The sequence below is a fragment of the Cotesia glomerata genome, linkage group LG4, assembly GCF_020080835.1.
Source record: "Cotesia glomerata isolate CgM1 linkage group LG4, MPM_Cglom_v2.3, whole genome shotgun sequence".
Classification (NCBI taxonomy): domain Eukaryota; kingdom Metazoa; phylum Arthropoda; class Insecta; order Hymenoptera; family Braconidae; genus Cotesia; species Cotesia glomerata.
Genome location: NC_058161.1, coordinates 62,770 through 351,127, shown reverse-complemented (window position 1 = coordinate 351,127; position 288,358 = coordinate 62,770). Strand labels below are relative to the sequence as shown.

Below are 288,358 nucleotides of genomic sequence, written 5' to 3'. Positions count from 1 at the left end.
TTCATTTTTATCTTACACTCATCGAGACTTTTTATTTAAGTACCCACATGGCATTTTTTATATATTTTACATATATAGTATTTGTGAAATATATATAAATATATGAAATATATGAAAAATTGATGTGGGTACTTAAATGAAAGGTCTTGATGAGTGTAATATCGGGATGAGCTTATATCTTTAAAAATGTCAATAGTTCACAAGATACAAGGTCATTTTTTAATTATGTATCTAGAGATAGAGTATTTTTGAATGCAGCCTAAATACTTATCATATAAATACACTGGCAACAAAATTTTGCCTATTTTTTTAATAATATATATTAAAGTCAGCAAAAGCAATTTATGTTTAATAAAATTCAACAAATAAAATATTTATAGACACAATGATATATTTCGTTAACATAGTTGCAGTGGTAAATTTATAGCTGTCGATCGCGGTCGCGCGAACCTGGAACCGCGAGCCAAGTAAGGCCAAGAATGACAATAGATCTAGTGGATCTGTTTTTCCCGGTTCTTGAGAACGCGACCAAAAACAGGAAACATTATTTTATTTTATTTGTTTCAGTTTTAATTACATAACACTCAAAGTGTAACAACAGAAACACAAATAAAGGATCGGACAGTAGATAGAGGATATAAATTAAACATAAATACATCGTGAATCATGAATAACGATAAAAAGTTTTGAAAGGTATAAAATAACAGAGTACTTAAAAAGTTTAAGATTTTCAATCTTGGTATCTCGTCGTGAAAACAATTGAAAATGCTGCCGGTCGGTTGTAAGCGCTTTTACTTAAACTTCCCTCCAAAGTATAAGTATAAGTAGAAGTAGGTGAGCCAGGACACCAACATTCGCGGAGTTTTATTCTCCGTACCGTCCGTTTGTCTCGAGAGTTCAAAGTGGACCGGCAATATATAACAACTACTCTTGTAAACGTTAAGGGTGACGCTTACTGCTGTAACAGTCGCTTACGCCAAAGAGACCCGGCTGAGCGAAACTCTGCTAAAGAATGAAAAGAAGGAAGAAAACTCAAAATAAAAAATATATAATATATAATATATAATATATAATATAGAGAACCATCAAAACAATCGCCAAAAGCATTCTTATCTTTTTATTGTACTTAAACTCTCTCGCTCCGGTTATACTTCCTGTTTTATATCGCGCGACCTGAACACATTTATACTTATTATTTCCTTCATTATTATTATTATTATTATTATCATCATTTTCGCTATTATTACTGGGATTAATAAATAACGCCTTAATAAAAAAAATAAAGATTAAATTTTTATATGTTTACAAAATTGTTTTATTTTTTAAGAAAAATTAATGAAAATAAATTTAATTATACAATTTCTAATCATAATTAAAATTCATTAATTATTTTGGTATAGAATGTTAGATTTTAGTATTTTTTATAAAAGCAAGTCGTTGATGAAAATTGCAATGAGTTTTATATGAAAAAGTAATATTAATAACTATTTTCGCTGGAAAAGTCAACTTCAAAGTTTTCCAGTCCGAGCTGGATTCAAAGTTAGTAAAAAAATATATATTGGATATTTTTCTTCAGGCTCCAAGCTTTGATTTATTCAAATAAACTGACCAAAATGAAATTTCGTGCCCTAAAGTGAAGCAAAAAGAAAAATCCGGAAGCTTTAGACCAAAATTTATTTACTCAGCCCGGGCATTGCTCACATAGATATCGCCGATTGAATTTCTCCGCCGAAAATTAACATTAACCGGAGAAAAAGTAACCTTAGTTGTAATAAATAACAGTTAAGCTTCCCTTATTCTCGATTTGAAATATTTTGGTACATTAACGCTCTGAAATCACGATATTCATAAAAGGGTCGGTGGTTTTTTGGCTTGCTTCCTTCCTTGGACTTTGGTTGGTAAAGACTGAAGGATCTATATGGTTATCGAGTATATATCCGATTTCAATCAGTACCTGGCGTACTGCTCTACTCGGGCAGTTATAAAATACTCGTCTGGCACTAGCTCTTACACCACTAGCGGCTATATCTTTAAGCGGAAGTGATTTGTTCCCGCCAACGAGCCCGCTGGGGTGAGTTACATCCCTCGTTTCCATTACTCTCTAATCTTCCATTCAATTCCCACTTCGGTAATGGCTCGTACTTATTGAGGTGACTCCTTCTACTTTCTTCCAACTTTTCCGGCTCAAAAAAGTCTTCAATAAAAAATAAAATAACTAAATTGACGAGGAAGAAATATTTCGACTTTGATGAGCTCTTCTATTATTTTTAAAAAAAAAATAATAATAATAAAAACGGAAATAGAGAGCCAAGATTTTCCATCGGTCTTCATTTCTTATTGAATGTTCGAATCAAGCAAACGAGACAGAAAATTTTAGAAAAAGATTTTTTTTCTTCTCTAATCCTGTTATAGAGTGATTAAACGTTTATTGACAAGCAATCATGTCCAATATGTCTGTGAAAGCTGGGGGAGGGGTTAAATTATCGCTCACAGTTTCCCTTGGATTTATCGCACTCAGGTATTTCGCGAGCCAAAGGGAAAGGGAACAAAACAAGACTCGAAGAAGTTGAAACAAATTGTTTCACTGGAACGGGTTCCACATGGTCGAGCGAGCCCAGCTCCAGTCCGATACAACTGCACTTGTGAAAACTCGACTGGTCTCTGTCGGCAACCCTCTTTCGCTGTAGAGACGTGCAGTCGGTTTCCGACGGTCGGTTCGTCGTACCGGGATCTCTTTGCCGAAACAAAGTGAATCAATTCCACCCAGTTTCCTTTTGAACACCAAAAAAATTTATAGTTCACAAAAGCCAGACACATCCACCCATCCAATACAAATTTTTTGTTGATGCCAAAAAAAGTTCCAACTCCTCGGAATTTATATCTATGGAATTTTTTTTATTTTTCAGGGAAAAGAAAGGCTTGCTGTTGCATGGTTCAGCCTCCGGGAAATGAGAATTATGCTACCGGAAAATTTACAGCAGAGGATGATAGTGATGCTTTAAATTTCGGCATAATAATATGAAATTGTTTCGAGAAAATTGCACAGGTGAACGTTAATATTCAGAAGCTTGACATTGCTCGAACAATTTGTAATCACGGAGTATTTAAAACCATACCTATGTAGTTACTGAAAGCAAACTGTGAATTACATAATAAAGACGAGTTTATGCGATAAAGTTTTGTTATTTTAAACGATAAAAGGGATTTTTAATTCAATAAAATTTGTTTACTTCCCACGTACAAATAAATTTACCTCAACTTCTTGCTGGGAACAAATTTTACAATAATATACTGAACATACTGAAATCAGCGGAACCAAACTTTCGATGTTTTTATTAAAAATATAAACGCGGCGTTTCAAAGCGGCATTAATTACATTTACAAAGTTTGGCTCTGAGATAACTTCTCGAGAAATGTATCAATATTGGAACCAAAGAGAAGAGACAAAGTTTGATAAAACCACACCTGAGTTTAAATTTTACGTTTCAATAAATATCACCCCGAATTTGCTGGTGTGTACTTTAAAGAACTTGTTGGTAGTTAGCACGTTAACTATTACCTAGCTCGTTAATTATTTTTTTATTAAAATTAGTGTTAAAAATTTCCAACAGAGAGCGCGTGGTCGTCAAAATTTCTCGCTAGAAAAAAGTTAAATTTTAGATATTTAATTTAAATACCAAAATAATTAAGTAAACAATTTTATGATTAATATAACATGTTAATTGATATATAAATTTATAAAAAATTGTAATAAAATATTTTGTGGTGATATTAAATTTTTTCATGGGTATGAATGAATTTTGATAAAAATTGGTAGAATAAATATCAGAAATTATTCTCTCTTTTACAGAATAATAATAATTATTATTATTTTATATATTTACGGCCGTCAGAACGCCCTAGTAAAAACATATGAAATAAATAAATAAACAAAAATGTAAAAATAATGCTTAAAAAAAATAAAAATGCAAAATAAAAGTGTAACACTTTTACAACCTCCATTTAGTCATATTAAATAAATGTCTGACCTAATTACATTATGTCCCATTAAATAACGAGAATTTGTTCAGTTGATACAACTCACGGGATTTATCTTTACTGCAATGGAGAAATTAATTGAATTTTTTAATTAAATCGATTGGATTTAATTATTCGCTTGTTCTTTATTTAATGAATTGAAATATATTTATATTAAAGGAAGTATCGCTGACAATAGTCACAAAGGAAGCTTGCTTTGAAGTCTTTCGCTCAGAAATATTGATTGTTCTATTGACAACCGTAAGGTATTGTTAAACAACTTCACGTTAGGTTTCGAAGGAAATTAGCTTGGGCGACGTTCGAGCTAAAACAGTATAAATAAAGGAGGTAGAGGAAAATAATTATAAATACCTAATTAATTGAGAGTTTTTTAAAAGCAAGCAGTTCACGAAATGTCAGATCTTTTTAGAGCTTTTTTATTAATTTTCATTTACGTAGACGCTCTTGTTATTTATGTTCGTTAAACTATTCAATCGGATTGATCGAGCTGATACCGTCTAACGAGCTAAATCTGGTAAAATAAAAGGACGTCATATTCTCGGTGCAATTATTTCATGGACTGAAAATAGATGACTTTAGTTTTCTATTGAAGAAGAAATTTGTAAAATTAAACTAACTGTCAAATCAGCGTCAAGTTACCCTTTTTAAAAATACATTTTATTTAAACCTTTGTTATCATTTTATTAATTTTATTTTCATTATTGAATTTTTAGTAACTAAAAATATCAATTAAATTTTCGATCCCGTTGACAGTATACTTTAATTAATTAATCTTTTTTTAGTAAAAGATAAACTCGGATGCGATTGATAAGGGTTTACTATTTGTAAGTAAAAAATACCTTTCATATTTTCATTACTTTTCATTACTTTTGTAGATGAAGAATTCTGCATGTAAAATTTAATTTGAAAGCTTGCTTTGTAGAAAATTAAATTTATTTCAATGGAGGTAATATTCATTGCGTAGCTCCAGGATACAGGAATTCAATTAATTATAGATTGATATAATTAGTTTTTAATTGTAGATTTTGCAGTCACTTGACTTAGCGTTGGTATCAAATAAAGCTATGCACTTTAATTAGCAGTTACAGTGGAGAACCAATAACCTTTGTGAAAAGTATTTGGAATGATCAATTTCTCCACTAAACATTGACAAACGATATATTATTAAGAATACTTCAATTTTTATAAAAAAAGAAAATTTTGGCTAGAATTCAACTTAATTTTATAATTATTAATAATTTGTTTGCACTAAAAAAAAAAAAAAACATTTTTTATTTTTTATATAAATTTTAAGACCTTATATAGGCAAATGTGCTCATTAAAATTTTTTAAAAATTAGTTCTGAGAATTTCCAACAGGTGGCGCATGGTCGCTAAATTTTCTCGCTGCAAGAAACTTAATTTTAAAATTATAAGTAATTAAGTGAAAAAATTGTTTTAAGTTTTTAAAAAAGCTTATTTGAGAATAATTTGTGACTTGATCAATTACTAAAAGAAATAATTGTTTTTATTTCTGTAATGCAAAGTCTGATATGGTCGTATAAGAAATTTTCCACGAAATAACACTGCAATATATTAAAGTAATCCGCAGTAAGCTTTTTAGCTGGGAACATTTGTATATTAGACAATATGAACAAAATATAAAAAGTTGTCTGAAGAATTCAAAAGTTGATATGAGTTTAAAAAATATGTAAGGAAAAAAGTGAGGGTAAAATCTGAGATATTTATGGGATAAGTTAAAAGTGCTTTTCGAGTAAGTTTAACCCAATATATATTATCTCCTACAGTGGTTTCCTCCCTCACATTTCATTTGGTATACGCACAAAAATATACCGTTAACCATGAGCCATAAAACATACATAACCCACCGTATTTATATTTATAAATATGTACCCGAACAGTATTTCATATATAACTCGTATTTTATAACATACATTTTCCAAATAAAGAAACAATAATACGAACCGAAAGCCCACTTTATTTTAAGTATCCAAATGTATGGACTAAAATCCATTAAGGCCTCGGGTTTCAATGTGCCTTCGGCGAGTCTATGCTTAATTAAATATATATACAAGTGTACAGAGTTCATACATATGTAATGTATAGAGAACGTTTGCTCGCGTGTTTCACTCCAACGAAGCTATTGTCTCTTTATAATTTATAATTCTCATTCGACTCACTAGCAGACGACGTTCCTGGTATTCACTTCAATTCAGAGATATACCTTGTAATTATTTATGTAACTATCATTAGAATTATGATTATGGTTAGTTTGTAGTACGATTCCAGAAGTTCCGCTTTATTTCAAGTTTAAAGCGAAGAGAATAAGGCGAAGAGCTTTATTAATTATTTAGCTTTGTTTGCTAGGAAATGGGTCGCCGGCACACACAACTTTCAGACGAGATAATAGTTGGTAATTAGACATTAACGTGGGATTACGATGTTCAACATGCTATTTGGTCTCGGATTATCACTTTTATCCACCGGCTTCCTTTTTAGTGTTATTAACAGTATTATCTTCATAATCTTTTGTCCAAACATTTTTTTTAAATTCAATTTAATTTACCACGCTAATTGAATATTGATAGCTATAAAAACAAACATTAAAATAGTAATTTTTTATTTTTTTTTTTTTTTTCAGTTACTAAAAGTTTTCATATGCATGGACGGGTTGTTGTATGTTTTTTTTTTTTTTTTTTGGTTATTATAAAGAGAACGGGAAAAATATGAAATAAACGTAGGTTAATAAAACAGAAAACACAACAATAAAGCGGACAGGTTTTCGGTGTGTTGATATTACTCCTCTCCATCCGTCATCGTTTTCAGGAGTTTAAACCGCTATGCAAACACACTAGCTTAAAAACGATAAAACCTCGGAAATAAACGTTATAGCCGATATTTTTGTTGTTTACAATCCCTCGGACGTGAAACTGAATCTGTGACGGAATAGTTTCGGATGAGCTTTTTTATTTAATTCAAATTTTCCCCAATTCTTGGTTGTGTACTGTGTAATATAATACATTTTAATACCCGCATCAGCGGAAGTTTAATAAACTAATGTGTCTATTTATTAAAAATTCAAACTTTAAGGGAAACTTTTAATAATATGGTGTCACACGAATTTTATTCCTGTGTGCGTCCCTCCCTGCGCCTAGCGTTGGCAACAAATCCACACTCGGTGTGTCTCATAATTTTACTATTTTTGTATTAATATTATTAATTTGTATACTGTATATCATTTATCGCTATTTATATTTGACAATTTATTTATTATTATTATTAGTTCTTAAGTATTAATTTTGACATTTATTTCAGAAAATTGTATTGGAATATTTATAATTTTATTATTATTTTATTGTATATTGATTATTGGTAATAAGTCGTAGCCCTTGTTCGCACGGATAATCCCCTAAAGTATCGATTACGAGCACAGTAATTTTGGTAAACGACTTGAGAGGCCCTCGTGATCGGACACGAGGTCTCGGAGTTTTTGGTAAAATAAAAATCGGGAGACACGCGGGAGTCCGCAGAGTGTAGGGAGTGTGGATCTGGCACCTTCGTTCGAGTTTCCTTTGTTTGGTGAGTACTCACAAGTTGAGCCATGTTAGTATCCGCACACCGTGTTGTCTCCTGGCGAATAATTTGTTGTTAAAAAGCGTTATTAGAGTCAGCCAGTATTTAATTTTTTTTATTATCTTTTGTCGAGATAACCCGACTAGAAATTTCGGGTATATCTCTGTTCGATATTATTAGATATAATCTTTAGTTTATAATCAACGATGTCGTAAATAAACGGTCTACTCAGGATTTAGGTTAATAATTAATAATTCATCCGGCTAAGGAATTCGGCTCTGAACTTAGTTTTAAGTAATTTCTGGTCTTTTGAATAAATAGTTTATTTGTTTTATTATTAATATTTGCTGATTTATTAATAATTTAATTTACGTAAATTACTTCCTCCTTTCTTTCCTAATATTAGTATATTATTTATCTTTCCCTGGAATACCTGCAGATCGGCCCTGAAAGTCAAAGGGTTTGTTGTTTCGCTGGTTAAAAGAACAACTGGCGTCCAAATCGTGCACTAACCCAGCCTGAGGAAAAGCTGTGGGTTGCTTGGGAGGCGAAGAGTTACCTCCCAAGTCATTTTTTTGTTTATTTAGTTTTTTTTTTTATAAAATATTGGGCGACCTGGACAAAATTACGTGTCCACTGATCACTCCACTGTCAGCTGGAGCGTAATTTTTGTTACAATGGTTAATTTTCACATTATCCTATTACAGGCTTGATAAAGTTTAGGAGTTAATCAAACTAATAAGCTCATTATTAGAGCCAAATAATAATTTTTATTAACTTCCCGCTAAGAAAATTGAAAATTTTCAAAAATCGGGAAGTTATTGGTTTTACCCCGTTTTTCGAAAATCGAGTTCTCATCATATCTCGACGTTTTGAGGTCCTAGGAAGCTTCCCCGAATGGTTCCGCGATGATGTCCGTATGTCTGTATGTATGTATGTGACCCTCTATTAATAACTTTTGAACGGCTTGACCGATTTCTTCACGGTTGGCACCATTCGAAAGGGCTTGACCAAACTTAGATTTTGAATATACTTTAGACCGATTCAAACCGGTAGATTTTGAGAAATCTAAAAAAAACTACAAAAAAAAATTTTTTGAAATGTGGTTTTTTTTAATAATTTTTAAACAGCTCTACCGACCAATTCCAAAAACTAATCAGCTCTTAACATCAAAAAACCACGTCGATCGCTGCCAGCCCGGTCGAAATCGGTTAATTCGTTCGTGAGTTATCGTTGCGGAAAGAAAACCGAAAAAAGTGTTTTTTCGGAATCACTTTGAAATTACTAATTCGATCAATTCATACTCAAAGATTCTTTATGAGGATTAAAAAATTGCGTTGAATTCTGCCAACCGCGTGAAAATCGGTTCATTCATTCAAAAGTTATTGCGGTTTGAAAATTCAAAAAGTTGTGTTTTATTAAACCGCTATGAGAGTTTTGAGCTCGAAGAGCTCAAAATGACATAAGAATAATATTTTGAGCTTGAAGAGCTCAAAAACGTAATGTGTAATTTTGAGCGTTTAAATAGAAAGTGAGTGGGAAGTTGCAGGGATGGCCTTTAGGGTCAACCGTCGTCCTAATTTTTTTATAAGCTGTTACCAATTTTTCTGGCATATTCTAAATATGTTCTATAAATATTCTTATAAAAACTGATAATTAATAAAAAAATCTGACTCACACCAAAAAAGATACCATCCAATTATATTTCATAAATTCCCAAGAATCCACATTGATCTAATTATTTTTTTATTACGCTTATCAAAAAAGAACAAAGCATAGATATCTCAAGGCTAGTCAATTTTTATTTGTCACCAGAATTTTGCCACGTAGTTTATTAATTACTACCACCATCTTATTGCTCAACTCTAATTATTATTATTATTATTATTATTATTATTATTATTATTCTGAATATCGATGCCAACGTGACATTTTTTATAAGTAGGAACTATAAGTATAAATATAAGTCGCAATTGCTCGGACTAGTGTTGAGTAATAATTTGAAATTGTAACAAGTTCAATATGTTTCTTAAATTGGGTTTTTTTGTTCTAATCATTTGTATGTTATCCCAGGTATTATTTTAATTATAATTAACTATTTAAATTCAATATTTCGCAAATATCGTTAATTTTTGGAAATTTGTAAACGCAATAATTCTTGAACTAATTGGCCGATTTAGATCGGGATGGTGGAAATCGGCGTTGTTTTGCAACCTTAAAACTCCTTTAGAATTGCAAATAAATCGGCAAAGCCGTTTTTTAATTATTTCAAAAAAAGTAGTTAGAATTTTCGAATTTGCTGTTTTGGCGAATTGGTGATCATTTTTCACGATAACTCTTGAACTAATTGGCCGATTTAAATCGGGATGGTGGCAATCGATGTTATTTTGCAACCTTAAGGCCCCTTTTGAATTTCAAATAAATCGGCAAAGCAGTTTCGGAGTTATTTTGAAAAAATAATAAAAAAAATCACAATTTTTTTATAATTTTAGCACACTTTTGTTGATGCAAATGATCACATTCTTGGGGATTTCCTTCGACGAATTGGAGACTGGCAACATGCTCGAGGTGACGCCTGGGACCGCAAGGTATGATAATTGTTTAATTATCAACAATTTAATTGAAATAAAATTGTTTTTTTTTTTTTTATATTTAAAGGCTCACATCTGGCACATTTTCGACAAATCTGACGAACCCCAAAAAACTCCAATCGGCAACTTGAAACGCGCGTTTGGTGACAAGACATACAGATTTGCTGACCATGTTGACGGCGTAAGTACATCAATTACCAATTTAGCGATTAAGGAGACCCACGGAAAGTAGTAAAATTTTGAAAATTTCCTGAAAATTTGTAAATTTAATCTACGTAGCCTAATAATTAGTAAAAAAAATTAAAAAAGAGTATTCCGGGATATCTAATCAATTTAAAGATTAATTTTAAGATGCATAACAAAAGTATTATTTTTTATAGACACACTGATAGATGAATTTATTAACTATTAACAATTTAATTTATTTGACAACAGTTATTGAATTTATTAAATTTTAATAAATATTTTTTAACATTCCTTAAATATTTATTTGGCAGGAAAGTATATTTATTAATAGTTAATAAGTATTTATTAATAGTTAAAAAATATTTATTAACAGTTAATAAATATTTTGTTGAGTGAATTTGTTTGTCTTGCAATTTTATATGATATAAAGATTGCTTATAAACAAAAATTATCTTTATAAATTATTTGGATTAATTATATTACATTATAATAACGTTTATTGTAAAATACCAAATTCTATAATTAGTTAATAAATATTTAATAACAGTTAATAAATTGTACTTAATAAATTACTTATTGACTGTTAATAAATATTTGTTAACTGTTAACAAATATTTATTAATATTTAATAAATCGTATTTAATAAATAATTTATTAACTGTTAATAAATATTTATTAACTGTTAATAAATATTTATTAAATCTTATGATGTTAAAAAATTATTTATTAACAGTTAATGAAGTTTATTAAAAATGAACAAATCCTTCTATCAGTAGATTCTTTATATTAGGCAGGTACTTGGATTTGTTTAATTAATCATAATTAATTAGATTAATAAAATTTTTGTTTTAGTGGGCTGAACAAGGAAAAGGAATCTTTGGACAAGTAGTCGGAAATTTCAAAACTAAAAGCCGGAATACGGGTAAGCAACCAACATCCCATTCCATTCTAAGACGTCCAACCACCCCTACAAACCCTCAACCAGCACCTACAGCTCCAACTGGAGGCCCGTACTTCCCAACTACATCTGTTTCAACAAGTTTTACTGGAACCGCTCAACCTCCAAACATAAATTCAATGTTCAATCCTCAAAACATTCCATTCCCTCCAGGTTTTAATCCAGCATCTCCTAAAACAAGCAACCCTTGGCCTCCTAGACGTAATCCAGTAACTCGTACTAGAGGCCCGTACTTCCCAACTACATCTGTTTCAACAAGTTTTACTGCAACCGCTGAACTTCCAGACATAAATTCAATGTTCAATCCTCAAAACATTCCATTTCCTCCAGGTTTTAATCCAGCACCTCCTCCAACAAGCAACCCTTCGCCTTCTAGACCTAATCCAGTAACTCCTACTAGAGGCCCGTACTTCCCAACTACATCTGTTTCACCAAATTTTACTGGAACCGCTCAACCTCCAAACATAAATTCAATGTTCAATCCTCAAAACATTCTATTCCCTCCAGATTTTAATCCAGCACCTCCTCCAACAAACAACCCTTCGCCTTCTAGACCTAATCCAGTAACTCCTACTAGAGGCCCGTACTTCCCAACCACATCTGTTTCAACAAGTTTTACTGCAACCGCTCAACCTCCAAACATAAATTCAATGTCCAATCCTCAAAACAATCCATCCCCTCCAGATTGTGATCCAGCACCTCCTCCAACAAGCAACCCTTCGCCTTCTAGACCTAATCCAGTAACTCCTACTAGAGGCCCGTACTTCCCAACTACATCTGTTTCAACAAGTTTTACTGCAACCGCTCAACCTCCAAACATAAATTCAATGTCCAATCCTCAAAACAATCCATCCCCTCCAGATTGTGATCCAGCACCTCCTCCAACAAGCAACCCTTCGCCTTGCAGACCTAATCCAGTAACTCCTACTAGAGGCCCGTACTTCCCAACTACATCTGTTTCAACAAGTTTTACTGCAACCGCTCAACCTCCAAACATAAATTCAATGTCCAATCCTCAAAACAATCCATCCCCTCCAGATTGTGATCCAGCACCTCCTCCAACAAGCAACCCTTCGCCTTGCAGACCTAATCCAGTAACTCCTACTAGAGGCCCGTACTTCCCAACTACATCTGTTTCAACAAGTTTTACTGCAACCGCTCAACCTCCAAACATAAATTCAATGTCCAATCCTCAAAACAATCCATCCCCTCCAGATTGTGATCCAGCACCTCCTCCAACAAGCAACCCTTCGCCTTCGAGACCTAATCCAGTAACTCCTACTAGAAGCCCGTACTGCCCAACTACATCTGTTTCAACAAGTTTTACTGCAACCGCTCAACCTCCAAACATAAATTCAATGTCCAATCCTCAAAACAATCCATTCCCTCCAGATTGTGATCCAGCACCTCCTCCAACAAGCAACCCTTCGCCTCCTAGACCTAATCCAGTAACTCCTACTAGAGGTTCTTACTTCCCAACTTCTTCGAGACCGACTGTTACAAGAGGCCCTCCAGCTACTAGATCTAGCGCCGGGAAATTGGTGTTCATTGAAAGTCAAGGAAAGTCTACGGAGCTGACTCCTGAACAGGTCGTTGATATTGGAAAGTACTTTGATCAGTTGTTGAAAGGGTCTAATTGAATTGTTATGTGATTTCTTTCAATAAATGTTATTCATATTCTAGTTTTGAAACTTATTATTATTTATATTATTAAGAAAATAAGAAATGGCCTTTTATCTTGTGAACTTTTGACATTTTTTAAGATAGACGCTCATTTTAATGATATACTCATCGATACCTTTTATTTGAGTACCCACATCAATTATTGATATATTTTATATATTTATATATATTACATATATGTATCTATGAAAAATATATCAAAAAGGTAAGTGGGTACTCATATGAAAGCTCTGATGAGAGTAACATCGTAATGAGCTTATATCTTTAAAAATATCATTAATTAATGAGCTTGTAGCTTGTGAAAAATTGAAATTTTTAAAGATATAAGCTTATTTTGATGTTATACTCATCAAAACCTTTCATTTGAGTACCCACATTAATTTTTCATATATTTTATATATTTATATATATTATATATAAATGGATATATGAAAAATATATCGAAAATGCATGTGGGTATTCAAATGAAAGCTCTTGATGAGTGTAACATCAGAATGAGCTTATATCTTTAGAAACGTCAATAGTTAAAAATTCACAGTGCAATTTAACAAAAGTCATTATTTAATGAAGCAAAATTTTATTTATTTACAGTTTACAAAAACTTTTTATAAAAATTTTAAAAATTGACTTAAAAAAAATTTTATTTGAATAATTAAAAAAAAAGAAGTGACTATTTCATAACTTTCATCGGTATTTATTAAATTAAACAACCGATTTATTGAATCAAATCGTTCTAGACATAAAAATTCATTGATTATTTTATTATTCATTGAATTCAGAAATTCTTTATGAGGCTTAAAAAACTGCGTAGAATACCGTCAACCGCGTAAAAATCGGTTCATTCATTTAAAAGTTGTTGCGGTTTGAAAATTCAAAAAATAGTGATTGATGAAACTTCTATCAGACTTTTGAGCTCAAAAAGATCAAAAGCATAAGAAAGGTATCTTTTTGAGCTCGGAGAGCTCAAAACAACACACAGATTGTACTTTTGAGCTCGAAGAGCTCAAAAAAAGCCGCCAGGTATTAACGGAATTTGCGGGAAATTGCAGGGATGGCCTTTAGGGTCAACCGTTTTCCTAATTCTTTTATTACTTAATTTCTTAAAATTAAGTCTCCTGTAGGGAGAAAATTTAGCGATCATGCGCCATCTGTTGGATTTTTAAAAAATTAATTCTGATCAAAAAGTTGTATGTAGAGATATTAGACCTTATTTGAACATCAATTCATATTAAGATTGAATTGTTGTATCAAGACAACAAAAATGATATGTATAATGACACCAGGATATATCAAAAATTTTATTCACGAGAATTGTCAATAAAGCAAATATGACGCGCTACTCATATCAGCTTGTTTGATTAAATCGTGTGCATATACGCACTGATTGTTTTATTCAGTCAACACAATAGACGGAAAATAATACAGTTAATAAAGAGCCCCGAATATATTTTGATAATAATAACAATAATAACAATGACAATGATATCGGGAATAATATTTGTGATTAAAGCTATAAAATGGAATTGTTTAATCGAGCATCACTAATGAGAAGGTTATTGTGTAGGCGGGTCAGTCGAGTTTAGCGTGACAGTAGCAACTACTGTACACTAAATTTGTTGAGAGACAAACGATTTATTCAGCCATGCATTCGATAAATAATTCTTCTGTTGAAACGTATACAAGCCCTTTATTTTGGAAACCACTGTTTTAGCAGTACATTGTTGCCCAATTCAAATTTTCACTGCTGCTTCAGCTCCTGTCCAATTAAACTTAAATATTCATTCGCGTATGTAAAAACTTCACCCGCAAATTTCCTCTTCAACACTATTCGGTTGATTAAGCTTCCAAAACTAAAAAACATTCCATTTATTTGCCTACTGATACTTGTATTTACCGCCAATAAATGGAGCTCAAATTTATTTACAGGCGCTGAAATGATGTATCTACCGTTTGTGATCAGCTAGGTCACGCACGAGCGGATAATCCTGGAAAACACATGAAACATTGATATTGTTATTCCTGGAGATTATTCGTAGACAGGCAGGATTAGGCCCGGGGTTAGGGTTATTGTAAGTGTATTAATAGTTTTGAATAGTCTGAGCAAGCCAGAGCCTCCGTTAACGTAGAATCTATCGATTGGCGGTATTGAATGGTATGCTACAGTAATTGCCAGTCGCAAATTTCAAATGTTCCCTGCCAGTGTATACTTCGGATAGTGCATTAGTCATGGACGGGTGTAGCACGTGTGTGTCAGGACATCCATCATTAATTCAAATTGTAGGGCATTAAATCAAACGTCAAATGTCACTCAAGCGCGTCCAAATGAGCTCTCAATAATGGTCGCATTGAATCTCCAAATGTAACACGTTTCGAAATAATAAAACATGCTTTCTCTCCTTTTTTATTGCCTCCCGCGGAAAGCCAAATAGATTATTCGATTGAATATCTATTTAGGGGGTGATCTCCGCACCGGAGATATGTACCTCGTAAATTTATACAAAATTGCCACTTACCGTTAGAACTAACAACTCTCGATGGAAGTGTGTGTCTGTGTGTATCCAGAGAATATCTATGACGAGATGAACGGCAAATTCACACGCTCGATCGAGGGTAGATTGCTGACGTAGTGGTGGGTTTAAAAGGCGCCTCTCCACCTCCTGATCCTCCCCCGCGGCGGGCAGGTTCAACACCGAGCACTGAGTGAGCTTTCATCCCACCGGTGGAGAACCCAAGCTGCGGGAACACGATTTAGCCTCTTGGATATTTACGAATCGTTTTAAACTCCCGTCACTATTTCTTTCCTGATCAATACTCTGGTTATTCGATAGAAAAACACCCACCAAAATAAACACTTAAATCCCGGAAAATCTATTACCTTTTATATTATTATTTTCGGAAAAAAAGCTCCCGGTTTGGTATTGAGCTATGCTGTTATTTACAGGATTACAACAAAGTTACATCAATAAAGGAACCTTGCTTGAAAGACATTTTTTATAGGCCTATTTTAAAACCAGGACCCATAAAAAATTATCTATGGACCTAAGGTCCATTAAAGTCTATAAGGTCAGATATGGGCATTAAATTTCTATATTCCATTGAATTAAAAATGAAATTCTTAGCCAAGTGCTTCAGCTTTTAATTAAATCAGCGTAAATAGCGTCTGATTGTGAGCATAAAGAAGCCGTAAAAAAATTATCAATGAGATTCGCCGTTCGCTTTGGGAATTAAGCTCTTTTAAACGGCAGACTGTAGCCAGTATACCAGATTTAGTTATACATTTTAGATTGTAGGTTGTATGTTCTATGCTCTACATCCAGCGGCACGTATCGTACTTCACCACTAATTAATTCTGATGAGAGCCACTCGTGTGTATAGGAGGCTCTCGACTATCGTCTAGTCACGGCTACCATTCTATTGCTACGAATATCTACGGCGAGGTAAATCTACTTGATCTGGCTCACTTAAAACTTCTTGATTACCAGATATTGTCAGCTCTGCTATATCAATTCACCTACATTCCGCCTGCCCCAACTCTCTTCCACTCTATTGATTCGCTTTTTGCACCACAGTATTCATAAATAATTACTTGACCGAATTTATTAGTCCTCTGTAATCCGACGGTATTGTATTAGTAAAATTTTTCCGGCCACTGTATATATGTTTGTCTTTTTCCAAAAAAAAAAAAAAAAAAAAAAAAAAACAAGATAAAATAGCCAGGGATTTTTCGTCTACTGTCGCAGTGAGAAATGTAGAGCCCATTGAATTATCCGGGATAAGTGCATAGAAATGTAGTTAGAGTTGTTTGAAAGTGGGGGGGGGTGCTTCCGGTCGATTCGACGCTAACCGAGGACTGAATATTTGTGGAAATGTATTCACTTGCACACATATCCACTCTACATACTTAACTATCATCTCTTCCTTATACACTAACACACTCAGTGGTGTTAGTTTTTACACTACATACATCAGATCCAAATCCCAGAGCAGCAGAGTGGACTACCCGAAATATATAAGTTCTTATCATACCTGCTATAAGACGATTTCCAAGCGAGCCGAAAGTCTTGAAACTACACTCACATTTCACCCAAATCCAAATCGTTTACGAGTAAGATAGCTCAGGTGTGTAAAGGTCATTTAAATTCACCTACTGATAAGATTAAATTCTCACTTCAAATCTACAATATTCGGCTTGATATCATGGATGTATAAATGTGGAAAAATTTTCTGGTGCGACCTAATGTGTCCTTAAATAATTTTTACAATACAAGTACAGATCAAGATTGTGAGTTTACGTTGAATAAATAAACCAAATCGCATCAGTATAAGGGGATTCCTTTACAAGGATTTCGAAATTAGTCCACTGTCTATAATTCCGCTGATAGTAATCGGATTCCCGTGAAATCCTACACGTTCTATCCACGAAGCTTTCAATACAGTGGGTACTTACATCGATAAATAATCCTCGCTAATGCTCACCAGATGATAATTACAATAATAACCACTACAGACATTAAGTCCCGTTTCCATTTAGCGGTTTACAACTTTTAGATTACCAAAAGTCATATAATTGATATTGATGGCCTTGCAACTAATTTAATACTTTAAATTTTGTTGTTATCATATATTCAAATCACAAAGAGCTATAATGAACAAACTTAGCACAAACCTGACTTTTGTCCTTTGATTCAATGCACAATATGCTAATTTATAATTCATAATCTTCTTTCCAGCGGAAACTGTTTTAGTTGTATCAGAAGTTTGTTAATAAGCTCGCTTAATGGGAAACTATCGCACAATGACTTGCTGCAAGACTCGATAATTATTCACGTATAATGTCGCTAAGTAATATTCGCTCCTGTATAATTTATAATCAACCAAACGGCAGTCATCAGAAGTACATCAATTTCATTCAACATTCACTATCACTGTAAACTTCATGAAAGTCCTTTTTGTGAACGATTAGCGTGACATATTAGTGAATTTAGTACATTTGACGGAAAGCCCTTTAAATAGATTTGTTAATAGCCCGTATATTAGCTTAATATTGTCATTGCCATTCGGCCGCTTTCAACGATTGGGTTTGTGCACTTTGACGAGCTGGATTACAATTGGGAATTATAAATTGTAAGTTATAACTACGTATCAGAAAACTCATCAAAGTAAATGAACGATAAAGCAGAACGAGAAGCATGAATTGAATCGCCCCTAACTGTTAACTTTGTCAGGAGTTAATGAATAAATATCCATCTCTACTACAAACCTAACCAAAATTTCGGTGTTTCTGGTTGATATATCAGCAGAAGCGTTTATTTGGTCGGTTTTCCTCCAGAAAAACTTCCGTTCCAGCGGTCATGTTCCCACCAAATACATAAAAGGACATATATGTTATAAATACAGGCATGTGTGGGATGAAGTTGGAATCAAATATGTCCTCTGGTCACAGAACAATCGGAGCTGAACAAAAAGCGTGGATACGAGGAAACTTTTGATGATGTGTGTCACACTGACGTCTCTCCCTGTGTACCATCAACAAACTTCTTGTGTTCAGACCGGTGTGTTTGATACTCTGAGTTGGCTATTCAACCGATGAACGTGAAATGTCTCTGTCTGTATGCTCACGGGGGTGGAGTGGGTGTTGTTGAAACAAACACATACTACCCACCAGTTATTGACTCACTAGTTACGCAAATAGTCCCTCGAGATATTCTTTCAGATTTATTTACCCTTACTTATTATTAAAAGTCAAACACTCCTCTCATTATTTGTTTCCTCAAAGCTGGAAATTAGTTTCTGGTGAGCGCAAACGATTAAAATAAACATTTTCATCCGTGATAATTTACTTTGAAACGCACTTTAACCAAATGTTCAGGGTTTTAAATATTTGCAAAACTCAAGGCTTTGATTCTGCACAACTTGTTTGTTTGATCCAATTAAAACTTTACGAACAATTGTAAACATTAAATAGTACACAATTTTTTCTTTGTAAATTTACTCTACTTACCGCTCGGGGACGGTTTAAAAGTTTTTAGTTGTAAATTTTCATACGTTTGATAATTTCACTGGAAATTAAATATAAAATTTGGTCATTTAAGATATGTCCAACTTTAACTTTGGGTAACTTTTGAAAAATTATAAGACCTTTTTTATAGAGCGTTCAATTTCCTTCAAAAAATGTAGCTAATTTTTTCTGATACAATGTTTGTAACAGGAAAAATAAAATTGTAAAGTTTAAAAATATTTCTTTCCATGTTAAATTAATAATATCAATAATAACGATTCGAAATTTTGACAATACATTAATTTTAATATTTTCTGACCAAATTTAAAGATAAAAAATCAATTTCACCTCTTTTTAAACACCCTAACGTCAAAGTATAATTATTCCGACGAACATGGTGTGAAAATAATTCAAGTGTTATTAAAACAACGATATACATGTCGAGGAGCGCAACTCTGATCCTTTGAAATGAAAGCTCGAATGTTTGGATGGTAATCAGGCAAGCGTGATTATTTCCTGCATTGAAAGCATCTCAGGAGTTGTCATTGCAAGATTTTCTGTCAAAACCGCGGATCTGCATCCAGCTAGTTATCATTGAGGAGAAGATATAATAGAAGACATGAGTTGGTTCTGGTTTGAGGGTGTTGCAAAATAGAAGCGCTTTGTCCTCGTTGCCATGCGGATTACTTTGGGTTGATAGTGGAGGGGGGGGCTGTTACGTACATTCTACCACTAGAGAGCAGAGATAACCCCGAGTTGATCCCGTGCGTCCTGATGTTACAAGGAGATTCACTGCTGTTATTTTCCTCTGGTTTATCTCCTATGCTTTCAGCTCCCCGTCTTTCCCGAGCAAGTTTGCTTTGCAATCTCTGATGTGATCTGCAGCTGCACAACATTCTCTTCTCCACTCGACACGAGACTTGGACTCTCACAAAACCGACACAATATTAAGCAGCCTTTATTCACCCGCAGTAACTTCCCGGGATATTTTGCATTTTCATAAAAAAATTCAATCTCAATATTTTACTGGTAATTGAGCTGCCGGAGCAATGATGATGATAATGATAATGATAATACAGGAAAAAATAACTCGGTGGGGTTTGAATTATTTCGGGCGTTATTCGTGATGCGAATCGGGTAAAAAATTCAGGTCAATGATCCTGTGAGAATCTAGATTTTTGAGGAGATTCCTATCTCTTGAATTTCATATAGTAAAGAGGCGGAGTAAAAAGCACCGAGGATACTCGAAGAAGCACTGCTGACGAGGAGCTTCTTAGAATTCTGCCCAAGTAGTATATAGTATAGTATACTTTACTTTACTTACTCTACTCTACTGTATGTATATGTATATGTATACAGCAGAATTGCCAAGAAAATAAATATACAAAGGGTGGGAAAGGAACAGGATTCAACAGAATCTGGCCGTCATGTTCCTTCCGTGATTATGTCGCAGCTTCTTCCGATTTTATCAGCTGAAAAATCAACAATCTCACTGATGTTGTTTTCAAAAATAATACGTGCCGACGGCAATCTTTTTACTTTAAATTAAAGCTACATGTGACAATTACCCTAAACTAAGTCAATTATAAGCTTTGTTTGACGTAAGCGGCTGGGGATTAATTGCTGATCCACTTTATAGGTCTTTGAATATTTCAATAGGTTAAATCTTAACAACAATTGTTAAAGTTAATGTCGGTTTTCTCACTAAGGGATTAATAGTCTGTTGATTAATAATTGATTCCTTTCAACGGAGAATTACCGCTGAAGTTTGATTCAATAGGCTATCGGCGAATGAGTAACTTTGGTTATTGGTGTTAATAGCCGACTCTGATTTAACAATGGCTAAAGCTCAATGGGATAACTATTTCCAATTGTATCGAAGTTCGGTTAAGCTCATGACTCATGACCCAGATCACTTAACTGATATAAATTTCTTCTCGTTTTCGTCAAAAAAGTGTCTTATATGCCCATAAGTAATTTTTTAATAAAAGTAGTTTAGAAAAAATCTAACAGGTGGCGCATTGTCGCAGAACTGTCTCACTATTAGAGAGTTAATTTTCAGGGATTAAGTAATCGAATAAAAATTATTTTCTGACTCTTTTAAGGAGCTTATCTATTATTGGTTGTAGTTTAATAAAAAACTAATCTAATTTTCATGTAATACGACCACATATTAACAAATCAATATGAGGAAGTAAAAAAAATGTTTCTAGAGATTATCAGAGTCACAAATAAAGCTGCAAAGGTCGCGGGCTTATAAATAAAACTCCGCTTAATACATTTAGTGTTATCAAGTGTTGGTAAAATTAACGGGAAGCATCGTGTGTCTAGTTGAGTGACAGGTAACATAGGGTAAGAATAAACCGGCGTTCGTAGCAATACATTTGGGATGTATGGAGCGTATTAGAGTAACAGGAAACTGATGTATTATATTCAAGTCTACAGTGTATCTAGATGTGTATATAGATCGATAGTAAATTTTGAGCCGATGCAAAATATACACCACGGCATAGGTACTACCGAGCCAGGCATAACTGCGTCTATATACCTACCCTGGATGTGGATTTATTGTTAGGGAAAGGGAGCGCCTGAGCCCCAGCCGGAGGACGCTACCAGGAATGGGGTGAGCCGTTTTCATGAATATTTCACAACCAACTGGGATGCAATATACCTCGATTGGTGAATAGTTCGGTTTTCTGCTTATTTTCCAGTCTCGATTGAGCGACTTGACGATTTGCTCTGCTTACAAACACGTATTCGATCGCTCGACATTCGAAACCAGAACAAAATCGTTAGGAAAGAGAAAAAAACGAAAAAAGATTGACTGGTGGATAAATAAGTAAACAGAGTTGGGTAATTCCCAGCGAGTCCGGTACATCTACATTATGCAAACAAAACACAATAAGTCATTTAGCATTCATTGTATTATCTTGGCAATCGCGCAGCTAAGTTCCTTACCTATTCGTGGATCTCCGATGTTCATGTGGTAAAAATACGTCTCTATAGTCCGATCACGTATAACCAAATCTGCTTTCTCTCTTTTCGCAAACTTTCCAAACGCAAAACTCTCTTTATAAACGAGCCTCCGTAGTCCCAGTAGTTGTTCCTGTCTTTCAAAGAGAATCCCGGAAACAGAATAACAGACTATTCACTCGGCAAAACTACCTCCGATTTGCTGTTTATGAATATCCGAGTAAGCTGGATTCTCTCCAATTGGTTTACACTTTGATAACTGATAACTGTCCATCCAAAAATAATCCTATAATGTGTTGTCTATATTTAATTTTTTAAGGGATTGATTGAATGTAAACATTTCTATTCAATTTGATTCGATTTGAATACTATTTGCTCACCTCAATGATAAGTAATAACTCTCAGGACAACTATAATGTCGTCTCTGATTGATTTCCACCAAAGACATCTTCAGAGCAAAAACTCATTCAATCTCAATCAGAATTTTTATCTCTGTAAGCAGTTTGGCCGTGCGAATAGGCATTGGACTTGATCGGCAATAATCTCAGATAAATTTAAATTCGAAGCATCAGCAAACTCCGGGCTTGAGTTAGCACGAATCTGATGGATTATATCGAGAGCACTAAACTTGCTAGGAGTTTCCAACACCCGTGTTTCCAGATAACTTTGCAGTCCGCCCCTTGCCCCGGCCCCTGAACCGTTAGTGGACTGCACCCGCTTTTCTGTTCCTTTAGCGCCTCAGACCGGGCTTACGAAATATGCTAAACAGTCGCTTCTATATTCTGTAGTCTATATTCTCCAGCCAGAGCATTTAGCATATCTTCCATCGATATTAAGTCCTCCAAACTCGCCAACAGCTTCTTCACTACCAACCGCTTCTCCTCAAGGAGTTCACTTTGAACGTCATCACTTTGTAAGCTCATAAATGATATTTCACCGGTTAATTGTATCTCTGAAGTATTTTAGTCGCTCTGGGAATTGATTCTAATCGACTAATCCGGAAGATAGGGAGCAGCCCGTTTAATCTGGTATCCATCTTAAAGATTACTCTTTTTTCGGATATTGAATGTCATAGAAAGAATTTCGCGGGCAAGTTGACTTTAAAACTCTTCTTAGTCTTACACTTTTAATCTGTAACGAATTCCTCGGGTCCGTCTGCCAAGAAGTTTATTCCGCTTAAAAGTTGTTTCAAAACTTTTAGTACCAAAACTAATTGAGTATCGAGAGTAATTAAAAAATTTTTAATCCGGAATGTTAACCGACTCTCTTTGACCCTAATCCATTAAAATTTTTTATGATACGTCTAATTTTTCCATCAGAAATTTTTTTAATTCCCCAACTTTGATTTTGAAAAAAATGTGCAGAATTTTTCCTCTTTAAATTTCAATAACCTGATGAGCTCTTTGAGCTTTAAAGTCAAAACAAACCAAGTATTATTATCGAGTCTATTGAAAATTAATACTGGGCTTTTAAGCCATTCAATATGTCGTTGTTAACTCAATTGTGTTTATCCACTCGGCAGATAAGTAGAACTGATATACCCGGTTCGTACTCATCGGTAGGTATTACACTACTAATGATCAAATTATTTGTATTAATCCAGGAATGAATTTGCTGAAAATTGAGTAAATTTTGGATGGTAATGTTCTTGTCAAAGAACACCACCGCGTTACATTCCACGCAAAGTTTAACTGGATTTTTAAAATTTCATTAACATACTCAACTTTACCTAGTTAAAGCATCAACAATGGATTATTCAATTCATACGAAAGAACCTCTGGCTCATCTGCCGGGACAAAAAGTACCCCAGAAGCCAGACTGCGAATTTTTAGCCATGCTCTCGAGTAATATTAATGCCTGTATAAAATGCAATGGCCACGTAGATATTTACGGAGTGCTCGTTTGCATAATACGATGCCAGCAAGTGAGATTAAACTGGATCCAAGTGTTGGTTTTACTTAGGACATCCTGAGGAAAAAATTCGTGTGTGTAAGGAAGGAGCAAACACCAAAAGTCACGTTCGTTTTCGTGGAGGGGAACTTTGCTGCTGAATTTCTTGTCCTTTCAAAGAGATCTGTCTTTTGAAAGAGCATCTGACCGGGTAGCAAGTGGATCACCCGAAGAAAGTGTAGTCCTGTGGATATAAAAAAGCTACCAAAGGTTTCTCGCAGACGACACACGCTCGACGAAGCACGCCTGGTGGATTTCGTGCAAAGGGGTTACGTCTTCTCCTTCTTCTTCTTCTTGTTTCTTTTTTTTTTTTTTTTTTTTTTTTTGTTAAAGAGCAAAAAGAAAAAGTCAGGAGAGCTTTTACTCGAGGTCCTGAGGAAACGTCAGGCCAATAAGCCAGAGTTGAATAACGGCAACGCTTGGATTTTTTGGCTCGAGCTCTCCACTGTTCTACGCTAGAAATTTTCAGTCCGTACCCTGCTCCACTACACCCAGCTAAGAAAAATAAATGGAATAGAGTTTCTCCGAGGAGCAAACCAGCAAGAGCCTCGCGGTGAAAAGGAGCTTTATCGAGTCGCTGCTTCTCGAGAAACTAATGCGTGCCATCTCAGTGGTTTCGGTGCTCAAGAAAACACTACAAGTCTATTATTCTATTATAAGCAACTGTTTACCGTAAAGCTCTTTTTAAATTTATAAATTCATTTATTCAGAGCTTTTGTTGCTGTAAATTAAATCAAATAGATGACAAAAATTTTATTATACAGCTAACTAGCATATCGGGCTTGATTTCGGCAGGTATGGATAAAAAATTATTTATTTACTCAAAGTTAATCTATATTATGAAGAGAATAAAGAAAATTTTGTCTCCAGGATAGTCTTTATATCTTTAAAAATATCAATAATTAAAAAATGACCTTAAATCTTGTGAACTATTGATATTTTTAAAGATATCAGCTCATTTCAATGTTACACTAATCAAGACCTTTCGTTTGAGTACCCACATCAATTTTTTATATATTTATATATATTATATATATATGTATATATGAAAAATATATCAAAAATGCATGTGGGTACTTAAATAAAAGCTCTTAATGAGTGTAACACCGGGATGAGCTTATATCTTTAAAAACATCAATATTTAAGAAAGCACAGTGCAATTTAACGAAAATAATTAAGAAATGACCTTCTATCTTGTCAACTATTGACATTTTTAAAAATATAAGTTCATCTCGATGTTACACTCATCAAGACCTTTCATTAGAGTACCCACATAAATTTTTCATATATTTATATATTTTATATACATTACATATATGTATATATGAAATATATATCAAAAATGCATGTGGGTACTTAAATGAAAGCTCTTAATGAGTGTAATATCGGGATGAGCTTATATCTTTAAAAATGTCAATAATTAAGAAATTACAGTACAATTTAACAAAAGTCATTATTTAATAAAGCAAAATTTTATTTATTTTTAGTTCGCAATTCTCGGCAGTCATATAGTGACTGCAAGGTTGCTAGTAAATAAATAATTATCATATGACGAAATTTTTTTACGGTCTGCAATAAATGAAATCAACTGTCCAATTCTGTAACAATTATTTTCTTTTTGGTGTTGCAATAGATTGAGTTTGAGATAGAGAGTAAAAACGTCTTGCACTGACAATTAGACCCGTAGAGGCGTAAAAATAAAGAACCGAAAGGTTGGATAATTCCAATCAACCGGAGAATCGGTGTGACGGAAATGTTTGTTAACGGGGAAAAAAAGGAAAAAAGGCAGTCATGTAACACGAGTGCTGAGATTGGAGATTTTGTCGGGGTATAAAAGCAATATCGGTTTGACAGTTGGACCATTAGACGCAGAATACGCCTCGAGAAGAGAGAAACACTCGTGAGAATGGTGTCGATAAAGGTATTTTCGGTAGATTGTGAACAAGTGTTGATACTAGAGTCGAGAGTTGGGAGGTTATTTGTTGGAAATGGCTGAGGCTGAGACAGGGATTGTTCCTGGTCACTTCAGCCGTAAAAGCGAGTTGAATTGTTAACTAACATTGTTGTTCTTCTGTATGTTGTGCTGTAACAGGTTCTGGGAAACTTCGCACTGGTGGTAGTAGTCCTTCTGTCTGTCGTGGAAAGGTCCACTTCGGCACCTCACAAAGCGCATTCCTTCCAGCACTTTCACGGGCCAGTCGAGGGCGAGGGTGTTGAAGTTGTCTGGAAAGATAAGCACGGACACGAGCACGTCGACTACAAAGCCCACCCCAAGTACAAATTTTCATACGGCGTTGAGGATCATCACACTAAAGACTTTCACGGACAAAAGGAACACCGCGACGGTCAGTAACTATACCACTAGAACTTTTGGTTTATTAATTTTTAATTGAGTAACTAGTTAATAATTAATGACTGTGATTATTAACCTGAAATTAATGGCAACAGGGAAGGACGTAGCTGGTGAGTACACCGTGCACGAACCCGGCGGCAATGTCAGGACCGTAAAGTACCACGCAGACCATCATGGCGGTTTTCATGCCATAGTACACAATTCCGGCGGAAACGACCACTCCGGCGGTACCTACGCCGGGCACGGGCACAGTTGATAAATCACTCTCTGTACCGGGCTAGCCAGGGCCAGTAGCCACCGGTGGTCTGCGATACGGATCGTTATTAATAGTTTGCGATCCAGACGTCGACTTGTCGTCGTTTTCATCCTTCTCCTATTATACGCCCGCCATGTCTCTTTGAGAGATACCAAGTTGTTTGTTTTTTCTTATCTCTACACCATTATATGTATCTTTTTGATCATAAATAAAATTTATGCTGTTTAATATCAATTTTAATATTTTTTTTTCTTCTTCGAATCTTTTTTATTCCTTGTGGAAAAAATATTTTATATGATATTCTTAGATTTTCATTTTTTATAAAAGTTAGTTTTGAAAAAATCCAACAAGTGGCGCATGATCGCTAAATCTTCTCGCTATAATAGCGTTAAGTTTGAGCATTAATAGAAAAATTAATTAAATATCAATAAATTTTAATAAATCTTTATTATTAAGAGTCTTGACTTAAATTTGTACCTTTTCAAGGTTTCATATCATTTTCACCAATAGTCAATTTATTTATAAGTATTTAAGCTGCATTCGAAAATGCTCTATCTTTAGATACATAATTAAGAAATGACCTTGTATCTCGTGAACTATTGACATTTTTAAAGATATAAGCTCATCCCGATGTTAGATTCATCAAGATCTTTCATTTGAGTACCTACATCAATTTTTCATATATTTATATATATGTATATATGAAAAATACATCAAAAATGCATGCGGATACTCAAATGAAAGCTCTTGATGAGTGTACCATCAGGATGAGCTTATATCTTTATAAATGTCAATAGTTAAAAAAGTACAGTGCAATTTAACAAAAGTCATTATTTAATAAAGCAAAATTTTATTTATTTACAGTTTGTAATTCTTGACAGTCACATAGTGACTGCAGGTTATTAGTATTTAATAACATTCTTAAAAAATAAAATTTTAAAAATTAATTGACAAATAGAAAATGATAACTCAGTAAAAATAAAGCAAAAAGGAAGCAATAATGAGAATATAATGCAAAAGTAGACGGTGAATAGCCCAGTTGATAAATCCAGAGCTTTTCATTTTACATAGAGGCAAGAAATAAATAGAGAGCAAAGGCCGAGGCGGTTAGATGAAGATGAAAATGCAAAAGCGATTGCAGGAGATAAGGACAAGGCGGAAGGGGTTTTAAGGAAGCTCTTGGATCAATAGACGCGTAATATATAATAATGGTTACGTCAGTTTTCTCCAGGTCACTTGTGTGTTATATTAGTATACTGTAGATGATAAAATGATGATGAACTGGTATTAAATTACCAGCTCACATCATCAGATCTCTGGTTGTACAAAAGCAGAACAGAGTACCGGGAGCGAGCACAAAGAGGAGCGGCGGCATTTATCCGCTTTTACATTAACCGTATTATTTTAATCCGAGTAAAAAGTCCATTAGCTAAAAAATAATAAAAACAAAGGGGAAAAAAAAAATTCAACGTTTCAACTGTGAAGATATTTTGCCTCCCTTTAGTTCTGTAATTTTAATTTATATTTTACGTCGGGTAAATCCATTCGTTTTTTATTAATTTAAATATTGCACGACAGACACGCGAGATGAACCATAAATCATCTGGTATCTGGTGTACCGAGAAATTAAGATTTTATGAAAGTCTGTAATTAAAATAAATTCACAATCATTATCGTTTGAATTATTATTATGTCAATTGAGGTGTAGTGGCGTATCACATCTACGAGGCCGAGATTTGATAGGCTAGGCCCTCTGTACATAATACACGCGGACATGCAATAAAAAACTCGCGATCGCGATACAACTAGTACAATCTGATGAGAACACATGCAGGAGAGAAACATATCATATATGATATGATATCAGCGTTATGCATTATATTCGATCAACAGGTCTGACTGATATGAGCAGAATCTAGAGTGTAGAGTCTACCGACCGCACTGTCACCGCGTTTCTGTTCTATTCTGTGTCTGTGCCTGTGCATACACGGGCCCGCAAAGTGAAAGCCTCATGTCTCGACAACCGTGTCAAGTGCAAGTGACTCTACTCGTACTCGTCGGATCTTGAACTTTGATTTACTAACATCTAATGCAAGTGGATGCTAATTAGAGAGTTGGATACGTTTACTCACACTGTTTTTATTAATAATAATTATCAATATTTTTTTTCGTTAGAAAAGAAAATAAATTTAATTATTATTGCTGTTATTAATAATTATTTATTAATTTAAACATATTGGCAATTGATAATAATTCATTCGATGGGTATTTAAATTCTACCTGCCTTTAATAATTACTAATAAATTGAAACAAATTACGGGTATCAATAAATGACTACTTTTATTAAAAAATATAAAATCTATAATTTGATCATTTGACAGAAATATTAAACTGAGTTTGTTAAATTCTTTAATCAAATACTAATTAAACCAATATTAATTAAATACTAATTAAACCTTTGACCAAGTTAATCAAAATGTTTAATATATTTTATTGCTCAATTATGTAGCTGTAACATCAAAATTTGTAACGAAAATATTAAATTTGAGAGTAATTGAAAGCAATAAAATTTTTATTTTAAAAATTTCACGAGGATTATGCATAAAAAAATATCATTGGATATATATATCAAAGCCACTAACTCAAAAAATAATATCAAATAACGGTGGGAAAATAAACGAGAGAATTTAAAAAAATGATCAGATATTCAGATATTTACGAGTGAATATTCTATTTGGTTTGCTGCGGAATATGCATAACCATGAGAATAATAAATGTGTTAATATTTTCAAAACGGATTTAACAGATTTAAAAGCCATTAACTGAAAGTTAATTGGATAAATTGTAGAGTCACTGTAGGAGCAAAAATAGACAAAAAAGGTAACATTGTATACGGGAGGAAAGATAAAAAAAAATATTCCAAAGCCCTTGAGGTTACGTTATTCTTCTATTCCTCGTATTCTCCTTGACAGATGGTGTTCTCGGATAATTAAGCGACTGCAAAGAAGATCGATTGATTCGCCTTTTATTTCCACCATGTCAGGTCTTACTTTTATTTCATTCCATCGGATCCTGCCCCAAGGGTCACTCTCCTCTTTTCGGTCCAGTTTTAGCTTTCCGATCGAAAAAACTTTTGTTTTTCACCCAAAACTTTTATCAAACATCCAAAACACCTGAAATAATTATACTGCTCGCAATATATGATCAACAAGCCAATATATAATTTTTACATCACATTTAGACATACCAGAAATTTTAATGTGGCCACATACGAGCTTATCAGACCAAATAACATTTTTTGCAAGTATATATATATATGAATGAAACTGTAACTGCGGTGGTATCACTGCACATTCCTATCTCCTACTCTTGCTTTCCCCGATACGCATCTACAATCCACTCGAATTAAAATATATAACACAATATTAATGTTGATGCATAAGAATGGTTATTTATTTACGCAACTTGAATTTTTACATCATGATCACGGTCATTATGTACCCTAACGGAAGTCTTAATTACTGGCTATTTATTTAAATAAACTAATATAAACATATCATCATAGACATAATCATTAATATTATAACAATAATCTATGAATTTAATGAGCTTATAAATGCGAAATACGCCAGTTGGTTATTTATTTAAATATATCACGCACTGATTATATACTGGAGGAAGATTTAAGTAAAAGTTTTTTTAAATTTATTCACTTTGTACACTTAATTGCACTTTCTCTGTCTTTTTTAAATTTTATTGTATATAAATATTTATCTATTGTTACATATTTTAATTACTTTATTTGTTGATTAAATTAACAAGTGGTAATATTTTTTAATTGAATTTATTAAAGATTCCGATGGTTCTTTTCAATTTTCCGGGATTTTCATAACGTACTTTGATAGTTTTTTTAAAGATTAAAATTAATACTGTTGATTAGATTGTGTAATAATGAGAAGGTAAATTTAATGACTAAAATAAAATAAAAAATCACGTTAAAAAAATAATTTTTCATTAAAAATTATTTTTAATAATTTTTAAAAAATTATAAATAAAATTTACTAATTTAAAATCAAATATTAAACTTTTGGTAAAATATAAATTTATTTTATTTATTGTTTATAAATAATTGACGAACAATCAATGAAAAACATTGCAAATCATTAATTTATTTATTATCAACATATATCAAAAAACATTATCGAAACAATAAACAATATTTTGGTTTTTGTACAAATGATTAATTTTGAAAATTATATATTTGCTATTACACATTGGAATATTCTGATGAATAGTCAAACACATTAATCCTCTTAGCAGCAAACTCTACCAGAATTTCCAAATCATCCAGAATTTATTTCGCCTGGTAACATTAGCAATATTCAAAATTTACGGGTTACCAAATAATAATCTCGGCATCAGTATCATTAAATCAATATCATATCATCAGCTGAAACATTAAGCCTTTAGAACGAAATCGCATTCAAGTGTCTTAACAGCTCTCACAATCAGTATCGCAACTGCGGATTATAAAATTCACCATCATCATAATCATTAATCCCTTTCTGAATAGAAAATGGTCAAAAAACAGCGCGACAAAGCAAACATTCACACGGACATTTAAATGTCACGCATGACCGGGTGATGACTTTCGAGTGTAACGAATCGATAACGTTTGTTTTGGTAACTTCCATTCCTCTACCGTGAAAGTTTTTCTTTCACTAATTTTATCTTCTTGCCTCAGCTCTGCTCGACATAACAACAACAACAATATAAATAATAACAAGAATGACGACGTTGTGATCTGCCAATAAAAACCCAGATAAAGATATAAATTATATTAAATATAGGTTCGGGCATTTGGCAAGTGATAAAGTGTTTATGACAAAGTACCATGGAGTGTAAGAAGCAACGACTGGAGCCCCGAATGCAACTTTTATAAACTGGCGAGCATTGGTGTAGCAAGCGCGTCATCAACCACCCTCATATTATATATCATACCTTTTATTATTTGTATATTTATATATATATATATATATATATATATATATATATATATATATATATATATATATATATATATATATATAACTGAATAAAGAACAAGTTTTACGACGTCGAGCTCAGACATCTCACGCGTGAAAGAGTAAACATTTTTCTTTTCACCGACTGGTTGTCGCCACTTTTACAAACGTCTGCTGCATGTGGGAATCCCGCAGTTGTCTAAGATGACGGATAAAACTTTCCGTCGAGAATGATGTGAGTTGTTGGTATATAATGCCATATATCATGGATTATATCTATACACCCCGGTCTGTATTTCAAAACATGGATCTGTACCACGCTCGTATTTTTCTTCTTTGTAGTGTTACATTATAAAAGATGAAAAGTCATTACTTATGCAACAGTCCGCGTTACCGCGCAAATTAATGTGCCAGGTGTCGATTGTCCGGAAGGAGGAGCGACTGAGAAAGCTCACTGATATATAATAGTAACACTCATACGCACACCAAGGTAACTTACTCATGAGTTCACCTCCACATGCGCCACGCTTCGCTAGACCCGTTTAATAAAAGGATAAAAAACTGTTATGTAGAATGGACGGAGGATTCACGTGTGTGAATGTGGGAACGCGGTTGAAATAAACATTACGAGCTGAGGAACTATAAAAACGTTCATCTACCGGCTGAAAGTTGCAGTCATACTTTTAGACACCACGATTACTGTTAAGGCTAAGAATGACTCTCAAGGTGCTGTGATTCTTTTATTTTTTTATTTTAATTATAATTTACTCGCCATTTTTGTTTAATTGCTCGAGATAATAGTGAAAATAAATGTGAAAAAAATTTTTTATACGTCATAACATCTTCACAAAGTCATACATGCCCTTATTTAATTTTTTGATTAAAATTAGTGTGAAAAAATTCCGATAGGTGGCGCATGGTCGCTAAATTTTCTCCCTATTAGAGACTTAATTTTTAGGGATTAAGTAATAGACTAAAAAAATTTTTTTGAGCTTTTCGAGGACTTTATTAATAATTGGGGTTTAATTTAATTAATTTTGACTTTATAAGCTTCTAAAAAAAATTCCTTTTTATAAAAAAGACAAATTTTTGATAAATTTACAGGTATTGTTATGTCTGTGCCTTCTGAATATCTATCAATCAAAGGCAGGAGTTGTCTCATTTTCTTCTTTAGAAGATCATCACCATCATCACTACGAGCATGAGCACGATCATGAGCACCTACCATTCGCGACGTCTTACATGCACTTCCATGGACCGGTAGAGGGTCCAGGGTTCGAAGTGAAAGTGCCGTATGTTATCCCCCATCACTACGAGCATCACCACGAGGACCACGAGCACCATCATCATCATGAGGACAGTAATGATCTCTCGGAGCACCACAAGCACGAGGAGGAAGAATTTCTTGGTCACGTTACGGACTACGTCGCTCATCCAAAGTACGAATTCGCGTACGGAGTCGAGGACCATCACACCGGAGACTTTCACGGGCAAAAAGAAGTTAGAGACGGTGAGCAGAGAAAGCTGTGCTATTAATTTAAATTTTTAACATCTCCAGCCGGACTACGGGTTATTTATATGCGTTTTTAATTGATAGTTGTAATTATTTATTAAATTGCCTGGTCTATTTTCAGGAACGAGTGTTAGCGGAGAGTACAGCGTGAAAGAGCCAGGCGGCACCGTTCGCGTTGTTAAGTACAAGGCTGACAAGGACGGATTTCACGCGCACGTCGAAAGGAAGGGAAAGAATAATCACTCCGGTGCGAAGTATTCCACTCACGCCCATACTTATGAACCGGCTGCTCATCACGATGATAATCAAAAACAGCATCACTTTCAGTTAGAGACTGACGACAGTCATTACCAGTACTCTCACGACGCCTACGCATAATAATTATTTTTTTATTTTTATATTTTAATACCATGTACCTGCTCTATGTATATTTCTTCTGTTAATTATATTTTGTTACACTTCATGCTTGCTACTTCATTATTTTTAATTAGTTAATTATCTACTATCCAAATAGTATCCAATTATTCAGAAGAATTTTCATTAATTCATGTTAAGAGAGTCAGTAAAAGAAGTTGGAGGGGGATTTTGAAGTCTTGTTGCTACGAAATGGTTACTAAGGGGGCGTCGCTAAGGTAACTAGGCAACAGTTGCTAAGGAATAGTAGCTAGGGGGGTTTCTAAGGTTGCTAGGCAACATTTACTGGAAAATTCAGTTAAATTTAACTTTAAAAATATCTTATTTTTTCAACTTTTGAAAGTGTAAAAAGAAAAAGAGTTTTAGGTCGTATCTTGTGATCTATATTATTAAGAAAATAAGAAAAATTTTGTATCATTGCAAAGGTCTTAACTTAAATTTATGTCTTTTCAAGGTTTCATATCATTTTCTCCGATAGTCAATTTATTATAATAAGGATTTAGGCTGCATTAAAAAAAAAACTCTATCTCTAGATACATAATTAAGAATTGACCTTGTATCTTGTGAACTATTGACATTTTTAAAGATATAAGCTCATCCTGATGTTACACTCATCGAGATCTTTCATTTGAGTACCCTCATCAATTTTCCATATATTTATATATATTATATATATCTATAAATGAAAAATATATCAAAAATGCATGTGGGTACTCAAATGAAGGCTCTCAATGAGTGTAATATCGGAATGAGCTTATATCTTTAAAAACGTCAATATTTAAGAAAGTACAGTGCAATTTAACAAAAATAATTAAGAAATTACCTTGTATTTCATGAACTATTGACATTTTTAGAAAATATAAGCTCATCTTAATGTTACACTCATCAAGACCTTTCATTTGAATACCCACATCAATTTTTTATATATTTTATATATTTATATACATGTATATATGAAAAATATATCAAAATGCATGTGAGTACTCAAATGAACGCTCTTGATAAGAGTGTAACATCGGGATAAGCTTATATGTTGAAGAATTTTAATAGTTAAGAAAATACAGTGCATTTTAACAAAAGTTATTATTTAATAAAGCAAAATTTTCTTTATTTATAGTTTACGTTATGGCAGTCACATAGTAACTGCAAGGTTGCTAGTAACGATTAATTCCAAGAACAGAAATATGGAATATTGATATAGCTTACATAAACTGACAATTTTACTCCTTGGTTTACTGTCACGCTCACACCTTATCAGGAGTGATTTAACGTGGGAGTGACAAGAGGAGTATTTAGTAGTAGCATGACCCAGAACTAATGACGAGAATAACGTCACATGTGTTGCTTAGATAGATCTTCATAGGATAGATACAAAGGTATAAAGCACCTATAACCTAGAATAGAGGAAAGCACCAGTGCTCGGGCAGTATTAGTGCGGTGGAACGAAACCGCAAAGTGATGGAATAATGGACACTTACGATTAACGATAACCACAACTCGAGCTGTAGCTCGAAACAGTAAGGGGGCGTGAAAACATTGGTTATCGCTCACTATTCTATAGAACAAACAGGGGTGAGTCTACTAATGCTACTCAAATCCTCATCGCTGCTCCTGGTACCACGCTACCAAAATCCTACTGTTCAATGTACACCGCAATCGATCCTCCAGCACTGGCTGTATTTGTGCTATGATAAATATCTAATTACTGGTATTCAACTGAGGATTATCTGTTCCTCTGTTGGTATTTGTCTTCCACGGGTAACTTGACTCAAAGATGCTCACGGAATTCCCTCTGACAGTGACCAAGTGAATAAGCCTGACAACAGATCGTCTTGATTACTAATATTGCGCTCGACACTTCCAAGGCTTCCACGTCAAATCTTCACTCGTCCTCTATTATCCTCTACAAACTACTCAGCTTTCACGGGAGTATCGATATTCAATCACTATTTTTGTTAGTCTAATTTAATAATCCATTTAATCAGTCTTGCTCTTTATTGTCGCGCTACAATATTTGTAAATAAAATATCTTTATAATGTGAGCATTGTATAAAAAATAATTCAAATTGAATATCATGATAAATTTTAAAGTTATCTTCAATCATTTATCGGCAAATAAAAATTTTTTTTCACAGCCAATTTACAATAAAAAATTTTTACGAGTGTATTTTAAGGCCATTTTCTAAATTTATTATTTATTTATTTTTATAAATCGGAATTTTAACAGAAGACAAATAAAACTAAAAGTTAAATTCCCACGAGATGTCGGGATCTGGGTGCAGGTGTGGTTAAACGTAATAATTGTCGACACCAGCATTATAGCTCGGTTTCTAGCTGGAAACTCGGGTGTAAATGGCGTGCCAAGAGTCACCAGGACATTCAAAACAATAATGATAATTGGTCTAATTACAATAAGCAAGACTAATTTCGGTTTTCTTGGATTAATTTAAAAAAAAAAAAACTAGAACCGGAGCCAGACTGGCAGACTACTCGGTGCACGCATCGCGTACCCGCGAAATTTATGCCTCTGAGGGAGGGTTTGGGGTCTTTGGTCTCCAGCACAACAGCAGCGAGACAGGAAGAAATATCTCAGACAGGTCACCGAGAATCCGGGCAGCTCGCCGCAGGCGTTACCCCGGAACTAATTCGTCGACGCTCCGAAGAATAATTCGTGGTTTATCCGTGTGCGGTTAAACGAATTCGCTCATCGTGCCACTCGTTACTCCTTTACTTAAAACTTTTATTTTTCCTCTTTATTCCCACAAAATTTCCACTTTACACTCTTTCCATTTCCTTATTATTCCGAAATCGTATCTCCTCTAGCTAGCCCACTAATTACCTCTCTGATAAATGCCGCTAATTACTCACTCAGATAACTAATTAACCGTTGTCGTAATTATGTAATTATAGTTATAATAAAAGCTCAAAAAATAAAAGAAGGATAATAAAGTATGAATAGAAGAGTAGGAGCTCTGCGGTAGCTGATGAAAACCCATCAGATCTCCGGCGTGCTCTGTGATTCAACGAGTCACAGACAATTCGATTGGCAATCTACTCTCAAAAGGTATTCCGGGCGAAATCAAAAGAGCCATGACGAGGTATTAACCTACATATGTATCATCTATACCTGGACCTACACATGTAAAGACTTACAAACGAGTTGAAGTAGAGAAGGGATAGGAGTGGAGAAGACATAAACCAGCTGGAGGGTGGAATAGAGATCAAGAAAAAGACCGAGAATAAGTAGAAGAAGAAGAGGACACTCTGGCTCAGTTATACTGAGTAAATTCCAACGGAGCATCACGGCATGACGGCATGTCCGCAATGTCTAATCAGTGCCAACTCAATTTCCCATGAACAACCCATTGTCGCGTAATTCTATCTACCCCCAGACCCTCTTGCCGTGAAACTCAACTACCTGAATCCGAGTTAGCTTTATTCATCCCTGTGTCGCTCTACTTGTGTGCTTGTCTGTGTTTGCCCAGTATGTTGTGGTTACACGTGCGATCTGAACGTAAGGCTGTTCATTTAATAGACGCTGCTGGCCTCAACATGAATTCCTAGAAATCTTGAGTATTCTGAAATTGTAGCTTATACAAATTATCCGAGTTATGTATGCAATAATTACATTTATCCTCTGCTCTGTGTAATTATACTATTGTTGGTTGTTAAAATGCTTTAAATTTTTTCAATATTTATTTTAATTTGAATAATTTTGTCATTTTATCACAAACTTGTACACGGAGAAAAATTAATTATACTACTTACTATACAAAAATAGTAACTCCTACTATCTACAATGGTAATAAAATTAATTAGTAACAAAATAATAGGTGGTATCATTGACAATTATAATACTTACTATTAATAATGGTAACGATTACTATTGAAAATAATAATTGTAATTATTATAAATTATAACTGTTACAATCAAAGATGGTAACTGTAACCATCTCAGATTGTAAAAATTCTGAAAGAAAAAATAATATAAATTTACTTAATTAAATCCTTTATTTACATCCATATTTTAGCTTATGTACATTTTTTTCGTTGAAATTTCAATTTTTTTTTTTAATTTGAATTTTATTGAAAATTTTGATTTTTTTGGAAATTTCAAATTCTTTTTGAAAAATTTTGCGTTGAAACTTGTTTTAGATAAATAAAAATTTATAAATATAATTTCAATCCGAATTTGATCCCGATTTTTTGTGCACTACACTGCACTACAGCTGCTTTTAGTTTATTCAGAAATGCACCCACGGTAACGCAGATTTTTAATTTTTTTAATATTTTTTACTAGCTTAAATAATAGTTATTATTATTACTGATGGTAACTGCAACCATCAGGTTATATTAGAAATTACGATTTTGATAATAGTAGTAACTAATTAAAATAATAACAATTATTATTACTGATTACCATCATAATAGTAGTAGTTACCATCAGGATGGTAAATACTACAATTTAGATAATTTATTTAACTATTTAAATCATATTTACTACTATCAAATTCAGTTAATAAATTTTAACATAATTAGATAATAAACTATACTACACTGATAGAAGGATTTATTTGTATTAAATAATATTTGTTAATAGTTAACAAATCATTTATTAAAGACCACTTTTTACTATTAAACAAATATTTCTTAGTATTTAAAATGATTTGTTTGTATTTAATAAATCTGATATTCATTTATTAAATATTAATAAATCTTTATAAATACTAAGAAATATTTGTTAAGGACTAACAAATGGCTTCTAATAAATGATTTGTTAAATATTAACAAATTTTTTTAACTATAAACAAATCCTTCTACCAGTGTATAAAATTTTCTCCGTGTAGAAAAATATAATGTATAATTTATGGTTTATTATTACTTCCAATAGAATTTAGTGGTGAAATAATAATAAACACGCACTTGAAGCGTGACATGACAAACTACTTGACAAATTGACATGAAAAAACTAATGTTAATTTCATTGAGCCGATGATATATACACAAAACTATTCAGAATTACAATAGTAATAATGAGACTGGTATTCAAATGTATGTTTGATAAACGGATAAAAGATTTGATAATACAATAGCGTAGGAGCGTAAATGTGAGACAGTCACGAAAGGTAAATCAACGTGACTGAAATAATTAGATGTTTGACACGAAGAACTGTCAATCGACCGAGGGATGAATCAATACTCGAACAAAAGCTAAAAGAATTTAATTTTGTTTAAAAGTTGTTGAGGTGAAACATGAAATCTTACACGAAAGCGTAAGTTATTTGGGTTAAGTCTAAGCGGGAGATAATGAAGGAGAATATGCTTAAAATAACAGCTCTTGGGGGATATCAGATCCGATGAATATGTAACATCTTGTATCGACACAAGGTGAGGGTGTGAGGGTTGATAACTTGCGGTTAAGGGATCAAAGGGAGCGAGGAATGAGAGGAGGAGGAGGATTTTACTCGTACACTCGACTAGAGAATAGAAGTAGGCACTTGGGACAGCGAGAACCCTACTGACATACAACAATGTACCACTCTGTTGTTTCCAGCACGTACTGCTAAACAGAACTTTAAAGTTCGGACCCTTGACGGTGTAATAAATATTTACCGTTCATGTCACGACTCATTAGCTGGGAAACAAAGCAGCGCCGCTTAAAACGCTCATAAAATCCCACGATGGCTCTCGTCGCGGTTTAATTATTTTATATTAAATTAAATGCTAAATTTTAATTATTTATTATTATTTTTGGGTTGGTATATAAAGTATATTGTGGGTTTTTAATCATTAATTTAATGGTAATGATACAGAAGAGGTCACTTATTTCTTAGCGAGTTGACGTTCGCTAACTGGTCTGAGGTTTATTCAGAGTCTAGTACACATTAAAATCGATATATAGTGTTAAGTATAGCATAACACGTCGGGTGTATCGTTAACCAGACTAAATATAAATACGAGGAGCAAAGAACCCGATGACGGAGTAATAACACTGCGGTGAAAACTAATTTCACGGTTTTGTGGGTATATTATGCATGTAGATAAGGCGACCGAGTGGAAGGATGTAAGCAGAAGCTTCATCACCAACGACCGACGACCTGCAAGACTGTCGCCTCTATTTTGTTTATTATAAACATCCATCTATAGGTACACTTATCATTTTCTTTTAAATTAATAAAAAAACAGAAGTTTTAATTAAAATACTTTCGAGAATTGATAAGAAATTCAAGTTTAACATCAAAGAAAAAGAAGAAGAAGACAACTCGGAAAATAGGGTCTCAAAATGAGTGTAACGCGATAACCCGGCAGAAATCCCGAGACCGTTATACCGATAACGAAAGCCTGTTTCCGTAAACCAACGTATTCGGATCCCGCAATCTCCTCTCCGTTGGACTACTTCTATTCTGTAATTCTCGAGATGAGCCGGAGTGTATGTGCGGTAATCTATTTCATTTCATAGCCGGATTACCAGGGATTTGCTGACGTACGTCACGCGCTCACCTTACAACCTCGAAAGAGCCGCAACTAAACCAAGATCCCTGTTACGGTACCTATGACTACAACTACAACCACACATTTTGCATTCTTTCACAGCAAATTAACCTCTCATTGGATATTTCCACGGGTCTCGGGGCTCGGAGTATGAAAAGCTTCCATCCACGCTCATAAAGTGACGGGTCAATCGAATTGGGTCAACAGTCGGTGCTATTTTTGCTCTTTTTCTCCAATTAAACTAAAATAACTGTTAGAAATAACTACTCATGTATTGTTTAATTATTGTTTATTGATACAAAAGAAAAATAAGTATATTAATTAATATTAAATTAGCTACACGCTGAATTTAACTAAACAAACAATATTAAACGAGGCTAAATTGACAGAAATATAATGTTAAATTATTTGCAATAAAATGACTCTAAATTTGGACAATTGACACTTGATGGTGAAAGGGTTCAGCTCGACTAACTATAACAAAAAAAATTATTAGTTACATCTAGTACTCTCAGTACTCAGTATAGTCCCACTACTTTATTAAGGGTCAAGGGGTGGTGGAAATATTACCAGGTATACTAAATATAGGACTTTACAGTGAACTGTATACTATACAAACATGTATACGCATATTCAGGTATACTGAATACCGTGACGTTGTCCTGTACAACTTTTCTCTAAAATAAATCTAAATATTAATTCTAACAATAACTCTCGACACACAATGTCTCAGAGGAAAAACGCTGTGAAAGGTGATTGGCTCTACGGAATCATGCAATCAATTATTATAATATTGATGATCATTTACGACAATGAGTCTTTATGAACTAACTTAAGTGATGATAGATGATATGATCTGATATAGCCAATTGTCGTAGATCGGAATATGGAAAAAAAATGTATTTTACTGGAGAATATAGATAGCGAGTCAAATGAGATAAATAGAGACGTTGATTTGAGTTATTAAAAAAATATAGAGCGTAAATAATGAAAAGGGTAAATCAAGGGGCGAAAAAAGGTGTCACTATTTTATCTGGCGTCGTAATTTTTATCATTGACAGAATAATATTCCGCTAACAGAATTTTGGTATTCTGCCAAATTATTGGCGTTGTTTCCAATGCTTTTACGTTCCACAGAAGACTACAGTTTTTTCTCTTGTGTTTCATCGACTCTTTGTATTGATACCACCCATAGAAGCTTGAAGCTCGGTTTGATCGCAACGCCCTTGCCCGCGGTCCCTCGCTACCTGTGGCGGCCCCGCGGAAATAAAATTTTCAGATAACTCCGGTGATCGGGTGGAAAAACAAGTGGATCAAATGGAAGAAAAAAAAATGTTTATACAGATCCGTCGGTGAATGTCGAGATATCCTCTACACACGGATCGAATGAGTTTTAAGTTTCAGTGTATACAGTTGAGCTTTCATTGAAATGAAAATCCCAATCAATCAGAAATATGAAAGCTGCTACATCGTTATCTCCGATCCCTGTACATGTACATGTGTGTCTACACTGATTGGGAGTAAACGTCAATGTGCTGAACGGAGATAGACATCAAACGTCACAGCAAGATGTGCTACATTTCGGAAAGCATCGCGCCGACACTGATAATAGAACTTTATACACTACACCAGACTCACGTTTCAGATACTCTATTATGTGTGTGTGTGTGTACGTTTGATATAGACCCGTGTATTTATAAAATATACCTATCGACCCGGAGATATTGATTTTATCAAAGCATTATTTATGGCCCGTAGAAAATCCTGATGTGTATCCAGAAATGGAATTTTATCAATAACCTGTGAATTCTTTTTAATTCACTTTTTTGGAATTAAACTTGCTTGTGCTGAAAGAGGACGAACAGACATGTGTTTTAAACTTTTAATAAATTTAATTAATATCAAAGGATCTTAGATAGACATGAGATAATTTCTGATATGATCTCAATTGGCTTCTAGATAAAAATCGGAATCTTAACTCTCTTCTAGCGAGACAATTCAGCGATCTTACGCCATCTGTTGGATTTTTTTAGAAATTAATTATTATCTCAAGTTTAAATTCAGTGAAATTTATCTATAATTTGATTGAATAACTTATCAATATCACTGTGAAGATTTATTGACGGTATAAAGAGGCTATTGATAATAATTTAAAGATAATCTGTGATATACTTGGGTTTTTAAAACGATTAATAACAACCGATTACGAGAAAAAAGAATGACCAAATGACACCTATTAATATTTTCTGCCAATATTGTCTCGTGATATCAAAGGCCAGAGTCCATAAATTAAATTTATGCCTTGAAGATATTTTTAAAGGAACTTGCCTTGGTATTATCTTTGGACAGCGACTATAAATATTTAAGAAAAGCGACTGCTAGATAAAGGTGTGAAAATGTTGAGATGCAAGTTATAACTGGGAACTTCATCATCGGCTATAATTGCATTTATGTGAATATTTTAACACTTTAAATTTCACAGGTTTTTCAGTTAGACATTTCTGGCGCGTATATTTCAGCAGACCCTCTGCTCTGTCCACGCTCGACTCGACGTGAATCAATACCACTTCATCTGCTCAACTCGGGAACTTTATTTTCGGTGACACACACTCAATATCGTGCAAATATAAATTTTAACATTTCATTTTAACACCATCGCGGCTTTTTGGCAACTTTAGGCAAGTGTTTTTTTTTTTTTTTTTTTTTTTTTTTTTATTATTATTTCAATCAAAGTCTATAAAGCTCGCAACATTTCAATAATTTAGAAGAGTTTTCGGTTACATGTTTCAAAACAATTACAAAAGTGTCTAAAGCTTAAAAGCGCTGGTATGTTAGATAATCTAACTCTCACATTCGTTCTCAATTAAAGCGTGGAAGTTTATAACAGGGGAAAGTAGTTGACAAGGAGGCTCTTGAAAAATAAATTCAGGCGTCAAATGAGTTCTAACGAGATCTGAAAGCACCAAGCGTAGCAGGTAAAGACAGCAACCGCCTAAAAGGGGTAGGAAAACACGTCAAGGCTTTAAAGCACAAATAACGGCTGAGTGGAACTGTTGAGTGAAGGTGCTTGTTTGTCTTCTAATTCATTTGGATTTAAAGGGTGTTCTTGCGCAGTAAATACGCTGCGAAATAACAGATAAAATAGCTATGAATTCCAAGAGCACGTACATTACCCGGTTCGTATGTTACCGGCGTAATGCTGGCTGATGCTCGTAAACACGGCTCTTTAGATATTTTTCAGCCCCGTTAATTCGGGTGTTTACGTCTCCTGCTCAATGAGATCCAATGGACACGTTCCGCTGATATTTTTTAGAATTTACGCCCAGTTTGAGCCATTTATCATCGACCATTTGCGAAAGGATAAGGCTTATCGATTTTCAGTTGGACGCTAAAGTTAAACAAGTTGAATGAGTGGCACTTGATATTACTCAAAATATCAGCGCATATTTTAACTCATGTTTAAGCTTCCCAACTGTATGCCGGTGTAACTGTGTCGTTGTCTGGCAATTAAAATTTATTTTCAAAGATTCATTATTAGGTCTATTTATTTGCACGACTCATGATGCGAAGCATCAAAGAGTGCTTTACGATTGAAAAATTTTTATAATTAAATCAACATTATGAGTCGTGCACTTTTGGATTTTCCAAACTTTTATTGTTTTTTAAGTGATCGGAAAGTATTTGCATGCTTTTAGTACTGAAAGAAATTGTCATAGTGAAAGACTTTAGGCCAATCATAAGAATGAGTTTAAAATTCCAATTTTTACCAGAATAAAACCATAAAAAAAAAAAATAAAAGACATTTAATTTGCGTGTAGAGTGAAATATCGGAACATGGAGCAAAGTCTCGGCCTGTAATTATGTCCATATTTGCTTTTAGTCTGGTGAATAGTCCCCGGCTCGAAAGACAATCAGAGATAAAACATGGGGATTTAAATAACGAGAAAGCAAACGATGAAGACAGACAACAGACACCAGGGACTCGTTGGCACTTTGTACATGTTGTAAGGAACAAGGAATACGGATTTTGTAGTTTCAGAGGCAAGTTGGGGGCGCTCTTGAATATGCAGGGCCACGTTCCACGTTTTGGATAATTTAAAACCGTGAGGCGTATGTCTAAATACACATATGCTGATATCCGTGGCTACTACCTCCGTCCTCTTCATACGGTTTTTCATTTCAATTTGTCGCCCCAGCGTGACGGTATCCTCGACGCCATTTGCTTTAGCAATTTTTTTTCCGACTGCTCCACTCGAGAGCACACGCACCGACTTGTTTACGTTTTCCATCATCTCCAGAGTGCTCTTATTCTTCAATATCACTCCAATATCTACAGCGTGTCTTCTCAATCCTCTTTTTATTATTTTTTTAAAGTTTTTATTTTCATCCTACCGTATATATTTCTTCTCTCGTTCTAGAAAGTATCAATTTAGAAATTGTCCGGTAAACTTTTTTATTTACTTGGCCCTCTCGGCCCCAGCGTAAGCAACTCGAAAATTCAATACTTGCCCCAGTTACCCACTATCCGGTAACCAGTACTTGATACAAAACTTTTTCAAATTATTTCAACTTGTGGGATGAATTTAACCACTCGGGCAGCTATCGGGTACTGCATTACTCTATATTTTTAATTTATTTTATCCTTAAATTTTTTAACAGTAAAGTAAATTTCGTGACGAAGCAATATCCAGTGATTATCATCATTAGAGACAGATAGACTCGCCAAAGAACGACCATTTTAAAAAACCTTTGTAACAAACCTCAATTCTTTTTTCATGCTCTTGACAAATTAATGAATTCCCGTGCGAACAATTCCACCTGAAAAAGAATTAAAAAAAACGAGTTACAGCACTCGTTTAATGACGAGAAGTTACTGACGAAGAAATCGGTGATTACGGATGGAAAAAAAAAAAAAAAAAAAAAAAAAAAAAAAAAATTAAAAATAGTAGCTCGGCAGAGGGCAAAAAAATATTGGAAATAAAGCGGACTATAAATAAATAAAAGAACTAGAAATTTTTAATTAAAAAGAGTTGGCTTAAATTAAACGGCGAGCCTTCCACGAAATAATAACTAATTTAATCGATACGTCGGTAGACAAATAATTTAATCTACGAAATTGGGTCGCCTCATTATTCTATTAATTATTAATTACCCTTATAATTATAAACTTTTAAAAGTCAAAATATCTTTTGATTTTTTTATTATTATTTAATTAATAATAATAATTTTTTTTCTTTTCTTTTAGAGTATAAAAGTGAATGAACGCGTCAAGAGACAGTTAGAGTTAAACTGCGGTAAAAACTTGGTGATCAGAGATCAAATTTACCGCAGATTAGACCACTCAAATTACCCGAAAATTCAAATTATTGAAGAGTACTTCACTTGGGGATGTACCGATTGATTCTAAAATTAGAGCAACTCGAGATCCAGTTGCAATGATAATGAATCAAACAACAAATGGACAGACGATTGGTAGGAATGCGTTTGGATAATCAATAGGTTTACCGTTTAGTTGGAAGTAGCCAATATCCATCGGGTGAATCTCGTATTTCAATTGCAACCAAACATCCCCTGTCCTTGTCTGCAATACAACACAGTACGAGGACAAGGACAACGAGACCTAATGGCGTGGATCGCGATCACCGAACCTGTAGCTCCTGATGGAACATCAACCTGGGATTTAGGTTACTGCGCTCACGACTGGTGTTAACTCGTTAAGTAATTCCTCAGGACATTGAATATGCACTAAATTGTGTCTCCTGGACTCCAAAAATACCCAAAAGTTGTAATTGGTAGTTTAAATTTACGAGTTTTAATTAGCTGCCGAATTACAAACGTTGAACATTTTTAAGTCGAGGACATCAAGATGGTAAATAAACCAAGCTACGAGAAAAAGTGAGAGAGAAAGGATAAACTTGGTTCATTTAGCTTGGCTGTCCGTGTCATTACTTTTATTTTCTCTCGTTAGTTTACTTTAAATGATGGGCTTCTTCATCTTGCCTCGCTTCTTCCGCTTCATCTTGTCAGTTATTCAAGTTTGTTTAATTTAAAGATGAATAACTTTTTGCGAAAAACTGGTTGAATGTTTTAATGTTAAATGTTAAATGTTGAGTCTAAGGGCAAGTATTTAACGGTCAATTTTATTTTCTTTAAGACGGGGATGTTTTATTAGTGACAACGCTTTCTTATACAGTGACTCGGTGAATAGTGAATAAAAATGTATTAAAGTTTAACGTAAATGGGGAAACTTGAAAAAGGATTATATTTAACTGAAAAAATAAACGGGGAACTTCTTCAAGTCCATTTTCTTGTATTCTGCGTTGCACTTATAAAAGTACTTCGCGCCAAGTCAATTAAGAGAAAAGTTTAAGCACTTGTCGGGATGTAAAATGTGTAAATGCGATATTTTATTATTTTTAAAAGTATTTTCTCGCCTTCTGACCCACTGACTAGCTCTAATTAATTTATTTTCACATCAACCCCATGATTGATCAAAATTCCTAGGGTGCTTTGAAGGTGATTGAAGACTGTATCTCTGGGTTATTGGGTCATTCGCTTGGAAAAACATGTAAATGACTTATTACAAGGGTTACGATGATGAATCATGATAATGATGGATATTAATGTCGAGTAGGTAAAATGGAGAGTGGATATGGGATAGGGTTGTCAGCGCAAAACGTGCTAACGCCCTTTCCTCGTTATTTTGAATAGACGAACAGAATTGTAGAGTGTAGAGCAGAGTGGTAGGGCTAACAGACGACAAACCACGGACCCATGGCGGTCGTTTTGTCGCATACACATCACTACAAAATGTCCGCGTTGATTAATTGTCCACCTCGAGCATCCTTCACACGCGTTACTGTCATTCGCAATATCTCCCGGGAAAATTCTATGCGCTTACGAGCACGCGCGAGAAATAAAACCGGCGATCGCTACTCTCGCCCAGTCACCTCTTTCTCCAAAAAAAAGGAACTAAAAAATAACCAAAATAAAATACTAATGCACTGTGCAATGACCGACACCCTCAAAAGTGTGTAACAATTAGTCTCGTCGCTTTTTACATTGTTAGAATTTTTTTGGCTTTAATTTTTTTCATCCCCCGGTTCAATTTGGCACTGTAATTTAATACGTTTTATTTTTTATTCCAGATATGATGTATATATCCTTCCATTTGCCGATAAAAATTTAACCGGTTAGTGTTTGTCGATAAGTATAAGTTGGCTTCCACACAAGTTTTATTTTCTGGCACACGAAAATACAAAAGTAAATCATTTTCTCGCGGAAAATTCATTTTGATCATCCCCCGGCGTATAAAGCTTATCGCTAACTCTCTTACTATATCACTTTCCGCTGCATTATAAACTTACACTTATTCATATCTCCCCTCGATCTCCAACTTTAAATTATCGGTATTAATTGTAAAAGTCTATTTCTTTTTCTTTCTCCATCTCTAAATCTTTTATTATTTTTTATTTATTAGTTTGTTGAAATGTAAATAGGAAAAATATATTTATGTCGTATAGAGAACGTAGGGCGATGACGGAAAGTATGCACACGTAGACAGTATCCAATCAAAGATTACACCCCATTAGGCAGGAGATTGAAATTGTGCCGCGTACGCAGACCTAAATACTACTCTAATCCAATGTAGTATGCACTCGCTTGTAGATCCGCCGCTACTCACTGGATATACATAATCTTTTCACATCATTGCCTCCCAAGCAGAGAGATAAATCACTTTGACCTGAATTTACCCACCCCCCCCCCCCCCCCCTAACAAATGACCTCAAATTATTTTTGTATTCAATGTCAAAAATTGACTAAAAAAATATTTCCGCCGCTCAATAACCACAAAAATTAATTACTTTCCCCCTAAACACCCTCACCTTTTTCTGACGTTGTAAAAAAACCTGAAACGACATTTATTGACGCTGGAAATAGCCGTCAGATTTCGATTACTTACAAGTGATAGAAAAATTAATTTGATAGAAAAAGGGCGAAATCAATTTCGGGGGAAAACTTAACCGTTTAAGTTTCTTTATACCCAAACAAATTCCATTCACCGAATGGAGATATAAATGGGCCGAGTGTAGATACAATTTAGATCTCCAGTGGTTCTGAACTAGGACATTGGAAACGATTTGGGTTAGCGAAACTTTTCACTCGGTCTAACACCCGCTTGATCGGCGTCCACTGCCGAAACTTTCAACGATAAATCCTCAAGCGGTCTACACTGAGACCTTTGGAGAAAGTAGAGAGGGGTTGGAGGCGCCGGAACCAGCTAAGAAGCTCCTCAGAGCTGAGTAATTGGATGTACAATGGTTCCATTGAGCATCCGATACTGGCAAGTCTCCTCTTTCCTCTGTGTCGGTAAAAGTGTTGTTCTGTTTTTTCGATAATCCTCGATTCAACTACCACGCTAATTGCATCAGTTCTCCTCTTTCTCTCTCCTCTTTCTTCTTCATCCTGTCACTTCTACCGCCCGAAATTAGTACATCCAATTATTCAATTATTTTTTAATCACTTTTTAGCGCAGCGAACAAAAAACAAGAACCGTTCTGTCGATACGGCTATTGTCAGGTAATTTAAATTCAAAGTAGTCTCGCAATGGGTCAAGCACGTTAATTCTCGTGTGAATACCCAAAGAATAATGTTAAACTTTCAGTTTTTTATCGATTTCAACTCCACTTGTTCTCTTTTTGTTTAGCAAAGGTCTTTTATTTTTTTGTGCATCGATAACGAGCTTAATTTGAGATATTGAGCTACGGGTTAATTAAATTCAACTCCCTCTATATTTTATTAGCATACGAAGAGTTGCGCCCGGCGAAAGAACCAACGAGGGAAGGCACAATAATATACACGCTGATAAATTAATTGGTTAAGCTATCCGATGGGTGTATCTCCGTGTAATGTTTGTACATTAAAATACTCGGTGCGTTAACGCTCAAGTGGATTTCATAGTGTGTTTGTTGGATTTAATACGCCTATTAACCTCTCATTAAATCAAACCAAATGGATTTTATTTTGTTATTGCTAATGGGCGCGCCCTTTGAGTTTATTTTCGAATGGCCCACTTTTCAATATTTTCGTAGCTAACTAATATTAACGTTGATTGTTTTTTTTTTTAAATTTATAATTTATTTGAAGATTAAATTACAAAAATTTTTATCTTTAAACATTAAAATTCCCTTCATCAGTTAATACTCGAAGGTCATCAATAATTACTCTGTTGATTTAATGGGAAATGTGAAATCCAACATATATTGATACAGAAAAAGCAGGACCACTCTCCGTGATTAAATGTGCAAATGAAGAGCGGATTTTTTCCCCTAGGCTATAACACTGATGAAAGCTGTTCAATTATTTCACCGGGTAAACACAAAGTTTGCGAGCTTTCTGCGAAATTTAAAAGTCAATTGGTAAATTAATTAACTCAACAACGGACCAGTGAATCCTTTACGAGCTACAACTTAATAGGACACCCTTTCTTCAAGCGTGAGTACCTGCAAGTAGGGGAATAGGGAGAAAGTTTTCCTCAAACTCGAGATACGCTCAGTTTAGACTCGCGACAGTTTCGAAATAGCGATGAGTTGCTCGATTCACGATTCAGAAATCACGACTCACCAGAGTACAAATTATCAACTGACAACAACTGACTAAGTGCGCGACGGAACCGATAGAGTTATAAGCAAAGAAGAGCTAGTGCAGTTGTAGTGTATGGAAGCAGAAGCAGAAGCATCCGAGCGAAATTCAGGTAAATAGTTATAATCGTAAATAGTTTAGTTCCCGGGGATGCGGTCGAAGAAGCGGAGAGCTGAAAGGAGCTGCGAAAACCACCCAGATGAAGCCATTCCCGGTGATCCAGGTGCAGGACCACCGACTACCATTCAGACCGAATTTCCCGATGCTCATTCGTAAAGCGAATCCCCGAATATTCGGACCACGTACCTCGATGGTCATCTACTAGCCACGCTGAATCAATAAAATCTACCGGCTGCAAATTAAAAGCTGGGCTACTTTTTTTTTTTTTTTTTTCCGAGATGTGAGATTTGCTAGCAAGGTTGCTGGAGGTCGTAGGAGACCAGGTCACAGGAATAATTAACTTTTCAAGACTCAAATCTGATATAGTTTGTGACTTTTATATATTTTTTAAAAAATAAGAATATTTATCGTGAAATATTAATTAAATATTGGTTAAATAATCAATAAAAATAAAAAACTATTGGCAGATTAGCTTTCTAAAAGAATTGATTTATTTTTGATACATTTTATTAAAATTTAATACACTGATAGAAGGATTTATTTGTATTAAATAATATTTGTTAATAGTTAACAAATCATTTATTAAAGACCACTTTTTAGTATTAAACAAATATTTCTTAGTATTTAAAATGATTTGTTTATATTTAATAAATCTGATGTTCATTTATTATTAAATATTAATAAATCTTTTTAAGTACTAAGAAATATTTGTTAAAGACTAACAAATGGCTTCTAATAAATGATTTGTTAAATATTAACAAGTCTTTTTAACTATAAACAAGTCCTTCTATCAGTATAATAATACAAGTTTTTTTTTTTTTTTTTTTTTTTATTTTAGGAGTAAAAACTGGTCTTAAATTTAATTAAATCAGTAAAAATAAAGATTTTGATTTTGAAACTTAATCCTTGAAGCTTAACTCTCTTGTAGCGAGACGATTAAGCGATAATGCGCCATCTGTTGGAAGTTTTTGAAACTATCTAAATACTTAAAAAATATTTTAAAAGTTATTGAAAATTTATTTACTGCTAAAATTGTTTAATTATAAATTTAGTCGGTCAGGACAATCAAGAACTAGGCCATCGATATTTTAAGGAAAAAACAAATTAATTAAATAAGAAGTTAACCGTCGAATGGACTAATGGAAGCAATATTCTCGTAGCAGATAAATTTAGGGAAGCAATTACTCCAGGTATTGACTTTGATGGTGATGGGTTAGAAGCAGCGGTTCCAAAATAACTGTCATCGTGATCAGAGATGAGAGCCTAGTGTTACGCAGTCTCTTATCAGAGCGTCAATTAACAGGTTACGTAGATAACGCCTCCAGGCAGAACAAGCCCGGATCGTTTGGTTATAGAGAGCCGCCAGCAAACAGATCGTGAGATCGGTGAAGGTACTTTGGTATAGATCGCAGGTCCGTCGTTTTGACATCTGCCGATTCTCAGCTTAATCGAGTTCCCGTGTCAAAGCGCCGGGTGCTTTAGTGCTGGACGGTGACGACAATAGAAACAGACCCGATTGCCCGCGTACTGACCAATAACGCCATAACGGTATAACGAGGCTACGGGACGTCCAGCGAAACGCCGGTCCCCGACTCCTGCTCGCCGAATAGAGCACAAGATCGATATAGGTCAGCATGTTTCTGAAGGCTGGCTCTCCGGTTTACATACAACAACAGTCTGTAAATATCCTGCGTTTACAATGAGCTCTATTGCCGTCCAATCGCCCAATCGATTAGATCACTCGCCGCATTGATGTCTATTACCTCCGCTCTCCCCCATTCCTGCCCTTTGCCCTCTATTATCGTTAATTTATAACGCAAATACCCCCGCTTTCGTTTAATCGAAACACAAGACACCTTTGAGGTCATTAACGTCAATATTCCTTTATTACAACGATTTTATTCTTTGACTAATAAAAAAAAATGCTTCAGGCGGCCCTTTTAAATTTATCTACGTCAGTTTTCTTCCGGTTTTATTGGATGTCAAACCGGAGGGTGACTTTTTATGAATTGCATCGTAATTCACTGATGGCTTTCTAAAGAATTTTTCAATGACAGAAAAACTGATCCCCGAAATTTACTTTGAAAAATTTCATTGTTTCGCTTCAAGAATTTTTTGCTTTTTGATCAAATTTTAAAATAAAAACTCAATTTTGTTCAATATATTTTATTGTACACGTAAAAAAAAAAAAAATATAGGTCACTGAAGAGGTGTTTTAATTAAATTTTGGTAAATAATACAAGTTTTGGTTGAGTCTCCTAATTAAATCCTTAAATTTTAAAATAAGAACGGCTCCGTGACTTTATTAATCCGTATTAATTTCTCGAGACAAAAAATTCTCACTCAAATATTTCTTGACTTAAAAAATTCTTACAGAACAAGAAATTATCATTAAAAAATTTCTCAAAGTATATTAACCGAATTTTAAATTTTTCAATAAGGTATACTCATGGTATACTCATGGTTTTTGTGTGTGCTTATCTAAAAATAGGCCAAAACATAAGCTATAAATATTTAAATAAATTTTTTTATAAGAAAAAAATACCGAATAAATTTTGACAATGAGAAATAAAGCCTTTAAAAAAATATTGTACAAGAAATTATTGGTGAGAATTTTTGTCGTGAGAAATTTTTGCATGAGAAAAACGAAATAAAAACTATATTTTGTTCAATATATTTTATTGTACACATGAAAGGAAAAAATTCAAAAATATAGGTCACTAAAGAGGTATTTTAGTTAAATTTTGGTAAATAATACAAGCCTTGGTTGGGTCTCCTAACCAAATCCTTATCCTCGCACTCCCGATGCTGATGAGCATCATAATTAGCGAATGTATAATTTAGTGGTTGTAGTTACTGTTAACATGACCCCAAACCGTTTAGGTATTACCAGCTATTTCAATTTACCAGTTCTGAATAATGTTTCTTGACGTCAATGATATAAGTACGCAACCAGCCCCTATCAAACCATCATAATGTACAGTGGCCCAGCTGTTGGAATAATATACCTGTCAGGTAATTGGATATTACCGCATCTAGATCCAGAATTCCCGTATTTATTTGTACGAAGCCTTGCTTGTGCTCCATTGCTCGGCATTTCACCAATTATTCCGTCAGATAAATCCAAACTACTCGTAATCAACATTAAAACATACATTATTTATTCGCAAGCGTGTTAATGAATTATTAGGAGGATTATGCATTCAGATCAAGCGGATTGATAGATTTCGCTCACGCCAATTAGATGCACTGGTGATACGCTCGGTAGAAAATTTTTATGACATCGTGATGATGGCGATGATGAGTCGAATTCAGCGAAATAGCCCAAGGGACTCCCCTGGAAATTCATGTTTGCGAACTTGTACGGGATTTTCGTGTTTCATTTCGACATTTGCACGAATACACATCCTCCGTGCTCAACGTTCCAGCCAATATTTGCATAATGATCCGGTGAATGAATACAGATATATATTTCGCGCCCCATGTGGCTTAACAAATAAAATCAAAATACAAGATACTTTTCAGTGCGAATATATATTTAATTGGATCTACTGCCCGTAGGCTTATTCACTATTTATTCATTAATATTTTTTCTCAATAAATAAATAAAATACGACTGGATTAATTTTTTAATTGATATTTTAAACCAATAAAAAAAAAAAAAAAAAAAAAAACAAGAGCTTTAAATATAAAAATTCGCCGCAAGAGAAATTTTTTACGCTCGGAAAGAAAAAAGAAAATAATAATAACACTTTTATTTGTCAGAGGTTGAGTTAATTTAAATTTAGCGTGAAACGAGTATAAGGAGAATTGAAATTGGCTTTGTGGGAAAACGGCCTCAATAAAAGTCTGCTTGGGCTTGGGCGCAAGTGAATTTCACTTTCGTGTATGGAGTTATCTGAAAATAATATTATTATTTTTTTTTCATATTCCTTCTAACGGTCAAATTAAAAAATAAACCAACGTTAGAATTAGTATTTATTATTATTTTTATAATAAAATTCCGGGTCGCCGGAAGATAAGGACAGAAAAGGGAAACATCAGAGACAGTAATGTTCATTAAAAAAATATTTTATATTTAATTATCGCGCTCTGCATAAAAGAGAAATAACAGGAGAATTGTGAGGAGGGTTTTAATTTATCTGGAGGCCGCAGTGGCGGGTTGTTTTTTCACCAATTGTTGAGTCGAATAAATAAACTTCCTTCTTTATTCTTTGCTTTTTTCTTTATCTTTTTCTTTACCTTTATCTCGGTGAAAATGTCCGGTGGGCGCCATTCCTTAGTCGTGATTAATTAATAACGAGGTCGTGAGTGTCCACCAAAAGCAACAGCAGATACGAAATTACCGGCTCCAGTTGGACAGCCGGCTGGCCATAACTTCAATAAAACCAAGACCAAGATCCGAGGTAAGAAACACCAGAGCAGTATCCATCGCTGTTGTCAAACGGAGCAGACCAGGCTTAAGAAAGATAACGTCCCGTGGGGCCTCAGAGCTGAGATAAAATACCGGCCTATCCTCCAATAAATATCTCACCAATGACACTAACATTTTTCTCTCTTTGTCTCGGAAAATAACTTGATCCAGGTAAATTATTTACATTCGCTCCCAGAACTGTGGCAGTTTATTTTCAATTATAGCCATTCATCTTTTTGATGGAAAATAAGAACAAAAACAAGAAAAAAAAAGCGTTTTTATTTTGTCAACTTAAGTTGAGGACTCGGTGGTGCAGTGAATGTAATTTGTGGTCCCTGGGACACGATGCAAAGCATCCTACGACTCGAAAACTCCGTTAGTTTCAAGGAGTTTCTTTAAAACTGTGGTATCGCTCGGGTTTGCAGCTTAGAGCTCAAACTGGTGTGCTGTACACGCCAGAGAGGATAACGATTACTCCGGAAGGGAATGAAACTCTCCTAACTCGGTATACATGGATTCACCGAGGAAAACTCGAGCGATATCGGAGATCCACGTACATCCACTCGTCCGGATTGAGAGATGTTGCTCGAGTAAACCAATACATCCGATACATCCGTGTTGACCAACTACCAAGGATTCTCGGTAACTATTCTCCAGCAGTCTGATATGCCCACTGATTGATTGGGTACATACCCCAGATGTAAATTGTTATTTCCAGACATTTCCGGTACAATCCCTGGACACAATCTAGATATTGTTAGAATTTTAGTTAAAGATTCATTTTCAAATTCTTAATATTTTTAAAAGCGTCTGAGCGGAGAAAGGAAACGTTATTTCAGGTTGAGTTAATTTTGATCCAGAATTCATTGGATTTCTTATATCCGCAAAAGTCCATCACTCGCAGGAAGGGAGAGACCCTCTGCTTCTGTAAGATTATCAAGCAAACACTCTGGGTATATTGTAGTCTATAAATAAAGACTCACGTCAAACGAGTGATTGAACAAATGACTAATGACTAATGCCTGATGACTAACGACTAATAGGAGGGTGAAAAATAAGAAGCAGAAGGCTGCTCTGTCAGTAGCCTGACACTTAAAGTGTCTGCGGTGTAACGCGCTAGCGTCGGGAGTGTAATTTTGTGACATTGCTGTCTCAGAACCCGAAACAGGATAAAACACAATTCCAATCATCATCATTCGAGAAGAGTGTCGTCTTGGAAGCAATGTATTCCCGACCTGAGACACTTGAGCAACTTTCAATCCGACGTAAACCGCATCACCGTCATACGTGCTTACGACATTCGCGGCTCGAAGACTCACATACACTTAGACTCCCTCGTGTGAGCTGGCATATACTATCACCAAAAGTCTACACCAGCTCTCTGCGGTAACGCCAAAGTAGATTATTCTTGCGGCGTGGTAAATAAAGAAGAAAAACAGATAAGTCTACAAAATGTGACAGCTTCCAAAATAAAATGATTCTTGACAAATGGCAGAACACGCTCCAGATAAAATTTAAGCCATCAGCATCACCATCAGCACTGACTTTACTTTTTCTTGCTTATAATTTTTACAAGACTAGATTTTCTTTGGAAAAACCGACGCATGGGCGTTAGTTACAACAACTCCTTACGAAAGGGACCATCAATCACCCCGATTATCGGGCGTAAACAGAAGCCAGCCTGCCTGCCGATAGACCCACTAGGTATTAGCAGACCGACATCAGAGGTGGAAATTCTCGGGGCGAACAGAACTAGACCAGTGGGACTAGCAAAACGCCCCATTGCCGCTGTCATTGAGGCATGCCTTAATTCCGAGCCAAATATCGACCACTGCTCGACTGTTCCAACACACACCCTTAGCTCCCTGTTGTCTGGTATCTATAGTTGTAGCTTTTACCGGCATACAGTACCGGGCAATGCAACAGAAGAGACTAAACTTTCGTACAAAGAGCCAAAGACCGGACTCGAACCCAAAGAGAGAATTTCCTGTGAGCCCGTTGACCAAAGCCATCTTCTGTCTTGTTGTACTTTTTTTAGACTTTCGTGTATACTTTAAGAAGCTCTAGGCATTTTAAAGCTCACAAAGATACTTTTTCCTTAGTTGTTGTTATTTCTAAAGAGTTATTATTTTATTTTATTTTTTTTTTCTTTCTTTAAATCCGTTTAATCTCAGCAAAAGGTTTTCGGATAAAAACTCGACAAGTGGGTAAATAAGTAACGATCACCACGGAAAGTATCTGAACAAAGTGGTCATAACTCTTGGCTGCAACGCCTAAGAACATCCTGCAAGCTGGGACACAAAACAACAGCTATATTTATAAAAACTTTCAAATGTTTCACTACTTTTTGCTGACTCGATCTCCGCTGGTGTTGTCACGGCTATTTCAAATGTTAAATCATCTCTCTAAACCCAAAAAAGCATAAATTATTAAAAAAAAAAAACAATCCAAAGAATTAAATTGTCCATATCGGAAAATTTTCTCCGGAGAGAACAAATTCTGTGTGGCAAAAAAAGTGTTCTTTCAGGAAATGGTTATTATGATTTTTGACAGATAAAAGTGTGTTTATAAATATCCCCGTGTGGATTGAATCCGCAGGATGTTCAAGTATTGAGTCAAGTATTTGCTCTGGCGGAGGTACTTTATCAAACAGAATCAGAAATATCTGTATAGCTGGTTAGGTAGGAGGGGGGAGAGGGGTAGTAGGCGTTATCGTGGCAAAAGCTAAAACGTATCGTTTATATTCATGTCACGAATATTCGCTTTGCACATTCACAACAATGCCTCTTCCTCTTCTCTCCTTTTCTCCTTCTCATCCGACACAAATATATCTATACGCTCTGCACCGTTATATTGTATTATATTATATTCTATAATATTATGTGTTATGGGTGTTGGATGTATGCATGGATCCATATTTGGGGTTTTCTTTTTGTAATGCAGAACCACTGTTGCGTGCTATCTCCGAGTCGGTTCCTGATTTTTGATTCACTCAACTGAAATAGGTAAAACGTTAAGAATGAAACCGCCGGCTTTTTCGTTTGCTTTTCACATAACAATTCTATTCACTGAAATAATACTTGATACTGTGATAAATACTAAAAAGTTTTGTTAATGAAAATAATGACTCGGGAAATAAAGAAACGTTGGTAAAGAAAAAAAAAAAAAAAAAAAAAAAAAGAAAAAAAAAAAGTATGAAGCAAAGAAAGCAACAGCAAAGCTGAATTAAAGGGCTGTTTCTATGAAATAGAATGCAATCGTTGTGTACAACTTCCCACCGTGCACTGTTTTCTGGATAAATTCTATGCTACCTCGGATATAGCAAAGTGACATCGGGGTGGGCTCATACGTTAGCGTTTCCAACGGCATAAATTTATACGCTGACGAACGTAACGAGTATGTGGTCGGTAATGGTTCCACCTGTGGATATAAAGCATAGACACGGCCATTACACCGCCCTACCTCTATACCTATGGCTATAAGCGATAGTTAGAGAATGACATTAGGTAAACAATAAATAATTCAACAACAATACTCCCTACATCACCATCTATCCTCTATTATCCTTTGCTGTCTGCAATGATATTTATTGTAAACACTATTTTACTATTTTGATTTCCGCTATTTATGTTTTCGATATTTAATAAATCAAATTTTTGTTTCCACCAATTTATTTTAATTCGAGATTATCTGCGGAAAATATATTTTCGTTTATTATCAGTCTTTTAATTTTTTATCAAATTAATATGAAATTAATGATGAAATTTCTCGTGCACTTAAATATTGTATTATTAATGAGATTGAATCTTTGCAAGTACTTCAATGATAATATCAAAGTTTTACCTGTTTTGAAACTCCTTTAACAGGTCACAGAAATGGCTTTTGTGATTACTCCATTTAACAATAGTTATCTCGATTAAATTAATAACTTTTCGGGTCAAGTATTCGTGATGACATTAACCATCGTTCATTTAAATTAGAATTTCCAATTTCCGTAAGAAAAAAAAAAAAAAAAAAAAATAAAAGCAATTTTGGAGCTTCAAAACCAGCTCGCTGAGTAACTACTGCGGATGAATGTAAACATGTATATTAATTAAAGTAAAATGCTTGCAGAAAATCGAATGAAAGCTATTAAATAAAACCAGCTTTAGTTTTCAAAATAATTAAAAAAAAAACGGCGACGAAACAGGGGAATATTGATTAAAACTTCAGTATATTTTTGGACCAACCAAAAAAATATTTTACAGTCCCGTAATTTGTCATGCATCATATTTTATTAACAAATAAATATTATTTTACGAGATTTCAGCGCTCCAATATTTTTGATTCGAAGTCTCTGGAGTTTTTCAGCATCTGTTGGTGTGTTTTGTGAATTGATTGAAATGTACGGTGGAAGATCTCGCCTGGAAGCGATGCGTGAGTTTCCGATCGGTAAAATATTGGTGCCGTATTGGAGCCACAGGTACATTGGATGTTATATTGGCGCAGCTGCATAAAGACGCTGCGCAAAGTACTTTTACTTTAGACGATAAAAGTATTTATGTGAAAAGCTGTATTGAGTTGAGATGGGCTGAATAAAGTGAAACATAACCGAGAAAGCGTAAGACTGAGACAAGAGAAATATCAGATAAAGAAGTATCTTCTGAAGTGGGCAAAGGGGCAGAAAAGAAGATTATTATATCCTAAGGTATTATTCATAAGAAGAAACCGGATGCGTATATTTTATTTTATTTACTATTCTTCAAACGTTCTCCCGGTTTATTGTATATTGTCGCGAAATGTCCTTCAGCGCATCTTGAGCTTCACCAAACTTTTATGTCACCTCTTATTTTGATACCCATTCTTTAAAGTTTTTACTGCCGCAGTTCATACATTCGTGACAATAAAATCCTGGTGTAACCCGCGGGCACTAGTCTGTTTTATTAACGTCGACCAGTATCCGCGGAATCAGAATCCACATGGACTGACGAAAGCTCCTCTCATGTTTAATTCATCCGCTGATTTATAAATAATTAATTTATTCGAGTCTGGTCTAATCCAGTTTTACGCTTCAGCTTGGTTAAATTTAACGTCGCCGTCGGAAAAATAATATAGAGTGATAATGGTAATGTAACTACCAATGCGATAAACTCAAGACTTAGAAAAACGATACCGATGATTACGTCGTTTCTTCGAATGATAGCAATAACTATTTCACCTTTAAATTAAACTTTTATTCCCTCTGAACAGTAACCCGTTCTCGGCAAATTAAGTAAGAATTTTATTTTCCTATAAATTTGTACTTTCTCTAGTTTAAGTATCGAAATACTTGCAGTTTCATTGTAATTCGCTAGTTTCAGTTTTTTATGTCTCAAGAGGTAAAAAAAATTAATTAAAGTCATTTTCTGCGATATAAACTTAAAAATTGATTAATTTAAAATTCATCTAGACCGAAGGAAGCTTTTGGAGTTTTTATAAAAATATTTTTATGAAAATAGCCTCCCCGATATTGACTGAGACGCATATCGCGATTGGTGGAGTGGGAACGTGATGAGTTTTGCCGGGAGGCAAGTGCGAGAAAATCGAACCCGGGTGGCGTGATGACGTTTCAAAAGGCAGAGAGAGAGAGAGTAAAGAGTAACACATCGGGAAGCAAAAAATCGAATAGTGTGAAATAAAAATAGAGATTGAGTTGATTGTCAAAGGGCGGAGGAAATAAACAAACAGAACAACAGGAGCGTGACTTGGATCGTAATTATACTCACTGACAACATAAAGGCCAAAAAAGAAACGTGTGTGCCCCGACGAACCTTTTATTCCTATCCGGCGTCTTTCATTACTTTAACGCCTTTAGCCGTCTTTCCGAATTTGCTGTTGATTTCTTAAAGTTTACCGTCTGCTCCAATGCCGTCTTTGATAAATAAATCCTCCTGCTATTTTAGCTCTTCTTCTTCTTATACTTTTTCTGGCTGAGTTTCCTGCAAAAAAAAAACATCAGAATTACAGAGTTAGAGTTAGAGTAGAGCTTGCAATAAATCTGCCAGTCAAAATTAACGAATTAAATTAAATAATCTCGACAGCTACGCTGAAAACACCCTCGCAAAAAACGTAATTGCAAGCATACGAGTAGTTTTGCACGGTAAAGTACCTCTAGACGACTCTGTTATATCCTCCCCGTAAGTTTCCTTTCGCCTAAAAAGATCCCCTGCAAATAAAAAATTTTAAATAAAAATTGTGAACAAGTTTCTTTGCTTTAGGAGGCGAGGACGAGACAGGTCAAAAGGGTGCGAACAATAAAGGCCCTGCTAGCGTGGTGAATGCAAACGGACTGACAGACAAGGGAATGCGGTTGGGTACAGACAAAAGGAGACGAACGACACTGTGAGGAATTTTTCACTAGTGTCAGAATTAAATTCTTTTGATTTTACACTCCAAATAATTGTTATTTTCACGAAACAAGGATCAAAATTAAAATAAACTCTTCAAACAAATTTGTTTTATCGCCTCACGGAAAAAAGTAAACTGTAATATTCACTTGGATTACGGTTAATTTTTATAGTTTCAAACAGTAAAGCGGACATTTAGGTGGCAAAAAATATAAATATTACAGAACTTAATGTAGAAAGTATAAAAGCCACAATTTATAATTTAATATCCAAAATAAGTGATCAGTAGCTGTCACTATAGTAAATAACGACTCTTTCATCTTAAAAAATTACAGTTTCAAACAGTTAAAATTGCCATTTCAATATATTGTCGATATTATGAGGAGAAGGGGAACTTAGATGAAAGAGAAGGGGGCCTCACTCTGGGAAAATTTAACATTTGAAACAGTAAAAATTATACTTTTAAAATATACATTTTACAAGTCCAAGCAATTCAATAATTAAAGTTTGATTTTTAGCGTTGCGTTTAAAATTTATTATTTTACTTTGTAAATATTGACGTTGCTTGTATTAAAAATTTACTAACTTTATTTTATACTTTTTACATATCATTGCGATCATTTTTTAGATACGAAATGATAAATATCAAAGTCTGAATTGTTAATTATTATAATTTAACATTTTAGACATTTACATAATGAATATTACTGTTTGAAATAGTATTTTCTTCCATGTAAAAATTAAATTGTAACGTTTAAATGGTAAATTATTTATTATAAATCGACTGTTATTTATTACAGTTAACTTTTTTGTCTTGGTATTTTTTACAACTTAATATGTCTGCGGAATGTAAATTCAAAGTTTGTGTTGATCAAAATAATGGAGGGTATATATTTAGGGTGGTTTATGCTGGTTAAATTATTCATGATTGACACCTGAAAGGTTATCGGTTTACCTCGACGGTATAATTATGCGACCGCATGCAATTAAATGAATATTTGATAGACAGACTCCTGATGAATTATTAACTCCCTCTTAAATAGATTAATGATCGATCTAATCATTCGTATCTAGTGTATAAATATTTTTGTCAAGCTTAATAATGTTAACAATCGAAATGTTTGTCGAGGTAAAAACACACCGGGCGACGCATTCGGGTGATGCTCTGCTCGTATTTCGTGTCTCGTAGCTCGGAAGTTTGTGGCGAGCGTATCCCGTCAAGCACGTGCACACACCAGAATTTATGCTTACACATAAACACTTCTGTACATGCATAATATGCAATAGAGAGCAGAGAGAGTTTCCAGAAGAGACAGAGAAGGTGAAGGATGTCTCTTGGTCGTTCGGGTGCATAACTACTGTCGGCTAACAGAATTCCGAAAATTCATTCTGGTACGTGAGGAGTCCTGTCCCTCCGGTACCGTTCCGGCTCCCAACTACCCAACATGACAGACACTCGTAATACACGCTTTTAACTGCTAGTCCACCACCCTCATACAATATCACTATTCCTCTACATGAATAACCGCAATATTATTTCTTTGCATTATTTACTGAATATTTTTATCAAAAACTTCACCGTCAACGTCAAAAATTTTTAAAATAAATTTTTATAAGTTGGTTTATATGTGTACAAAAGTTGTAAATATTTCGTTTGATCGAGCACGTAAATTTTACATCCCTGTTGTAGTTTTCCCGTCGAAAAATTTTTTAATGGGTTGAAATATCCGCCAGAGGTCGCATGATCGCTAAATTGTCTCCTTATAGGAAAGTTAAGTTCTAGTTATTTAATTATTAAGTAAAAATAATCTATATTATTAAGAGAATAAGCAAAATTTTTTGACCAGTGTTTTTTTATATTAAAAAGAGTTTTCATGGTTAAATTTGGTATCGTTTAAAAGGTCCTTGACCTGGAGTTGTGCCTTTTCAAGGTTTCATATCATTTTCACCAATAGTCTAGATACATAATTAAGAAATGACCTTTTATCTTGTGAACTATTGACATTTTTAAAGATATAAACTCATCCCAATGTTGCACTCATCAAGAGCTTTCATTTAAGTACCTACATGCATTTTCATATATTTTTCATAGATAGATAGATAGATAAATAAGTTTTATTTGATCTTGGAGTCAAGACTCCCTCAAGACCATCAATTTTACATAATTTTAACATTTAGTGTACATTAAATACAGTGCTTAAAGTGGGGAAAAATATTCATGTATATATATAGATAGATAGATAGATAGATATAAATATATATATAACAAATATATGAAAAATTGATGTGGGTACTCAAATGAAAGCGCTTGATGAGTGTAACATCGGGATAAGCTTATATCTTTAAAAAAGTCAATAGTTAAGAAAGTACAGTGCAATTTAACAAAAGTTATTATTTAACAAAACAAAATTTTATTTATTTATAGTTCACAAGTCACGGCAGTCACATAGTGACTGAAAGGTTGCTAGTTCACTGTTAATTTAAAAATAACTTTACAAAATTGATGAAAATTTTCTTGATAATAAATCAAAAGTGTTCTTTGATTTGATATTTCCTAAAAATTCATTACTATATTTGAACATACCACCAACAGCATGACGACTTAACTTTTTTTATTCTCATACTTTTCATTCGGGTGGTACAATTTTCAATTTCTTGGAGATATGACGGGAGCATGAAAACCGAAGTTGAGTACCGAGTTTCCTTCCTTCCTACTCCGATCCCCTTTTTCTCTCTCTCTCTCTCTATACAGCTCGGCAATCGACTTTTACGTTCCTTATTTTATCATAATCTTTTTATTTTAGTAATTCTACGGTCTATCCTCATACGTACCCGTCAAACTTTTTACCTAAAGCTCGAAAAAACAGAAAAACATTCTATTCGGATCTTTTCAATTTAGAAGGATCTATTCATTGGAGTTTAGTCGGTAAACTCCGTGAGTTTTTCTTCCCGCAAACGTGATTCACTTTTTTGTCATCCGCGATCCAGATCGAGATCCACATTCTCTATTCCAGAGCAGAGCTTTGCTCACTGCTTAAACAACTTATCTCATATTATTATCATTACAATTATTATTATTGTTTTATAGATCGAGACTCGGAAGAAGCGGAAATAGAGAAGAACGGTTAACGGTTAAGGTTTTAATCGTCAGCCACGAGTCACGACAAAACACGAGTAGATAAGCTGCGATTATAAGTCTTTGTGAAGACGTCAGCGAGTGTATTAAGCTTTCCGGTTAGCAGTTAAACCCTCCGGCAATTAGACTGGCAAGAAGAGTATTGTCAAGAAGACGGCTGATGGAGAAACTGTTGAGTAATTTACCGTCTTCTCTTTGTGGCGTAGCTTAGTTAACTTTTTGCAACACGCTCTGTCTTACTTGCTCTAGATTGGATTCGAATAAAACGTACAAGGAAATAAATTTCTTTATAACTCAATGTTTAATTAATCTGAAAGATTACCCCACTCTATTTTATAATCCAGGACGCTGATTTACTATTTATTAGTAATAAAGCACTGTTATTTTCTCGGTAATTTAAAATTACTAATTTTAATAAAATTAGTAATTTTAAAAGAAAATTTCATCTCTCCTCTCTTAACTTTACCTCAATCATGTTATTCTCAGTAAAATCTTCTGAGTAAAATACATATCAAGCGTTGGGAGAAAACAGAGATCAAACGTAATCGAATTCCCATCCTCGGTCTATTCGGAAGATAGTTTGGTTGTCGAAGGTAGTTCACGTTGTATACATATCCGGCAGAAAGTGCGGTGGTTGCGGGAACGGTGAAAAGCAGGACGAACTATTCGCGAGTTGGTTGATTGGTTAACAAGCCGATCGAGGGCGCCATCCACCCACCGACTGTAGACCATCAGACTATAGACGAATAAAGCAACGGATAGGAGCCAACTACTGAGTTGTATCGAGGTCTTTCCTCAGGTAAGTTCATCCACTATCCAGAATCCACGGAATCTCCGATTAATTTATACACTCGAGGTTACACACGATTATCCCGCATAGTTTCCCAACTCACTCTCTTTTAATTATTTTTTTAATTAATTTTTCCCAGTCTATTTGCTTTTACTGCCTCTCGAACAATTGTTAGTTTAATTTTTAATATTTTTTTCGTTCAAACTCCCCATGGACCTTGGCAATAAACATAATTAAACTTTATTGCTAGAAGCTCGGAAAATTTTCGAGAATTAATTGACCTCGGAGTTGATTGTTTGGTAATAATTAAAATCATATTACAATAACTCCTCGAAGCTCGCCGGTGATTTAATGCCGGTATTAATAAACACTACACTGGGTATTTAGAGTTAATTGAACTTTTGCAATAATTCTGGCTGTTAATCAGCGGATAAACATCCGTTGGTGCGTCACGTAGGATTGGCTCATATATGTATATATATTTAGAGAGAGAAATGTGTGCTCAAGTAGTTATGTGCGATGTGCTATGTACAAGCCAAAATAGTGTCTATTTGCACTTTACGTCAAACTTGATAATTAAACATTAAATTATGATTCTGCGGGTGATTTAATGTACAGAGTAATTTAAGGGAAGCTCGTGCACCCGCACACCCTGCGTCGACCGGGTAAGCGACAACGAGTCGCCGCTCTCACCCGTTACCAGCTACACCAGAAACAGCTAACTCAAGTCCCCTGGGATATAGAGTTTTCTGGTTCCTTTACCGCTAAGTAACTCTTCCTGATTTTCTCTCACACACTTATGCACTCATACACTCACACCCGTAGACAGAATCTTATTATCCTTCAGTACTTTGTTACTCTGTCTTGGATTTTCCCAAAAGTTCATTATTTTTACTCCGCTGAAACTCGATTTTAAACTATGCAGCTATTAGAGTTTTCAGTTTTGAAAAAAATTTATAATTAGAAAATAAAATTATCTTTTTTCATAGTCAGTTATTTCTAAAAAAAAAAAAAATTCAATTCATTTTACATTGAATAAGTAATTAGAGAAAAATAATTGCTAAATTTTCTAAAAATGACCAACTAATTGCAATACAATTACATTTTGAGCATCAAAAAAAATTTTTAGAGCAATAAATTAATTACAATGTAAAACTCGCAGTCAAAACTTTCAAACGAACTGCAATAAAAGCTTGTATCATCGATTTTAGCGAAAAAATTACTTTTTTTTTCTGTCATTCAATAAAACTGCAACTAATTGACGTATTCAATTAAAAAAATGGAAATCGTAGTTTAAAGAATGAGTTTTTATCTGAATTTATCACAATAGATCAAAAAACTTTTTTTTTTTATGTAACAGGTTTAAAAAAAATGGAAAATTTCGTTTATTTGTCGAAAAATATGAAAAAAAAAAAAAAAAATATTTCCCAAGCAGTCAATCATGGAAGATTTAAAAAGTACATATTTCAAGCTTAGAACGATATTTTTTTTATCGTACCCTGACATTTTACACTGAGATACCAGTGACGGGTTTCAGACACTAGGAAATAATTTTTGAAAAATAAAAATTCCGCGCAGAAAAAATTCAGGTTCAGTTTTAAATTTATCTTTTAATGAAAAACAAATATGGTTTTATAAAAAAAAATATTTCATTTTTATTACAGAAAAAGTAGCAAAATATTAATTTTTTAAGAATAAAATAAATAATGAGACAAAATTTTTCTTAAATGGTCCAAGCAAAACGACTTAAAAATGTTTTGCTATTGACACAAAAAAGAATAATCACGATGAGAATAATCTGATGAGCTGAGCAAGCATGTTACTGTCTGTCTGTGTGTTGTGTGTTGTACGTAGGTCATTATATTTGATGCGCCTAGCCTTTCGCCGACAGAGGAATATAATATACCTTTTTTGCAGACAAAACAGAGGCAACACACAAGTTTGCAGAACTAGTATTGTGTAGATTTATATTTATACATATAAAGAGAGAGGAGAGTATAACTATCCAGTATACGCTTCGCCGTTTATCGTTATCTTCGTTACGTGCCAGTTATGCGCAGCTGATGAATGGCTGAATCCACGAACAGAGAAGGCACGAACGTCACGCGAAGCATTATTTACAACCGAGCAAGTCGCGAGTTGTCACGCGCTTAAATTTTTAGGTAATATAATTTTTTACTTTTTAAACATTTTTTCCTCCCTATTCCTTTCCAGTCTCTCAATTCTTTTATTTTTTATTTTCTCCTCTGGTAATATAAAACGTTGCCACAAGCTTGTACTGCTCTATCCGTACAAGCTAATTCTCCGCAGATTTATTTCCAAAAATTTTATCCGCTTCCGTATAATAACATAATTACGTAAATTTATCTTTTCTACCACTCGTATAACTTTTCTGCAATGCGAATGAAATTCACCCACCCTCTATATTTTCTACGATCCATTAATAAATTTACAAACTCAACTATATTATTTATAAACAATGTTTCATTATTTTATTCCCGTTTGCTTTTTATTTATTTATTTATTTTTTTCTTTTATAGTCGAGTGTTTTCATTCTTGTTCTCATTGCACGCTATGCTTATCATTATTATCATCTTTATTATTATTATTATTATTATAAATTTTTTTTAATAGAAGGTTTAATATCTCTTTAGACAGACAAATAATTGTATTTTTCTAAAATAATTCAATAATTTTTTTTTTCATCGAATAATAATAATAATAATAATAATAATAATAATAATAATAAATTCGATAGTTATTAACCTGAAAGACAATATCACGACATAATAATGCAGAATAAAATAAAAAAGCAAAAAAATCAGACAAAATTCTTGTCATGAGAAAGGAATTTACGTGTGTTTCGTGACACACTCGGCTACTTAAATAATCCCAGGATAAATTTTTAGCATTCTATGTGCTTAGGGACATATCCAGGGCGTCATTGGCACCCAGCCCGATCCAGTTTCCCGAGTATTTTCCGAATATACCTCGAGCAAAGTGTCAAAGAACTCTCGGTTCTGGTAACTACAGTCTAACTGTGTAACTCTATAACTATATAGAGTATTAATCCGCTAATTCGTCGATCCGTAGATCCGCGGCGTGCATGTTCCAATCCAGGGAGACAGTGGCATACTAAAAAAGCTTAAAGTAAAACGAAAAAGGAGTTTAAACAGAGGAAAGTTGATCTGGATTGGAGGATTTTAATCAAACTAAAATCGATTCTGCGCACCCAGCTTCAACTCGATAACATAATTTGTCTTTAGTGCCAAAAAATCCCGTCTCAATTATTCGTAAAATAAAACGAATTGGGAATAAAAATAAATGGAAATAGTTTCGAGGGTACAAAAGAGTCGATACCATCGAGAAGCAAAAGTCTGAGAGAAAAAGTGAATAAAAAAAAAACGTATACAACTTTAGCAGCTAGCACCTATACCAGGTTATTCTGTTTCTGTTCGGAAATTTAGGAAATTCGATCAACAGTCGCACTAATACCGTTCCGGACCACAATTGTTCTCCAGCAGCTTCCGATTCCCCGTGTAACGATTTAGAGCCGGCTCTACTCGGAGCTTGTAAGGCCGTGGAACCCGTCATGCTTTCTGCACATATACACATCCATACATATTCACTAACATGACACATAAATAGGACACACGTAGAAATGTGTCCCGTATGTCGAATTGTCTAGCTTTTTCGCCCCCTCTATTCACCCTTGCGTCGGTGTGTGGTAGGTCAGATGATTTTGTGTAAGCCACCGTGTAGATGCTGGTGCTCCTGCCTGCCTACTTCTCTGTTCTCTCTACTGTCTCTGCTCTTTCCCACTCCCACTCTACCAAGGGATGGAACGGAAGCGCGCATGCTCTTACGTACAGGATTCACCCCAGTCAGGGTAAATCTGCCTCGGGGTCGAGACGTCGTGCGTACTCCCGCTATGTATACCTTCTTGTGGATATTAAGCCGCTCACAATAATATTTATTCCTTTTTTAACAGCTGAATTATTTTTTTTTAATTTTTAAATCAACAAAATGTGCTGATTTCTTTTTATTTCAAGTGGAAAAAAATTTTCTGCAAGTGAATTTTGTTAATTAAAAATCGGAGTACAAGTTTTAATTTATTAGTGGAATTATGTACATAAAACTAGAGGAATAAAAATAAAAATAAAAAAAAAGGATATAAAGTGGAGTGACAATTTGTTTGAGTTGCCAGACAGTATATAATATAGTAAGTAACAACAAAGTTTGGCAATAACCATTCACGTGTGACAACCACCGTTATCGTATGTGAGGACACACCAGTTACTGTTACTGTTACAGTTAAAGTTACACTTACATTTATGGGATAATATACTGTTATTCCTTGGAGCGTTCTGTTAATGTACTCATACTCGTACTCATTTATTGGGCCAAGAGCTGAAAAAAGTAAACCGAAACCCCCGAGGGGATACATATAAAAAATAAACCGAGTTTGTTATATTTATTACACTTGAGTAACAGCAATAGTTATCCGTGTAAATGCAATCAAGTGTGCTCGGGTACACGGGGGCTGAGACAAACTTCCCGTGAGTGATCTACGGGCTTAAGGACTCCACCTCGGATAATATATTCCGATTCCGTTCAAACGCCGCCGGGTCATCGATGTACTCGGTGTGATCTTTTAGGTGATAGTTTTTTTTTATTTTTTTATTTGAGAAAAAGGAATATTATTTTTTTTTTTTTTTTTTTTTTGTTTCAGTGCGGTGTGTTTTGCTAAATGTGAATACTTTGCATTAAAAGATGACTCTGAAAATGCTCAAGTGCTCTCGAGACACTCGTACGGATGTGTTGTCATTTCTCGGTAGTTTGTAGTCTTGTTAAAGTTTGAGTTTTATAGTTTCCCAGTTGAGTTTTAGGGAGGAGGAGGAGAAGGAGGAGGAGGGGGGAAGAGCTAAGTACTGAGCCCGTTATTCAGAATTGGGGATGAAGAAAATTATCAAGAGGATGTGGGTCATTTGAGTATTGTTGTGTTGTGGAATATAAAAGAAAGTTTAGAGATCATCCTAGTTGTTGCGAAATGGCTTTGAGATGGCAAGCGAGGCTATCTATTGCCGCTATACTCTTTATGTGTACTGAAGGTAATTTTTATCTTTCATCATCTCCGCTCTATTTATTTCCATTCATTATTAATTATTATTGTTATTAAAAGTTTCCTTCGTCCATTAGCTGTTATAAAATTAAAATATGCTAATAAAATGACTTTGATGTTTATAAATTTTACAAAGATCCCTCTCAGGGTCTAATTACGCAATGGTTACGAAAGTTTTACCGGGAAAACAGCTATAATTCTTTGGCTTTATTACAACCAATTAAACGCTGTTACTAATTATTTAAAGTTGTTGACGTCAGAAGCGAGAAGGATCCGCGACAGCTAATTGTACCGAAAGAAAAAAAAATTCCCGTTTAATGAACCTTTGTTCAAGTAAATAGAAATTAAATACCCGAAACAAAACTTGCGGCTGCTAATTGTTGGTTTCATTATTTTTTCTATTGTGAGTACATTGATAGGGTTTTTTAATAAAAAATTTTTCTTCATGATTTAAAACAAATAAACTCTTGAAAATCATGAGAGCTTTTTTCTTAATTTTTTTTTTTTCTTTCTGGACAATTATAATTTAAATAATGTCACGACGAAAATAATCCATTTTAATAAACTTTTATTAAAAATGAATAAATTTTTTAAATAAATTATCAACAGTTTATAAAATTTTTTTATCAGTAGATTAAACAGTTCACTTTCTCAGCATCATTTATTATAATTATATAATCATGGGGTTAATTTAATTTAAACGGAGCCAATTTATAAACTGTCATGAAGTTTGTTATTGTCGAGATAAAGATTCGAGACGAATTTTAAACGGCGGATTTAGTTTTAGTTTAGTTCAGTGAGTTGAGGCGAGCTTTATCGTACAAACCTCTGAGAAAGGGGCTCGAGTGTGTAAGCACGTTATTATTGAGCCTGATTACAGACTGCATCGACATTTTAGTGAATAAAAAAAAATCCAATTGGCGATTGCGTGCACGAACCTTTTTAAATTTCTACGGTGAAATGGAATGGGAACGCATCTTGATAACGAGTTTATTAAACGGCTAGATTTATATTGCGATAAATGTACATTCAAAGGTACTACAGAAATTTATTAACTAGGAATTTTATTTTATAATTTTTTTTTTTTTTTTTACATCACTCACTATTTTATCTTCCGCTCGGAAATTAAAATTTTTTTTATTGAATCTAATTTTAAGTTGATTGCTCAACGGGAATTTAATTAAAATATTTTTCCACCGTAAAATAATTTACAGAAATTACTCTGATTTTAATAAATAATTTTTTTATTAATTAATGATTTGATGCAGCAATTAAACTCACAAATTTTTTAACAGTTTCCAATTAATCCTGTAAAATAATAAAAAAGCTCTTGAAAAAATAAATTTCAGTGGCGACTGCATCGCAATAAAAATCTTTGATGTAAAAAAAATAAAAATAATAAAAGATGCTTGTAATAAAATAATTTGCTCTCATTAACGAGCAAATGAATTTACGACACAACTAAAAATATTGCACAGAGTTTTTTTTAATTGCATTGCTTTAAGTTAAAAAGAAGCACCCTCGACCTGCTTACGCATTTATCCGGACACTTTTACAAAAATAAATTATAAATAAAACTTTAGCGTATATATATTTAGATAAATGACATAATTTTTCGATAAAACCAGTCTGAGGCCTTACGAGAGTTTGATATTTATTTAACAATATGTTTCCTCAGTTCATCGGGGATGAATTTATCATTTATATTAAAAAAGTAACGAGTACCTCGGGTGAAGGGATTGCCGGTGAAAATTTCAATAAAAAATATTGAATAATAATCTCCTTTAAAAGTTTAGTATTTTTTTATAAACTTTATTTCGGGCAATCACTTGAAAGAGAAAAAAAGTTTGTTGCGAAATCTCAGCGCGATCTAAATATTCAAATCCTCGTGAGGGTAACGACGCGCACCCAAGTAGAGCTTTGCTTGTAAAGAAGAGAACCAAAGAAGAGCTCCGATAACTTTATACATATATATTTAAAAGTAGATAGCAGATAGCGTAGGTCCTGAGGGGCTTATCCTCGGAAATCTCTTCCCTCGATACTTTCTCTCCAGTTTGTTTTTTTTTTTTTTCTGCGCTGGGATATTTAATTTTGGAATTTCTGAAAGTGTTTTTTTTTTAGCGTATTAAGTCGGTAGATACGAATTAAATCGATGCAACGATCGTTTCTACTCAGAGCGGGAATCCAACAAACTAAATGAAAGATTTACGAGCGGGTCTTATGACCTCGTGGATGTCGGTGAGTCGAAAGCTCAGGTGTAATTGTTTATGTGTTGGCCCTGGTGTCGTACCATCGTCATCGACCTGATACTCTCTGCTTTGTATGACTCGGTATTCGCTCTATTCTCTATTTCTCTATTTATGTGCCCCTAACAAATGTCCGACATTTACGAGCATGTCATCAGCGCACAGAATAACGTGATCACGACAATCTGAATAGTTAATTATAAATTTAACAAATTATTCTCTATTATTTTTAGTTTATAACCCCCCAAGCTCAGCGCCGTTATTTATTTTTTGTCAACTTCGTGATTAACAAATTTTATTTACTGTTATCGCTACTTTTTTATCTCTGTTTCTTTATTTATTTTTTTTTTTTAACGCTAATTTCAAATAATTACCTTGACTTTCAACCGAATTATTTTGTCCTCCCGTGATAATTTAACATAAATTTTTGGTTTGTAAAAAATCGTGAGCTTTATTTCACTTGTCACGGATAATTTATTTGAATAATTATACCACTTGAGGATTTTAAAATCAAGGGGCGAACCCTTGAGTCAGTCAAAAGTGATTTTTTTTTATAGTTTGTAAAAAAAAATTATTTAAATATTTAAAATAACTAAATAAATATTAACTACACGAAGAAAATTTTATAGTAGAGTTTGTTATCTAATTATATTAAAATCTATTAACTGAATACGATAGTAGTAAATATTATTTAAATAATCAAGTAAACCATATGAATTGTAGTATTTACCATCCTGATGGTAATCAGTAATAATAACTGTTATTATTTTAATTAGTTACTACTAATATTAAAATCGTAATTCCTAATATAACCTGATGGTTGCATTCACCATCAGTTATAATAATAACTACTATTTAAGCTAGTAAAAAATATTTAAAAAATTAAGAATTTAGATGCATTTCTGAATAAACTAAAAGCAGCTGTAGTGCAGTGTAGTGCACAAAAAATCGGGATTAAATTCGGATTGAATTTATATTTAAATTTTTATTTGTCTAAAACAAATTTCAGCGCCAAATTTTTCAAAAAAAAATTTGAAATTTCCAAAAAAAAATCAAAATTTTCAATAAAATTCAAATTAAAATTTCAAAAAAAAAAAATTTTAATCTTCAAAAAAATCAAATTTTCAAAAAAAAAAAAAAAAAAAAAATTTGAAGGGAATTTAAAATATTTAAATATTTCAAAGAAAAAAATGTACATTAGTTAAAATATGGATGTAAATAAAGGATTTAATTAAATAAATTTATATTATTTTTTCTTTCAGAATTTTTACAATCTGAGATGGTTACAGTTACCATCTTCGATTGTAACAGTTATAATTTATAATAATTACAATTATTATTTTCGATAGTAATCGTTACCATTATTAATAGTAACTATTACAATTGTCAATGATACCATATATTATTTTGTTACTAATTTTATTACCATTTTAAATAGTAGGAGTTACTATTTTTGTATAGTAGGTAGTATAATTAATTTTTCTCCGTAATACTTTTATTATATTGAATTTTAAAAATATAAAAAATTCTCCAAATAACAATATAAATAAAAGTTCTCATAAATTTTAATAAAAAATAAATTTCCTATAAAAAGCTCCGACAAACTTTTTCCAGTCAATAGTTGGCCGCAATTTAAATAAAAGGAAAAATAAAATAAAAATTTAAATCGATTTATCGGAGGCCTAAATTCTCCTACGATGTTGCAATAAATAAGCTCAGATGTTTTTTAATTATAAACGCAAGCTAATAATATTCCGGGGTTAGAAATGTGTAACATGGATATGGAGATATATAGATATAGAGAAGTAATAGAGAGTGGAGCGGGAGTTAAATGTCCCATGTGTGTGCCAAGGTTGTCAAGCTCCAGGATCCTAATGTTAATTTATGTTAGCTGGCAGCGCAAATTACTCTCCGCATCCCTGATGAGACTCGTGCAATTATGCTTTCTGTAATCGATACTCTCTGACTCTCCGGCTTATGAGTAATAAGGCGGTCAGATAGTACGCCGGATATCCATGTCCGGAGATAAAAAATACTCGGTCCAATTACTGAACCCCTTTTTAAATGATATCCATTATTCGTTATCTGGCATCCGATATCTGTGAAACCGAAGCAAAACCGGGAAAACATTGTTAAATTTTATTCCATCTTTCCATCTACATTATTAATTTTATTGGAGCGACGGTGAAATATAAATAGATGCTCAAAAAGTCAATCATAAAGTTAAATGTTTGAATTATGTTTTAAAAAAATGAAATAATAAAAAAATGTCACGGCTCCCTTTATTTTCTCTGGTCTCGATAGGAAGGACGATCAATCAATTCGCCACTTGAAAATTCAAATTTCATCGAATACTCAATGACGTATTGCGATCAAGTGCATGTGATATTGACTCTTATAATATTAAATTGCTGTTGAAAAATTTTTATTCACTCAAAGAAATTTATTTGCTGAAAAAACAGTTTAACATTTCCTTTTTTACTCTCGTCTTTTTATCGAATAAATTACAACCATAAAAAAATAGGTCTTTTTATTATAAAGTATTTAAAAAATAATGGAATAAAATATTTATATTGTCGGATTTAATTTTTGAAAGCTTATAAATTATTATTGCTTAAAAAATGTCTAGGTTTTATGAAAAATTCGTTTAAAACAGAAGCAAAAAATTTTTTTTGTTAAATATTTTTAATTCTGTAAATAAACTATCAGTCTTTTTACTAAAGAAAATTTTTAAAATTATTTCATATTTTACAAATATTTTATTACTATAAAAAAATTTTTAATATAGTATAACTGAAAGAAGCTTATACTTTATCGGCAAATAAATACAGATATTACTGATATGAAAATATTTTTCATTTAAATAAATTTCTCTTGATAAATTATTTTTATTTAAAGTAAAAATAGTCATAACTTTTTATTAAATTCCACTTTACATAAATAAATTTATTAAATGAAAAAATTAAATTTCTTTTGTCCTGAAAATCGCTGAAATAATTTAAATACAAATGATTTTGAATCAAAAATATAAAATAAATTTATCAATAAAAATGAATTTAATCTGCTAAAAGCAAAAGCTAAAGCTAAAGCTTACTGAACTGTAGAAAACGAAAATCTCATTTCATACGATGGAGTTTAGGTAGAAAAAGCTGGATGTACCCAACGATGATTATTTCATGCGTCTTCGTCAATATATTTTTTTATTTAAAATATTTCTTATTCATCCCTCATCGTAGAGACAGTTGTGGAGAAATATAACGTGTGCTCGTTATATTATCCATCTCCGTCTCGGTCTTTTTCTATTTCTATTTTTTATCGTTACCAAGTAAATTGCTTGGAGTATCCTGGAGCTTTGGCCGATCTCCTCGAGTCTCCCCCCGGGTTCTCTGGTCTGCTCTTAAACTCGAATGCGAATCGCGAACTCGACCTACTCGTTGGATCAGCGCTTTTCTCGACAGTAACTCTTGCGACTAATGAGAATTCTGGTTTCTCTTCTGGATTCAAGTGCCGAGCTCGTCGAGCTTGCTGAGCAAACACATGTTAGGCTTTTATTTGATAATTTAAAATTTTATTTTCAACCGGCACCCAGAAGATTCAAAAGAACTTTAATAAAATATTAACCCTTCCCTTTGTTTTATTTGTCTTTCTGTCCAAAGGCGGCTTCCGGCTAATTGAAGCTAACCAGCCCCGTGTTCTCTGTTTCAGACACACTGAGCCTGAATGATGGGATGGAGAAGCTCGAGCGACACCCCGGACAAGGGAGGCCACGCCAACAGATGATTGATCACTCGATCGGCATCAAAACCAAACCCGAACCCACTTTCGATTTTAACCAGCCCACTAATGTCACTGCGCTCATAGGCAAGACTGCTTATCTCACTTGTCGAGTCAGACATCTCGGGAATAAAACTGTGAGTCTTTTTTCTTTTTCATTTATTTTTAACCAAGTTAAGCCCATTTTTTACTAATTAAAATTAAATATTCAGGCTAATTAGTCGGTTAAATTTAAACCAAAAGGGTGTTTTATTAATAGAAATAGTATTCATTAGTCTTGAAATAAAAAAAAAAAAAAATCTCGAAGGGATGATTTAGTTAGAGAAGTAAATTATAAGAATTTTTTCTCTTCGGAGGTAAATAAAGAAAAATTACAGAAACCTAGAGAGTTTATCCAGCAGTGTTTCGAACTTTTCAAACCTCCGAACACAATTCGAGGGTAATGAAATTTTATAGCCTAGTTCGAGTTCAGGTTCAGACTGCCGAAGGGTTTATCGGTCAGAAAATTTATTAGTATTAATGAGCTCATTACTCGACTACGTGAGGAATCGGGCGGACGTTGTAAGCTTTTACAAGTTGAAAAATTAATAGAACCAATTTTTATTTTTTTTTGGGTTCAGTTTTATAAAACATACTAATTATATTTTTTATTCAGCCAATTTATAAATTTATTTTTAAGGTTTTCATGAATTTTTCTGATAAAGTATTATTATAACTATTTACTTAAAATACTAGTAAAGATTTTTCTAAAATACTAATTACCTTTTTTATCAGACAAATTTATAAATTCACGGTAATGACAGTTTTCCTAAGCAGACAAATAGTTTAATTATTTTTCCGATAAACCAGAGCTACAAAGTCGTCTCGACCGCGACAACTTTTTTTCCATCCTCACGATTTCCGACTTTAGCCGCTGGACTATCTAAAAAAAAAAAAAAAAAAAAAAAATAGACCAATTAAAAAGAAATGTAAAATTTGTATAAATCAATTTTTTTTTATAATTACATAAAGTACAACGAACTCGTAACTAAACAGTTGATTAAAAAACCCTATCAAATGACAGCTCGGAATTAAAATTCACCAGCGAGTGTTTGTCGCTTAAAAAAACAATCTAAATCAATTAAATGCGTAAAGTAAGCGACGAAATGAAATTACCCTTTCAATATAATATAATTGATTTAGTATAACTGCAGAGTACCCGGCAGAGTAGTAAAGTGTAAAGTGAAAAGTAATTATCGAGAAATAACAGTATTACATCAACCCAATTGGACATTTATCGACGCTCAGGTCTGTTGCTACAATTCTATTTTGTCAATACTCGGTTCTCGGTTTCGTTCCGACTCAACTCGACTCGACTAACCCCGATAACTCTGTCCGTAAATTTCGAAAACGAAATTCCCGCTCCGATTATGTATTAAAATTAATTCACCGCTAGCCTTTCTATTTTTTTCTTTTTTTTTTTTTTTTAATTTATCACGAACTCATTAAGCTCCGAGCTTTTTTATAAATGGCCTTTGGAAAAATTTCAAAGTAAAATTAGGTATAATAAGAGTGGAGAGCTAAAGATTACTTAGTGGTAACGGCCTTGGGCTTCCTAGTCGTAGTTATATATATTTATATACATATAGTTAATGATATCTTTGCTCGAGGGCTTAACTTTACGGCTGAATGAGCCGCGTAATCCATTGACTATCCTCTATTAAATACTCTGGTTAGTTACAATAGGTTATAATTTAAATAAAAATTGCTCTTTATAATCAAATTTTACGCACTGGAACTTTGTTTAGTCCTCTGTTTTTATTCACCATCAGTTTTGTTCATATTTTTACGAATAAAATGAAACGAACAACTGAACAGTAACTGGAAATAACAATAAAAATAATAGATTTTTCGAGAGGCAAAAATCAACACATTTATGCTCCATCAGTTTATTTTTCGACATTTATTGGTTCAATGTAACTAATTTACCGGTCGTCAACTGAGTATTGATACAATAATTTTCCAGATTTTGATAAACAAAGTGCAAAAATAAAAAAAAAAATTTGATTTCCATTTTTATTATTAAAAAAAAAAAAAAAAAAAAAAAAAAATACAGAAGCAGGTCGAAAAGCCATCATATATGCTAACTTATAAATAACTTTGATGTCAGATTATTTGAAATAAAAAACTACCCATTTAATTTATTCGGCATGTCTCTGCTGTCGGGATTGGAAAGCTCCGTAACTGGGTTTAAAGCGAACATGCGAATTTAAATACTATATATGTATAATGAATAATGTTAATAAAAAGTTTCGATACACGAGAACGAAACACCCGGACTTTATTCAATTATTTTTATACTTTATAGTATATTTCAATTAAATTCTGTTTGTTATTATTTTCAATACTCAGTTTAATGGTGTTTCATTCGAAATTTACTAAAATAACATTTTGCTATCAATAATTTCTCTTCAGTATTTATATTTGAAGTTTAATATCGTAATTGTTCGCTGATTTTGAATGAATAGATTTAACAGAGTTATAATCGGTTCATGGAGCAAGTGAATAGTTTAGTTTGTTGCCAGTGGTTATGCTTGCTGTGGAATTATGTAACTAAAAGTGTTATAGGTCGCTAAATAGTGAGCATCACTGTACTGATGATATTAAATTTTAATTTAGTGAAATAGTAATATCACGTACATTTTGTAATAACGAGACAAATACTCTTGATTTTGCATTCAAATTTCACTCTATTCATATTCGAGAATTATTATTATTATTTTGAATTATTTAAAATTTTTTTGATAATTTTTATTGAACAAAAAAAAAAAATTAATAAATTCTTTTAAAGTGTCAGCTATTATTTTTTATAATATAAGAAATATTTTTTCACTCTGGATTAAAAATAAAAAAAAATTTATTTCTGTACAAATTTTTGAATAAACAGTAAATATAATGTGTAGTTATTTTTCAATAAAAAAATAAAATTAACAACTAGTCTTGATTTAAAAATAAAATATTCTACTAATAATACAACGATCGGTCTATTTATCCATGGGTAAAAAAATACATATTATTAGGTAAATAACGAAGCGAACGTATAAACATTGCATCGAATTTCGTGTTTGAGTACTAACAAGTATCTAAATAAAATGAGGATGAAAAAGTGATAAAATATTTGCCATCGGTGGTTAATTTACATTAAAAAGTGTAAAATTTAGACCATCGCAAAAGAACCGACTCTGCAATGTTACGTATTTATGAATAAATATCTACATATTTATTTAATATTGATATGAAAAAGAGAAGAAAAGAATGTAAAGGAGAAGAGAAGAGGATTGGGCTCCGCATGAATTCATTGATCGAATCGGTTGAATTTTTGTCGCCCAACACCCGACACCCGACTCGTATCCGTTTAAAATCGGATTGCGCACCAGTCACCAGTCACCAGTCACCAATCACCAGTCACCAGGCAATATACCGAGAGCGCCGTGGAATATTAATGGCCGGTGTGTTGAAAATGCACCAGCGGTGAGTTTAGTCGCAACTGGTATATAAAGGCTCCTCTGATCCTGGAAAAGACTCTGACGCACGTCCTCAATGTGGAAAATACTTGAGAATCCTGAGGGGTTCATCTTGACGCAACGTTCCTCGATATTCGACCTCAAGAGCACTCGGTATGCATCGATATTTCAAATAGTTATTCGATGGGTACCGAGCGAGCCATACTCTCAATATTTACACCCTCTTTCTCCTTCCCCTTTTTCCTATATTCTTAGATTCTCACTTGCAGCCAATTTTACTCCCGTTATTTTATTTGTTATTGTATAATTTCATGCGGATAATTCTCCCTCTGTTCGTTGGAATAAAATTAATTCTCTCACCCCCCTTCATTCTTACCCTCGCTAGATATAATAATATTATTCCGAGCGTAGAGAGTTTAAAAACGTTTATCTGAAAAATTTATCGCGAATACCGGTGTCACGCCAAACTATTTATCCCGTCATGATCAAATTTCAGATCGGTATCCTCGAGATATAAATTACCAACTAATATGCTAATAACCAATTATTCTTTTAATATTTAAATATTATTCATTTATCAAATTTTTTTTTCAAAACTATTTTTTACGTAATAGCACTAAGTACGATAGTTGGCTGATAAACTACTCGAGTTACGTCAAACTGTTTGAGAGATGTTCGCTCCCCTGGCACGTATATTGACGTATTAATCCATAATTATTGACTCTCATATTCATAATCATAATTATTAAATCCCGGAGTCATAACCCGAAGTACTTAATAGTCGGGATAATACTTCTCAACTACTTACTGTTCTAATAAAATATTTATTATCCTATTTAACTAGATCATTTCAAATTAATTTCACTTCTGGGGTACTCATTATCATTATTATCTCTCTTTAATACATATTTGCTTTTAATTACAATTTAATATTTGCTCACGTTTTTAAACTAGCAAATTTCCTTGATGTTATTAAGAAAGTTACTCTACATTTAGATAATATGGTTATACAATGTTATTTTAAGAGAATATTTGAACTTGATTTAATTAAGAATAAATTTAATAAACTTTTTTTTTACCTTTAATATAAAAACTGCTAATTACAAATTCTTGTTAATTTTATACGAATTTTTTTTCTGTTTAGGTCTCGTGGGTGCGATTAAGAGATATCCACATTTTAACAACGGGAGCGTACACTTATACGAGTGACCAGCGATTTCAGGCCCTGCATAGACAAAACACGGGGCACAACAGCGAGTGGTCTGAGTGGACATTGTGCATAAAATGGGCCCAAGAGCGCGACCAGGGTATTTACGACTGTCAAATATCAACGATCCCGTTAAAGTCCCACCAATTTTACCTGAACGTCGTCGGTGAGTAAATGCAATAGACAATACAATACAGAATACACAGGGCGCAATACAATATAATAGAATATACGATAGACGATACAAGACAGATAGAAGATAGGGGTTAGGGGATGGGATATAATATGGTATGATGTTTGATGTTGTGTGTATTGAACGAAAACAGAACCAGAAACAGAAACAGAAACAGAGATACACACAGATGAGTAGTTTACTAGCCAGAACACAATGGAGTACAAGACAGTGGTACAATGTTAGAGTTGACGAGACTAGATGACATTGTGATAAAGCTTTAACCGTGATAAAACAGCGTTGTTTACTTGATGACGTAAACATGAAAGCGGGTTGTTTGTTGATGCAGTTCCCACGGCAACGATTCTCGGTGGTCCGGAACTGTACGTGGGTGCCGGGAGCACGATAAACCTGACATGTGCGATACAGTTCAGCTCAGAACCCCCAGCCTACATCTTTTGGTACTACGACGGCAACGTCCTTAGTTACGACAGTCCTAGAGGAGGTGTCTCTGTGATAACGGAAAAAGGAACTGATGTCACCACCTCCTGGCTCCTCATACAGACGGCACAGCCCTCCGACTCGGGCGAGTACAGCTGTAAGCCCAGCAACGCCAACACTGCGTCCATCCGAGTTCACGTTGTCAATGGTGAGCTTTTCTTTTATAATTATCTTTAAAAATAATTCTATATTAGAGCTCATTGGGTCTATTAAGTCCATATTTAGTTTTTCCAAAAAATTCAGTTGTGAAAATTTCCAACAGATCTTCTCACTACTAGAGAATTAAGTTTAAGATATTAAATAAAAAATATTTTTTACTATTTTTTTTTTTAATAAAGTAGTTAAAATAAATAAAGCTTTACTCTTATAATTATCTTTAAAAATAATTCTATATTAGAGCTTATTGGGTCTAATAAATCCATGTGCAGTTTTTTGAAAAAATTTAGTAGTGAAAATTTCCAACAGACGGCGAATGGTCGCTAAATCTTCTCACTACTAGAGAGTTAAGTCTGAGATATTAAATAAGAAAATAAAAAATAGTTTTTACTACTTTTTTTTTTTTTTAATAAAGTAGTTAAAATAAATAAAGTCAGACGAGTCTATTGTGATGGAGTAACCCAGTGAGGGATAAAAATGCTGAGTCGAATGTCGAATGTCGAAAGGCGAAAGGCGTTTAAATAAAGGGAACATAAAGGGAGTAGAACAGAGTATAAGAATCATCGGATTTACGGGCTAGGAGTTCAAGTACTGCTCGTAGATATGGCACGAACGTGAAGGAAATTGCATTTCGATTCATTTTATGGAGCCACGCGGCACGGACCTAGGGTTGGGCCCTACCTAACCTAATCTACGCTTTATAATATTACTCTGAGTGAAGCCGAGGCTAAGGCGTGTAGTTGTGAAAGTCTTTGGGTTTATATTCGACAATGCAGGACTTTGGCTCCAGGAGACCTGATGTTGGTGGGTGCTCTAGTTGTGTGTGTGAATCTGGGGATACAATAAAGGAATCGAGGATGGAGGATGCTTTATGCAATTCCCCGAGGTCTACTACTGGCGCTCTTTCCATTCTCCATTCTCAGAACCGTACATCTTCTGTGGGTACCACTACTCAGTACTCACTACTCACTATGCTGGACTTAAGAAATTTCCTCGGAGAATATATTGATAAAAAATTTATAGAATCCGTGTGTGCTGCGCGTTTCTCAATTACTTTTTTACATTTTAAAATTGCTTTGCCCGGTTCGAGTTCGGGTTTATATTCTTTCTGTCATTTATCGTGGTTACTAGGCGCAATATAACCCCCGGAGATCCTTCTGAGAGAGAGAGAGAGAGAATCAACAATATCTTTGTTGGTATTTGCGATATCCTGATATCATATGCCAATAAAGGTGATATTGTTGCAACGAAATTGGTAATACATGAATATATATATATTGTGGGATGGGCTCTTTTATGTGATTTATTCCTCGAAAATGATACAGTAAATCTCAAAGCTTATGTCTCTTTGTGTTGTGATTGCCTGGGATTTATCGATACCAAAACATCATCCTAACTCTGTTTTATTTCTATGAATATATTTTTAAATTTGGTTTATCCCTTTTTTTTTTTTTTTTTTTTTTTTTTTGAAAATATTTTTAAGGATAAAAAGTAATCCCGTGAAAATTTTTTTTTTTTAAATTGGAAAAAATCCCTCAAAATTTGACCCTTTGATTTTTATATTTAAATTTTTTATCGGTAAGTTGCGTAATTTCGAAGATTTAAATAGTTGAATATTTTAAAAACAAGAATAATTGTATTTTATAGAACTTAATGAATTTAAAAAATTAATTATTATTAATTAATAAGGTATAAATATTAATTAATAAAGCTATAAAAAAAGAATGTAATAGATAAAAATGATTGTTACAGGTGAACGTCCAGAAGCGATGCAAACAGGAACAGCAGGGCCTATTTTATCCTCAAGCTGCCTCCTGGTATCGCTCATCATTTTGTACATATCTTCAGTGTAATACGACTGGCACAAATAAAATAAAAAATAAATAAATGCTATATATAAATAATAAATATAATAAATAATAAGTAAAAAGAAAACCGATGAGGTTAAGTACTAAATAAAGTAAGTAAGCTCGTGGAAGGCATTAAGCGACTTGCCGTCGATGTCGATATCCTGAGTACAAATAAACTATAATAACACGTGTGGTGATACGAGTCTCGGCTTATGAGAAAAGCGCCAGAAATAAATAAGTTAAGAGCCAAAGTCTCAGGCTAAGACGACAAAGTACCTCTTGTATTATATATTTATCCGTTGTCTGTACTGAGACAGTTTATCCTGTTGATTGATTCACGTAAGCCTTTCAGAGCAAAATAAAGAGACAATTTTTTAAGTCAATCCTTGGATATCTTTAAGGATATTTCTTTTAATCTCAATCTGGATTATTTTATTATTATTAATGTGAGTTTAATAATCTAAAAATGAGTAATTTAGTTGAGTGATTTTGTGAGAAATAAAAGTAGAGACCGCGTAGCGGTAAAATCTGACATTTAGTAATATAAATTAAATTGAGTAGAATTGAAAAAATAATAATAGCCTTTTATTATTTTATATTACAGCTATATATTTTATAAACCGGCGGTTTTATTATATTTTTTTATCATTTTAGTTTTATTTATATTGGCATGTTGGATAAATTGAACCGACAATCGGGATTTTTGCAACAACTTTTCCATCAATCATCAAATTGAATCGAGGGTACAAAACATAACGTTCTCATTCCCGTTCCCGTAACTATTACTGTTTTATAGAATCGGCTGGAGGACAGAAAACACAAATTTCCCAACAACCCTCGACTCGACAAGTTAAATTATGATATCGTAGGTATATAGATCCATGAATGTTGCTCCCATTGTATCGCTTCCAATTTATTCCGTGGAATAACGATGGCCCGTCACTCGTGACAAACTCGTTAATCGGTCTTCATGACGTCCGTGCACGCGTCCCACTCCCAGCTCCTTCTATTCACAAAATCGTTTCCACGTAATTCAGCTCAACTAGACGGAACACGATAAGATATCCAGATCTCGGAGCTGGATAACGAGCAAAGATACCGAGATCATCATCATCAATCAATCAATCAATCGATAAACTCCAACCAGTCTCCTACATCCTTCTACCGCCGATCAGCATCAGCAACCTCCTATTCGTATTTGCATGTAAAATGTTAACTCGATACAAACAAGATCGTAGACCGAGTAGAGACCAAGCACTATCTTCAATTGTATATATAATACTATACCTAGTTAAAGTCTGTTATATTTGTACGACACACTGTTGGTTGTATTGTACAGACCTACCAGCGATAACAAAACTAAACAGATCGATACTATCCAGCTGATATGAGGTGCTCAATATGTATTCGTGTATGTAATAGTTAACCGCACTTGCTCCAGCCTGGCTCTACGCGTGTTAATACACACATTCGACACGTGTTGAGTCTGCTAACGATGATAACCAAGCACAACACATTCCACCTAACACTCTCCTTCTCTGTTATTAACACTTTCGTTAATGTCCCATTAATTTTCCACTTTTTTTATCTTTTTAATTATTATTTACAATCAAGCTAGAATTTTTCAAGATTTTTTTTAATGTAAATTAATTAAATGTTTGACAAATATCTACACGGAAAAAAGTTAACTGTAATAAATAACAGTCGATTTATAATAAGTAATGATCAACTGCTAAAAATCAAACAGTAATTATTGACTTGCTTGGACTGGTAAAATCTATATTTTAAAATTATAATTTTTACTGTTTCAAATGTTAAATTCTCCCAGAGTTTCGACCCTCTTCTCTTTCACCTGAGTTCCCCTTCTCCTCATAATATCGACTATATAATGAAATGGCAATTTTGACTGTTTGAAACTGTAACTTTTTAAGATGAAAGAGTCGTTATTTACTATAGTGACAGCTACTAATCACTTATTTTGAATATTAAATTATAATTTGTCGCTTTTATACTTTCTACATTAAATTTTGTAATATTTATATTTTTGCCACCCCGATGTCCGCTTTACTGTTTGAAACTATAAAAATTAACCGGAATCTGAGGGAATATTACAGTTTACTTCTTTCCGTATAAGCTCAACGGGTCCTAAAATTTTGGTTAAACTGAAAGGATGTTCTGGTGAGTAATAATAATATAAAATAAATACCCGGTATTGACATTGAATGGCCGTCATTTAATGGATAAATTGTAAATAATATTTGTATCATAAATATTGAGAGGGGAAGCGTTACGCCGGCGATAAAACTGCATGTCAATCTTTCTAGACCGTCAGCACTACACATTTAAATATAAATATAAATATAAATATAGATGTAATAAGAGTAAAGGGATGAAGAGGATGCATGAGTGATAAAAAATAGAGGTTTAAATCATGCGCTTCTCATGACACTCATTTTATATCGCGGAAAATAAAAACATTGGAATTATACGAGACACAAGGCGATCGTGGTGTGCATTACGAGTTTAAATAAATAAATAAATGTTAACTTGTATGTATGTTAGTATGTATAAGTGTTGGTATGCGCGATAAAGGCGTCCTAGGTTTTGTTTTATTATTTAGTGTTACATATTTGAATTTAAAACGTGTATTACAGATTTTTCCGGGCTTTGTTTGAATAAATAATTCTGTTGTGCATTATTTAGCGTGATTGTGCATTGTTTTACGCGGGGCTGTGATGAAGTTTCCATTTTTTTTTTTTTTTTTTAAACTATCCCGTGATGAATGAGATGAGTTTCATGTTTTTTTCTTTTGTTTTTTTTTTTTTTTCAACTCTCTCTAGTGTACGTGTGAGTGCCAGTGCAGATGAAGAATTTACATTGCGAATTCGATTTGCGCTTATGCTCATTGTAGAAGCAACTTTTTAAACAAGTTCGTGCTCAAGCAAAAATTCTCACTAAGTGGCCACTTTAAGAAACACTTTTATTCTCTTAAAAAGTACGCTTAATGCTGTTTTCATTTTTTTTATTCTTTAAATTTGTAACGAAACTACTGAAATCGGCCATTTACAAATTTTTCATTACTTTCTTTGTCTGTGCAGATAAATTTTTTATAAATGCTAAAGTTGACAGACATTTTTCTGTAAATAATTTTCCGACCTCATAAGGTGTTAAAAATAAAATCGCGGCTTTGAGAAATTGAAAAAAAAAATTCAATGACTTTATTGTAAAAAATGTGGGTGAAAAAAAAAAAAAAAGTAGAGCTTTTTCTAAAGTGAGAAGAAAAATCTTTTCGCTGTTTTTAAGAAAAAGGATGAAAAGAGTGTACAAATGTGAGGATATCGTGTTGTAAGGAACAAAGCCGTGATAATAACAATAACAACAATAATAATCGTGTCAGATAAGATATGGCGAAATGTAAAAAGAAATAAAGCAAAGACATAGCAGAAAAATATGGAAGTTTTTTTTTTATTTTTTTCCGTAATTTTCACGTTTTCCAACTGAAAAATACACTGATAAAATAATAATATTGATTTAAGAGAAAAATTTTAGCCAAAAAAATCTATAATTTTTCTCTTGAATAAAATTAATTTTTTTATCAGTGCAAAGTAAGCTTTTGTGTCGCGGCGTAACGTCACCACTAATGAATAATATCATATATACATAACGAGTGTGTTTTCTGTGTCGTGTCTAAATTAAAGAGTTAATAAACAATTTAAAAATCTAAATATAAACATACTAGACTTAAGTATATAAATATAAAACTAAAACTATAATAAATTAACAATTGATGGTAATGGAATGGCATACATTTATTGCTGATAAGAGTATAAGAGATATCGTTAGATTAGATAGGAATAATTTATTGTACATAATAATTATCACCGACAATGTTTACTAATAAATGAAATGAAAAATAAAATAAAATAATAATAAAAAGTAAACCTAGAGCAAATTGCTAAAAGTTTATCACCCGAAGTACTAAAAATCCACTCTTTTATTTCTCCAGAAGCAAGATCGACGTTTCCTTTGTGCTTGGATGGCTTTTGATTCTCCGCAGTTGTTCTTTTTGTTCATTTTCCAGGACTACGGCGCCTCTGTTACTTTTATTTATTATTTTTCAGCGATGGAATAACGGAAAAGCTTCTACTTAAACTCCTACTGGTTATTATTTCAAAACTCGATATTTATAATAAAAGCTGATGTTTCTGGTATTGTTATTACTGTTGGAGGATTCTTGACCAATAATAACATTTTATTTTTTTTCATAAACTTTATTAAAAAGTAATTGAATTAATAAGGAAAATAATATTAAATTTGGAATTGGTAAAAATACCGCTGAAGGGAAATGAGGATTTAATGCATGTAGACAACGGAAATTATTTTCATTCGCTTCTGATTGGTAGTACGGAAAGTAGAAGGCAGAAAGTAGTAAGTAAATAGAGGAATGTAATAATATTGATAACGGCAATAAAAAAAGGTCTTGGCAATTCGCGTCGTCTCCATTCTCGAGTCGAGTTAACGACTTTAGAGTTTAGTTTTCGCGGATAGGGCTGGGGTGACCCAACAACTTTTTAGACTCCTGGATAAAGTGGGAGTAGAGATCGAAAAGCACGTTCGCGTGGTCGGCTAGCATTTAATAACCGCGTTTGGCGAACTTCCAAATGAACGCTAACCAACCGCGTAGTCCTCATCCAAGTAAGCAAACCTCTGCTTCTTCATACTCACCTCCTTTATCCTTTATTCTTTATTCTTTCTACCCCTGGCTGGCTACAATTCACAAGGGTTTAATTGCCACATATATTTACCCTGAAAGATTTACAGTAAACATTGTTTCGCAAAAGCTTTTTCATTTAATTCAAATATCCACCAAATACAATCCGGCTCGAAGAAATACTCATGAGAAATCAGTTTTTCTCGCTCTTACGAAAAAAAAAAAAAAAAAATAACAACAGAACAAGGAGTATTATCGAGGACAGTTGAAAAGGAAAGAAAAAAGCTTTCTTGTTTCAAGTCTCGAGTACGAAACAAAGAAAGGTAAGTGGAACAAAATACTTTGCGCATTCCTACCTATAAACACAGAGTAACCTTCTTTTCTCCTCTTTCAGTGCAACCCAGCACTCCTTAGAATCCTAATTTTGCGAAACATTTGGGGGTTCTTAGCAATCAAGACTTTTATTCCTCGGGAATTAACTCTTTAAATTAATTTTATTTCTGATAGACTTTTTATTATCAAATAAAATATCAAAGTTATTTAAAATGAATTAATTATAAAAGTTTATCCCCTTGGAGCGACAAAATTTAATAAAAATTTATAAAACTATTAGAGATTTAAAATTATAAAATTGTTTTCATAGGTAAAAAGTATCTGAATTTTTTGTCTTTTCTCATTTTGGATGAGTTTGCACTTTAGAGAGCAAAGACTAGAGGCTACTCCGGCACGTGTACACAAGAACTGTGTAAAAAAGGATGTGTTGAACCTACACACGTCCTCAAAGATAAAGGACCCGTATATATACAGGCACACAGCACCGCAAGGAAGCCTGAAAAAAAAGGTAATAATAAAAATAAGGAAAAAGGGAAAAGGATAGACGGGAGACGATAGACGTCGAGAGCCAGAAGAGGTTTTATAGTCCTGGTTAGATGGCCCAGAACCTGCAAAATAAAATAATAAAAAAGAAAAAATACGAGGTAACGGTACGTGTATAGCTGAGAAAATGCTTCGACGCATTACCGTTACGCTCTTTCCATTAACCCCTTCGTGTCAGAGACTGTTGGTCACTTCAGGGTATCGAGTACTTTTTTTATATCATACTCTGCGCTCTAATATATTTCATTATTATTATTAATATTGTTATACTCTAAAGCGATCAACTCTCTGATATTTCATTATTTAACGTCATTTAAATTTTTTAATACTGTAATTAAATCCCTGGATATTTAACGGGACTCTTTTAGTATTTGTTTACTATTATGCTTCACTTTATGTCGACTTTTTTACGCCCGACATTTATTACTGTTATTATTAATACAATAGTTATGTTATTTTATTATAGATATATAGATCTATGTATAAACCGGCGGTAGCACTGTGGTGTGTACTGAATATAATTAAAATTCCCGTTAAAACACGTCGCGACGCATGATAATAAAACGACGTTATATCAGAGCGTGAGCTGTAGACCGGCATTGTGTCTACTCTCAAGCTCTTTGTGGTTTTGGTCATGTTAATTATTCTCATAATAATTATCTAATGAATGATGGCCTCTGGGACTTGTTATGTTCCTTCTTTATGATTTATTTATTACAAAATGTTATTATACCCTCCTCGTTATTGTTAAATATTTTTATTTGCATGTTTATAATTATATTTACTTTTTTACTCGGTTAAAGTCATTTTAAAATAAAATATATAAATCATTTAAATGGAGGAATTAGCAATGATTAAAAAAAATATATATATATATAAAACTGTTTTTGATGAGTACTAATTAGAAGCATGCTCGTTAAACTTTAATTAATATTGAAAGGAAAGGAGTAACATATACGCAAGTGTTGTAATTATCAAAATTACCAAGTTGAATGTGAATTTAGCAGCTTCAAAGGTACCAACCCAAAGATATTACCATCTGAACTAATTCAAACTCTGGCTTTTACGCAATCCCTTTTGCATTAGACATCCTCATTTCGATTATTTACTCATTATATTTCTATAAATTTATTATACTATAATTTAATCAAATTTATTTTTTGGAAAATAATTACAAACAAACATTTAATTCGACAGATTTGTGAGATAATAATAAATGTTTTCTCTAATTTAAAAGTTTCCCCTCGTGGTCGTATTTCCGAGGATTCGCACGTCCGGATAATATATGAATTTAATAGGAGTCTCGAGGTGAAAGAGGAGAGACTACCCTATCAAATAACATAATTTCTGTGTATCTAATGTGATGACACTGAGGTTTTAAACTCCTAAAAGTAATTTCAAAAGATATATTTAAGATCTTTGGTGGTGGTTGGAAAAATTTTCAATGGATTTTATCCTTATCATAAAAACTAAACAAACAATTTATTTTAATTCGAGATTGTCGCCGAAGGACTACGACAATAAATATATTTTTTATCGTTCCGGGACAGGAAAAAGTGTAGAGTGGTAACGGGAGAATTGACAAGAGTGACAAGTGACCGTGGACCGTATGGGGATTGTTATTCCATGGGTGTAAGATACATTGTCCCTGAGCTCTTACCGGGTATAGTAGGGATTTGTCGGATTTGGAAATACTTTTTACGAGCGATTTACGCACCGGCATAGGGGCTCTTAGATGGGATAGCGCTCAACGTGTGTTTCTGCTCGGAGAACCGGACAAAAAAGGCAGACATTTTTTTTATCGCCCCTCGGGGTCTCTTACGGATATATCGGCCCGGCGACTTCTCATGTCCCTTGTTATCGTTTGCCGAAGCGAACTTTTTATTCCTATCAGCCATCAGCCATCAGCCATCAGCCATCAACGTTTCTTCTTTTGGCAACATCTTAAAGGACACAAGTTGCTTCGAGGTTTGATTCCTGTCCTCGTAAACTTACACCAGTCACACTGGACCTTTACGGTCGGAGTCAGCATGTCAAGAAAGATTAACCTGGTTCTGCTCTTACACACTAACTCATCTAGATTACTAGAACTACATAATCAAAGCCCTGAGTAAAACGACTTACCCTCTTTTATCTGGCGATCGAGTTAGAAGAGAATGTTTTATTATTTTTTTATTAAAAAATTAATTTATACTTCTAATAATACCATTTAAATTAAAATTAGTATTAAAAATTTCCAACAGATGGCGCATAATCGCTAAATATTCTCGCTATTAAAAATTTAAGTTTGAAAAAATAAGTTATGAGATAAAATTTATTTTTTGACTCGCTTATGGAGTTTCTAATTATCTAAAATTTCTATTAATATTAAAAAATATACATCATAAAAATTTATACACAGTTAATTTGATTATACAAACAAAAGAAAATGAAATGTCGTGTTTAAGTAAACATTTTGGAGTTGATAAGGAGTTTGTTTATTTAAAAAAGGTAAAATAGCTGGTAGCGCTTTAAAGTAGTGAGGGTAAATAAAAGTCGCATAGAATAAACAAAAAGAAAAATATGTATAAAGTTATATTGTATGTTTGTTTAATCCTTGAGAAAATGGAATCGGAAAATGAAACAAATAAACAGGGAGCGCGTGGTGTGTACTCGCTGTTTATCTTTTTGAGCGTATTGATTTAACATAGAAACTAATCCTTATTGAGACAGTGGCTGGTGGGATTCGGGGGAAGGGGGGAGGGTCTGGGGACTAGACTGGGAGTGGCTGGCCCTGAGTCTGAGTGTGCGAATACCAAGCTCTGGTGGATTAAAGTTATACAGAACTATCACGAGCAGAGAATTCAGTAGGTTCCAAGCTGCTCCCGCGTGCACGACAGTTAGTAGTTTACCCGTTTTCGAAACGTACACTAAACTAATTCCGACCCGAATGTTCACTGTCTTGGTCTTGGTCCTCGCCAAAGCCCTGGGAACCTGTAAATCTGTAAATCCCAATTTGGAGAAGTGGACGCACAACTTAGATTACGTCTTCCATCTGAAATTGCTATCCGCCGGGCCGTCCATGCGCATAATTCTTACCTACAAATAAAATAAAATCTTCTGAATTATTTATCAAAGCAATACTACCAGTATAGTCTCCCATTCAGCTTAAGATCCAAACCTCCAAGCTCCAACTGGACTGCCCCAGAATAGAAATATATATATCTATAGTAGACGTGTTTATTATACGGCATCTAACTGACAATTTAAACGACGTGAATTCAATCAGCGATATTTGATGCAGAAGCCATTTAATTTTCCCCTCTTCAGTCTATTCCATCCAATCGTTTACAGTGTTAGTGTTTGTGTTTGTTTGTTTGTGCTTGCTAGTCTTCCGATCCTCTTGGAAAAAAATTCATTCACTACCAAGAACCTCCTTCTCCTTCTCTTTTTTTTGCAAGTTCTATTGAATCTGATCAAATAAATAAATTTAAACTTTTTCCCCGTTCTACTTTTTCTTCTCATACTCATTTAATTATTTATTTCTCGTTCTTCCTCCTAAATATTCATACTGACAATCAGGGGTAAAAATCGCCTCTACTTATCCACTTTTGTGCGACAGACAATCGACGGCAATCAGCTCGAAAACTAATTATCGATCGTCCCGTCACAAAATAACAAGCACTACCAGCGCAGATAATTGCGACTGATACCACGCTTTTTTCACCTTGATAAGCTAATCTTGATAGTAGTTTTATTCCTATTAAAAAAAAAAATCAATTAAATCAATTGAACATCAGGAAATTTTTTTTATTTAGTTGTTGAATTTAATTTTTCAACTTTTTTTTGAAAAAAAAAAAAAATTGGCAGAACAATTTATTAATAAAAGAGTTAAGTAGATTTATTATTTTTAAATTACGAATAAAACTTCAATTGATCAGAGAGGATTGTCTATTTTGAAGATGAAATTCTCGTCATTATATGGTAGAAGAAGAAAAGTCGAAAAACAATAATAATGTCAGTAATAAGAGATTAGTGAGAAATCGTACTACAAATCAAAAGCCTATTACCTGAGAAAAGCGACTGAATATATAGGTACGGAAGTGGACTTGGAATATGGAATCAAAGATTATTCTGCCCAATTCTCTTTTTCTCTTTTTTAGTTTAATAAAGCAATTTTAAAATTGTAAAATTTTCTAATTAGTCTAACAGTAAAAAAGTAAAAAACTATATACGCGGTGTAAAATATAACTAGGAGGTTTATTGAGCTTAAATAACGAAATTTAGTCTGTTGCAAGTAGGAAGTACGTAAGAGCTTTTTGCGCGATATACGTAAATTAAAGACAAAAACTGGTAGCACTATAAACCTCTTGTTTTCATCAAGCTTATGCGATTATAGTTGAGAAGAATAAAACTCTAAAAAGTGTAATAACTGTAAAAAGTAAGAGAGCAACAGAGAAATGAAGGAACCAAGGAACATACAGCTGTAACTAATAAAATTGTTTGAGGAAAACTACCGCTTGCATCACTGGAGAGGTTTAACTCGAAAATTCTCAAAGTATATACTCGTATAATGCCAAAGTATTAACAACTCGCGTTTCGTACGTCCAAGGAAAAGAGAGACCCCGACTAACTGAAACCCAAACCCAACAGTACTTAGGTATTTTCCATGATAGTCGGCTAATAGAAAGTACCAGCACAATTTAATTTTCAGTGCTTCAGCAAATTGTCTGGGTATAACTAGTGAGTTTTCATCGCAGCGGCAACTAACTACACGCTCCCCACAAAATATTATATTATATTATCCTCTTACCCTCACTTTTATAATACAAACTCGTATATACGTATATCGTATGAAATACTCGCCACTGGAGAACGACAATCTTATCCTTAACTTGTATGTGGGAGGAAAATATTTATACTCCCATAAATCCGAGAAACCAAGAGCTAACGTCAGGTATATATTTATAAAGAAAAAACTAGGATGATGCTAAAGTAGAAACAAAGGAAAATCCTCAACAGAGTCTCAAGCCTAAGGTAATCTTTCGATAAAACTTCCTTTCAAGTTTCCCAAAAATAAAACCCGAGTTTTTAATTTTTCTCCGACAAAATATTTAGCTCTCATTGATTTCGCCCGAGATTTACGGCTCTGGATAGCTTTGCATTTAATTAATTCTTTCGGGTAAAAAATTAACAAACTTTTTCCACAATGGAGCTATAGCAGAGTAGGATTTAAATTCTTTAAATCCACAAGCTTCGCATCCAACCGACAGCGTGGTTATTTTTAAAAAATATATCGTATAATTCGTTGCTGTGAATTTCGTGATTTTTTGCCACCACAGAAACGCAAAAACCTTTTTGTCAATAATACATACCCAAGACTTTTATGTGTAATATTTTTTTACATCACCTTGAGTACTTTTAAAACTCTGCGGTGGGTTTATGTTTTTTTTTTTTTTTTTTTTTTCTTTTCAAGGTCATGTCGTTAAACACGGGGTTGTATTTTAAGGATATTAAAGTCAACTTTCGGTAATATTTTTTTATTGCCGCGGTTTTATTTATTCAAGGTTTGATTTACGGGTTAGAGCGGACTAATGGACATTTATTTGCTTCTCAAGATGAAAAATACTCGCAATATTTGCGAAGAGAAAAATCCGAGGTTGGATTATATACTGAAGGATAGAGTTGGATAAGCCGAGTTAACAGATAGCGAAAGGGGTTACAGTATTGCCCGCGAATTAAGAAAACTCACCCTCGCGGAATGACGAGGCGCTGACGAATGTCGGGGTTTGTGGGTCAAAACGTTGCAGAGAATTTTTATTCAATAAACAGTGGAATTTTTCCCTTTTTCCCTTTGATTTTTATGTTGGCTAAAAAAAAATGTAAAAAAATAAATTTCTCTGTACTGGAAATTGAAAACAAAAATACTTGACCCAATGTGGAATTCCGTTCTCGGATGTTTGTCGTAGATTGATGCGCTCGGAAATTATAACGACAATGATAAATATGTGTGATAGATAGATAGATACAGGAGCAGTATCAACACATTAAGTAGAGCTTCTCGAGAGCATACGAAACGATTTAATTACAGTAATCAATCGCGGATAGTTAAGCAAACAGATCGACTTGGATGATATTGAATGCCTTCCAGTGGATTCATATGGATCTATAGCGGCTGCACAATACGCCGGATATGCTTCAGTCTCTTTGAGTGATCGAATAATTAACGAACCAACACAGTATTATCATAATGAATTGAAACTATATCTCCGATTTTACTTGATTAATTGTTCAATATTGCATCTGCTAATGTGCTTGTTATATCTCAGGGCAAATATTTTAATTGTTGGTTAATATTTAACGCTAAATTGACACTATTTCGATTGTTGTCATTTGTGATATTGTCTGAAAGACAAAAACTTGAAGCAATAGATCAAATTTTGACTTAAAAAAAAATTTATCAGCTTCTAAAATAAAAATAATAGTAGTAGTAGAAGAAAAAATATAAAAATTTTTGTATACTCCATGAGGACGAATGCATTTGTTAAATTTATATAGAAAGTATTGATAATAATTAAATTGAGGAAACTAGGGCGGAAAAAGTATGAAAACGAAAAGGTATTGGATTTCATGCTCTCCGAATTCTGCCTCCCTTTCAAGTTTGACGTGAAATTCGGGTTGAGTTACATAGTAGTATAGTTATTGCTCAAAGTATCCGACTAGAGGGAAAATTTTCCAATTCTTCGGAGAGTAGAGTTTGACCTGACAACAAAACATCCCGGAGATTCCAAACATTATTGGCATGACAAGCATTATTCGGTATTTGGAAGTATAATTTTTTAGCTGACCGTTTTTGTTCGCTCAATGGCGTTACATTAGTATCTCTTTTGTTTTGATTCACTTTTTACAAGAGGTAATTTCGATGATAATATTACGGTTTTGTTTACTCTCGCCCGAACAAATAGATCAAAAGGAGTTACTTTTAGTTTGTACGTGCTTTTCAACGCTTGTTTTTCCATTTTTATTTAGTTGTGTTCATTAAGCATTTTCGCGGCGTCTAAAGTCCAACTAAAACTTTTTCTTTGGCCAGTTCCTTCTGTGAGTTTAAAAAAAAAAAAGTTTTATCGACCACATTCTAAATGTAAAACGAAAAATTAACGTGTTTCCACCTTGGCGATGATGAAAGTGCTCGAGAATTTCGAATCAACTCCGTATAAAAATTTAAGACCTGGAAAAATAAACTCAAAGAAATTATTTAACGCCCCGGTGATTTCCTACTCATATTTATATTTATAAACATTAATACCGCAGCGATACTTTTGAGGCGTGCTATATTTACATTACCATCAGTTCGTCGAACAAACAACAAATAATTCTGCCATAGACCGACAAACCTCTCCAATTTTTCAAAAATCAACACCCAGTTTCTTTCAAAGAACTAATTTCCCGCTTGCATAAAATCTTGCAAGAAAAAAAAAACATGCTAAATGATATTTCCAGCAGATGAAATTAATTTAAGTACGTCGGGAAGGCACCAAGCCGAGCAAAACCCACCGGAGGGTTACAATCGAGGACTAACCGAGAAATCACCAGTTGCCAAGAGGCATGTAATGTCGTCGGATTTGCAATTCCATTATATAACAGCCTCGGTATAGTAGGTGGATGGGATATACTACCAAGATCGACCTCCATCAGACGTTTCTCTCCACCATCACTTTTTCCTTTTACCTTATTCATGCATATCTATGTACATCCTATCTTTGTCTCCTACTAGGATTTATCTACTGACGCATCCAATCATCCACTCACCATTTTATCCTTTTTTTTTTTTTTTAAACACTCTGCGTCAACGAACACCATCACCGACTCCACTTCTTTCGATCCACGTTTACATTTTGCAGCGAAAAATTTCTCTTGCTCTCTGGGGCTCACTCTACTTCTTTGTATACTTTTTGCCCTTGTGCAGTGTACTCATACGGGCAATATTATATCTACTTTTTGTCTCTTTGGTTGATTTTTTTGCTATCTATCTTCTTTTTCTTTCTATTATTTCTATTCAAAATGTAGATCTTTCTTTATCTTCACATCGCTAGGTACTACTGAAGATTCGAAAAGTATATTTGCTTTTATCTTCTGTTGATCAGAGAAAGCTCAAATGTGATGTTGAAATCATAAAGTTTTTTTCTTTTTTTCATATTCTTGAGCGTATTACGGAAAATAAATAATTGAAATGATTAAATTTTTACTTGATGCGACGGTAATATATTAGTGTTATCTTTAATGGAGCGTCAAAGGATTTGAAAGCCATTGAAATAGAGTAAATCAAGAGGAACGTCTAAGTTGGTGGGTAAGAGGCTGGGATGGAGGAGTTTGAGTGGTTGATATCAGTAGATTGGCGTACTACATAGGTTGAATATTAATAGCAGTCTCTAGGAGATGGGGTGCATGCCCGTACAGAACGATGAATGATCAACGTGAAGCAAGATACTGATCACGTGACTATGCAGAGAGACATGTATGTTAATAGAAACCTCTCTGAAGATAGTTGACATCCAACACTTGGAATTGGCTGCTCCTGCTGGTTGATGCAGTCAATATCACTCGACTCTGCTGATATATATATATATATATATATTATTCCAGCCAATCAACAATTCATTTCTCTTTAATTTATTTCTCGGGAAAAATACTGAGGAGTTTAAAAGCCACAAGAACAGCAATGTTGGCCATCAAAAAGGAATAATTTTAAGTGGAGGATTACATTTTTAGGTAGAGTGGTGCAAACCGTAGGGTTTACTGTTGTCGCGCCTTATTGTGTGCAGTTTGCATAATTTTTACGAACGCACAAACCAACAAACCTCAGCTGGGCTGGCTCGGGTGCTTACTGCTCGGGTCTCGGGGCTTGAAATACCTAAGCGAAATTATATTTCAACCCGTTTTAACAGCAAGTACTTTCAGCGTCTACAAATAGCAGTTTCCAGGCAGCTATATGCTGCACTGTACATCCGTCATGTAAAGTTATGCTAAATGAAACACACCCGCACCCGGTTGGTCGCTTCGCTACAAAACTTCTGACTACTTAAACTCGGAATATTCGAGTACAATAAGCCACTCATTTACATTTTAAATGAATAGATTGATACCATCTCTGTTATGTTCTCATATAAATAAATAAATACTTGTATTACACCGATTTACTGCTGTAAATTATATTAAAAACATCTTCGAGCTTGTTAATGTGTCAAGTCATAATATCATAAAAAAAAGATCTCAGATTCTTCATTGACTGAAATTGCAACATGTGGTATACGTTTCTCGTATAAATATAAAATAGTATTATGGAGTTATATGAAGGACGCTCTAGTTAATAAGTGTGTCATCTCTCGGCCACAAAATGGTGAGTAAAACAAAGTTTAAGTAAAACAAAATTAGTTTATAAGCCATTTACGAGTTCCCAACATCCTTTATGGTGTATTCTATTCCAAGACAGTCCATATAAATAAATATATAGGTATATATAAATTTGATAAGCCAGAGAAAGGAGGAAGAAACAAAAGTCGTGTCATTCCGACTTTTATAACATAATTTCGTTGTACGAGTCTCTAGATTAAATTCACCTAAAAATTTTACGTCAAAGTTAATTTATTAACTAATTAATAGACCAGTTAAATATATTAAACAAAAAGTATGGATTTATTTAATTAAACTGAGGATTTTTTAAGTTTTTTACTTCAACTTTTGGTTGACAGGGCTGAGTGCCTCTCAGTTGCTAAAGTACCAACTTAACACATTTATTTTGGAGAGAAATAAATGTAATATATTTATTTGAGAAAAAAAATAAATTTTTATGACAATCGATTAAAATTGTCGAGAAAGTAAATTTAGCTTTTTGATACTTCCGATGGCTGATAAAACAGAATTAAATATAATGAAATAAAGAATATATATCTAACGAGACATATAAAATAAATAAATTAAGTAGGACAGTAAAAGGTTGGAGCTCGTAAAACATCAAGAACTCACTGACGTGCGACCTCAAATGAAGCTTTTGTAGCCATTTTCCTCGCGCTACTCTATGACCCGGAAAGTGTTTCACCAAAGGTTCAAATAAGAGAAGAGAAGAGAAGAGAACTAACTCACAGCTCACAACTGCATTTCTCTTTCGCTGGGTGCCTTTTCCGACCTACTCCGACTCGAACGAACTCAACTATCCACTGTACTGCTGTTCCGCAACTCCAAGTAACCCTAAAAAAACCCTAGAGATAAAAACTCGACTCGAAAAATTCCTTTGTTACACCACCGCGAATTCGCAACCTAAAATAAACCTCTCTTTATTTTCCTCTTTCAGAAGAATTAAGCTAACCGATTAAATTTACTCATCACCACGTAGAATTATTTTGATAGTAAAAATAATAATAAAAATAGCAGCAATTAATTGAGTTTGGTTTCTTATTAATTTAAGGCGACGAAAGCTTGAGGCTAAATCAAAACCAGGAATTTGTGTATCCAATGATAATGGAAATGAGCTTACGACGAACCAACGAAAACTAATACTACCAGCATCGCAACCCGCCTTCTTCTGGGTGGTGGAGGTACCAACCAACGAATGCTCCAGGCATTCGCGAGTAAAACGGTACACTAGGCAATGAAGCACAATTTAATGTCAGCAATTTGAGGTAGAAGATTGCAAGCTCGAGATTCCCTCGAGATGAAACGGACTACTGCGTTGTTACTTACACTTCTACTGTAGTTGTGAGGGGAATAAAGCACTTGATCGCTGTTTCTGAGATGTTAAATCTGCCACGTTGTTAAAGAATCTTCATACTTCCTCCAACTATTTTATTTTTTATTTTTTTTTTTTTTTTTTTATTTTCATTTCATTATTCTTATTTCTATTCTCCGGCTTGGCTTTAGATTCAGTATCTATGTTTTTGCTCCAGTGTACACCCGATAGAAATCTGCTGAGAATTGAATCGATTCTCGTGAGTCACGTTGAGCGAAACGTCGCTGAATTTAATTTACTTCGTCATGATAGCGGCATATTCAACGGGTGAAAAAAAAAAATTATAAAAACGTGCTATGAAATATAAATATATAGACTCGTATTTATAAATAGATATAGAAATACAAGATATAAAAATCCGGTTGCTTGAATGCCCTCGGCTGTCAATCAGCTAAAATTAATCCTCAATTCTCAATAATCAATCGTGAATTTATATTTTGATATCAAAGTCGCTCAATTTAATTAAATTTTCTTTATTTAAACAGCGTCAAAGTATGTTTCTTTTAATTAATTACCAGGTAAACCGACATTTTAATTTATTTAAACAACAGATTTAATAATAATGACATTGTGTGTCACTGACAGCCACCAAAAACTCGTCAAACAAAAATAAAGCTTGTAATATGTATTTTACAAGCATATATTTTTATTATTATTTATATGCACATAACAAAGTTGTGAGACCGTGTAGCTGGGGATTGTAAATCATTACGTAAAAAGTTTTCAACTCAAATTCAACGCGAAAATTAGCAGTTACTCTGTAAAACTCGAAAAACAACCGCAAGTAGCTTTAAACCCTTTTTTTTTTTTTTTTTTTTTTTTATATTACATTTTTTCAGTTTTTACTTCCACTGTTGATTCTTTAGCTCCACTTTATTGATTAATTTTTACACCCACTGAAGTTTATGCGGAAAAAAAATAACAATAAATTTTTTAATGGATGTAAAAAAAATCGAGCTTATAGTATGCAGTGAGCGTTATTGTTTTTAATCAAGGTATTAGATCGATAAAGTTATTTAATTGGTTTTCGAGAGCGATTAAGCAGTCTGGAGTCGGTGAACCAGATCCGAGTGATCTGAGAGAATTTACACAGAAGCATGTCCGGGTCAGTAGGATAGTAGGGTAGAGAACCTTTCGATCCAGGGTAGATCAAAGGTCCAAGCTGGCTAATCGGGTGATAGGACTCTGACCTCTCATATCCTGTCCCTCCGGAGCGTCTCTGCGGCCTCCTTCGCCAGTCGACAGTGAGGATAGTGCAACTCCGGTCAACTTGAAACGGCTACTGAACCAAAGCTGACTGAAGTAAAACCAACATACCAACAAACCAACATACGTCTACACTCCGAAGGACAAGTTACTTAAACAAATGCTAAATCCAGCTGGTAGTGCTTCTACGTCATCTCTAAATGGATTAAATAGTTACTCCGGTACTTCTATTCAGATAAAGAGAGGACGTGTAAGCAAGCACTCCCATCAGAGCTCACTACATTCATTACACAGCATTACCATTAGTTGAGGTATTGCTTTCAGCAAATTGCCAACGACTAAAATTTTGTTCACTAACTCAATGCTCACTCGTTCTAAACTAATAAAATAATTTAATACCTGTCGTCATGATAATAATATTTTTAGACTTTTAAAATATGTTGTAGGCGTAAGTATTTATTATTGTTACACGCGGAATTTTAAGCTTACAACTCCGAAATGGATTTTTTTTTTTTTTTTTTTCCGTGTAATGTGAGTATTTTTGCTTTGAAATTCGTTGCTTTGAAATCCTAGATTTTTCGGTTAAATAAAATAAAGGTTTTCAGTGATGGAAAATTCTTGAATTAGCTCGTAAAATAAAATATTGCAGCGGATATGTGATTTTAGATTTTTGTTGAAAAGAAAAATTTACTCATAAATGAATTTTTTGATGCAAATATGGCTTTGTAATGAATTTATTAAAAAAATCCATTTCAATCCTTATACAATAACGTATGGAATTTTTTAGCAATAAATAAATTAACCAAAAATTTTTCACCCACAGTATATTTGATCGAAGTACCAGTCAATTTTGGAAGTGAAAAAAAAATAAAGCACGAGGAATGTAGTGATGAAAATAAAATTCGAACATCAATTTCAAAAACCGATGTAACTACACAATTTCACAATCAAAAATAGCGATCATTCTACAATTGAAATTCAGTGAATTTTTGAGTACTTGAATAGAAAATCGATATTAATAAACACAAAATATAAATATAAATATTTATCGAGCGTTATGACAGGCATTCAAAAAAATATCCCGGGAAAAATTCCAAGCGTCGCGTGGTTATGCTAAACGTTCCAGTCCGGGAGCTGTAGAAATACCGGGCCAGCGAGTTTGCAGTGAGCAATCTGATGTAAAAAATAAAAGAGGAAATAAAAAAGAAAGAAAAAAAGATGAAGAAGATAATGATATTGACAGTGTGCTCAATAATACTTGTCAGCATATTATTTATGGAGGAGAATCTCGCGGGGAGCGTCCTCAAAGCTCGCAAGCTTATTTGAGTTTAAAAGTGCGATTTTATTTATTCATCTGTTTATTTGCATGCCACGTATTGAGCATTGATGAAGAATCCAATAGCGAGATGAAGGAGATGAAGGAAATGAAGGAGATGAGAAAGATGAGTGAGGTAGCAATGTGCTGATGTGTTGCCGCATTAGCTGTCTTCCTTCCGTCCCTTGACAAGGTATACACTTGATAAAGTTGTTCCGCCTAAGACCACCATCAATCTTAGTCTTCTTGCAGTTTTCTCGCGTGCAGCCTTGCTAACATATCCTTCCTTTCTTCCACCTCAACCTCTTTACACTTACACGTCTGGTTTCTTGTGTACACAAACCTTTTACTTACGCCTCCAGAGCGCTCCGTGACACCGCTCCGAAATAAGACAACCAAACCCTGAAAACACCGGCAACTAAAAAGAGACAAATGTACGTGTGGGTGCAAATCGCCGCGTAAATGCGCTCCAGCTACCATACATAAACTCAACACCCACCTCCCGGACTACCAACATTCTCAGTACCGTACTACAGCACCAGCCTGCTCGTCTACTATCAAAGAACAGAACAACACCACACGCGATGACACGCTCCAGCTGAAAATTTTTTAAAAATAAACATACCACCTAAACTATTTATCATCCTGTTCTTTATCACTGTCACTTTAATATTCAGACAATCCTTCACGCAATCGTTTACCTTTAATCTTTCTCTTCATCAAACTTTTATTTAGTTATTAAATTAATTTACTCAAATCTTCACCTTTTTGACACTAATCTATTTCTGTCACGCCTTAGCATTCCTTGTTTTGTTAATTCATTAGTATAAATAGTTGATACTTTAAATTGGAAGCTTCAAGCCACTCCAGATAATCTAAATTGTTGGTAATTTACGCGTGAGATAGAAGTTAAATGCGTGATTAAAGAATTTGGTAAATAAAACCCGGAACTGGAGGAACTGGAGTAGTTGTATAATAATGACGAATAACGTTAAAGTGTGAATAAAGGTCGATCGTGACTTTTGGGCAGTGAGCTTTGGGGTTAAAGCTTGCCGGCATTAGCAGTAATTTGGATACAGGCGGTGAAGCAATTAGGAAAACGAGTCTGATGATGGTTGAATGAGTGCATTGGGTTTAATGGCCTACTGCGTTCCTCGGTTCGTCGGTTATAGTTCTCTCGGTTCCTCGTTCTCGTGCTCTAGAAGCCTCAGGCGCCTACGAATCACCAATTTCCACGTTTTAATGCCTCATGCCTGCATCTACACTCCCAATGAAAGCGATTTGTTCTTTTCTCCACTATAAATCCATTCTTTTCGCTTTTAAACGCTAAATTACGGCATTCTTTGCCCTCGACAATTATTTAAATAGTATCATTATACCGAGAGATGACAATAATAATTATCTCGTTAAAAAATTTTCACACACGGCCATATATATTCCTTTATATAAGGATATTAATAACTTAATTAAAGGTCCGAAGCATCCGAAGACTGGCAGCTGAAGCAAGAGCAAATAAGTGACGTTAAAAATGGTCTAGGTTATTATCCAGCTCACGGGTCACTGCTCTGTCTGACTTGATACAAGTATATCCACTTACACGACACAATCAACTGGCGCATGATGCTTTTATCTCCAGCCAGTCATGCCCAGTGCTCAGTCTGTCCAGCTGCCATACCGATACCGATCCGACATTGCTTTTATTCGTCGCTGAATAAAGGATCATTACACTCTAAATGTCACTCTCTTTTCTCCTTTCTCCTTTCTCCTTTCTCCGTATCTCTCTTCGCACACAAGACAATTACGCAGACTTCCATTATCAAAGATACAGAATCCATTTGGCCTTTTCAATCGGGCAGTATCGCGGATACCGTCTTAAAAGCTCGAAAGCTCCAAGGTGACCACTTAGCCTTCTATTTCTGTATCTGGTGTCTTCCATCGATGATCGTCAGATGCTTAACGATACCGGGGAATTGTTCGTACAACAATGGTCTGCTAACAAAGATCTCTTCCGACAGCCATTCAGATAAATAAAAATAATTAAAATGAAAATAACGTAGCAGTATCATTAATTACGTTATTAACTGGCTCTTGTTGTTTTAAATTGATTAAACAGAATTGATGATCCGCATGCTTGCTGACAGTCGAACTGAAAACGAGCGATCCGCGGGATATATAATTAATTAAATAAAATAAAATTAAATTAAATGATCTAAAGTGAAATTGTTTTTTAACGAACCAAGTTTCTCGTAATCCCGTAATGGAGTTTGAATTTTTGGATCTGTCAATGGACTGTCGGAAGTTGAGTTACTGATCTAACAAAAGAACTAAAAATAATAATAAACTTTGAGGAGAAACTAACTCCGAGAAATAAAATTTCAATTTCAATCGGCAACTTACGGATTTACCAAGTGAGTTATTTAATCAGTGTTTGAAAACAAACTTTGCCTTTTTTCGTTACCCAACGGTAAGGTAAGGTTCTACTCTCAATGAAACTAAGGAACGAGTTTTATATTTAACTCATATCACCCGAACTGGATCTTACTCTTAATCTGTCCCAGCTACACGGCGTACCTAATTAAGAGAGATTTGTTGAATTGTTGACTCTCGGGCTTTTTATTTTTTTCTTCGCTGCTCGACGTAATGAAATTGCTCATAAGTAAAAATCGCTGTGAACGTCGAGGATGCAGACTAACAGGAAAAAAGTGGCCTCGAGGACCAACACCTACATCTACACCGAGGTCGAGCGTACTTTCTAGGTAAATATCTTTCTTCTCTTTTAAAGTTATCTCTTACTCGAGAAATAGAATCAGAGGAAGAAAAAGTGTAATTGCTGACTATTTTAACAGATTTCTTCCAAGGTAATTACTTTTATTATCAACCAGGAAGTTGTTTTGATTTGATTGGACAAAAAAATGGTAATTCTATGGGCATCAGTATGCGTAAACGTCCAATGGCGGGATTTACTTTTCCGGACACGCTTCATCTTCTTCTTCTTCTTCTTATTTTTATCCGTTATTCTTTATTCTTTATTTTTATCTTGCGGATAGGGGGTCACCTCTACATTTGAACCTATTCAAGAATTCATTACGTCCGATTCTACTTCACTCGGCAGCTGGCGAGGGTGATTTACGTGGTAGCAAAACCAGAACCAAATCCAGATCCCGATCGAGATCTATTCCAAGTTGCAATTGACTGTCCCAACATGAAAACATTCGATTGAGTATTCAAGTCCTGCTGCATCGAGTAACTTTATTTTTCCGAAATTGCCTGGTAACCGTCTATCGTCTATCGTCTATCGTCTGTCGTATACTTTTTACCTTCAACTTTCCCCTTATGAAAATTTTATCCATTAAATTTAATTTTTTTATCGAAAATAATTAAATTAAAAAAGTAATCTATTATTTTTCGATTAAAAATTTGGAAAAACATAAAATACGTGAGCTTCCGTGAAAACCCGGATACTTACCGGAAGTCGTAAGCTCAAAAGAGGATAAATTTATCTGGTATTTCCTTGTTCGTATTTAACTATTAGTATTAGTATAAATATCGGTGTACAGGAAGGGGAAGTATCGATTTGATTGGAAGTGGTATTTTGAACAGTAGTTACTGCTCGGGAGCTCGCAGTAAATATTATCCAGAATATGTACGACTTAACGGAGAGACAAAACGATCTGTTATGGAGGCAGGAAGTTAACAAACATCTAAATCCTCACGAGCACAACACACTGTAAATCTCGGACTAATTTCGAGCTAGGAAAAACTGGCCGCAGGCCAAAATTACGAAAAAACTCCAAGCCGTATAAATAAACGAGTTCCCGGTCTATAGATACTGAATTTGTTATATATTGTTGTTCTATGTTATATATACAAGCTTTCAGTTTTGCTGTCTGGTGTTAAAAAATTCTCCGGGTAGATGTCGTTTGTTTTAAACTATAAACTACATACACCCGGGTTGCTTTTATCGATCCCGGTTTATTTTTCTCTGAATAAATAATCGTCGGTTGCCATTGCATTAAATTTAAATTGAATTCACCCGCGTGAGCTACCTGCTCCTCTACTTCTGCTAGTAATTAACATACTCTTATTCTCAGTCTCACTCTTCCAATAATTAATCCACGGAAATTCATTGTTCGGATTTTATTTAACCTGCTCGAATTTTCAGGCTTGAAAAGAGCAATCACCAGATTTTTCGATAGAGTCAGAAGGACTTGTTTAATTTCCCAAAGCTTGCGCAATTAAACTGATAAATAGGAACCTTTTTAGTCGGGAAATAAAATAAATAATAATAAAAATTTTTAAGTCGTAAACAGTATTAAAATTTCTTGAGCTCAGAATCACTGGCGACAGTTTGACGGCATAAATTCCGATAACGCTAATAAATGTGCTCGCCGTTAAATTTTCAGAGCGCATTATCTCATTTATAAGTAAGTGCGATTGTAATAATTCCGCCGGGCGATAAAATAAATTTATAAAAATTTATGGAATGGTTGGTAGGGTTTTCAATCGATTTAAATCTAAGATCCGCGAAAAATAATAAAACCAAAAGAAGAAGAAGAAGAAGAAGTAGGAAGAAAAATGTTAATGTCGGGATTAAACCGGTGTAGTAGTCTAATCGGACAGAAGGAGGGTGCTTTAACAATTGGAAGATACGTTTTAAAGGATAAGAAGAGAAAGAGGAGGAGGAATAGAAGGAGGACGGTAGGTCTACCGAGGGAAAATGGTGAGTTATTATCTGGTGGTAACAGAAGGCTGTGATGTATATACCTTGCCCCAAGTTAGGCCCAAAGTATTTATCCTCGGCAATACCAACTCCGATTAAAGTTAACTCCGAGGCACTTATCTCGCCCTCTCTCTCCCTTACACCCTCACCACCGCGGTTTTCGGTCTTTGTCTATCTATCTATCTTTTCAGCTCAGACAACTACGGTTAAACTTATAATCACGTCGGGCTCGAGACTTGCCGACAAAGACAAACGAGAAAATACAACTCGCGTCTAGACTTTTGCTGCAAATAACCATCACCGTTTGCACGAAATGAATTAACTAAATGCTACTGACTATATTCTACTTCTTAAGCCATCCATAATAATAATAATAGTTGTAATATTACCACAATGTTACGCTGGAATAATAAGAGGATCTGCTTTCAATTGAACCCAACATTATTACCCAATTTAAATTGTTTAAATGTGATATTTAATAAACAACTTGTCGCTAGTCTTCGTTATAATCCGCTGTAATTATTATTTTAATAATAAATTTATAAAGTCAAAGTGGGAAAAAAACACAGAAAGTTTTTTTTATAGAGCGGGGGAGGTTTGTCGCGCGTGCAGCGTCAACACGGAGAGCAAAATGAATTAATAATGGATTTGGTGGCGATGGCGGCGAATTTCCCAGGTGACGTTTCATGTACCGCAGTTATAAATACGCTTACAATAATTATTATCACCTGCTACGAGGCGCGACGAATACTCGCCGTAATTAATTCCAGTGTTATAAAAATACCATGGGGTTAATCCGATCGGGGAAATATCCTGGTTTTAATAATTACGCAGATTTTTTTTTTTTTTTTTTGGTTAAAATATTAATTAGAAAATTATTCACGCGTTTACTTTATCAATTTATTAATTTTCATTTTAATGTTAATGTTAATGAGCCCGAGACTAATTTTGTAATATCAGTATTTATTATTATTCTTGGTGAAATAGTTTAAATTGAAATATTTAAATAATTAAATGTAAGAACCTGGTCACGGGAATTAATCCTCGGTGGTTGTATAAATAATGGAGGGAAAATAAAATAAGTAAATTGATGAGGGAAAATAATATTTTATTCGAGTGATCAAATGTACAGTTAACTTCTTTTGAAATATATCATTATTTTTATTCCTCTAGTCTGCTCTGAAAGAAACTGGTGAAACATTTATTTAAAAGTCTTATCTATTATCTATAGCAATTCGCGTTCTTTCACGGATAATTAAACCCGACATCGCTGTCTCCAAGCTGAATTTTATTTTTATTTGTGTCATACCCACAATAAAAGTATTAAACCAGCTTTACTATTTTTAACGTGTCAATAAAATAGTCATTTATAAATATGCATAACTTGTTTATTTATCAGTAAAGCTTTATAAATATTATTAAAAAAAAAAAAAAAAAAATAGAAGTGAGCTTACTGTTGATGCGAATTTGATAGAGAAAGTATTAGAAGGTATGAAATAAAATCTGAGAAGGGTGTTATTATATTTACGAGTAACAACAGCCAGCGCACTTAGGAGCTTTTCCTTAGCAGCTTACGGCGCATAACAAAGAGGGTTAAATCGTGGCTAAGATATTACGTAGCACCTCGTAAAAGTCTATTTAACGAGCCACAAAATCGGTGGTGTTGAACCTCCTGGCCTCATAATTCTGCGGTCTTTCCGCAAAACCACTCACTGCATGAGTAATTAAGGATAATCGATTTTTTTTTTCGGGTTATTATTTATGCACGATGCACCGAGCAAATAAACAAACAAACCCTCGGTGTAAAAGGACAATTTAAAAAAAAATAATTACTTAAAAAAGTTTCATCACGTGAGAATTGGTTGTAAAAAATAAAATTTTTATATAAAAATACGATACGAGAGTTTAAAAATGAAAATGTAGTATTAGATTGAGTATTAAACGAAAACATATCCGTAAAAGTTTACCGTGAAAAGTTTGTCTGAAAAAAAGAGAATAAAAAGGCAAGAGTATGCGTTCGATCTTGTTGTTGTTTCTCATGCATAAACAGCACACGTTCTTCATAACTATAACCATCTTGTCGTCGGGGAAAGTTTCCAAGATTCCAACATTGCACATTGGAGAAACAGTCCACTGCACATAACAGAGCAGCGCCTAATACTACTAGCAAAGTATCTGTGAGTTTCGTCTACTTTGGGTCTGACTGCACTCGACATATTCCACTGACGAGTTGTGTACTAACTTGGCTACAACCCTTTTCCTTTTCCTTTCTTCCAAATAGAAATAGTTGTACTTATTTCAATTTAACGTCAACTCGGCTCGCTCTCAAACAATAAAAAGTTACAAAATAATTTGTTTAGCAATAAAATACCGAATCCAACTGGAGTTGAGAGTTAAAAGCTCCACAAGCTTAAAGCTTTACGCTAAGAGCTAACAGCTCGACAATCAGGACAAAGTCGAGATCAATTTAAAGTTTTAATTGAGAATGAAACAACACAAATAAAATGATAAATCTCGTAAAGTTGTACGGATGTTTAGATTAATTAGCGCAGGAAAATTTATAAATTTATAATTAACAATTTAATTTACAGAGATTGTAAATCAAGTTCGAGTCTAAGCAGGCTACGCCTTATAGCGGAGCTATAAGATTGCTCAACTGAGAAGAGAAATTACTAATTACGATGTATAGACACCGGAAAGGGAAATATAACGAGAACTAGCAGTGCGACGTGGGTTATCGTCTATTTCAGCTACACAATTTTATGTTTACATGTGTGTGCTCTGTGTACTCGAGTACATAAGGACGGAGTTTAGTTTGAGACCGAAACTCAAACGAGGGTACAAATTTAGCGTAGCTGGCAAGTGCCGCCGTCTGAATTCATAAACGATGCACTCTCTACACTTCACGGATAAGATCTTTCCCGTGGGAGAGAGAGAGAGAGAGAGTGAGAGACCCCGCCTACCAGTGAAAGAGCATTCTCGAGGCCCTCATCATAATAATCTGAATATAAAGCTGAAAGCCAAAAATTTATTTATCGTTTCTTTACTAAAAAAATTATTATCAGGCAATTTTAATTAATAATTAGCAACCAGCGCTCGCAAAGATTGACGCCAGTGTATCCTGAATTTTGAGAAACTGGTAAACGTTTTCGGAATAATTACTCTCGGATAATTTTAGAAACACAAAGGAGAGGAAGGACGAGCGCAGGGAGAATATAAAGGAACGAGTGCAGACATGTTTTGCATCCAGATCTCCGATTTAAAAGATCCTTTGGCTTGTCTGCAGTCTCTCTACAGTCTCTCTACAGTACTTAGTCTGTTCAGAGCGAGTAAAGAGAACAACCAAGTGGTTAAAGGGTGTCGGGCGTAGATTAAATCGCGTACAAAAGGCACGTGAGGGAGTTGCGAGTGAAATTGCTGTAAAATCTCCTGGCTTAGCTTACTCGGCATCATGTCAGCAACAGTAACGTCTGCTCTTTACTTTTTATATCATCTAAATCGTTTAACTTTCCAGCACAGGCCTACAGTACTCTTAACTATTGTCAACTATTGTCAACTAATTGACTCGACCTTTGATTTATTAACTTTTCTGTTTGTACTTTGATACTTTCGAGGGGGTTTTAATTTCAAATGGAAATAATACTCATAAATATTTATTTTCCTCTTTACAGATTTTAATATTCAGGATTTTATTTTTTACAATATGACATACAACTTATTGTACAAGCGAGCGTGAATTTTGTACCAAGTAAAGGTGTATGAGTCAGTCGAATTGTCATGGTAATGGACCAATCATTAGATAATGAATATTCAACGTTATAGAAAAACTGGAAAAGTTTGAAAAGGTACTTTGCATGCAGAGGATCAATTGTCAGCTTCGTACCTTTTATTTGATTGTTTTTTTAAATATGTAAAATGATCTACAATGTATGCCGACAAACGCCAAAAGTGTAAGTTTTTGTTTTAATTTTTTATTAAACACAGTAATTAAACGTTATTTAATTTACGACCAGGTTAAACAAACAAATGGTGCTAATTTTAATAAATTTATATTAAATGGTTATTTAATTTAGCACGTTCATCAAATGAATAGTGTTGATTAAATATATTGAAGTGGATTGAGAGTATTAATTACAAAGCTTTATTGATTTGTTCATAAATGATGAAAATAATGATGTTAATAATTTAGTCAATAAAAAAAAATGTCTCGTTTATTAATATAGATGAAAATTAAGCAGAATATAAATTAAATTACCTAGAAAAAATTTTTAAAAATGAATCTGAGAGTGTTTAACTTGAGTTGAGTTTTAATTCACAACAAATGTGAGTTATGATAACGAAAAAACAGCGTCAGTGATTTAATTAGAGTTATCCAAGTTTACGAACAGGAGCCGGGAGTTTATTGTTAAATGTTTGCTTTAAAAAAGAATAAACAAAGTAGAAAAAAAAGTAACGAAGCTGTTAAAACCAGGTGACTTGGTACAGCTTTCCTCCAGGAGCGCCCGAGTATCTGAATCGTGGATTACAGTAATAAATTATGCAGTGTAATAATGTTTGCCCGGATTAGCAGCCTTGTGTCCTTTGCCGGTGTCCCCAGGTTCCAATATTTCACGATGTACTACTACATCGAGTCCACTTTCCTGGTGAAAAATCTCCCAGACAAGAGACAAGATACAAGGGAGAAGGTACTGGTGCATTTTACTCCATTACAAAAACTAATGCACCTGCGAAGCCGCTGGCAGACGCCAAAGGCCGAGCGAGCTAACCTAAGGAAAATAAAATACCAAGCTTAATTTCAATCCTCCGCTCTACAGTCTACAATCTTTCCGTCCGGCTAGTCATTTTACAGATATTTTTTATTTTTTCTTATACATAACTTTTCAACGTCAACGTCAGCGGGTCCTTGTAATGCAGGACGGAGAAGGAGAAGGAGGAGGAGGAGGAGGAAAATAACAACAAGACAGATCCATATACTAGCTATATAATACCTGTATGTATGTATGTATAATAGACGGGGGAGGAGAAAAATGTAAATGGAAAATAGAATAATAATATTCCCAGGGGACAGATCGAAAAAATTAGCATACTGCAACAAATCTCGGGCGGCAGACATTTATTATTATTATCGAATTAACTATGTACAAGTTGGGCTTTGGCTAATATAAATAAAAGAGGCTTGGTATTTTGTGATACTAGCGTATGCGCATGATAAACCACTGAGAGCTTTTTTGTTGGTGATAAAAAAAATAATAATATAAGGTACTTTACGACAGTGGTTGGAATCCCCAAGCCTGGATGATATGTCGCAGTACATCTTTAGATAAATTTTCAGTAACTTTACGGGCATACTTCTGCATCAACATTACATTAGACAAATAGTTTTGTTTGTCAGGTTAGGCGGGCGGGTGATAATCTGGGTCACGATCAAGTTGCTCCTGAAATTCCAAATGTTGCGGGAGGAAATTCAGATGCAAATCTAATCCAGTCTGTCTTGGTAGTCCATGGACCCGAAAGCGCAGGAAGCATCCAGCAGCCAGCAGCCAGCAGCTAACATCCAGGAGGTATAAGCCAGTGCGAATTGTAATTGCGCTTTAATTAACTCGTAATTTAAGGACGCAGCTTCTAGTTGGAGGATTTTCGAAAGGGAGTGTCGAATTCTGTTAAAACAGTGCCTTTAGTAGTAGTATAGGGGAGGAGTAATTCGAACTATCCTCGACTCGGCTCGGCGGCAGTGTACTATCATGATTGCTACCGGGAATAGAGAACAGGGACGTTGGTCGGTAGCATCCTCAGCGCCGGCGAGTTTCTAGAGAGATTTCCACTCCTCAATTCATATGCAAATTAAAGCACAGAGAACGAGAGAACGGGCGACCTCCAGGCATTGTTCAACCGGAGTTTGGTGTCTCGGGTTGACTTACTACATGAATTTCCCGAAACTCCTCGGTTAGGGGGAAGGAGGTGTCGACTCCGTGTAATTGATACTCACCCTTGTCACGGTTCTTTCCTCTGCTCGGTGCGTTAGCGTTTACGTTGGCGTTTGCTTTTACGTTTCGAACAGTTTGTTGATTTACTGGAGAGCCGCGACTAATATCTTGGCTGTTTTATTCCGAAAGACACCCACTTTCAAATAATAAAGATAAATTTTTATTTCGAGCAGTCGCACTCGATCACCTAGGTCTGTTTTTTTTTTTTTTTTTTTTTTTTTTTTTTTTTTTTTTTTTTTCGGTAAGATGACAAGGAGTTTCCGTCGCATTATCACCGGCCTCTTAGGAACTATTCATACTTTTATGCCCCGGGGATTGTCTCGGAAAAAAACCCAATCCTTATTTTTATTTTTTGCCCTTCTCAGTCTTATTATTTCTAGTGTCATTATCATTGTTATTATTTTTTACTGTTATTTATGTTATATTATTAATAATCCTTTGGGTTCTTTGTCTCATTTTTATCTCCAGTGGATTACTATCCACCCTGGGATATGAATAACGACTTGAAGAATAATTATTATCCTGATTGGTTATCTTTATTATTGTGTGTTTTTTTGTTTGCTGTTGATAAAAAATTAAAAAAAAAATTTTTGGGAGAAAAATTTTCGATTAAAATTCAAGTGGTGAAGAAATATTTGATACGCGAGTCAAATAACAAAGTACATTTAAACTTTTTACCGCCGGAAATTATACATATAAATGGAAATATTGTGTATCATTATTATTATCATCATTATTTTGGGTTAGGGAAAAAAAATCCCGGCACTTCTGTCGAGGTCCAATCCGGAATAAAATTAACATGAGTGAAAAATCTTTTATTTAAGAGGCATATATACGTGGGTATGTGAGTAAATTTTGTTCCCATGATACCTCCAGCACACCCTCAGCATTTAAAATGGAACTAAGCTCAGAAGGCACGTTCGTGTGACTTTATTATAGTTTTCGTCAAGTGGGTTTTCTTGTACTTGCACATGCTCACGCTCGCCCATCATCCTCCGAGCTACCACCAGAAAATCCACCTCGTTATATCATAAATTTATAAATAAAAGACCAGAAAATATATATTCTTATATAATACATATATTTCTTTTAATTATTATAAAATATAATATTCTGTGAAAAAAAAAATACTCGTGTAAGCTGAACCTCCGAACACGGTGAATCCTACCAAAAACTTTAATAAAGTCTGTCTAAAACCAGAAATGTAAAACCCTAAACTATTATACGACTTCACCAGTCAATAGGGCTTTAGTTTTTAATTTAAATTATTGTTTAATAAGCAAACAATTTTATTTTTAAAAAATATTATTTATTGATTAATAATAATTTCTTTAATAAAAATTATGTAAACGTGAAAAGAGATAAAGTTTCTTAAATTTTCTTGAGTAATATTACAGGTTGATCCATTTAATGTAATGTAATGTAATTCATTTAAGAAGCCGTAGGATAAAATCCTCTAACGGCCTAGAGCAGATACAAAAATATACAGAGTGTATAATGTTTAGATAAATGAAAAATATAATTTACAATAAGTAGTTGATTGTAAGAGAATATAATGTTCTTTTATATGGTCTCTCAACGTCAATGCAAATAAACTAAATAATAACAAGAAAAAACAAAAGAAGAATAGAAGATAAAATGGCAATTGCACTAGGTTATATCAATATGTCTCTCTAGCCACTTCAGCACGCTCAATTGCCATCAAATAATTATAACAAGCAGTTTTAAACACATTCAAAGACGTCGACGAAGTAATAGTTGGTGGTAAAGAGTTCCAAAAGTTAGTCCCAACGACTAAAAATGAATTTTGTAAGATTGATGTGCGAGGGATTGGCGCGAGAAGCGTGTCAGTTCAGTTGTTGTCGATGATGACGAAAACAATGATGACGAAAACAAACACGAAGAGAGTAATTCAGTGAAATTGAATTTTTTGTTGAGAACGAAATTCATTAGACGATGGAACTTGACCAATACGCACTCGAGCGAGTAACTTTTTAATCCGTTAGACCGTTTTATTCGGTGTAACACAAAGAACCCGAGTATATAAGCCCGCGAGCTAAAAATCTAATTCAGTATCGACCCAGAGTCTCCAAAGTTTTCATAAAGTAAAATAGAATAAAAGCTAAACCAAAAAAAAAAAAAAAAATAAAAAATGGCATTCAGACTTTTTGGATTATTAATTTTATCAGCGGTTTGCGTCGCTGTGAGGGCCGAGGGACACGCGCACTCTTTTCAGCACTTCCATGGCCCGGTAATCGGCGATGACCAGGAGATAAAGTGGGTTGACAAGCATGGACACCATCACGAGGACTCTGTTGCGCATCCTCACTACGAGTTCGCTTACGGAGTCAAAGATCAACACACTAACGATTTTCACGGGCAAAAGGAGCACCGCGACGGTTCGTTTTTTAATTATTTTTCTTTTTTATTTTATTAACTTTTCTATTCATAAAATAGGGAACGAAGTGTCGGGTGAGTACACCGTTCAAGAACCCGGTGGTAATATCCGGACTGTCAAGTACCATGCAGATGATACCGGTTTCCATGCTCACGTTCATAATAGCAATGGAAATGATCACGGCGATCGCAGAAGATAATTAAAAATTTTTTTTTCTCACTCAAATGACTTTCTCATTCTCAACTAAATAAATATAATCTATTTTAATCTACGTACTATTGTTATCATTGTTTATTTATTTGCAGCTGATAAAAATCCTCCGCTGTCAGTGAATTAAATTAAATAAAAAGCTTAAGGATATTCGAAACATCAATTAAATTAACAAATGCGGAAATTATTTTTCTGTATGAAACGTGATCGTCGGCAATTAAAAGTTCGCCTGGCTTTCGCTGATAATAAAAACTCATTTATTTAATTAGCGCGTCAATGCATCCCAATTATTAACGTTTATTGTTTGACAAAGTTTGATACTGTTTATTATTGCCAGAGAAATACGGAAAAGACAATTGGCTTTGTCTCGGCTGTGAAATGTCGGCACTCGTCATATAAACAATGCCCTCTCTTTCGAGAAATAAATAGTGATATGCTTATCTAGATCAAAATTTATCACTCGTATATATATATATATATTTTTAAGTTTTAATTGCCAATGTGAGTACTTAAAAAATTAATAATTTACTAGAGGCATTTTCAACTGTAATATTAAAGTTAAGAAGCTCGAAAATTTCCAATATAAAGTTTAATGACACTCATAGTACAATTTAAAATAAAAGGTTGTCAATACGTCAGTCCCTATAACCCGAGTATTAAAATTATAACAAGGGATTAAACATTTTTAATATTATAAATTTTATTGTTATTATTTGAAAAGTAATTTAGTGAAAGTTTATTCGCAATATTTTAATACTTTTAAATCCAGCGATCGGCTTTTACGGATTCAATCTTTGTCTGCAATACAATTTTATTAATTCATTTTTTTTATTTCTTCCTCTTGTCTTCGGATTGAGAAAAAAAAGATAAATAAACGGTATACCTAATATCCGAGTTGCTCTACTTTGTATGTCGATATTTATTTCAAGACGTGGAGTCGCATAAAAATTAGCTTTCTTACCCTTTTATCGTTATTGAAATATAAATTATTACGAGAGTAATGCCGAGTTATTAGTAAATTTTATATTAATAATAATAAATTAAAATTTGAGAATATCGTATGTTAATCTCTGTTAAATTACTTCCCTTTGTTTGCTGGAAAATTTAATTTACTGAATAAAATACAGTAAATAATCCATCGACCAGTAAAAACGTGATCGATTTTATCAATAATTATAATCCTCGTGCATTATTATTCTCTGAACATCATCCCGGTAGATAATTATTATAAATTTTAATAAAACGCGTCAGAGATTTTTATTAAAAAGAAGAGAAAAAAAAGTTTATAAAAATCGGAGCAGACGTCGTGAAAGGTTTAAGCTTGTTTGGTGGATTCGCTATCAATTGGAATTGTTGGAAATTCAGGTGTGTTCTGGTGTTATGAGCTTATTTTTTTGGAACGAGTGTACTCGATGTGAGTGAGCGATATTGGGTGAGTTTTCGAGTGAGCTGGTGACCCCGCGCCAATCCTGGAGAGAACAGAGCCTCGTGGATGTTCAGATTGAAGGATGAAAGGCGAAAATTTTCATCGACCGATTTCAATTCTGATTCTGATTCATAGTGTATAGTATTATACACGGTCTATGGGGATATTCAATAGATTTAGTTGTTCAAATAGATTTAGATTCGATCAACACTTGAATATTCAATACATACTTTAACTCCCGATTATCTCTTTCAAACTATTTTTAAAATTTACTTATTTTTATTATCTGGATACTTTACAGAGTTTTATTTTATTTTATTTTTTTTTTTTTTTTTTTTTTTTCTTTTAAATTAACTACCGAGTATATATCATTTATGGCCTTAATAAAAAGTACTTGAGAGATTAATCTTCTTTTTTAGGTAATAAAATATATTATCGTGGATCAAAAATTGAAGTTTTATCAAAAATCGTAAAAAATGTTGTTACCTTTTTTTGAAGCCAACAAATAATTGTAATTCATTTATAACCGTCATAAGCATGAAATTTTTCATCACCTATAGTTTATCGTAATATATCTAAAGATATAAAAATATTTCCCTTGGGTAAAAAATACGCTCGTCTCTCGAGATATTACTTCAAGCCAGTAGATAGTTCTTAATGCCATTTTTCCTTTAAAATGGCTTATAGTCAGTCAAAGTCTTAAAAAAAAAAATATATATATACATATAAATCGTTATCAAAAAATCGAATCATATTTATTACACAGAGTTTATATTATAAATTTTGCATACATGTATTATCTAAACTTTAATCATAAATTTCCATCAATAGTTTATTTAATTGCTAATTAGTGAAAATTAATTACATATCCAGGTTGAAATTATTATGATTAAATATACGAAATGAAAAGTTGTCTATTGAATCAATATTATATAGTTTAAATAGCCCTGTTTAGTACAATGGAATAACAATTATTATTATTCGGTGAATTTCCAATGCTTACCGGTTGAATGATAATTGAAATTGACATTTCTATAATATAACATCAATATATTATTTTATACAGCATTAATAATTAACAAAATGAATGAAACAAAATGATAATAAATTAAGTTTGTTATTTAATTTATTATTAAGAGAAGCTAAATTATTTTTAAAAAATATATATTATTATTTCATTATGGTAATAATATTTATGTATGTAAATTTACCCGAAAGATTGAAATTATAATGTAAGAATAATTTCAATAAAAAAACACCAGTCTGCGTGGTAAACGAGTTTAATAAAACAAGACACTTTGCGCCATCTGTCAGAACTGTGCCTCAATTATTAACAATTCTTTGGACTTCGTGCATGATCGTCGCTTTCCGATTGACGAACCGAAGTCTCTGGAGCGTGCGCTTTGCCTCGGCCATTTCACATCGAGATTCGCAGAGGTGAGTACCGATAAACTACTTGGCTTCTCTAAAATTAACCCTTCAATATTAATTATTTATAAGTTTAATTCGCGATCAATACTCTCCGAGTAAATTTGCTCCGTACTAAACATTTGAATATTTAATTAAGAATTAATATTTCATAAAATCGATAGAATTAAAATAATTAAAATGGAAGACTCGAGTTCGGACATAACCTCCGGCCACGTGGCCAAGCAGTTGACTCCAGAAGAATTAGATAAAATTCGTGCTCAAAATTCTCGATTGGTGCCGGAAAATCGTGCATTATTGCTGGAAAAGGACGCGAAAAAATACTGGGACCTGTTTTACAAGAGAAACGACACGCGGTTCTTCAAAGACCGACACTGGACGACACGTGAATTCGAGGAATTGGCGAACCGAGGCGGATCAATATTCGAAGTCGGCTGCGGGGTTGGGAATTTAATTTACCCCTTGTTGGAGGATGGATTAAATTTTAAGCGTATTTATGTCTGCGATTTATCACCGCGAGCTATTGATTTTGTCAAGGTACACTTTCGTTAATTAAACCTCCATTTAACTCGGGGGGGAAAAATTTTAATTTAAATTCTTATTCTTCTAGAGTCATTCCCTCTACGATGAGAATAAAATAAAAGCCTTTCAAACTGATATTACCACGGATAATTGTTTTTATCAGGTCGATCAACACGTGGATGTTATTACACTTATATTTGTCCTATCCGCAATTCATCCGGATAAATTTCACATGTAATTTTATTATTATTATTATATTAATTATTTAAAAATTTAAATAACATTAAAGTTAGCAGTCACAGCAATTTTTTGATTTTTTTTTAACCAACAAATTTGTTCTGGAAAATTATTTTTAAAATATATCGACGGTCTAATTAGCAATTTGTCAAGCAATTATAAATTATTTGAATGATTTAAACCAAAATATTATACCTTTATTAGATATTAACGACATTAAATGGTTTTTTAAAGTGATAATAAATTTTCAACTAATTGTTTTTTTCGTACAAAATGGAAGACTCTCTAAAATGCAGTTAGACAATTTACTAATTAGAACGTCGATATTTTTTATTATTTAAAATTGCTACATGTTAATTTTTTTTCCCATAATTTATTTGTTAAAAAAATTTTGAAAATATCTGCTAAATTATTTTTCATCAAATTTATTTATTAATTAATTAATGTACTTATTTTACAGAGTCGCTGATAATTTATTCAAATGTATGGCCAAAAATGGAGTCCTGCTGTTCCGTGACTATGGCCTCTACGACATGGCTCAGCTGAGATTCAAGCCAGGACACAAAATCGCTGAAAATTTCTACATGCGGCAAGATGGAACCAGGAGTTACTACTTTTCCGTTGAAGAACTCCAGAAGATCTTCGAATCCGCCGGATTCGAGACCATCACCTGCGAGTACGTCCACAGGCGCACTGTTAATGTCAAGGAAAAAGTAGACGTTCCCAGGATTTTTGTCCAAGCAAAATTCAGGAAGCCTTGAAGCATGAGTAAGTTAACTTTCTTATTGATTAAAAAAATTTTATCGATAAAATTCAATGATGATTTCATAGTTCAGCTGATTTAATTAACATTGATGTATTACTTAGCAATGTCTTTCGCTCCTATCTGATGATTTTTATCGTACAATATTAATTTTGTTTCTTATCAAAACAGTGACTAATAAATTATTTATTTGCTTACAGAACTACTGTGGGTTTAATGAAAAGCCGTCTGGAAAGGTGAAACTGCAGAGAGGTAAATTGAAATGATTTAATTAAAAAATATTGCTTTAATTTATAATGATGACTTCATAGTTCAGCTGATTTAAAACATTGATGTATTACTAAGCAATGTCTTTCGCTCCTATCTGATAATCAATAAAAAAACTAGAAGTTATTTATAATCTACCCGAATGAATTTCTAATGTGTTGTCTATTTTCTCCCCAGATCTAATAAAGAACCACGAGATCAATTTGAAGAGAATTCAAAAGTCAAAAGGTAATTTATAACTTTGGTACATTAAATATTTAGTTAGCTAAATAAATAGAATGATGACTTCATAGTTCAGCTGATTAATATATTGATGTATTACTAAGCAATGTCTTTCGCTCCTATCTGACTAAAATAACTCTTTTAAAGTCATGATACTTTTTTTGTAAATAAATAATTAACAAAAGTATCTGTTTATGTTCCAGAACAATCTCGCTCATGCCAACGGATAGGAGCCCTAAATTATTAATTAAATCCCTGGCACCTATACTGAGGTACGTTGATATTCAATAAATCAAGCACTAGCTTTAATAATCTATTAAATGGATAAATCAATGATGCATATCCAAGGGATTGAATACTTGATGATATTAATAATTTTAACGTCACTACCACTGACTAAATTTAAATATATATTTGTTATTATTGTAAATTAAGCTACTAGATTCTCAATATTGGAAAATTATTTCAGGTGTTGATCCAATTGACGAGCTATTCCAATAATAATCCGGCTCACCCATGGTAAATATTTTTTATTCTAATTAGTCAGTCTATAATTGTACGAGCTTTTTCATGTGATGAATTTACGCACTGAATCTTTCATGAATGATAAAAACATTTATGTATTAGCTCTATCTGATAAAATTTCAATTTAATTTATTGATAATTTAAACTCAATTGGCAATTTTATAATAACAAAATTTTATTTCAGGTCACTTGGCTGGGATTTAAACTTGCGCAGCTTCCGCCTGTTGGTCACCTAAAAATTATAAATTAAATAAATTAATTCATTTATTCAAATAAAATAAATTATTTTTTATAATTAAATACAATTAACCTTGACGTCTTCTGTGAATTAATTTACCTAGAGGACACTTTGTACAAAAAAGACAGAGAAATAATATAAAGACAATTATTAAAATAACAGCAGCTATTAATCCGCTGAAGCGTTTTCCATATTCCCTTTAAAGCAAACAATATTTATCAGTAATCTTTACAAGGTATTAATTATTTAAATTTTATTTATGGATTAAATCAATAAAAATTCCATTGAATGAAAAAACCGATAATCTGATGATGTCAATCTATTTTTTTTAAATATATACAGATGTCAGGAAATCGGATTACTCATTCAATAAATTATAAAATTATTTAAATTGATTTTTTTTTATATTAAATTATTATCTTACCACCGTCGGAATTCAATAACCGGGCAACAGTAATAATAGTCCATTTCAAAATTATAACAGCATGTGTCTTTGAATGGCCTGGACGGATGGTTACACACTTTTTTGTTCGAATTTTCTAGGGTTTTACACTTAATAATCTCTCTGGCGTTTAATAAACCAATCACTGAAAATGTAAACAATTTATCTGAAAAGTCACCGCTTAAATGGAATTTTTAAATTTATTTACTCTCGCTTTTAAAAGATTACATCTATTTTTTTTTTTTTTTTTTTTTTACTGAACATTTATTAATTTACTTAGAAAAATTCTCAAGTACATTTATAAACATTATTAATGAGCATATATACCTTTTAAAATTATCTCTCTTTATCGCAGAAGCTCTTAATGCCCCATAAAATTTTCTATTAAATTTATAATTAAGATTTTCATTATGCAATCTGAATATTTTAAGGCTAAAATCTTTTTATTGAGTTTTAACTCATCGACATTTGTTCATAAAACCAGAAAGAATTAATTTTTTAGATGGATTACCGTAAAATGAAAATTAAAAAATGATACAAATATAAATTATTTATAGAGAAGTAAATGTGAATTTATTAAAACCAAAAAAGCCGATAATTCCATGTATGCCTTTTTGGAATTATAGAGATGCGATATTCACCGGCATGAAATGGTCAGAGAATTTATCTGCATAACAGATGAAAAACCCGTGGCTCGATATGCGATAGAGATAGTTAAAAACAATTTTTTTTTTTTTTGTCGAAAGTATCTCAAGTGTCAGTTGTTAATAAAATTGAATTCACTTTCGCAATTGCGTACAGAGAAATCCAGAAAAGCGCTTATGTTAAAAATGAAAGCAGCAAGAGCGGCAGACGGCATGGATAAAATACGATAGGATACGATATATATATATATTAAATATTATCTATTATAAATTTATAATTATAACTATGCAGTACAACGTTGTGTTATTTTTAATATTTTATTGTTTATTTTTCACGGCACTTACCGCAAAGCATTAGCATGATTATTACTCCAATGAAAGATTTATCTGAAATGCATCTCAATGTAGGAGCATACTTGAGAGCCTCAGACATATTTTAAAAACTTTCTTATAATCCTTTTATAAATAAAAATTAACACATTATTATAGTCGCATTAAACCTAAAAAGTACGCTCGGAAACAAAATGAATAAAAATATATATAATAAACAAGTGAATAAGTTCAATAGATTATTATATCAAAAAAGGAGCTAGAAAGTGTCGCAATAACACTTTTGAGCATCTACTGTCTGCACTCGGTATTAATTAACCGGCGTGCTCTAGAAATTGTTCAACTATATGCTTTTTTTTTTTTTTCTTTTTTTCAAGAGTAACTTTCGGAAATTTGTTGTTTGTACATCATTAAAAATAATAGTAATCGTTATTTAACGAGGCAATTATATCTTCTGTTTGCCGAATTTCTAACACTCGGTGTATTTGTATTTACCGTTTGGTAAGATTACATCAGGAATAGAGTTAATATTACGTTGATAAACAGAGACCCCGTGGTTTAGTTGGATTAATGCCAATATTTGTGGTTGCTTAATATATATTTACAACTCTGTTACTTTCTTTTCTCTAATCGGCATTTTTAATTCCCAAAAAAAAAAAAAAGTTATACCCAATATAATCTCAATAAATTACCTCAGCTTCGGCGAGCAATCAATCAATTTAAATAAAAATTCACTTAATCCACGTTAATTTGTTTATACATCCGAAATTATGAGTTTTACTTGATAATAAAAATTTTTAATTTAAATTATTCAAGTTCATAAAAGTCAAGTTTATGAATAAAAATATTTAACCGAATAATTATAAATTAATTTGGAGAAACAAAAATGATGACACGCGATGACCTAAATTACTGACCTTAATAATAAATAAATAAAAAAATTAATAAAATAAATTTCTTTTAAAAATATTACACAATAAAAATCTCGATTTTAGAATTTTATATATTTTTTTTTTTTTTTTTTTTTTTTTTTTTTTTAAATTACTTTCACTGTAAGTTACCGTGAGTTGAATTTAACCATTCTTATTTACACAAATAAAATATATGATTACGTACATGGACACCTCTCTTACTTATTCCTCGAATTTATATTTATGCTAATTCAATAAAATATATATTTCCTTGTAGCTGATAGATAAAAAATAAAATAAATAGTTCTCAGATCTCTGATTGAATAAAAATATAACGTCAAGAAGTTCGAGTTAAACTTTGAAAAGATGATCGGGATTCTCCTTCGAGATTTCCGAATTGCTTATCGATATAACAATAGATAGATGTAACATTGTAACAAGTGTCAAACGGTAACAGAGTATTGCTCAAGAGTTAGTTGTATTGATGAAAGCGACAAACAGAGTTAAGAAAGTCTATTGTAATTCGAGGATGGTCGTGACCCAACAGTATTTATATATGTGCCGGCATCACCGGTTCAATTTAGTCACCGTGGAATTGTTCATCAGCAAACAATAATTAGTTTCACGTCATCACCCAGAGTGTCAGTACACCAAGTTTTAGTTAAAAGTTTTAAATAAATTCAGTGGTGGCTATTTAAAGTGTCTTTAAAATGAAGCTTCTGGTAAGACCGTGCATTAAACACCCCTTGTAATATATATTATAAATAATTCTGATAAATAATTCACTTGCAGATAGTCTTGGGGTTGGTTGCAGTGACATTTGCCGCCGAAAATAAAACCATAAGTGCCAGAAGCGATGATATCGATTTAATAGACCAAACCGAGGATAACAGTGCGGGAAATCTCCAGAAAAGAGAATCTGGATATTTATACTCGCGACCTCGTCCGTCTTTTCCCTCCAGGATTAAAAACATCAAAAATAAAAGACCCGGCCACGTGGTGCGACCTTTTATGACCTACGGCCCACCTAAGAGTCCGGCTTACTCTCCCTCGAAAAACAAGTACCAAAATGTTAATTCAAACCGACCGAATCCGCAATACCAGACTCCGGATCCGTTAAAAATCGTCGAGTTCACGAAGCCCAGCCCCATCGCCAGCCAGAACGAGGAACCTTTCAAGGCAACTTCCGCGAACTATCTACCCCCGAAGAATCAGAAGCTTCCGACGCATCCTGCGACTTACTTCCAGCAGTCTCAGAATTTCCAGAGCCAACAACTCTTGCAAAATCCTCCAAATTTGAGCAGCCAAATTTCAGACGCAGCCCAATTTTTGAGGCAGAACGCACCCGCGATTTCGCAACTGTACAAAGCGCCGGCGACCAATCAAAACTACGAGCCTCTTCCGGAGCAGAATCCAACCATAAGCTCGCGGTCTCACCAATCGGAAGCTCTGCCCTCATATGCTTCCGGTACTCTAGAGCCCTACCGGTCTCTCCAGCAGATCCAGTCGCTGGAAAAGGACCAACTTATAGCGGAGCTTCGTCAGCAACTGGCTACTGTCCATGACTCTCAGAGATACGCCACAGAACAAGGACACTTTTTTTCAAACTTAGACACCCAAAGTAATAAGGGACTTATTATCGGGCAATCTGCTTATGGGCCTCCGACTGCAAGTGACCAGCCAGCCCTGGAAACTCAAAATACCAATCAAGGAAACTCTGTTCCCACGTCGTTTGGAATACCTGCCGCGTTTCCGTTTCCTCAGTACGCGGGGGGACTCACGCCGGTAATTGGAGGGACAAACTTTGTGACCGGTACCAGTTTGCCGACTTTCTTTGGATCAAACGCTCCGGGACAGATCGACTCGCCCACTCACTTCTCTCTTCCAATTCCCAGTAATAACAAGCCTCTGACGCCTGCGAACACAAAGCCTTCTTTCCCGTCTCTGCATCCAGTTTATGGGACTGGTGGACATTATCCAGCGCTTGATCCTCATCCTCAACTCCAACCACTTCCTCATCCACAGCCACAGCCGCAGCCCATTCACCCAATTCAAACCGTCCATCCAGTCCATCCAGTCCAACCCGTCCTCGGAGTCCAGACAGCTCCTGTCAGCCCTGTAATTTTAAAACCCGTAAAACCAGTCTTCCCGGTCTACTACCCGAGTGTTCCCTATGTAATACAAAAGCCGTCTTTGGCAGCCCCATCCTACTCTGTAATAAAATCCGCTCAAATTTGGTGATTATCTCACTATTATTGTTATCAAACTACTTTTGTAAATAGTTTTTATTTTTATTTATTTATACTAAAAAAAAAAAAAAAAAAAAATAAAGAAACATTAAATTAAGTACTTGCTTGTTTTCGTTTTTTTTTTATTTTTGTTTTTTGGTAAACACTTTACGAGTATGACTATATTAGGGGCGATGATGTCGATGTAATTAAGAGTGGCACGTCACCTAATATTTAACGTTGGAAAGTCGACAGGTAGACGTGAAAATTGTACGGTGTACGTGCTCACTTCTTCCCGGGTAAAAAAAAAAAACTCTCACCAAAGTTCAGTTACACTTGACTCCCTGATCGACGTACTGTATTATTTAGATCGCGACCTCGAAAGTCATTTAATATGTATTCCAGCCACGCGCCCTTGTCTCTCCTGCATACTTAATACCCACAGATCAAAAGATTAATTTTATAAATGTCACTACTACTTTAACAAAGTCAACCAACACCCACTCTCCTCCACTCAGTTCACCCATTTTTACATAATTAATACACCTTAAATTTTCCTCTTAAAATTACAGTCATTAGAGTTAAGTGTAATTAGCTTGAGTGATATGCATTTGATATTATATTCAAAGTCAAGGTTTGACATTCACATGTTTTATTATACTCTTGGCTCATGAGTGTCTCAACGGAAATTGCATTCACTTTCTGTTACTGACCCAAATATACGCCTTTTCATTTTAATCCACTGAAATATATACTTTTACTTATATTTTATATATAAATATATATCTATATATCTATTAGTTTACTGCCGGTTAAATTGAACCACATGGGGATTTCCTACAAGTCTATTGACTTTTTAGTGTTTTATTTGAGAAACCATGATGCGGTAGCACCTCTAAAGAAAAAAGAAAAAAAAATTCTTAAGTACCACACCCTATTTTTTTAAATAAAAATTATCTTTCAATAAGAAAGAAAACAAAAGTAATTTAATATCACAACACACTCAATTAAACTCTCATGCCATTGACTCCAAGTTGTTTATCGAGAGTGAAAGGTTAAAATTACCCTTTACTAAGCTAAACGCTCTATAGCTCTATTGAAAACTTCAATTTACAGATGAAATGATAAAATAATAACACAATAAAAGTTTTGACTTAGTACTTCCGCTTGCTAAAAGATTGCATGAAAGGAGGTCGAGATATATATTTTTATCAAATAAAAAAACATTCCCGTGAATTTTCATCTAGAATTTCAAATAAAAACCCCTCATTATTATATGTTATATATGTATCTCACAATTTAATATAACTTACACAATTCATACATCAGACAATTAAACTTTCTTCACTTTAAAGTCACGATATCGGAAATTCTAAGCGGTATCTGCTAATTTATTCATAATTCATTTGCATTTATTATTTATGCATAATATCCGTTTGTCACGCTTTAAATAACAATATGATTGGAGATTTTATCCTGGGAACTACCAACAACTCGATAAAAAAGTAACAAAAAAACACATTATTATAATAAACCACAAGAAAAGTAAAACCTTTACTGTTAACATAACTTGTCGGAGCCATTGTCTCAGTTTGTAAAACACAAACCGTTTTGTTCCATTGTTTTTTTCTCATAAATAAATATCGATGTCTTTTTTCATCTGGTACTTGTGTACATACTGCTCTATAAATATGAAATCGTTGGAATGCGTTTAATTTTATATTCATGTTTATGTTTATACATATGTATTGATTAAAATTAATAGCTGCGACAATTTATCCGTCTATGCAGGGAGTTAGTGAGCGTATGTAGATGTAATTTTTGTTTAGATTTTACCTTCACCTAGACCTCTCATTTCTCCCATATATAAACAAGAGGGGATCCGGATATAAAGGCTGTCCCCTCGATAGTATAACTATCACTACCGACACCAACACTCTTAATCACTTGCTAGCCACTGGAGTGAATTTTCCGTCGCTGATACAAATAAAAGTCACCCCTCGACAGACAATGCGACTGGTAAGTTATTTACAAAATCAATCTTTCATTATTATTGCTATCATGCACTCATTTAATCAATCCTTGTGTTGTGACAGATATTGATAACAATATTGGCGTTAGTGTCATCTGGATTTTCGCGAGACTTTCGCAACGAAAGACGGCTACGCAAGTATGGGCCTCTACCTCTTAAGGACAAAAGAGGCTCAGAATATCCTGGTCACCCAGGACATTCTTACTTCATGCCGAGTCACCCCAATGGACCCTACTCTGGAGGAAGTTCTAAAGGCTACGAAGCTTTAGGAGGTTACGGGCCTCCGTCCGGTTCAAAAGGCTACGAAAGTTACCTCGTGTCGCCCCCCAAAGGTTACGAAAGTTCGGGACATTCCTCTTCAAAAGGATACGAGGGTTTTAGGAGCTACAGCAGCAGTTCAACACCTTCGAAAGGTTACGAGAGTTCCAAGCAAGGAAGCGGAGAAGCCGGATACTCTCACGGAAGCTCAGGACAGGGTGGGTTGAACCTCGCAGCGTTAACTCTCGGCCAATCTTACGTACCAGCTATATCAGCTGGCAAAGGTGGACCAGTTACTTTTGGATCGCAAGGCCAAGCTTACATGAGCCAGCTGTACTCTTCTCCTGCTCAAGCTCTGTCTTCAATCAACCTCCAAGGTCTCCACGGATTCACCAGCTCTCAAGGTGTCGGCATTCCAGTGATCAGTCTGGGATCTGGATACTCTTTACCCGCTGCTGTCTCTACCCAAAGCTACGCTCTTCCAGTTTCTGGCCACGGGCTGGTCATCCCAGCTGGCCATGGCTCTTCTCACGCTCAAACCGCCCAGTCTTCTTCTCCAACACCAGCTTCAAGTTACGAAACTTCTTCTTACCAAGTGCAAAGCGGATCAGGCCCCAGTTACCACGTTCCATCTTCCTCTTCTTCTTCTAGTTCTAGTTCTGGTTACCAAGTTCAAGCTCCGTCGACCAGTCCTAGTTATCACCAACCACAACAAGGACAAGGTTATCAGGTTTCAATAAGCCCAAGCTATCAAATTGCCTCGAGTCCCAGTTACCAATCCAGTGGAATGCCGTCCAATTCCAACTATCATTCTGGATCTTCAACTTCTTATCAGGCTGCTCCCTCCAGCGGGTCTTCATCATCCGGAGAATCTAATTACCAATCATCGTCCTCTTCGTACTCTGAGCCGAGTTATCACTCGGAAAATAGTTACTCAAACCCCTCTTACTCTGTTCCAAGCACTAATTACGGAACACCTTACGCTACTGCCCAGAAAATAATTTACTCACCCCCTTCTCAGTACACTGGGCAGTCTTCTTATCCTCCGACCAGTTATTCGAATTCTGCAGTTTCTTACGGGCCCGCTGAAAGCTCTCAGAGTTCTTACTCGTCCTCAGAGTCGTACTCGGCTCCTCAGTCCCAGTTGCAAACGTATTCGGAACACCAAGGTGCTTACTCAAATCCTAACCCCATGTACTTGAGTTACGCGTACAAACCAGGAATGTACAGGAATGTAAAGGCTGATCCAAAATACGACACTATCTCATACTCAGATTCAGACCAGCCGATGGAATAATTCTTGCCAAATTTTAATTGCCTATTTTTTCTTGGTATAAATGTTACTCAATATTTATTAATGTATATTTAAGCGATTATTTATATAATTGTTATCGAGTATTACATATTTTTTACGTGATAATTTAATGAAGAGTTGTATTTTTTGTTGATAAAAAATCTTAAAATATTAGTATTGTGAAATCTCGTAGATTATTAATAATTTAAAATATTGTTAAATAAAAAAATGGTGTATAAGAGAAAAAAAAAAATGAATCATATGTATCATGAATTACAAGAGTAAACACCTTTCTAAATATTTATTAGTTGAGAAAGTATTATAGAGCATGTACGATGGAAAGTACTCTATTTTATTTATTAATTCGATATATTCCTCTTTTTAACTGCTGTTATTACTTATTACTCATTTTCATGTATAATTAACTGTTTTAATTTGTCATTAAATCATATATATATGTTTTAAATGTACACCAAAAAGTTCAATAAATAATAAATAAATGAAAAAGAAAGAGCTGTTGAATTATTTAGATTTTTTTTTTTTTTTTTTTTTTCGACAAATGGGTCAAGTAGTTATCCAGCTTAGCTTAGCAATAACTCTGAAATCATTGAAAGCTCATTTCCAATGATTTTCGCGTTATAAATAGCCGGTATAAGCTTACATGCTAAAAGTGATCGGTACGATGAATTGAATGGGCAATGCACCTGACCCACTTTTAACGTGCATACGCATACATTTATTCATTAAAGTATTTTTAAAAACCAAAAATAACAAAAGTCCATGTGCGTGAATGTTTATTTAAACATTATTATTAAAAGTTATTCATTTTATGATAAAAGAATGAGTGATTTCTTGCAAAAATAAACCAACAAGAACCAGTGGTCAGTCTTAAAAAATCATGAGAAAATCAACTTTTACTCTTTACCGAGGAATCTGAAAATCATTAGTTGACTTTCAGATCCAGTGAAAGACTTTAACAAAAAATTAAATAATAAATATGTATTAATCAGCACTATGATTAACATATGAATAATAAATCTACGAAAGCATGATTAATTGACCGATAAAGGTAAAGGTATAATCGTAGATTTAAAAAATTTCCGATTCTGCGAGGCGTGGTCTTAATCTATATGTATATACTCTTCTAGCAGAAGTGCGGCTAGATCGGGAGAAAGTGAAGCAATGAGCCTTTTCTCTAAAAAATAAAAAAAAATAAAAAAAAAAAAAAAAAGCACAGGATGCCGGAGTAAGAGCCAAGACCCGCAAAAAGCAAAAAGAGACAAGACAAAAGGATAAGACCGTTTATTTTTCAATGTACTGCTGGGGGTTCCTTTCTTTCCGTGATTGTGATTATATTTGCAAGGTTCGTGGCATCGTACCAACTAGACCAAAAAAAGTGGACGAGCAGTAGAGGGCATTATCGGGAAAGTGATTCGAACTATCGAATAGGGAGTTTGCGTGCAAAGATGGAAGCACGTCCGGTATTTTATAGTCTATCGCCTACACGTACTGCTCTATTCTCTGTATTCTGTATTCTGTATTAATGGACTGGGAAGAAAACAATAGACTGATTTGCCTGGGAGGCGAGAACAAATGAGACATTAATTTGGCTTGGAATAATCAACAGAAATAGGAGAATTGTAGACAGTAAAAGTCTCTTTCACTATTAACTATTTGTGTAATGCAAGAAAGAATCCAAGCAAGAACTGATAAAATAAGGCAGCCGAAGAAATTTATTACCCAAACGAGTTTGATTATATTTTCACTGCTTTAACGAGTCAAGTCTCAACTCTGATCGAGAGATCTCAGCTCATTGATCGTCTTCAAGCCAATTCAAGCGTCGTTTCTTCCATTACCAGCTTCATTACCGTCAATCCTCACAATATTATTACTACCAATTGCATACGAGCTGTAAACCCGTGTTTACACTTATACATATAAGATCAGGGAAAAGTTAAACTAGTTTTCGGAATTTTTCATGATCACCTTACCAGACACTCCAACAGTATAAAGGAGAAATTCAATGTCAGAGTCGTCATTAGTCCTCGAGCTCGCCTACAGTTAACTCTGTGATTCAACTAAATTATAATTTTGCTCTAACTACTAATTAATTTTAATGTGTAAATAACTTGTGATCATGAAAATCATTGTAAGTAAACAAATAATAAACTCTTTATTTATATTTTTAATAATGTTTTAATCAATAACTATAATAATGTGATGTGTTAATTAAATTATTTATATAAATTTTTGAAGTGAAAAAATGATTTATTATTGTCGGTATACCCTCAAAGGTTAAACAATACAATAATTTGTTTTTGTTCCAGATAATTTGTCTCTTGCCGGTGATATCTGCACAAAGATACCGAGGACCCAATGAAGACCCGTTTCTGCCGATTTATCCCATCTACCCGTACAACCCGAAGTTGATGAAGCGCGGCGTGGAGAAGGATTTTTTGTCCCAACTAAACCCAGAAGTTTTTGCACCAAAACACACGCCCCGTGACTCCTCGTACGTTAATTATTATTCTGGGAACAATAACCGAGATCAGAGCACGACCAGCGGTTACCCTCAGGCGTACACAACAATGTCCACGATTAATTTACCCCAGAACGTTAATTACAACAACAATCCCTCGAGTCTCTACAACTATCCAGTGAGTGTTTTAGCTCAGCCTCAGATGTACACCACTGCGGGCAATTACCCTCATTACCACTCAAATTACCAGCAAGCTTATTACGCTCAACAAAGCTACCCCGGTAAGAGCCAAGAGAAGCTACGCAACGAGTCAACCCCCAAAGACACATCTTTCATCGACGGAACCAATTACATAACCATCGTGAAGGACCTCAAGGACCTGGAGACCCAAGCGACTGCTCAGATACCCAACGGCTCTTACAGACTCCTCGGATTCGAAGGAGTCCAGCGTCCTCCGCCTCCATCTCCGCCGTCTCATCAACCAACTGCCGCTGCTTCTGGATACAGGTACCAGCATCTGGATCAATCGATGGCCCAAGCTCTAGGAAAACTTCTCAGCCAGCAGGCCGCGACTTCCCCTTCAGCAGCTCCAACTTACGCTCCAGTTGCTCAGAATCAGTACGATCCAAACGATGGATACCTTCCGCAATTCAACATTCAACAGAGCTCGCCAGTGATTGCCAAAACAGGACTCGCTTATGTGATGAATCCCATGCCTCTGAACATCGTACCAAGACATATTGCCCGTGGACAGGACTACCAGGACCCCAGGAACCAGGTGGTCAGGCCAGCAGTCACTCAAGTCTCTTTGGAACCTTCTCAGGGCATCTACATCCCGCCTATGAAGGTCAAAAGTCCCCTTCGGTACTCTGATTACTACACGCAGGCTAATAATCCTGCACCCACGTACCCCCCCGCGGATCAGCCGACTAATCCTGCGTATGTTTATCCTGCTTACGCGGGATACGCCGGGATGGCCAGCCCCGAGATGAACTACAGGATGATAGACAATAATAACAATTATTACGCTACCAAAAGAAACATCAAAATGTCTTAGATAATAATAGTTAATAATGTGAATTTTGTTTTTTTATTTTTAGCCTAGTTATGTTTGTATTTATTTTTTATTGTTATTGTTATTGTTATTGTTATTGTTCATGGTTATGCTCGTTTTTACGAAGTTGTTTATTGAAATAAAGTATTAAACATGATGAGAATTTTGAATACATTAATGGATATAAGATATATCATAAGCATAAGAGAGTATTATGTTTAGTTATGTATGGTATATATTAAGGAGGAAGACTTTCTATCTCGATATATTTGATATCTGGATGAAAAAAAAGAAAAAAAAAAATATATTGTAGATGGTATTTATTATGTACAGAATAACAGAATAACAACTCAGATCTGATTGTGGCTTGAACCAGGATAAGGATGGTCTACTTTGTTTTTTAACATTCTCTCAAAAGTATGCGGTAGTTGATTCGTTCTTTTTTGGTAGTATTTATATAAATACATATATTTATATATGGCTACTCATATCCGTGGATGGACACCGTTTACTTTCACGTGTTTTTTGTAGTTCATATTCCAGTAAATTTAATTTAATCGAGAATCAGACTAGGGACCAAATTAGAGCTGTTTTGATGCCAACCAAAGAAAGGATGATTTGTCATGGCTCTGTTTTTTAATCCACTGGCCATGAGTCTCTTCGATTGTTCTCAGTAATTTCAATTATCATTAAAACACAACTTACAAATTAAATTTTTAATTCCACTAATTAATTTATTTCAAGTCGGTGTAATTAATAACAAATATTAATTAATTTTTTTTTTTTTTTTTTAAATTGATAATTAAATTGGTATTTTTAATTTTTAAATAACGTTTGTTTAAATAACAATCCATAATTCATTTTACTGGCCTGTAATTACGATGAATTATTGGACAGGAGTTGAATAAGCTCATAAACTGACGGTTCCTAAAATTGACAGCTTAATTTTACACTAATTATTTTTCGAGAATAATTAAATCTAAATATTATGTATTTATATATTGTAAATTGCAAAATCGATCGCTAAAAAGGAATCTTACGAAAGTGGTAATTGGCTACGATAATTACTCATCAGTATACATATTATATATACACTCGCGGTCTGATATTAGATTCAATCGATATTACAATTTCCCACGTTTAAATTCCCTAACCACGCATTAATTAGTCACGACTCTTACACTCAACTATTTAAATAATCAAACATCATTTATTTAATTTCATTTATTTACTTATCGATGATAGTAATTATCCAGGAAGACTGCTCGATCGACGCTTCCGTGTTACTAAATATATAAAATATTACACAGCTGATTTATATTTATATTTTGGGGAATAAATCACCTCATCGATTTGTCCTTTTTTTAGTTTCTTTTACGGATTATGAGTAAGAACAATGGTAAATGCTTAGGATAGGCCAAAGCAAGGCGTGGATATTAGTAACCTTCTAAAGAAAGTGGCCTTGCAGTATCCTCGGTGGGCTAGGTACATTTATAATAGAATATAATGGAGTGTATGGCCAGGAGAAGCCATTGGTCCGCGAAAGATCGGCAAAGTGAACGGGGAACTAGGTGATTTCCTCGTTGCTGGTGGATGGTGGTTGCTGGCTCCAGTTGGATCAGTACTAAATTATTACGTTCACCATATAATAGCCGGAGAGTGAAGTGTTGCACCTTAAGCGGTCGCTCCTGGCTCTTTTTAACGAGAGTAGAAGGGGCTTTGCCTTTATAACCGAACCTACTTGCTTTTAATTTTGTAGTTCAGCTAGATCTTTTGTGTCGTGTACTATTTTTCACTTAAAATCATGGTGGGTTTAATTAATATAATAATAATAATAATAATATTATTTGCCCTTAATCCTCAATCAATATATATCCTTGTCAGATAAACTTTGGTGTTACGATAAAAGGATTTTGTTTTTATTTCTGTCAGTGTGTTTGGATGCATGACTTCCGTCAACAATAAAATTGACGTCTCTCGTCTATAACAGACTTTTACTTTAAATTGGTGCTCAAACAACATTATCGGAAAAAATAATAGTCTATATAAAGAGTGGACAGTTCCGTATGCATGTACATGACCTAGAATTAATATTATGATCTGCCAGTGAAAGTGGAATTATTTTTTTTCGTTAGCTTGTTTATGTTTTTGCTGTTAAATAAAAAAAATAAATTAATAGTATCCAATTTATTTAGCAAGCAGGAGGATTGATTAAAAGATTTATATTTTTTATTTCAGCGGCTGTGTGGGTTTAGTGGATACTACGCGGTTGTAGTGGGTTTATTATTAACAACAACCGCCGCGGAGAAAAAAGTTAATCTCGAGGATATTGAGAGGGATAATCTACGCTCGGAGGGCAGGACCGGGAGTTCCAAGGGGACCTTACAGCAAAAAAGCTACCAAGTTAAGCCGGAAACAGATAGTGAGGATTATCGATCAAGTAGTCATCAGTACGAGGCTACCAGGGGATTCGGGTCGTACTCTTCCAGAGATAAACCGGGACACCATTATCATGTAAGATACACATTATACATTATATATTTACAGAGATTAATTATTAATATTTTATATTTACTTACCTTCCAGGCTGATAGTTACATGCAAGCGAACCAGCCGAGCTTTGAGTATCAGCACCAGCCGGAGGATAATGACAATGCTCAGTACACAGATTATCAAGAGCAGGATCCGAAGCAATATTATTTTACTCCGGAAATAAATGTCGGAAATCGGTATCAAACGATTCAGCAGAAAGTAGCTACTGAGAAAAATTCTAATGGATATAAAAGTACTTTAAATTAATTACTTTTTTTTTTTATCAATGTAGACAATTGAGATTGTTCTGTTAATTGACAATTATTATTAAAGGCACTGTGTACATTCCAATGAGCCAATTGTTGGCTTACTACGCGTATTTGTCGGGTCAAAGGTCGCAGAGTAAGCCTCTAGAAGCTCTCGGAGGAGAAGGGAGCCACCAAATGTCCGTTCCTGTCTACACATCGGACCCCTATGGTCGCTCTCCTGTTTACATGTCCTCAAAGTTGTCATACAAACCTCAACCGCAGTATATTACATACGCGTCCCAATATCCATCGCACACACAAGCCGTCCTTGGGAAGGTAATTTCAATTTCAATTATAATTACAATTATATAATTACAAATAGCGGCATAGAAATTTCCATTACTTTTTAAATAAAACAGAAGGGACAACCGAGTAAATTATACTCGCACGTGAGCTCATCCTCCAGCGGCACGCAAACGCAGAATCAGAACAGCCAGTACTTAATTCATCAGGAATTGATTTACCCGGAGCAGTACTCGACAATGGGGACGCACCAGGTGCAAGATGACGCTAAATCTTACACTCAAACGGACTCTCAACCTCCGAGCAGTCATTTGGAACAGTATTACCGGTATATTACCCCGGAACAGTTGCAGTACTTGGTATCCGCTAAAACAATTTATCAACAGCCAGAGTACCACCAGGTATACTTTTATTATCATAATGTATTTATTACACTTAACATTGACGTATTGATGGTTAATTGCCGTCCAGTTATTTATTATTTATTATTTATTATTTATTACATTGACGTGAATAGAGTCTTGAAACGCCAGAAGATGGTCTGATGCCTCCGCAATCCCCGGCGCAAAATTTTAAGTCATCGTACCCATCATCAGCCAGTGAAAGTACGCGATTACATTATTTGCAAAACCACCTGAGTCATTCATCCTCATCAGAGCCGAAATCACTTCTTGATTCTTATGTTCCAAGTCACATTATTGCTGCGCAGGATGTTGAAAGGTAAAAAATAAAATAAAATAAATATATAGAGCTGATTGTTTTATTTTATTTTTTGTTTCAGATATCGCGAAAGGCCAATTAAACTTGAAAGCGGCTTCCTTCCATCCAAGATAAACTTTATCCACTCGTACAAAAAACGAAAAACTCAATAAGAATATTTTGTTATTATTATTAGACAAGTCCTTATATCTAGTCTCGCAGAATTTGAAAATATATTACAATGCATTTATTTTTCACAGTAAAATAAATATAATAAATAATAAATTGATATATGTAATAAAAAATTTCTAGATCCATAGATTTGATTATCTACGTGTTATATTATATGTTATATTGCGATTTCTAATTCGGACGTAATGCGTAGTGTGTGTCTGAAATAGTATTTGCATAATTCACTTGTAATATCCAGTTTTATTACATTATCCAGTAATCGATTTATTTTAATAATTTAATTAACAACAATTAAACTCTAATAACATTGAAATTAACTAAATCATAAGCATAACGCTTATTAATGGTTCAAGACATGGTTTTATTATTACTCCAATAAGAAATCATTCTTATTTTCTATTGTTATACTTTGTATTAATCAAGCTAACTTAAATTAAGTAATTAATTAATATATATGTAACTCGATGAATATAAATAAATATTAATTGTAATTTTGATTTAAATAACCATTGTTTCTTTTTCATTTCACTTTCCACAATTATTATTTTCGTTGATTAATTAAAAATATATATTCAAAGAATTTAACTATTGATAAGGAGTTATTATAAATTATAAATTGTAAATTAATAAATACAGTAGACTAGTCAGCTGACAAATTGAGAGTTGGGATGAGAAAGCGGTTTAAGTGATGAGCCAATCATCAGGGCTTACTTGCCTTGAAATATTTCAATAAAAACCAACAAATAATAATCCCGACCTATCAAAATACACGCTTTATACATTCACTAATTAAATAAATGAATAATATTAATTGTAAATAAATGGTTAAACGCCCTACTTAAAAATAAACGGTGATTATTTTAAAAAATGATTTATGCAGTTACTTGAATAGTTAATTCAGCGAGTGATTAATAATAAAATAAAATAATAACAAGTTATTGATGAATGAGTAAAAGTTGTTAAAGCCAGTTAAAGCTTCACTGGTGAATATATGAAGCGAGAGAGACCGAGTCGGTGATCGAAAATCGATCGGCACGTGGTTCGTAAGATGGTATTGGCAGATGTCTTCCTGGTTCGTTCAGTTATGTGTGTGTGTGTGTGTGTGTGTGTGTTGAACGTCTCACTAAAGTGAAACTGTATAATGGATGGGATAGGATGCCTGTATTGGTACCTTGGAATCGTCAGTCGAGTATATTCTGGTCCCAGCTCATGTGTGATGCTGGATAAGTGATGGGTGATGGGGAGCGAGGGCATATAAGGTGGGATGCTGTGGTCTCTACTCGATCAGTACCAAACGCACTCGACCCAATCGAGTTAACAGTTAATCGTGACACTCGACACTTTTTATCGTTTTTTTTCTCTATCGAGATGCGACTCTCTTGGATCTACGTAAGTCTACTTACTTAATAAACAATAACATATTTATTTACACCAGACAATTAAGTGCTATAATTTTTATTGTCCCTTAATTTAATTTAATATTTTATTGGTTTATTTATTTATTTCCAATATTTTTTATTCGATTTTTTAAAATTGTTTCCTGGAATTGAGAGATGTAATTACGGTGAAAGTGTTTCCGATTTTCCAAACACGCAAGATCTTTCGGTTTAAAAAACTGGCAGATGCTCATCCTAATAAAAAAAAAAAACATCTCACGAATCTTTCTTTGCTCAGTGAAAGTCTTTAAAGTCAATTGCTCTATTATTTTGTCAACCGAATATCACACAGAAGAAAATAATATTTTATTCTTAGACGTATTCATTAAAATTCTTCGTTTTTATTAATTTACAATTGAGTTAAAAAAGAAATAACAGCAGATTTTCCAATTAAACAAGGTCATCATAATGAAAGGTATTTAAAATTTAAACGGTTAATAAAAGTGAGACACTGAAAAAGAGGCAGTGAAAGTAACGATCTCGATACAGATTTATATCGGTGTCGTTCAATGACTCGGAGTAGAGATGAGAAAAAAAAAACCCGGCAGCAGGCGAAGTGAATGTTGTTGCTGGTATCACATTAACGGTCTATTGAGGTTACCTTGACTTTCGTGTAGTTTGCTTGACCTTACTCATTGACATATGACCGTGTCAACGAGTCCACTTGCTACCTGTACCAATAAATCAAATTGAAAAGTTTTTATTAATTAAATATTCATTATAACCATCAATACTATTGACTTGTTGCTTCTGCCTTCTGCAGTTCGAAAGTTTTTAAGCGCATCCGGGTCATCAAGTTTTTTGCTAATTACTTTTTATTTTCCCAGATATTTATTTTGGTGACGCTGGCAAGCTGCGAGCCCGAGCCTGAAGCGGATCCACCAGAACAGCTCAGTGACGATCCAGCTAATTCAACAGACACTGAAGAGCCAGAGTTGAAGCTTGACAATCTATCAGGGCCGCTGTTTCTCGTTGAATTTGTAAACGAAAACTCAACAGACGAAAAGTCGAAGCGGACGATAGACAACAATCTCGGATATGGCTATCTGAAAAACAACCTGTTCAGCGGGAAGTACAATTACTACTTTCCAAATGGAAAGACAGGAACCACAGTGACCATCGAGGAGTCGTTAACTCCCTTCGAGCCGAAGACAATTATCGAGACGGAGAAACCCCCCACGAAGCTAGAAGGCGACTGGACCGCCAGATTTCCGCCTAATCAGCAGGTCTTTGGCCAAAGAACCAAGCTCAGAAAGTACAACCCCTCAGACTACACTCACCAGAATCAATATTCGACCACCGCAAAGCCCAGCGTTGCTTACACGACAATTCGTCCGGAATACAACCAAAATGCGTACACCACAGCCAAAACAATCTATCAAAACTCGTTCTCGGCTTACTCGAGCACCCCCAGCCCGAATTACAATTCAGAGTATGTTGCTGGACTCCACCCTCCGGGAGCTCTCGAGTCGACCACTCTGATGCCTCCGTTGTCTGATGACCCCGCGCAATTCAATATTCCAAGGTTCACTGTCGAGAACGGGATCAGGTACGAGAACAAAATAGTCTGGAAGTATCCCGACGGAAGGATCGCCGAGCCGCCTTCGTCCTTTATAAATCACTACTCAGAGTACTCCGAGCCTCAGAGGGCCAAAGTCAATCACCAAAACGCATTCCGTGAGACTACAGGATTTAGAAACCCGAATGGGCATCAACCGAGCCACGTTTACAAGAATAATAACCTCAATAATAATAACAACAACAACAACAACAATAACAATATTTACTCACAACGTCCGGCGACGTTTCCAACTGACCAAGAGTCGTTTTCGCAACGTCCAGGTGGCACTTCTCAATCACAAGCTTTCAACCTTTCTTATCAGAATAATTATGGCTACAGACGTGGTAATAATAACAATAATAATAATAATAATAATAAAGACAGGTTTGAACAGAGACCGTACTCAAAGTACGCAATAGACAGCTCTAATCCAGAATACACACCAGCACCAAACACTTTGCCCCGAACCACCGAGTCTCCGCAAATACTCACCCAAGGAGGACAACTCTCACCGCAAGTCCTCAATAAATACAAGCCCCAGGTCCAGCAGTACTTGTCTAAATTGTTCACAAGCTCCAAGGAGTCCAACAAGCCCTACGACTCCAACAGCTTCATTGAAAACAACTACGAGCAGCTGCTAAATTACAATCCTTCAATTTCTCAATACGTTAAAGATCCCTCGTCAATTTTACAAGCCTACCCGACCTTTATTCAATCAGGAAAGTCTCTTGTGCCGGTGATTATCCTCAGAGTTGATGGAGTTCGTCCAGTGGAGCAGCAAACGCCAAACATTAACCTAAAGTCACTGCTTCAGCAGTATTTGTCTCAGTACGCCAGCGAAGGAAGAAATCCAGGAAACCACAAGTCCAATCAGGAGTTCCGGCCCAGTCCTGTTGATGATCTGACATACTTGACGGAAGCGCTCAAGCGGTTTTCACCCAACTCTCAAGAGCCCACTCGGCTCGCCAATCATCCGCTCGAGTATGAATCCACCCGATACACTCACGAGTCCAGTTATGACACTATTAATTCTGAAGTAAAGCCAGCTGATTCCCAGAGGTATAATAAATTCACTAAAAAAAATGGACAAAAAGTTAAAAGCGTTCAGATAATTGATGGTCCTCATTATACTAATTAAAATTATTAATTGAGTTCCAATCACTTAGCATTTTATTTACGAGTATCTGTTTACGAAATTTTATTAAGATCTAGGGTTCTCAGGTCATCTGTTTTTTTTTTTTTTTTTTTTTTTTTGGTTGTTTGATTGGTCACTAAGTAGATAAATGTGCCATTAAGTGACGTTTAGCTGGCTATCTATAATTATAATCAATAATAATTATGCTCATTACTTTAAATATATTATAGATTTTATAATTAGTATTAAGACGGGTATGTGCAATAAATGAATATTAATAAAAGATGGATTTGCTTGACCAAATCTTGACACTTCATAAAGGTACCTTTCATTGTAAAAAATAGATTTTATGTATGTTTTTTTCTTTATTTCAAATAAATACTGTTGTTTTCTATGTAAATGATTTGTTTTATTTTATTTTAACAAAAAGATAATTTATCTGAATAAAAATATTTATGGCTTTGAGGGAAAACCGCAGGTATTAAATAACCGATAAATCTTAGGTTGTATTTATGAGCGATGATGATATCTTAGAGCTCGCGTCGATTAGCAGTAATTAGTAGCTGGTAAATAAAGTAAGTAAAATAAAAGTTTTTAACTTTTTAAGTATACGGTAGAGATGATATCGAAAGGCGGATAATTTTTTTAGTTTTCACAAGCCTGGATGATATCGCGAAATCTAACAACGGTGCAGGCGCAATTAACAACAAACCGTTTAAACATTGTTGGTATAAATGCCTTGGTACTCGATCTTTTTATAATTCTGCAGTACAAAATACACTCATCAAGCCTGTCTGAATAGTCACAGACTCTTGAGAGAATGAATAGTTTACGAGCATCGTCATGTTAATGCGTGTGTTTTAGAGCGAGCAAATCCTGTGTCTAGCATTGCGAAAGTAATGACCGTCAATTACGTATTCGTTATTTGTTTCTCTGTAGCTAACTTTGTTGTAGGGATTAATCTCATTTTTATAATTTTAAGATCAATTTGTGGCATCCGATCTAGAATTCCTTATATAGATCTAGAGTAATATGATTTGGAGAGCAGCCGATTGATTGATTGATTGATTGATATCAAAATAGTATAACTAGCGGGAGAGCATATCCGGTAGTTGACCGGTATTCACTATCAGGATTATTTATTAGTCGTTTTTTGTGAGGATGTACGATAATTTGCCAATTAAGTGAAATCTATTGGGCAATATTAGTCGTTAGCTGTTTTCTATCGGGCGTGATGCCGAGGTTCTGCTAGATGATTTTAATAATACCCAGAAATATAATCCTGATAGATACACATCCTATTTTAAGAATTTTTTTTTTTTTTATATTTGTATGAGTTTTACGGACAAGACTTTTCCAGCTGCGGTCGCGTGTCGTGAATGAAAGTATCTTCGGGGAGGGTTTACGTACATTAATATTTAGAACGATATTTTTCACTTGGTTGCCGGAGTGTATAAAGAAAATCGCGCATTTGCTATGTGGCTCAGTTCTCTCGTGGAAGTGAATCTCGTATCATCACTGGATAAATCGTTTTATTTTTATTTTATTTGTTATTTACTCTGACAAAACAAATTTTTTCAACCCTAAAGGGAATGTGTTATTGATATTCGTGATACGTTTATTTTGTTTTGGTTTGTTTTAAGAGTTTCGTACAGCCGCCGGCCAGTGGTTAACGTACCAAAGATGTTATCTTACTACGTAAGTTTCTTAATTTTTTATTAATTTACTATCGTTATATTTATTTATCTATCTAAAGGTCCCTTACTTTATTCAAAAGCTCTGAAAAAAAATTAATAACAAAATTTTTTTAAATTATATTTTTGGTAGAAGAATTTTTCTCTTGAATCAAATAAATTTTTTCAATAATTTTTTTAAAATTATTGATTGAAAAAGCTTGATGAGAAACAGGATACAATTTTATTACTCGGGAAAGAAACTCGCTGGCTTTCAAAAAATAAATAGTACAAACAAAGATGCTAATATCTTCCGTCATAAAAATAATAAATAAAAGATTTATTGAAATTTGGTATACATCATGATAATTTGAAATCGGTGAGAAAGTCTTATAGGTTTTGGTTCCCTGCACATTCAGTTCTTAGTAGGCTGATGTCCAGCATGTTCCACTTGTTACCTTTTTACTTTTCCAATTTGCTTTTCTTTTCTAGGTCATCCCCTTGACTTGATAATTGACAACCTCATTAATTTACCTAACAACTATTATTAAACCTAATATTGCAACCTTTAATTTTTTCAGGTAATCCTGTTATTGCTGTACTGGCCGAGCGCGAGGAGTGACGATTCCACCTTCGCAGATCAGGTTGCAGTAGCCTCTGAAAGTTTAGATATTAAGGTACCAAAAAACGAAAGCCATGAAATTGCTGGCTCGTTATCATCCTCCGAGCGTGACGACATTGTCATCAGCTTCGAGAATTCCAACGGATTTGTTCCAATGACAAGCTCTACTGAGCCTTCCGAGGAAAAATATTCTTCTGCCGAGCCCACGACCAAAGAGCCATTCAGAATAAACGTCGCCAACTACTCGGAGTCTGAATTCTCAACTGAAGCCCGCATTCTGATGAATCTCCAGAGCTCCACTGCAAACAGACGCTCCTATGATGTGGAAAATAACGAAAAAGAGTTTGAAATTTTAAAAGTAAACTCTAAAACACCAGCTGTCGCTAATTACAATGAATTCTACGAGACATTTCAAAAAAACAAAGATTCCAAAGCTGCTAAAACTCCCACCAAAAACTTTTCTTACTTCCGTCAGAAGGAACGTATGAAGCAAATTAATGACTATATATCTTACCAAGACGGTAATTCTCAACAAAATCACTCGCTAATTCACCATGACAGCCAGGATGCACCAAAAAAAACTTATAAGCTGGAGAAAGTCTACAATTACCCAAGTGCTGCATCTGATTACGATATTTTCAGCGAAAGTGTTACGAGACAAAGATCATCGAATTTGCCGCCATCGGGTTACGAGCTGGAAAATACTCGCAGCAGTTGGAAACCCGCTTCGCCAAAGTATCAGAGCAACCACAACAATAAATCCCCTCCTATTGTCGTAAATTCTAATGAACACAGTTACACCCAGCAGTACGCTACCAAGACACCTCAACCGAGTTCGACAGAGCCGTCATTCAAGTACCAAACAGACATGTCAGAGGATCGCTACGACCGAAACGAAGACTACTCAGAAGAGAACACGGATGACTATTACGAAATAACTGAGCGTCCTCGGAGGCTTCACAAGAGCCGACGAAAGCCTTACGAATCCTCCCGTAAACTTCCGAAGGAGCACCGCGGTGATTCGAGTGAATCGAAGAAACAAACCTCAACGCGTACAAAGTTATATCGCGGTAAACCAAAGCAGAATTATTGGAGCGAGGAACAGCCGAGCCAAGAAAGTTCCGAGGAGAATACCAAGGAGGAGAAAACTAAAGACGATAACGTAAGCTGGAGTCAAGTTGGTCCTAATGTTGAGTTCTCTCAGTCGAACGGATATGAAGTCGGTCAAATTGACAAGCCCAATGTTTTGGTGCCGGTTAATTTGAACCTCGTTCCATTCAGCAATTTCGATCACGCAACTGCTCTGGGCAACAGCCAAGGCTTCGACATGACCAATGTTGGGATGCCTGGATATGTTTCTTCTGGGTCAATCGTCAGTACTGCAGCTCCTCTGCTCAGCAGTGTCCAACCTGTGGCAGTTCAAAATCTCCCTCAAGGCGTCAAACATCACAATATCGGTTACTCTACAGCCGTTCCAGACATTGTTGTTGGCCAAAACTCTTTCCACAACCCCGTACAAACGGTTCTTGTACAGCAGCCAGTCCATAACAAGTACATGCCTAATATAAAAAATTACTATCCCAGTACTGCGACACCTATGTTCACAATGACACCCACGCTTCAAGGTTTTTCGACGATCCAAAGTACAGTCGCTTCAAAATCTGTCTCGCCGAATATGCAATTGTTCTATCCACACTCAACAATTTCAACCGCTCAGCCTCTGTACCAAGCTTCTCCTCATAATAATTACAATATTGTCATCAATCCTAATGGTCTGAACGGTCAAAACGTCCAGCATACTACGCCCAATTATAATTACGGAGCTCAGTCAGATTCACAGAAGAAAAATAATCAGTTCTTAGCTTCAGCGAGTTATTCTGTCGGAAACAATGGCCAGCAAGCTCAAAACAGTCAACAGAATCAAGCTCAATCGAATAATCCAAACAATAATCGGTATGCCAGTTCTAAAATTAATGCTCAAGTCGTCAAACCACAATTGGTTCAAGGTTACATCCAAGCTGGCACAGGGATTCCGGTTAATTTTAATCAGCAGCAAGTCACTAATGTAGAAAACAATATTTTGGAAAACACCTGGAAACAACTGCAGCAGCTCCAAGGTAATGGACAGCAAAATCTTTATCATCGAATCCACTATCACACAGCTTATGGCAAAGATAACGCTGTCAGTCCCAGTAACACAAATGTCAATACTGTCAATGCAATCCAAGTGCCACTTGTAAAAGCACAATTACCAGTAGTAGGAACTCAACATGTCAAAATAGTAAATCCGAATTTCCAAGCCGTGAATCCGATTCAGGTGAATCCGTTCTCTGGTGCAGTGGTCACCACGCAGATTCCTATTTACAGCACGCCAGCGGGTTTTGTGACTCCAACAGCCGGACCCATCGCCATTCAAAATTACGTCGACTCACTTACACAAATCGGAGCACAACAAACTGTACAGCAAGAAAACGAAGCCATGTACAACCCGATGAACTTTATTCCCAATATGGAGGTCGTCAAAAGCCAGACGATGCTCAACGGAAAAAGGGCGGAATCTCTTCCTCCAAATTTGAGCCTAGTCCCAATGATTCCTGGGGGGAAATTCTCTAAGCACTCCCACGAAGCTCAAGCAGAGTTGATCACTAAGCCAAAATTGAGCGCTGATTTGGAAAAATACGCTGATGAAATGTTCAAAGAGTCTCTTCGCACAATTTACAACACTCACAAGTGGAACAGCGACAAGAGGATCAGAAATTTGACTGCTATTGATAGCAACGACTTGGAGAGGCTCAAGCAGGAATTAGAGCGATACAGGGCTGTCAAACCTGGAAAGGATATTCTTGAAGCGCATCATTCAGAGTCCTACTATCACACAGCAGATCCTGGACGTGAAAGGAGACCTGGGTTAACTATCGCCGATATTGAAGAACTTTTCAAGGCAAACTTCAAGCCTCAATCTTTCTCCTCCGGGGACTCGTTGTCTTCTGCGAGCAAGCCCAGCTTAAAGAACATCAAGCTCAGCGACTATCTCACACCTCCAAAGGTGAATTCGTTTATTTCAAAGAGTCCTTTCGTAGACAGCAAGCCGGCAAAGAAGCGACCTTCTAAGAGGCCTCACTCACGACCCTCCTCTCGACCAGGAAACCTCGACACCTCGGCGAGCAATCACGTTTCACACTCATACCGACGACCACATTACGGGCGCGGTTCTTATCATGGTGATTATCGCGGAGCGGGAACTTATTTAGACAATTATCCTTCTCTTACGACTTCATCGCCTGATTTGAATTTTTTACAGTTCAGAAACGATAACTACATGGACTACAACCACCCTCGCATGCACAACCTTATGGGGCTGCTGATGAAGAACAAACAGCTGCCCAGTGGGACGACCTCTAGCTCGATAGACGATGATAGTTATTCACAATTTATAAATTATGATCGACGTAGAATGTACAATGAGGCAATGAAGCACAATAATCAAATAACCTCAGCCTCTTTTCACCACCTTCCGAGGCTTAATTACCACTATAAATGATGTAATCCATTGATTAATCCTCTAATGCAATTCGGTGTCTAATTTCTCTTTTATTTTTTTTAATCTAACTCATTAGAGAATCAATTAAAAAATAGATAAATTAATTTCCAAAGATAAAATTGGTTCGTCTAATGTACAAATAAAAGGAATGCTTCTGCCAAAGCGGAAAAATACGTAAATCATTGATTTAATAATTAAGTTTATTTATAATAACGATCATAAGGTAATGTTTATTATTAATAAGTTAAGAGAATTTATTAACAATATTAATATTAAAACTAATGTATAGAGTATATAATGATTTATACTGTAAATAAATATATATATATACTGATATTAATAACGTTGTAGAAGATTTATTTAATGGGTAGAAAGAAAAAAAATATTTTTATTGATTTTCTAGAAATAATTTTTTGCCAATTACCATGCTAACAAATGGACGACAGTAAACTCTGTAACGGTTCACTGGAAACGGAAATCTTTTCTGTTTAACAATTGATATTAAATTCCTCTCTCACTTTTTATCTTTCCTTCTTTCTCTTTCCTTCTTCTCTGGTGTTTTTGTTAAATTTAGAAAAGTGAGGTGCTCCGTTGGACGTTTTACATCACTAAGTCTACGAATATAAAAGATCAAGAAATAGATCAACCGCTGCTAGTGAGATCCGATCTCTAGTGCTGAGAACAATGGACATCAGGGTACGTCCTGTTAAATTATATATTTATTATTTACATTAACATTTTAATTCATTTATATTGTTCTTTATTTGGTCAATAAAAGTGGTGCTTACAGATTGTTTGGTGTTTACTGCTAATTGGAGTTGTCAAGGCTAATTCAATTTCGACAACCCCTCAAACGACATCTTCCACGGATTCATCTGTAAAACCTAAACCCAAAGTGCGACGTTCTAATTTTTACTTGTCATCAAATGGTGCGACAATTCCCTCTTATAAATTATTCGACACAAATATGAACATACACGCGCTTAGAACCACGCCCACGATAAACTCTTTCAGTCACAGTTTTCCAAAAAGTGAGTTTACTAAATCCCCGTTAATAAATTCGTTCACACCCTACGAGGTTAATTCCTTGAAACTAATTCCGGAAAATTCTAAAATAACCGCAAAGGCTTACTACAAAAGTCCTAGTTTCTATACAAGTTCAAGTTTTCCGAAATTTAGCCAACGTCCCTCAGCGAGTTCTGCTGGTCAATATGGAAAAAACTACCCCGAGATAAAATCTATATCAATATCACCCTCGTTCTCAGCTTCAGAGGTTACTTCCGGAGGGTTTAAGCCCATCAGTCCTCCCCAATACCAAAGCAACCCTCAATCCGAACTTTCTAAAGCCCTGAGGGGTTACGAGGACTCTTATCAATCTTACGGTAATCCCACGACGTCTTCCCTAGCATCTTCCCTTGAAAACTTCCCAACGTACTCTGTTAAGCCGATTCACCCGACAATTAGAACTAATTTACCTTTCGCGCCGACAACCGCTGTCTCGAAAATAAAGAGCAGCGATAATTATCAGCTGCTTTCTGCTCAACCCCAATTACATTTCACCGCGGCGATTCCTCTTCCCCAACAGCCTATTTACCATTCGCAGCCCTTTGGAAGAATAAAGACCGATGTTGAAGTGATCACCAAGAGACCACAAATTCTATTTCCCGAAGATAGTTCCGAAGAAGGTCAGTTCATTTGTTCTCCTTTCTAATTTTAATTATTTACTCGGAAAATAATATGGGAATGATTTATTTCAGTAGATTTTAAGTCCACGGGAATTCCCGTTTCTGAAGAATCATACGAACCGCTTCAAACAGTCAAAAATGTTAAAAATGATAACCGATACCAGTTACCTGACTCTTCTATTTTTAAATCATACGACGAAGCCTTTGGAAAATTGTACCACACGACTAAAGTTCCTGTTGTGCATGGTACTCCGCGACCTCACACGCCAAAGTTGATAGAAAAACCACCCCAGTACGGAGTCTCAAGCAGCGCTGAAGCTGAGAAGCAAGTTTACGAGCACTCTGATGAATATTCTTCGGGTTCGAACGAAAATTATCACCCGGGAGGCAATTCCAACCAGGGAAGCCACCAGAAATACAGCCAGGAGGGGAGTGATTTCGAAATGCCTCACTTTGAGAACTTTGGCCGTGACTTTAAACAAGATTTCGAGGAATCTTATCACTCGGAACTTCCTCGCGAAGGTATTTATCGTTTTTTTTTTTTTTTTTTTTTTTTTCATCAACTGAACGGAAATTTACTAAATAATTGATTGTTTTTTCAGAGTACAAACAAGTCAGAGAAGTTTCAAAGGTTGACGAAACGAATTCGCGACCGAAGATCAGTTCCAGCGGTCGAGAAACGATCAGATCGCGTCGCCCAAATAAACCACGTAAGAGTTACGCCGTCGATGAGTCTGCGGGTGTTGAAACGACTTACGAAAGGATTGTTGCAAAAAATCCCCAAGAGTCTTCGGAGAGGCAAGTTCCCGTGGAGAACTTTGGTTACAAAATTCCGAAAAGTTCGCGGACGACTGGCTTCAATAATGAACAAACCACTGAACCGTCAAAGCCGACTTACTCCGCGAAAAAATCCAAGAATCAGAGCTCCAGGAACTCTGAATTGAGGAAGCAAACCTCCCACCAATTTAACTCTCCGTATTCGAGCAGCCAGCCAAAATCGCTCGATCAATCTCCGACTGTTGAAAACGTCTTAGTACTGCCGTTTATCTACAAAGATAATCTCAACAGCAATTATCATCTGCTGAACGATCCAGTTGGTTAATTCCTCTTAGTTGCTAGTTACAAACACCAAATAAATAAAACAAATAAATATTGTATTTAACTCTAGACTTAATATTTCATTTTTTGTTGTAAGAAATAACTTTTATATATATTATTATAATAAATAATACTATTGCTCGTTCCACCAGGCTATCTCCGTTAATTATTACCCTTTTCTCCTCTCTCTCCGGCTCCACGCATGCGTGAAAACAATTTCTATTTATCGACTTACGGTCATTCGTCAGTTTATTTGAAAAAAATATATAAACCTCAACCCAGCATCAGCTTCAGAGGGTCCAGTTTTTCGAAGGGTAAGCTAAATCATAAAGCTGCCTACTAATTATATTGGAGTTTACTTTATATTTATAAGCTCCTAACAAGGATAAATAGCTTTTATCTCATAAAAATTTATTTAATATATATCAAAGGAGATAAATGTGTATTATGACTTATAACTTTAGTATACTATAGAAAAAAAAAAAAGATTATTTTGTTGGGCAATGAAATATGAGGAGAGTCTTCCGGGTGAGATTCCAATTCTGATAAAAGTAGTTATAGTTATATTAGATGACTAGTGATCAATAAGTTCCAATCACTGTCAGTACAGGGAACGGACATATATCCAAGATTGAAGATTGGCTATTACAGCCACCACCTCGTCCTCACTATCATTATAAATCGCAGTCTTCAATTATCCTTCAATGTACGACCAATTTCGTTCGCTAAAAATAATTGTTTACTATTTTATAATTAATTTCGTGATTACCCGAACCAGGACATTTTATTCCCCGGGTATATATACTCCGGTTGACATACTCTGGACATCAGTATCCATCACTGGACGATCTAGCAAGATGAAGACTGCTTTATTGGTAATTTTTCAAGCATTATTTTTATTTTTCTACAATAACTCTTTTAAAACTATTTTTTGATAGATTTTGGTGGCCATCGCGGTTGTGGCGAGTGAGGAATTAAATTCCGAGTCAACAAAAAAAGAAAAGCGTGGAGTAGCTTTTCTAGGGTCCCCAGGTTTTGACATTGTTGGAGTTCTTCCAGCTTTCAACCAACCCTGGCTTCCAGCTGGCTTGGGAAACTCTTATTGGCCTGGACAATTTTCATCAGACCTTGCTTTGAGCCAAGTTCAATCTCAAGCCACTCACAATGTCGCTCTTCAAGTAATTTTCAATTAATCATCTCAATTATTTGTAGCTTTATTTACTTACTGGTAAATATTTTAATTCCAGGCTTTGAAAGAAAATTACCCTGGCACACCAAGCATCACTTACTCCCCGGAAGTAATCAGAGCGATCAACTCAGCTAAAGAAGCCAATCACAACGTCCTGGTAGCTCAACATCGCGTTGCCGAGGCGAAGCAAGCTGCTCTTATCCAGCAAAAAATCGCTCTAGCCAAAGAAGCCGCCGCGAGAGAAGCAGCTGAGAGGTAATTTTAATTAATTACAAGTTTATCTTGAATTTTTGAGTAAATTTGCTCGCTTACAGGTCAGAGGCGATATCAGCGCAAGCTCAGCATGAAGCCCGAGCGAGTGCTCAGCAACTGGTGGCTCTCCAGCAAAGACTTGCCTCTTTGAAGGACTCGGTAGCTGCTGCTCAAAGGGTCGCCGCTGCTCGGGAAACTGCAGCCGCTGCAGCCATTCAACGCAATGCCGCTGATACTGCTGCTGAACTTCGTAAACAGGAGGTTGATAAACAAATCACTCAGACTGAGAAAGAAGCCAAGGTTTTTTTTTTTTTTTTTTTTTTTTTTGATATCTAAAAATAAAGATAATTATCGGATGAATTAATTTAAAAAAATGTTTTTAGGTGCGTGATATTGTCGCTGCTAAAGAGAACGCGATCGCCAACGCAGTTCAGCATTCTGCTGCTTCAAAGACAACTTACCCACCCTGGGGACGATAAAAACTCGCTTATAATCACACTCGTATCAATTATAAACTCATGTTAATGATAAGATAATTATAAAATTACTTACTAGGTGGTGGTTTTTGTATTTGTTTTTTATTAGGGCATTCATTAACTATTCTGTCTTATAAAGCTTGTTTCTTATCAATAGAAAATGTCTCTATTGAACAGTGAATAATTATAATTATGGTAATGATAATAAACACCTATAAATCTATAATTACTATAAAAATAAATCATTGGATCTACCTTTCACATCATACGGACTTTCATGGCTTCATTTTTATCCTTACCTTTTTTATCCAGTCTTTTATTACACTCTCAATCTTTTTTAAGTTAACTAAACGAGGATAGTAAATGACTGTATCTGTGTAGTCTCTTCTCATTCCGTAAATGTGTAGCTAAGTATTATAAACACTCTCACTATCGCTCTTGTTTTCTTCTCCACAGCGTATCGTCACACTCATTTCATTTATCTAAAAGTTTATACTCCGGTAATTGTAATTAAATTAAAGTGACTTAAGTTTATTTTCTTTTTTAGTAACTATCGCTTTCAGACAACTATCCAAATATAAATATAAATGGTCAATAAATTCCAGGTGGCAAAAAAAGGATGAGTCTGATAAATTATAATAGTTTTATATATTAAAATGGGAAATGTATGAATATATAGTTAACTTTTCCTCAAACTTTTGAAAGTTATGTTAATGAATAGTTATGATCGTATTTCAATATTAGAGGATTTGCAAGTAAAAATAGACATACTGGATCTCGATGACAAACTCGGTGGGAGAAAGCTTCGATATCGGATATAAAAACATGTCCTCGATGCACTTGATCACTAGTATAAGTTTGACTCTACACCAATATCTCTCTATTAGTTTATTAATTTATTTAACAATAATGTTATTAATAGTAAGTTTTAATAAACGACGCAAACAAATAACAAACGTTGTTTCTGTTTAATTAATTTGTTTTTGACAGGTTTTGTTCTTTACCAATGTGCTTGCTTACGAATTTAATTCACCCTGGCAACCGTGAGTTGTTTATTATCATTATTATTTTATCAAATTTCTTGTAAAAATTTAATCAATTAATTTTCATAGTTACGGTAATAATATAAAAATCATCAATTCAAATAACCTGGAAGCGGATGGACAAAATTACAATTTTAATTACCAAAATAATTTTCCGGAGGATAATAATCAGTTGAGACCGGGTAATAATCCCGGTGATTATAATCAGAATCAAAATCATCAGTCGGTGGTTAACGAAAATGTCGAAGTAACTAACCCACTTATCATTCCTGTTTTCAAACATATCGGTAAATATATATATATTGTTATTCATTTTTTTTAATTTATTATTACTGGTGAATTATTGAAGCATCTAATTGCAGGAGTGCCGTATCAACACCGCTTCGAGATTCAGGTACCACACGCGATGCCTGTCGGTGTTCCGCAGCCGTACCCGGTGCATGTTCCAGTGCCCCAGGCAGTCGCTTATCCCGTGATAAAAACTATCATCGTTCCGGTTGAAAAAAAGATTCCATTTGAAGTGGAACGGATCGTTCCGGTCCCTGTGGAGAAGCCGGTACCGATCGCGGTCGAGAAGCCAATTCCTGTTCCGGTAGAGCAGCCCTACCCGATCCACATTCCCATCTACAAGAATGTTTATCATCGAAAAGTCAAAGGTCGTAGCAGTCGTAGCAGCCGCTCCCGAAATCGAACTTACAAGGGATAATAAAATTTATATTTAGTTGTTATTTTATAATTAGTCTGTATTTATGTTATTGATTGCTGTTATTTATGATCATTATTTTATGATTTATGAGCAGTAAAATAATTTTATGGCAATTAAAATTTAAATTAAAACTAACAAATCAACTTTTGAATGTAAAATATCAACATTACAATTATTTATTGTGATTAAAATATATAAATTATTATAATTGTCTGTAATATATTTTCTTAATTAAAGAGAAATAATTAATTATATTTATTATATGAATTAGATCACGTTCAGCTCTCTTCACATCCGTAAATTTTATTCACCCATCAATTTGGTTTAATCATAATACTGAGAGTGAGCACAAACGTCACTCTATTATTCAGTCACGCTGTTAATACAATAGCAATAAACAAACTCATTAGAATTATAATAATAATAATAATAATAATGATATTCAAGGTCATTATATCCGCGCGGACTCAGTGAAGTAACGGTCAGTGTTAATGACCAGCGGCAATTTTCACGGTGAAGGCTGATAGGAACAGCATACAAGTGATTGTTCACGTCTCGGCGATAAACTCACCGGCATTCTATTGTCCTTTCTCTCGCTTTATAAACTCTATAAACTGTATACACTATCACGGTGTACTTACAGAGATCAACCGTCTCAGTAATCACCTCCGTCTCCTTCTACATCCTTAATCGAAATAGTAATAGTTTGTACTTGGGGATTTTTCCTCTCTGTTTAGTTATATTAGACGAAAACGGAAAATTGTATTATATCTCTTAAGAGCTAACTAGACGGTAATGCTGCTGTTAAGTATCCGAGCAACCAGCGGAAAAACAATTGCCTCTGAAACTAACGTTACAAATAATGACAATAATAATAATAAGTTAAATCAAATAGTGGTGCTGCGAATGATAAAATTGTTAAAAACATCAGTGAAAGGCATTGTAGTATATTAAGACGCGAATTTACAGAAGATCTATCAGTTTTAGAACAACATTTCTTAGACAACCTTGTTAACAAAACATGCACGCCTTTCCTTATATTTTCGTAAGTTTTATTCCAATACAATTTAATCAATTATTGTAAATTATTAATTTATTAATAATTTTAAAGATTCTCGGGCTGACAACTTGGACATCAGCCTCTCCAATGAAAATTTTATTCACCGATTTGTACGGACGTCAATTTGTAATGCCACTGATATCGATACATCAACAACTAAAGAGGTCTGACGAGACACCTGCTGAACATGACACGGAATTTGGACGAAGAACCGAGGGAGGCTTCCAACCCTCTGTTGGAAACTATGGGGACCAAAACCACGACTATTCCTCAAACTTTCACAGTTTTGACCAACATGAGGGTTTGAATGATGAACCCAGCAACGAGGAGTTTAATTTCGATCATCACGACAACGGGTATCATGAAGAACATCAAGTGTCAGAACATGTCGAAGTGTCGAAACCCGTCTCTGTGCCAATTTACAAACACATTGGTAAGTTTATTGACTATTGATCATTGACAAGTAATGTATTTATTTTTTTTTTTTTATTTTTCTAAGGAGTACCGGTGCCTCACGAAGTGAAGATTCATATCCCGCATCCAGTTGTAGTAAATGTTCCCCAGCCGTATCCAGTAGCCGTACCAGTGGGACATCCAGTGCCGATTCAAGTTATAAAAACTGTCGCGAACCCTGTGGAAAAAAAGGTTCCTTTTGCAGTGGAAAAACACATTCCAGTACCGATTGAAAAACCCGTGCCAATAACCGTCGAGAGACACATTCCGGTGCCTGTTGAAAAACCCTACCCCATTAAAATTCCCGTCTACAAAACTATCCACCACGTCGCCAAGTCTCATCATGGATAATTATTTATTGATATATAATTGTTAAATTTAATTGTTGTATAAATAATAATGTTGTTTTAACTTTTATGAAGAAATAAATAATAAAAACAAGTTGCTTTAATTTTCGTATGTTTTTTTTTATAATTGTTGAGTGAAAGTTTTTTTTTAATCTCACTTGCGGTGAGTGATATGTTATTTAGGAATTATGATTAATATACAAAATTATACATTTATAAATGAGATTCTTTTATTGAGTGAGCACACGTATTTACTAAACTAAGAGTGAATATTTTTCAATTTAAATAATGAGCTTTAGAAGACTGTTTATTAAAACGGTTGCTAAATAAAGGAACAATTTGCAAAAAAAAAAAAAAAAAAAAAAAAAAAATTACACTTTCTCATCATTAATCATTTTTAATCAGAATGTCGGATCTTTTTTTGGTTTTTGGTTAAAAATATGAAGAAAAATTGGATCGATTTTCGGGTAAAAACTGGAGAAACTAAAAAATGATGAGAGTGTAAACGATTCGTCATTGTTGGGTGTCAAAGAAAAGGCGGAAAGATAGAAAAAAAAAAAAAAATTAGTGGCGAAAGTTAATATTACCACAGTCACACTAGTGATACTATTAGTGACTGTAGATGTTATTAAGACAATCTCCTTTCTTTACTCGCTCGAGATTAGGATTGGGGAGACAGTATCCCCCGAGAGAAAGAAAGGATTTGCGGGGTATTGTCTTATAAATACATATTATCTAAAATCAACTCCCAAAGCCTTTCTAATTCCGATAAATTATTTCCGAAAAGATAGTCATGATAAATTTAAAATAGTATAATATTCACTATCGGATCTTGAAATTTAAATTACTTCGTTTATCTCGAGCGGTGATTTAAAAGGTACAAAACAATTTTATTTAATATCCTGTCGGTTCAAAGAGAGTTACTTCCGGTGTTTAGTTACTTTGGCGATTCAACAATTACGGAATCACAAAAAACTCCATTATTAACTTTTAACTACTATCGACTTATCTGGTACAATTCTAATAGAGAGATGAATTTTTTGCAAGTGTAGGCGTTCTTTCATATACAATTACATTTACATTTACATTTACAATTAACGTGTCGGATGGTATTTCAAGGGGGCGAAAGTCGTGTAAGTATATTTCCAGTGAAAGGTGACCAACAGAATCATCGGACGTATATAAAGCTTGTACTTCATATTGGGCTAGTCACTGTCTTGTGGTACTTCAAACATTCATTATGTTTTCTATTGTAAGAATTTTTTATAATCATCATCTATATTTTTTTTTTTTTTTTTTTTATACACTGAAAAAAAAATTAACTTACTTCAAAATTTATTCTTTAAAGTTTATTACTACTAGAATAACAAAGTACTTTTATTTCAGGTTTGGATGAGCGTTGCTTTGATTGCCGTCGCTTCGGCGAGCGACTACCATGATCATGAACCTCACAGGACCTACGAGGAAAAAGTTAACCCCGTCGAAGTTCCAGTTTACAAAAAATACGGTAATTTTTTTTTACTTTCAAACTTTATAATATTTTATTGAATATCAATGTTAAAATTGAATATTTCTGTTCCAGCGATACCTATACCACATCCAGTAGCGGTAAAAGTGCCCCAAGAAATAAAAATACCCATGCCACAACCATATCATGTACCTGTGCAGATTCCACAGCCTTATCCCGTTGAAGTTATCAAGCATGTAGATATTCCTGTTGAAAAACCCGAACCTTTCGTTGTTGAAAAGAAGGTATTTATTTTTTTAAAAACAATTATTATACGATTCAGTAAATTAATAATTTGAAATTTTTCAGGTACCTTTCATTGTCGAGAAGCCATACGCTGTGTACGTGGATAAAAAATATCCAATCACCGTTAATAAGCCGTATCCAGTGTACGTTCCCATCTACAAGCACGTTTTCCACCACAAGCATTAAATTAACTACATAATTCATTACATGTTATTAATATTATTGATTAAATATTTATCCATTTCTTGACTCATTAACTATTCAATGAACAGTATTATAATTTTATTGTTTTACATTGTTATTTTTACATGAATAAATATTTTAATAATGCCGAGATTTTTGATTTATTTTCACCATATTGTTTAATTATTTAATTACTTTCACTGCTACAACTTATCATTAAAGTTACCTTTGATTAAGCTCAAGGTCATCTCACCCTCCACACCTTGATTATTATTCATTGTTAATTAATTAAAAATTCCCGGCAAAAATGAAAGCCATTAAAATTAAAGATTTAAATTTGTTATTTTTATATTAATTTTTCTACCTTCTAGATCGCTTAGAAAGTTATAATTTACTTTCACTTGATTGGACATTAATTGACATTATAATTTAAAAAATAATTATTATTTTTTTCTTCTTCCTCGATGCCGTACCTTCAAAATAAATTGTTTTAATTGTCAACAAAAAAATCAATACCTACTCAATTTTCCCAAGAATGTCTTGCGAAATTAGGTCGCCTGTTTCTCAGATCTTTAGAAAAATTTGCTATTATTTTTACCACTGGATTTTCTCGCAATTGAAATAGAAAAAAAATAATAATAATTACAGACAACATATTACTTTTACTCCAACATTTATGACTAAAAAACGTCGATATTTTTTACAACAGATAAATATTTAATATTTATTTATTCGTTAGCTTTCTTGAAAAATGAATTTTCCCGAGTAGAAGAGGGTGAAAGTGTATTTATGAAGCGTCGGTATATATACAACTCGCCCGTGACTTTGAAATTATTTTAGTCCCACACTTGTCTTAGCTCTTCTTGTCGTCTCGGTAAAATAACGCAGCGTCTAGTTGCATTGTTGTGACATTAAAACATCGAGCAAGTTAATTATGAACCAGCGGGTTATTGTTTTGCTAGCTATTTGTTTTACAACGACAGCTTCCGAAAATCAAAACATTCATCAGCCAGTTATCATTGGTGTTCCGGAACACATAAGAGTACCGGTACCCGAGCCTTATCTAGTCCAATTCCAAGTTCCTCATCCATTCCCCGTGGAGGTAATTAAGCATGTGGAAGTCGCTGTTGAAAAACCAGAACCTGTTGTTGTTGATAAACAGGTAACTAATTTTTTCCTTCTTAATTAATTAAAAAAATCTCTCAAATCTCCAAGAGCCATAAAAATAATTAATATTGCTTACAATATAATTAATACAATTTTTTTCTAATAGGTTCCTTACATTGTAGAAAAGCCATTTGCTGTTACAGTGGAGAAACATTTTTCTGTAATAATACCAAAACCATATCCGGTCCATGTTCCAGTCTACAAACACGTCTTTCACCATCAGTTTAAATCAAAAGGACGAAAGCAATAATTATTATAAATAAAACTTATTAATATTAAATTAAGAGCGATGCCATGTTAATATTTATAGAAATAAATAAATAATTTAATTTAATTGAGTTTAGTATTGCGTAAAATTTAATAATATCTGGGGCGTATTTTTATGACAAGGAATAATTGCGTAAGAAATTAATTAATTTCATTAGAAACGACATCAATAGGTAATTGTATAGATATATAGATAGAATTACGTGGTTTTGAGGATAGAGAATAAAGGTACGTTGGTACAAGCCTTGGATGTGTTTTTATATTAAACGTAATTTAAAGAAAAAAAAAAAAAAAAGGCTCCGACGTAATCCCTTTGCCGGAGGGTAAGCTCTTATGGCAGTGGTAGAATTTATTCAGGAAATACCGGAGCAATAATTGCGTCACTGTCCTCGTTGCCGTTTGTTCGCCTTCTTTTAGACCAACTTTTTTTTTTTTCCCTCTTAAGGGAATTTCGTTAGGCGGGTCGCGGATTAGTCGAGGCTAACCGCGCCCTCCGTATGTCTCTCGCTAAGTTATAAAAGTCTTCACAAGTTTACTCCCGAGTTCAGTCGCGCATAATCCGTCACTTTATTTTCTGCTTATTGCCATGAAGCCATTAGTAAGTTTTTCATTCTAAATACATTTATTATTAATCTTTTTTTTTTCTTATTTAACAATAATTTTTCACAATTAGTGTCTCCTGATATTATAACTCTGTAATAACAAAAAAATTACTTGTGTGTTTGGCAGATAATCAGCCTGATATGTGGGCTAGTGGGAGTTTCTGCAACGACTGTTGAGGTTTTTGATGACAAAGCGTCTTCATCAAAGTCTTCAGAGCCTGAATCAGCAGCTGCAGAAACTGTTAAAGACAAACGGTACGCTGTTCATGACTCACCCTCGTACTCTCACTCACCCACACCATGCCCGCCGTTTTTCCCGCATTACCACGCACCGATGCCAGAAGTCCACTATCCAAAGCCAGTTTACGGACCACCAGTCCACCCAAAGCCCGTCTACGGACCGGCAATCCATCCCAAGCCAGTTTATCTGCCAGAGTACCATCATAAGCCAGTCTACAAAGTTCCTGAGTACCATCCTAAGCCAGTGTATGGGCCGCCGATTCATCACCACCAGCCAGTCCAGCTGATCCACCAGCCCGTCTACCAGTCGTACGTACCCAAGCAGACGGTGTCTTACATAAAACCCCACGTGTCCAAGCCAGAGTACCACTACTTACCCGCAAAGCCTCATTATGAGAAACCACACTTTGCGTACGCGCCCTCCTACCACCCAATGAAGCACGAGTACCACCACGAGTACAATATCCACCAGACTTACCACACTCCCAGCCACTACGTCAGCAAGCCCGGGATTGTCTACAAGGAGCCTGTTGACGATTGCAAGCCCTGCCATGAGCATCATCACGAAGCTTATCACCACCACCAGCCTCAAATTATCCACGCTCCGCCCGTTTACGCAAAACCCCAGGTTCATTATCTGCCTACGCATCCTCAAGTGTCGCCTATTATCAAACCACTCGTTCATCACGCTCCTTGTCCATAATTATTTTTATTTTTTTTTATATCATTATTAAATATTGTTGGAAAAATTATATTTATATAAAGAGAATTTCTTATAATTGTATCGATCTCGGAGGAATAAAATTTTTAATGCAATTTACTTAAATAATAATTATTGCCTTTTATGTATATTATTCACAAGGTTTTTTTCTCGGGATTTGATTTGATGTGACTCGTTACGTATTTAATGGGTGTTGACATGGTATCCCACGAGAGATCTCATTGTGTGTCTGATGTACGGGATACTTTTCCCACTGGTAATAAATTACAAAGATAATATAAAATAGTAAATAGTATATTTACATTTGGACGGATTTCTATTTGACATTTCATTTGTGAATCAAACAATAATATATATAAAAATAAAAAAAGGAAAGATGTAATACATTATTATATTTTATTGTGAGAAAAATAATTTGTCGAGCAGAAATCAAAGGTAATGAGTGTGGTAATTATTTATTATGTAGACGAAATTACACAAGGTCCATCTATAAATTTTCCCATATGCGTATTGTAAATTGTAACTATATTGTAAACATCCGGTGATGGAATTTCGTATTCACATGGATGCTTTCGAAATAGATTTAGTAAGTAAGGTATAAAATCTGGAGAGTTCTCCTTCAAACTCCAGTGGTTTGTGTCTCTTGGTGGTCTCAACAGTGATTGCAATGGCTAAGATTATTATTGTGAGTGTTTTAATATAAAAAAATCTATAGACAGCAGCTTAAATAATTATTGGATTCGTTTTTTTTTAGCTTTGCCTGGCTGTCATTGTTGTCGCAGAAGCTGGATTGATAAGCAAAGCCCATCACAATTTCCCGTATCTAAACTCCGTTTATCATGGCCACGGTGCGACGAGTTACCAAAATGTTGATATACAAAATCACTTGTCGGTGCCAATTCCTAAAGATCTTCAAGTAGACGACGGTCATGAGCACGCTTATGGTTTTAAAAAGCTTATTTTATTTTATTAATTCACTCTCTGACAATTTATATGATTTTTTTTTCTCTATTTTAGATCACAAAATTGAATTAATTCACGCTCCGGAACACTCTGAGCCTTCGTACGGTTCCTCAGATGGTAAATAATAAACGACAAGTCGTGAATAAATATTTACATTAATAATAACATTTAATGAAATAATTTTATAGCTTACGAAGAAGATTTACAAGTGGCTTATCGTTATCATCCAGATAATTACGAGCACTACGATAACCTAGACTACGAGTATCATTAAATTAATTAAATTAATAAGTAATAAGCTAATGAGGAGGATTGGATTTATATTTAATTAAAAAATAAAAAAGAAATATTATTTAGCTGTAAGAGGCCTACGATCTCTTTATTCCTCATCGTTAGAATCAATATACAGATTTAAAATAATTAATAATAATTTATTTATATGTAAATAACATTACGATAGCGAAAACCAACAATGTAGAACCGTAAATCGCTAGATAATATTTATTATTATTAAACTTATAATATAATTAATTATTTAGTCATATAATATGTACAATGTCATTTGCCAATGCAAAATATACACGTACAATAATAAATACATACTTTTTTATACCTTTTATTTACTTTTGATCGATAAAATTTTCGTTTTATGCTATAACAATAGGTAATATATATGTATATATTTATTATTTATATATCAGAATCTACAAATTCTTTAATATTATTTATTTTTTTAATAAAGTTTTGACGGCGAATAAAACACGAAGCGACCGTCTACGTGTTCCCTTGAAAATTACTCTAAAGACTTTTGTTTGACTAGATCACTTTTTTTTTTCTTTTTAATTTAATAATATATTTTATCAATTAATTATTATTGACTGCTCGATCTATATATCACGCTACAACGTGGAATATTTATTATTAGACTGTTATAAAAAAATATTACCAAGAGATAAGCTACAATTTTACATTACCAATAAATATATAAATATATACGTAAGTGTGTCCATCATATATCATATCATATATATTTATATTTATATCAATAGATTGATAGTCTGTTTAATAAAAGCATCCGGCATATCAGCAAATCCTTAAAAATATTGTCATAAATAATAATAATAACAACAACAACAACAACAATTATTACCTACAAGTGCGTTTAATATCTAAATTCTATATTTATATATTTATATATTTATATATTTATATTTATAGGCAATTGTGCGTAGTAAATAAAATATTCTACACACATAATGGCACAAAAGTGGTCAGACGACTTTTTCCATTTAAAATAACTGATAAAAATAAATAACCGGACACTCTTGCTAAATAAACTATTTCAATTTGTTAAATATATATATTTTTTTATTTTTTATTATTATTTCTATTAGGTTTGTTTGTTTTTAGGATATTGTTGATTTTGTTTTTGTTTACTCTCCACGTCGAGCGATTGATGCAAGACAGAGCTAGGTACACGAGACCGCACTAACGCAAAGACTTGTTCCCAATTCCAATAGTTTAACGACAGTTATAAATTATCTGAGATTTTCTTTAGTAATGTTCTATTTAGTTATAGTTTTAGTTTTAGTTTCAGTTTCAGTTTCAGTTTCAGTTTCACTTATTTTTATAAGCTAGTTTGTTTAATTGTAAATTTATCCGAAGAGAAATCATACTTTATCTCTATTCGGCATTTTGATCACACGTAGAATTCATTCTTTGGACCCAACTCGTACTCAATCTGCTGGTTCTTGTGCATCTCCATCATCTGGAATTCATTTATCTTCATTAAATCGTTTATTTTCTTCTAATTAATCTATATATTTAATCCAATCGCTATTATTATTTTTATAATTGAATTAAAAGTGTTAGTTTCCCCCTCTCTCTCTCTCTCTATATATATATATTAATAGCATGATAAACTTTTTTTCACTGATTTTGGAACTTCATAACTTGTAAACAGAGCAGAGTTCTGTAATAAACAATACATAATTTATAGATAATTTTATCCTCAACAAAAAAATCTTTACAATTTTTAGGAAATATTTTTAAGAATTGAATTACTAGTTTTAAAAAATAATTTTAACTTCACTGATAGAAGAATTTTTTTATCAGTATAATTTAAATAAAAATAAAAAGATTACCTCATCAATTTCCTTCTCCAATTCCTCAAGCTGTTCACTGTGAATTATTTTGAGCTTTTCCCTCTCGCGATTCTGAACTATTTGTGCGAATTTCCTCTCCTCCATGAACCTCTTGGTGTTGTTCTGCTGTTTCTCGCGCAGCCTGCCCTCCTTGATGCCGCGACTCTTGAGGGACTTGTCGTTCATCACCTCCTTAGTGCTTTCGACAGAGAGTCTGGCCTGCCGGGCGTTGAGCTCCTTGATTTCCCTCTCGTGCCTGGTGGTTTGGAGTTTGCACTGGTTGACCTGGGCTGCGAAACAGAGCTTCCTCAGCAGCGTCCTCCGCTCCTCGAGGTGGCCCATAATCATTATGCGCTCCTCCCGCCGCTGTCGCTCCATCACGTTCGACCACTGGCTCGTCTGCTCCGAGACCGCTCTACGAACGATCGGATCCCTCGATAATTCCGCTTTGCTGATTTTGTTTGTTGTTATATAGTAACAAACGTCTTCTTTATATCCAATCATTAGATGACTCGATTGTTTTCATTTTAATTTAATTTAAAAAATAAGAGCTTTTATCTCTTGATCAGCATTGCAAATTTTAACAAGCGAGTCAACTATCAGTAGGTTGGATCTTTTTAAAAATAAATACTCACTTTTTTCCCTTAATAAGCTTCTCAATGGCAGCGCACTGCTGCTTCTGGACGGTATTTCTTTCCTTCAGTTGGCGTTTTTTCAAAGACTCGACTTCTTTCTGCTGGTTACGGACTAATTTTTGATAAGCTTTCTCTTGGCTTAATACTTCCATGGTTATCGGCTCGAAATCCATTGCTTCTATACTCCCCAAATAAAATACAAAGATAATGATAAAATTAATAACCATTATGCTTCAGCATTAATTAATTGAGAAATAATGAACCTCTGGGTTTGGCGGCTTCAATGGATCGTCCCTGAGATGAATCTCCCGATATTTTGCTATCTTCATCTTGGCCTCGAGTGCGGGGTTGCGACGGAATTTCTGTCTTTCTTGGTGCTCGTGGCGCCGTTAAAGCGTCCATAAATTCTAAACACCAAACCATTAATAAATAAATGAGCTTTCATTATTAATTAACAATATTATTATTGTACCTTGAAATCCATCGGGAACGTAAATTTTGATTTCAATATTACAAAAGAGCATGGGAAGAGACATGGGAAAATTGGCCTCTGTGCGTAACGCAATGTGACGGTAACCCGACTGCAAACCATCTAGAGGAACAATTCTCTGGCCGAGGAGTTTTCCGTTTGACTCATCGTAAACCGCGAACCTGAGAGCCGCAAGGTCAGGCAGTACTACTTTCCTGAAGAGAAAAGGCTCCTCATTGTAGACCGGATTTAGACCGTTGGCGGGGACCACTCGGGTGCGGAATTCCTTTCTGATAGTGTCTGTGGGAAGGCCGTACATCTCCACCTCGACGTAGGTACCGACTTTTTTGTCAGACAAAAACTGTCCCGCGATAACCTTTTACAGGAAAATGAAACGGAAATTAATTTATATTTTTTAAATTATCAGATGATTTGATTTATTTATTAAAAAGTCTAGTACCTGGACGCTGCATGAAGTTGCTATGACACCGTCAACTGGACTCTCGGCAAATGGATCGAAGCTTCGATCAGAGCGTCTCATAAAGTCGGGCTTTAACAAGTAGCCTGACGATCCGTTATATTCGAATTTCCCTTGGTTCAATTGCATCGGTAGGTCGGCCGTTTGAAAATTCAACGAGACCATTTGGCACCCGGCATTCCAAAAGACCTGACCATTACGAATCGCCACACACACATTTAATACGTCAGTTCAAGGCTTTTTGTTTATTTAATTTTTTTTTTTTTTTTTTTTTTTTTTTTCATCCAACAAAATTAGCTATTGATTTGAAAGAATAGATTACCTGAGGCATGTAGTTTGATGAGTCAGCTCTGGTGCCTTTAGGATAAATTCTGCTCATTTGCCGTTTATTGTAATTGACAAATTCTATTGCCGAAGTCTTGAGATGATTGAGGCCAGTGTTTTCAGCGAAGGAAGACATGTGATAGTGCATGTTTTTTTCTGTTTATTAATAATAAACAATAAAATGATTATAACGTCAAGGAAAAAATAATAAAGATTTTAAAGATATAATAAAGTTCTTACGTTCGGCCTCGTCGAAACCTTGGAATTTTATGGGTTGTGCATAGTTTACCATGGAAGATAGCCAGGGATGGACGTTTGTTGTACTACCGGTGTAAGGCTGCACGACAGCCAATTCAATGCTGTCACCTAGACCTGCTGGACCTACGCCAGAATTTGATGAGTTTTGCTGCACCGCGACAACATCCACCACTGCAGAGTCTACCTAAATTAATAAAGATAAATGTTTAACTATTTAAACAATTTTAGATTTTATTTTTTTTTTTTTTACAAATCTTTGTTAATTGATAATTGATAAATGACCTATAAATATTAAAATATCAGGATAAAAGTTACCGATTGCTGTTCTACAACTCCGGCAACAACAGCTGGTGCACTTGCGTCCTCTTTGATCTCATCCTCGATAACAAATTGACCTTGCTTAAAGAGCTCCAATTCTTGCTTCTCAACCTCTGGTTTCAGTCGCTTATTCTTTATAAGAATCTTACGCTTGAGAAGACTCGGTGGTGGTAGTGAGACACCAGGCTCCAACTAATTCAATTCATCCCGTACATCACGTTTAGTTAATTTAAGTAAAGAGGAAAAAACTTAAGAGGAGGTCCATTACTAAAACCACCTTATTGCTATTACACTTAGATCTAACTTTGTTAGTTCTGATTAAATTTATTCATTGCATCAGATATTTAATCCTTTTAAATTTACAAAATCTCCTTTAATCCAGTCAATAAAAAGCTGAACCAAAGAAAATCTTTCGATTTACAATAAGGAGAAAAAAATAATAAGTTAATATAATTACCGCGTAATCTTTGAGTGGTTCTTTTAGCAACAGGTCGCCTAATATTTCATCACAGTATTTAGCTAATTTGTACTGCTGGGTTTTGCTACAATGATTCTCAAAGCTGAGTATCACCGGGTACTCTGAGGTGACAAACGCAGTATCCCGAACCGCGTAAATAACGTCTTTGAAGAGAATTGCCGTGCACATTGCTTTTCCGTGGGTTATAATTGGCTCCTCATCCTCGCCTTTTCCGTCCCAACAATCCAATTCAACGCATCTACACAATCAAATAAATATTTATTCATCTATAACTAATATCATATTTTATGGATTAATAGTTATAATAATAATAATAATAATAATAACCTGCAACCAGCGAGTAAAACCTGACGATACATTTCAACGCTAGACTTGCCGCCAAACTGTCTGCCGCTCAAATAAGTATTATGACTTGAATTAATATAATAATGGGATAATGGCTGATCCATGTCCATGTAGACGTCCAATCTGTCGAGGAAAACTGGAGCGTTCTCATCTGACATTAAATACCTTATAAATCCATCCTTAGTCATTGTTTCTGGGGAGAAATATAAACAAATTGAGAACGGGTCAGTCGGAAATAGTTCCATTATAGATGTATAATGTATGTTGATCAATAGTACTGACGTTATTTAATGGCTAACGGAAATGTACAAATAAAAGTACTAAAAATAATAATAATAAAAACTCACTTTGATTTCTGTAAGTTTCATTCTGCTCGTAATCATTAATTATCTCAAAAGCCCGTTTGTCGTCATAAAGGGGATACAAAATTTCATTTAAAGTTGGGTCACGTTGTTTCTCATTCAGAAAAGTTATCAATTGTTCCAAATTAATTGTATCTGCTTTGCCTTGGGTTCTAAAATTAGTTATAATGTTGTTGTTGTTGATAATTTGATTTTATTTAACACAAACAATTCAAAGGTTGTTTATTTTATTAAAAGTTATCATTTTAATGCTTACATGGATTGAAATAATTCTTCGATGTCATTTCTTGGGCATATTTTGTGGTAGAGAGCGTAAAACGCATCGAATGTAAAATCCTCTGGTTCTATCACATCGTTCTACAGCATATAATAATCATATATACTACGGATAATGGTTATTGTTGAGCGAGAATTTTTTTAACGGCCAGATAAACAAGGGATGATATTGATCTGGACTTTTTCGAGGGTAAAAAAAAAAAAATAAAAAAACTAAAACCGGAGAAGAAAAAGAACAAGACGTCTTAGTCTTACCTTCCCGCTCGGTAAACCTAAATCAGACAGACACTGATAAACCAACTTCTCAGTCTTTCCAGAGGCAAAAGTTCTCGCAACAACCTTGACAGGTACCTTCCCATTGGGATCAACCAGCATCCTCAGTCTCATCCAACTTGACAGAAAAGTTTTACAAAATCAAATTTAGTTTCATCATATTATTTACATCACGTCTTTCGAGCATCATGTAATTATTTTGTTAAAGTTTTTTAATTCCAATTAAAGTAGAATAAAAAAAACTGTATACATTTTTATAATCGCATAAACACGAGTAGGACAAATATATTGATAAGATTACCGCATACTTACTGTTTTTTTAAACAAGTCAGCGGACATATATTGTTGGCTTTGACATTGTGAGTAATACGTCTCATTCCAGCCAACCATATCTACAACAATTTATTAATTTTATGTTTACAATAAAATAATATAATTGATAAAGTGGCTTTTAAACTTTTGTTTAACAACAAAATAATTATGGGAGCGTTGACAGTAGTCAGTGATTAGAATTTTGTCAGGGAATTGTGTTAATGCCAAGTGAGTCAGCTAAAAAGTTGGCGTTCATTCATTTAACGACGATATCTGTCTCTGTAATTGTCAACTGAAGCGTGCATTCGGTATTAGTATACGTAAATAAAACGAATAAAGGAAGTTAAGAAATAAGCGATATTATTATATGCTGTCTGTTGTGTTTTATTATTATTTTTTTTTTTTTTATTGTATAGTTAATGTACACACCAGTGGACAACAGAATATAAATTGATAAAATTGATTTAACGGTTCAGTTGTAGATCGTAAATCAGTAACTCCCACGCTTGGGCAGCAATAAGTCGACTTGCTATTCAAATTCATTTTAAAATAGAATTATATGTGTATATTTATCAGTTTTAGTTTGGAGAATTTATATATACCACGTGCTCGCTCAGCTTGTACATTTTAAATTTAATATATAAATGTTATCATTTAAACATTACAAGCTTACAAGTTTACAAACTGCTGTTGTTCGTAAGAAACTAAATTTTTATTATACTGTTTTATTGATTTCTACGAATAATTATTCAAATATAGTAGATAAAATAAAATAAATTTTTACACCAAATAATTCCTTGGATAAAATAACAGTTGATCAAATATAAATGTGAATAGTTTAGATACCTTAGCAGTATTGACATCGGGACAGACAACATGTTGGTAATTAATATTTGTGTAATCAACTCCAGAGCATATGGCAAGACTTTTATCGTCAAGTTGTTCCCCGTGTTTGGCCACCAGCTTGTCGTACAGCTTTGGATCCTACCAATCCAAACATACATCTATTACTATCATCATAATTATAATAATTATACTATTACTATTAAAACCACAAACTACAGCCGTAATAACTACTGCTCGAGAAGTTTACACCCGCACGCAGGTAGAGTGATGAATAATCCATCATCACACAATGCATCACTAATTGTTATAAAGTAATGCTATTCAATTCACCTTGGGTACACCTCCAGCCCGTATGTCGCTCACTTGACAAAGCTCGATGACGTCGCCGTCCTGTTAACAATACACAATACAAAATACATTTCACCCATTATTGACATAATAAGAGATTTATTAATATCTAATAATTTATATTTCTAATAATAATTACTAGCAATTGATTGGTATTGATACCTTTCCCTCGCTTTGCCAGTAAATGAAAAAGCCATATTCGTCGACTTTGAAGAGACAATTAAGTTCGATTTCAGTATTATCCTTTTCCTCAGTCCACCTATCAAAGACACATCCCTCGCGGAGATTCTCCGGTACCTCGATCTGCCAATTAAATTCAAACCTCTTGGTCATATTGTTGATATTTTTTTTATCCCGATTAATTTTTTAATTTTTGTAACTCTCTTAAAGCTGCTCGGCAATTAGAAAACCAATTGTGTAGAGTACTCTTGTACTCTTGTGCTCTGCTTCTGCAACAAATACATTATTTTGTGTTAAAATAAATAATAAAAATAGATAAGAGTCGATAAAAATAAATAACTAAACTATAAGTGAATGAGTAAGTTGTATTAATAGTCTACAGTGGATAGGATTAGTTGTTTGTTGCGGGGAAAGTTTGTGGGTGGTTGATAATATAAAGTAAATTTGGGGACGTGTGATCGGATCCGCATCAACTGGAGAATTCGGTGGGTAATCGAGCGTTAACCCTCTCCGGGTTAGTTTAGAGATACAAAATTATAATATTTAGGTCTCCAAAGTCGATTGCTCAACCTCGTCGTGTCTGATGGTCTACTGGTATTATATATACACTCGTGTGTACTCTTGTACTCTTGTACTCCTCTAAGTTGCTTTCATGTTCAATGGCCCGCAAGATCGCTATCGAGTTGTAAAAATTTCAACGTTATGTTTCTCAGTATTATTATTTTATTTTTATTTTTATTTTTTACTCTCTTTAGTTCTCGAACGCCTTTTTAGCTTTATTGCCGCTTGTTACCTTTTTTCTGACCTCAAAGAACGCAAAAAATCCTCTGCTTTATGTATTGACTGTACTCGCTTGACAAAAGATTTGTATCCGCTACAAACAACTTGTCTGTACTTTTTTAAAAACAATTATGTTACTCTTTCATCTTTTTTTTTTTTTTTCTTTTTACTATAAACACTTTTTTTTTTTTTTTTATTTTCTACGACATTTTGACATTTAATCAATTGAAAAAAAAAAAAATAATATTTATAAAGCTATAGAAATGTTTTTTTGACCTTGATTCACAAAAAATGTTAATTATTTAAAGAATGTAATTGTTGATTTTTAAAAAATAAGTATTCAATTGTATTTTAAAAGAGCCGACAAAACATAAAATATAAATTAACAAGTAATATAAAATGAATTGTTCCCAGGCATTTTTTAGTTGACAAATATAAACAATTAAACTAAATAAGATAAAAGTTAGTTTGGACGATATTTGAGGTCATATTGAGAAATTGATTTAGCAAACGTCAGTAAGTTAAACATCTTGAGAACTGCAGGAGCTCGGGATCTAGCTCATGGATATTCCAAGATATATATATTTAGTTGTTGTGTCTGTATTAGTATTAAAATTATAGGTATATAATAAACTCACCGTTAAGAACTTTTTTTTCGAGTGGAATATCTCATTTTAGTTTGTCGCTGCACCTGTGGAATTAAAAACAAACTCATCACCATCAAAAGCTTTACATCTTATGGCTAAAACTAAACTCGTTACTTTTTTTATTTTTATCATTATTATCGGAGTTTTATTTCTCCTTTTTATAGTGCGTCAGAGCTTCCCTCCATTTTATTTTCGTCTCTCTCTTTTTTTTTTTTTTTTTTTTTTTTTTTTTTTTTTATTGTTACTTTAATCGGCTAATTTTTCACCTATCTATCAGTTGGCTTTCACTCTTATAATCCTCAAGATAAACAAAAAAAGAAAAATGTACTTTTGAGTATTCGAGAGGACTTAAAATTTTTCCTGGTTTATTTAAAAATAAAACGATATTTTATGGTTTGTTTGCTTGGTTTGTAAATCCGGATATCCCCAAACGATAAAGCGCATTATAATAACAATAATTATCATTATTGTTGTTATTTAAATTACATGGTATAGTGATTAACGAGGATTATTAAATAGACAATGAGTGTAATATGAGAAAGACAATGACGTTTAATAGCGTCAATGGATTTGATGTACATAAATAATGTATAATAGAGATATATGAAGTTAGCAGAAGCTGCTGTTTAAATCTTGTATCAACATTCGAACATCACTGAGGTGTTAAAATCAACGATATATATGTGCAATATAATGTGTGTATTATATAGGTAGAGATCGAGAGTGGAAAATAAAGCCTTGGGGTGGGTGTGGATGTGGAAAAATTACAAAAGTTTGTACCATGTTTGCATTTCAATGCAAGAATATATAAATGTATATGTTATGATGATGATCACTACAATGGTGATTAATCCTTGAAATATTTGCATGTATAATATATGGGACAATATTTATTATGACGTAAGTATAATCCCATGAGTTTAGAGAACGAATTCCGGATTAATGAAATGACGTAAATGTCATCGCTGCTGTCAATAATATTTTTCAAATATGTATATGATTCAAAGTTATTGTAAGCGATATATCTATTTAAATATAATGTTATTCATTATTCTATTTTTAGTTTTAAAAACTTTTGTTGTATTGTTGTTGTCATGGAATATAAAATTTCGGGTTATAAAAATAACAATGTGATTTTTTATCTCGGAATTTAAATTCTGCTGGGCAAATTGTTGAAAACACCGATAAAGTGTTTTTATAAAATTTTACAGGAAATTCAATTTTTTACAAAAGGCTCGATATAACTTTAGATATAAATCCAATAACTCAACGGAGATATCTCATTTTAAAGTAAACTATTGAAAAAATTCAAAGAAAAATAATTAAAGAATTTTTTTTTTTCAATTGATTCAGATAAAAATAGATTTTCTCCTCCCAAGCAATATAGGGGTAGTAGTAGTATCATTAAAGAAAACTTCCATATCATTTTATTTTCATATTAAATTGTTGAAATATTTTTTTTCTTAATAAAAACTTTAAAAATGGAATTTTAATGATAAGTTGCATTATTTTCGGCAAGGTCATCACTTTGCTGGGAATAATTTATCGAATCCCGATAGCGCGTGGTCCATCGATCGAAGACTACGAGATAAAGTCCATTGTCATCATGTCTCTGGGCCACTACTACTATTACTAATACTTGGACAACACCTTCTCACGTAAACTATTACCTTGTACATCTACATCTATATCTTGATCTGTACCTCGACTACTAATACTACTACCGGTAAAATTCGTCATGTCTGCTCTAGCTTTTACAGACACTCTTACTCTTGCTCTGTTTCCAGCACACCCGTACAGCCTCTCTCTATGTCATATACATATATATACATAACAATTCAGCTCTACTCTTTGCTTCTCGATGACCTACTATAAACACCAATAATAGAATACGGAAGATGATTAATCGCACTCGTCGATACTTAATTAAATGTTATTGCTTGAATAATCGCGAAATAAGTCCGATATCCTAATAGCGTCCTTTTCTTTTTATATCACTATCATTGAAATTATTGTAGATCATGTCACTAATTAAATCCCCTCAACTTTGTACGATTTATAGAGGATCAGTTACATTGGATACGCTCATCCACTGACCCACTATTTTTATCGACATCGGTGATAATAATATGGTTTTATCTTTTTCCAATTTAAAAGTAATTAATACCTCCGCATCGTGTTTAATCATCCGTTTATTTTTAATTAATCTAATAAAGATCTACTCGAAAATTTGAACCTATAAGGGCAAAAAAAAAAAAACAAAAAAAAAAAAAAAAAAAAATAGTAATATCCGTGGAGAAATAAAAATTTGAAAAGTCAAGGCTTTTTTATAAACAAAAAATAACGGAGGCTGTCCGCAAATATTACGAGTAATGCTATATATGTATTTCGCAGTAAATTTATAATACCTTATAAATATAAATGAAAATTAATCTGGAATATAAATCGTTTGATCTCCGAGTTATGACTTATGACTGACACGGATGATTGCAACAACGGAAATAAGATAGTTAAGTTTTAAGAAAACAACAACAATAATTTAAATTAACCTGTAACTTGTAATCAAATAGTGGGGTCAATAACATTTTCTGAGGCTTAACTCGTAATTTATTAAAATTTTTGATAAGCTTGATGTATATTTAACCCTCTGTCTCTTGATAAAAATTTAAAGCCAATCAATCATTAATGTTTAGTGATAATAATTATTTTCAGTATTGTTAGCATGACAAGGTTTGTACTTGAGAGTAATTTGATTCACTAATTAATAAATCATCCGCCTAAATGGCTGACACTTTGTCCGTATCCCCTGACTAATCAAATGTAACCAAATAGACACGCATGAGCAAAGGATACACATACACCAATCTATCCGGACTTTAATGCATAAACTGTGTCATAAGTGCCATCAAAGAGCATACTAAACTCATTGAGATGCAGATAATACACCACCTTTAATAGACAGTTTATGATCTATCTATTGAACACAATAATCACCGACAATGTCACTCTAAATGATAAATAAATTAAATCTAATTAAATAAAATAATATAATAATGTAATAGAATAGACTTACAGGCCAATGAATGATTACCGGCCGTACAGCAGCACTCGCGAAATCATCTCTACTGGGACCCGTGCGTGTCACGCGCGGGTTTATTGTTTGAAGTTCCTCCAACCAGTGACTGATAGCACTGGACACTCAATTTATTAAGCTTATTGCGGACTACATTTAACGAGTTTTTGAGACACATCAGCACAGGCCAGGTCGAGGATCTCCAGGGGGAGGGCCAGAGGATTAAGGAACAGGACCCGCGGTTAGATAGTTTTATAGTTCCCACTATTAGATTCTAGCCACGCTTGTAACGATGTTGTAGCGGCGATACACGGGCAAGCTTCAAGCAAGCCAAACTGCCAGGAGGCCAGCAGAGGCCAGGTGCCACTGAATAGCTCGATACTAGTCAGATATTTCATTCGCGCATGTGCCAAAACCCCCAAACCCGCGACTGCTGCTACGCGAGCTGCTGATATTTATCAATCTACTGCCTAATATTTTTATAAACAATTTTATTTTTTTTTTTTTTTTATTTTTTTTTTCTTGATTATGTTTATTACTCTCAAGAATCTTCAACAACAATAAAAAGTTTATTTATTATTATTGGCAATTTATTTTTTTATAAATGATTTTTTTTATCAGCTGCATTATCAATCGCTGGACTGAGAAGATAAGATGGTTTTATATTACCAGCAACAGTTGAATCTTGTCTACTGTTGATAAGTAAATCGACAGCTGGTTCAGCAGACAAGACTTTTATCAGCAGATGGTAGTTTTTGTAAATAATAAACAACTTTTCTATCAATTGGTAATTAATTATTGAAAAAACAAATTGAAAATAAAACTATTGGGTTGAAAGCAGGACATGAATATCTAATTTAAAAGGAAAGGGGATTTCAATTGGCTATTAGCTCTCATAAAAGATTAATTTCTCGGGTAAAGTTTTCCAATGAAATGACCACGGAGTTTCCCAGGAAATGCCCCAGGATATCGAATAATAATCCGAGGTATTGTATGATTAAATAATTGAAACCGAATCCTCGTTCTCGTTCTCGAATTCCGAAGATATTGAGCTTTGCATAATAAATACAATTTGAAATACTTGAAGGTCTTATATACTTGTATTACCTCTGTAATTGCTGGGGTAGTTTTCATTATTAACTCTTAGATTGTACTTTGTAGTATATAAATATATTAAATAACAATTAAAGTAACAAATGTTAATAAAACAAAGGGAATTAATTCGTGATAGAGAGTTTGAGAAGATTGTCTTTAGTAATTAGCGAGGCTTGAGGGGTTAAACAAATGAACAGGAGAGAGAGAAAGCTGGGGAAAGTAATAATAATACCTCGCTGATAATGGAACAAGTTGTAGGTATACGATTACCTGGTTAGCAAGGTGTCTTGATGCCGGGATCTCGGGATGGTAAAACTCAGTCATGACTTGTAAGTCTTGAGTTGAGTTTTGAGTGTTGAGTCTTGAGTCTTGAGTCTTGAGTTTTAAGATAAAGATAAAGAAGGTTATTATTCAAAAGGGTCGACAGGAGCATTTTCACTTCCAACAGCGATCCGTCTTATTTGCATTAATTATCACGGTTTAAAGTTGTAGCTTGTACTTTGGAGTTGGTGAAGATATAGAAGCTTTGGTTGTTAGTTGTTGCAGCCAGACAAGTGCCTAACGCTCTGAAGTATTATGAATCGACATAGTGGAAGAGAGAAAGAGATAAATAGAGAAATAGAAAAAGAAAGAGCGAGTTTAAGTGAAGAGGGTTGTCGAGCTGTTTTCCTTGAAGGGTCCTCACCCCAAAATTACTGGCATCCGTGTACTTGCGCGTAAATATGATTAATCATCTAGGAAAATTGGGGGAGCAGCTTACCAAACTCCAAACTCCTTTTCCATCTTATTCTTAAATGTCGCGATTCTTATATTTCTTATATTTTTATGTTAACGCATTAATAAAATATAATAATAATTTCTTTTCGCACTTTCCCGATTATTTTTATTATTTTGTTTCTTTTATGTTTCCGAGCAAATGGAACTCTCGTAAATTTTATATTACTTATATATCTACCATAAAGTATACAACACTTTTAAACTTTTATTTATTACTCTTTTCACTTCCGTAATTATCTTTATCAGGTAACCTCATTTATTTTATTAATTCCTGTCATTAATAATATTGATAGTGACATTTATGATGATGAGAAAGAAATATTATTATAAATTTCAGTCAAATTGGGGATTTAAATAAATAATATCTCTCATATTTTGATACTATAATTTATTATCAACAATTTTTTACACTTTGTCATTTAAATATATTAGATATTTAAGTACATATTGCATTAGATCCAACTCATTATTATTTTATTTAGTCGTTTAATGTAATTATCTACACAATTTTTTTTTTCTTTTTTTAATTATTTATTATTAGCAAATCAAAATAGCTTAATAACTATTGCCCTGTATAGACCTTTTCGAATTTTATTAGTACTCGGTAGTTATTTTATTTATAGATATTAGTAAAATCGATAAGAAAATGTTTTTTAGCATTTGCAGTTTGTTTTTACCTGACTTACAATTTGTAATTAATAAACTCTGCATTCGAAAATTCAACACTCACTCAAGTTAAACAATTGTCAAGACTCGGGCTCAGAGAATCTCAAAAATTGTCAACTCAATAAATCATTTATTACCTCAATAAGTAAATAAATATTTAATAAACTTAAAAAGTATTTACAGACACTTAATTTTAACTAATTTAATAATAATTTAAATTTTTTAACAATTATAATTTCTTCATTATATATAATATCAATAGGTATTTATAGTTATATACAGAAGAGAACGTATCAGATTTTTAGAAAAATACGCGACATTATATTTTACGCAAGAACAACAACATTTTTAAAATGTCGTTTGTTTTCTACCAAAGAATCTAAGCTTAATTATTATTATTATTACTTTAAAAATTATCTTTGAAGCACTTTTTGGCTACATTTTGATCGACTGTTTTTAACTAATTCATTACAATTACAATTAACAATTATAGTATTATAATACTTACTGGAATAAAATATGTTTTTGGTTTGTTGTTTTTTTTTTTTTTTTTTTTTTTTTTTTTTTGATTTTTTTTATTCTATCACGTCATCAGCAGTACTAGGCTCTAGTTTTACATCAAAAGCTTCATAACTACAGATAATTATCCAATTTAATTTAGTAAAATTTGTTTTGTTTTAATGTCGTAAACGTAAATTTGCTAACAAAATAAACTAAAGTAATAACTTAACTTGTATTTACAAATGTACAGAATGATTTAATAGTAAGTCAAAAGCATTCCTTAGTTATAACTATTATTATTATTATTATTATTATTATTTATTATTATTGCGCGCAGAATTTCTACACTCGAGACGGAGTATACTTAGATTAGCCAAAGCTTAATTACTTTATTTATTATTTCTTACTGATGTGTCTACATGGTTACTTTTATTTTGATTTCAAATCCTATCGTTAATTACTTCTGGGATCTGCTTTTGATATGTTTGTTTTTGAAATTCGATTTAAGAGTTTAATAACACATCCACTAAAGTACTAATATGATAAACAATTGTTGTTAATAATAAACAAAAAAAAAAATATTAAATCTACATAGAATTTATTTTGAGCGAAAAAATATTGCTACTGTTACTTTACTTATCGGTTGATGGATCAAATATTAAATGTATTTGTTATTTTTAATTTGACAAATTCATATATATATATATATATATATATATATATATATATATATATATATTATATATATATATATGTTAATAAAATATGTTGGGTAATCTCGACACAACCTGGACTCAATTAACCATACGCAGTATCTATTAAATACGTGAAAAATTGTATTTATCTTTATGATTATTTATACTTTCAATCGGATGTTTTTATTTCTGTCTCGAAAAATAAAAATATTTTGTCATTAAAGTGTCAATCGGGAAATTTATTAGATTACTAATTATTATTTATTATTAGAATAGTGTACAAAAAGGTGACTACTGACTGATGTTAATAATAATTTAGATTCTCATAAGTTTACGGAAGGCTTTTCGAAATTCCGGATTGAAGACTGTGTAGATCACTGGGTTTACAAAGCTATTCATGTAGCCCAGCCAAGAAGTGACGATGAAAGCTGTTACACCGGGCTGACAGTCCATTTTCAGTTTGGAACACAGCGCGTCCATCACATTGCAAGTAAAAAATGGCACCCAACATATTAAAAAAACTCCTGTCAACAGAAAAACACAAAAAAATAACAACTTTAAATAAAATAATAATAATAATATAAAAAAATTACCAAGCACAATGGCGAGTGTTTTAGTGGCCTTTCGTTCCTTCTTGACGGAGCTTTTTTCTCGCTTCTTCTTGCTGGTTTTGTTGGCTTTATATATCGTGAATCTGGAGGTGCTGTCGCTGGGCTTTTTCTCCTTTTTAACGGCGTCGGTGCCTACTCCAGCTGTTACGCCGGGCCCGGTTCCGACGTTAAGGACACTAGGGCTGCGTTTGAATTGCGCCGGCAAAAGTGACCCAGTGCTCTTGAGTTTCTTGAGTCCTTGCTTGTTGAGACCGTTGGTGGTTTTTTTAATCTGGGTAGCACTCCTAAGAGGCGGAGGCGAGGACGAAGTCGAGGAGGACGGTGCAGAGGTTGTCCTCGGGTTTGGACTCGGGCTCGAATTACCCTCCATTGTGCTGCTCACAGCATCCTCGAGACACAGATTGTTAGAATCACTCCTGGTTGAATTAGAGCTGGTCAAATGTGCCTTAGCAACGACTCTGAAAAAAAAAAAAAAAAAAAAAAATGAAAAAATATAAATATATGAAAAGAATGAATTTTTAACGAGTCCTCGAGAGGTTCTGCTGGGTGGAGAAAAAAAAAATATTAATAAAAATAAAGGTCGAAAGAAGGAAAAGAATGATATTGTAATTTTATTTATCTTACGCAGCTTCCTCGACGACCGTAGCCATAAAAAATTCAGCGCTCTTGTCGTTTGATATGACAACTACCGGGTCAACGGGTGTCTCGTCCTCGTCCTCATTGCTACCGGAGGCTGTATTTGTCGGCTCTTCATGTACCGGCGCCACAAGAGTGGCTGTTCCCAGTGCCGTCTCCGCAAACCTTGCGACAGAATAAACACTGCGTGATTTTAGTTTTATTTAACTACTTTCTATTCTTCGTACTAAATATTATTTTAGAGAAAAAAAAAAAAAAAAAAGAAAAATGACATCTCAAAAAAATGCATGAGATTAATTAATTTAATAAAACTCACCGTTGGGTATGTATTACGTTTTCAATTATATTATTTGGTTTGATATCTCGTAAATTAGATTTTTTGTGAGCTCTTGCTTTAGCAGCACGTATTCGAAGTGCCTAAAGCAATTTAAACAACATAATTAGATTTAATAATTTTACGTAATACTGTAATTAATATTTATGCGCTTATGTTACCTTGAAAATATTCCAGTACAAGAAAACCATAATAATACAGGGAATATAAAAACTCGAGAGACTTGAGTAGATAATAAAATCAGAATTGTAAAAGACGCACAAATCTAGCTGACGCTCTGGTGTATTATTTAGGCCGAGAACTATTGGACTGCCAATCGCAGCAGATATTGCCCACACCAAAAGTATAGTCATCCATACTCTGGTGCTGTTTTTGTGTTTGGCATATTTTATTGGCTGTGTCACAGCTATGTACCTAAATTAGAAAAAATTTATTATTTTCTATTTATTTATTGACTTTTTTTTCTTAATAAATTTGTTACCTGTCTATTGATATTGCTACTAAATTAAATATTGAACTTGTGCTGCACGTCACATCCATAGCGATATAAAAGTCACAAATAAACGCCGACAATGCCCATGCGCCATTCACCTGAAACAGAAATAATATAAAATTTTAAAATTATTACCGCAAAATAAGAAGAAAAATGAATACTAAATTATCTTATTTTTTTGGCAAACGCAGAATTGCGAATTAGTTATTTAAAAAAAAAAAAGGTGAATAATATACTTTTTAGTTTGCCTGATGCCAAAAGACTTGAGGATAAAATTCACCGACATTTAATTTAAAAACAAAATTTGAATTTTATTTGAACTAAAACTGGAGGAAGTGAAGCACGAGAAAATAAAGAGTGGTGTGTATTCTCGAATAAAGAGTGAAGAGTGAAGAGTAAAGAGTGAAGAGTGAAGAGAAAAAGCTTGAATTTTAATGCCATTAGACATTTCAACGGATTTTTCGTTCTCAACTCTCAGCCCTGATTTATTCCCGTTACTCGTGTCTTGACTGCCAACGAATAGCTAAATTATACTCACCAGCAGAGAGAATAAAAGTTCCCCGAGCCCCAGAGACGCGATCACGAGCGAGAAGCAACCAAAGACAACGAGAGACAAACAACACAAAACCATTTTCTCTACTCCTCTGCTCCAATTTAGTAGAAAATCTTTCGTTAGACACACTACACCTAATTATCTCATAATCTTCATAACCGTCATCTTAACACGATAACAACGACTCGGCTAATTATAAATTATAATCGTGCCAAAATTATCCACAAACACTCTAGATTTATATATTCATTATTATTATTATTATTAATTATAAGACCCGAGAGTGACTGAATTTGTAAATGGTTTTTAAAATAAAAAAATTTTTGATCGATTATTTTATCGTGTACATTAGGTAGAAGCACACCAGCTGTAGCATATTATGTATGAAGTAATAGAAGAGTAATTGTACCAGCAAGTATTGTAAATTTTAGGCATCATTCTCTACCGAACGTGTCACTTTAGGTAACTCAATAACTCCCCACGGGTTTTCGAGTACCGGCGGAGCAAAATCGACGCGAAATTGATATAATCACGAAAGTTAAGCCACATAGACGTTGAAAGCTACAATGGTGTTTGCTATTCAGTGTGAGTGAGTATTCACTGTTGAGTGTTGAGTGTTGAGTGTTGAGTGTGCTCTCGGTTCCAAGTCCGGCGGGAGTTTACAGTCAAGACTCACTAACAACAATAACAACTTATCGATCGTAATTCACTCTATATTGTGTATAATAATAATAATAATAATAATAATAATAATAATAACAGCAGGACGCGTGTTGGTACCCGCCAGGAATTCTCAAAAAATATCCTCCGAGCTTTTTTTTCTAAAGTTAATTCCATTTCCGCGGCGATCGCGACAACAGGTTATTCCCCGAAGAAAATACCGATAGCATCGCTCCAAGGAATTACCTTCTTTTTAAATTCAATTGAAAGTTAATCAAACAAAGTTTAACATATCTCTGAAAAAAAAAAGGAGAGTTTCGGAACAAAAATAAATCAAGTTCTATATTTATGTGCCAAGAATTATTTTTATGGACGAAAGAAATATATTAAGATAACAGAGTTAGTGGTTAATGTCAAGAACAGACAGCTGGATAAATACTTTATTGAAATAAATTGAAAAGGTTTGTCTTCATTCGGTTGTTTTTATGATTGAAAATCCCTCATTAATTTCTATTCTGTTGACCATCAGATCGGATTTTTGCGGTACAGTTCAGCAATATACGGGCAGAGAAAATAAAAAAAAAAAAGAAAAAAAAAAAAAAAACAATAATAGCTCATTGGGAATAGCCTTGAGCGAAAATAAATAAATAAAAAATAAGGAAAAGGAAGGACCAGACGGAAAGGAAAGTTCGTTAGGTTGTCAAAGATAGACGAGCCGTGACGATGCATCACCGAGATTGGTGGATGCACTTAACCGAGCTGGTACTACCATCCTCAAAGTATCGACAACTTTTTAAGAATGCCACTCGACTTGCTCGTCAACTCGTGTTTTATCTTTTTCCTTTTTCCTTTTTCCTTTCTTGGTGCCTTGTTACTCGTGTCGCCGGTGGTAAAGATGGTGACACTGTTAAAGTTGTCCGGGTCATGATTTAATGTCTCCTTTACTAAATTATTTTTATTATCTAACCCGACAGTTTAAATTAAATATATCTAGAGAGTGATTTATTGTAATTAAAGAAAAATTGGGTATCAATAGAGATGGTTATAACTGATAAGTATTATTAGGCATTGAGTACGTGCTTTAGATGGTGAAATAGCTAATCTCAGTGTAAAAGTTTTTAGTTGTATGAGTTTAATAACTGAAATATACTGTCAGGGTGGTGTTAAGTAGACGCGCTAATGGACTTGAGACACTTTAATGTTGAAAACGCATGAAACTAATTATCGGGTAAAATGAGATTGTGCTGGAACACTTGATATATGTCTACATATATACATATAGGTAAAAGTATGTGTCTATGTGTATGGCATTAATTTAGTCACGTCCAAGTTAAGTGACTTAATGAATTTACGAACACGTTTCTGGGAAAAAAAGAAAAAAAAATTACAAGTTAAAAAATAATGGTGATTTGTACGGGAGAATAAATTATATAAAAAATGAATTTTTAAGTGACTAATTTTGTTGGTTATTTATTGATCGGGTGATGAGGAGACTAAAATTTGACTGGCAATGGTTTTACAGTCGACGCTCTCTGTATTGGACCTCTCTGTATTTGACCACATTCTTCCTCTGTATTTGACGATTTTACACAGCTCTTATGGACAAGGACGAGTCAAATACAGAGAATGGTCCTGTACGGGTGAGTCAAATACAAAGAGCGTTGACTGTACAAATGATTGTAATACCCGTCGGGTGGGTTAAACCAAAATACAATCGGCAGATAAATTCGTGAGCAGAAACACGTTCGTGCTAAATTTCCCGTGGGAATGTCTGATGCGAGCTGTATCGTCAATAGCTGTTTCAACGGTAATCGGACAGACAGTGTGTAACATATTGTTTTAAAATAACCCATCTATCGGACAAGTCAACGTTAAATGCTTTTTTTTTTTTTTTTTTTTTTTTTTTTATTATTTTTTAATTTCTTAATTTGTTTTCGCTGGTCAGAAACTAAAACCAGAACCAACAGAACCAAAGTTATTAGTCCGTGCATCATGATCAAAGATACATCACTATCAAAAAGTAATAACCATTTTTTCATTCAACCGGAATACCGATCGGTGATATATACTTGAACGAGGCATTAAATATTATTTTTATTGGTAGGTGATATCGGAGCATTACAAAATCGATTGCGTGCAATACCGAAAGGAAATGACGACCAGAAGATTGGATTACTGTTCCAATTTTGTGGATTTTCCGTTTCTCTGGTTGAACGCTTTCTCTGGTTTCTTCTTCGCTGGCTGCATTCCTTTTTCCCCTTTCTTTTTTTTTTTTTTTTTTTTTTTCTTTTTTCTATTCTTTACGACAGTCTTATTGCTGTCCAAGATCCTCGATATTTCACAGAAATTCAAGATAAAAGAATCTAATATATACTGATGATGAAACAATTTTATTTAAAACCATCAATCTACAAAATAGGAGAAACTTTTTTCTGGTTGACGCGTTTGGTAAAGCCATGTAGGACTAAGGGGTAAAGAGGGTCAGTGTGCAATGTCGCTCCAAATCATGAGTAGACTCTAGTGGGTCTAGTCACTGTTCTGACATAAGACAACGAGGAACAGTGTAGTATAGAGTAAATCTCTGGGAGGAGCTTTCCCGAACAGGAGATCCGTTACGTTTCGTGGAGATAGAACACGTCGACGCCGGAAGCGAACGCCCGTTTCAAACACGTACATCGGATTTTCGTGCATCGTGATCGGATTAGATTCGCCACTGCCGCTACCGCTCTGTCCTTGTTCTATGTTATGTGTGTTCTATAAAGCATCCCCTTCACTTCTTCACTTCCCTCTTGATCCCCACTGTTCGTTGCTTTATCCGCCGCTATCTACAACTAAACTAACTTTGTCAACAACTTCCGCCAAACTATTCACGTCTTGACATATACTCCAGAATTTTATTGGTCAACAATTATTTAACCACATTTTCGTTACACGTCACTCACCCTTTTTTTTTTTTTTTTTTTTTTTTTTTTTTTTTTTTCATTTTTTCATCAAATAAATAATTATTTAGTCATCCTTTCACGTGAATAAATATACATGAGACAATATTAACAACTATATAAAAATAATGAGGATAATTTTGGGTGGATTTAAGAGAAAAAGGAGGGAAAGAAGGAAGGAAAAATTTGTCGGAAAGTTGGTTGGGAGCGTAACATTGCCTACATTCTTTAACATTTGTATATATTGCTCTATTTCTATATTGGTATATTGTAACGTTAATGTATTCAATTCTGAAAGCATTCTCGGAAACATTTTATCTGTTATTTTATATTCCCCCTTCTCTTAACGTCTTGAGCGGGCCCTCTGTCACTATCAGCCCTCTTTTCTTTCATCACCCCATATAATTTTGTTGATTTGATTCTTTTTTACTGGGAAGAGTATCAAGACTCCAAGACTCCAAGACTACCCTTAACATTTATCGCAGCTTGTCGAATGTTTCAGGCTTCGGCCCTAATCTCACGTTATTAACTTTTTCCAGAGAACCAGAAAAAAAAATCCTCGGCTACTTAACTTCCGATCAGGATAGTTATTGCTTTTTTCTTTTTTCTTCTTTACTTTTTTATTTTTTATTTATACTCAACTGCTACAAAATTAAATTAAAAGAATAATTAATTGCTCAGCTGGAACTTGAGAAAATATTTTTTTTTTTTTTTTTTACCTTCAATACTTCAAAAAATATATAGACTCTCAAGATCCAGAGATATTCAAGTGTATGTATATATATTGACGATTTTGTCAAATTTATGGTCCCTACTGATAATAAAAAATATATAAAAAAAAATATAATCTCATTATGAAGGTACTTTACGCCGACAAGTTGCCAGAAAATAGTGTGTACTCTCATACGCTCCACGTGTTCCATCTAATAAATTGCTAAATTATGCATTGAATATAAATTTAACTCAATTTTAACTGCCACTCATACCCACACAACTCATGTATTTGTTACAATATTAATTTTTTATATGGTTACCGTTTATAATTTATAGATATTATTAATTTAATATCCCATACACTTGCCTGTTTAATTATTTATTATTACACAATTAATTAATTAATTTTAATATTTATTACCCAACCATCTGCCGTTTCATTATTTATTAGTCGGTTAATTAAATCAATTTTATTTATTTACAACAAACAAAATTTGCAGAAAAAATTTAGTTTTATTTTAAAATAAAAGTTTTGATTCAACTATTCAAAATACGATAAATATATATGAGGAAAAATTTGATTTTCTTTAGAAATACATGAAATAAATTTTTTTACAATCTGAATACTTTAGGAGTAATTTAATTTCGGAATAAGAAAGAAAATAAAAGAAAAAGAAGCCTGTGCTTGAAAACCGTAACTTTAAAAAGTTTAAAAGTATAAAAATCTTATAAATTTATTACACCAATAATATATCAAGCTATAAAAATATGGGTTACATAAAAAAGGAAAATTACGAGTGTGGGGATACAGAGTGAGTATACATCGTAATTTTAAAAATCTCCAGTGACTATATAATATTACAGGAGCCGTATCGTGTATGCGTACAAGTGAGAGCTAGGACTTTAATCCATAAAAAAAAATGAAAAAAAAAACACTCGACTTGGTCGTCGTCTTCTTCTTCTTCTGCACACTTATATATGTAAGTCGTAAACATGTATTTTTTACTCAGCAGTGTCGGAAAAAAAAAAACTAATAGCTTATTAAATTTTCTCCTCAGTAATAATAATAATAATAATAATAATAACAATAATGTATTTATAGATAGAGGAAACAGGAGTAGTAGTAGTAGTAGTAGTAGTAGTATAAGCGAGTAGTATAGATCAATGTTAAACAGAGCTCGACTCTACACTGATAGCTCGTGGCAATATTAAACCGATTGGACAAAGGTACGGAGCAATTATCAACTTTGAAAGTCGTTACCGCATAAGACTTTACCCGTACTATCGGTTTGGTATTTGAGAGCTGGCTCACTGCACCGGTGGAATGAGAAAATAAGGATGTCACACGTACAAAAGTGAGTGTCACCCTTATATGTCTTCTATATCTGTAGTTTAACAAACTGTGAACCAGATTGTCGTGCCAAACAACAGTCAGATAGATAATCCGACAAGGAATAAGTACGAGCTGTAAACCAGTATGTGGTTGGGTCCTTCAGTTGAAAAGGGCTCACCACCAATATAACTACACTACACTGGTCTTCTCTACACCGGATGTTCTCCTGTAAAAGTAAACCCTAAAGAGGAGAGAGGACAGAACTTTGGTGAAAATGTATTACCGAAGTATTCAAGTAAAGAGAAACTAGAAGACTAGAACTTTTGAGTCGATGGGTTGTTGGGTTGTCGGGTTGCTCGCTACCCGGATGGATCCCAATTATCGAACTTGTATCCTCGAATTTCAGTGCCAACAAAACTGCTCTGGTTTAACCATCTCTGTTTGTAATACTTATTGCAGCAACATCCCACTTTTACGAGCTAACCACCGACACACACTCACATATAAATTTACAAATTCAAAGGCCAGATGACTGTTTGCCACTCTGGTGGTACAAATCACACATGAGGTTAGTCGGAGGAACTCTAAATGAGAATCATTAAATGCTCCTTTGACCTTTATTATTATATATATTTTTTTGTGAAATTAAAACGCAGAATAAATAATAAAATAGTAAAGGTTTGATTCTTAAACTCGGTGACTTTTAGCTTTGAGTGGTGGATCACCGTTACGTGTACATACTCGAGTGCACAGAGGTCACCGCTGTGAAAGACACTAATCCGATTAGCCTGATCGACGGATGCTCAAGGATAGATAGAAGCCCCATCGTTCCATCGTCCCATCGTCCCATCGTCCCATCGTCCCGTCGTCTGATCGTCTGGCTGCCGACAACAGACTCTACCTAAAGAAATAAATAGAAAGTAAAAGAATGATCAAGCTAAAGGTATCGAATAGATAAAACAAAATAAAAAAAATAAAAAAAATGTAAGGAATAAAGGAAGCAACTAGCGACGTTTCTCAGCAATGATATCTCCCCTTAAATTTAGTAGTAAGGTGACGGTTCATTTCTTTTATTTTCTTAAGATTTTATCCTCTCAATATCCAGTAGATTTTATTTTATTTATTTTGATCTAGCTTTTACTGCTACCACTCGATACTGCTGATCATCCGGGAATTCAATGCTCTCATTCAATCAAAAGACGATAAAAGATTTTTTATATATACTTAACTTTCTATTGTCATTTTTAATTGATTGCCTTAATTGTTGTCTATTGTCAGGTACTATGTTATATAGAAATTTTATTTTTTTATGCTGATATTGAATTTCTTTTTATATGGTTAATGGTATCATGCAAGAAGGATAATAAATATAAAAGAGCCTTAAATAGATGAATCGAGTTCAATAAATTTATTTTAGTGGGTTCTCCGCCGCATCACTAATATTATCTAACATCTTTAAAAGGCCGAGGAGGTTATAAGAATAGAATCGAAACAGTCGGCGGAATTTAAAGTGGGAAATTAAAACTTTTCCAAATATATACTACCAGCTGAACAGATGATGGCTACGGCTACAGCTACGGCTACAGCTACGGCTACAGCTACGGCTACGGCTGTTCTATGCCGGGGTAAATGTCGATGTGGATGTGGACGAAATCGTCTTTATGCCATTGAGCCAAAGTTCGTGACTTGAATAGCTTTTCTATGATAATCTACCTATCCACTGTATACTCAGTACAGTATACAAGAGTTTACAATTTCGACTACTGATGTTTTGCTGCGGACAATTCAGTATAAAAGCCTCTAGAAAACAATCCTGGTAATCAAATGAACCTGGTATAGCTTTATAGGTTTATAGCTTTATAGCCCTATAGTCCTATAGCCTTATTGCCCACCGGGCACCCTCAGAAATCCTCTGTACTGATATTATTATGCCTCACATATACAAAACTGCTCTATCGAATTCCCGGACTATACTATGCTACATTTATGCGATGCTTTAACTGCCGATACTTAAAAAAACCACCGGGTTTATCGTTACTGTCGTTGCTATAATTGCTATTGTTTCTGAATTTAATTGTCTAGATAATCGAACCGCTTAACCCAGAGTTTAATTGCCGTTGATATTTTTTTTTTCTTTCCTTCCTAATACGTATGGGGTGAAACAAATGATGGAGTGAATTTATTTAATTTGAGCAGTCGCGATTGAAAAAATTGATCGGTGAGCGTCGACAATAAACATCCAAATCGGGATGAAAAAGTTAAATATGTATAAAAAGTTTTATTTGTTAAATTTGAGTAGAGCTAAAACTGAAAGCTCGTTGCTTGTTGCTCGGGGCTCGGGACTCGGGGACGATCGTACAGAGAATGAGAGAGTGAAAAAGAGAGAAAAAGCAACTGCGAATTTTACCAAAGTTATATTGTTGAAAATACTTTTATTTGTATCCATCTCTTTGTATTCGGTGTATTCGGTATATTCATTTAACTTTCTCTCTATACACACCAGGCAGCTTTTTTATTTGGTTAAGTGTGCGTAGGGGGTGAAAGTGAGCCTCGATTCTGGATTTACTCACTATAGAGAAAGAGAAAAAGATAGAACAAAGTTTTTATAATTTAATCATATTTGTTTTCTCTCAGCTAAACCTCTTCTGGATTTTCACATCAAACGGCTTAATTAACAAACTTTCAAAATTACTATTACTTGGGTGAATTTTTTTAGCGACAAATTCTTTAATTTAAAAAACCAGGGGCTTTCATTAATCCTCAGACTCGTACCCACAAATATAAAAGATTAATTCTAGTCGATTAGCTAGGAATGAATTTTTAAAAAATAAAGGCACCATTCACTGGATAGTAAAAACTCTAATTTAGTGGGATTCAAATTTTGATTTTATTCATTGAATAACCTTGATGAACGTAAATAAAGTTTATCTACCGTAATAAATTTTTTAATGCTCGACGATAAAAAAAAAAAAAAAAAAAAAAAACGTAATAGCCAATTTCAACGAGTTATTAATTGATCCACAGGTTAAAGTTGTATAATAAAAGGAAAATGACAGGAGAAGGTTGTGGTGTCGATAAAAAATTATTTTTTCACACCACAAAAGATCGTAGAAGAGCAGAGGTAGTTGGTTGTGTGATCGGTACTTTTACAAACTGAAGACAAGAGCTGCGATAAGTTGTAAGTGTGACTCGGCATAAAACTTTTTCTCTTTACAATGACGAATGACATTTCCAATGGTTTACTTTTAGTTAAAAAAAAAAAAAAATAAAATAAAAGTTGAGATTAACGTCCTACTACTGCTACTGGTCGCTCAAAAAATTTTTATTCCTCATATCATATATATTTGGATTTGGAGAAAAAAATGAAGATTAATTATTATTTTTTTATGGGTGGATTTATGTCAAACTTCCGAAGAGAAAAAGTTGTTTGACGTAAACCAACAAAATATAGGTATATAAATATATAAATATACAAAGGTATTATTTTTCATTAATCTCAGGATATGATCTATCTATGTGGCTGATCAATAAACGTCGAGGTCTTATCGATGGATATCCAAACGTCAAGATAATAATAAATAATAAATAAATAAAAAAAGTAAAGTAGGTAGACATGATGTGTATGACGTACGCGAAAGAATGCATCCAAAAACGTCTAGTCCTGTCGATCTTTATGCATAAATCAATAGACCACACCAGTGTACATGCTTCGCTGATGGAATTGAGGAATATAGGAAGAATGACGGATGTACATGATGCTGTTACTGCGTATAAATTTCCTTCCGTCCTTTTTTTTTATTCACCTATCCATGGCACTTTTACTGAAAAAAAAAAAAAAAAAAAAAAAAAAAAACACCCAAGTCAAAGGAACAAGAATGAGAGAGAAAGAGAGAAAAAAAGAGACTTTTTCTCGGCACTATTTTATTTATTCCATTCAGGCCCGACGCAACCACAAAAACGTGCTGTGGATACTGCATATGCGAATATTCTTGAAATAGAGTGCCAGAGAAAACAACCAACTAGAGTATTTGGTTGTGGTGCGGTAGCAAAATTGCGAATTTATTGGATGCGTGTGTAGACTTGATATTTTTTATAGAAAAATATGTTACTTTTTACTGTTATTTTATTTTAAAAATTTAAAACTCTATAAAAAATTTGAATAAAATTAAAAGTTGTGATGGAGCAACGTCTTGATTTAAAAATGAATTTTTTAATCAACCTTCGACCTTTGAATACTCAAAATTAATTTTGTGCATATAAAAGTCTGCACGTCCAGGAGATTATCTCCGGTTGAACATCAAAGTACCCGAAGTAGTAATTCATAGAGTCTCCAGCTTTGGATTTGAGCTTCAAAAAATACTAAAAATTGTATTTTTCATTTAATTTAAATGAAAAAAAGTGAAAAATGAATTGAAAAATAGGCAAGGATAGAGGTAATATTACACGAAGACTCTCCTAGACCAAATAGAGCCGTGATAGCTAGTGGAAGAAGCTGACGATGACGGGAACGACGACGAACGCTGTTATTAAATTTTGAACGCGCCTCGGCGTGTTATTTACGGAGCATTTCTCGATTAAATTTAATTATCCCCACTAATTTCAGCCAATGAAAATTTATGAGTGAAACCCGCGGGGTTCAACCCACTCTTGCTCTCTTGCTCACTCAACAGCTCGGTTTTTTTTTTTTTTTTTTTTTCAGATGATTCTCGATCTCGCTTCAGGGTCGACAAAAGTCTCTTGGACTAAAAGTAATTTATCTCTCATCTCTCATCTCTCACCTCTCATCTCAAGTAATACCTCACCTCTAACTTTACATTTTTTTCTTTCATTTTTATTTCATCGCCAGTAATATTTCAAAAATTATAAAACTTTGCTGCTGCCTTAAAAATTACAAATTGCCAAATCAACTAAAAAAATAACATTTTTCACATTAAATTACAGCTTATTCAATACACTCGGTTATTAACTTTTCAAGGAAGTACTTTAAACAGTTAAAGAGTACTTAACTTTTTTAAATAAAAAAATATATATCAACTCATAGTTGAAAAAAAAATATTATTGAATTATATTTTCCATCAATGTTTTATCATCTAATTAAAATGACGTTTAATATTTTATTATTATCATTGTTGTTGTTGTTGTTGTTATTAACATTACACGGTGTAGCAGGATCGCTAATGGCATTGGAATATAATTATGTAGCTCGATCGATTAAAACCAACGACCGGTGAAAATTCTACTAGACCAAAATCTATATACCTATGTATATGTAAGGTTTTTAATTCGATCCGAAAGTTTACACTGCGTGTGTTGAACTTTCTTCCTATTATGTTGGGTTGGGTTTAATATTTCTTCAAGTACTGAATAATAAACCTCACAATTTTATCTACAAGCTTATAAATATTTTATATTCATTGACAATAAATGATAAAATTAATATAGATTATTAAAGTTTAACACTAAAAGTTTGAAACATTGGAAATAAAGTTTGACAATTCTAAACAAGTTTAGCAATAAAACTAACGGGAAATTGAGGCTTAAAATAATACTCCTCTCATCAGATATAAATAAAGTAATATAAATATAAATATAGATGTTTGTAACAAATGGTTAAAAGTATATAAAAGCATTAAAGAAAAGTTCCGAGGATTATTGTTACCATAGTATAACCGTGTTTAAACTTTTACCCACACTACAATACAATACGCCATGTCTACTGTAGTAATGGGTTGTATCAACAGTATGTTAGTGTCTCTATTTATCTCTTCGTGCTGTATACAAAATACTATTTGGACAAATTGCACCGACAGGAGGTGAATATGCCTCGACAACCTAAAATTGAGTCTTCTCTCTCTCTATACATTGACTTTTTTTGTTGTTTTTTATCATTAAATAAAACCAAATAAAAACAGACGGACAGTTGAAATAAAAACAGTAAAATGTTTTGCTCCATTAAATTGCTTACGATGGATTAAAGCAGACAGGAGTAGAACAAAAGTACAGAATTACCGTTCTCTGGCTTCCGACCTAAGTACCTATATATAATGCACAGATATAGATATAGCAGGGTGAATTTGCTCTCGCGGATGCTGCGTGAGGCTCTCGACTTATTTTAAATAATTAATTAGATTCTCTGTTTAAATTTTACCGAGAGCAGTTACCGGGAATATTTCAATCAACTTATATATTATTTTTTATTTAAAATCTATTTTAGACTCAAGTAAAAAGTTTATTAGAGCTTAGTATATAATATTTAAGCTGATAAAAAATTAACGACAGGATGCGGTCAGATCGAGTATTTGTTTATCGAAAATATATAAATAATAATTATTAAACTTTCGGAGAGCATTAAAAATTTAATAAATATTTATTAAAATATTGGGTATTTGGAAAATGCATTAGTAAACTGCTTGCTGTGAAGCCTCCAACTGGACCTCTACTCGATGTTAAGCAATACTTGGTGGCATATGCTTCGCTGGCAAATGTCGGCTGGCATAAATGTCTCCCCAGACCTACTACTACCACAATCACTGGATTTCCAAACTAACACTCCAACTTTGGCGTCACGTGTTAACTAGACCAACAAAAAAATTATAAAAAACTAAAACAATCTTCGCCCTTTATATGTTAAATAAAAAAAAAAAAAAAAACCACGATAATAAATTCATAAAATACCTCCAAGTCATCTGATGATGATATTTTATCAAAATCTCGAGAAAAAAAATAATAAATTTATTTTTCTTTTCAATAAATCACTCTTATATATTTTTTATTTCTGCGCTGTTGACACTGGAAAAAAAAAAAAAAAAAAAAAAACAAAAAAAAAAAACAAAAAAAAACGCTCCATGTAAGTATTTGTAAGTCAAGTGGATGAAAAAATATTATTCTATGATAGTAATAATAAAAATAACTATTTCAGATATTTAATAACGATTGAGGAATATTTTTTTGTATAAATAATTGGTGAATGCTCGAATTTTTGATCGATTATCTGAAATAAATGGAATCATAAAAAGGAAAAAATAAATCGAGAAAAATTTATATTGAATTGAATGCATAAAACATAAATTGTAGAACAGAGTGAGTTGCATCAAAGAACTTCTGGTGATTACATTCTACAAGAGTGCTTGTGATACGATAAAGAGGGCAACTGAATGAAGAGAAAGATCGAAAGAGAGATCGAGTGTGTGTACAACAGTCTGTTGTACATTATAACGTTCGAGTCCTCTGAAAGCACGCGGGATTTAACGTCAGAACGTCACTGTGAGATATGTGTATAACACAGTATAAGTTGTTTTACTCTTGAGCCTTATATGTTATATAACATAAATGTATAACCATAATACGGGAGCTGTACCCATCTATAGTACGCTCCAGGACAAGTTAAAACAGACTTAAACTTGTTCGCTTGTTCACTTGTTCACTTATTGTTCACTTGACTTATTGCCTGAAGCATTCTTAAGATTAAAAAATGCCTCTTTTACGGTTTTGAATTTTTTATATTTTTAATCTCTCTCAACTGCGAATCGATAATTCACATTTCCCGCGCATTTATTAAGTTTAAATGGGCGAAATAATAAAAAAAAACTCTTTCTGTTTTTCTTATTTTTTTTGTTTTTTTTTTTTTTTTTTGTAAAAATAAAATAAGTTTAAGCGGTGGCTATTATCGACAGGTTCGTGTTCAAAGTCCAATGAAGCTGGTCTCGTTAATGATTCTCAACTACCGTTGATCGTTAAAGTTTTCACTGTGGTCTATATCTTGTTTTATAGTCCAATCCTCTGTCTGCAAGCTCTAGAGTATAGTTTAAAGTCTTTAGTCTAAAAGATGGGTTTAATCCTCTTGTCTTTGGAGAATTGCAAATTAGATGTCGCGTCTTTTATTACTTAAAATATCTTTTAACGAATAACCTAACGAATAAGCGCCTTTGCACTCTTATGATATTCAAATTATCCTGATGACCCGCCAAAGACACCCAAGTAATAACTCACCAGTCGGAAGATTTACTTTTAATCACTAGGAAATTAATCAACATTTTTTCATAAAGATCATTTTTATATATAATCGAGTTTCCGGAAGTAATTAATCACTTTTTGTTAAAAAAAAAATTAAGCGGAAGCTACTGGATTAAAAAAGTTCTGCTTTTTTTTTTTTTTTTTTTTTTTTAATTTACTAAATTTTACAGAAGCTTACAGTCGGAAGTACGCGCGTGTATAACTTGTTCAAAAACATTTTTCATTTCACGGATAAGAAAACCTTACCTGGTGATTATCTTTTAGATGAAAGTCTCGACTATTCAAGAATTCGACAGAGTTCCACTGATAAAAATAATAAATTTGGAAGACGTTTTTGTCAGTGAACTAACTATTATCGATTATCTAAGTTTTATGGAGGTAAACACGTTCAGCAGAAGCGGCGAATGTGCTTACATAAAACTTTAAAACAATCAAAGTATCTTACACTTTACATTAATCATTTTTATCTTTGATAGCTTTTAATTTTTAAGTTTATTTATTACATAAAGCGCCATCCGGTTATCATTTACCTATTGAGCGTTTGATATGGAGCCAAAAATTGAGTAAATGAACTGAGTAAATATGCGATAAATCAAATTATTACTTTGGTTTAATCATTAATAATTGTTTAATAAATAATTAAATTTTCTTTAGAGTCATCCTGGATACAAAACAAAGAATTCCTTGATATAAATTCAGCATGTTAATAACAACTGAGAGCTTCTCTTTGACTCTCCAAAATATTTCAAGTTCAATCTACATGTAAAGTATTAATTTGAATATATTTCAAACGAGCTGTAAATTTTGTTACCGATCGATGTAACATTTGTAAAAAATTCAGAATAAATTGGAATGTGTGAGACTTTGAATTTTCTAGACAAGAAATAAATAATTAAACAGATGAATTAGATATTTGGGAAAAAAAGTCAAGATAAATAAGTAAAAAAATATTGACAAATACATAAACCCAACAGAAGATTAGGTCTCACTAAATGAATGAATAATGGAGTGCAAACTGTCTCAGTAAACAACAACAACAACAACAACAACAACAGCAACAATAATAATTAATGTCTCAAAGGAGACATTGGTTGTTAGTTGTAGAAGAAGAACTAGGTGGTCACTCGATTATTCAGAGGATTTTACTTGACATTTTGGGTAGAACAGAGTAGAACAGAGGCCATACATTTAGAGGATAACTGCAAGCCGTTAGCAAATACGAGATATAAAAGGATACCTTTTCGGTAGTAATATCTCATGGGAAATGACCAGTCCCGTCTCCCGTTTTACTGAAAATGCGATACAGATAGTGTCTGCGAGGGTTAAAATCCCGTCTAGCCTCTATCGTTTATCCCGACGAATTACCCTACACCCATTTACTATTTTACTATCTTTTCGGGCATCAGGTGTTTTCTGACTTGTCCACGACGTGCTTATTTCCTTATTCCTCATTTCTTATCTCTTATCGCTTATAATCACAATATAATCTTGGATCTCAGAAAAGCATTACTTTTCAGATTACTATCCAGATAAAGATTATAATAATAATTAATGGAAAAAGCTAAACAAATCTTTTAGTTAATAATAATTCAACGTAATTGAGATTTAATCTTTGTACATTTTTATTGTTATTATTATTATTATTATTATTATCATAGTAGAATATGATCTTAACTCCTCGGGGAATATTTTAAATCTGTTGATGGGATTTTTAACGATTATTTGAAAGTATCCATATTCTTCAATATACTCTTGGGAGTTTTCTCAAAAAGGTTAATATATAATGAAGATTGTCAGAGTTTCTTGAAGGGAGCTTTTGTTCCATTCACAAGAGAGTTAACATATAATATTTGCCATTGAAATCCTTCTGCGCTAACTCCATTATGCTTTCAGGATCGTTAGAAAATATAGAAAATCGTACCTTTCAACTTAATACTATATACTCGACAATGTTGTCGAGTGGGTGTGTAGTGTGCTCATGCAAAGCCCCTAGTTCAAAACTACTATCAAATATATACATATATATATATGGATATCCCCACTAATATTATTTATAACATGGAACATGCTACTATAACGAGATTCTTGTTTGTTTGATATTGTCTCCTTATTATAAAATACACAACAGCCAATATAAATATTTTAAATATATTTTTACTTTATATTTATATATTCTTTTTGTCACCCACGACATTATTAGTATTTTTAGCCTACTAATTAATCGCCTCAAGTAACTTGAATATTTTATAATATTTAATTGAAATTCTTAATTTATGTGCTTCGAGAGTATACACTGTCAGTTAAATAAATTCGTGTACTTTTAATTACCGGGTAAATTTTTTTTGTCACACTCATGTTCCACCACAGGCTGAAATAGTTCCGAATGGAGCGAGAAATTTTTATCCCGCTAACCCCAACAGTTAATTACCAGTATCGTTATCACCAACCATTTATATAAAAGTTCAGACTATTGTACTTTTATTTTTAAATTTAACTCACCTTTTTTAATATGATTTTTCTCTTTACTCATTTCAGTTATGCAGCCGTTTAAAACAGTAATTATTAATGACGCCGTCAAACTGGGGGCCATAAAAAAATTCTACTATTTAATATTTAACGACATAATTTTTTACTGTCAATTATTTTATTGTACTGTAAATTTTTTATAGCCAGTCTAATATTTAAAAAGAAAAAAAAATGTATAACGTTTCAACAAAATAGAAAGAAAAAATAAAAAAGGGTTTTTTTAAAATGGGTGATTAAAGTTTTTACGACGTGTAACTCGACTTGATAAGCTTAACGTTAATCTGAGCTTACGCAATTTCATTCAGCGAAAACAGCAAGATTAGACTACCCGCGACGATGTATATGTACAATATTTACAATGTATACAATATATACAAAGGAAAGGAGAAGGGTAACCACAACGTGAACCACCTTGCTGATCGTCAGTCTTAAATATTAAACCTCTTTATCTGCCATAACGGTTTAGTCCTCGTTACGTTGTTTTGCTTTTGTTGAGGTATACTTCTTTTTACATTTTTTTTTCCTTTTTTTCTTAATTACAACCATCAAAGTAATGGCTGAAACTAATTAAAACTCATCCCACTGTAACAAAATCTTTTAACGGTACTTTTATTTTAGAGAGAAAAAAAAAAATAAAAATTTTATCGCAACTACTTTTGGTGACGTGCAAATAGACACTGCAGCAAATGTCGCAGGTTACTTTTTGATATGCCAAAGCAGGTTCGAGCGATGTTTATCTAGGACAATTGCCCAAAGAGAAGAATCTTGAATAAACTAAAAATTTATTTCTCAATTGTGTATTTATGTTAGGATAGAAAGAGTCGACACACAATGCGACATGTTGCAAATAAAATAATAAAATAGAATAAAATAGATACGGTGTGTCTGTCGTGTATTTACTGTGTACCTTGTTTCGATTTACATTCACCTAAACACCCTTGCAATTGAAATAAAATGGAAAAAAGTTAAAAAAAAAAAGAAGACTGTACACTCTAAAGTAATACGTCTCGGGGTCTTGGGGAGTTTTCCACCAGCGCAACGGTGTCATTTCTATTGAAACTATCGATGGATTTAAAAGCAAACCTTTTTCCGTTTCCTTATTCCCGTAGCAGGTTATATTTCGACTCAGCAGCAAGAAATAAAAACAAAAATATATAACTACTGCAATGCCGATATATATTCTAGTACTTTTCATTTCTATAAAATTCTTCCGTCACGTATACAGCTTCATAGTGCAGCTTTTCTCATACAACACACTTGTTCACACTCTCAGAGACCTTAAAAATATTTTTGCTAACTCTTACACGTATCTGATACGTCATCATTTCTATCGAGTTTTTTTTTTTTTTTTTTTTAATTTATTTCTCCTACACTTTTTTCGACTTACGTTTTTGTTTTCCCAGACTTTATAAACTGCATCGAAAAAGTTTTTATCCAACCGCAGTATCCTTAGTATATACAGTCCATAAACTTTAGGGAAAAGAAAAATAATAAAAATAAAAATATGCTTATCCAGTAATGGTAAGGTCTATATAAAAAAGGAGGGACATGTATATAATAAATATATGGATTATAGATTAAAATGAGTGTATTTGGATGTTTGGAAGTAAGCCAAAACAAACTAAATAATTTGTGTACATGATTGTCAAAAGTATGAATATAGGTTTAAGGTAATGGTAATGGTCTAATGGTAATGATTAATCCCAATGTTATTTAATTAAATCAAGTGGTTTTTAAAACAACAAACAACTGCGATCACTCGGCGCAATTAACGAGCCGTAAAATTCCGTTCATCATTGCAGAGCTTATATCCTTTTGAAAGCACACATCAATCACAGTGGGATCGATCGATCTATATGACCTCTTACACATAACACCGATACGACACATATGGGACCGTGCATAATAATACCTCTATCTCTTCTAAATACTGTGCTACTGTAAACATATATGGATTTACGAGTTGAGAGTAGATCCCTGATTATCCGTCCAATTAAATCATAATAGCTTGTTACTTTAGTTTAGTAATTGTTCAACTAATTCCTCACATATAATATTTAATACAACAGTTTTAATGCATAATCTCTTTATTTTAATTGATAATAATTATAAATTCTTTTATTTTATTTTAGATAAAATTTTAATTTTTAATTCACGGTCAGTTATTTTGAGAGTATTATGTTAAAAAATGTTAAAAAATGTTAAAAAATGTTAAAAAATAAAAATTAGATGAAATTATAAAAGTTTTATGTATAATTTATTCACAAAACAACTCAGGTAACTAAATTCAACGTTATCCATTATTTAAACAGCATTCACACATACATTACATGAACAAACATATCCTGAAATGCTTCCTAATTGTGAGTTAATTAATTGCTTGTCAGTTTACTTAGCGAGAAGTCTCACTAGTCACGTTCAATAGATATGTTTGACACGAACATTAAATACATACACTTGATATATCCTTCATCTACTTTACTAAAGCTCTCTCTCCTTTAGCTTTCTTGTTTAATTATAAAACAACTTGAATTTTGAATAATTATTAGCCATTTGTAAGTCTAAATTAAGGCTTTATAATATAAAAATAATAATATTCTTTTCAATTAAAAGAAAAGCCCGTTAAATTGATAATAATTATATAATCGTCGAGCGCTCAAGATAATTTGAGAGTTTGTGAAAGAAAAAAGTAATAGGATAGTGGGTTCTTTGATGACTCAATATCACCGTGAACCCTTTCAATATGCTTGTGAAAGTAAAATTAATTTCCTGGGCACTAATCTCTCGGGTTTTGTGCCTGATGTCAATTTCCCTCGCTTGTACGTGTTTCCTTGTTCTCACTATACTGAGACAACGATATAATAGATGAATGCCAGCAAAATAACAGCCATAACCCTGGTCAATATCTGTTGTATTGAAAGCCCTTTATTATTACTTATAATGTAACTATAAATAATGGTTTATATTTCAATATTATTTTATAAAATAAAATAAAAGATGAACAATAATATGTAAATGAATTTAATTCCAGTGACCGTATGGATTAAGTAGTTTAATATGTTAAATGTAAACCGAGTAGCCGAGGAAGGGTTGATGGGGATTTCAGGTATCTTGCGCATTGTGTCACCAATAATTATGTAGTAGAGAGCTGTACTGGGTATCTGTAGTCTTATCGCTATAGGTATATATATATATATATTCTTGCTCTGCTGAAGTAATATAATATTATATAGAACTAGGTGTATAACGTGTCTGAATTATGGCATGCGAAGCTCGTTTAATGTATTGAACCCACCACCACTCAAGATAACTATCTGATTCTGTTTCTGGTGAGACACTTTGTGGATAATGCTTACTTCCTCAAAGATTTATTATTTTGCTTGAATTGCATTAAAAATTTTTAACCGAATAAGTATAAATTACGACTAAATTGATCCAAGAAAAGAAATATTATCATCATTATTATTATTATTATTATTATTATTATTATTATTACTACCTACCTCAGATATGCCGTTACAGATAATGAACGACTGCTGAGCTTGCATAGTTTTTTGCCAAACGGATTATTTCCAATTACGACTCTTATTTTTCGGGTTTAAATTTAGATATCACAATTATGGTAAATGGCAAAAGGTAATGATAATGCTACTTCCAAGAAAATACTCTCTTTTAATAGGTTTAATAAGATTTTTTATAAGAAAAAAACGTCAAATGGATCCACTGGCTCAATCGATTTAATAGAAAAATATTTTTTTCATTTTTTTTCAACTAACTTTCTATCCAATAGCAATTTAATAATAGAATAAAAAAAAATAAAATGATTGTTACAGAGAACAAAGGATGCGTAAAAAAGTATTTTTGTTTTTCATCCTTCTGATGCAATTAACAATCTTTTATTCAAATTAAAAAGTATGTATAAATATGGAGTAGCTGACCGTATCATATACAATTTTAATTCTTTCATACTCAGTGCGTCGGTAACAATAGACCGCAACTAGTTTTTAATTCATAACTGAATTAACGATTTCATTTTTAAAATATTTTTGTAAAAAAATGAAACAATAAATCGAAATATTATTTGTTGAGGAAGCTTTTTCTATGTAAATTAAAAATAAAATAATATATTTTTTACTTGGTTATTTTTAGTGGAAATGAAATTGGTTAGAGAATTGTACCGAATGAATTAGCGATAAAACGTGCTGTAGAATACTTAATTTTGGTGGTAGAATTGTGAAGCAACTTTAACGGAGCTGCGAATACTAAATATATGGATGTATAGATATATAGATATAAATAGTGATAAAGGTGAAGAACTTGTATTCCAGAATTTCATGGACCCGCGGCTGACACTTAAATAAACTGAAAACCCTCTGAGAAATTATTGCGGAATTTTGTCGCAAGAGTTTTCTCCTTTTCTCTCCCTTTCTCCTTCTGGCACGGTGGAGGCGGGTGCAGACGAGTTGACAATAGGATTCATCTCGATTAAAATAGTAAGTGGAAGCGTGACAATGCATTTTCTCATTATTCTATCTTTTGATATTTACGTTCATTTGGTTGTACCCAAATATAGAGACATAAACACATAGATACGGGTTATATAGAGAAAACTTTAACAGTAGTCCTGTTATTATAAGACAATTGTACACATTGCATTTAAAAGCTATCTCAACACACTCAACACTACTCTCTCAATTGTCTCAAGCTTAAATTAACGGGCTTACTGCTATATTGATAATTAACCTTCTTTGTACATACAATCGTTGAGTTATTCACTTAACTATTTTCTAAACAATTGTTTATAATGAACCCCTTTCCTCCGTCCTCTTATCTTAATCAATAGAAATAATAATAATAATAAGAATAATATTAACCGAGCAACAAATCATCTGCAGGATTTAACGTGATAGAAAAATATCCATTTTTTAACCGTAAATTTACGAAGAATATACTTAGTCTCAGTAAATATATTCCAAGAAATCGTTGAAAATTAAATATTAAAGTTTAAAATATATTGTTTTTGTAATTAGAATGTGTAATGGAAAAAATTCAGCACACCGTCAAACGACTCTTGAAATTTAAATTGTTAAATTTCCAGAATAAATTGCGTTTATAAAAATCCAACACCGTTTATTTTATAATTTTTTGGACTTTATTCCTTTTTTCGGAATATTTTCCGACATTATTACGATCTTAAATACATAAACATACATACCGCATAAACTTCTCATCACTTATATTTATTTATTATATTATTTTTATAGTAGAGTCAATTTATATAGTGTGTCCAGTATAGTAGATGAATGTGTGAAATCCTCATAAGTTGAAATATGTCGAGACTTGTGGGTCTTCTTTATGATTCAAGTTTATCTATGAATAAAATATTAGCCAAACTTTTATATTTTTTTCTTTCTTTTTTCATCCACCGCGACCGTATCTCTGCTCGATGAGACTTATAAGAACTTGGTTGTATAAAAATGTCAACTCTTTTTACCACCACTCATAACTTTATGGTTTATATATTATAGATAAATCTACTGCATTGACATTTCATTTTTTATTTTTTACCTCTACGTCGGATTCAATAAAATAATAATTTAAATTTTGAGACCATTTATTCTCACGAAATGTTTATAAACGCAAACTAGTACTAGGAAACTAATGACAGCAATTTTGGCGCTCCAGTTCCGGCGGAATAAATATTCCATGCACACATAAAGTTACGCAATGGGTTACGTACTCTGAGTAAATATTATTAAGAAAAGTATGAAAAAGATTAAGTATATGAGGTGTACTAGTACATAACAGTTATTTAAATTAATTGAATTTTGTTAGGATAGATATAGAGCATACGAGCTAGCACTCAGCTCTACAACCGTTATAGTTATAGTTATAGGTCATATTATATAGTAGTATAGTAGTACAGTATGTAGTATATACATTTAAGGAATAGATTGCCGGATATAAAGATAACGTAAGTGTAAGTACAGTAAAGGAGAAGTTATTGGTTGATATTATAAAAGCTCACCACCACTTCCATCACCTAACATCATCCCTATTCGGTATTACTATACTACTACAGTATAGATGATGGTAGGTCTACTGGCTTCAAATATAAACCGTCTTTTGCCTCTCTCTGTATACTGGGAGAAACTTGTTCTTTCAAGCATTATAAACCCTCTTGTGAGTTGTTATACGCTATATTCAATACTTAATCTCTATTTCTTAGTTTAATTTAATAGCTCATACAGTCAAAAGTTTTATATCTATTAAACATTTACTCCAAATTCAAATTATTAATCATTGCGTTCATTAATAATGATGCTTTATTAGCAATTTTATTTTTTTATAATGATAATTATTGAATGAGTCAATTTTTTTAGAGTTTGTAAAACCCGGTAAGTCAAAAGAAAAGTTGGTAAAAAAGAAAAAAAAAAAAAAAAAAAAAAAGATGACCATCAGTTAGTGACACCGGCCTCGAAGCAAAAAAAACTGTTCGGCTGTGGTAAAGCGTTGTCCCCTACATGGGGGGTGATTTACGAGGGTTCTAGCTTCTAGGATATACTCTATAAAAAACAAGAGACCCACCCGGTAACCCGGTAAACTTTCAACTTTCCGGGAAAATATCCTCACTCTAAATCACCCAACTATTTTATTTTTTAGTACGCTGAGTAGTGTTGTGTTACAGTCAGTATACAAATATATATATACATATATCGATGTCAAATAATAATGTTATGATATTGAATTTAGGGAATTTAATTAGTGTCTCGTAAGTCATTTGATATTTGATATTTGATGATGAGGGACGGATCGTAGAGTTGGTTGTAAAGACCGATTGATCATTAATCATTAATCCAGTAGAGACAGAGCCTTGATAGATACAATTTATGATTGGTCACGAATTTGATAGCATAGATGAGGAGAAATAGCAATAGCAGCAATAGTAGCAATAGATGCAATAGAAGCAATAGCAGTACCAGTACTAGTATAAACCAGCTGAGCTTACTCTGTGTGTGACTCTCTAGGAAGCCTCCTAACTTGATTACACACAAACCAATGGAATTTGTGCGTGTGCCCAGATGTGATCGATCACCGCTTGCCGCAGTGGTTAATAATTCATCAAAGCGCAAGGCACTGCGTGGTTTTCGGAAATTGTCTATCTCAATCCGTTAGGTCAAGTGCGTATTTATTTATACATATATTATAATTAATATCCAACTTATTACACGGAAAAAAAAAATTTCGTTCTGGTAACCTAACTGTAGAGTTACCACAACTATACACAGTTTACTATTCGTTGTAGAGTTACAGTAACATAATGTTATTTAGTTCTGATAACTCAATGTTGTTGAGCTCTCAGAGCTCTACGGGATTGTTCTCAGAGCCAAACGGTATAGTTGGGAGCGCCCTACGTTGCGCAGTAGTGGAGTGCGCTGACATATTTCATAACCTTCTAAAATGACAAACAGAATTATTTTGTTACTCATCCATATTATTAAAAATATATGAGGACAATTAAGTTTTCAGTTTATTTATTAAAAGAAATAGGTTTTTTTTTTTTTTTTGTCAAATTGAATTTTGTTAGAAAAGTTTTATATTTATGGTTTTTCAAGGTTCATTTGCAGTGACTGTTAATTAAATTTATTATTTGAATATATTGTGATAAGTAATAAGTTATCGGAATACATTAAAAAAGACCCCATTTAACACAAAATAAAATTTGTTTTCGTTTATTTATCTTTTCTTGTGCATATACGGTAGTGATTTTATGCCCAATATTTATTAATATAATCAAGAAAATAAGATAATTTTGTGACGACCATATTTTTATTTTACAAATAATTTTTATTTGTAATATCAGTTCTATTATTATTTTATTTCTATTATAATACTATTCTTATTTGTCATATACAATTATTGTTGGCAATATAAATTCGTTCTGTCGCATTTATTTATTAAATTATCATTGCTAAATCGTAAAAAAAATTATTAATCAGACTGTCAAAAATTTGTTATAGTCTCTGAACGATCCTGTAGAGTTGTGAGAGGTAAATAACGTTTAGCTCTCAGAGCTCAACGATGTAGAGTTGCAGGAGCCAAGCGGTATTGTTACTATAAGAAAACGTTAACCTACTGGAACTTTTTACAACTAACTAACTACTATAGAGTTCCTATAGCAAAATTTTTTTTCTCCGTGTATTTCATGTTTATTCTAAGTAAACTTGTTTAAACATCGATAATGTATATTTAAATGTATGTATGAAATAGTTGCATTATTGATGAAGACTCGAATCGAAAATACTGAAAAAATTCAAGAGCCAGAAGCTATTCGTCTCATGAGGCTTCCAAAGCTCAATAGGAAATCTAATTTTAAGACAGATTTATGTGTACCTTGATCGTATCCTTGCTTCTATATATGGTATCTTCTCTCTACTACTCTAGCTCCTTCTATTTGGTGATATACAGTTATATATATCTTTTATAAAATATTCTTTCTTCAATCGCTTAAATTCACATCTCAATTTATATATTTTTTTTTTTTCATAAATATTTATCAAACTCTTAATGTTAATCTCTTTCTCAAATTTAGACGCTAAAAAAAAAAAATAACTTTTCATCATCAGTGCATCATTATTATTCTTATACAAAAGAGAAAGCATATTTCCTTTTTTTTTTTTATTATTATTATTTCCAACAGTTGATTTACCTAACTATATAATTGAACGGGATGAAGGTTTGACCATTTGCAAAATATGCATAATATGGTAATTCAAGTACGCACGCCGGCTGCTAAAGTGCCGGCTCGCGATCCCACAAATAATAAGTCATATTACTGCTGGGTCACGTTTAAGTGCACTTAGTCTAATTTTATAACAAGAAAAATTTATTATTAACTTAAGCTCTAGGTATGAAAATTTCTTTGGAAAAAAAAAAAAAAAAAAAAATTCATTGAAACATTCAGTAAATTTTAAAATAAAAAATAAAATAGAAAAGAACCTTGATTAATACATACCAAAGTAATATATATTTATATATGTTTTATTTTTTTTCACTGTCTGAAGTAACGAGATCGCTTACTCGAAGGATTTTATGTTTAAAACTCTCGCAGTCAGACAAAAGATATTGCATTGTCAGTAGTTTCAGTACAGTAGCTATTCCTGGTATTACCTCCTACAACTACACCAGTAGGTTAAACGGGCTCGTAAAAAAGTTTATACATTTTATTTTTCTTAGTAGTAACTTTAACCTGGGCAAAAACAGTAAAGTCACAAAGAATCCGGGCCACGCGATCCACAAAATCCATCCCAAATCATCCGGGCAAAACTTTTTAATTTACTATCCTGGAAATTTTATGAAAAATAATTTAAATAAACTTTTCGAATATTAATAAACTATATTCTATAGAGAAAAGTCTATTTGATGTAACTAAAAAGGTAGAAAATCTGAAAAGCTGAAAAGCAGAAACCCAGAGTGTCTCATAGAACTAGAATTCCAGTGCTACTGCACAGTAGTAATATGTCGGTAGGAATATTAGGATAGGAATGGTTGTATGTCCCAGTGGAACTCTGGAGTTTCGCGCGGATTAGAGGAAAAGCCTTCCCAAGCTCCAGACGGGATGGGATCCTGCCTCTACCTTGTTGAGAAAGCCACATTAAACATTACGCGAGCTCTGACTGCTAACAGAGCAAGTAGTCTTGTTCATTTAAACGTTGGTAATGTATCTGTGTGTATATATAATATATATTTTGTACATTAAATGATGCGCCAAAAGCTGTCGAGATATTAAGAATAACGGGAATGTGAAACCAACCAGGTAAAATACCTCCTGTGAACAGTTCTCGACGGTTACTCGTTTTCTCGCCCGTGTAACGCTAAAAGTGTATACCTGTGTCATTATCGAAATGGTTTATGAGCTCATAAGCTCCCGGTTCACGGTAATGCTATTGCTAAACCTCGGCGGATATAGTTTTTCACTCCCAAGCATCCACTATTACATTTACCTTACCGCTTCGTTAAAATAATTGTCGACAGTGTTGGTTAATGTTTTCCCTTCATAAATCTTTTATATTAAAAATTATAATCCCACCAACAAACACTATATTTTTCTATTTACCAGGCTCATTTTTACTGCTATCATTATTTTTACTTATAAAGTGTGTGCGAATAATAGTTTGAACAATTCCAACAGTAACATTAAATTTAAACACTATTAACACGCCCCTAATTGATATTCAATAAGATGAGTCACTTTGTTTTCAGAGAACGAAAACAAAAACAAAAATTTAAAACATAATATTATTATTTAATAATTCCTGATTGTTGACACACTGGATATATAGAGAAAGGCTTGAGCGAATAAAAAATAAAGTAAAAAAAAAAATATAAATATAAATATCGAGAGGATGTTGTGTGGCGGTGCTGTGGATTTCCGTGAAGAGACCGAGCAGAACACGCCGGGCGCGATGTACCAATTGTGGCTTGGGTCGCGTCAACTCCGTACATATAGAGCACACACATCGAGACGACAGTACTACTGGATATCTATTTGCATTGCTCCATTACTCGTGGTTTGGATCAACCACCACCCCAGGACAACATCCGTCACTCTACTGTATATGTAGCTACGTATGTGCCGGGACGTGAATTGTCATGCTGTGTTGCATTGCGTCAATTCCCAACGCTCAGTCCACTTTGATAAATTTTAAATATTTATTTTTCATAGTTTTTATTAAAGTTAAAAAACTCGAAAAATATTCACCAAGTTGTTGAAATATTCATATTAAAAAAAAAAATTAAGTCATTAATGATGTACAAATATATAATTAATAAAAAAAAAAAATATCGCAGCAGGGTCTGACTATATAACAAGTTTTCTACTTAAAAGTTTTTTATTCTGAATAGAGATTTCATATGCTTTATTACATTGATGCTAATTATTCACTTTAATCTTTATCATTTTATTATTATTATTAAAACTATGTAATAATACATAGACGCATAGTTTGATAAAATTTTACGAGTTTAATTGACAATACAAATTATATATTAATTAAGTTAAATATTCCCAAGCAGAGTTTTGCTAAAATACTTGACATGTTAACTCAATTAGTACCCTTATTTATTTTAATTGGATCCTTTTGACCCTTAATTATTCATTACCGGTAAACTTTTGACGATATAACTTATTATTATTATTATTATTATTATTATTATTATTATTATTGTTATTACTATAAAAGCATTATTACTATTATTATTTTAAGGAGTAATACCGAGCAAGGAGGTTTTAAGTTTGTTATAAAAGTTATGAAGAGTTAAATGGAGGTATTGGACATTCCAATTAGAGGATGGTAAAAGCAAAGGCAATAAGATATAATACCAGTAGCACCAGGAACGGACAGATATCTATATATCTATATATATATACAACTTGGATCGAACTTTTCTTCACGTGAATGCCTTTCAATGGTCGATTCAATTGTCTGACTCAACCCAGTACACTTGCGTGCAGCAGAAGCTCCTGGACTACAAGAGTGGATAAGTCTAAGAGGAATTCGATACCAAGTTCGAAGGATTTTATATTTTCAGAAGAAATCTTTTACCTCCATTTCTTTTCAATATTTTTTTTCTCTCTTTCTTCGAGGAAAGCGACAACCGCGTTAATGCTTCCAGATAATTCACCTGCAACTGCTTGGATAGCAATAGCTATACCGGCGAGGAATCCATGTACCGGAAATGAAAAAAGTTATGTTTACATCCGGATTCCTTATTTATATTTAAAGAATTAAACTAAAATTTATACTCTAACTAGACACTTTACAATCAACACTTTCAGATAAAATTATTTTATTTTATTTTATTTAACTGTAATTTAAAAACAAGACTGAACGTGATTTACCGGGCTAATAAATTCAGTAGATACAAACCACTTCGTGGATTAAGACAAATAAAAAGCTTACAAATAACCGGACGAGCTAGGTGAAGAATAAAAAAAAAAAAAAAAAAAGAATAAAAAAGGGATGAGAAAATTTTAGAAGGAATTGGGTTAAGTCGTAAGGGTTTCATCGATTATTTTCTTCAACCGTCTCAAGCATATTTTTTGTGTGTATATACACCGAACTGCCTAGGGACCCCAAGAGACAAAATATATTATATCCCGAATAATTTAACAGGGCAATCGCTTATATATTAGCCTCTCGTTAGCTTTCTTAAAACTTTAATCAATTGCTTAGATTAATTATTCACTGTAATTAAAGTACACTGCTGCTGTTATCGTTTCATTGTTTATTCGTGGGTTTCAATAATTAAAAGACCAAAGTGAAAATGTTTTTTTTTTTTTTTTTTTTTTTTTTTTTTTTTTTTTTCGGTAACTTTATTATCTCGGACGAAAAAAAAAAATATAAGAAAAACTAAGTTACTCAGTTTAAAAAAGTTATTAATTCTTTAGAGTACACCGTAATTGTATAAAATGAAATAATATTTAAAAAAGTACCCTAAACGTCAACTTATCTTATTTATCCTGAGAGTTATTGCTAATTAAATTTAAAACTTAAAAAAATATCTATCATGACTTAATTTTTTTAAACACCAACGAAATAAACTCACGCGATTATGCAAGCATGTTTTTTATGTTTGTTATTTTTAATTAAAAGCTAAGACAAACAATCTAAACTGGGACAAAAACTGAAACTTTACTCTTGCTTCTACCTTTACTGGCTGTCCTTTGAAACTTCTTAAACAGTCGACTGGAACTGTTTATTATTATTATTATTATTATTATTATTATTGTAGTGCTTGTAATTACCACGCTGTCTTCTCTCCACAGTGATTACATTTTTTTTTCTTTTTTTTTTAACGATAAACAAAGTATATTAATGCCTTTGATTTTGATAATAGTAAAATAATAAATAAAAGGATTATTATTGTGTGTGAAACCAGTAATGATGGTCGCTTCCGTCACCGGAAATTATCCTGTGGTGTCGAGAGGAAATTCATAAACTAATATCTTTAATAGGAATATTCGCGTTTACTTATTATATGTAAATTATACATAGATGCATATGTAGTTAAATATAGTTACTGTAAACATACTAATACACGTTAAAACACAAGCAAGTTTTGGGTTTTACCTTTGGGAATTTCAGCGTTAAAACTTTATCCGACTTACTTACTAATGGATAACTTTTGTGTCATGATCCGTCCATACATTACTCTTATAAATTAATAATACAACTCCTATACAAACTTACTCATTAAAACATCAATTATTAATTCTTTAATCACCATAAATTAACATTCCATCAAATACCGTATATTATTATTAATTCATATAAAAATAGTATGCTTGCTCTTTATAAATATAGATATTAAAAGTATAAAAACAGAATATTAATTTATTATTTATTACGAGTATAACTGGCTAATCTTTATTTGTAGATTGTAATCCACCCAACGAGATAAAACACTAAAATTCAATTTATAAATACTATATTTATGTTTATATTTATACATACATTTTTCTTTTGTTATTAATCTCCTCGTTTTATTATTTAATCGTTGTTTCATGTACTAAATGCTTTTTTTTAACTTTTTATTACATGATCTATTTCAAATAGTGCAGTATATCGAAAAATTTATTGAATAAATAAGTAAAGTAGAAAGATTATTCTAATGTTATAATACGCTCAAGCTTAAAAAATAATTTATTATATTATATTACACTATAAATTATGAAAGGTAAGCGATAAAAATAAAAATAATTACTTAAAGACAATAAATAACGCTTAGTGTTGTGCATCTATATTGAGTAGACCCAAAGTTATTTATTATTTAGAAACGATATATTTATGACTTCTAGATGAGATTGTTATAGTTGAATGAAAGATAGATAGTATTAACAATTAATAATTATCCTAGTGGATTAATATTATACTAGTTGATTACTTTATATTATATTATTGTTATTGTAAAACAACGTAGAAAAACTTGGTAACTTGTATCATTAGTGTCATATTCTATTTTATGTTAATAGCAATAATAATTATAACAATGTATTAACGTGTGAGTAGAAAAGTCCCGTAAGTTCATAAATTGTAATTAAATAAATGTAGGTTACGTGTTACTGAAAAAAAAAAAAAAAAAAAAAAGGACTTTACTTCCGTTGGTTTGACTTGACAAGTCACTAGGGTTGATTATTTTTACTTTTTAGTTTGTTAAAATTAAAATAATATATTATTTTTATTTAAATGAGGATGAAAAGTTAAAATAATATTAATGAAGCAAATGTCGTCTAAGGAAATAGAAATACAAGAACGTTGAAACCGATAATCTTTTTTATTTTTTTGTTATTATTTTTCCAGAACGAGGTAGTAAATAAGTAAACGAGCAGAAAATAAAATAGAGATGATAAAAAAAAAAAAAAAAAAAAAAAAAGGATAATGAGTAGCTAGGGGGATAAAAGGAAAGAAAACGGAAAATAAAACAAGTGAAGAAATTCGTTAACTCATCACATTGAGCTTGAGTGTCACGACAAATAGAATCAGCGAAATTGGAAATAAGGTGGGATTTAAGCGAAAACAGACAGACGGATTCTCATCATAAGGCTTCGGGATATATTATATTGAGAAAATAGAAAAAATTTGAAAAAAACAGAAAGTTGAGAATAGAGAAAAGAGAAAGGATAGTAAAGCCTCGGGAAAATTGATGTCGATCGATTAAACACACGCGTCTGTGACCGTGCTCAATAAATTCAAGATAAGAAGACCAAGTAAAGAAAAAAATTGCTTAAGTAATTAACACTTTTTTAGATAATTATTCGCTTGGAATTAAAATTAACAGAACAATATTTGGAAATATACAGCAGTGGTTTATCCTTTTGTAATAAATTAAATCTCAAAAACGATAAATTTTATTCATTGAATCAGTAAAATTCTCGATTTACTGCCTGTTTTTTATTTAACAATAATTTTTCCATTCAAATGAATTTTATTTAAGTGTTAGTTTTGTTATTGATAAACTGCTGTTGGTTAACAATATTAAAAAATAAATAAAAATTATGATAAAAGATAATTGCTGCAAAGGGAACCAGTGTACACCAGATATTGCTATTATATTCAGAGATTAATTAAATAAAGTTCTTACATTGTATGAATATAGTACAAATACATATAAACGCATACATCGGATTGTCCGTAGAATTCGATTTGCATAAAATTACCCGTTGAGCACAGCGTTATCAAATTACTGGCCAATTCACACCTATCTCGGACGATTTACGAGTTACAACCCGGGATCCAACTCCAACTCCCCTTTTCCAATCTTCGCCATCATCCCTTGCCGAAAATTTAGAGATACATAAATAGACACTTTTTTTCCTAAACTTTTCGCTTTTAAATATATATCTATAAATATATTTTACCACTTAATTCAACGACAATAAAAGTTTATCGCGAACCTTTTAAATCTGAGTTTATACACTTTAGTTGCCATTATCAAACAAACAAACTTTTTTACTTTAAAACGCATTGTTTCGGCACAAGACAAAAGACTATTGGATTAAATGGATTTTTCCAGCAGCAGCAGCAGCAGTAGCAGTAGCAAACACTCGAAAATTTCCGCAATCTTTATTTCTTTTTAAATTGTCCCCGACGCTTAGCTTTTATAGTAGAAAATAAAAATTTAAAAACCATCAACAGTCAAAATAATTGTTTTTATTTCTCATAAACTTCCTGGTAAATTATCAATAAAATTAAATTTATTCATACAGAACAGTCTTGCTCGGGTCGTGGAAAGTTTAACTGAAAATAAACAACCTAAATATTTCCAGAGAAACAAGAGTATAGAAAAGATAATCATAACAATAAAAGTTGAAATAAAAAATAAACAAGGAAAGAAGAAAGAAGAAGAAGAAGAAGAAGAAGAAGGTTTCTAAAAAGTAATAAGGATTTGGCATCAAAGCACATTAAATCCTCCAGTCTTTCTAGGATTCATTCAAAAGCTTTTCTATTCCCCAGTACGTACACTCTAACAGCAACCAGTATTCCTTTTCTCTCGATCCTCTATCCACTATCATTATGTACTCCCACTCTCGCTTGTACTACCAACATACAGATACAGATACAGATACAGATACAGAGAATATCTTGAGGAAAAAAAATAAATAAAATACCCCAGCACCCAGCACAGTACACCTAGTACACCCAGTTGAGTAGACCGGTGAAAGTAGAAAGTACTTTTCTGCTCACCCACTTCTTCAATGCAACTTACAACACATTTTCTTAACTTTATTTCTCTTTTTTCATCTACTTTCCTATTGCTTTCTCTTTCTCTCTTTTCTCTGACATTCCTCTGAACATCGAGCCGAGGGTGGAAAAAAAAAAAAAAAAAAAAAAAAAAAAACTGCGATAAAATTTTCTCACGCTGCTTAAACTACACGATATCGAGGCGTGTCTTCAGATTTATCGTCCGACCAACGGATCGATCGATATCATTGCAATATATATTCCTTCGATCCATTAATTTTTATTTTTTATTTATCCCCAGAAATTTAATTTTTAAGCTTTTTATTTTTCATTTTCTATTTTCCATCACTAAACGGGATTCAAGCACACCCGACTAAAGAGCTTTCGTACGTTCATCTGTAATTTACAGCATCCAGCAGAGAACAATCTATTCAGGGTATCGACGTATTGACGTTCTCGATAGTTGCTTTGTAAATTTAATTCATCTGATGCACGAACGTGATTGCCCTCCACCCCCTTCCCTTTCTCCTGTTGTTCTATTACACGAATATTCCCTGTGGCGTTTTGTAAGGATTTTTTGTAGTTTATACTCGTATCATGCCTGTTAGTTACCTTCTCGTTTTTTTTTTTTTTTTTTTTTTTTTTTAAATTATTTTTTTATTTTTATTATTTTTATCAATACACATTATTCGCTGAGCCATAAATTTTTAAATATCACTTTTATTTATTACAACAATGTCTATAGTATTCAAAAGATTATTTCTCGGTGGAATAAAAACGAGAATCAAACAATAAATTTATCTATTGTGATAATAATAATAATAATAATAATAATATATATGTACATATAATATAGATAATTCAGAATTGGGAATAAACAGAGATGGGATGAAATAGAATAATTTTAAGATATTCAGTTGGCTTGTTGCCCGAATAGATGTTATAAGATAACTAATTCGGTGAATCCACGGCATTAGTTTAACTAGAACTTTATAGATCGGGAATAAAGCTCTATAACTCCCTCTACTTATTGGATAATACCTATCAAGTTATATAGATATAGACTATCAATATACACCAGATTAATTTATTGTTTAAAATACTTGAAACTAATAATATTTTACTTATATAAAAAACAAACCGATATTCATTTCCAAGTTGGTAATTTTATTTTACTGATATTGAGATTTTTCTTCATGTCATAGATTTCTTTTTCGTTTTCTTTCCGACATATCAAGGTCAGTTCACTTGAAATATTTACTTTCGAAATCATTGTTCTTTTATTACTCAGACTTTATTACCTTAGAGACAAATTTATTGAGTTTTATATAGCCAGAAAAAAAAGTCTTAAAAAATTTTCAAGTGTTGATCTCTCGTATGATTACCCAATTTTAAATTTGACTAAATAAAATTTTTTTATAGGCAAAAGTGACATACTTGAAAGAAATAATACAAGTTAAAGTTTGAAACGATTTATTATTATTTATTAAAATGGGAATAAGAAATTGAATTTCCTTTTGAACGAGCACCCTAAAGCAAAAGAATTGTTTTTATTTGGTAAAATATTGCTAATTAAAGTTGAAAATTTATAGAGTTTAAGAATATAAAATAGTTTATTTTACGAGTTGAGGGATAACGTGAGTAGTTGTTGATATATAGTATTTAGACATAAAAGTGAGAGTAAAAGTAGTGCTCATCGTGAATATATGAGGGTGGAGAGAAGACAGTGAAGGATTTAAAATAAGTAAAACGCGTGTTACTACCGCGTGCTAATTTTGTAGTTAGTTCCCATTCACACGAACATTCTACCGAGTGGTAGAAGGGGCCACGTTGAGCATCAACGAGTTTCCAAGTTCTATCCCATTTATTATCGTGTAACCAACTAAATCTATCGTGCACGTGCTTGCAATCAGCAGCTAGCAGCTCGCAGCTAGCAGACCCACCGACAACTACAACGAGAATTAAAACGACACAATCACCATGGGAATGTCTCTTCCACAATCCAAAATCTAAATTCCAAAACCCAAAACCCAAAACCCAAAACCCACTATTTATTGTAACATTACACACTGTCAAATTATTCAAATTATTCGCTAATTTGTTTACCCCTCACGCGACGACTTCGTTATCCGGCCACTCTTGTACACATTGTTTATTTATTTAATCAATTAATTAATCAAAATTTTTAATTTCAATTAAAAAAAAACAATCACTAGACGTTACAGAGTATTTTTTATTATGCAAATTGATTATTATAATGCATGCATTTAAATTTATCGAAGCGTTTGGTTTCTAAGCAATGAATAACGTGAGTACTCAATAGAGTGTAAAGTGCAATTGCTGAATTTCCCAATAAACTTCATTTCCATTTACACATGAATACCTTTTGCAATAACAGAATGTTTACCAGGGCAAAGGCTGCTGATTTTACTTTTTTAATCAATACTATTTAATATATAATCACCATCCCAAATTTTTTATCTCACAATTTATTTTCATGAAAATAATTTCATTTTCATGTCCAGTTATAAACCACTAGTAATTAAATTTTTTTTAATTAATTAATATTAATGGTATCGCAATATAAAATTACGATTATTTTTATTATTTTTTACATCACAAAGACTGTAAAAAATGATATTAAATATGCCGGAGTGTTTTATTTAATGTTTCGAATATAAAAATATTATGAAAAACATTAAAAGTGCAATATTTAATACATTTTTTTAATTTTTTGCTTACACCAATTATCAGAGAAAAAAAATGATTACTTGTGAGGGGAAAAAAGGGTACCAGTACATAAACTTTCTAGCGTGATATTTTAGATTATCAGTAGGAAAAATCCGTAGTGACTTGGGTTATTTTTTACAGATATATATATATATATATATGTATTTTTTATCATGACACCTCAGAAGCCGATTTTCAGTGAAATACTGGGCTGGCTATCCCCGAAGATTAGTTTGTCCCATTTGGATGGTAGGAAGAACAAGGAAAACAAGGAGAGAGATGGAGCCCGAGGGGTATTTTTGTGTATGGATATATAGATATATAGAGATAACAGTGATGATACTCTGGCTCTCTGTTTTGCTATCTCATTTATTCTCTTTCTCTTTCGCATCATATCGTGGGACGTTATCTTGTGTAAGGCGAGAAAACAAAGACCAAAGATTAACGGTCTCACCGACATGACCTCTGACATACATCTATGCATTTACCTACAACAGATCCGCACAAATCCACACAGTGTACCACTCATTCCACACCGATACATTGTTAAATATTTGCACATGTTAATATTTCATACAGTCACTAGACTTTTGAATATACACATGTATGTCAAATATATATATATATATATATATATATATGAATACAAATGTATTTTATTTCTACATTACTTATTTATCTTTATTTTATTTTCCTCGCAAGAGGACATTAGTCATCGAGAGCTTTTCAAAAGCGGTGCTATCGTTTTCAAGTTGGCAAGAGCTTTTTTTTAATCTCGAGCCCATAAATTTCATTCAGTTAATACCGTACTTTTTTAATCAATATACTATCATCTGTTTGAAAAAAAAAAATAAAATAAAAAAAAACTCTAACACACACTCGAACCGATAAAAATTTAGGGGATGAAATAAAACAGGAAGGCTGAGAAAATACTGCGGGTATAAGGATTTTAATGGAGAGGATTATTTTCTTTTAATGATCATTTTAATGAGGGAATTGTTCTTGTAAGGAAAAGGAAAAATTACTAAGGTAAAACAAGTCACGCAAATGCTGAGAAATTTTTTTAGTTTTTTTTTCTAAAACCTACACGAGTTATTTATTATTTTAATTTTTTTCTATTCATGAACAATCAAAAGTTTTATAAAAATTTAAAGCGCTTTCTAGTTCTCAAATACTTTAAATGTATTTCAAAAATTTTTCAACGAAAAAATTCGTTCGATTGCAGTCTCGAGTTTAAGACAATTAAAATTATATAATGGTGGAAAAAATTATTGAAAGAATCAAGTATCATAAAATCATAAGCAATCTTGATTGCATAAATTGAATGGAGCAGGTTACGAGTCGATATACCGTTTTCCTCTTAAGCGGGTCGAGTCTGTCATAGATATATATATGTGTGTATAAATAAATATCCTCCCACTGTATGCATGCATGTTTAGCTCAATATGAGAACACTGCTCGGCTTTGATCCCTCCAACTATTAAATACAAAAGTAATTTGTTAAATGTTTCATGTCCGTCAATAGTAAAAGTTTTATTTGAAAAATTTATCTTTGACCAATGTTGAAATAATTAATGAAGGTAATAATGCTGATTAATAAATATAGAGATTAATAAATATAGACGAAAGGGAAATTGTGTCAAGTACAATAGATACTGTGGTAGTATATATATATATATATAGTGTTTGTTGCATCCTCTAAGCAATAAGATGTCACAACACTCGAGTATATAATATCTTTGGAGTATATATGTCTGTACAGAGCATGCTACAGTATTATTGTCTAGAATGTTGTCTGTAAACATAATTCACATAGCATTGTCCAATTTTCAAACATATCAATCTTGGATTCTCCTTATTATCATCAAGTTATCTACCTGCAATCTACCTATCCAGACAACTACCATTACTCTTGATGGCTTTCGATCATTATCGGACTTAAACACCACTACTGACAAATTGATCCTGATATATACACTAAGCTTCAATTAAATTTCCTTACGTTCGATTAAATACTTAACAATAACTAATCATTTCAACGGTATAAAATAGTAATTAGAGTTTTTATCTTTTATCTGAACACCGAACTTAAAACAGTAGGTCATTAAATTAAAGAACGATAAACTCTACCAAGAGTACATTTTACAGAAATTATCAAGTCAAGTAATTAAATGCAGAAAGCTTAATTTGGTTATAAGGATAAAAGCCTTTAGTTGTTTAATTTACTGGCATACTTGCGAATAATTATTTTAAGAATAAAAAGATAGATTTTAAATTGACTTATAATGAAAGTTTAAAGAATTTTTCTACATAGAAAAGTGGAAGAAGAATAATTAGACTAAATGGGTTATTATTTTATATATTAAATGAAAATATCAAAGGTCAGAGTATGTTCCTTGAGATAAAGGACACGTGAAGGATATGTGGGACAAAGGAGCAAAGATTAGAGACCCAAAATGGCATTATTCAGTGAGCATAATGTCCAGGCAATTAACATCCTTCCGTCCAGCTCTTGAGTGAACAGCTGAACAGTTGAACAGCTGAACAACAGTGAGGTCCACTATATATTATATAGTATAGTACATTCAGTCTCATGGTACCGCAGATTGATAACCTTCCAAAACGTAAATTATGATCGATGTCACCCGGGAATGGATTATATTCAATGAGTTTAAATTCAGGTGACCTGAACGATTATCCCAATACTCTCCAGGCAGCAAGACGACACCTCTCTCCTCTACCTCTTCACCTCTTATCACATGTTTAATAATTACTCATCATTTAATCTCAATAGTAATCAATAATGTCGATAAATATTATACGTAGCATATATATGTAAATGATTTGAATAAACGGGAGAAATAATTAGATCTGTTGACGTCTACCAATCAATCAATAAACTCTATTTAAAACTACAGCTTTGTTTTGCTTTGTTTGTTATTTAGACGACAAGTTTTCCTTCGAGTAGCAGCTTGATGAATGATCCAATTGATTTGTTCTCGGATCCGTGTCATACGGCACCTTTTTTCAAGTTTCACGCTATTTTTTTTGTTGTTCTCTCTGTACGTAAAACAAATGTTGCTCTGGCAACTTTCCCAAAGTATTTTACCAAGTTGATCCTGTATTGGGGAGAGGGGGAGGAGGGAAACCAGGCCAGAAACTAACAAACTACGCCGTCTCCTCCATGACCCTCTCTTCTATACATTTTATACATAAAAAAAAAAAAAAAAAAAAAAAAAACAAAATAATATCCATTAATCGTGATAAATCATGAATTATTGTTTGAAAAATAAAAAAAAAAAAAAAACGATTATTTTTTGTGACAATTTAAAGGCTATAGCAGTAACACAATTTCATTACCTGGCACTCAACTCATGCATACGCACACGGATCATTTTCAGAATAATCCACAGATTCGGTAGAATCTGGCGCCAAGTTCCGTTCAAATCCGTTGTAAACGGAGCGCCACACTACCGACTATGTTTACTGTAAGCAGAACGGTATTTTGAGGTTGCAAAATTTTATTTAATTCTACGGTACTTCTTGTTCCTAAATTTTATATTATAACAGTAATTCATGCTTTATTTTAATGATATTAATCAATTATATTCAATTATAACAATTAATCTACTTGAAATTATTAAATTTTATCAGCACAAACTACAGAGTGTCCCAGAATTAACGGACGCCATTGTAGCATCTGATAAACAAAATAATTCTGAGACGAAAAGTCCTTAGCCATTTTTTAATCAGACGCATAGATAATTAATTATTAATTAAAATAATGTCCTTTTATGCGTTAGAGAGAGAGCACTAGTGTCAATTCAAGTGCGTTCCAACGAAGACGCTTGCACGTGTGAATGTGTAAGTAAATATGTGTGACTACGTTAGCTATAGAAACTAGTTAGTCATACAGTTAGTTGTGTCTTTGTTTGGCACATGCTTTTCTGGACACTGACGCTCTCTCTCTAACAAATAAAGAGACGTTATTTTTAATTAATAATTAATTATCTATGCGGTTAATTGAAAAATGGCTAAGGACTTTTCGTCTCAGAATTATTTTTTTCATCAGATGCTACAATGGCGTCCGTGACTTTTGGGACACCCTGTATAGCTAGCTCAAAAATTTCGATCCTAACTTTTTTTCTATGTAAAAAGTGACATGCCACAGACTAAATAATTCGAGAATACATGGTAATCTTCCAATAGATGGGAAACTACAGTTAAAAAAATACATTTCACAGCTTGCATCTACATCGGCCAGGGTGCGCTGGAATTGTTTTTACATAAACTGTAGCTTCAAGGGGATAGTTTGCTATAAAAAATGCAGCCAACGCGAGATTTAAGTTGGTACCAATTGTAAATTTTTATTATAATTAAAAAAAAATACGAAAATCCGAACAAAAACAGTTTCACTGTAAAAAAAATCGCGCCAAGTCCACGTTCATAGGACTATTAAGAAAAAAAAAAATTTATTTTTTCTTTACAAAAAGATATAAAATTAAAAAATTAAAAAATCCAAGTAACCGATATGATTGTATTTGATTTTCGGAAATTAAAAAAAAATTTATTGTAAATTTGAAAATTAAAAAAAAAAATTTTGGAACGTACTTGGTGTGCGTCATTGTGTACTTCAATTTTTTTAAAGTCCTGGTAAATAGATTTTACGAATTTCATTAAAAGTAAAATATTTTGCAACCACGCACACTAAATACGTACAAAATTTTTTTTTTTAATTTTCAAATTTACAATAAAATTTTTTTTAATTTCCGAAAATCAAATACAATCATATCGGTTACTTGGATTTTTTAATTTTTTAATTTTATATCTTTTTGTAAAGAAAAAAGAAATTTTTTTTTTCTTAATAGTCCTATGAACGTGGACTTGGCGCGATTTTTTTACAGTGAAACTGTTTTTGTTCGGATTATTATTACTCCAAGTGTAAAATTGAACTGTCAGTAATCAGCTTGTTTGAAATTATTATAATTTATATTTTAATAATAATTAGGTTACAAAAATAGTAATGCCTAGGTGATAAAAAAAAAAAAAAAAAAAAAATAAATAAATTTCATGGTACGTGAAGGTAAATAATTGATTTTAGTAAAAGGTCAAGTAATAATAAAATAAAAAGATAAAAAAAGGAGCGGCCAAGCCGTTGATTGAGTAAATAAAATAAAGTAAACAAACGGTTTTGTTTTAAAGGATAAAGGAAAATGGATCTTTTTTTGCGCTATGACGAAAGCGTATAGTCAGGGCTTTTGCATCAGAAGCATCACCAGTTTCTCACGTGAGACTCGAGAAAAACCCCGGATAATCGAGTTTTGATCCGTTCTCGGTTAAATTTTACTTGATTTTTCTGGTGATTTTAAAATAAAAGCCGGTTTATTCGAGATTTTTGATTCAGATTCACATTCAAATTCAAATTTAGATTTAAATTGCTTATAAACTATTATTTGGTGTAGAAATTTTGATTATTTTTCAACTATTCAACTCTCCTGAAAGTTTAGCTAAAGTTTATTAGTGTGTGTTTTAGCTTAGTAAGACAAAAGAAATAAAAACTAACGAGAATTTTGTTGATGCATTTAAAAGTATTAAACTAAAAAGTTTTATTCTTGAAAAGCGTACCTCAAGAAAAATAACTAAAATAACTTTTGGTGGGTTTGTTTTTGTCTTGGCAACTCCGATGAAAGTGCAACTTTGTGATGGCTTCAGCATAATGCCGTAGAGTAGGTGGTAATGGAGGGACATATAGCTGCTGATACGAATATAAAAGTTGTTTAAAAAAAGTTACGACCATTTACATTGCATAAGAAAAAAAAAGAAAGATAAATAAATAAAAACAACAAATTTTTCGTTTATTTATTTTTCGTTATCTATTTGAAGAGAAGAAAAATATTGTAGCAGACGCGCCGCGGGATTTAAAAGTTATTTAAGAGGTTCATATTACGCGATTGAAATCTCGGGTGATCGTTTATCTCATGATAGTGAAAATACTGAAGCAATACGCCAGATGCGGCTTTGCTAAATTCAACTTACCTTCCGAGAAAATGAATTTATATATCTATATACATTGTACACGCTCAATAATATGGTTGCTACGTTTTATGAATATTGCTCCAAGTGTTGAGAAGAGCTTACAGTTAAGCTTTACGATAAAGTTATTACTTTCTTCAATATAATACTTTAATTACTTTTTTATTCAATTAAATCTTTCATTCAAATATTTTTTATTTTTTTTATTTTTTTGTAAAAACGTAATTTCATTAATTGACAGATTTAATAAATTACCAATCATTTTTTATTTAAAGTAATAAATTTTTTTTAAAAAAAAAAAAAAAGCTTACTATTTATTATATCTTTTATTTAGTTTTTTTTTTTATCTTTCCGGCCTCGGAAAACTATTTAATATAATATAAGAGACTTGAATGCTGAGAGTGATAAAAGAAAAATAGTCGAGTGAAATACAATAGGGATGTTTATTCATTCACATAACAGGAAAAGGATAAAATAAATGATGTATATTTTTAATATTTATCCTGCATAATGACACTAAACAGCAGGTTGACAATAATAAAATGACCTGAATTCTCACGTACTCGACATCAGCTTTACCGCTACAATCTACAATAGAAATTTTAAATTTTCAGAAGCATCTGTACACATTTATCCATATCACAATCATTTTTTAAACAAATAAATTATACTGCATAAATCTATTTTATTATTATCCAGCTTTATATACACAATACATCTCTTTGTCATTAAATTAAATAAAAAATCAAATATTTAAATATTTAAAGCATCTGTCTGTAAAAGATATTAAATATAATATTTGGCATTTTTTTTCTTCCTGTACTTGTACGTAAAATAAAATATTTGCATTTTAAACTGAAATTTAAAACAAATAAAAACAACAATCTGGTAGAAATTAAATAAAACAAGTGTAGCGAGGTTTTTTTATTTACAGACAACTATTAAAATTAGTGAAACTGGAATTAATGTGTTATTCAATGCTTTCTCATTTCTTTTTCGTCACTCGTATTTAGAAAAAACCTGAAACAAACTGCACGATGGAATAAACAAAAAATTTTATTTATCAGACGTATGCAGAAAATGTTTTTATTTTTTTTTTCTCTCGTTAAATTCACAGATTTAAATATTAATTGATTCTCTGTTTTATTAAAATTATTCACTCAGCAAATAATTAAATGCGATAACGGCGTTATCACAAGAAATTAAATTAACGAATTTGTTGGTAATGCTAAATTTAATTTATTATTAATATTTGTATTTATATAATGTACAGAATATAATACCTCGGTGTTCATTAAATTAATTAATAAATAAAACAAAACAATCAGATACTATGTTATAGTACGTCTTTTGTTCTCGAATAATAAAATTTTTTTATAATTATATTTGGTATGCTGATAATAAAAATTTAAATAACTCGTTAAAAATCAACCAGAAAATTTTTTTGCATAAATAGTAATGATTTTATATCATGAAATATCAGCAGACAGTATAAACAATTTTTAGGTAAAACAATGAGCATGAATAAAATAAAACCATATAAAAAATTTTGATAAAAGGGATGGTTAATTAATGAGATACTATAATATAATGTAGAGGATAATACGTATTACCAACAACTGTTAATCCGGGCTGGGAGGTACAGTAGCAATAACGAGCCTGTCACTGTTTTAACTGTTCCAACTGTTCCTCCTGTTTCTCCAGGTCCAACTGATTCAACTGGTCAACTCGTTACCGAAATTCACCCGGATGTGTTGAATATTCTGTGAGTGAAAACGAAGCTCGTATCCTGTGGTGGTCGCGGATAGCACTCACTTCTATCACTTCTATCACTTCTATCACTTCTATCAGTTCCATCACTAATATCATCGGTGGCACTATACCACTAGGAGCTCATCCTATTCTATCGTATCCTATTCTGTCTACATTCATCTCATATCCCGATGAACGGTGAATCCTTCCTCCGACAGTCCCGAGCTCTTTATCTCTGTCGATCTCTCTCTTTGGCTCCCTCCGACCTCTTGGTCTCTCGGCCTCGTGCACCTCACTTCCGTCAGTACTTGATATGCAAACGCCCGCTGGTTTCCGATTAATCAAACAGGCTCTATATTAATCTGCATAAGTGTTCTCAATTGAGAATTTCTGGATCTGACGGTCAAGAGTCTTTTGGCTATATCTATACTACCTAATACTACATCGATATTCTTGTAAATATTCTCTATTAAATTATCATTTAAATCTTTATTCTCTATATTTTATATTTTCTATTAATACTTTCAGTATCTTAGTCATTTTTTTTTTTTTTTTCTAATTTTAAAAACCAGAGTTTTTTTTTCTTTTATTTTTTTTTTTTTTTTGACATTTAAACTTTGAATCGAATGTTCTACTGATATTTACCGAGACATAAATAGAGTTTATTATTAATTGGGAAAAAAAAATCAGTGTCGTATATATGAATGCACATATATAGTTATCACAGGTCAAATTGATTACCAGCCAGGAGTAAATTTACAGGCGTAATGCAACCTCGGAAAACATATGTCTATTTGTAAATTTATATGAATGTATTTATGTGTCTGTCGATAACGTGACGTAATAGATATATAGGAAGAAAATAAATAGAAAAAAGAAATGAGGCCGCCTATTTGAGCATTCGGAACTCGGATTCAATCGTCGTTTTGAGCTTACCTCTCCATCTTACTATTCCGTACAAATAATACATCATGATTTGGTACGGAGCTTCTTTCATTCAATAACAAAAAAAAAATAAAAAAAAAAAAAAAAAGTTTATTGAATACCCTTGATTACTATTCAAACTGCAATATTTTTTGTAAATAAAAAAAAAAAAAAATATGAACATATCTTTTTATATATTAATGTGTATTTAAATAATTGAAATTTTAATATGGAATATCTGTTTAATTAATAACTGCGCTGTTGAAAATAAATCAGTAAAATAACTTTGATAAAATAAAGGAACTTTAATTAAAACTTTATTAATTTTATTATATAATCAAATATGAGTATATTTATTTCTATAAAGCGTTAAAAAATAAAAACTTGGTAATGATATTAATAATTTAAAGTTAGTAAAGAGAAGCTCCAATTATTTATGTGTAAATGTAAATGGATAAAACGTTAAAGTTATGGTAAATAAAAATAAATAAATAAGTAAAAGTATATGAGTCAGGTGCATACATAATATAATAATATTGAGAGGTATTCAACAAGTCGACACCTGAGAGTGAGGCACACAACTTGTCAACAGCTTTCGTCATAAATAGAGCAAGCGGAAGTTGAGTGCCAACGCTAAGACGATTTCAAGTGTCAACTACTTCTTTCTCATCTCACCCATTTAGAATTCTTATTTATATTTACCTATACACACCTATATTTAAATAGTATGTATACTTATGTGTGTGTCAAATAGTAAGAAAATTCCATTCTAAAAGGGACGAGAATGGCAAATAGAGATAAGTCGGCACAGAGCTTTTCGTATTAAGTCGAGTTTTATAAGCTACAAAGTCGATAATCTTTTCACCCTAAATATTTTTGACAATCTTATCTCAATTTACGCTTCTCTTACTCTACTCAATATACCTTACATATTTTCTATTTCAATCAATAATAACATACACATGCAACGTGTATCAAGTTAAAAGTTATATCTATAACTTAATATTTTATGTTAAAATTAAATCGTTAGTATTTATTGTTTACGTTTTATTTTTTGACTTTGATTTTTTAAACCTGTCAGAATTTGTAGGTTTAATATTTATAAAAATGTAAAAAGATTCCAATAACAGTAAATAAAAATAAAAATAAAAGAAAGGAAAAAAGTACGACAGCGTGGAAATAAAAAATAAATACAGCCGTCGGCTATAAATTCCGTCACTTAGACTCGACTGTGTGAAATGAAAACAAAGCAAAGTTTTAATGGAAGTGTGTGGGGAAAAAAGTAAAAAATGAAAGCTGGTATCTGGTATGGAGGAACAGAGAATTTAAAAAAATAGTAATTAAGAGAGTGTAGGCTTTAACATCTGCATAGCTGTCAGAGTAGTTGCGAATAAGAACTGACAAAATAAAAAAATAAAAAAAAGAATACTTAGTGAGCACGTGCCTTATATCACCTCCGTCAAAGTCTTAATTGATGACGATTTTTAGCTAGGTATTTTGCTCCCCACTGGTGCTACTGGCTATTATAGCTGGGTGCTTGACCATGTGAGCTTGTGTGAGTTATATGCCATATGTGACCACAGATACAAAAGCCTCTTCCAACAATATTCATTTCTAGATAACTTTTGTTTCAGCTATTACAAAAATTCAATACACATCACTCATCACTAATCACTGATGAACAATTGAATGTTGTTTGTTTTTTTTTTTTTTTTTTTTTTTTTTTCAATTTCAACTTTTGTAAATAAAAATACCGATTTCGGTAAAAAATATTAAGTTTCATCTATAAAAAGCTCTGTTATTTGTTCTCTCTCTCTCTCTCCCTCTCTCATTCATAAACCGAACAATAATATAACTTTACGGATATTTTATTGCTCGGTGTTTAAATGTTTATCAAGATAAATCTTTGAGCTTTTTTCTTTTTAGCTACCGTCTCTGAAAATCAGTCGAGCAAGATGAATTCCCATTGACAGTGAACTCAAGTAAAGTAAAGGTCGTAAGTACTTACAGACGCCGGGAAAAAATATTACGAGAAATCATTCAAGAGTATTCAACCTTTTTTCTTTTTTTTATCATTAATATAGAAAAAAATTTCTCCAGACAAAAGCAATTTTATTTTTATCGTATATTAAGATGTACAACAATGTAATGTCGAGATAGTTGTTGCGGCTGTACCCAACTCATGTTATCATACTACATGTAATACAACAACTAATTTAACAAGCATATAGCGTGTATTTAATTATATATTAATGATGGTAGTTGGTAGAAAGCAATCAAAATTTTATATAAAAATTAGTAATTATATCCAGCTGAGTAAAGATAACTAATAAAATGATTGTGTTATTATTTATTGTTATATAAAATAAAGGGATATAAAAAGTTGAGACAAAATGACACGGGTCAGCGGGTGTGAGATGGACATTCGTCGTTGTTACGCTTCATCGCCCTGGTATTTTATGTGCCAACGAGCTTTTCCGAACGTTCCGTCGACCGACCGGTGTATACTATACGTTATACATATATTCGATAGCTCATAGTCGTCTATCGAACGTGAAATAATATCTCCACATTTTTACTGGCTTTCAATGCTGACAGTACGCCGACGCTGTGCCTACCAATTTCATATATTTATATCCATATGGTGAAACAATTTCCTATGATAATTCTAATTTTTTATTTTTACTTTTCACTGACAACATCAACACACGTGTCGATTTTTTATTTTTTAAACTTTTTGTTCACCAATGTTTATACAATATGTTTAAATAATTTTTTGTTTTTATTTTATCAATTGCTACTTTTTATCAAATATTTATTTAGTTATAAGCCAGAAATGTAAAAACATTTTATCAACAGTCGCTAACGTAAATATTAATGCAAACTTTATGATGTTTATTCGCAAAATAAAAAATGAAAATAAAATTTTTATAGGAAAAGGAAAATACCGTTTTATTTTTTATTATTGAATAATACTATTTTCGATAATTGAAAAATCCAGTATAAATTTTATTTTTATTAAAAATTTATTAAAAGAATTAGTTGAAAAAAAAGGTAAAAAAATAATTGATTTTTATCACTCAGCATAAGTAGTTTACAAGTAAACTCTGGTAATAATCAGTAATCCTTATTTTCTCCGTGAGTAGCATAGAACCTTGTGGTGGAAGTTTTAGTGTTATCTTTAAATCCCTGAAGGAGTGTCTTTACGAGAATAGAAGGAAAAAAAAAAAAAAAAAAAAAAAAAAGAGCAGAGAAAAACGATAGTCCCGATAGTTACCCGGATCAACTCTTTTTCACCAGCCCCTTTCTCAACTCCTTCCCTATTTTACCACGTTTCTACGAAAAGTTTCCTACGAAAGAGACCCACGAGAATGCGATTAACACTTACAGTCTTATCTCACCGATTATACCACTGCATGGAGTCTAGAAGGGTTTTCCGCGACTTGTTCCGCCTACTCGGTAAATCCAAGCCACTGAAATCAGACTAGTCTGTCCGACACTTTGACTTGGACACTTATTATTACGATAAAAGTGACCCAGATTTATTTTTTTCATTCAACATTCTCTATTAAATAATATTTTTGAGAATAAAAATTTTAATAGATTAGAGAACCGCGATATCAAATGGATCTGAATTGACGTCAGCAATTTTATTATATATGTGTTTACCTACACTAAAATATATTTCAATGGCATCAGACGAGTGAATAAGTCAACGTTATTTTTGAAAACCCTCAGACTTTTTCAATTTACATTCTCTCGCTCTATGCTTTCTCCTCAAACTATTTATTTTTTATATTTTTTCTTTCTTCGTTTTGCTTTTCTGTTCCTTCGATCATTCAGTTCGGTTTAACAACTTATACACATAATAACACCTAAACACACAATCTTTTATCTCTAGTTTCACCGTATATATCTAATATATATATATATATATATATGATACTTTTTATTCTGTTCACTTTAACTTTATTGCATAAATCATATATATTGACAAATACAAAAGTGTAATCAATACAAGATACAAGGTGGAGTGTCACTTGAAATTAAAAGACCGATAAATAATTATATTTTTTTTAAATTCGTAGTCGTTTATTATCAAGAGATAAAAACTAATTTTGTCAGTAAATTAAACGACAATTATTTGTAACCGTCAGCCCTTTGACAATTTAAAACATTTAATCGCACCGATTTTAAAAAAAAAAATTAAAAATTTTTTACTTTTTCTTTTATGAGAATTAATATAAACTTTTTTGTGGGTATGTAATAAATTAAATATGAAATAGTTGGGTGGTATTGATCTAAAATAAAAGAGAGGGCTGAACAAACTTTTAAAAAAGCTATCTCAGCAATTTTATAAATTTTTCATTTTATAAATTTTTCTATATATAATATATAAAAGTATATACCGATAATCTTGGGAAACTTTTCAATCGAATTTTCATTAAATATTAACTTTACTAGTTGACTTGTATCCTTAACTTTTAGACCATAAATCTTTGACATATATTTACTTTTTATTATATATAATATCATTATCTTGTTTTATTCAGTGATTGAATTAACTCTGATATACTCAAAGACATTAAACCATCTATTAATAATTTATAAAATGTAGATTATAATAAAAAGATGTTTGGTCTTTGATCCCGTTGATCTCATTATTAAAAATAAAATTATTAATTTGACCGTAAATAAAAATTTAACTGTCAAGTCTTTCTGAAAGTATTATTATTTTATTTCACTTAAAAATATAAATAATAATAATAAGAGTAAGTTAAATGGATTATTGTATATAAAATAAAAATAAAAAATATGTAATTACAATAGAATCAGTGAAACAAGTAATTTAATTGAAATAAAAGCAATTTCAATTTAACTGTATTTCATTCCCTCAAGCAATAGTAATTAATTCTCTCAAGAGTAAAGTTCCCTCTTGCGTCTGACTGCTCTAAGACTCTATCCACTTAGTCTGGATACTCTTAAAACTCACACTACAATATAATGCACTGGTATAATAATATATATTTTAATACCATGGATATTGTGATAGTGTCTTATCCACGAATTAATTATTATAATATATTTTTGGAGTTTGTTATGATTATGATGTACAACAGCAGTAGAGAGTATTTTCGACTGATGATCATCAGACAGCTTTAGCAGAGGCTCATTGATGCGGTAAAATGGTTTTCTCAAAGCCAACTTTTTTCATTTCACCGGAGATTGAGCGGCTCGATTTCCTCGAGCCTTACCTCTTATAAAGACGTCTAGTCTAGTCTTCCGAGGATTATTTATCTGCATCTCTTTTATATATTTTATCTTTATAGTTATCCTTATCCATACCCATCCACATGTCCTATTTTTTTTTTAAAAACTTTAAACTTTAAACTTTAAGCCAACTGGTGCATATGATGAAAAAATTTATTTCATCTTTGGCTTTATATCTACTAAGTATTATGAAAAAATACCTTTTAAAAAGTTTATAGTGACTCACCTCAAGCTATTTCTCTCTTTGATCAACAGAAAACATAAAATATAAAACAACAACTTTAAACATCTTCAAGACTCAATAGCATAAGCTTTAAAATACTTGAGGCTATTTTTCATTATTTATTATAAACAATACTATACTAAATGGGTGTATACATACGTGGCTTTATCGATGTACCTATTCTACCTGTTGATACTCAATAAAATCCACCATTTTTATTACGAATCATTTATTTACTAATATAATATCAATATTATTTAAATTATAATAGCTTTCACCTCATAATTAATAACCTGATAATTTAAAACTAGTATTTGTCATTATAATTGATCATTAACAAATATTGTCTCAACTAATTACCTCGAGAATATCTGGAACATTGCGATATCGCTTTACATGACCGAATAATCATAATAATGACATTTGTTCTTCTATCTAAATTATATTCTCTTATATTATATTATTATTAAATTCAATAGTGTTGAAGATAAATATTTTATAAAATAGATAGTGAATAGATAAAGGTAATTTTTAGGCTTCAAAAAATATATATGTATAAATAAATAACAGTATCATATGTTCTGTACAAAGTTAATTTATCGTCTTTTTATATTTTTATTTAGCCTTTTTCCTTTTTCATTTCTTCTCTTAAACTTTTTCTGCTATCCGGTTTTCTTTAACTAAAGTATATATTGGATATTTTAGCAAAAAGAATTTACTGTATATATGTATCAGGGACAATACATACAATATACGCGAAAGCCTTTTGTCATGACTCGATATTAAATCATCTCAACCACCTCTATTATTATTTATCTACTATTATTATCATTATTCAGCTCTCGATTTCCCATGTGGCTTTTTTTTTTTTTTTTTTTTTTTTTTTTAACTCTATACCTTCTACTAGTACTGCTAATAAATAAAATTTCAATTCATGATTTTTTTCTTTTTACTTTTACTACAACTAAACTATTATTTATATATATATATATATATATATATACATATTGCGACGTCTGATGCAAATTTTAAATTTATAAATTATTCGTCCCGAAAAAATTGCACTCTTTCTTATTATAATTTATACTTTCTATTTAACATATTTCGATAAAAACTCTATGAAAAAATTTTTCAGAAAATAAGACTAAAAAAAACAAACAAATAGAATGCGAATAATAGATGAATATTGCGGTCGATTTGTCTCAATTGCATGAGAAATTTTTTTAGTTTTTTGTCCCAACACGTCCGGTCGTGGCTTTGGTCAGTACAAAAGATAAAAAGAAAAAAAAACTAGCATAAAAATCATCGTACACAGTTTTGCAGTTGCTGACTATGCTGAAAATATAAAAAATTTTTAACTAAACTGTGATAAAAATGGAACAATGAAATATATAAATCTATATGAATAAAAATATGAATTGTAAGCCATTAGTTTAAGGTCTACGTCGATATAGAGCGTTAAATTTATTATAATTATTATTTGATGGTTTTATGGAAAAAAATAAAATGAAAAAAAATAATCGGAATGAATGTGCCGATAATGCACAATACCCGAAGGAAAAAGTATTATTTTAAATCTCGCAAATAGTATTTAATTTTTTCCGATTCGTTTCTTCATCTTTTTTTTTTAAATCTATTTAATTTTTTTTTTTTTTTTTCAGTGATACTTGTGCTGACCTGTCGAATAAAATAAATAAAATGAAATAATATACATTTGAGTTTTAAAGTGAGAAATGAAACTCCGAGATTGTCTGGTTGTCTTTTTTCATTCTAGAATTCTCAGTTGTAGAAAATATGAAAGCTATAATATTAATAAGGACCTACTAAAAAACAGAATTCAGTTGTTGATCCAATGTATCGCTTTTCTCTAATAATTTTATTTACTTATTTTTTTTTTTTTTTTTTTTTTTCCTCTATCCAAAACCTTCATTCGCGAAGATCATAATTTTTTTCCTGGTTACAATTGTTATTAAATCGCCCGAAGTGATAGCAAAGTTCTTGCCGCTACTTATACCGCTGATTTGTCAGCAAAAAAAAATAATATTATTTAATATTGGTATTTTTTTACAGATCAGTAATTTTTATTTAATATTTTTTATCGTCGTAAAAATAAATGAGAAAATGTTTTAAAATTTGGACAAGTGGTAGTGAAACATTTTGAAACGATGGATAATTAAAGGGAATAGATGGTTGTAAAGAGAAAGGTTAAATTACAAGTGAAACTAGAAGCAGTAGCGAAATTGGAAGAAGAATAAACTAGGATTCAGCGAACCGGGAAAAAGAGGTGAACAAGTCTTACAAATGAGGCTCCTGATGTCTCGGTTGTGAACTGAGTAGAGTAGTACGTGAAGTAGTAAGTGGAGACCAGAGAGGACCAAAATAAAATTTATAAAAAAAGTATAAAAGTAAAAAGATTGAAAAATAAAATGACACCGGGTCTTTGAATCTTGCACTTTGGGTTGACTTTAAGTACAGTCTATTGGTACAACTTTACAACCCTCGTTATTTTAACTGGAAATATAAAAGAAGGACAACCAAAATAAAAGATAGAAGTAAAAAAGGGATAAAGGAGAACTTGAGCTTCAGGACAAGAACAAGAGCTCTATTAGTTTTTTATCTTGAAATTTTCAAAAGGAGTACGTAATGATGTTCCTGATAGTTGGTATTACGATAATATATTATACAAGAGCCTTTTCACTTTATTTATTTATTTTTTCGGGTGAGATGAGCCATCAGGAACAATTAGTTTTAAACAAATATTTTTTAAATAGCTTTTCATTGTGTGGAAAAAAAATTTTAAACTAAAATCCGAATTAACAAAGCGTAATATGGAGTATAGAGTTTGGCGTTTTACAAAATACAACAGTACACAGTACTCTGCAGTGTCTACAAATAATAATTAAATGTGATATGTGTGTATCATCCCTTACATATAACATTATTTATTATGCGATAGAATATAAATGATATATATATATATATTTGTGAATCCATGTATCCGTCTACAGCTGGCAGCTGTACGGTTTATATCAGCACCTATCTCGTGATTGGAGATTCATTAGTTGGATAATGTCACACGGCTGTTGGATGGAGGGTTGACGCGTAGAGGGTAGAGGGTAGAGTATAGAGGATAGCGGGTAGCGGATAGAAGGTGACGGGTAGAGGCTGCTGATTGATGCCCGGACCATTCTCGCTGCGTTACCGGGGTTTAAATCTATGGGTGCTGTTTCCGAGTGAAAACCTACGCAGATCAAAGGCAATCATTTTCTGTTATACCGGCTAAAATCTCCCAGTATATCCTCCTACAGATAAAATCCTCAATCCATTAATTTATAGTTATCATAAATCCACACTGATAAAAACATTCATTTTATTAAAAATATAAATTCTATATAGAACCTAGAGCATGCTTTTAAAGAGTTTCATTATCTTTAATCAATTATAATTTCTTAATGTATAAATTTTTCTCTTCAATCAAATTTATTTTTCCGGTTTTCAACCGCTTATTATTGTTGTTTTAAAATTAAAATTGTTAAAAATTAAAAGAATTTTGTGAAGAATGCTGCTGGCGAAAAAAAAAGCATCGAAATTCAGCAAATTTATCAAGAATGTTGGCTTTAAAAGTTGATAGAATTTACAAGCAGAAATTACTGAGAAATAACCGAGGAACTGAAAAATAAAAAAATATAAAAATAATAAATGAGCTGGATAAAGTGAAAAGAGAATATCAATTGGTGGATTACGTTGGTAACATTGCTTTTGGATGTTTCACATGTTTCGTCAAACGGTATTTCAAGAGTTTCTCTGACGATCATGATTAAGCTCCAGCTTGGTGTTTCAAAAGCACCAGCTACTAATGTTTGGTACGCCCAAGGGAATTCAATTAAAATTTTCCGACCCATCATCCACATACATACACGCACACACATCCTTGAAAAGACTCTATTTAACACTTATTTAACGTCTCGGAAAAGATAGCTATTATTCCAAATATCTACATCATTATAATATTAATATAAATATATTAATTTAAGTAAATAATAATAATAATAATAATATTGAATATAAAAATAGGATGTTAATTCTTTAAGTATGGTTATTGGGTCAAGGAGACAAGAGGTCATTTGATAGCGTACAGAGAGTCAGTCGATGCACGAATAGGACGATAGTGTGCTTCTACAAACCATGTCAGAGTGTCACACGAGGTTAAATGTCGTGATTCATTTATAGGAAGAGAGAAGGAAAAAAAAAGTGCCTTATACTCTTCTTGGTTTCCCATATCACTACTGGAATCCGTAACTTGTGATGCTTTTCGGTTACAACTACCATATATCTATACTATACATACTATTAAGGAATGGAGGAATAAAGGAATAACCGAATAGAGTATGACCACTATCATCATCCACTTTACTGCATGGGATATTCCGTAAACTAATTTCGAAAACAACGGTTGATCAAGAAAGCTCCTCCTGTCCTCCTTACCCCTCAGGGATTTAATGTCTATCTTCAATAAAATTCACTTTACTAATCTCATAAGATAAATACTCTAAATAAAAGATAGATTCAATAAACACCCTTTAATAAAGTTGTTTTACTTAAATATCACAATAAACATAAAATAAAAATATAATATTAACAAACCTTTGCTTAAACTAAAGTGATTTATTTTTATAACCCCTATTTTTAACAGTATTAAATTTAATTATTTTTTCAATAATAAAAATATATTCTAAACAACGGGTTAAATGAACTTTTTAATAGATAGAAAAGATTTTAAAAATAGGACTAGCTTAAAACGTATTTAAAGTTTGTAGTAGTTTTTAGACTACTCTTGATTCATTGACACGATTAATCCCACAACGTCCAAGTGACTCTATTATCTACGCATATATCTATACCCTTAATCCCTATCGGGGTTGAACAGACGTCTAGTGTGTGTATTTACAGTTTACATGAGTTAAAGACCAACTGAAAAGATGGACACTAACTCTTTATTACTTTACGCTAGTCTATTCTGTGTTCTCTTTATATATTTTTTATGTTTTATGTTTTATGTATATATCACTTTTTCAGTTTTAAAACTAAATCTCTGTCATACTAAACAGTTTTATTGCGCGTAATTTTAAAATATAAATTTTAATCATCTAAAATATTGTATTTCATGAAAAAATAATTAACAGTATAATTTAACTAAATAAAATAATAAATAATTTTTATTATTATTATTATTAATAAATGCACGACTATATTCAAACGTTGATATTAATTAAAACTTTAATAATAGCGTCATTGTCACGGTGGGTTGTTATCTCTGTCAATAAACTCAATTATTGATGCCATTGATGAATGTTTAATTGATTTGGCATATCGTAACCTCTCTGATTGTAAACAATAATAGTATTAATAATAATAATAATAATAATAATAATAATAATAATAATAATAAAAATAAAAATAACAAACGAGTTATTTGATGACGCAAAGTGCCTCTGAACATTATTATTATTTTTCTCGTATACACGTTTTTCATTTTTTTCATTTTCATTTTTTTTTTTCTTTTTTTAGATACGTCTTAAAAACTATTATCCCGTCAGATACGAGAATAGAGACACCTTTGAGTTATGGGCTGTACGTGCGTGTTAAGCTTTTGAGGCTTCGTGATTACGGAACTCTTCTCAAGACCGGATAAACATGAGTCAAGGACCACAACTAAACCTAAATATTTTATTTCAACTGTCTTAATATTTACCCATTTAAGATTTATTTTTTGTTAAACGATAGAATTAATTTTTCTATTCACATAAATTATGCTGGTACACAATGTGGAAAAAAAAAAAAAAAAAAAAAAAAAAAAAAAAAAAAAAAGATTAAGTCGATTGAATAAAAACAGAGAAGAATATGAGATTTTGAGCAGGCAATCGATAATCAATTATTTACATAATAATTCTATTATTCCCGATGAGTTTAAATTTTATGGATGGCCATTTTAACAGGATTGTTATAAATTATGTGTGTGATAACGTTATCGTCAAAGTGTGTATTATATGTGTAAGTTTATATTATAGTAAAATATACAAATCGATATGATATAATAATTTAATATTGCAGGAGAGCAAGTATAAATGTATTTTTGATGTTGGATGGTTATGTAAAATTTAAATTATATAATATAAAGCTCGAGTGAATTTAATTATTTTGATTTTAATAGTTATAATATCGAGGAAGAAAAAAAATTTTTTACTGTAATGAGGATCCAAGTGGCTGGAAAACCGACCAATACAAATTAATATCAATACAGTACAGTGATGTTATGTAACGAATGTAAATATAAATATAAGCGATATATGAATACCTAATAGTAATTGAATTTATGAAATTAACATAAAGTAATGGTTGCACGAAATAATTCCAATTAATTGGACTTTGTTGTTTATCTGCATACTAAACAAAGGTATAAATATAAATTTATTTATTCAATTTTTAATTATTCCAATTAAATTTATTATTTTTCCATTCTTTTTCTGATTGCTATTTTAATAATTTAATTTAAATCAATTATTTAAAAAATTAAGAGTACAATATATGTAATCTCAAGGATTAATTTTCCTTATAAATAATAGTGTAGGGTCTTGAGTACGTTAAGGGAAGTTAACCATTAAATCAAGGACGTTTGATTTTACGGTCAAACAAATTTATTAGACTAATCACTATTCATAGCAATAGCAGCAGCAATATCATTATCATTGGTGGAAAAAAAAAAAAAAAAAAAAAAAAAACCAATAAAGAAGTAAATAATTGTAATAATAAACATATCTACTTGGTTATATAGATAGTTTAAGTTGAAGGATTAATATTAATAAAACGTTTGATGCAATTTGGTTGCTGCGGGCTATATAATATCATAAGTAAAGAGACTCCTGTCGAATGAAAACAGTGGTTCACAACATCCTATAAGTAATCTAAATGCATGCGATCAAATGATCTGTGTTATTAACATAGACCTTGCTCCACGATCACCCGTGTTATTCCACCCTGTTGGCAGGGGTCGCCTCAACAAGCCCCCAGCCTTAAATTGTTCCTGATCACGCCAACTTTACTTTATTTTCTTTTTTTTTCTCTTTCTCTTTATCTTTCATTCTCACACTGTTTTCGTTTAACTTTGGTTAAAAATAACAATCATTTTAAAAATACTGTCCACGTTATTATTCAATGAATTGTTTAATTTTTCATTGATCCTTTCCCTATTTAATTCAATCCCTCCAGAGAGTTTTATTTTTTTATTTTTTTATTTTTTTTTTTTTTTAGTGAAAAATTTAACGTCAAAAAAAAAATATTTAATAATTGTGTACTCTATCATGAGTTTGCTATTAGCAGTTTGTATTACAGGTAAAAATGAAATGAATTGATAATAAAATATCCTTTAACTGAAAACAAATAAATTTTTGAATGATATAAAAAGCAATGAGAGGGAGAGCAAGTGTTGGTATCATCACATATCTACGCAACTATAATAATACGCCCGATTTGTGGAAACTCGAAGCATATTCCCAACCGTAACATTATATTTATAAATAATTTTATCTCTGGATAAATATTTTATAAAAAAATAAACAATCTGAGGAAAATAAATATGATGAGCCTAGAGGAAAAAGATTTATATATAAATATAAATGTAAATGATACTCACCAAAACGTAAACGGCGAAAGGCATAACCACAACCGCAACAAGTAAATCAGCGAGGGCTAGACTAACAATAAAGTAATTGGTAACTGTTTGTAAAGTACGTTCTCTAAATACGGCGAGTATTACGAGCACATTTCCAAATAAAGTGAGACAAGGTACGATAACGAGTATTAAAGCCCACCAATTATTAACATCGGACTCTTCATCTGAAGATTCAGAACCACTGCACTGACCACCCACGGAGACAACACTCCCACCCGGTATTACCCCGATTGTTTGATTTATTGACGAGAGAGATGACAAAGTTGATAGAGACAGACAACTGGCGTTAACTGTACCAGTCAGATTGAGTCCGGCAACGACACCTCCCTCGTAGTAGCTGCTCAAATTCCCAAACCCACTGTAATTCAACCTATTTATATAGTCATTTAGATCGCTGAATACAAACAGGTCGGATATTGAGGTATAGTTATCCGTTATCGAGCTACTTAAATTACTTGCACCCCCTCCGCCACCTCCACTTTCACCAGCTCCGCCGTTAATTTTACTGCCATTTATTATAATATTATTGGTGGTTGTCGAGGTTATTAATCCAGAATCATTGCTCCACCCAGTTCCAATTCCAAATTCAATCCCTGATAATCCACTTCCTCCATTCTCTTCTCCATAGACTTTATTGTGGGTAAACTCACCGGCTCCAGTTGTTAGCAGCTCTGGGAGTCCACTTGAAGGAGTAGTCGCCGATAAGTTTGCTATTGGGTTATCGGGGTACGGATTGTCTAGATGCTCGTAAGATATGTTCCCCCCATCTGTCATTGAATAACTTTTGACTAAGCGTCTTCCCATATCTCTATTAATTAAGCCTTTTTCTAAGACTACCAATCATATCAATCATACCAATCATCAATTGATTTTTTTTTTCTACTTTGATTCAACTGATTTATTTATTTCAATCACGAAATTTTGGAAGGCTTTGCCCAAAATTTACCATCTCGACTCTTGATTTTTATCATAATAATTTTATTGAATTTATTATCCTATCCGATCGGATCCGGTATTTTGAGGATTGATATCCAGCTGGAAAGTGTCGACTGCCGAGGGTATCTGAAACTTAAGAGAGAACATTTATCAGTAGCTCTACAACACATTTTTTTTTTAATTTTTTTTTTTTTTTTTTTATGTATGTATATAAAAAACATCCTCATTTTCGAGGGATTTTCCCATTTATATTATAAATAAGATAAAAATACTGTCAACAAACAAAATCCGTAAATAATAATATATACATTTATAAAGATGATATAAATGATGGAATTTGGTGGATACAGTTTGTTGCATGAAATTTTTAAAAATCCTCACTTATTTAAGTGCTTTTGTTTGTTATCGTGACTGTAGGTTGTAGGTTGTAGGTACCAGTGTCTTATCATGACTTTCGGCTTTCAGTAAGTACTCTCTTGAGAGCAAATATTATTTCTACAATCTACTGTGCTTTTCATATATATATATATATTCATATTTTATACACACTCTTTCGGCAACTCAATACCTTTTTTCGTTTTTTTTCCGATACATTTTGAAACGTATACCGAAAACTGAGATACACATGCACAACGACATTATTTTCCTATTACGGAATTGAAATGTTACCTTTTTTATTTTATTAATTTTTTTTTCTTCTTCAAAACAAAATAATACCAGAAAGAAGATATGTGTTGTACGTATTTATATTTATGTTTTCTCTTTTATTCATGAATATTTATCATATTTGTAATGGATAAATATTTTTTTTATCTAAAGTAATATTTTTTATATAGTTTTGTTTTACAAATGGTAAACACAGACACATATGCACATAGACATACATGCAATGGTATTTTATTTGACGACGTCTTTCTATCTCATTTAGATTTTTTATATTCCATTCAGAACGAAAAATTTAACCAGAGACCCAACAAACCGTTTTCAACAAATGAAATTCAATTCAAAGGTATACTACAGATACTTTTTACTGTATACACTGGATATTCAACATACGTTCACGGAATATTAATAACGCTCCAGTGTAAATAAAATTTGAGTCTACGTGATGAAAAAAAAAAAAAAACAACAATAATAATAATAATAATAATAATATAAATTATAAAACGTGATTGATTAAAAGTCTGTTAAAGTGGTGAGTAAAATTTTCCTTGGACTTTTTATGCATTATACGGTGACAAGTGGAAATAATAATAAAAAAGTGAAAGAACGTTTTTTATTTTTTATTTACCCCTTTGATGTACTTTCAGCTGATGCTACCGTCCGTGTGATATTACGCTCCTTTGATAACAGAGACCCACCAGACCAGGTATTTTACTAGAACGACATTCTTTCGTTCTGAGAATCCCAACCAGTCTGCCTAACAGTGTCCTTCTCACTCCCACCCTCCCTTACTAAACCTTTGCTCTGAATACCTTTGCTCTCATTCCGCCATCAAATTATATATTTATTTTCATTTTTATAAATAAATAATTAATACATCATTATAATTATTATTATTATAAAAACTCAATGATATTGTAAAAATTAAACTCTCTATTTTGATAAAATAAATAAAATTTATAAAACTAATAAATAATAAATGATGTATCTTTCTTTATTCAGTACGTTCGATTCCGAATACAACTTTAATTCGATCGCATAAAAAATTTACTACTTCAATTTGTTTCAGATATTACCGTAGATGTACACCAAAAAGCTATAATATACTTGATGCTAGTAATACTACTATTTTCTCTTTTAACGGAACTTTTTATTACCTAACTTTATTTTACAACCATCACTCTCTCTCTCTCTCTCTCTCTATCAATATCTTTATGTATTTATTCAATTATACTGATGACTAACATAAAATTTTTTTTTTTTTACGAAATAATTATTTTTTAATTTCATGTCATAGAAGAATTTAGAAAAATTACATTGAGTATGAAAATTTAATTATTTAATATTTAATCTACTGGAAATTGAAATTATTTTATTATTCATTTTAAAGCACTTTCCGTCTTATTGTTCTGCTAAGAGCTTTTTGTATTATTCTCTTATTAAGTAAACAGCAAGATTCTAATCATATTAATAAAGTCTTTGAAAATAAAATAAAAAATTTATCAAACTTTAAGATCTGGGCTTTATTAAAATTCAAATTAAAGTTTTATTTATTGAAATCTTGAAAAGACATAATTAAATAATTATTTATTTGATAGATTGTCGAGTTAAAAATATTAATAATCGAGATAAAAATTTAAAACTCACTAGGGGATAAACATAAATAATAATAAAAAAAAATAAAAATTGAAACAAATACACAACAAAATCAAGATCATATTTAAAATGAGTATTAGGGGCTTGTCAGCGAGTATGCTTCGTGTGTTAACAACACGCTATATAATGATACATAACACTGCAACAGTGTTATATATATATAACAACCTTAATATTAAACTGAGTGAGAAGGTTCTCAGTGAATAGGAGAGGGAGTTTAATTTGAATCAATAAAGTCACTCAAGTGAAGATAATTAACGACTAAGTGACTCCAACTCAGCTCTGTCGTTTCATTTCAGATTATTATTATTTTTTTATTTTCTTTTTTTCTTTCATTTTAAGGGTATACCGATATTAAAAATGATAAATATATAAATTCAAAGATGGTAATTGAGCAACTTGGTAATTGTAGATTTTTAATATTGGCTCGATGCAAAAAATTAATCCTCTGCAAACTTTTTTAATGTATTCCCACCAATAAGTACAAAAAAATTAATATCTATTTTATTTAAACTCTCACTGACGTCTTAAAAAGTAAATTTAATTTAAATAATATTTTTTTTTCTTCCACAGATTGAGCACTGATATAGTTAAGCCGCAAGTCATTTTACAATTCAAATACTCTACCAAGAGAATTTTCATTTTTATTATTCTTAAATTATCATTTATAAAATCTCAAAATAACATAAAATTTAATAAATTTATTATTTTATCATTAGCATTTAAATAATTGAAATAAATTTTCTGTTAGATATTAAAAATAAGAAATAATAATAATAATTACCAGTGATGGTGAGTGTTGAGTTTAAAGTCTTTAATAACGATAAATAATAAAATAAAAATGATTTAAAAAGTAAATCATATGATTAATAATTTATCCTGTGCGATCCTGATCTGATGAGGAGTCACACTAGCGTGACGCCTATAAACCAGTAACTTGTTACATCTCTTGCGCTTAGAGCTTGCGTTGTCATTTTTTTCATTTATTTTTTTTTTTCTTTTTCGTCTCGTCATAAAATTTCAATAGTGCTCGAGGCGTCACCCATCACACTGCATCTTTATATCTTTATATGTATATAACCACCTTTTATACTTTTTTTACTTTTTATACTTTTTATACTCTTATACCCTCACACCCTTATATTATTACTATTACTATCATACTGTCAGAGCTTTAGATCTTTAACAATATTGCGGTAATCATCATATTTTTATCTATTCATACCCAAGATGTATTTAAATTTATAATAATTATTGATCGACACACCCCCACACACTTTATAATAACAACCGAGTTTAGTTTTTAGTCACTGATAGTCACTTTTAATAAGGTAATTTAAAGTTGAGGTGTGCAGTAGCATAAGGGACACAGATCAACAGTCCAACTGGTAACATTCAGTCCAATGGTGTAAGATAGAAAGTAAAAGATAAAAAGAACTTCTTGAATGTTTCTCCACTGTTAGATTTGCCCGAAGCAGCTATCAACTTCGATTGACCTTAATCGACAATCTTTTTCCTACTGCTGTCTCTTCTTCTTCTTCTTCTTCTTCTTCTTCTTCTTCTTCTTCTTCTTCTTCTCTTCTTCTCTTCATTATACTTAAACTTTTATTCTTTTTGGTTATTCATAAATTTTATCTTTATCTTTATCCTGTACCTTATTTTTTGCTTTGGGGCATTAAACTTTCATCACAAAAAAAATAAAAAAAATATCTCCGGTTAAAAAAAAATTAATAATATATTAATTACAATGCACTATTTTAGTTTTTAATTTTTAAAATTGAAAATAATTAGTAAAAGTAAGTCAGGAATAATAATTAAATTTATATAAAAAAATAAAAATAATAAATAAAGTTTGAAGGGAGTTTGAGTCTCGTGGTACTCATTGTTAATAATAAAAGAATAACAGCGTGCGACGATGAACGTGTACGGCAACCGACTGGCTGTCTGGTGTTTCTACCAGGCCTCAACGCCGACGTGTAAGGGGACGTTCGGCGCTGTTTCAACCCCTCGCAAAAGCTCATTCTATACCAATCCTCGATTTCTATCCCTACTATCACTACCTCCACCCCCACCACCATCACTACATACTCCATCAGCTCATCAGACCATCAGACCATCAGACCATCTCTATATACTCTCAACAATCATCCTTATTAATGTTTTTATCATTTTATTCTTTCACTGACATCTAAATCATTTCTTTCATTTTTTCAGATAATTAGTCAATAATACTTTGATTTATTGCTTTTTAAATATTATCAGTGTGATTAATTATTTTATGAATCAGTTAAAAAGAAAATAACGAAAAACTCTGATAATTATAAATTTTTTAAAAGTAAACAATTTTTCAATTTTTTTTTTTATTAACTCTGTATGAAAAGTACTTTGACGAGATGACAGATTTACATATGAAAAAAGTTGAAATGAAATACGTTTAGTAAATATTTAATCTCGGAATGAATTTTCAAATATTTTTCAATAAACGTAAAATAATAAAAAAGCATGTGTTTGAATAGTTATCATTTAAAATTTAATGTCTATAAGAACTTATAAATATTGTTTAGTAGAAAAAACAATCGAGTGCCAATCAAATATTTATTTAACGAACAAAGTAAAAAATATATTTACATTTAATGTTATTGACAGCACTTGCAAATAAGTATCAAAATTGATATTTATTTATACAAGATTGATTTTGTAAATCCGTTTATTTACTTAGCCCCTTATGTTAACTATATACAGTAAATAAATTAATAAGATTGGTGATGGTTGAGGACTGTCGTGTGCCTTATGAAATATCCCTTGAGATGATATTTGGCAATAACTTATTACTACTATAACATATAGATGACTCGAAGCTATTGTTATCGGTCACACACAGAGAACATAATACTAATAATAATAATAATAATAATAATAACTTGCAAGTTTGAGTAAAATTTGTTTCATTTTACTCCAATATAATTTTTTAATTGAACTTATCTAATGTATATTGTACTTTGTAAACTTTTGAGATCATTAGATTTATATTTATATTTACAAATGAGTAATTATCATTAAAAAAGTTTAAGTTGGAATACACAACACGAAAGTTCAGAGAACTGAAATTGAATTGCAGGAAGAATATATGTATTAGATTTCATTTTAGATCAGCACCAACACATTCTCTCAATTATTTCATTTAAATAAAAGTAATAAAAAATTTGCTAACAACAATAACTATTTCTTGTATAAGATATTGATTTAGTTTGCTAAATAGTGATTTATACTTATGAAACACAGTGATGATAGTTTATGGCTGATAGCTGATGGTCTATGACATAAAGCGTCATATTTAATAATGTTAATTACAATAAATATGTCAACGCGTTAATCAACGTAACGATGAGAAATTAATTTATTAGAGTTATTTCCGGTTATATAAGGCCATTCCAATTATTATTGAATTATCATTGGATAATTCGGTGTTATACCGTCACCCTATTAATATTTACTTGTATCTTGTAAGTTAAACTAAACAGAACAGCATCAGTAACTACTATAGTAATGGGAGCATAAAATCACCCTGTCCATCGGCCATCCATTTAGATAAATGTCACCAGATAAATTTAAATATTATTTATCTGTCGTTGATATCCGAATATATATTTCATTTCAAGTCTCTCAACATTTTAGTACTAAATTTAAAAATCGTACCTTGAAGTATTTTTTAAATGTAATATAACTAAAATTCAATCTCATATGCCATTTATTTGTCTATTATTTCGTTAACGTAGAGAAATTTACACTAATTGTGAAAGATTGAATGAAAAATTTATTTCAACATTTATAAATTCCACTGTCTATTTCAAGACTCAAATAATTCTCGAGAGCACTCGTAAACTTTACGACTATAATGGTCAAACATTAATTTATACTAATCTACTTTTAAATTTTTGATAACAATTATTAATTGTAAAAAAAAATTAATAATGAAAAAAAATAGCTTTCATGATTTCTTTTAAATAATTAATTAAAATCTACGTAGTCATACAGAGTGTTGTAATCTAATCAATAAAGCCAAAGTCTTGTAACCAAGTTCTCAAAGTGTTTACAAGTTTACTAAAGTTTACCAAACACTTTAATGAATCACCGTAAGTAATCTATCGTTATTTTAATTATTAACGAAAAAATTATTAAAATATAAAAACATAACGTTATTTTAAAAATTTCGTTGAAATATAATATTTAAATTATGTACGTCAATTATCAGCAAATAATAAATTTATATTTAAATTAACGAATTATCAGTATTTATTCACAGCTGATGATTTAATTTTGATTAAAATTTTATTAAAAAATAAATGAATGGAAGATAACAACGGTCTTGGGATGAAATACCAATTATTTATCGTCGAAACTTTGACAATCATCAGCCTCGTTGGTCATTTATTTTCCGAGCCACTGAAGCATAAAATATAAACATATTTTAATATCATCATCACATCTGTGTATTTATTTACACTGTATATTAAATAAAATGAATCGAGAATAAAAAAAAAAAGATAAGAGTACAAAGTTTTAATCAAGTATCAACAGCAGTATCATTATTTATCCGTATAATTAATTAAACGTATGATTTAAATATTTACCTTGACACAAAAGTTAACTTTATAATGATAAACTTGGTGACTTTCTTAACTTTACATTAGTCCGTAGAGATTTAACTTTTTGATAGTAAACGAAAAAAAAAATTTCATTAAGAGTTATCACCCAAACGGTGTGAGCCGAATATTCACGATGTTCGTGATTGTTTGAGATTTTGGCAGCATCACGATTCCACGAGATTCAACACGTTTTTTTTTATTTTTTTGTTATTTCCTCTTTCCTTTTACTTTCTCCGAGCAACTTTTGAAGGTTCATTTTAGTCTTGTTTCAAACTTTGAAAATTCATTGAAACTTTCGACGGTTAATTCCAGTGTCGTGTCGACAACATTTAAGTACTCTTTTTTTTTTTTTTTTTTTTTTTTTCTATCTTCAATTATTCATTCACCTGTACACCTATTAAAAAACTATTCCTCTTGTATGTATCGTTAATCGTTATAAAACAAATATATTTTTCATTAAATAGAATCTAGCTGTTGATACTTACAATGTTTAAGTAGAAAAGTTTACCTATAGTCAGACAAGTAATATAGCTTAAACAGCGATTGTCACATAAAATATTTTATGTTAATAACTGCAAATGTTATCTCCATTTATACCGATACCGATATTATTAAACAATGTGCGTTTGGTCATACCTCAAATTCATCTCTTTTGAATCATTAATTAATGTAACAATGTACTCATTGATTGCGATAGGTATACAATTTACAACGCAAGAGTGCTTTTTATAATTAATAAATTCAAATGTCATTTAAATTTAAAGCTCATTTGATCATTAATCAGTTATGTATTGAATATCATCGATTAATAATATTACCAGCAAGGATTATTTCATTCATTTATTGTTTTATATATTCTTTGATAAGTAAATTTAATAATAAATGATTTTTTTTTTTTGGGGATAAAAAGAGAATGTTAAGTGAAAAATAAAAATTTCAAGTATTTGTGATCTGTGCATGGCTTTGTGACATTAAGTTAATGATAATTCTAATAAGAGGGTGCGTTAATATTTTTTTTTTTCTTTGATATACATGTGACCTATGAGTAAGGCGGAAGGGTACACAATTTATTGTTGAGGTGGATTTGAATGAGCTAAATGACTACTTTGTGCAGTCGTCTGGCTACTCTGATCTTAATGTTGATCTATCTGACATTGTGTTCCGTTGCACTGGCGATGATAATGTATACTTTAATTTCTCAGCACTTGATGATGTTACTGTTAAGAAGGCAATAATGCGACTTACTTCCAACTCTGTAGGTCCGGATAATTTCCCAATTAAGGCGTATAAATGCTTAATATCATTTGTGTTGCCATTTGTTACATTGCTTTTTAATAATTTTTTAAATTCTGGCGTCTTTCCTAATGAGTGGAAGTTGTCGCGTATTGTCCCAATACCGAAGAGAGCAAATGCTGAGATATTTGCTGATTACCTGACTATATCGCTGACGAGTAATTTGTCGAAAGCACTTGAAAGATGCGTACATGATCAGATTATTAAGTATGTTACTGAGAACAATTTCATAGATGAGTACCAGATAGCTTTTAGGGAGGGCATGAATACACAGACTGCTGTAATAAAGCTTTGTGATGATATTCGCTTGGCAATAAATGCATCTAAAGTCACTGTAGCTGTTTTCTTTGACCTAAGTAAGGCTTTTGATTCTGTAAATCACAAAAGACTATTACACAAGTTGTTATTGATGAATTTCTCTACTGATGCCATTACGTGGATTAGGTCTTATTTGACTTAAAGAAAGCAGCAGGTATTTGCTAATGAGTGCGCATCCTCTTGGAGGAATGTATTAAATGGTGTTCCACAAGGCAGTCTGCTTGGCCCTTTATTGTTCTCGCTTTATATTTCGGATCTCTCTCAACAGTTGAGCTGTCGATGTTTGCTTTATGCTGATGATTTAGTAATATACTTGCCCTGCTATCCAGAACAGATAAATGAATGTATTGCTGCCCTGAATGCGGAAATAGTTAAAATTTTAGAATGGTGCAATATAAATTACCTTAAGTTAAATGCATCGAAGACAAAAGCTGTGATTTTTGGTAGTAGAGTTAAAGTTAACTGTAATAATTGTAAGTATGCTGATTGTATTCGCGTAAATGATTGCATTATTCACTACGATACGACAATTAAGTATATTGGCGTGTTAATTGATAGCACTCTCACCTGGGAAAATCAGGTTATGAGTGTTTGTAATAGGGCAATGCGGATTCTGGCGCAGTTGAAATCTTGAAGATTAATAATGAAATCTTCAACGAAAAACTGCGTATAAAGCTTGTCACCACGTTAATATTCTCAGTTTTTGATTATTGTTGTGCGGCTTACTGCAATATCACTAATGACTCGCAAATGCGATTACAGCGCAAAATGAATTGCTGTGTTCGCTATATCTATAAAATTGCGAGGGCTGAATACATTACTCCGTACTTTAAGAGGCTGGGTTGGTTAAAGCTGAGTGACAGAAGAAATTACTTTATGAGCATGCCTCTTTTACAAAGAAATATATTTAAATTATCGTCAGCTATTTAAATATCACTTAGAATTTTTGCCGGTTGCGTTGCGTAAAGGCGATGTAAGGGAAGATTATCTGCGGCTACCTAGATCTAATTGTTGTATGTATGATAACTCGTTTCTTGTTCGTGGTATACGCATCTGGAATGCGCTACCAGCTGAAATTACAAAAGCCGAAAGTTTCGAAATATTCCGTAGACTGTGCTATGATTATTATTTCCAAAATTATTGATCTGCTATATTGAACGTTTATTACTGCTATTGAAGGTTGTTGAGCTTTGTATAACACAAGTATTATTTATAAGCATGATTAACATGTTATTACTGTTAATTATTATATTTATTTTGATTTTATTTTTATGTATCTAAAACTCTGTACATCATACACTAATTATAAATGTATATTTGATGATGGTTCTGAGGCAGCCTAGGCTCCAGAATCCAATAAAATTATTATATATCTATCTATCTATCTATCTATTTATTTCTCTACTATATATTAATAAAAAAAATAACTTATTTGACCGATTAAAAAATAAATTAAAAATGTTTAATTATTTACTGGATTATTTTTTTTTTCTTTTTCGTTTTTTGTTGGCAAACGATTATACGGATGCCATGTAAATTAAATAATTGAACCGTTGGATTATTCAGAAATGAATGCCCGAGTATTTATAAGGCTTCTTTAATCTAGACTTATATCACACCTCAGTGGGTGAGGATGGAACTCCACTGAGAAAAAGATTCAAATAAATCCTACCCTAAGGATAAAACCTGTAAATGGTGTGTGCATTAATACTATACTGCTGCGGTTTTCCATAAAAACAAATTATCCTTTCTAAGTAATAATTATACACTGATTTATAAATTTTTTTAATTTTTTACTCTTTGATTGATTCGGTAAAAATTTAAATAAATAGGATAACTGAAACTCTATAGAAGCTATAGAGACGAATATTTTATTATTTTTTCTTACTAAGAGGCTCATCTTACTTTGAAATCCACTTGCTGCGCATTTTGACGTTCCCAAACAGGTACAAGGATGCTGTGTTCATGAATATGCTAATTATTGTTCTATTTCTCTACTCAGATATATGTATACACGTTATATGCAATGCTAACTAACTAAATAAATAAATAATCTTCTTTGTAAGTTTTGTAATAAAAATAAACTTATTGTTAAACTTTTCACATGATTATTTTCATAATAATATAGAAATTCATTAATATCTAACTAAATATCATAAATTATTAATTATTTTAAATATTATAAAATTTACAGATGTAATAGTAAAATATATACATTTCAATAGTTGATAAGAAGGATTTTACCCTTATCGTGGGTTGAAAAACCGTTTCTACCCTCAGCTGGTTGTACATAGGGTTGTAGTTGGTATGTTATACAATCATGATAACTTATCTGAGGTTGTTAAGTAAAAATATAATTTTAAGAGAAGAAGTTAGCTTTATTATCAGCAGATCCTTTAAAGCTTTTGCTGGTTTCTAGTTATACCTTACAGGATAAATAAAAATATAATCCATTGGTTTAAAATAATACAAAAATAACAACGAGAAATAGAAATTATTAAATTTATGAGTTTAATAAAAGAAATAATAATAATAATAATAATAATAATAATAATTCTTATCGAGTTGTCAAGTACAGCCGATGTCCAGTTAAACTATATAAGGATAATGACAACAGCACGATCCAATTAAAATAAAATAAATTATCTCGAAAGATATATAAAAATAATAATAATAATAATAATAATTCTAGTCACGTAGTGCGTTGTCGCAGACTTGAAACTCGTGACGATTATTCCAGGCGGTCGGTTAGCCAGCCCCTTTTGTGCTTACTGTGTTCTTCCTTTTTGTCTTTCTCAACTCTAATTCACCCGTACGAGCTTTATTTTATTTCACCAACCACCAATGTTTATTCAATCAAGATATACTCGTTGTTATAATTAACTATTTCATCAAGTAGTATTGACCCGTATGTTGTCAGTCTTTACCTTTAATTTGAGATTTTCAATATGAATGTCGAAAATATTATTTAGTAATCTCTCAGAATCGTTGATGTACACCAAATTAAACGTTAATTAAGTTCTGCAAATAACATCCCCAATATATAATATATGTTGCTTTTACTAACTCCCGTATTAATCTCTTTTTCTCTTCATGCATAAATAATAGTATCTAACATAATCCTCGTACGTAGTCTTTGTCAAAAATAAATATAATTTTAATTTATTTTTACTTACTTTTAACTCTGTTATTTATAATTTAATCTATAAAAGTTATTAATCAAATAGTATTATTTTAAAAGTAAGAAAAAATGTAAATAATATATATTCAATACGTCAAAGTCGATTGAAAACAAGTAAATTGTGGAAAAAAAAAAAAAATGATCTATTTAAATTCTCACTTGACCTTATTCTCTATTTTGGTTGCTTCTCCGCTCTTTTACACCAAGCATTGTTATCAATTATCAGTTGTTGTTGTTATTATTATTATTATGTAGTTAGTAAATTATTACCGCGTATTCAATAAAATTATATACTTTCATTATATAGTAAATTATCAATTGTTATTTAGACAATTAATTGTAATGCTTTGTGTTAAAGTTTTGAAATTGTCAAAGTTGAGAGAAAGGAAAAAGAAAAAAGAGAAGTTGTAACAATAAAATTAACACAATTACCATTTATATTGTCTAAAATAGCCAGGACTTTTAGGGGAATGAATGTTAATTTTATAAAACTCTATTCTCTTTCGTACACTCACCATTTTTTATTTTTACTCCTCAACTTTTAGTTTTTTCGCTCATTTAAACTTTTCTACACTAATCTATATTCATAAAATAAATTAATGGCATCAATTTTAGAAGTTGGTTTTATTTATTTAATTGTTTTTATATACTATCACCTCATTCGAATAGTGATTACGATTTATACTTATAGAAATACATTCAAATATTTTTTTCAACCCTCGGGTTAATTTAAATAAAAAATAGGTCAAGGTTTTTTCAGGAGAAAAATAAGGATTTAAATAATATAAAACAGTATAAATGTTATTGCTTGACGTCGAGTTGCGTTTTATTACTTTTTATTATGTGAATATAAAAATTTTTCGAGCTTATCATTATTTTTATATAAATATATAAAGTTATCAATAAAATTTAATAGCAGTGGAAAAAAAATATAGTAGAGAAGTAACAGTTAATCTACTCTTGAAAATACACCGCAACCCTCGAGCCCGCAACTCTTGAAGAGGGTGTTGGAAAAAAAAAAAAAAAAAAAAAAAAAACGAGACCCCAAGGACTCATATCCAGTTGGTTAGACCATGCTCAAGTTTCACAGGTAAAAGTAAAGGTATAGGTAAAGGTAAAGGTAAAGGTAAAGGCAAAGGCAAAGGCAAACGCAAAGGAAATAAAAAACTGGAAGAAAAAGGTAAAGGCTCCATAACCACTTAATTATTGTCACTGAATTTTTTATCTGATAAAGAGTACGACTAGAAAATGTAACTAGAAGATTTAAAACCGGACAAAATGCAAATTTGATTTTAAACTTTAAATTTTTTCTACTCCAGTTTAAACATTTATTACTTGTCTAATTTAACTCGAGAGAATCTCAAGTTTATTCAAATTTTAATCCCAATTTAATTAGACGTTACTCATGTTGTAACTGTAGAGTAAGACTTTTTTTTTTCTTTTTATAATTTTTCTCCGACTTTAAAACTTTTTCGGTTGTAATTATAAATCCTAAATGCTATTAATTATTACTAAAGCTTTAACTTGATTAATATAACGATTTTATTTATGATTTTTTAAATTGTAAAATTGTAAAAGGAAATTTTTGTAGTTGATGTTATTAATGTTGTAAATTGAACGAAAGAATTTTTCATTTAATTTAAAAAATAAAAAGTAATTGACTAACCGAGTGAATAGTGAGCCGTATAAAATAACATTAAAGTATAATTGGTGGTTTAATTAAGCGACTGGAAAAGGAAGAATTTAAAAAAATGAGTTATATATAAGTATAGGGTAATATTTCGTGGGTTAACTGGCTTACTTGACTAATACATAACATACTTTATTGTTTACACAGAGTACTCTTGCGTGCATTCACTTGGGACAAATATGTTTGTAGACTCGTTACCCGTTACCTACCCAGACTCAGCTCCAATTCCTCCACATTATTATCCTTTATATCTTTCCCCCATACAATCCTATTAAAGGCAATACTATTATACCACTTTGTACATTCAGTACACTCAGTAAACTCAGTACACTCAGTACACTCAGTACACTCAGTACACTCAGTACACTCAGTACGCTCTGTAATCATCTGATCATTTAACTGCCAACTACTTAATAAACTTTCGACTAAAAATTATTAATTAAATTTTTCATTTTAAATTATAATTCAATTTATAACACAGAAAAAAACAAGGTACTTGAAAGCTCAAGCTTTATCACCGTAAAAATTTAACTTTTACTTAAACGGTATTTAAAGCCGGTTGGTAGTTAATAAAATAAAAAATAAATCGTGATAGTCGTCGTTTGTGCCTTTATACAAGGTGGTACAACTTCTATTATTAACTACGCCAGAGTACAAATGAATATATATATATATATATGGCTTGGCTATTATTTTTAATTTATTTTCCTAATTGTAAGTTATTCTCCTCATAATATCCTTCTCAGCATTAACTTTTAATTATTTAAAAAAATATAAATACACAATAAAAATGATTAACCTACGAAATAAATTTAAATAATGATAATATGACATTCAAGTATTTATTATTAGATTTTTCTTCAAAATTTTTTTTTCTTTTCATTATATTTACATACATTATTGATTAATATTCAAGTATTGTTAATCATATAATATAATATCAATTAAAACATTAGTATTGTTTGTTTGAATTAATGAATATTTTAAAAGGAATTTGGTAGCTTTTGAAGAGTTTAAAAAATTCATCAGATAATATTAAAATTTTATTTTTATAATTAATGTTGAATTTTCATTAAGGTTAAAAGTTTGTACAGTATAAAAAAAAATTTCAAAAGCTTTATCAAAAAAATAATAATAGTTAAATAAACAACATTTTATATTTACATAAATAAGAAAAAAATAAATAAGCTAGTAAAAATCGAACGAAGGAAAGCCCTTCCATGTTATATTAAATGAAACTTATTAATTAATAATGGATTTAAAAATCATTATTATTGTTATTATTTTATTGGAAGGCTTCCCTTCGCCGAGGATATTTAAATTACACTCATTTAATATTCTTCACAACCCAATTTATAAAAAAAAAATCATTAAACTTTTCTATTATTAATATCATCGTTATTATTGATTTTTTTTTTTTTTTTTTTTTTTTTTTTTTTATTTTCGGTATAGTTAACACTCTCACATATTTAAAGTGATTAAATTTATAAGCAATTAGCGCACGGCTAAGTCAACAACTTATAAATAATAAAAATAAATCAAGGTGTGACTGAATTAAAAATAACCCGGTAATTGTAAGAAATAACAATAACACTCGGCACGCATGCACATAAATTTACAGTTTATCGTATAATGGTTGTAATAATAATAATAATAATAAAAATAATAATGATAATAGAAAAGTAACTAGTGGCGTGTAAGTTCACGTTGGATAGAGACTGGAGAATGTTGGTATCCTCCAGCTGACGGCGGCCAACAACCAAGCCAGAAAGTTACTTGCAAGTATCACTGGGCTTGGGTTCCGTCTGTCACCACCGTGCATGGCAGCTGGTTTTTCTTCTTCTGTTGTTTCAAATAAACTTTTATTATTCAAATAACTTGAATAATGATAATAATAATAATAAAATTACCTTCTATAACGTGAATATTTACGGAAGATGCTTCAGCATTGCTGGGTAAACAGGTATAATTTCCACCGTGAGTCGTTTTTATTTTATCAACCTTGAGAATAGATCCATTTTTAGTTAGCTCAACTTTAACCAAAGGATCCGCATCGTAATTAATCATTCGGCCTTGCAGATACCAAAATACGAAATTGGGTGGCTCGGTGGCTGCCATCAGCTGGCACTCTAGTTTCAAACTCGAGCCCTGTTTAACATGGAGATCCGGACCGCCCGGGATCACCGAGTAGGCTTCTGTTACCGCCAGACGTACAAAGTGTTGCTCTACTGGATACGTTGCAATCTGCATTCATTCATTCATTCATTAATAATAATTATTATATTTATTTATTTAGTTATTTAGTTATTTAATACCTGACACTCGTAAAGACCCGCATCATCGAGTGTTACATGACGAATAACAAGTGCCCAGTCAGCGCTAGATACTCTAATCATAAATCTGGTATCCACAGAATGTGTTGCCGTTCCTACAGTCAGCAATTGTCTATCTCTCCTTCTTACCCACGTCACCTATAACAGCAACAGTAACATATTTTATTTTATCAAGACAAGTTATAAAACCCAACATTTTATTCTCATCGATTTATACTATATTGTCTTTAATTATTTAATCGATATTATTCTTGACTTTAACTATCAGTTAGAGAAGAATCAATCATCTATTTTTAAACAAACTTTCGCTCATTGATTCATCACACTTGAAATCCTTCAAGAATAACCAGTTTAATTTTTAATAAAAAGGAATATAAAAAGACTGAGGCTAAAAAATTTCTTCGAGAACACTTATTTAAAAATATTACTACTAGTTTGCATTATGTATTTTTAATTAAACTTTTTAATATAAAAAATATACCAGAGTTTTTTCTTTTATAGTTTAATTAGTTAGTCACTGCGTCGAGTATAATAATTATAGAGTTTTATCACTTGTTTTTAAATTTATTAATAATAATAATAATAATAATATTTAATTTAAAATGTTTCGGGTCGCAACTTTTTAATCAATGCAATTAAAGTTTGAAAAATAAAATTTCTATGTTTTGTTTTTTTTATTTTGTATTAATAAATAATAATCAACCCGTATACAATTGCAGATTTAAATTGAGTATTAAAAGGAGAATAAATTTTAGTTAAATCAAGAGTATTATAATCGTTCCATCACACGCTATTTTAAGTTATTTAAGTTGTAAAAGACAAACTCTATTCGAATTGATTAATTAAGCTAAACTCTAGAGTAAAGAGAAAGGAATAATTATAATAATAAAAGTAAGTATATGGTACATAAAGTTGTCTCTGTCAGGAATGTAAGAATGTAAGCGCCCGTGACTCGACAGTGTAACTGTGTAACTGTGTAACTGTGTAAATGTGCAACTGTGTAACTGTGTAACTGTGAGCTTTATAAGCTGTAAGATTTTAACCTGCTGGGTGTTCATGAGGTTTGCCCGGGCAAAACTAAAATCAGTAGCTACTCCTCTCTCCTTCCTCCTCTCTGGTCGCTCATCTCGAGAATACTATTATATATAGGAACCTGGATTACTGAGAACCATGCATAACCTGGTGGCATAACCAGCCGGGATTATCCAGCTATTTCAATATCGTATTACCAAGATTCCTTCCTTCCTTCCTTAACCCTTACCCTTTACCTTCCTTCTATGAGTTATTGTTAATTATCTCTTAGAAACACTTAGTCATTGACACAATTGAAATGATAACAATAATAATAAAGTGAAAAATTGATAAAGTTTTTAGCGAATAATCACCGAAAAGGTCATTAGTATATTGGTATAAACGCGTGATTGTATAAAATACATAACGATAAAAGTTATTTCTGCTGTCAGGACTATTATTGTAATCGCGTGCGCCAACTGATAGTGATAATAGTATGACTGATGTATAGACTGACAAAGCGATAAATGTTACAGCAAACATTGTGCCTTTGAAATCCATAATTATATTCCTCGTTATTTATATCAATAACTAAATAGTCACGCATTCTCAATTATATATTTATTATCCACGATAAAAAATATTTTCATTTTTTTTTTAATCCTTTGATAAACTCATTCATAATACTAATTTTATATTTTTTTTTTTTTCGAGTCACTTGTACTCTTAAAATATATAAAATATATAAAATGTATCTTTGTCGAGCACTTGTAACTAAAAAAGTACTTTGAAATATTTTAACCGTTTAAAAGCTTAAAATTTTTAAGAGGAGTTTAAACTTATAAATCAGTAAAAGGGGATTTTATCGAATTACAGAATCCGATACACGTTTTAAATAAAAAATAAAAATATCGTTTTAATTCAATTAATAACTAAAAAATATACTCCATATATTTCAATCGGATTATTTAGTTAATTTTTATCTAAACGATTAATAAATTTATTGTTTAAGATAAAACAATAGAATTAATAGTAATTTTAGACTTTTGTTTTAATGGGCAGCATTTACCGCTTTAAAATAATGTAATCGTGAGATTTTTATACTTATACCAAGTAATTTTGTCTTATCGCGTGGTAATCACTAATAAAAACTATCTACAATGTACATAGACTTAACTACATTCGCTCTATACAGTTTTTCGAGTTACTCAATCCTCGATTCGTCGATCTAATAATGATCGTACACCTTTGTTCTACCTCAATAAAATCCTGTTTTACAGTAATTTTCATTGATACATTAAATAATAACAATTTTTTCACCAACATTGTTACAATTATAGTCTGACAGCTGAGGTGATATTTTATTGTCAAAATATGACATTTATAATATCATCGTATATTTTATCGACGATAAAAATCAATTTTAAAACTAATATTACAATTCCGTAAAGTTATGAGTTATTGTATTGAAAGCATATTTTGTGAAAATATCACATGTCAGATTTAAATGATCATCAATCTATTTTTATCAAAATTTATTTATATTCAGTTGAAAAATTAAATATAAATCGGTATTAAAACGTCGAGATTGTTTTATACCATTAAAATAATTTTAATATCAAGTGCTAAGCTGTCAGTACTTGTTCTATTTTATTTTTATTACTTTTTCTTTAAATATTTAATATTTAAAATTTAACGCTTTCAGAGCTGTCACTGTATTATTTAACTGTTGATAACATCTTCCTTTTTTCAATTTAATCAATTTTATTCAAATTATAGATTTACCAGTATCGAGATAATGTAAAATTAATTAGAGAAGATTAAAAAAATAATTTTTATATTTTGATTTATAAACAGCTGAATTGTTAACACTCGCTGTAATCATAATAATAATAATAATCATGAGATATGATATTAATTAACAGTATCAATAGTTTGTTGAAATAAAATGATAATTAGTTATTATTTATGGTTTAATTAATAGAAATAAATGAACGAAAAAGTAAAAGAGAGAACAGGATAGGATGTTGCTATAAAATTGTCTGACAGTTTATAAATTATTGTGATTAACAATCGTGTAGCGGGAGTTGCGCTATGTTAAAACTCGATGTAATCTCAACTTGCCGACAAACTAATTACAACTACCACTAATTAACATATTCCATCACGGAGAAAAAAATTTCGCTATAAGAAATCTATAGTAGTTAGTTAGTTGTAAAAAGTTCGAGTAGGTTAACGTATTCTTATGGTAACAATACCGTTTGGCTCCTGCAACTCTACATCGTTGAGCTCTGAGAGCTAAACGTTATTTACCTCTCACAACTCTACAGGATCGTTCTGAGACTATAACAAATTTTTTCCAGTCTGCTTAATAACTTTTTTATGATTTAGCATTGATAATTTAATAAATAAATGCGGCAGAACGAATTTATATTGCCAACAATAATTGTATATGACAAATAAAAATAGTATTATAATAGAAATAAAATAATAATAGAACTTATATTACAAATAAAAATTATTTGTAAAATAAAAATATGGTCGTCACAAAATTATCTTATTTTCTTAATTATATCAATAAATATTGGACATAAAATCACTACCGTATATGCACAAGAAAAAATAAATAAACGAAAACAAATTTTATTTTGTTAAATGGGGTCTTTTTAATGTATTCCGATAACTTATTACTTAATATCACAATATATTCAACTAATAAATTAAATTAACAGTCACTGCAAATGAACCTTGAAAAACCATAAGTACAAAACTGTTCTAACGAAATTCAATTTAAGGTAGTTGTAGCGTGATAGGCATTTCAACAGAAAATTATGAAATTTTTTTTATTGAAAGATGAATATATTAATAATTTACTACCAAAATTTCAGATCAATTGACCGCACCGTTTTTGAGTAATTAATTTTCGAAATTGCATCTTTTACACGTAGACGTATAGAGAGATGGTAAAGTTAGTTTGGTAGTGAATTATTAATATACTATATCTTTCAATAAAAAAAATTTCATAATTTTCTGTTGAAATGCCTATCACGCTACAACTACCTTAACAAGAAAAAAAACCTATTTCCTTAAATAAATAAACTGGAAACTTAATTGTCCTCATATATTTTTAATAATATGAACGAGTAACAAAATGATTCTGTTTGTCTTTTTAGAAGGTTATGAAATATGTTAGCGCAATTCACTACTGCGCAACGTAGAGCGCTCCCAACTATACCGTTTGGCTCTGAGAACAATCCCGTAGAGCTCTGAGAGCTCAACAACATTGAGTTATTAGAACTAAATAACATTATGTTACTGTAACTCTACAACGAATAGTAAACTGTGTATAGTTGTGGTAACTCTACAGTTAGGTTACCAGAACGAAATTTTTTTTTCTGTGATCGTTTGGAAACTTACTTTTTTATAAACTAACAGATAAATTTAAATGATACTCTGATAAATTATTGTAAAATATAAATTTCACTATATGACCTGGTTAAATTTATTTTCACATCGATAATAAATAGATTACTTAAAAATTTATCATCTTCCTAATAATATATAATATTTCATACACCAATTATTCTTTAAATATTTATTTATCGAATTTTATATACAATTTACTGTCTGACATCTGTAGAAATACGCATTATACATTATTAATTGTCTCAACTTTGATAAATATATGAAAAGGGGATGAAAAATATTTGTGAGATAAAAATGAAAGAAATATAAATAAAAGTTATGATGATGAGTAATCTTTTTATCAAGATTAAACTAGAAAAAAAAAAAAAGACAAGTTATGTGCACCCAGATATCCTATTATTCTTATTTTTTCCTCTTTATAGATATTGTTCTCTCTATATTTTTTCCTTCTCTTTGCATTTTCATGAGAAATATTTTGCTTCAATAAATATATACATTTTATAATATATATTTTTTTTCTCCAATAAATAATTAAAATTAAATAAAATCAAAGTTATACATCAATACACTTATATAATTAATAAACGTTGATGCTATTACTGAGTAATTATATGATAATTAATGAAATAAAAAGTATAACCAAGAAAAAAAAAATAAAAAATACTTACAATCCCCGCCCCAGGTTCACTAAATTTACACGGTAATGTTGCAGTTCCACCTTTCTGTGCGACTATTTCACGTGCTTGAGCTCCAACTACTTGTTCAGCGGGTTTATTATTCTCATTTGCCGAGACAAGAGCATTATCACCATTTGTCTTCTTCTGTTGTTGCTGTTGCTGCTGTTGCTGCTGCATTGCTTTGCTTTCTGTATCATTTAATAAATACTATTTATAACCAACGAGTTGTCAATAAATATAATATTACTTAAATAATATAAAACTAAAACAATAATTATATAGTTAATTGAATAAACTTTATGATAAAATACATATATAATATATAAGATACCGAGACACTATACCAAAAGTTTCGTCAAATTAACGTGAAGATTCTTTGGTTAGATATGTACCTATATTTAATTTAATATAAATAAAGTTAGACATTATTCACCGCAGATGTCGGTAAAGTTTTAGATGACATTGGAAATTTCTAAACAATTGTCCTAGTCGGTCTGTTACATAATTTATAAACAAAAAAAAAGTAGTCTTTTAAGGATTTACCTTAAATAATTTATTTATTTTTATCCATAGACCGACAAAGATATCGATCTGTAGGTACCATTTTCGTTAAATTGTCGCTGCAAATTTTAGCCCAATTAATCGTAATTAAAGGCTGATTATAATTAATTTAACGAGTAATGTGTATATATTGAGGTATAATTATTTCGGTGAGTTAACAATTAAATGAGCAATCTAAGTGGATATTTACTCATTAACTGGAGCATCATTAAATGATCAGGGGCTCAGGGGTATTATTCATGCTAATTTAATTGTTAAAAATATTTTAAAAAAATATAACGAAATCCTCTTTAGTTATAGACTCGCTAAATCAAGACAAAGTACTGTGTCGCATGTAATTTATTATAAAAGTTATTATATCCTCATTGACATAATTCATAATCAGGTGTGGGTTTGTTTGTCACGTCGTCAACTTTAAAGCCTATTTTACTGTGAGTAGAAGTTAAGAAGGAGTACCGTTAACTTGATGAATTGTGTCTACATAAACTACTATACAGTCAGTAAGTTAGGATTTACAAACACCTTCAATCCATTAACCCCCATTGAGAAATAACTTTTTAAGCTTGATTTTATTTATTCAACTAAACTATTTTTATTGTAAACTCTATACTAATATATAACTTGTTAGACATTTTAACCGCTTTTAGCACGATAAACGCTGTGTGTATTCACTTAAATTCTTTTTAAAAATAATAATAATAAAAATAAAAGTATTAAAAGTAATAAATAGTTTTTTGGCTCCGAGATTTTTATTTCCGATAGCTTAAAGTCTCAAAAGACTGGAGTTTCTCCACAGAAACAAAAAAGAACAATACAATAATATACATCAGATTTTGATGACGTAACAGCGGAATGGCGGAACGGCGGAACGGCAGAACGGCAGAACGGCAGAACGACTATTGGATCTTTTCCAGTTTTCGCAAATATTTCGTTAACCAAATTTATGTATCGTCTATCCAACTCTCTTATAAAATTGAGCAACGATCCATAACCGAATATATTATATATAATAAAATAAAATTTATATATTAGATTTTTATGTCTTACCTGTAAAATATAAATTTATCTCGAACACGAGAGTCACTAGAATTAAAGCTATCCTCATGATTTTAATAAATATATATTATTCATTAAATAATTTGAATCATCTCGTAATCTGCAACATAAAATGGTAAACAATTTGTGATAATATTTATTACATTCATTTTAAATTGAACGTTATGTTGTAAAAACAATATTATTTATTCTAAACAAAAAGGTTAGATGAAATATATAGGGTGATAGGGTGATAGAGTCTATGGCTCAATAAAGCACACGTGTGATTGGAAATTTTCAATCGAGAAATGGAAGCCCGAGGCAAACAAAAGAGAAAGATGCTTTTTGTCGGTAGGTCACGTTGATTTTTTTCCATCCACTTTGCGTACGTGCTCTCAATTTTTTTTTTTTTTTTATTATTTTTACTAGATTACTGACTTTGCAAAGTCTATTAATTTTTCTTTTATTTTATTTTATTTTAATTAAAATTATGGATAAGTAGTTTTGTTAAAATTTAAATTAATAATTATTATATAACAAATGAAACTATCCTTCTGCCAGACGAACCAGTATCATTATTATTATTATCATCATCATAAGTATTTGAATAATTTTATTCTTTTAAAGTTTAGCAATAAAACAATTTATAAGTTTGTAAGAGTGATCGTGAAACTTGAATAAGTCCGATATAAAAAAGTTCTTGAAGAACATTCACATTGAATATTATACTTAAAGTACTTATTGCGTACAGACCAATTTCTCTTGGTTAAAGTTACACTAATTGTTAATAATAATAAGTCTGTCTAAAAATAAATTACGGTTCAAACATTCAAATATTTTTATAAATTTATATTTAAATGATAATATATATTAAAAATAAGTACAATTACATCAATGAATAAACAATAAAATAGATATATACGGGTAAAATGAAAAATAAAAAAATTTATCACCGGAAACCATTTAAACTGAACGATAAATATTCAACCGCAATCATTAATTTCCATTTATTAAAATGCAAATACAAACTCTCTGGATGATTTATTAATTTATCTTTTTAGTAATATATTATTTTTTTTATAAATGAAAGATGTGTACATAATTATTTGTTATTTTTATCATCGCTAAATTTATAAATTTATTAGCGCAGTATTTATTATTTATTATTTTTATATTTTTGTTAGTTTATGCATTATGTGATACGATAATATTGGATTAATAAATTCTGTGGTTCGTTATGAAATACTAGGAAAGCTGCTGCGATAAAAATAAATAATTAAAACCAAAAAAAAACAACAACAAAAAAAGATTTATAAATATATAGTTGAAAATGTCGAGTACACGCGGGATCTCTTGTCTTTACTACCGGTTATTATTATTATTATTATTATTATTTTTTTTTTTTTTTTTGACCATCTATTACTTCTTTATGATCCAAATAGGTATAATTAATATCTAGTCGAATTATAAAAATGAATAATAAATGGTAAAGCCTGAAAATGAAAATAAAAATAAAAAAATATTTTGTGCATAAAAGTAATGAATCGTAAAAAATAAAAAAATAAAAAAAATTTAAAAAACGTATGCAGAGCAAATGAAGCTATGGAAAACGAGCTTACTAAATAACCGTGATTACGAGCAAACAACAAAACCAACAGCACCAATGTGTTTCACGTTTCGCCTTTCCTCTGCATTCCCATCATCAGAGTTTATGCACTACTCTATTCGACTATTCGAGCAGTTTACAATTTTCTCGACAATATTTTTTAATATTTACACTTATTTTTATTAATATCACGCTCCGTGTATTATTGCAATAAAAAAATAGAAGTAGATTTTTTTTTCCTACCGTATACTCAACTATACCTTATACATAAATTAAATTATTGAAAATATAAATTGAAATGGCTAGTGATAACAATAATGATACTAGTGATAATAATCATAATAATGTAAGAGTATTATCAGTTTTGTCGATGGATTTACTCTAATCTCTTTCACGAGTTTTACCCAATCGGTTTTTGTCGGGTTTCACAAACGTTGACGTCATATTTTCTCACACTGTTACAGCCAAAATATATAAATACTAATTCCCTAATTTACCAATTTCATCGTTTCAATAAATACAATTAGAGAAAAGTAAAAATTTTTTTCGTTTAATTAAAACATTATTCTATAATCCGGATATTATGAAAAAAAAAAAAAAAATTTAATTTAAATAGTAATATCAATACAATTTGAATAAATTAAATTGAATGTATTTAAAATTAACAATAATGAATTTACTGTTTTAACTTATAGTGAAAGAGTGTTGAATAGAATTGAAAAATAAATAAAATTACCAGAGAAATAAAAGTCTTGTTCCTGGAGGCATTTTATTATCGTTTTTCGTAAATTGAGTTTCGCTAAAAAGTTGAGTAAGTAAGTAAATAAGTCGAGTCATCTTCTATTGTTAGACAATACTGGCCTGATTAATTTAAGTTTACCGAGAAGATATACAATATTATTTCAACACAGAGTTAGTATACTTGTCTTATGTTGACGACAATAATTATAATTATTTGTCTGTGGATTTAAAAAATTATTATCATTTTCATCAACGAAGTTACCCATTAATTATTAAATTTTATATTAATTAAAGAGTAAATTTATTTTATAATACATATAAATAAAAGCAATTAGAAAAGTTGATACCGCATAGACTGCTAGACTAGTTGATTGCGGCCACGGTTGTAAGAATCGTTGGTACCGTCTACTCGTTTGTTCAGAAAACTTGAGAGAATAAAATAAGTGGATCGCTATTAATCGTAAGTTGTTAAAGCTCGTTGTTTTAGCTGGTCTACTGGAAGCCTAAGGCATCACCTACATCTACATCTACGACTACTTTCCTAAAGTTAAACCACTAAAATCCAAACTTGAATTAAAATTCGTTTCGCGTTCTCTTTAATTATCTTATACCGCCACCATACTCCTACTGCCTATATCAAATTTTTAATATTTATTTTTAGTTAAAACTTTATTATTATTTAGTTTTATAATTAAAACAAAATTTATAAATTAATTTTCACCATTTAATTGTAAGGTAAACTTTTATATCATTATACTTTTTTTTACATTAATAATAGAAATAATAATAATAATAATAATATCTTAAGGTTATTATTTTTTAGGGAAATAAATAAATAAAACAGATGGAGCTAAATAGAACTAAATGTTGGATGTAATCCCAAATGAATGAAGAGGTAAAATTTCTTTAGAATTTTCTCAAGTCGGTAACGAATTAAGCTCTAGGTAGAATGAAAATAATCTTAAGCCGATTAAGAAAGGGATAATTCAAGTACCAATGTTCAACTTGGACATGATTGATTCAAGAATAATCCAACCAAGTTCGTAACTTTCTTTTTTTTTTATTTTATTTTTTTTTCTCGCTAGAGGTCAACATAAGTTTGAATTGTGGATTAAATTTTTCATTTCCCTTGGATAAATTTATTGTTTGACTCTTTTTATAATAAAATTATACATTGATTATTTTGTTAAAAAATGGCAACAAATGAATATAGTAGAGTGAAATAAATTAGACTAACAATGTTCTCTTATACCAAAGTCCACTTATAATACCATACATAGTAGATTGACAACGCGACTACACCTAACACTCACTATTATTATTATTATACGGTAAAATTCATCATATCACTAGCACTAGACATTGAAATTCTGACGATAAATCGATAAACTATTGAGATATATGATTGGACGTTACTCCAAAATGGACACGAGAATACGAGAATATGATAATAAACGTTTATTATTATAAATTGCTCATACATACTTGACAGAAATTTTTCGCCCATCAGACAGGGAAAAAGAAAAAGAAACTTTTTAAAATAGTTATTTTATTTTATTTTATTTTATTTATTGAGCTAAATAATAAAAAGTAATTATGCAAATCTAAATCGACCGCATAATACGTGATAAAATCACTGAGTTTAATATTGTTGAGAATTTATTCTCAGAATAATACCACCGGTGATTAAGATGAGTGATTAATAATTTAAAGGGTGGTTTTTGCTGCTGATGTTGATAAAACCTATGTCGTTAGACATTAGACATATTAGACATTGAGCATTACAATTACATTAGCCATTTTACTTTATTGATGTTATAACTATAATTTGGCCAATTGTAAGAACTTTAACCAACTTTCAACAAGTTTGTAGTAGAATTTAAAACTACAAACAGAAAAACTAAACTAAACTAACTACGTTGTTATTAATAAATTAAATATCCATAGCTCTAAATTAAGGTACTTTCCATTGTTGAGCTACTATTATTAAAATTAAAAATACAAAATACAGTATTCTACGAAAAATAGTTAAGTACTTTGACCTAGTGTCTATTATTATTATTATTATTATTATTATTAATATTATTAGAAAAAGTCAAACTAAAAGCCTCAAAGATTATTCTCCCGCACGATGTGACGGAAAATACGTACATATTATACTATAAAGCGGATAATAACTACTCCCAGAGTCACCATACTATCCGATTATTACACTCTATGTAATAAATATGATTAGACCAAAGTTTTTTACGACTCGTACCACCTACTAGTTAACCATAATAATAACAATATCTTTAATTAGACATGGATATTTTATAATTTATCGCTTTTATAAAAAATTATCAACTTGAGATATATATTTTATACAGACGGGGGGTAAGTGATGACCTTAACTAAACTTTGTTAACTAATTAAATTCATAATTTAAGATCCTTAGCAAGTTTTGCTAAGAGTTATTTTATTAATTTTATATTTTGACGTTATTATTAAATCACCTTCTTTGTATTGTTTTAATCAACCACCCACATCTTTTTACGTGATACACTATACCTAATTACTATTATTATTTAACTATAATTATTTAATATTCACCTTTATACTTAACAATATGTCATAGCCTATTAAATAAAATAACATTATATTTATAATTATTAGTTTTAAAAGAAAATAAAACAGCTTTTTTAAATCAAATCTCTAATTTTTACTGTTATTATCACTATTACATATTTCCTGTATTTTCAACAAACAAAATATTAATTGAAAACAAAGTTTAATTATTTTAGTTGTTAAATGAATTTACTCCAAATAGCATCATCAAAAATAATAATAACTGGTGCAACCGTTTTGTAAAATGAATATGAAAATTAAAATAAAAAAAAAAATTGTTTTGTTTTACGAAAAAGTTTGAGTTTTCATCGATTTGCAACGTAGTTCTCATGCAAATGTTAATACCGGAGTAACGAAATGGCTTGCGATTCTCAGTAAACGTATGTATATATGTCGTGACTGGAAAAAAAAAAAAAAAAAAAAAAAGATAAAGTCGAGAACAAATGAAACAACTAAGCCATTCATTAGATTATGTATTTACCTTTTTTAAGAAGTTAAATATATTTTTATTCGTAACCTAATAGAATATTTTTCTAAAAATTTTGTTCACTGTAATTTTAGTTATATAAATAGAAGGTTAAAATACAAAATCGGAGGCATAAACGTTTAAAAAAAAAAAAAAAAAAAACACAGGTGAACCATTGCATGTATTTTATTAACAAAGAGATCTGCCAATACGATAACAATATATAAAATAAATTTTTCAACAAAATTAACTTTACCTGAAAAATGTGACCCGGACGTTTAAAAGTAAACGTTTTAAATTAAATCGTTTAATCGATTGGAATAGTTGTTTTTTTATTATATTTTATTCGAACTTTCTTTACTTATTTTTTTTTTTTTTTTTTTTTTTTTGACAATTGACCTTTGTAATTGGTCAAAATGGTACTTAGTCTACGTACCAATTGATCACCATTTGGTCGTTTCAATGGCTTTTGAAATGATGGCACACACGTGTGACATGTATTTTTATTTATACGCGGTACGTGATCACGCATGACGATTGATGAATCAACAGTAGTATTGTCTACGTATCTATATGTATATGTATATGTACATGACAATTAATAATGCTTCATATGAGTGACATTACCTTCGAAAAAAAAATAAATATTCTCTTTTATGATTTATTTTTACTTTATTTCTTCAAATTTGATAAATAAAAAAAAAAAACTTGAGGAATTTTATTATAAAAGTTTATCAACATACAGACAAGATAAAAAATATTATAGAGCATCATGCAGTGACATTATATCTGTCTTGCCCTTAGGAAATGATGCTTGAGCGCATTACGTCGAGTCAGCTTTTCAAGTTATAATCAAGCAAGAAAGAGAAAAATAAAGAATAAAAAGATAAAAGAATAAAAGAATAAAAAAGTAATAAAATAAAAGAATGATAGAAATAAAAAGGTTAATGTGAGATTCTGAGAGTATAAGAATTTGTGAAACTCGAAAAAAAATCTACTCTCATACGTCAGCTCAAAAAGATTGTTGTGTCCCGTACTTTAGTAGTACACATACAAAGTTTCATACTGGTACTGGTACTGGTAACGACAGAAATGGAGATCAAGATGGAAATGGAGATAAAAGAGATAGAAATAGAAATAGAGATGGTGATAGTGATTGTGACGGTATTGATCCTGAAACCTGAAAATCGACTTCTATACACTATATACCCCAGTGGACCCAGTATACCCCCAGCGGAAAACTCGAGGATCCTTTAACAAAGATAACAAAAAAATAAAAAATAAACTATCAGGTCGAGTACGTTTGTTTCATGAATCAATTCTTTATACTATTTCCTGAGCAAGACTTAGCAAGAGAGCAATGAGATTCTGTCATGTAACAGCTACAGTCAACGCTCTTTGTATTTGACTCGCCCGTACAGGACCATTCTCTGTATTTGACTCGTCCTTGTCCATAAGAGCTGTGTAAAATCATCAAATACAGAGACCGGTCAAATACAGAGAGGTCCAATACAGAGAGCGTCGACTGTACTTGTTTTTCTACTTAATTTAAGCGTTTGGGAGGATTTATGGAGAATTAACTTTGATTATATTTTTTTCAGCTTAAGATAATTTTAAATAATAATTATTTATCTTTGTAAAACTGTTTCCGCAAGAAATTAAAATTAAAAAAAAAAAAAAACGTAAAATCAAGTTAATAAGTCATTTTTATAAATTTTTATTATTAGTTACAAAACCTTTAAAGTTTCAAAGTTTTTTTTTTTTTTTTTTTTTTTTTTTTAAACTACTTTAAAACTTGGATATGGAAAAATTTCAAGTTTACTCATTTTTTATTGCAGATAACTTTAAAGTTGTAAAATCAAATTTATCACTTGCGTAGCATCAATGTTTTTTTTTTTTTTTTTCTTAAAAATTAACAATTAGCTTTTCTCACAAGATCAATCAACTTCAGGAAAAATTTTTTTTTTATTTTAAACTCATTAAGAAATAATCACAACATTATCCACTACCTTTTTCACGAGACTTTGATTAAATTTATTTTACTATAATAACTTTTTACTGAAATAACAAAAAAAAAAGAAAAAATGTTGAAGCTGAAAAAAGGTTTTACGGTTGAAGACATCTGACATCGAAAGATAATACCTAGTTACTGTTTTAAGAGCCATTCTCAGTGAATATTTTACTCAATCTGTCGGACGACTGTTACCTCAAACCCAAAGAGTGACTTTCATTAAGAAAATAAAAAAATTAAAATCTAATTACATTCACATTCAGTTTTCATAAAAATCTATTTTTTTTTTTTTTTTTTTTTTTAACTTAATAATAGTATACCTATAGTTATAGAGATATAAATTATAATGTTATTATGGTTATGAGAATAGATGTTTAATAACCTTATGAATCATTGACTTGATTGTCTGTGTGGTAGGGTGTCTATCTATAAATTGAAATTATACGTTGTATCGGTTAGGCGTAAGGGTTGTAACTCTTGACCGAGTTTCGTTCTTAACGTTCGATAACGCCATTAACGTGTATAATAAAACATTTAATCCGTGTATATGCTGATGCGTCAGACTGTTTCTATATAAGAAAATTTATTTAATTATTTATTTTTTATGTATTAAAAAATGTGAAAAAATTTGGTAGCTGATAAATAAAAGAAAATAATCCTGTCGAGTTACAAAGCTATCGAGTATTTTTCAATGATTTTAAAGCTTTTGAACATAGCTCGATCCACTGGGATCTAAGTGAAATTCTTCAGTATATCTAAAAGCCGTGTCATCCTGTCTGATCTCAAAGTATTGTTGTTGTTGTTGTTGTTTTTTTTTTTTTTTATCTTGTGAAAGAAACAAAGTATAACGAGTAACCTATAGAAGAGCTTCTAGAGCTAAAGGTTACTACTATACGTAGAAAAGGCATTGAATTCCCGTGGTGATAAATTTCAATGTGAATCGACAGAATGAAAAGTAACGAGTGTGTGTCTTATAGTCATCCCTATCGTATATATACACATATATACATATTTTTTTATAAGATGCACCACTCGGGTTATTATATTATATGTATATCCCTAGAAGAAGTATACACATATAGTATTGAAATTTAAGTACAAGGGTATACTTATGCTATTTTTCATTCATACCAACAACTCGACATTTTTTACCACATGAATAACATATTTTGCGACAATACTCTGTTATTAAGGTACTTGGACTCAAACCTAGTGAGTCTACTTGTCTGCATAAAATCATGCATCCGGACTTTTTTTTTATTTTTATTACATATACACATACTATATATTTCTCTTTATCTTTGTCTTTATGCAAAGTAGTTGGAGTATTATTGAATTTATTTTGATAAAAAAAGTATTTGATTGCAATATTATCTGTAATTAACAATTGACAGATTTGGTAATTCAAATTAAATTGATTTTTTGTGAATTTAGATTGGACGTGACCAACAAGACCACAAAGAGGTGATGATCAGATACCCACAAAATGGTGGAACTAATTCTCTTTACCCTAGATAAATCTTTAATTAGATTGTTTATGCATCTCTTTTATTTAATACTATATAGAATGATTGATTGTTAAAAAAAAAAAAAAAAAAAAAATAATAACAACAGTTTTTATTTGTTTATTTCAATACTCAACAGTGGTATTCAAAAATTAGCTATCTCAACACTTGGTTTTTCTCTTTTGTTCAGAGAAAAAAAAAAAAAGTATAAAACAATGAGGCTGTATTGTATTTGTTTGTTTTTAGTAGGCCAACACTTTTATCTCTTAGTTAGTTTTTGTTTTTATTTATTTCAAAACTTTGATGACGAAAAAAGAAAGAAAAATAAAAAAAGAAATTGTTTAGAGTGTTGAGAAAAAATAGTTGTCAAGAAAGTAACGATAACAAAGACAACTTTGAAAACAAATAATGATCCTAACTAACCATAACTTCAGGACTATCATCCACTTGCTGGTTACGTTGGATGTACCCTTTAAAAGAGGGTCAACTGGAGGAAGTAAGGTATCAAGTGAGTACCAACTTGCGATGAGGTTTATAAGCCAAGATACAACCGTAAGACCAACCCTCCTAGCTACAACTTTATATAATAATAATAATATTAATAATAACAATGATAATAACACTACTACAAGAACTACCAGTAATAAACTCAACAAAACTGTTTATAGCCACTACCGTTAGACGATCAACTTGTACAACAACTTTATTATTATTATTATTATTATTATTATTATTATTATTATATTTTATACTTTACACGCGTGTATAAAACAATACAATGTCTCATAAAATATATTTCACCAAGTAGAATAACTTAAAAAAATGATTACGTTTGAATTTTAATTAATTATCAATAACAATGCATCAATCACCTTGACATCTTGTCATCTTGAAAATATCAACATTTATTTCTATTATGTAGAACAGAGTTGTTGGCTTAGCTCAATATATAACTTATTTTCAACAAGATAAACGTTTGTAAGCCGGCTTATTCATAAATATTTATACAATAATGTAGAAGAAAAAAAAACGAAAGAGCTACGTAGAAATAAATGCATGAGTTTATCCTACCTTGATGCCATTTTTATTATTATTTGCGGACAATTTTACTAAAATAATCTTTCGCATGTGGGATTGATAATGTACTTGTGAAACTATATGTAAGAAAAGGAGGGTTTATAATTCTCGTGTTGGCTTGCAACTTCTCGGAGTTCCAAGTAGTTTATTATTCTATGGATTCAGTTAACAGTATGTGTGTAAAGGTCAGTTAGGTTTTTCGTGCTAAACAATATTAAATGCATTATATTTTATTATTCAAATAGCGTTTCTTTGTGAAAATTAATAATTAGTGGTATTTTGAAATTAATATAACTTAAAATATAATTATATTCTAATAAAACTGATGTAGATTATTAACCCAAGTGATATTTAACATAATATTATTGTATAGTTGTGTGTTTTAATATTTTTTAATAAAGCAAAAAAGATGGAGTTTCTGAAATTTTTCTTTTGGTTTTATACTTAAGTATGAATCTGAAATAGGGATACAATAGACTACAAAGTAAATATTCGAGTAGTAGGAGCAGATGCGGTGTAGAGTTGGATGGCTCCTTTTATATCTTCAGTAGACCGGAACGCATAACACACGTCCTTCCTTTTTACAAAAGGAAGAGTTTTTCTCATCCTTTCACCATATACCCTACACCAGTTTCCATTATATATCATTTTTTATTATTTTGGATAAAACTTTGTACCACGACTACAGACACTCCCTTGAATCCTTTTTTCCCCTTTATTCATCACTTGACTTTGGTTAATTAATTGCACTTTGCGGCAATTTTATACTCTTTCTTTTGGTCGTAGCTTGCGACTCTGGTTAAAATAAAAAATAAATTTAAAAATGAGAAATAACTGTGGGTGTCACTTTGGTTGAGATTATAATAAGGATAAACTCTAAGAGTGGATGAGGGTAAATGTGAGTGGATGAGAAACAAACAGAGAACCGAGCTTTAATGGTTTTTAGAGAGTAAAAACCAGATGGAGGACCAGAAAGAGTTGAATTTCGGTTAAATTAAGAGCTCGCTCATTTAGACGTCTTATCTCAACTTATCTCACGCTTTACTTTGGTGCAGTAAAAGTCTGAGGGGTTATCTTTAATCTCGAGATCGTTCATTCCGGGCGTGTCGCTACCCTTACCTGCAATAACGTATAATCAACGCGCAAGGGCTTATACCATCAAAGCCATCAAAGCCATCAAAGTCATCAAACCCACCAAATCCATCAAAAACATTAGACCATTTGACTATTCGTCTGTACTATTTCACTTTAAAATACTTATAATATTCATTCAATTCAACATTTTAATCCCTTTTAATTTCAGGACTTTAAATCCTCTCGGAAAACTTTACTCTCAAAATTATTTAAATACGATTGATCGCATTAAAAAAAAAAGAACATATTAAATGCTTACTTTTGCATTTATGATTTATAAGCTTTAACAAATAAGTATAATACCTTTTTTTTTTTTTTTTTTTTTTTCTATCAATCAAAAATGATGTATCAAATATTAAACACTAGTCATAGTCATTCTTTACTATTGTTTCATAACAATGAAATTTTATAAATTAATTAAAATAAAGAAACTAAATCACCAGCATTTAATTAAGTTAAAAAATATCAAAACACGTTTCACATTCACTTTATTTAATTATTATTAATTGAATATCACTTGATGATAATTATTTAAAATAAACACAAATATTTAGAAGAAGACATATTAATTGTGTTGGTACTTGAATAATTAAAAATAATCAGAAATTTGAGGAATTTTTAAGAATTTGAACGATAAGAGCGACAAGAGCGGGAGAATTGAAAATACTGGACAGCTAAGGGGATGCGTTTGAAACCACGCGACGTGTTGTAATGCTGCCGAGCGACTAACCCCCGTTTTAAACAACATACCTGGAAGCTGCGCACGCGCTCTACTGTCTTATACAACAACTAACAAACCCCAGACCACAAGGGACTCGATCTTTCGTATACCTTTTATTCTTATATTTTTTATATTTTTTAGTGATGTATATGACACGGAAAAACGAAAAGCAAAAAGGACAACTTTGCCTGTCAACTGAAAAACGATTGTCAAAAATTGTTTATTCTCATTGCATAATTTTACTCAATTAAAAAAATAATAAAATGTAAGTTTTATTAAAATTATTTTTTTCATTATAATTAAAAATTTTTATTCTTCTGGAAGGAAAAAATAAAAAAATCTCCGAATATTCAAAAATAATAAAAATAAAACTTTAAATAAAATTTTTCATTACTACTAAATTCATGCGATTTATAAATCTTTTTAGAGTAATTATTACAATTATTTTAATTATTTAATTAAAATTTTATATTAATTATTTTAATAATAATAATAATAATAATAATAATAATAATAATAATAAAAGAGCAAGTGTATGTATATTTAAATATGAAATAAAAAATAAAAATAAAAAAAATGAACATGACTATATTTATTATGCAGTTACAAAATATATTTGCATATCAAAGACTGTTGTGATGGCTGAAGGTCTGATAGATGCAGATCCAACGACTAAAATATAACATGCAACGTAACAAGGTAACAACATCTTAGATTACATAATGTACCTTCTTTCTATCTTTTATCAATTTTAAAATTATTATTATTATTATTTGCTTTAAATTCTAATAGTTTTATTATTCATGGTTAATTTTATTTTAAATAATTAATATAATAAATGTAAACATTTGTAAGATAAAAATTTGAATATTTAATTAATAAGTTATAAATATGCAGAAAGTTGTTTTGTCATTAGTTATCACATCAGTAAATATAATATTTTATGCTGGAAGTAATAATTAAATAATAAACCGTCTTTTGTTCTAATTGCGTAATCAAGGATGTGAGAGTCAATTTAATTCAAGTTTCCAAGTCAAAAGCCAATGCGAATACTCACGTCTACACTATGTCATTAAATACAATTAGACTTTAATTAATACAAAATATTATATTCATCATATATATATATATATATATATATATATATATATATATATATATATATATATATATGTACTTAAAATATTATATTTACTTTTATTACATTGAATATTATGTTAATTATTATGATTATTATTGTTGTTGTTGTTATAAGTGTATCCCAAGTGTGTCGTTAAGCGACGTTGAAATTTCTATTGGTCGTATATATATGTAACCAAGTTTGTTGGTGAGTACCCAAGTGGATAATTGTCGCGCGCTCCACGCATCCAAGCTACTGCATCAATACACCCTTCAATGTATGTTCATCTTCCGTACCGTGTTTCGTATCAATAGGTCAATTATCCACTATTTAATTAATTTATTCTACCTTTATCATTATAATATTTATTTAATATACACTATTTTATTTATTTACACTACTACACTGCGCAATTTATTATTGGAATTATTATTATTATTATTATTTACATTTTATGTTTTATGAATAATTTATTTCATTTGAAATAATAATTAATCATCATGATATATAAAGTGGCAGCCGCAGGAAATTTCATGGTGACTGAACTGTAAAGTAAATAAAAGTAAAAGCTCTGCATCGTTATAAAGCAATAGTATATGAACTTTGCAATATGAATATACAACATATAACGTTACTATATATATATCTCATAATATCAATATCGATTTTAACATATCAGATGTAAAAGATACAACTAATTTATAATATTCGTTGTATTATCATGGATAGATAATAATAATTTGTATGGGGTTATTGCACCTGGTGATGGATATTGTACAGTAGCATCAATCATTCAACCTCAAAGTACATTCATCAACCAGAAGACTCATAATCATACTTAATTAATCTATTAATAAACTAACACGAAAATTTTTAAAAGACAATTATAATATTATAATTATATTGATTAATAGGAAAAATATAAAATATATATTAAAATTTTAATTAATTAAAAAACAAGTTAAGCAGTACAGATGAAGGTTACTGTTAAGACAGTGAAAAAATTGGAAAATTTCCGACGACAAGAGCTGTTCAATTCATTGATTATCGTGCCAGCAAACCGGTGACGAAAGTTTGAGCAAACTTTCTAAATGAAGGAACTGGGTACTCGGACTGACGTTAAATGATTTTATGAAAAGGCAAACTCACCATCGAGCAACGAGCAACGAGCTACCAGCTACCAGCTAACAGCTAACAGCTACCAGCTACGAGGAATGAGGAATGAGGAACGAGCTTTTCCACCTCTCTATTCCTCCACGCTATCCATTGGCGCAAAGCCAGCTCGATTAATAATCCGTTGAGTTAATTTCACCCAGGAAAAGGAATATACCAATATAAATGAAAATGAATATATATAAATGAGAATTCTTATATACCCATATGACCAAGATTTTACTTTTTGTATTTGAGTATTTTAGTTTTATTTTTATTAATTACTTAAAAATTAATAGAAACAATTATTTTTATTAGTGCGGCGATTATTATTTAATTATCTTATTTATTTAGTTAATAATATTATATTATTGTTACCGAAGGTATGATTAAATTAAGAAATTAAGCGTGTGAGAAATTATTATGAAGCCGAGCGAATTAAGCGAGCAAAAGAAATTAATTGTAAAAGAAATTAAAAGACTGGGAAAATTATTCAAAGTTCCGAACATGATTTAGTATGGGAAAGCGACGAATGGATATATAATGAAAGACATGATGATTATTATTTTGTGAGAAATAGTTTAGGTAAGCGAAAATTTTATAAGTCCCAAGCAAGATTTAGTATGGGAAATCGATAAATGGATAGAGAATGAAAGAAATTACGATTAAAATAATAAAGAATTGTGAATTTGACGAAACGAATGGATGGATAATGAAAGAAATGGCGATTAAAATAAAAAATAATTTTGTGAAAAATTATTTGTAGAAATAAAAACTTGGAAAATTTTCGACGATTGATGAGCTTGCGCGAGCCTCGATAGAGGGCGAAGATTTCTCGTTTGTAGTGATGATTCAAAAGTATGTTAAGTTCCGTTTTGGAAATAATTTTGACAAGCAATTCTTTCTCGGGAGAATTACTCGGATGAATACTCTTCACCAAGTAATTCGAGAGGATGATACTGTACCTGGAGTCTGACCAAGACCCAGGTAAGTATCGGAGACCGACTGGATGAAAGTGCGACTCCCCGTGCCGAGGCCTTCAGCTGAGGTACGGTAGGTTATCATAAGCCGTGTGTAGGTGGGAGCGAGGAGGATACTCTCCACTTGCTCTCAGGGTAGAGTTTAGGGGTGGGGATGGGGGGGGGAGGTTGTTATTGGGAAACTAGTTAGTTTTATAGACCGCATTTTTGAGTTTGAACCGTGAATACCGTCGTGTATGTTTGGATAGAAAGTTTCTATTGTATTAGTGTATATTGCTTATATTGTTTCTTGATTTTGAACCGCGAATATGTGTGAAAAGTGTGTTCTAATGTATTATTTTAGATTGTTTAATTTGCTTATATTGTTTATATCGTTTATTAACATGATCAGGCCAATAAAGAGGTTTACTTTTTCTTTGATTTATTTAAAATCAAGTGTTTTGTTTATATTTTGTTATTTATAATGTGATCCCCGTTTAAGACCCTGGACTCCGGCGAGAAAATTTCGAGCCGGGGATTAATTAGGATAGTTTTATTTGAAAACGTGGACGTTACACCCAAAAAATATTTCATTCATTTTTTATTTTCTTATTTCACTTTTAGTTTAATAACAAACAAACAGAAAAGTAAAAAAGGAATAAAAATCAGCAATCATCTGAAGAACATTTCCAAGTTATTGAAAAACTTTTATAAATAATAAATACTCTCTGCTATCTTTTATTCGTACTCGTTTTTATTTTTTATATTTTTAATGTCTAATTTAAATATATAACAATTGCTTATCGTAAAATAAATTTTAACAGCTTCTAATTTTAATTGTTATTGACAATTATTATAATATACTCATAAAAATCAGTATTTATTTATTTGAAAAAAAAATAAAAATGGACAATGATATTATAAAGGAGTTAACGTAATCGTTAAATGGTTTGTAATGTTGTAGGTAAGCTTTGGTACCTATTTGGTTAACTAAATATTCGATAGACTGTCCAGCGAGGCAAAGCCAATAACGTCGCCCTTATTAATTACTCGAGGTAAAGCAGAATGACGATGTGAGAGCTTCCAAGCTTCCAAGCTTCCAAGCTTCCTCCAAGCTTCCAAGCTTGCATGCTTTCAGTGAACCCTACTTGGTGCTTTAGTTAACGGTACTTGAGCCGCAGGCTGAGCTAACTAGATAGTGCAACCAGATACTGGAAAAGCTACTAGCTTCTGTACATCTCGTTATATTTACCAGCTATTATCTATCAGCTTGTCACGCATCACATCGGCTTTTACTTATACAGATTGACAAGATTCATTCTCACTGACAAAAACTTAATAATTTACAAGTGATGATACCATTGTTGTTATTTAGTATTTTTACCAAAGTATTACTACTTAAAACATACTATATACACGCGTATAAAAGAGAAATAATTTTTTCTATCAGATAAATACGAGTACGCAGTACGCGAATTGTTGAATTATATATGTATAAGGTTGGATGATTTATTACATTTCCGTACGAGTACTGTTGAGTTTAGTTATACCATACTGCAATCTTTCTTTGAGCGTTTACATATTATGTCTGTCACTTGAATACAATGCTCAACAAATATAAATTTTTATGCATATTCGTTTATATACGTATATAGATAGATAGATAGATAGATAAAAAATTTATTTGGCTCTGGAACCTAAGCTCCCTCAAAGCCATCAATATTTAAATTACATTGGTTTACATAGGTTACAAGATTACTTAACTAATTAAAGGTTTACAATTAGATTTAATTTCAAATGTTATAAAATCCAAATAGATTATTTAATACAAACAAATAACTTAATTTAAAGTCATAATAATTCTACAAGAAAAAATATTTAAATAAGATCCAAAATAAAGATTGCAATTGTTAATTGTAATGTTCAAAAAAGTGATTGAAGCAAGCATTTTTAAATTCAACCAAATTATCTACAGCCACAGTTTCAGCTGGCAGTGCATTTCAGATACGTATGCCATGAATTAAGAATGAATTATCATACATGACACAATTAGCCTGCGGTATACGAAGATAGTCTTGTCGGACATGACCTCTACGAAGATTAATATATATATATATATATATATATATTATATAGCTTGTACAAAAATATGTTAACTAAAAATTTTTCAGTCGTTTCAGCTGTATGTCATACAACTTTTCCAATACTTTTTGATTTCGTGTCAATGTTAAACAAAAGAAACTCGAACTTTTTACGATAATATAAAAATTATTATAAAATTGTTTTTTGTTTTTTCTTCAACAAAAAACTTTCTATGGAAAATTATTCTCGCCTTGAAAACATTTCGCTGGACAAGGCGGACAAAAAATTAACCAAAAAATAAAAATAAAGAATAAGATAAAATGTTTAGTGAAGTAAAAAAAAAAATTTTAATACAAGTCTCCCAAGTGTACGAGCACAGACAACTAGTATTGTGAAAGACTTTGAGAAGAAACTACTTGAGCAGATGCTACTGATGATATTCAAATACAAATGTAGCTTTTAGAGCTTTTAGGTGAAATAAATAAAATGGGGGGTATTGAGCCAATGGATCTAATGTCCGGCCAATTAATAAAAATTCATTTGAATGACAAATTATAAGTATTAACAAAATCTAAATAAATTAATAACCAGTGAATCTAGTTTGAGGAGAGCTCGATGACGGTACTAATAGAGATTACAAGTTATAAATTATACAAGTAATAAGTTACAAGTTATAAGAGAGAAGATGTATGGATATATAAATGTAGAATTTAATTGGCTGCGGAGAACTGGGTAACCACTGGATAGAATCAGATATGATATTCCGATTTCATCAGAAGCACATTTACATTGACGTAGAGAAATGGACTCATGAGCATGAGTGCCTAAGGCGTAATGTATGCAGAGCCACACACCTGGGATTATCTCTGCTATCTCTTGAGCGTATTCCAACATGTACTTACTTCCATAACTTTAATCAAACTTTATTTCTTACTCTTAAAGTCTTAAAATTTTACTATATACTTGTTATATTTTAATAATTTACTTTCCTTTGTAATATAAAAAAAAAAAAAAAAAAAAAAAAATCACATCTTACACTCCGTTTTATTATCACAGGTCCAGTTAACACTATTTAGATATCTAATATATAAAAAAAATTACCGACAAACTACCAAACGTACAAAACGCGTATAATATGTAGATAATATATACCCAAAAACATTTTAATGGCTTTTAGCTGACGCTTTATAAAACTCACTACTTAGTAGCATCATAACCACTTTTAAAAAGTACTGTTAAACATTTTCTTCTTCTTCTTCTTCTTCTCTTCTTTTTGGTCTCATTCTTTATTTTTCGTCAGTTTCCTTATTCCTTCATAGCTGATTCTACTTGCAAGTTTTAAAAACTAGGAAATGGGAAATTTTAAAAAATAAAAGCCGAGCTCTGAAAGCTTGAGTGAGAAAACGAACAAGTTGTAGTGAGTTGTGAAAATCTAGGTTACTTGGTAATTTTTTTTTCTTATCCCTTTTAACCCTTTTTTAATTTATTTTTAATTTACTGTAAACATTATGAATGTTTATACTGCTGATAAAAAGATGCTTCAATCTATTTATTAAGTAATTACACTATATTATTTTGAAACATTTTCTTATTTATTGTTAATAGCTTTTAAATAGACAATGAGAAGAAAAAATACGGATGATTATTATTATTATTATTATAATAAAGAAATAATTGAGTTAATGAAAAATATTTAAGAGAAAAGTTTTTATATTAGTGAGTAATAGGAAGTCAAAGGAGAAGGGGATAAGGGGGTTCGAACACATGATGATATCTAATCTCACCAAAAACTATCTATTTTTTTTTTTTTTTCTTATTTAAACTCCTTTTTCTCTAATGGTTAACGTCCAATATTTTTTTAAGTTGTTATTCAAGCACCGCTTGTCATTGAATTACCAAAAATAATTTATTACGCTTAGTTTTGTTAACAAAGTTAAAAAATTATTATTTTAGTTATTCTTACATGGAGTTATGAAAATAATTTTCATAGATAGTGTATTGCACTGAGGACTAATCGAGCTGGGACTGAAATTTATCGCAAATCGCAAAACTAATGGCACGTAGCCAAAACAATCGCCGCCCGTTAAATTTCAAGTCAACAAACATTGGACTTTAGCCAGCAGATGCTGCGCTACCTACTACTGTCTCCTACCAATCCATTATGATACCCTACGGTTACCTGAATTAATATAATTATATTAATATAAAACTATTCATCCATGACACCTCTTGATCTTATTATTATTATTATTATTATTATTATTATTATTTGTATACAAAACCACGATCAGGTTAAAAAGATCAATGGTGTACAGTTTCAAATTTTATTTTGTTTAATATTTCATCGGTCCATTGAAATTGGCACTTTGTCTTTAATAAATGAACCAGAAAATTTCGACATAGTGATTGAGATGCCTAAAAATTATAATTTATCAAACAAGATAGATTTAAAGAAGGTATTTGAATTATATCACCTTGGAAATAAGATAAAAGAAGAAGAAGAAGAAGAAGAAGAAGAAGAAGAAGAAGGAAATATAGTTTAAAGTTACAAGAATAGGATGTAAAAAAAGTAACTCTGAGTTATTGAGAAGCTGTAAATTTTGGTCTTCTCAGTCTCAACAGAGTCTCGACTGAGAAATCGAAAACTATTTCGCCACGCCCCATAGATTACATTCCGAATACGGACTACATGAGCCGAGCCGACTTGGAGAAAAATAAGATAAGGTAAAAAAAGAAAACATGAAAATAAAAAAAAATGTTACTGATGCGACGGAAAAACGAAAATACTATAGAGAAAAGAAACTTTTTAGCCAAGAAAGACGCCAACTTTCTTTTGAATTATCCTACTGTTGTAATATAATATATTTTTAAAAATTTAAATAACTAACTCTTGAATTTTATAGTATTTATTTAACCCAAAGGTCAAAAAAGTTTAAATTTGCTAATGTGTCCAAAAGTTTTTCGATAATATCTTATTTATTTCAGTCCTCTGAGAAATTTTAGCAAGAATGATAAGATCAACAGCCGCAAAGTCTCAAAAAGGACTAACAATAAATTAAATTTTCGATTTAGATCTTCTAATGGCCGTTTTATTATGACATTTTTTTATTTTTTTAATCCATCATTATTTTAATAACACTCAAGTAGTTTATAGATTTAATAATTTTTATTTTAGGTCACCATTAAGGAAGTGCAAAAGCGAAAAACTACTAAAAATTACAACCGTTTTGTTGATAATTTTTTATTTTGTGAAAACCAGAGAAAAAAGCCATGTAAATATAAATGAAAATAGGTAAAAAAAAAAAAAAATGTGTGAGAAAAATAGTAAGATATGTCCGGTAGGTAGGAACGATACTAGGGAGCATTTACGGTTGCGGAATTGCGGCTGTGGGTAATCCGGAAGAATTTTCCCAGAGAATGGGGTCGTCAACCGGAAACCTCCACAAGAGCACAAGAGTGCGAAAACACCCCACCAGTTTAATGTTTAGTTATATATAAATACCAGCACCTACCAGTATTACTACTACTTCTTCATTTTTCTTGTTACATTACTTTTCTCTATCCACAAATGGACTAACATTATTATTATCATATTCTGAATAATTTTGTTTATATTATTGAAACTTTCCGGTTAAAATTGTAACAATTTATTATTACTCTTAAATAATTTTTCTACTGTAAAAAGTATTTAATCTTACCAAATTTTATACTTAATGTATAATCAAGTATGATAAATTTATTATAGTTGAATCTAGATAAAAGGAGAGCTTTTGATTTACAGTTTCAATCATATAAATAAATTACAACATCTGTAAATATGTATACATAAATTGTAGTAGTTTTCTCAAAGTACAAGTAATGCTTGTAAATTTAAAAAGAGAAAATTCATATTCAACGTCTGAAATATAATATAATATAAACGTATTCAATAAATTAATATGGATCCATAACATTGATAGAGTCACAAATAATTCAATGACGTAATTTTTAAGTTTTACATTTTTATATAAATATATACATTTATAATGTCAACTCGAAACAATAAACCATCTTCTAACAACATCTAAATCTAAATCTTACTCGAAAAATAAAATATCTCCTTTTATCAAGGATATATATGGGATCAAGGATATATATATCTCCTTTTATCAAGAATATATATGGGCGCTTAAAATTGCACGTACGAAATTTTTGAGCTCTTCGAGCTCAAAAATACAATCTATGTGTTGTTTTGAGCTCTCCAAGCTCAAAAAGATACCTTTTCTATGCTTTTGAGCTCTTTGAGCTCAAAAGTCTGATAAAAATTTCATAGAACATTATTTTTTGAATTTTCAAACCGCAATAACGTTTGAATGAATGAACCGATTTGTACGCGTTTGGTGGCATTCTACGCAGTTTTTTCAGCCTCATAAAGAATTTCTAAGTTTCAATTGGTCAAACTAAAAATTTCGGAGTAATTCCGAAAATACACTTTTTTGGGTTTTCTTTCCTGCACGATATCTCTCGAACGAATCAACTGATTTTGATAAGATTAGCGGCAATCGACGTGGTTTTTTTATGTAAAGAGCTGAGTAGTTTTTAGAGTTGATTGATAAAGCCGTTTAAAAGTTATTCCAAAAAAACCACTTTTGAAATTTTTTTTTTTTTACAGTTTTTTTTAGATTTTTCGAAATCCATCGGTCCGAATCAATCCAAATTGTATTCAAAATGTAAGTTTGGCCAAGCCCTTTCGAATGGCACCAACCGCGATGAAATCGGTTTAACCGTTCAAAAGTTATAAGAGGTTTACATACTTACATACATACATACAGACATAGTGACACCCTTGCGGGAATAGTCAGGGAAGCTTCCTAGGACCTCAAAACGTCGAGATCTGATGAAAACTCGATTTTTGAAAAACGGGGTGAAAACAATAACTTCCCGATTTTTGAAAATTTTCAATTTTCTTAGCGGGAAGTTAAAAATACAAATATATGAGAGTATAATAAACAGGTGTAACTTTTTTAGTCTTATATTACTATTAAAATTATGCAATTTATTGATTTGTTCAAAATTTACATTTTTTTTTTTTTTTTTTTTCATTTTGACTTTAATCCTTTTCACTAAAGTAAACTAACTTTTCAAATTTATTCCAAAAAATCGGGGAATGCCGAATATTTATCGATTTTATTATACATCTTCCTCACAACAAAATATGTTTTAAGCTTAAAAAAAGATTGATTGTTGTTTAACGATACAAAGAAATAACTTTTTTTTTTTCAGCAGAGTGAAAAACCGTGCAAAGAGATGAAAAAGTATCGGGGCAATAAAACACCCCGATATGGGTCAACGATGGTCAGAAAAATACAATACAAAAAAAAAATAGAATTGTTAAAACACACATGCTTGTAAACTTTTTAAAGAAATCTCTGATATTAAATTTATAACCGTTTAATACGATAAAACAAAAAATTTTTCTATCTAAAATTCAACCATTTGTTAAATTTTTTGTAATAACTAATTTAAGAGCAATAAAACTACGTAAAAAATTGTTTCCTAATTACTATATTATTTGCTAATTAAAAGTTACAACTGTGTCGAGAGTATCTATAAAAGTGATTCTCTGATTTTCAGCTTATGGTTAAATATAAGAGAAATTAATAGACTATTTTTAAGTCTCTCTTGAGTATGATATAGATATTTAAGTAGTAGAGAACAAGCGAAATCATTTAAAGTGCTCTATTGGGATTATAATTGCAATCTCAGTGCAAACATTGAAAGTTGAAAATGTACTGTAAGCAGTTATAAAATCTAAGTGCTTGTTAAATATCCTTTTATATATCTTTTATTTTCTTCAATAATCTACCATTGACTTATTTTTCATCCCTCTGTTATTAAATTTTCCATTTTTGTTTGAAAATGGTTTTCTCTTTTTTTTTTTTTTTTTTTTTTTTTTAACTAAAAAATACATTCGTATTTAATTTGGCAATGAAATTTTTTAATCGATAATGATTATATGTATTTATTTATATTTGAAATACTTAGCGACAAAGTTGAAAAAGAATTTAACACAAAGTGGATGAAACGTCGGATCGATTTTGAAGGTTCTCACTCCTATATATCGCAACCACGTTTTATTTGATTCAACAGCCCCGGGGTAAGGCACTTCTCCATTTGAATAAAAGACGCCCACGTACGCTACCAAACGCGTTCAATCGACTTTAAATAACTTATAAGAAAGAAAAAAAAAACCGAACACCAAAGTACGAACAAAACCCTCGAAATTAAATGAAATTGAGAAATTTAAATAATAATTTAATTTTTCTATTATCTAAAACTCATTAAAATATCAAATAATTTGTTTTATTTCAATAGAAAAAAACAATATGAAAGTTTATGTGCAAAAATTTTAATAAAAAATGACCATAAAAAGATTTACCAACAGAGTATGTAAATTAAACAGTATATATTTAGTTAAATAGCTTTGTTGAGCTAGTGAAATATATTGATGGTTTTTTAAATTTAGTTTGGATTTTTTGACGGGTTTCTTTATACATATTATATTCCAGTTCTCTTTACTTTTCTTCATTTCTCTGGCACTCGACTTGATATTTGCTCTTCTCTTATACCTTGTCTACTTAACGTTATTCCTCTACTCGTTCTACTCTATTCATCGTGTACCATGTGTACCGTATGTACCAGTTAGGTATACGATATATACGATATATACGATGTATACGATATATACGGTAATACGGTATACAAGTTTCAGGCTCTTTGAAACTGCGCCAGAGTTGTTAGTTACGATTTATACGATTTATACGTACACGTATAGATATATCGACAAAATACAGATGAAACAGAGTAAAGAGAGTGTAAAGAGAGTGTAAAGAGGTGTAGCACCAGCTCTAAATATTCACATTCAAATTACTCTTGTAATTTGTACATTCTTATTAAAATTTTTCATTTTAATTATGCTATTAAATATATAAAAATATAATCAAGGTTAACTTAACACATATATCCTTATTAATTTTAATCTAATTTAACATTCCAGTACGACTATAAAGTAATTTATTTAATAAAAGTTTTATTAAAATAAAAAAAGATTGAAAAATCGTATCAACACATCAAAATAAGCCTAAATAACTACGCATACAGCCACATATTTCCAGATATACAGTTAATAATAGCTGATTTAATTATTTAATAACTAACTTTAAGCTATTATAAATATATCTAGTTGATAGTGTTGACACTAAACTCAAAAACTCAAGCCCTTTAAAGTATTTCTTTCTTTTAGGGGTTTTGTTAATGGTGATGCAGATTTGGATTTCTGGATTTCTACATTTCTGAATCTGCATTTACCGCAACTTATACCGCGTGTACACGTATGAGAATCCACCTGGCAACTATATTTATAGGTATAGTTGAAAATGCTGGGGATGCTTGATATTGCAATGCTGCATACATAATGTATTGCAGTGACGAAGTGAATAGTTACTTGAATCCCTCGAGAAACCCGGATAAAGACAAAGGTAAGATATTGGGTGTCTTAATTCTCGTCGTACTTTATTTATTGTTGTATATCGTACATGTCTTAATATTTATTTATATTATTATTATTATTATTATTATTGTATTTATTAAAAAAAATTGAGAGGGTTGATTAACAGAAACAATCCTTCACTAGCTTAAAGACTGATGTACAATACCAACAACAACAATTTACTCTAACGCACTCTATGAGAGCTTAATTAAATGTTTAATTGATAGTTACGTCGACACTTGTTGGCTTAACATATTTAATAACACTGCTTATCCCAATTTCTTTACACGTGTTGTACAAATTGATAATAAATTTTATATTACTGCACCTTGGATAATTTAATTAAATTTTAATTGACCAAGCAAATCTGATTTTAATTAAATTTTATTGGAGCTATGTAGTTATTATTATTATCATTGTCATTTTGTTTAATTTTATCATCAGTCGAGAAAATAATAAGTTTATCAAATTTTATATCATATCATGTGTATATTTTTTTTATCCTTTTTTATTTAAATAAAAAATTTTCGTGTTTAAAAAAATATAAAAACTAAAAATAGAGTCAAGAGTTAACAAATAAAAATAATTTTGAATTGTTAATAGATATAATTAGAGGTTAACATTATTATTACTATTATTATTATTATTATTATTATTATTATTATTATTATTATTATTATTATATGCAACAAACTATTTAAAACTATTAAGTAATCGGTCTTATCTGTCGGATAAATCAGATGGAATATAAATTAGAATTAAGGGATCGTTGAATGGTAATATAATAACAATACCCGGTACCACGTTATACTACTTGTTCAATACAACATTCATGCACCATGATGATAAATTACTCTGGTTTATGTATAGGGGAGGGGGGAGGGGCAAAATGGGGTAGGGGTGGCAAAATGGGGTATCCCCAAAATTTCGTAAGAAAAATTTTTTTTTCCAAAAAGCTCTTTCAGCTTCCTAAAATATATTTTAACGTCATTTCCTACAAATTAAAAGAAAAAAAAATTTTTTTTTTCTAACTTTTCTTACAGTAATTTTTATCGTCATTGTGCATCGTAATAAATTTTTTTTCACATCTACGATTACTTTTTCTAACATTTTAAGTTCTCGCTTTACAAATGAATGATTAAAAAAAAAAAAAATCGGGGAGTCATTAGTTATATATTCCATGGCAATTTTCGAAAATCAAGTTCTAATCTGATCTTCACATTTTTAAGGTCCTAGGAACTAGTTCCTAATATTCCTACGAGGATATCTGTCGGCGTGTGTGTATTCGAGTGTCAACCTCTAATGTGTCGAAGAAAAATCCTACTCAGAAAGAAAAATTTCTTGACTGGAGAACAAAATTTTTGGCTCAAGAAAATTTTCAGGTGTCTGAAGGAAGACTGAAGTTGTGTTGCCCGAAATAAAAATTTTTCTTGAAATTCTATTCTTGGTGGAAGTAATTTTTTCTTAATTCAAATTATCATAAATACTTGATGCAATAAATTTTTACATTTGATCAAGATTTTTAGATACTTTAGGGAAGCAGTGCCACCTACTTCAGCTGAGAAAAAAATTTTCTCACCTTGAGAAAATTTTTCTCTTGAATATTTGATACCCACTTTATATTATTTTAGCATGAAATTATACATATTGAATGGAAAAAAATGATTCAACATTATTTGATCTTCCCAATTGATATGTTAATCAATAAAAATATTAATGAAAATTTATTTCTATCTTTATATTTAATTTTTTAGAGCAAGAAGCTGAATTTTCTCAAAAAAAGAAGATTTTCTTGACTTAAATAAATTTTCTTGGTTCAAGATATATATTTCTTAAAACAAGAGAGTTAATTTTGTTGGAATAAGTGAAATTTTTTGTGTCAAAAAGAAAATTGTTTTTTCGCTCAAGGAAATGATTAGGAAGAAAAATATTTTCTTGAGTCAAGTGAACCTTTCTTTCTGTGTAAACTAACCATTCTAAAAGAATGTCTTTTTCAAATAACTTCGAAATTTATTCTTGGATAATTTTTGATGTCATAATTTAACTATCAATGCTCAGAAAACTGTGTCAGAGGCCGCCAATTTCTTCAAAATCATTTGGTGGGCTTGTGAGATATTTAATTTAAAAAGTAAGATCTTCAGGCCTACAAGATCATTCAACTTGAAAAAATTTTCCTGAATCCCTAAACCAAGAAGGAGAGTCCAAAAAAATTACGAATGTTTTTTTTTTCGTGCTATTGCTTGGAATTGCGTGAGAACTATGTCTAAAAAATTTTTCACCGGGAGATCCAAAAATTAGAATCTTCTCAAGGGAACTCTTTTTTTTTTATCTTGATATTATTTTTACTCAAGCGAAACCCGTTAAAAATTACTACAAAATTAAAAAATTTTTTTTGCTACCTCAATTTTTGTTAGGAGTATATTGCGTCAACTATAACAATGTTTCTTTTTTGGATGATTTGTTCATCTCTCTGGGTTCTTTCGTAGACTTATCGATAAGAAAATGTTATTTTTTTAACGACATTTCATTTTCGGATAATGAAATTTTTTTTTCACTTTTTCAGGGGGTACCCCATTTTGCCCGCAAAAAAAAAAATTTTTTTCTACGGCAACTTGAAATTTGATTATTTTCCTTCAATTACGACTGAAAACGAGAAAAATCAGCATATTTAAGTCCTTAAAATCATAACGGTTTCTTAAGGGGGGAAATACGTGTAGAAAGACGTTATTATGCTGATTTTTTATTAATTTTTTTAAGGCATGAAAATTAATGTTATTTATTGAAACTATCAGGTTATTTTATACATATATTTATATTTTTCCGTATTTTACGACAATATAACTCAAAAAATAGCAGATATATCAGCTGATACACATCGTAGGTTGTCTTCCGACTTAGCAGTTGGTGTGCACTATGGAAACCACAATTTTTATCTGAAATCAATGACACAGAAAAATTACTTTTCTTTATACAATTACGCTGAGTATGAACCTCCATCATAAGCGATATTATTATTTAAACTATTTTTTTTTTAATAAACAATGTATGGAAAAATGGTGAAAAATCACGACTTAATTTCACAGCCCTCTAAAAAATGCAAATTTTTATTTTTTTTTTTTGGAATTGAGGTTCATATAGAATATATACATACAAAAAAAGTAATTTTTCTGTGCCGAGTGACTTCAGATAAAAATTGTGGCTTCCATACTGCACACCAACTGCCAAGTCGGATGACAACCTACGATGTGTATCAGCTGATATTTCCGCTAATTTTTAAGTTATATTGTTGTTTAATACGAAAAAATCCTCATAAATATATGTATAAAATAACCTGATAGTTTCAATAAATAATATTAATTTTTTATATCTTAAAAAAATTAATGAAAATCAGCATGAAAACGGCCTTCTACACGTATTTCCCCCCTTAAGTACCCCATTTTGCCCCCTCCCCTACTATACAATTAACCTATTTGTCTTCTTTTTCTTTAGTGTATTTATTAATTAAAAAATCTCGATAAATTTGATAGAACAAATATTCTTAAATTAAAAATTGTTTAATAAATTTAATAATACACATAACATCTATCGAAATTTTAT

General features: G+C 32.0%; 21 protein-coding genes and 3 non-coding genes across 38 annotated transcripts; 21 read left to right on the top strand and 3 right to left on the bottom strand.

Annotated features, from left to right (window-relative positions):
• The first annotated feature begins 9,560 nt into the window (after nt 1–9,560).
• On the top strand, nt 9,561–13,027 carry LOC123263031 (extensin-like). Of its 2 annotated transcripts, XM_044725549.1 has the most exons (5): nt 9,561–9,683; nt 10,103–10,198; nt 10,269–10,382; nt 11,240–11,498; nt 11,676–13,027. In XM_044725549.1, exons 1-5 carry the CDS (start codon nt 9,633–9,635, stop codon nt 12,983–12,985), a joined length of 1,830 nt encoding a protein of 609 aa, XP_044581484.1. In that variant the 5' UTR covers nt 9,561–9,632; the 3' UTR covers nt 12,986–13,027. The 2 variants fall into 2 exon arrangements, with proteins under 2 accessions (XP_044581484.1, XP_044581483.1); XM_044725548.1 differs by having other exon boundaries at nt 9,570–9,683; nt 11,240–13,027.
• A 12,773-nt stretch (nt 13,028–25,800) lies between these two features.
• On the top strand, nt 25,801–26,756 carry LOC123263329 (cuticle protein 19-like). Its single transcript, XM_044725988.1, has 3 exons — nt 25,801–25,870; nt 26,042–26,294; nt 26,398–26,756. The coding sequence occupies exons 1-3, from the start codon at nt 25,856–25,858 to the stop codon at nt 26,556–26,558; spliced, it is 429 nt and encodes a 142-aa protein (XP_044581923.1). The 5' UTR covers nt 25,801–25,855; the 3' UTR covers nt 26,559–26,756.
• Nucleotides 26,757–32,239: 5,483 nt separating this feature from the next.
• On the top strand, nt 32,240–33,558 carry LOC123263092 (histidine-rich glycoprotein-like). Its single transcript, XM_044725630.1, has 3 exons — nt 32,240–32,308; nt 32,687–33,092; nt 33,217–33,558. The coding sequence occupies exons 1-3, from the start codon at nt 32,297–32,299 to the stop codon at nt 33,471–33,473; spliced, it is 675 nt and encodes a 224-aa protein (XP_044581565.1). The 5' UTR covers nt 32,240–32,296; the 3' UTR covers nt 33,474–33,558.
• A 34,988-nt stretch (nt 33,559–68,546) lies between these two features.
• LOC123263090 (zwei Ig domain protein zig-8-like) lies at nt 68,547–84,054 on the top strand. 2 transcript variants are annotated; one of them, XM_044725628.1, is made up of 6 exons: nt 68,547–69,126; nt 69,201–69,579; nt 75,542–75,747; nt 80,258–80,486; nt 80,842–81,141; nt 82,902–84,054. In XM_044725628.1, the coding sequence occupies exons 2-6, from the start codon at nt 69,519–69,521 to the stop codon at nt 83,000–83,002; spliced, it is 897 nt and encodes a 298-aa protein (XP_044581563.1). In that variant the 5' UTR covers nt 68,547–69,126; nt 69,201–69,518; the 3' UTR covers nt 83,003–84,054. The 2 variants fall into 2 exon arrangements, with proteins under 2 accessions (XP_044581563.1, XP_044581562.1); XM_044725627.1 differs by having other exon boundaries at nt 68,547–69,579.
• A 30,581-nt stretch (nt 84,055–114,635) lies between these two features.
• LOC123262623 (cuticle protein 8-like) lies at nt 114,636–115,238 on the top strand. Its single transcript, XM_044724901.1, has 2 exons — nt 114,636–114,972; nt 115,031–115,238. Exons 1-2 carry the CDS (start codon nt 114,726–114,728, stop codon nt 115,168–115,170), a joined length of 387 nt encoding a protein of 128 aa, XP_044580836.1. The 5' UTR covers nt 114,636–114,725; the 3' UTR covers nt 115,171–115,238.
• Nucleotides 115,239–118,022: 2,784 nt separating this feature from the next.
• LOC123262622 (tRNA N(3)-methylcytidine methyltransferase METTL6) lies at nt 118,023–120,968 on the top strand. Of its 3 annotated transcripts, none has more exons than XM_044724900.1 (9): nt 118,023–118,044; nt 118,200–118,572; nt 118,646–118,791; nt 119,255–119,556; nt 119,758–119,793; nt 120,002–120,052; nt 120,250–120,318; nt 120,516–120,565; nt 120,756–120,968. In XM_044724900.1, the coding sequence occupies exons 2-4, from the start codon at nt 118,216–118,218 to the stop codon at nt 119,553–119,555; spliced, it is 804 nt and encodes a 267-aa protein (XP_044580835.1). In that variant the 5' UTR covers nt 118,023–118,044; nt 118,200–118,215; the 3' UTR covers nt 119,556; nt 119,758–119,793; nt 120,002–120,052; nt 120,250–120,318; nt 120,516–120,565; nt 120,756–120,968. The 3 variants fall into 3 exon arrangements, with proteins under 3 accessions (XP_044580835.1, XP_044580833.1, XP_044580834.1); XM_044724898.1 differs by having other exon boundaries at nt 119,758–119,809; XM_044724899.1 differs by having other exon boundaries at nt 119,255–119,562; nt 119,758–119,809.
• Nucleotides 119,603–119,692, top strand: LOC123264481. Its single transcript, XR_006509348.1, has one exon. It is a non-coding gene; the product is annotated as a small nucleolar RNA snR60/Z15/Z230/Z193/J17 (small nucleolar RNA).
• LOC123264483 lies at nt 119,844–119,932 on the top strand. Its single transcript, XR_006509350.1, has one exon. It is a non-coding gene; the product is annotated as a small nucleolar RNA snR60/Z15/Z230/Z193/J17 (small nucleolar RNA).
• On the top strand, nt 120,094–120,181 carry LOC123264482. The gene has a single exon (XR_006509349.1). It is a non-coding gene; the product is annotated as a small nucleolar RNA snR60/Z15/Z230/Z193/J17 (small nucleolar RNA).
• A 2,537-nt stretch (nt 120,969–123,505) lies between the features above and the next one.
• On the top strand, nt 123,506–125,398 carry LOC123262621. Its single transcript, XM_044724897.1, has 2 exons — nt 123,506–123,858; nt 123,929–125,398. The coding sequence occupies exons 1-2, from the start codon at nt 123,847–123,849 to the stop codon at nt 125,375–125,377; spliced, it is 1,461 nt and encodes a 486-aa protein (XP_044580832.1). The 5' UTR covers nt 123,506–123,846; the 3' UTR covers nt 125,378–125,398.
• Nucleotides 125,399–127,140: 1,742 nt separating this feature from the next.
• LOC123262619 lies at nt 127,141–136,503 on the top strand. The gene is made up of 9 exons (XM_044724895.1): nt 127,141–127,383; nt 127,461–128,138; nt 134,250–134,288; nt 134,720–134,995; nt 135,068–135,266; nt 135,347–135,597; nt 135,681–135,965; nt 136,082–136,284; nt 136,346–136,503. Exons 1-9 carry the CDS (start codon nt 127,375–127,377, stop codon nt 136,434–136,436), a joined length of 2,031 nt encoding a protein of 676 aa, XP_044580830.1. The 5' UTR covers nt 127,141–127,374; the 3' UTR covers nt 136,437–136,503.
• Nucleotides 136,504–137,670: 1,167 nt separating this feature from the next.
• On the top strand, nt 137,671–140,987 carry LOC123262620 (probable inactive serine/threonine-protein kinase scy2). The gene is made up of 2 exons (XM_044724896.1): nt 137,671–137,844; nt 138,719–140,987. The coding sequence occupies exons 1-2, from the start codon at nt 137,686–137,688 to the stop codon at nt 140,588–140,590; spliced, it is 2,031 nt and encodes a 676-aa protein (XP_044580831.1). The 5' UTR covers nt 137,671–137,685; the 3' UTR covers nt 140,591–140,987.
• Nucleotides 140,988–142,092: 1,105 nt separating this feature from the next.
• LOC123262618 lies at nt 142,093–146,541 on the top strand. Of its 2 annotated transcripts, XM_044724893.1 has the most exons (3): nt 142,093–142,285; nt 142,842–146,103; nt 146,184–146,326. In XM_044724893.1, the coding sequence occupies exons 1-3, from the start codon at nt 142,271–142,273 to the stop codon at nt 146,195–146,197; spliced, it is 3,291 nt and encodes a 1,096-aa protein (XP_044580828.1). In that variant the 5' UTR covers nt 142,093–142,270; the 3' UTR covers nt 146,198–146,326. The 2 variants fall into 2 exon arrangements, with proteins under 2 accessions (XP_044580828.1, XP_044580827.1); XM_044724892.1 differs by having other exon boundaries at nt 142,842–146,541.
• Nucleotides 146,542–146,973: 432 nt separating this feature from the next.
• Nucleotides 146,974–149,272, top strand: LOC123262616. 3 transcript variants are annotated; one of them, XM_044724891.1, is made up of 4 exons: nt 146,974–147,119; nt 147,214–148,108; nt 148,181–148,630; nt 148,711–149,272. In XM_044724891.1, exons 1-4 carry the CDS (start codon nt 147,108–147,110, stop codon nt 149,208–149,210), a joined length of 1,857 nt encoding a protein of 618 aa, XP_044580826.1. In that variant the 5' UTR covers nt 146,974–147,107; the 3' UTR covers nt 149,211–149,272. The 3 variants fall into 3 exon arrangements, with proteins under 3 accessions (XP_044580826.1, XP_044580825.1, XP_044580824.1); XM_044724890.1 differs by having other exon boundaries at nt 147,202–148,108; nt 148,184–148,630; XM_044724889.1 differs by having other exon boundaries at nt 147,202–148,108.
• Nucleotides 149,273–149,480: 208 nt separating this feature from the next.
• LOC123262615 lies at nt 149,481–151,264 on the top strand. Its single transcript, XM_044724888.1, has 5 exons — nt 149,481–150,081; nt 150,145–150,384; nt 150,454–150,650; nt 150,710–150,947; nt 151,031–151,264. The coding sequence occupies exons 1-5, from the start codon at nt 149,911–149,913 to the stop codon at nt 151,124–151,126; spliced, it is 942 nt and encodes a 313-aa protein (XP_044580823.1). The 5' UTR covers nt 149,481–149,910; the 3' UTR covers nt 151,127–151,264.
• A 768-nt stretch (nt 151,265–152,032) lies between these two features.
• LOC123262774 lies at nt 152,033–152,931 on the top strand. The gene is made up of 4 exons (XM_044725188.1): nt 152,033–152,044; nt 152,114–152,166; nt 152,242–152,453; nt 152,529–152,931. The coding sequence occupies exons 1-4, from the start codon at nt 152,033–152,035 to the stop codon at nt 152,870–152,872; spliced, it is 621 nt and encodes a 206-aa protein (XP_044581123.1). The 3' UTR covers nt 152,873–152,931.
• Nucleotides 152,932–153,336: 405 nt separating this feature from the next.
• LOC123262614 lies at nt 153,337–154,736 on the top strand. Its single transcript, XM_044724887.1, has 3 exons — nt 153,337–153,917; nt 153,984–154,365; nt 154,432–154,736. Exons 1-3 carry the CDS (start codon nt 153,894–153,896, stop codon nt 154,734–154,736), a joined length of 711 nt encoding a protein of 236 aa, XP_044580822.1. The 5' UTR covers nt 153,337–153,893.
• A 1,179-nt stretch (nt 154,737–155,915) lies between these two features.
• Nucleotides 155,916–156,729, top strand: LOC123262648 (mantle protein-like). Its single transcript, XM_044724955.1, has 4 exons — nt 155,916–155,984; nt 156,119–156,239; nt 156,315–156,484; nt 156,549–156,729. Exons 1-4 carry the CDS (start codon nt 155,973–155,975, stop codon nt 156,669–156,671), a joined length of 426 nt encoding a protein of 141 aa, XP_044580890.1. The 5' UTR covers nt 155,916–155,972; the 3' UTR covers nt 156,672–156,729.
• A 792-nt stretch (nt 156,730–157,521) lies between these two features.
• On the top strand, nt 157,522–158,117 carry LOC123262649. The gene is made up of 2 exons (XM_044724957.1): nt 157,522–157,830; nt 157,942–158,117. The coding sequence occupies exons 1-2, from the start codon at nt 157,603–157,605 to the stop codon at nt 158,083–158,085; spliced, it is 372 nt and encodes a 123-aa protein (XP_044580892.1). The 5' UTR covers nt 157,522–157,602; the 3' UTR covers nt 158,086–158,117.
• Nucleotides 158,118–158,592: 475 nt separating this feature from the next.
• Nucleotides 158,593–159,756, top strand: LOC123262647 (repetitive proline-rich cell wall protein 1-like). 2 transcript variants are annotated; one of them, XM_044724954.1, is made up of 3 exons: nt 158,593–158,700; nt 158,832–159,068; nt 159,099–159,756. In XM_044724954.1, exons 1-3 carry the CDS (start codon nt 158,689–158,691, stop codon nt 159,645–159,647), a joined length of 798 nt encoding a protein of 265 aa, XP_044580889.1. In that variant the 5' UTR covers nt 158,593–158,688; the 3' UTR covers nt 159,648–159,756. The 2 variants fall into 2 exon arrangements, with proteins under 2 accessions (XP_044580889.1, XP_044580888.1); XM_044724953.1 differs by having other exon boundaries at nt 158,832–159,756.
• A 318-nt stretch (nt 159,757–160,074) lies between these two features.
• Nucleotides 160,075–161,177, top strand: LOC123262650. Its single transcript, XM_044724958.1, has 4 exons — nt 160,075–160,350; nt 160,420–160,609; nt 160,683–160,745; nt 160,817–161,177. The coding sequence occupies exons 1-4, from the start codon at nt 160,333–160,335 to the stop codon at nt 160,900–160,902; spliced, it is 357 nt and encodes a 118-aa protein (XP_044580893.1). The 5' UTR covers nt 160,075–160,332; the 3' UTR covers nt 160,903–161,177.
• Nucleotides 161,178–161,466: 289 nt separating this feature from the next.
• LOC123262646 (1-phosphatidylinositol 4,5-bisphosphate phosphodiesterase-like) lies at nt 161,467–173,553 on the bottom strand. 5 transcript variants are annotated; one of them, XM_044724948.1, is made up of 20 exons: nt 173,175–173,552; nt 170,093–170,145; nt 168,657–168,943; nt 168,477–168,536; nt 168,147–168,284; nt 167,301–167,380; nt 166,971–167,106; nt 166,696–166,796; nt 166,425–166,591; nt 166,060–166,270; nt 165,712–165,970; nt 165,252–165,446; nt 164,919–165,120; nt 164,677–164,834; nt 164,337–164,543; nt 163,880–164,252; nt 163,671–163,814; nt 163,408–163,585; nt 162,773–163,223; nt 161,467–162,396 (listed from the first exon to the last, which is right to left on the bottom strand). In XM_044724948.1, the coding sequence occupies exons 3-20, from the start codon at nt 168,825–168,827 to the stop codon at nt 162,328–162,330; spliced, it is 3,300 nt and encodes a 1,099-aa protein (XP_044580883.1). In that variant the 5' UTR covers nt 168,828–168,943; nt 170,093–170,145; nt 173,175–173,552; the 3' UTR covers nt 161,467–162,327. The 5 variants fall into 5 exon arrangements, with proteins under 5 accessions (XP_044580883.1, XP_044580885.1, XP_044580884.1 ...); XM_044724950.1 differs by having other exon boundaries at nt 162,773–163,187; nt 173,175–173,551; XM_044724949.1 differs by lacking the exon at nt 161,467–162,396 and adding an exon at nt 162,443–162,600 and having other exon boundaries at nt 173,175–173,553.
• A 2,667-nt stretch (nt 173,554–176,220) lies between these two features.
• LOC123263066 (dopamine D2-like receptor) lies at nt 176,221–241,861 on the bottom strand. Of its 3 annotated transcripts, none has more exons than XM_044725601.1 (8): nt 240,666–241,861; nt 236,588–237,694; nt 178,971–179,080; nt 178,651–178,903; nt 178,472–178,572; nt 178,144–178,338; nt 177,502–177,977; nt 176,221–177,432 (listed from the first exon to the last, which is right to left on the bottom strand). In XM_044725601.1, the coding sequence occupies exons 2-8, from the start codon at nt 237,428–237,430 to the stop codon at nt 177,224–177,226; spliced, it is 2,187 nt and encodes a 728-aa protein (XP_044581536.1). In that variant the 5' UTR covers nt 237,431–237,694; nt 240,666–241,861; the 3' UTR covers nt 176,221–177,223. The 3 variants fall into 3 exon arrangements, with proteins under 3 accessions (XP_044581536.1, XP_044581537.1, XP_044581538.1); XM_044725602.1 differs by having other exon boundaries at nt 236,588–237,688; XM_044725603.1 differs by having other exon boundaries at nt 178,144–178,320; nt 240,666–241,860.
• Nucleotides 241,862–252,417: 10,556 nt separating this feature from the next.
• LOC123264181 (hemicentin-2-like) lies at nt 252,418–260,173 on the bottom strand. Its single transcript, XM_044727341.1, has 5 exons — nt 260,065–260,173; nt 258,448–258,644; nt 253,325–253,480; nt 252,920–253,253; nt 252,418–252,851 (listed from the first exon to the last, which is right to left on the bottom strand). The coding sequence occupies exons 1-5, from the start codon at nt 260,120–260,122 to the stop codon at nt 252,712–252,714; spliced, it is 885 nt and encodes a 294-aa protein (XP_044583276.1). The 5' UTR covers nt 260,123–260,173; the 3' UTR covers nt 252,418–252,711.
• Nucleotides 260,174–288,358: the final 28,185 nt, after the last annotated feature.

Excerpts from the sequence above, each read along its gene's own strand:
- LOC123262649 (XM_044724957.1), top strand. The coding sequence starts at position 157,603 with ATGAACCAGCGGGTTATTGTTTTGCTAGCTATTTGTTTTACAACGACA. Across the intron at positions 157,831-157,941 it reads CTGTTGTTGTTGATAAACAG|GTTCCTTACATTGTAGAAAA; the intron begins GTAACTAATTTT and ends TTTTTCTAATAG.
- LOC123262623 (XM_044724901.1), top strand. The coding sequence starts at position 114,726 with ATGGCATTCAGACTTTTTGGATTATTAATTTTATCAGCGGTTTGCGTC. Across the intron at positions 114,973-115,030 it reads GCAAAAGGAGCACCGCGACG|GGAACGAAGTGTCGGGTGAG; the intron begins GTTCGTTTTTTA and ends TTCATAAAATAG.
- LOC123262650 (XM_044724958.1), top strand. Across the intron at positions 160,610-160,682 it reads CGGTCATGAGCACGCTTATG|ATCACAAAATTGAATTAATT; the intron begins GTTTTAAAAAGC and ends TCTCTATTTTAG. Across the intron at positions 160,746-160,816 it reads TTCGTACGGTTCCTCAGATG|CTTACGAAGAAGATTTACAA; the intron begins GTAAATAATAAA and ends ATAATTTTATAG.
- LOC123262774 (XM_044725188.1), top strand. Across the intron at positions 152,167-152,241 it reads TTTAATTCACCCTGGCAACC|TAATAATATAAAAATCATCA; the intron begins GTGAGTTGTTTA and ends TCATAGTTACGG. Across the intron at positions 152,454-152,528 it reads TCCTGTTTTCAAACATATCG|GAGTGCCGTATCAACACCGC; the intron begins GTAAATATATAT and ends ATCTAATTGCAG.
- LOC123262622 (XM_044724900.1), top strand. The coding sequence starts at position 118,216 with ATGGAAGACTCGAGTTCGGACATAACCTCCGGCCACGTGGCCAAGCAG. Across the intron at positions 118,573-118,645 it reads GAGCTATTGATTTTGTCAAG|AGTCATTCCCTCTACGATGA; the intron begins GTACACTTTCGT and ends TTATTCTTCTAG. Across the intron at positions 118,792-119,254 it reads CATCCGGATAAATTTCACAT|AGTCGCTGATAATTTATTCA; the intron begins GTAATTTTATTA and ends CTTATTTTACAG.
- LOC123264181 (XM_044727341.1), bottom strand. The coding sequence starts at position 260,122 with ATGAGGATAGCTTTAATTCTAGTGACTCTCGTGTTCGAGATAAATTTA. Across the intron at positions 253,481-258,447 it reads GTGAACCTGGGGCGGGGATT|GTGACGTGGGTAAGAAGGAG; the intron begins GTAAGTATTTTT and ends TTGCTGTTATAG. Across the intron at positions 252,852-252,919 it reads AAATATTCACGTTATAGAAG|AAGAAGAAAAACCAGCTGCC; the intron begins GTAATTTTATTA and ends TTGAAACAACAG.
- LOC123262648 (XM_044724955.1), top strand. Across the intron at positions 156,240-156,314 it reads TCCAGTTTACAAAAAATACG|CGATACCTATACCACATCCA; the intron begins GTAATTTTTTTT and ends TTTCTGTTCCAG. Across the intron at positions 156,485-156,548 it reads CTTTCGTTGTTGAAAAGAAG|GTACCTTTCATTGTCGAGAA; the intron begins GTATTTATTTTT and ends GAAATTTTTCAG.
- LOC123263066 (XM_044725601.1), bottom strand. The coding sequence starts at position 237,430 with ATGGGAAGACGCTTAGTCAAAAGTTATTCAATGACAGATGGGGGGAAC. Across the intron at positions 178,904-178,970 it reads GTAGCAATATCAATAGACAG|GTACATAGCTGTGACACAGC; the intron begins GTAACAAATTTA and ends TTTCTAATTTAG. Across the intron at positions 177,978-178,143 it reads ACGGTCGTCGAGGAAGCTGC|AGTCGTTGCTAAGGCACATT; the intron begins GTAAGATAAATA and ends TTTTTTTTTCAG.
- LOC123263090 (XM_044725628.1), top strand. The coding sequence starts at position 69,519 with ATGGCTTTGAGATGGCAAGCGAGGCTATCTATTGCCGCTATACTCTTT. Across the intron at positions 80,487-80,841 it reads ATTTTACCTGAACGTCGTCG|TTCCCACGGCAACGATTCTC; the intron begins GTGAGTAAATGC and ends TTGTTGATGCAG. Across the intron at positions 81,142-82,901 it reads CCGAGTTCACGTTGTCAATG|GTGAACGTCCAGAAGCGATG; the intron begins GTGAGCTTTTCT and ends TGATTGTTACAG.
- LOC123263031 (XM_044725548.1), top strand. The coding sequence starts at position 9,633 with ATGTTTCTTAAATTGGGTTTTTTTGTTCTAATCATTTGTATGTTATCC. Across the intron at positions 9,684-10,102 it reads TCATTTGTATGTTATCCCAG|CACACTTTTGTTGATGCAAA; the intron begins GTATTATTTTAA and ends TTATAATTTTAG. Across the intron at positions 10,383-11,239 it reads TTGCTGACCATGTTGACGGC|TGGGCTGAACAAGGAAAAGG; the intron begins GTAAGTACATCA and ends TTTTTGTTTTAG.
- LOC123263092 (XM_044725630.1), top strand. Across the intron at positions 33,093-33,216 it reads GCAAAAAGAAGTTAGAGACG|GAACGAGTGTTAGCGGAGAG; the intron begins GTGAGCAGAGAA and ends GTCTATTTTCAG.
- LOC123262646 (XM_044724948.1), bottom strand. The coding sequence starts at position 168,827 with ATGACCAAGAGGTTTGAATTTAATTGGCAGATCGAGGTACCGGAGAAT. Across the intron at positions 168,537-168,656 it reads ACTGGCAAAGCGAGGGAAAG|GACGGCGACGTCATCGAGCT; the intron begins GTATCAATACCA and ends TATTGTTAACAG. Across the intron at positions 163,815-163,879 it reads CGTTCCCGATGGATTTCAAG|AATTTATGGACGCTTTAACG; the intron begins GTACAATAATAA and ends TTTGGTGTTTAG.
- LOC123262619 (XM_044724895.1), top strand. Across the intron at positions 134,289-134,719 it reads ATTTTTCACTTAAAATCATG|CGGCTGTGTGGGTTTAGTGG; the intron begins GTGGGTTTAATT and ends TTTTTATTTCAG. Across the intron at positions 134,996-135,067 it reads AACCGGGACACCATTATCAT|GCTGATAGTTACATGCAAGC; the intron begins GTAAGATACACA and ends CTTACCTTCCAG.
- LOC123262615 (XM_044724888.1), top strand. The coding sequence starts at position 149,911 with ATGTACGACCAATTTCGTTCGCTAAAAATAATTGTTTACTATTTTATA. Across the intron at positions 150,385-150,453 it reads CTCACAATGTCGCTCTTCAA|GCTTTGAAAGAAAATTACCC; the intron begins GTAATTTTCAAT and ends TTTTAATTCCAG. Across the intron at positions 150,948-151,030 it reads AGACTGAGAAAGAAGCCAAG|GTGCGTGATATTGTCGCTGC; the intron begins GTTTTTTTTTTT and ends AAATGTTTTTAG.
- LOC123262614 (XM_044724887.1), top strand. The coding sequence starts at position 153,894 with ATGCACGCCTTTCCTTATATTTTC. Across the intron at positions 153,918-153,983 it reads ACGCCTTTCCTTATATTTTC|ATTCTCGGGCTGACAACTTG; the intron begins GTAAGTTTTATT and ends ATAATTTTAAAG. Across the intron at positions 154,366-154,431 it reads GCCAATTTACAAACACATTG|GAGTACCGGTGCCTCACGAA; the intron begins GTAAGTTTATTG and ends TATTTTTCTAAG.
- LOC123262620 (XM_044724896.1), top strand. The coding sequence starts at position 137,686 with ATGGGTGATGGGGAGCGAGGGCATATAAGGTGGGATGCTGTGGTCTCT. Across the intron at positions 137,845-138,718 it reads TGCGACTCTCTTGGATCTAC|ATATTTATTTTGGTGACGCT; the intron begins GTAAGTCTACTT and ends TTATTTTCCCAG.
- LOC123263329 (XM_044725988.1), top strand. Across the intron at positions 26,295-26,397 it reads ACAAAAGGAACACCGCGACG|GGAAGGACGTAGCTGGTGAG; the intron begins GTCAGTAACTAT and ends TAATGGCAACAG.
- LOC123262616 (XM_044724889.1), top strand. Across the intron at positions 148,109-148,180 it reads CGAAGATAGTTCCGAAGAAG|TAGATTTTAAGTCCACGGGA; the intron begins GTCAGTTCATTT and ends GATTTATTTCAG. Across the intron at positions 148,631-148,710 it reads CTCGGAACTTCCTCGCGAAG|AGTACAAACAAGTCAGAGAA; the intron begins GTATTTATCGTT and ends TTGTTTTTTCAG.